Source organism: Lytechinus pictus, chromosome 7 (assembly GCF_037042905.1).
Source record: "Lytechinus pictus isolate F3 Inbred chromosome 7, Lp3.0, whole genome shotgun sequence".
NCBI classification, from domain to species: domain Eukaryota; kingdom Metazoa; phylum Echinodermata; class Echinoidea; order Temnopleuroida; family Toxopneustidae; genus Lytechinus; species Lytechinus pictus.
The window spans coordinates 3,734,991-3,982,131 of record NC_087251.1 but is presented as its reverse complement, the minus strand read 5'-3'; the positions used below and the strand labels follow the sequence as shown (position 1 = coordinate 3,982,131).

The window sequence follows — 247,141 nt, the reverse complement described above, 5'->3', positions numbered from 1 at the left end:
ACTGTGTTATACAAGATAATTATTTCATTTTTCACAATACATCGAAATGACATCTTGTAAAAATTAATTAGCAAGAGTGATTACAGGTACCATACACATTTAATAAGCACTTGGTCCTACATGCATTTATTTATTGGACCTGATAATGAATAACAGTAATTCAATATATCAAAATGCAAAGAAAAAAAAGAGTAGAGATATGATTTCAGCTAATTTACTGCATATTAATGATGCGGCCTATATGCATAGAATTGTATACCCAGGAAAATTATAAAGCTTAGATTTAAATTTAACTTTTTCATCTACATTTTGATGACATTTTCAATTGTTGTTATTGGCACTGCAAATTCTGATCTGTGGATGTTTTATGCGTACACTTCACAATGTCTTCACAATGAGCTGATTGATCACTTAGCTGGTATTTCTGTTGTCTGCATTCTACTAATAAGCTGATCAGCAGTTGCAAGTGAAATGGATTCCTATTTTTAAAAGTCAATCTTGGAAAGTAAAAAAAATAATGAATATGACTTGGATTTCATTATATTTTTAACACTTTGATTCAACAAAAGTGCTAATAGTTTGAAAATGAAAACACCCCCACCCCTCCTAGAACTGTGTGAATTTTTATTTTAAAAATGTAATGATATATTTTTTTTTAATTGAAAAAATAATTATAAAAATATATATATACAAAAAACATTATAAAAATCGGAATTCCGATTTTAGTCGGGAGACTGATCATGCCGTTTCATAAAACAAAAACATTTACCTAGCCCTTAATGCTCAAAATATATATTCTTTTCTAGTTTTATTGTCTCACCTGCATAGCAGAGTGAGACTATAGGCGCCGCTTTTCCGACGGCGGCGGCGGCGTCAACATCAAATCTTAACCCAAGGTTAAGTTTTTTAAATGACAGCATAACTTAGAAAGTATATGGACCTAGTTCATGAAACTTGGACATAAGATTAATGACCAAGGTCAAAGGTCATTTAGGGTCAATGAACTTAACATGTTGGGGGAATCAACATCAAAATCTTAACCTAAGGTTAAGTTTTTGAAATTTCATCATAACTTAAAATATATGGACCTAGTTCATGAAACTTGGACATAATAAGAGTAATCAAGTATCACTGAACATCATGTGCGAGTTTCAGGTCACATGATCAAGGTCATTTAAGGTCAATGAACTTTGACCAAGTTGGGGGTATTTGTTGAATTACCATCATAACTTCAAAAGTATATGGATCTGATTCTAAAACTTGGACATAAAAGTAATCAAGTATCACTGAACATCCTGTGCGAGTTTCAGGTCACATGACTAAGGTTAAAGGTCAATGAACTTTGGCCATGTTGGGGGTATTTGTTGAATTACCATCATAATTCTGAAAGTGTATTGGTCTAGTTCATAAAACCTAGACATAAGGGTAATCACATGACCAAGGTCAAAGGTCAATGAACTTGGCCATGTTGGGGGGAACTGTTTAAATTAACCATCATAACTCCGATAGTGTTTGGATCTAGTTCATAAAACTAAAACTTGGACATAAGAGTAATCAAGTATCACTGAACATCTCATGCGAGTTTCAGGTCACATGACCCAATTAAGTCAAAGGTCATTTAAAGTCAATGAACTTTGGCCATTTTGGAAGTAATTATTAGATTGCTGTCATAACTTTCAAAGTTTATAGATATAGTTTATGAAATGTGGATAGAGTAATCAAGTATCACTGACAGGTATACGTCGCATGATCAAGGCCAACTGTCATTTATTGTCATTGAACATAGTATTGTATCATGTTTTTGTGAATAATTATGTTATAGTATAGTCAGCACGGCTGCTATATTGAATCGCGTGATGCAGGTGAGACTGCCAGAGGCGCTCCACTTGTTAGTTTTACTCTTCATTTCCTGATCACCAGATAATATAGGCGGATCCCGAGGCCCCCCCCCCCCCCTATTGGCGGAGCAAAAAAAGGGGAGAAATTATAAGATTTAAAAAAAAAAAAAAGGTAAAGAGGAGAAAAAAGAAGGGGAAACATAAGAGGAGGAAGAGAAAATAATAAAATAAGATGAGGGGAAGACTTGGAATATTGACAAAAAAAATATGTCACTATAAAATGTTCGCTCGCGCTTCGCGCTCGCATTGCCTTTTATAAGTGATTTACAAATCTTTCTCAATATGGAGCTTAAAATATCAAATTTTAAAGTCAATGTACAAAACACATCAACTCAGAAATCGAACTTTCATTATAATTTTTGTTTGATTTCCAAATTGATTTTTAAAAAGAGCTCTGTAAAAATTACTGTTTTATATGCGTCAATCATAAGCTATATCTCACGCATGATGTCTCATATGAAAGAAGAAAAGTTGGATATTTAAGTTATGAACTTTCTTTTTTTAATAGACGGCATTACAAGCCAGAAAAACTAACTCAAAATCGCAATTTGATCTGAATATTAACATTTTCTGCTAGCTCTGCGCGCTCGCAAAATTTGTCATTTATATTCCTGTATTTCATAAAGTTCTCAAAAATGATATACGTAGCAGCTAGCGCTCAGTACGCTCGCATTTCGATTGGTGCGTTATGTATATCTCAATATTAATTCTATTAAACTACTTAAAATCCCCAGTTCATGAGTTTATCAAAAATTTGATTGATTATTGAAAATATAAACTCCTCAAAAAAAGTTTGGAAATCTGATTTTGATCGATAATCCCTCCTCGATTTTAGTAAATATCAATGTGTAATTAATATTAATGAATAGAGCATTTAATTTTCTTTAAAATGATACCCTACATGATATGATTATGGTTCACATGGAGGTGTAGTGCCTTGAAATGTGGGGCAAGGTCAAAATTCAAAAGTTGCAAAATGACACAATATTGAAAGTCACTGTTCTTTTTTCCGTGGTAATGAGTGAGTTTCTCAGTGGTTTCTTTTTACTTTGATCGATAATTCCACATTGGTTTTAGTAAATATCAATGTGTTATTAATATTAATTAACAGATCATTCAATTTTCTTTAAAATGATACCCTACATGATGTGATTATCGTTCACATGGAGGTGCGGTGCCTTGAAATGTGGGGCAAGTTCATAATTCAAAAGTTGCAAAATGACACATTATTGAATGTTACTGTTCTTTTTTCAGTGGTGATGAGTGAATTTCTCAGCGGTTTCCTTTAATTATTCTCATGCACCTTAACATCAACATTAACATGGAATCAAACACACCTCTGCACAAGCAAACACATAACAAACAAACAAACATGCATGGGTATTTCAAACCACGACTCAAACCATCACTACAGAAGCAGGGGCTTGATTTGAAGGGATTTTCATCTCTATTGACACAGAAAAAAGAATCATGTTCTGTATATTGACCCTTAAAGGAGAATCCAGCCTTGGCCATAAAATTTTGTGTTGGGAAGGAGAAAAATTAATTAAACAGAATGGTGAAAGTTTGAAATAAATCGGACAAGCAATAAGAAAGTTATAGCTGCTTTAAATTTGAGATCACTAATACTATGTAGATTTCAAATTTGCAACTGAGTAAGTAAATTATGACAAGGGGCAAGGACAACTTTCCCATAGGCCATGTACTTTATTATCAGGGATTTGTGGTTTTCTCCTAAGTACCCATTCCCCTGGGGCAGTAATCTAAATATAACCCAGGTAGTATATTGTTTTATGTCCTCATGAAAGAAAAATCTCATTTGAAATAAAACTTTTTGGAAAAATGACAATTTAGCCATAATATGTATTGGAGTACATGGAAGAGTAGTCCTTGCCTTACATCACTATGACATCCCATATGCGACCAATTTGAAGTCTCCATGGGTATAGTGATTACCAATATTTACAACTTTAAAAAATCCATAACTTTCTTGTTGTTTGTCCAATATTGTTCAAACTTTCACCTATCAACTTGTCTGATTTTTCTTTTCCATATAATAACAAGTTTTTATTAGGGTTGGATTCCCCTTTAATCATGACTATTTCTGCTCGTTTTGCAGCTTTTCAGTTCAGACCTCATCCAACACTTTTGAATCCTGCTCTTTTCGTGATGGCATGATCTTAACAAGCATGGTATCAATTCAAAGAGAATTAAATGATCTTTTGAATGATGTAAAATATGCATTGTGTAAAATTGGGAGTTGTGAGAAATTAATGGCCAAAGTCAGATTTCCAAACTTTTTTGCTCGTTTTGCAGCTTTTCAATTCAGACCTCATCCAACACTTTTGAATCCTGCTCTTTTCCTAATGGCATGATCATAACAAGCATGGTATCATTTTAAAGACAATTAAATGATCTTTTCAATGATGAAATATATGCATTGTGTAAAATTGGGAGTTGTGAGAAATTAATGGCCAAAGTCAGATTTCCAAACTGTTCTTGAGGGGTTTATTTTATCATGCATCTTATTCATAATTACAAAATTGCTTTAAATGTCCAGTTTTCAGGCAATAATATTAACAGATTTTGCGCTCTCATTAGGCTTATTAGTAAAATAAGATATTAATTGTCCTTTGTTCAGAATGGAATATCGACAAGTTTCATCTCGCGCTTAGGACGAGAGAAATTGGAAGATATTCATCATTTTCATATATGACATTCTTAGAATGTCCCGGTCCTATGTCAAAATTCAAAGTAATAATAATGAAACATATAATATGCTCCTTTTTAACTGTGATCCATATCCACGTACCTCACAATTTTCCTACAAAGTGCTTGTCATATACAAAGCTTACCGGGGGGGGGGGGGGGTACACTGTAAAAAAACTTAGTTGAAATTATACTCAATAAAATTGTGTCAACAAATTGCCTTAACTTTTTCAAGTATTTATGAATTTGGCAGTTTTAAGTAAAATTTACTTATTTTCTTTGCATCCATTTTACTCAAGAAAATTAAGTTACAATAACTTAATTCAATTTAAAACAATCACTAAAATATTTGAAAAAAATCAAATGGGGGAGTGGACTTTCGTTATTCGAAAGTCCGCTCCCCATATCGTCCCACTTTTAGTGGCATCATTTTCAATCTTAGACATCTTTTATCCAAATATTAGACTTTGTGCATCATCACTTACCTGTACATGTAGATAGGTACTGACATTGATACAAATAAAACAGTGAGAATATTAGCATTTTCCGAAAAGCTAAAAAGAATCTGAAATTTTCTGCTAAATAAATATTTAATGTTGCTCTTTCTTTGATTCAACAAAAGAATGAAATAGTTAGCACACCCTTATCCGAAAAAAAAATCAAACACAAATAGATATGACAGTTATTTTAAAAAATCCCAGTTTACTTGCTTTAATGAATTCATGCATTATTTAAGGACGTTCCACAGTTAAAGTGAAATCCATGTCATTTTCACCAAACTTTGCACATAGATACTTTAGAACCTTAATATTCGAAATATGCAAAAATTAACATAGGTCCATGTGCTTGATTTTTTGCTATAGAACTTCAAAGTTCACCCAAATTGATGTTCTTAAGAATTGCGCATTCAAAATAATTTGGCATTTTTAGACCGCCCAAGATTACTACAATGAGTTTAAACCTCTATTACTCAGTCAAAATACATGAAAAGGTCATCAAATTTCGCAAGAGAGTTAATAATTGTATCGTTAGAATGGAGAATATATTTATAGTGCTATTTGTTTGCAATTTTAAGTTTAACAGCACTGTCAGTTCTTAAAAATGGCGTAAAAGATAACAAAACCCCAATCTAAAAAATGTGAAATTTCAGTAACAAACTACAAAAGTACAATAAATGCTGCACTTTATTCAAAATCCATGTCATTTTCACCAAAATTTGTAGAGTTGTAGAGGAAGGTATACCTAAGAGGAACAAACATTAAAATATAGGGGTTCATGTGCTTGTTTTTAAACTATCAGTATTTTTATTAGAGCAAATGTGCTTTTTAAAACACCAAAAATGCGCCGAATGCTTTGTATCTATGTGAAGAAAAAATCAAAACCACTCTACCATTTATTCAAACTCGGGGTAATATTCGTGATTCTTGGCAGCACTGCAGAGTAAAGTATTTTGAAATTGTAGAGAATCTTTTTTTGAATGGTCCATGGAATAATTCAATTTTTTAGCTTCATGAAATAACGCATCGGATCTGCAGTTAAAGTGCAGAAGATGAGAAAAATCAGCACATACCCGCAGCTAATTAATCACCTGTTCATCCATTGTGACGTCAGCGCGCAGAGTGTAAACTATGCGCAGATCACAATGCGCACAAACATAACTGTGGAACGTCCTTAAATAAGGCGTTTATTGAAAAATATAAGTATATAGGCCCTACATTCAACAAGATTTTATAAGTAATAATCATCTTTGCCTATATTGAGTTAGATCTACTCAATCAAAGCAAGCTAGCAATACGTGAATTTTCTTAAATGTACATTGAACCCATAAATCAAGTAAATTAAAAGACAAGTTAAAACTACTTAAAAAACGAAAAATAATTATAAGTTATAAATTCTACTTATACATTAAGTATTAACTACTGATTCAGATTTTTTTTTTACAGTATAGTCAAAATGTATTGCTGTACGTATATACACACGCGTGACCATAATTGCAAATTATTTCCAAACTTGACCCCCTATATAAACGATTTTTTTTCTGTACGTGTGCAAATTATAAATCACTAAACAAGTTTAGGGCTTACACATTTAACAAGTTGTCGCCAGAATTAATATGCCCGCGGGGAAAGCTTGTGAAAAAACATATCCTAAACACGTTTGCTGGCTAGTCTTAAAGAAAAAAGAAAGCTTTGGGGGAAAAAATACATATACCCTAAAAATACGTGTGATTGACCAGTCTTTCAAAACCACCCCTTTTCTTGAAAATCGGTGTTTTTGTAGTTACCGAGTACATGTGTACAGCATGGGCGGAAATCTCTCCTTGAAGGTAGGGGGGACACAATTGAGTTTTCCGTTTTTATGTTCTACAGAATTACTAGCTTAAACACACCCACACATACATATATATATATACATATTTCGAAGAGGGGAGGTATTCCTAACTAAAGATGAAAGGCCTCAATAAATAATGCGAGCGCGAAGCGCTAGCACAAATATGTTTATATTTCATAAATTGTGACCTGAAAATTGAACATTCTGAACATTTTGTGATCATGAACTAGATTCGAACCTATCTAAACCATTAATGCGAGCGCGAAGCGCGACCTGAAAGTTTTTGATTTTCCAACTTAAAAACTAGACATTTGTAACACTTTTTCAAATCATGAACACGATATGAATTACTTAGAAACTGGACATTCGTAACACTTTTTCAAATCATGAACATCATAGGAATTCAACTAATAATAGCTACGAGCGCGAGCTGAAAGTTTTTGATTTTCCAACCTAAATACTGGACATTCATAGCACTTTAAGAAGAATATGAACAGGATAGGAATCTAAACAATTAATGCGAGCGTGAAGCGCGAGCTGAAAGTTTTTGATTTCCAACCTAAATATTAAACATTCTTAGTACTTTGAAAAAAAAATATGAACAGGATAGGAATCTAAACAATTAATGCGGGCACGACGCGCGAGCTGAAAGTTTGTATTTTCCAACCTAAAAACTGGACAATCGTAACACGTTTTCAAATCATGAACAGGGTAGCTATTTATTATTTATTATTTATTTATTTATTCATGTTTTATTTATAACAAATGATAAAATAAGGTGGAGGGTAGTTCGGTTCAGTTATAAAACTGCTTTACAACGAAGCCCTCCCCCTTTACAAACATAAAATAGAACATAAACATGATAATATATATAAATACAAGTGAAAATCAATATAAAAAGTTATAATCTATAAAATAAACATAAAAAAGAAAACAAATAAACAAAAAGGAAAGAATACTAGAAGATACTTTGTTATAATAAATGTTTGGCCAATAGGTAACCTCGTTTAAAAGAATTTATAGAATTTGTGGATTGAACTGAAAATGGGAGTTTATTAAATAGGGAGCTTGCTTTATAAGAGAATGACTTTTTTTTGAATTCAGTTTTGGGGAATGGAATGTCGAGGAGAGAATTTAGTGCATAGCGGGTACAATATTTAAAGGTGCGATAAGTAATAAGAGATTTTAAATAGTTAGGGGCTTTTACATTAATTATTTTAAATACTAATAAACAGTAGTGATATTTAAGTCTTTGTTCAACGGATTGCCAATTTAGGGTTGTAAGAAGTGTACACTGCGGTGTGTTATAATCCTTATTTAATATTAATCTTGCATATCTATTTTGTAATTTTTGTAGTTTGGAAAGATTTGTTTTTGAACAACTTCCCCATGCAGTGCAGCAATAATCAATATGTGGTAAAATTAAAGCAAAATATAAGGTTACAAGAGTTTTATGGGGTATTAATTGCTTTATGCGGCGAATACATCCAATTGTACGTGATATTTTATTACATATATATCTTACATGGTCAGACCAGGTCAGTTGCGAGTCGAGTATAACCCCAAGATATTTCATTTTATCAACACACTGCAAGTAGTTATCGTATAATTTGATCTTGAATTGGTGATTATCTAGCTTTCTTTTAGTGCCGAAAGGCATGACCATGGTTTTCTGTGGATGAATATACATCTTATTAATATCAAACCACTTGCATATTAAATCAAAGTCATTTTGTAAATTCAATTGAACTTCAGAAAAGTTATGAGAATTGTTAAAAATAACGGTATCATCTGCATAGAGTGAAATCTTGGAATTTTTATGAATTCTTAAGTTGTTAATATCGTTAATATATAGACAAAAGATCAAGGGGCCAAGGATTGACCCCTGGGGCACCCCTGATTTCATAGTTAAAAACTCACTACAATAATCATCTATATTAACACATTGTTGTCTTCCGACCAAGTACGATTTAAACCATTCACGCACCTTATTATTCATACCATAGAAAATTAGTTTATCAAGTATTATTTCGTGTGGAATTACGTCAAATGCCTTTTTTAGATCATAAAATATAGCTCCCGTAATCTGACCATGATTCATATTTTCAAACAGGTAGTCAGTAATTTCTGTAAGGCACGTGGCTGTGGAATGGAGTGGTCTGAATCCAGATTGACGTTCCGATAATAAACTATTTTGGTTAAGATACGAATACAATTGTTTGTGTACTGCTTTCTCAAGGATTTTTGACATAGAGGGCAGTATTGAAATGGGCCTGAAATTGTCAACACTGAGCGAGCCACCCTTGTGAATTGGCGTGATTTTTGCGACTTTGAAATCAGATGGAAATTGAGAAGTTTTTAGTGATAAGTTAAACAATTTAGAAAGTGGTTCCGCAATTATATCAGCAGATACTTTTAGTAACTTAGGATGTAGACCGTCCATTCCTATAGCCTTTTTACAATCAATATTGCGTAGTTCGTTTTTGACAAATTCAGATTTGATTTCTTGAAATTCAAAAGAATAATTAGTTTGAGTTAACGTGTGTAAATCGTTAAAAGCACCGTCTACTGTGTTGGAACTTGAGCTTGTTTGTAGGTTTGAGCCTACTTTATTAAAAGCTTCATTCAGTAAACCTGCCACCTTTACTTTGTCAGATATCATTTCTTCATCAATCAGGATTGTGTTGTTTATTTCCTGTTTCTTTGATGGTAAAAGCCCTTTGAGAACTTTCCAATTTTTATTCAAATCATTTCCACATTCTGAAAACTTATTCCGGTAATATTCTTTTTTAAGATATTTATTCAAATTATTTGCTCTGTTTCGATAGTACTTAAATTTTTTCCAATAATAATAACTTTTCGTTTTTTTGAACTTTTTCTTAAAGAAATCACGGTCACGTGCCAAATTTATGTATTCATTTGTAATCCAAGGTATTCCATTTCTTTTTCTTCTGACAGAAATAAAAGGTGCATGTTTATCACTTACAGTAGTAAACAAAGATTTGAAATGTGACCACAGTTCGTCAACTATCTAACTCAATTTTAATTAATGTGAGCGCGAAGCGTATCCTGATTTTTTTTAATTTCCGACCAAAAAAGTCATCTTCTTTTCACCTTATAGCAATAAACAGGATAGTATCTGACTCAACCATATTATTGATGCGAGCGCGAAGCGCGAAATGATTTTTTTATATTTAGATCTGAAAACTGGATCTTTCAAGCACTTTTGAAACAAAAAACATTCAGTTTATCTCAATAAGCAATGCGAGCGCAAAGCGCGAGCTAATCTTTTTTAAAGATTTAAACCTACAAATTATGAAAAAGATGGATATCTCCCTAAATAAATGATTTGATTTTATATATTTCGATCTAAAAAGTTAAAAACAAATTAAGCACGTTTTGAAATAAAGAGATGGCTGTGTATTAATGCAAAGCGCGAGCGAATTTTACATTTTTATGCTATGACCTGAAAGTTTTCCTTTTTTCCAATTATTCCCCTCCCCTTCCATCATTTAATTTTCTTCCTCATACGTCCTATCTTTCTTCTTATTTTTCTCCTCACCTTCCTATTTTGCGCCGCCAATAGGGGGCGGGTCGCCGCTTCGCCCCCTTGATCTACCTATGATAACCCCTCCCACGGCAGGAATTTTGTGTAAAAATGGAATATAAAAGTCTCGTTAATAGAGTATTTAAAAACAAATTTTGGGGGTTAAACATAGTTAAAATTCACTGCGAAGGATTAATCATAACTCATGAAAACTATTCTTTTTACTGAGTACGCGAACAATGAAAACATTCTTATATTCCAAGTAAATTTGGAATAAAGGGAAATTAATTGGTTTAACAAAAGGAATGTTTTTACGGGGTATGGAACATTCTCGTCTACCATCTATGCACTAAATTTACTAATAAGTATGCAGAGGCGATTTTCTTTTTTCGTCATTTGTATTATTTATGAAATTGAAAATGGCCATCGATGTCATATGTCATCACTCTTTTGGTTGGCAAATATGGCTAGATGCAAGTTCGAGAATAGTCGGGCCGGTATGCTTTTTTTTTCTTATCCAAACTATCTGCTTATATATATTTCGAAATTCGAGGATGCATGTGTATAATTTCGATTTTGAATTATATATTTTTTCCATAATAAAAGACCACAAATAGTAGGGGGGACATTTGATATTATGTCCCCCCCCCCCTTTCCAAAATGGTAGGGGGGACGCGTCCCCCCTGGGATTTCCGCCCATGGTGTACAGTAATATTTGACTGCCCCCCCCTGCATGCAATTGGGCATCGGAATATCAAATATTTTAAGCTCGCGCTCGCTTTGATTTTCATGATAAAAACGGTAGTAGAATGCCCAGATTTGGTCAATATTTAGAGCAGCTAGCAATGGCCGAATAAAAAGAGGTGTTTTCGTCCGGGTTTTCGTCCTCACCATACAAGCTCATTTACAATGCAAAAATCCTCTACTATCACTGGCGTAAATCCGTGTTGATGGGTGAGGGGGATGACTGAAATATTTTGGCATTTTTTTGCAATCATGTTTTTAGATATGCAAGGAATTGTCATTGATATGTCCACAGTGGCGTACCGTGGGTCACGGCATTGGGGGGGGGGGCACCAGCAAAATTTTTGAATCACTGAGTGAGTGCGCTAGTGAGCGCGCGAAGCGCGCTCAGTTGCCAGTCATACTGACCTAATAGAGACATTTTAAGGACAATATGTCATTAAACGGATATGTATCTCACTGATCAAATAATGCGAGCGCGAAGCGCGAGCTGAAATTTTTTATATTCACACCTAAAAAGGGACATTATAATCAAATTTGTGTAATTATGATAGGTACCTGTCTCGCTAAACAATGCGAGCGCGAAGCGCGAGCTGAAAATTTAGATAATTCAGACCTGAAGTGGGGCATTCTAAGGTTTCTTTGTAGGAATTAACTAGGACCATACGTATTTCATTAACCAAGTGATGCGAGCGCGAAGTGCGAGCTGAAAATTGTTGATATTCAGATCAGAAGAAGGGACATTTTAAGGACTGATTTTGGGAATTCATGAAGAGCAGACATATCTCACCAATCCACTAATGCGAACGTATCACGGACAGGAAATGTTTCATATATACGAAGACCTTAACATGGGGCAATCACTTTTTGAGACATGAAAAAGAAGCATATATGTCACTACATAAAACAATGATAACTCAAGTGCTAGGAAATATATTTGGTTTGTATTGACTTGAAAACGGGATGTTTTAGTACAACAGGATTATATATCTCGTTAAACAGACAGTGCGAGCACCAGGAACAATTAATGAAGACGTAGGCCCTGGGCAAATCATAAAGTTATGATAAAAATGCTTCTTATGTAATGTAACATAACATAATTATGATATAATATATTATAATGAATAATATTTTCTTCTTTCACTATATTTTTCTTCCTTTCTCCCTCTTTTCCCCCTTTCCCCGTATTTTTTTTTTTTTGGTCAGCCGATGGGGGGATGTGCCCCCCATGCCCCCCGTAGTTACGCCACTGTATGTCCATATGGCAAATACCCCTCCAATATTATTATCTTGTTTACCCTGATGGTCTATAATGGTTTTATTAGAGATTACATTCATATTTTTTTGACATTCCATCTTAATCCCTTCCCAAAGACCCTACATTGATGAATTGGAAGAAACGGGGTTTGTCTTCAATGTTATAATAAGGACATAAGTATTTTGTTTGGAAATGGTGAACTGGCTCTTTATTTGCATTTTATTGTTTTATTTGTTAAGCGGTATTTTAGGAAGAGTTTTCACCAATAAAACAATTATCTCTTGTGATTTTTTTTTCATTTCTTTCGTAAAAAGTGTGGGGGGGGGGATGTTTGTACAGGCCATCCCCCCTCCTCGAAAAGTGGGGGGGGGGATATATTCCCCCATCCCCCCCCCCTCCCGGGATCGATTTACGCCAGTGTGACTACTATAGCTCTAGTCATGAATATCACTTTAAAAGAAGCTACTTTTTGAGGGCTTGCCGACTGACTGAGTTCTTTAACTAGATCTTTTAACCAATCCACCCCCCCCCCCCCCCTCTAAAAAAAAGTGAAGTCCATGAACACTGGATAAAATCTAATTAACTACTTTTCGGCAGACCGGTATACTCTGGAATAATTTTTATTCGCTGATCCATATAAGGCCATGTTTACAGCGAATTACCGTGTTAGTGCATAATGACATCATCTGCCATAACTGAAGTTTGTGATCAAGAACAGCTCGTCGCCTCATGCGTTGCCAAGTTTTACAATTGTCAAAATACCGGTATCATAATACACAAATATAGGTTTAAATAATATCCTATGTAATGATAATATTATTTTTTTAATATTTAAAACTACTTAAATGCTCCTCAAAGGAAACATTAATTTTAAATTTTGTTTTAATTTTTTTAAAGTGTCATTTGATTGTGATAAATTAGCGTTAAAGATGGCGACTTACATAGACGGCGAAGAAAATTTTCCGGACGACGAAAATGGACGTTTTATTCCTCATTTTGGTATTGGAGGGATGTGTATTGCATTTGAGAAGTGCCCATTGTGTTTCACTGCAAGAAGGCCGTTTACATGTGAAAGATGTTTGGAGAATGGGGATTTCAGTCATTCATCAAGCAAAAGTTCCACCGAGTCGGAGACTGACCCGCACCCGGAGGAGAGGTAAACAAAACAAAAACCTGGCTTGATCAGCTGTCTGTCTGCGTGCTGCGCCTGCACAGGCTGCAACGTTACTATATAAAGCGAATGTCGCGATGTGTTTGCCTGTGGCTGTGTTGAGCTGATGACTAATCTAATGATGACGAGCCTGCCCCGTCTTTGCAAGGCAAAAAATAGCATGATTAGTAATTATAACAGAAGTTTTGATTATGCTGATATAATTAGTTTCAGAACTGTCTTAATAGGGTGTCTGAAGCCACACTGAGTGAAAAGTGTCAGCATAAAACAGGCTGATTAAGGCCAATAAGGGGGAAAATATGACACATTTTTTCAGAAAATTCAGGCTGCTAAAAAAATGTGATCTGAATTGATTTCTAACTAATGACTGTTTGGGATGTATTTAAAGAGAAAATTCAGGGACTTCTTTTGACAGTAAGGACAAGTTTAATCTATTATGATCATTTCAAATAAGGATTTAGAGATAAATTGCAAACCCTTATTTGTGTGTTGACTGTTGAGATTGCCATCAGCTCAGTGGCGTAACAGGCGGGGGGGGGGGGGGGGGGCAAGCAGCCCCCCCCCCCCCGGCGGATTTCACCGGGAAAATATTTTTTTTAATGGGAAAAAGAGAAAAGGGAGGGAGAAAAAAAGGGAAAGGGGAAGGAAAGCGGAAAAGGTAAGATAAAAGTGAAAAGAAAACGATAAAAAAAATTTTAAACAGAAAAAGAAGGGAGGAAAGCGGGAAAAGGAACGAAAGAAGAACATTTGAAAAAGAACAAATCATTCCGTAATAAGCCTCTGTAATGCAATAGCATGATGGGAAATAAATTAAAAGATGACAAAATGGCAAACAATAGCGGGAAATGAAGTTAAAATAGAATTAGTCAAAAGCTAAATTGGAAAACAATTAAAGAAAAGGGACAAGAAAAAAACAAACTTCATAACACGACCGGGCTGCCGAGGATTAAAAATAAAGAGCGGGAAAAAAGATAGACTGCATACAACATTGTACTATTAGCTTGCTAAATTTTATGCAAATAAGCTACCGGGGCTTTGCCCCAGACCCCACGCAGTAGGGGCTCTTCATCTATGTGAGAATGTGTTGTATAAAAGCTATATTCTGTATTGATTAAAATAGCGGCAATCTGCGAGATTTAAATGGCTTGGATATCAAGTTCCGGGGGCTCTGCCCTGGACCCCAACCACATAGCACTGTCGTATATATGAGTATGGTAGCGTTGGGCCATGGCCCTTAAAAGTTCTACAACCAAGAACAAAAAACAAGGAGGAAAGGAAAGCAAAGGAAAAGTGTAGGATATGATTTTTTACTGAATATAATGTCAAAACATATCTCAAAGTTAGATTCTCATGAAAAGGTGATTTTTTCTTGCTCGCTTCGCTCGCTCGGGACTTATATGAAGCAGCTTTTTTAGCGCATGCACCATACTGCGCCCCTCTTTTTTTTTGTTTTACTATTCACGCTCCTGCCGCAAAGAATCCTGTTTACAGTGACGTACAGACCACAAAAAAGGAATGGAAAGAGAAAAGGGAGAAATATATTATTCTCTGGATATCACAAAATTTGATTTTTGTATTAAAAATGTCAACATTTTTGCTCGCCCGCAACTTTTGTTTAAAAGATAAATTCTGCCCGATACGCAATATGTGGCTCTCTCAAAATTGTCGCCTCATTACACCATTATGCGCCTGTTCATACCATGATATGATCGGGAAATTTTTGGCTCTTGCCCCCCCCTGGCCACCGACCCCTGTTAGGCGCTGATTGTCTAACCCAGGGAGCTCCGGCCCACTTTGCCCAGGAGTCGACCGTGCAAAACAAGGGAGACACAGGACTGGGGTAGATTGGGGAGCTACAAATTTTGGTGCATCTTTGAGATAGGCTGCAGAGCCCTTTGAAGATTACAGCAGATGATGATGATGAAAATTTGGATTTGTGTGTGTCTATTTCTTAACTACACAGTCTATGGCAGGAAAATGCTGAAAATTGACCTGATTTTATTCTTCTTTTTTGCAGCCATTATTGGATTTTTTTCCATAAAATTTTACATTTCTGTCAGTCTGAAAGTTATTTCTATTCAAATTCACAGAGAAAATGTGATATTTTCTTCATAAAAGAAATATAGGCCTAACTTTTTTCTCCAGACACCCTAGAGACTCTTAATAACATCACTATGGTACTAGCATGGATCCCAGGAAGCCTATTGCAGTCAGACCGCAGGTCCCTATGCTAATGAGCAAAAAGGCCAGATTCATCCAAATCATCTCGTGGCTGAATCCTCCTTGCAAAATCTCGTGATTTGTGAGATTTTCTTTCTCTAAGAATTTACCTGTTTTAACCTCAAGTTAAATGAAATATTGTTGCACCATCAGATAGAGTAAATGTTACTCTTTCATATTGGTCATTTATTTTGTATACAATATATTGTTAAATAAGTAAATTTCTGGCCTGAAAATGTGCCTCAAAATTGAATTTTCTTTCTCTGTTTTCTTTTGCAAATTGTGCAAAACTTTTTATTTTGAGACTCAATGATATCTATATCACCATAAAGCTAAACTTCTGTACTTTCCCACAATGCCACTCTTGATATGCGGCACCTTTTAATCGGGTCAAGATCACACTTTTCCCACCAAGGTACAAGACGAGATTTCTGAAATTTTGTACTTGCATGAAATCCAGAGTTCTGATTGGCTGGATAAGGTTCACAGAACAACAGGCGCGGGGTATTTGAGGAGATTACCACATGGGAAGTGTGACCTTCCCATGAACCCAGGCACTGAAACTGTTGGAATTTGGCAGTGTGTGGTCTCTTTGACCAATCAGAGTGCAGTATTCTTGTTTTCAAGCTGCTTTATGTACTTGGCAAATGAAAAGTGTGATCTTGACCCGATTAAACCAATTCTTATTTTGAAACCTATATCATTTTAAAGCATACATATTCAGCTTTATCATGATTTAAAAATCATTAGGGCTCAAACAAAAATAAAGTGTGAAAATAGCAGCTTTTGTCAGGTGAAAATAATTGTTTTGTAGCATATTTTAGATCAAAATTTTAACCTATGTTACAAAATCTTTGAATAAATTCAAACACATGACCTGAAAGAATGATTCTTCTTCTTTACAATGATACCAAATTCATGAAATTCGATGCACAATTAGAGCAGCAATGACCGAATGAAAAGAGGTGTTTTGGTCCGCATCAAGCTCATTAAATATGCAAAACATCTCAAGTCATGAATATCACTTGGATGAAAGAAGCCACTTTCTTGGGACCTGCCGTCTGACTGATTGATTTTTAGATCAAAAGGTCAAAGGTCAAGGTCACACTGACATGTTTTCATCGTACCCTTCTGAAGTCCTTGTAAACGCGATAACTTTAGTTTAAACTTAATCTAGGCTCATATAATTTGGTGTGTATGATACTAGCATGGATCTCAGCAATTCTTTTGATTTTGAGGTCAGATGGTCAAAGGGAAAGTGGCCACCTTCCACTTTTCTTGCTTGACCAATAACTCAATTTTCCACCTTTCAGGAGGGCGTATTATGTGCTCGCCTTTGCGTAGACCAAAAGCTTTGGTCTCTGTTATGTTGGTTGTTCCGCTGAACTATGTTGACTCCACTCACCAAATAGTAATACAGAGACCGAAGTTCTAGCTCAATCTGTACAGTGACCCAATGGCCATATGTTTATGTATTAAGTTCGGATAAAACAGGGAAGTGAAGTTGCGCGATAGCCGAAGTAAATCACTGTTTTTTCCCCTTTTGAGTTTATTTTTCCCCGTTTTGGTGCATTTCAGGCCATAATGGAATAACAATCTTTATTTTGGTACAGTTCTTTTTATATATTTTTATGAAATAAAGACATAAATCGATGAGCCTCGTCTGGGAAATTTTGCATTGTTAACCGGTAACCCCCTAATGGTGGCTGCACGATAGCGAGCCGTCTGTGTACGAGGAGAAATATAAAAAAAGTTTAAAAACTCCTCGAAACAGACAGCTGCCAGCTGTCTAGCCTTAGCGACACCCTTGTTTCATTATTTTAGGGTTTTTGGCACCCTTATGTTACGTACGAAACGTGCCCTATTTTGAAAAAGAGATCATTTTTACTTGTTTTTTACGCATGGTATCCACTCATCAATGGAAGAGCCCCCCCCCCCCCGGGCCGGGGCTCACACCTACAAAAAAGTGCCTGTGAAAGTGATACGGCAAGACTATAGCTAGTATGTGGTGCAAAGCCACTACTAACTACATGTATACCCTCAAATCTTGCTTTCTTGTTTCCTTTTAAGCCGGTGCAGATTTCTTTGTATGAAAAACTACCACCCGACATTCATCAATTGAAACAAACCTACTTGAGAAAGACGGGAGTGTTAACTTATGTAGGCAGCGACTGATTGCCATATCAGATGTAGTATCATGTAAAAACACAGGCACGTAGCCAGGGGGGGGGGCGTTCGCCCCTCCCAAAACGTCCCCAAAAAGAAAAAAAAAAGAAAAAAGAGAGGAGAAGCGAATGGAGGAAAGGGAAGAAAGGTAGCTTTGTGGGTTTTTCTTTTTCTCGAAAGAGAAACTCATTCACTCTTGCTCTAAATTTATATATATGAATTTTGCTTCCGCGCTGTGCGCGGTTAAATAACAAAATTACAATTCTCCTTTGTTTCCCTAACCCTGTTTTTCCACCTCAGCTATGTGTTTCTTGCCGATTAGGGTTAAATGTATACATTACATGTAGGGCATGGAATAAGAGGCCGAAGTATATGAAGTTTTTTTTTTTTTCAAATTGATCGCGCAACTTCTGGTCAGGTTGACTCCGGGCGGGTAAAATCTTTATATCAATATCTGCTGTCACCTCCATATAGGCAACTTCTCCCACTCTTCAGCTCAGTAGGGGAGACCGGGGTTAGTTGGAACATTTTTGACAAAAATTGCTGTAAAATCCAAATAGATTTTATTCGAGAAACAATCAATATATCAGCTTGAAGCATATATCTAAGGTCTTCAAATGTACCCCATAAAATTTTTAACTCTATTATGGTTACTGAAAAAAATCCACCTTGAAAAAGACCATCGCAAACGTTCCAACTTACCCCAATACGGGGTAAATTGGAACATGGTATGGGGTAAGTTGGAACACTGCATGGTCAATTAAGAATTATACTAAAACTACTTAAAACTGTAATATTACATGGTTTTAGCCTATTTGCATTATTTATTTGAAGTGTGGATTTGTTGAACTTTATGTTTTCTATTATACAGCCACTCACGCAAGCAGACTGTGTAGTAGAATTCCGCATATTTGGGTGCGTTTGATTTTACATGCAATTAAGTGTACTTTCAGCAATTTCATGTACTTCTGCATCAAATTTACTAGACAAAAATTAATTGTTTATATTTTTTCATTAATTATGCAAATAAGCATATGAAATTTGCCCTAAATTTGTTTTTTTTTGGTATGTTTGTGCCTTTAACTCTATTTATTAAGCTAGTAGAATGCTAATTTTTGGTGAGAGTATCAATTTTCACATAACAAATATCCAACAAAAATTGCAAAAAATATAATTTCTTATTTTTTTTTTTTTTTGTATTTCTTTGTTTTTTCGAACCTTTGTTTTTTCCAATGAACTTTGTCGGGACTCTTTTGCGATCATAAATAGCATAAAATAAATCTATTTGAACCAACAAAAGTAAAAAATAGTCATACATTTATGACTTTTGGTTGAAAAACACAATTTGCATTGACCTTGTACATCAAATCACGTTTTTGAGCAATTTTGGGTCCGACATGCACGTACAAAATGTTGCGTAATTTCGAAACCGCGCACACAGGCATCGCAAATTTGGTGTTAAATGATGCGCAAGACTTGAAAGTAACAAGTAAGCGAACAGTGTAGTAAATAAAATTCGCGCAACGGCGTAGTGACCAAATTTCTCGAGGGGGGGGGGGCTCAAATTGATCCCCCCCAGTTTGATAAGGGTTAAAATATTGCATTAGGGCCTTTTTAGGGGCCTACAGTAAGCCTTAAATGCACACTCAGACCGAACTGATAAACAAAACAAGCATGGTATACAATACATGTTCAGAAGAGTGTGAAATACTTTATATATTTTTATTCATAATTATGTTTAGGATAAGTTGGAACATGTTCCAACTAGCCCCTTCAATTTTGTTCCAACTAACCCCGGAGGCCCATTTGACGTTTATAAGCTTACATTGATTAATAAACTTCTCTGAAATAATAAAACATTTCTGAAAGAGAAAAAAATTACTCAGAAGGTCAAAAAACAAAAATTCTTTTCTAACTTCACCAGGCTTGTTGCACATGTTTTGTCTGTAATATGGTGGATGGCTGTTGATAATTGAGGGCAGTATTGCAGAAATTTATTTAAAGACGTTAAAGAAAATTACAATGTTTCAACTTACGCCGCGTTCCAACTAACCCTGGTCTACCCTACTAAACAACCATCATTGGGGGCAAACAGGTTCCTAATTTAAAAAGAGGAAGGTATAAAATTTGTGTTGTATTAGATAAAAAAAGTACAACATTTTAAAACCAAATTCTATTAAAATTTCCCTGCACATTCATCTCCTGTGCTGTTTTGCGCCCTCAGTTTGAAATTTTGAATGACACTTAGATTTCTTAATCATTCAAAATTAAGCACTTCAGGATATGTCAAAGAAATTATACATCATCCTTTTTTATATAATTTATATAATTGCGTACTATTTTCCTTGTAATGAAGTTTAATAATCTTAGAAAATCAATTGAATTAGAGCCGATGGGGTAGAGATCTCTGCATTTGATGAAACGTCCGCCCTTTGAAATTTCAGAGTTTAATTGCTCTGCACGGGGAGGAATATCTTCCGGCATATACCCTTCTTGTTTTGCGAGTTAAAAATATGCACTGTCACTAAATTGTTTGTAATAAAATCTGATCTTTCCATGGGAAGCATTCAGTATATAGTATAACTTAGGGAATACCCTTTTCTTTAGAAAAAAACTTGATAAAATGCTGTAGCTTCCGCGCTTTGCGCAGGGTAAATTTTATTTTAATTTCCTCCATTTTATCCCTTTTTGTGCGTTCACAATCACTTTTAAAAACAAAGTTCAAAATCACAATATAGTCAACTGATAGGGAGCTGATATAGGTACTAGAGACAAGAGAGACGGTGAAAGCTTCGCGCGGGAGGGGGAAACTCACCCTCCCTGCACCCAACCCTAGGGAGCGCGCTTCGCGTGCTCTGTAAGTGTTGGCACGCTTCGCGTGCATTTACCACCCCCTCCAAAATGAAATCCTGGCTACGCAGTTGTAAAAACATATCACATAAAGTAACTTTGATAAGAGTATTTTCTTCATTATTTCAAGAGTGTATAAAAGGGAAGTCAACCCCAAAAAGTTGATCTGGATAAAAAGAGAAAAATCTGACTTTTTATAATCTTGAAATGGGTACCTGGTATGATGCAAAAGCCAATGCCTAGCAATTTAGTTTGGAAACTCTTGTCGGAATGCTCTCCAAGGAGTAGAGAAAGTTTGTGAATTATATGCAGGCAAGCCAGAAGCCAGTGTAATACATGTAGCACAGGGGGGGGTACTCGACCAAAAAAGTAGTAGGTATGTGCCGCTGGCGAGACAAAAAACGGGGGCCTTGGAGCAGGCTTATTGTAAAAAGGAGGGTCCTCGGAACGGGCTTCGGAACTACAAATGTTTGTGAAAATGGGGGTCCTTGGAACAGGTCGCTTGCGTGTGAGTGCGTATGCATCCCTATGCAGTCAGTCCGCAAGCCCCTGTGTTAATGAGCAAATGAGCAAGATTTATCCAAGTCCTCTCGTGGCTGAATTCATGTCCCTGCAAAATCTCGTGAATTGTGAGACTTTCTTTCTCAAAGAATTTAACCACTTTCTCCTTGAGTAATATTAATTATTTTTGTACCATGGGCAAGAGTAAATGTTACTCTTTTATATTGGTTATTTCTTTTGAATGAAATATTTTGATAAATAAGTGAATTTTTTACCTGAAAAGATGCATCAAACAGAATTTTCTTCCTCTGTTTTCACTTGCAAATTGTGCAACATTTTGTGTTTTAGGCACCAACATTATTTATATCATCAGAAAGCTCAAACTCTATACTTTCTTACAATGTCACTCTTGATATGTGGCATCTTTTAGATGGGTCAGCAGCCAGCTTTTTCCATCAAGATGCAAGACGAGATTTCTGAAATTTCTGAGTAACATAAAATCCAGAGTTCTGATTGGCTGAATACTGTTTTCAAAACAAACAGGCGCGGGCAATTTGAAGAGATTACCACATGGTGAGTGTGACCGTGCAGAGGTCCAGTGTGGGGAACATTGGAATTTGCGTGGGTGTGTGGTCTATGACCAATCAGAGCGCAGTATTCTAGTTTCTGAGCTGCAAAATGTACTTGGCCTATGAAAAGCTGGCTGCTGACCCATCTAAAATACATCTTCTTATAAAAATTATATCATATTAAAGCTTAGATCTTCAGCTTTATCATGATCTAAAAATCATTTGTGCCCAAACAGAAATTAAGTGTGAAAACAGCAACTTTTGTTGCATGAAAAAAAATATTTTGTTTCATGTTTTAGATCAAAAGTTTTTCCTATATTACAACATTCTTTTAAAAATCCAAACACATGACCTAAAAGAATGATTCTTCTTCTTTACAAAGATACCAAAAACATGAAATTTGGTCAATATTTAGAGCAGCAATGGCCGAATAAAAAGAGGTGTTTTGCAAAAACCCTCTAGTCATGAATATCACTTGGATAAAAGAAGCTACTTTTTCAGGGCTTGCGGACTGACTGTATGGAACGTGCATGCAGCTAGCCCAACGGCACGGGCGCCGGATGCGCCAGCGCAGAGGCGATGGTCGGACAGCGCTCTGCGGCCGCTTTTCAACAAAATTGCGGCTCATTGTAGCAGATCAATGCGAGCGGAAAATATGCGAAGCTTTGGAGCGGATTTCTTCTTTTTTCTCGATAAGAAGAAAATGCTATGCTTTGGAGCGGCTTTCTTTGTTCTTTTTCTCAATAAGACAAAAATGCTATTCCCTGGAACGGAAATTTGAGTGTAAAAATGGGGGTCCCCTCTGCGGCACATACCCACTATGCATTATATACTGAGTGCCCCCCCCCCCTGGGACATGTAGGCCTATTTATAAAGCGCTTCAGTTTTTACGATGTAACAAACTTTATATTAAAGGCAAGCAGAATACTCATAATGTATCATATAAGGTCATTTGAGGTCAACGAATTGTGTTTTTTATTATTGAAAAAATGTAAAATAGTTCGGGTTTTGTATTCATTAAAAAAATATTTTACAAAATATGATGTCTTAAAAATGTATTGATTAGATCATAAAAAATCACTGTTTCCTTACCAGCGACAAGATCCATATACATAATGTGTTGTATTTGTTTGACAATTTGACAATTTGACAATTTCAATATTTTGTTGCAGGTATTGTGAAAAACTTGACAGACTTCTAAGGCTGAGAAGTGAGAGAGACAGGTTGTTGTCAAAGTAAGTAATTTCATTTGATTTTAAAACAAGCTTGAAGTTGATTGTGCATGAGAATCATTTTATTATTCAATTCTTGCCTGAAGAAATTAATGAAACTAAGATCAGAATAATTATCACTATTGCCATGTGTTTCCACTGTATAAGGCAGAAATTGTTCATGTGCTTTAAAAGCAGCAGTCCACCCACACATCAAGTTGATTTTGATTTTGAAAAAGGGAGAAAACCATTATTGAAGGTTTGATGAAAATCCATTAAAACAGAAGAAAGCTGTGAATTTCTAGAGTTTTATGTCACAGGCATATGGTTGCTCCATATTTGCCATGGGATATGAATACTACAGATTTTCATTTTTTTTGTCTTGCCTGCATAGCATAGCGAGGCTATCTAGGTACCGCTTTTCCGACGGCGGCAGTGTCAACATAAAATCTAACCTAAGGTTAAGTTTTTTAAATGTCATCATAGCTTAGAAAGCATATGGACCTAGTTCATCAAACTCGGACATAAGGGTAATCAAGTATTACTAAACATCCTGCTTGAGTTTCAGGTCACATGACCAAGGGCAAAGGTCATTTAAGGTCAATGAACTTTGGCCATGTTGAATTACCATAACTTTAAAAGTTTATTAAGCTAGTTCATAACACTTGGACATAAGAGTAATCAAGTATCACTGAACTTCCTGTGTGAATTTCAAGTCACATGACCAACGTCAAAGGTCAATGAACTTTGGCACTGTTGGGGGTATCTGTTGAATTACCATCAAAACTTTGAATGTTTATGGATCTGATTCATGAGACTTGGACATAAGAGTAATCAAGTATCACTGAACATCCTGTGCAAATTTCAGGTCACATGACCAAGGTCAAAGATCATTTAAGGTCATTGAACTTTGGCCACTTTGGAGGTGATTATTAGATTGCTGTCATAACTTTCAAAGTTTATAGATCAGTTTATAAAATGTGGATATAGGGGTAATCAAGTATAACTGACAAGTCTTAGGTCACTGATCAAGGTCAAATGTCATTTATTGTCAATGAACGTAGTATTGTATCATTATATGAATGGTGTTTTTTGTGAATAATTATTTCATAGTACTTAGTTCTGCTGCTATATTGAATCGTGTGATGCAAGTGAGACTGCCAGAGGCGCTCCACTTGTTTTTAATTCACGAGCGCAGCTAGCGTGCAAAAGTTTTGGCCTTTTCAATAAGATTTAATTATCTGATAAATTTTGACATAATATTCACAAACCTTTTTTCTTTCCTTTTATTTTCTTCACTCCTTATTTTTCTTTTTATTCTTGGTTTTATAATGGGGACTTTTGGGGGCCATGCCTCCCCCTCCTATCTGTATGCCAGTTGCTCTTCCTACATTCAATTTACCATCAGGGTAAATTGAAGTTCCCCTCTCAAAATGTTTGATTGATGGATGTTATATTGAATGAGTGAATTTTATTGTTCATCTATTTCTAGACTTGCCAATAGACTTAAGGAGAGGAATTCAGTTGCAGATAAGGTATGTGTGGTATTAAATTCCTAGATAAACAATTTCCTTTAAAATTGTTTCAAGTTTCCAATAATTTCTATTATCTTTTATTTTTTGAAGTATTATGTGATTTTCTTTTTGAAATATTTAAAATATGAAAGCAATTCAATAACATTTTTGTTTATTGTAATTTCGCCACATTCAGATTTAAGAATTTTTTTTTAAATGCTCTGTTTTATTTTATTATAAAAAAATCTTATGTAGGCCTTATTGTATGTCAAGATGAATTGATCACTCACATATTATTGATGCACATAAAATGTCAGAAACCTGAGTGAACACCTGATTCAGAAAACATTGCTGGTCTACAGATGTATCCATCTGTGACTGTAGGCTGGCTGGCATGCAAAGTGACGAGAACATAGAAATCATTTGTTGAATTTAAGGGTCCATCTTAACAAAAACTAGCAGAGTTCTGAAAAGGCGGTGAGATTTGTGTATTGCTTTGTTTTTTTATTTTTCACTATTGATTGTCAAGTTATACTATAGCCTCTATAAATGTGTCTTAATGCCATTTTTGTCTCGCCTGCATAGCAGAGCGAGACTATAGGCGCCGCTTTTCCGACGGCAGCGGCGACTGTGGCGTCATCAACATTGAAATCTTAACCAAGATTAAGTTTTTTAAATGTCATAATAACTTAGGAAATATATGGACCCAGTTGATGAAACTTGAACATAAGGGTAATCAAGTATTTCTGAACATCCTGCTTGAGTTTCAGGTCATATGACCAAGGTTAAAGGTCATTTATGGCCAATGAACTTAGACCATGTTGGGGGAATCTACATCAAAATCTTAACCAAGTTTAGGTTTTTGAAATGTCATCATAACTTGGAAAGTTTGTGGATTTAGTTCATGAATGAGGGTAATGGTATACACTGAAAATCCGTTGTGAGCTTCAAGTCACATGACCAAGGTAAAAGGTCATCTTGGGTCAAACTCAATGAACTTTGCCCATGTTGGGGGAATTTGTTGAATTGCCATCATAACTGAGAGTTTATGGATCTAGTTAATGACATTTGGACATTAGTTGGGGTGATGGTTTAACACTGAACATCCTGTCTGAATTTCAAGTCACATGACCAGGTCAAAGGCCATCTTGGGTCAGTGAAATTTGGCCACGTTGGGGGTATTTGTTGAATTGCCATCATAGCTTTGAATGTTTACAGATCTAGTTAATGAAACTTGGATATAAGAGCAATCAAGTTTCAGTGAACATCCTGTGCAAGTTTCAGGTCACATGACCAAGGTCAAAAGTCATTTAGGGTCAATGAACATATTTTATTATATGAATTGTGTTTTAAAAAGATAATTGTTCCGTAGTTGTTTTTCCTTGGAAGTCAGCACTGCTGCCACAACCGCATAGCCAGGATTTCATTTTGGAGGGGGCGGTAAATGCACGCGAAGCGTGCCAACACTTACAGAGCGCGCGAACCGCGCTCCCTAGGGGGTGGGTGCAGGGAGGGGGAGTTTCCCCCTCCCTCGCGAAGCTTTTGGTGTTTCATAAATTAAAATGAAAAGGAGCCGTCTCTCTTGATTCTAGTACCTATATCAGCTCCAATTCAGTTGACTATATTGTGATTATGAACCTTGTTTTTTCATGAACCTTGTTTTCAAAAGTGATTGTGAACGCACAAAAAAGGAATACAATGGAGAAAAGTAATATAATAATAACCCCGCGCGAAGCGCGGAAGCTGAAGCGTTTTATCATTTTTTTTTGCCATGAAAAGGGTCCCGAGAAAGGGTATTCTCAATGATATATTGAATACTTCCCTTGGAAAGATCAGATTTGATTACAAACAATTTAGCAACAGTGCATATCTTTAAGTCGCAAAACAGAGGAGAAGAAGTGTATATGCCGGGAGGAAGATATTCCTCCCCGCGCAGAGCAATGAAACTCTGGAATTTTAAAGAGCGGACGTTTCATCAAATGCAGATATCTCTCATACCTCATCGGCTCTAATTCAATTGATTTTCTAAGATTATTGAACTTCATTACAAGGAAAATAGTGCGAAAAGGGTTAAAACTTCTGTGATTTATTTAAATTATATAAAAAAAGGATGCCTAATTTCTTTGACTTATCCTGAAGCGCTTCATTTTGAATTATAAAGAAACTTAAGTGTCATTCAAAATTTCAAACTGAGGGCGCAAAACAGGACAGGAGATGAATGTGCAGGGAATTGACATGAAGTTTAATAGACTTTGATAAAAATATTGTACTTTTTTATTTAACACGACACGAATTTTATACCTTCCTCTTTTAAAATTAGGAACCTGTTTGCCCCAAAATTATGAGCTGAAAAGCGGGAGAAGTTGACTTTATGGAGGTGACGGCAGAAATTGATATAAAGATTTTATCCGCCCGGAGCCGACCCGACCAGAAGTTGCGCGATCAATTTAAAAAAAAAGATAACTTCATATACTTCGGCCTAACCTTACTCTAATTACATATGCCCTAATGTATACATTTGAACTTTAACTGGCAAGAAACACATATAGCTGAGGTGGAAAAACAGGGTTGGGAAACAATGGAGAACTTCAGAATTTTGTCATTTAACCGCGCACAGCGCGGAAGCAAAATTCATATATAAATTTAGAGCAAGAGTGAAGGAGTTTCTATTTTGAGAAAAAAAATTAAGAATAAAAAAAAAAAAACACACAAAGCTACCTTTCTTCCCTTTCCTCCCTTCCCTTTTCCTTTTCTCCTCTCTTTTTTCCCCTTCTTTTTTTTTCTTTTTGGGGACGTTTTGGGGGGGGGCGACCGCCCCCCCCCCCCCTGGCTACGCGCCTGTGCTGCCATATTGAATGGCGTAATGCAGGCGAGACTGCCAGAGGCGCTCCACTTGTTATTTTAATTTTTGCTATTTTTGTTGTTGCTGTTATTAATGCAGCAATGGGAGGTATCACTCATGAAAGGAAGGTTAGAATGGACTCGAATGGCAATACAAGATGAAAGAATCATGATGGAAAAGGGTAGGTAATTTTTTTTCTTGTGTTATGGTTTGAAATGTGACTTTATTAAGGATAATGTATTTTATATTCATAGACTAATAATAAGTGGAATATTTCGATGAAGATGTTTCATAAAGCTGTTTAAAAAAGTTATACATAACAATTAATGCCTATAGCATGACATGCCAAAATTTGAGTAAGAATTAGAAGTTGATAATAACGCAGTTCTTGTATAGCGCACATCACATTATGTCATTATGTCCCTATGCGCTTCCAAAGGACTTGGATATTATTACCCTGGCTTTAGCCCCGCAGCCTTTTACAGCTCGGTGGCATTTCAAGGAATAAATTCCTGCCAGGTACCCATTCATCTCACCTGGGTTGAGTACAGCACAACGTGGATGAATTCCTTGCTGAAGGAAATTACGCCATGGCTGGGGTTCGAACCCACGACCCTCTGTTTCAAAGTCAGAAGACTAATCCACTGGGCCACAAAGCTCCACAGAAGTTTGCTCCTAAATGTAAATTAATCTAATTCAAATTAAAGTAAACAACTGCCAAGAAGATGGTTTTAACAGTAAAAGTGATAACCATCAGTATCTGCATATATTTATTTCAAACAGAACTTCTAAGAGTTATCAAAGACACTTGTTAAGCAATGCCATATATATCAGTCATTGTTAAGCTTAACATAAGGAATCGCTTTATGAAAAAATCCTGCAAAACTAACATTGGAGTTTTGTTGATGATTTCCTTATATATCATTTCAACATGTCTTCAGAAGAAATCTTTATTTTTTTCTGATTAATTGCTGTGATTTATCATACAGTGAAGTCTAAATATTCCTTTTATCCCATCAGATAAGCAATCATTAATTAAACATCTGGATGAACTAAGAGCTGTAAAGGCAAAGAGAGAAGAACATAACAAGAAAGTGCTCAAAATACAGAAATATCTAGGTAAAATGTGTTTCCTGTTTCACCATTGTAAATGTCATATGTGGTTTCAACATATAACAATTTTTTATGCCCTTCGTCATCCTGCTTAAATCTAAAAAAATAACAAGTTGAAATGGAACATTATGTTGTTTGTTAGTGACCAGTACAGTTTGGTATACATGTAGAACTCAACACTTTGTGATTATTCAGACATGGGGTATAACCGTTTAGCATCATTTTGTGTACAAAGTCTTGGGATATGAAGCATATTGAATGTTGCAGAGGCAAGAGACCTTTGTTTTATCAGCCATGCTACAATAGACCAAGTCAGTTTGGGGGCTTTTTTATGGTAATTTGTAATGGGGGGGGGGGGGGCTTCAAGTATGCATAGCAAAAATTATATGGAAGCTAGTGTTACAAACAAAGAAACATGAGACGATAAGGCGATGATTATAAGTTCTGATATAGTATATTTATTCACCCTTTCTTGATGGGAGAAAGGATGTAAGAGCTACTGAAGAAGTACAAATACGGAATATCGATGAGAAGTATACAAATTAAGAAATATGAATAACAAAATATGAAAGCTATAGGACATTTTTAGACCAGCTATTTATGCACACAGTCAATAACAAAGCACAGACAGTTCGCTCCTTTTTGAAAGGTAAACTTCAAAGTTTTCATTGCTTCATGAATGGTCTACATCTTGCATTTCCAATTTACTGTCGCTACCAATATCTTGCAATAATATTCCAGTCAATGGTTCTGCTATGTAATAACTGTTCTGCTGTGTAATAACTGTTCAAGATATCCCTTTCTTCTTAAAATGTGCTTATTAAAACAGAGCACATTAGAACCAATATAGACAGCCGTAAGGAATCACTGGAGGAGAAAAATGAGCAACTGAGAACAAAGAGGCAGGCAAAAGTAGAGCAGCTATTACATTATGTATTCCCCATCACTGAAATACAGCACACGTAAGTAATATTCATATGGTAAATTTGTCTATGGTAGATATCTCATTGAATTTACAGGTAAACACAAGTTAAGACAGTGCTTTATTACAATGATTGAATGTTACCATCACATCACAGATATATAGAATGATTAAGTTATGACATTATAAACCAAACACTCTGATATGTTTGAAACCAATTTAGGATGAAAATTGCCAAGATACTATGTGCACTAGCTATTGACCCTTCTACGATGCTTATTTTGCTTATTACTTATGTCATCAATTACTCAGCTATTATCGAAGATATTTCACACACTTTTTCTTTATAATACATACGTACAAGCAATTTGGAAAATATTTTTGTTGGATTCTGTTTAGATTGTTTGATCATTAAGAACCCACTGCACTATTCGAGTATAAGAGTAGGGGGAAACCCCGGTGTAGTGGTCCACCTGCATTCCCCCCAATCAGTTATATCGGGAGGAGAGACCTGCGGGTCATAGTGATTCAGTTCGCTTTTCGCCTCCCAGGCACAGGTGACGCCAAACAAATAATAATAATAACCAAATTGGAATTAAAGTTTAAGATATGTGATGTTTTTCTATGCATATCCAAGAATATTTTGGTGGTCAATATCATTATTCCATATCAGAATATGAAGTTGAGATGCATGATGCATATAATGTAAGCAGACATAAACCTAAAATTCATGATTGAATTAATTACTCAATTTCCAACAGAAAGAACAAAATAGAATTAAGATGAAATCATGCCTGGCTAAGTAGATGATATTGAAATGATCCTTCCACAGGAGCCCTAGAGAGGAGAGTTGGCAGGAGGAAGTACGACAGATGTCTGAGTCTGAAGCTGATGAGAAGTCATCAGAAGATGAGCTAGTCGCCGCATTAGCTGAAGCCAGAAGGACATCATATGTCAGAGGTCGCTGGGTAGAAACTATCAACAATGGAGAAGCACATTATAGTATCGTCCATCCGTATGTCAGGGTACCAGCCAATGGAGATTACTCTGCTTATATAGCATGTAGTAAGTATAGTTAATTGGACCTGGATGGTAAAACCTCATACATGTATCTCAAATTTTGGGAAAATCTTTTTTTCTTTTTTTTAATGACCCAAGGCCTGTTGCAATCATATGCAACTCCAAAAATCAATTGCAACCTGATTTTCAAGCAATGTAAGATGCATATTAGGGACTTGTACTTTATTTTGGGGGTTGCATGTAAATCAAGCAGATTTGTCTGATTGATTGCAAACCTTTGTGTTAGTGGGACGAGGTATCTAGATAAAAGGGTGAATTTTCGAGAAAAGTTATATGTGAAACTTGGCTCCCATGATTTTCCCTTTGATAATGATATGGAAAGATGGATCTGTTGTAGGAGATGAAGAGTTGGGATTAAATGATTATTATCTAGATATCAATGGAAAAATTAGACAATTTTTCATACATATTTGAGCTACTTGGTGTTATCACCTTGGATCATTGATCATAATTCAGTAAGTACTGTATTTCACAAACAGATAATAAATATCTTGTGTATTCCTCTTTTTTTCCTCTGTGTTGTCTAGCTCTGACAGGTGAGACTGATGTCCCTGATCCCGATGCTGAATTAGATCTTCAGAATCCTGGACATCAAGTATCAGCAGCTCTATGTTATACAGCTCAATTAATAGCTCACCTTGCCAATACATTAGATGTTCCTCTAGTTAGGAAGGTTCATTTTAGGTAAGATACATTTCAACAAACTTTCCTATGCAGTCGTTATTTTTCATATAATTATGAATTTATTTATTCATTTATTTATTTTATTTATTTACGTACTTACTTTCTTACTTATTTATTTATTTACTTACTATTATTGTCTCACCTGCATAGCAGAGTGAGACTATAGGCGCCGCTTTTCCGACGGCGGCGGCGTCAACACCAAATCTTAACTGAAGGTTAAGTTTTTGAAATGACAGCATAACTTAGAAAGCATATGGACCTAGTTCATGAAACTTGGCCATAAGGTTAATCAAGTATTACTGAACATCCTGCCTGAGTTTCACGTCGCATGACCAAGGTCAAAGGTCATTAAGGGTCAATGAACTTAGACCATGTTGGGGGAATCAACATCAAAATCTTAACCTAAGGTTAAGTTTTTGAAATGTCATCATAACTTAAAAAATATATGGACCTAGTTCATGAAACTGTTATAATAAGAGTAATCAAGTATCACTGAACATCCTGTGCAAGTTTCAGGTCACATGATTAAGGTCAAAGGTCATTTAGGGTCAATGAACTTTGGTCAAATTGGGGGTATTTGTTGAAATACCATCATAACTTTAAAAGTTTATTGGTCTAGTTCATAAAACTTGGACATAATAGTAATCAGGTATCACTGAACATCCTGTGCGAATTTCAGGTCACATGACCAACGTCAAAGGTCAATGAATTTTGGCCATAATGGGGGTATCTGTTGAATTACCATCATAACTTCAAAAGTTTATGGATCTGATTCATGAAACTTGGACATAAGAGTAATCAAGTATCTTTAAATATCCAGTGTGAGTTTCAGGTAACATGACCAAGGTCAAAGGTCATTTAAGGTCAATGAACTTTGGCCATGTTGGGGGTATTTGTTAAATTACCATCATATCCCTGTAAGTATATTGGTCTAGTTCATAAAACGTGGACATAAGAGTAACCAAGTATTACTGAACATCTTGTGCGAGTTTCAGGTCACATGATCAAGGTCAAAGGTCCGTGGACTGTGGCTATGTTGGGGGTATTTTTTGAATTACCATCATAACTCTGTAAGTACATTGGTCTAGTTCATAAACCTGGACATAAGAGTCATCAAGTATCACTGAACATCTCATGCGAGTTTCAGGTCACATGACCAAAGTCAAAGGTCATTTAAGGTCATTGAACTTTGGCCATTTTCAGGCATGAGAATTGTCAGATTTTTATCGGAATTCCAATTTTTGTTCATCAAAATCTGTGGTCGCCGAGTTCGATGTGAATTTGATATAATATTTGGGGGGTAGGGTCTGGGGGGTAGCGAGTCACCGCGAGGCTGAATCCTTACCGGGCCGCGCCGACGGGGAACGCACTGATCGATCCGTTGCTAGCTCAAGCAGCAACACGCACGGAGCGCGAGACTGCACCGCGCACTACTTCAGTCGCACCACTGACATGAACGATGCGAGCGAAAATCATGCGGTGGCTTTAATTCAGTCTCTAGTATCAAAATGGCGGCATCCACACCGAAGTACGTTGATCGCGATGGGGGAGAAGCGGACCCGAAAGAGATAGATAAATCCGTCAAAAATAGATGGAACTGGTCGTGGTGTGACCATATAATTTTGGAAGGCACTTCTGATCAACATTTGGCCGGGGATTGTTTTTTTAAGCTGTACAATCCCGGTGAAGCTTGGTGCTTATGCCATGGTGCAATGACAGCATAAGGTATGGCAACGGAGGTCTTAAACACTGCGTCAGCATGCCACTGGAGACAAACACAATTGGTACTCCAGAATGGCTTCCTATACCCCCTTTAAATGCTAAAACCCAGGAGCTTCAGGGGGCGTTGCCCCCTGAACCCCAGCAAGGGCGCTGCCACTGCACCCTGCCAGGGGCGCTGCCCCTGGAACTCTGTCTGTAGGTTTAATTTCCTTTCAGATATTTTTCAAGAAAGTCATTCTCATGCCTGCATTTTAGAGGTAATGTTAGATTGCTGTCATAACTTCCAAAGTTTATAGATATAGTGTATAAAATGTGGATATAGGGGTAATCAAGTATCACTGACAATTTTTAGGTCACATGATCAAGGTCAAATGTCAATGAACGTAGTATTGTATCATTATATGAATGGAGTTTTTTGTGAATAATTATTTTATAGTAGTTTTCAAAGTCAGCACTGCTGCTATATTGAATCGCGTGATGCAGGTGAGACTGCCAGAGGCATTCCACATGTTTAATATATATATATTTTTAAAATCATTTTCAATAAAAATACTTTGTAACATAGTTATCCATGTTTGATCAATGGGTGGATTGATATATTTATATATATTTATATATATTATAAATAATGTCTGTAAAGCGCTTAGAGACGTCGTTCCGATGTATTAAGCGCTATATAAATGCGGAATATTATTATTATTATTATTAATTTTCTTATCTCATCCTATTATGTATGCATTTGTTTATCTGTTTATTCATCTACTTATTTGAATACTGAGACATTTTCATTGTTATTTATATTTATGATCTATTTCTGTTGATAATAGCATACCATGCAGCTTATTTGGTATTATGGTGTGCACCTTTTCCCATGTATTTTCTTTTTAAACATTTTAACACCATAAAAATGACAAACTGCATTTCAATAGAAAGTAAGTTATAATCAGCATTTATTTTCTTTTACTCCAAAGTCGATTCTGCAAATCTGAACTCAGTCTTCGGGAGTTTTCTTCAGCAGTTGAGAAGCTCAATAGTAGTGTGCTCTTCCTGTGCTTTAGTCAAGTAAGACATTCTCTATTTGTTTTTATGCATAATTTGAAGCCTGTTATAGTCTGTTCTAAGACTTATTATATTTTTACACAATGGAGGAAATAATGGGTTGATTGTACTCAGGATGATTTGAAATATGGCCTTGGAATCATAATAGGTAGTTATAGATATAGACTATTATCATTACCCTGACTTTAATAGCTTTAGCTGCCTTTTCCATTGCTCAGTTCATTCAAGTAATCCTACCAGATACCCCTTCGCCTCAGTTGGGTTGGGGGCAGCACGGGGTAGGTAAATTTCATGCTGAAGGATCCAAGAGCATAGGGAAAAAATGGCTAAAAGACCCCATTCCTCACTGAGGGAAACATTCAGATGTTGGGTGATGATGAAAGTAATACTAATAATGATGAGAAGGAGGACACAGTATTTCTTTTGAAAGAAATCTCATGCCAAGTCAGTCTAATTAATAAATTTAACACTTGAAGAAGAAATTGATGGGCATGAATTTGCCATGCAGTGGTGTTTACATCAGAAATTGTCTCTTATGCTTCAAAACACTGTCATCTTGCAATGTAAATTAAACAGGTATCTTAAATGAACATTAAATTTGGAAAATGGCTGAAGAAAGATGTCATTGAAACAGTATTGTTGATTTACTTAAAGGTCAAGTCCACCTTAGAGAAATGTTGATTTGAATCAATAAAGAAAAATCAGACAAGCATAATGGGGTCATTCCATGCCAATTCACCCAGTGAATATGCAATTTTGCACCCGACCCTCTCGGAATTCGTTGTAAATTGGTACACATAAAATTCACCATGGCCCACGCACAAAACAAAAAAAAATAGTCCAATTGGTCCGTCGGTTCTTGCGCTACGGCCCGCCCTTTTCTCCTTGTTTTGACAAAAATGGGCGTGACCTTCAACTTTCAATGGCCATTGCGTCGTAACGTGTTGACCAATTTTCATGAAATTGGTACCATTTATTAGGAAATTCAGAGAGGAATCCAAAACATGCATCAAATAATGTATTGGAGCGATTTATAAGGTCGTGACCTTTGACCTTTACTTTGACCTTGAGTTTGACCCCCGGACAAATAATTTTTTAACTTGATTTTCATGTATGTTAATTATTTGTATGATATTGACAAAATATGTTAAAACCAATGATGATATTTTATTTCTTCACCTTTTAAAACTCTTCCAAAGATACCATGAAATTTCACTCTAGTCCTACATACTGATATTCATGTTAGTAAAGTGTTTACCAGTTACATGATTTCTTCCAATCTTAAGTTACAGTATGCAAACACATGAAAAGAAATTAAGCTCATCAGTTCACAAATGAAACATTAAACATTTATGCTCATGAATAGGTATCTGTTTAGGCAGTTTGATGTTCAGCAATATATATACATCATATATATATTCTTGTTAGTAAATAGGCATATACTCAACAATTTGATGATAAAAGTAAACACTTTACTAACAAGAATATATATATATATATATATATATGATATATATTGCTGAACATCAAAATGCCTAAACAGATACTGGGTGAATCCAGATGGAATGACCCAATGGTGAAAATTTAATCAAAATTGGATGTAAAATAAGAAATTTTTGACATTTTAAAGTTTCGCTTATTTTTCACAAAATAGTTATATGCACAATTTAGTCACATGCAAATGAGAGAATCGATGATGTCCTCACTCACTAATTCTTTTGTTTTTTATTGTTTGAATTATACAATATTTAAATTTTTACAGATTTGACAATAAGAACCAACTTGACTGAACCATAAAATGTTAAACAATGGTAATTCCACATGCTCAGGGAGGAATAAAACTTTGTTTCACAGGACAATGAGGAGAAAATTTGAAAATTTGTATTTCATACAATAAAATACAAAAGAAATAGTGAGTGATGTCATCAGTTCCCTCATTTGCATACCGACCGGGATATGCATATAACTGTTTTGTGAAATTAAGCGAAACTTAAAAATGTCACAACTTTCTTATCTTAAATCTGATTTTGATGAAATTTTTAGTGTTATGCTTGTTGGATTTTTCTCTTTTGATTCAAATCAACTTTTTGTTGGGGTGGACTTGTCCTTTAACCCTATCTTAACTGGGCTATTTCGGACCAGTATATACTGGGGGGGTCATTTTGACCCCCCCTCAGATCTCGGCCGCTGATTGCGCAATCGCCGCGAAAATTTGCAAGCGCGTAGAGCCGGATTTAAACTACCGGTACAAGAGTGTATAGTAAAACTTTCAATTTGAAAAAAAAAAAAAAATTATTAATTATACAAATAAGCATATGAAATTTGCCATAAATTTGGTTTTTGTGTATGTATTTGCCTTTAACTCAATTTATATAGCTAGTAGAATGCTAATTTTTGGTGGGAGTATCAATTATTACATTTCTAACAAATATCTACAAAAAATAGCAAAAATATAATTAATTTCTTATGTATTTATTGTTTTTTAAATTCTTATGCATTTCTTTGTTTTTTCAAACCTTTGTTTTTATTGTTTTTCCCGATGAACTTTGTCGAGGACCCTTTTGCGATCATAAATAGCATAAAATAAATCCATTTAAACCAAAAAAACTAAAAATAATCATACATTTATGATTTTTGGTTGAAAACACAATTTGCATTGACTTTTTACACGGAATCACGTTTTTGAGCAATTTCTGGTTAGACATGCACTTACAAAACGTAGCGTAATTTTGGAATCACGTACCCAGGCGTCGCAAATTTGGTCTCAAAAGATGCGCAAGACTTGAAAGTAAAAAGTCAGTGAGCGGTGCAGTCAAAAAAATTTGTGCGACGGTGTAGTGACAAAATTTGTTGAGGGGGGGGTCAAATTGACCCCCCCCCCAGTTTAATAATGGTTAAAGATGTATGGGCAGATAATCTGATAATAGTTTAGCCTAACTGATTTTGTTTACAGATGTTATGTACATTCTTGTATTTATCCTAGGCTATTCCACCTGATAAGCTTCACCCTCATTATACGCTGAGAAATCTCATTACTATGGTAGACAGCAAACACCAACATTATGGAAGGTAAGTCTCTTATAATGCCCAGCACACATCATGATGCGAAAGAAATTTTAATTGTATTCAAGTGGATTAAAAACAAAATCTGTTCTCTTTATTTTTTAAGGAGATTTTTTATTCTGGATATTTATCCTTATAACATGATTCAAGCCTATACTAGGTTCTTCTTTAATTCCAGGGGGAGTATGCAAAAAGTGGATAAGTTTAAGTAGATATTTTGTTGTATACCTTTACATAAAAATAGTTGAGCAACTGTCTGATGTTTATTCCACTAGTTTTTCACTGTGTAGTAAAATATTCACATATGTATTCATTCTACATTTGTGATCTCTTTGATGTTGAATTCAATTTTGTTTCTTGAGTAAGATATACTCTACCGGTATTTGTATTTGATAGGACGGGTGATTTTGAGATTCACAGTGACCTTCTCCTAGCCACATTAACCACACCAAACATGACCAGCATGCTGAGTGGATCAGGTAGTGAGAGCCAACAGGATTCTCCTGATGATGATGGTGCTAGCATTGGATCAGCAGACCAAGAGGAATGGGAAACAGTTCCAACGACTCTACCCCTTCTCCCTCAAGCATGCGGTGGAGTAAGTGAGGAAGGGAACACCCCCTCACCGCCAGAACCTAGTCCTTCAATGATGAGTGCTTCCAACTTGCCACAAGCCCCTGGTGGTCTGGTATCATCGGCGGTAGCATCGGTTGCATCACTGTGGAGAACTGCCACTAGTCAACTAGAGAAAAGATGATGAAGGTACCAAGGGGAGGAGGTAATACTCTCCTTTATCATTCTTTTGTAATACAGTTTATTATAATCTGAAATGTGTATGAAGTGATTCCATATGTGCTGCAAATGACTGTTAAAGAGAAATGGCTTGGTAAAATGCAGGAATAATTTAAAATTTGATACATTACATTTAAAATGACTCTCTTTTTTACCTTCTGTTTGAAGAAGTTACTTGATGAGAGAGGATTTTCAGAGTGAATAGAGAATATGCCCAAAGACCTACATTTACATGCAATACACATATAATATTTCCCATCAATGCACACATTACACATGCATATAGCATGTCACAAAGGAATTTGCAGGTCATGCACATATTTTCTGACATATGATATACAGGATACTGGTACAGGCAATAAATCATCACAAACATCACATTATAATGAAAAGCTCTTCAATGTATTTAATTCTTTCACAAAAATTCCTTCTCTGAAATTTGTAAATGTAAAAAAGTATATGAATGTCAAACTGAGAATTGAATTGAAATTGAGTAAGTGAGCCTCTTTATGATGACATCGGTCCAATAGGGTTCATAATTTATGTTAGTGGGTCATCCAGTCTTGGATGGAAGACACTTCTGACTATTTCTCTTTGATTGTTGAGCCATTTGCAGTATATCTGAATTCCTGCCATAAATTAAAGTACATAAAACTGTTACACATAACATGTTTATTGCAATTTTTGTGATTGAAAAGTCTAGAGATTAATGTGTTTTAAGATTTAGACCATTTGTATTTTAATTAGGGAAGCTTACAAGTATGGCACAATCATAGCAGAATTAAATTCAATAAGTTTTTGTTCTGTTATTTAGCTTTATGTTTATTGCATGTACTTGAGCTTTACATATGCGGATGTGTCAGCCTTCTCTGTATTGGCTTTGATGTACCCTGACTGTTGTGTGGTGAATCTTCAAGAGATTGCTTTGTAAATCCTGAAAGGGGAGATGGGGCTGGTATTCCTCAACCCCTACCCCTTCCGGGGAGCATTTCACGGAGGGAATTGTTGGATATTTTATCTGACAATTATCCCACAGATATGATGGGAACTGTGATTCTCAGCCAATCAAGATAAAAAAAGTTGTCAGATCCAACAACTTGTCGGACAAAAAGGTTGATGAACTCTCCTGGATCCACCCCTGAATGTTTAACATCATTCTTTTTATTAGTCTTGAAGATAAATGTCAGTTGTAGTACTGATTTTAGAACAAGGTTTTACAGAATTCAACAAATTGACCACCCAGGTGTTGGTATGAATAAATAAACTAGAAATTTGACGTGTCCACACACAGATGCCCCCGCTTCACGCGATCAGAAATTCAATCAATATGATTTAACTTATTGTCGTGCAGAAACCAATATGCATATATATAATGAACAAATTTAGACCTTTGAACCAACTCGCATATATAATGAGCTGTGACCTTTGATTTGCGGACTCCGAATTCGAGCTGTATTTTGGTGTCATCTACATACACACCCAAATTTGTTTAGATCTGTTGAATCTGTTGAATATTTCCTAAGTTATCATGCGGAAACAACTCGCATATATAATGAGCTGTGACCTGCAGACTCCGAATTCGAACTTAGCCTGTATTTTGGTGTCATCTACCTACTCACCAAAATTTTTTTTAATCCATCAAATATTTTTGGAGTTATTTCGCTGACACTAACTCGCATATTTAATGAGCTTTGACCTGCGGACTCCAAATTCGAACATAGCCTGCATTTTGGTGTCATGTACCTACACACCAACATTTTTTTAAATCCATTAAATATTTTTTAAGTTATTGCGCGGAAACCAAGTGGGGGGACGGACGGACTTTGTCTGCGGGGGCATAAAAAATCTATGCCAAAGGATTCCAGGAGATATTTGTAAATGCTTAGAAATTAGCAAAAGAAGCATCATCATCATCATCATCCTAACATCAAATAGTTAGGTCTTTTTCCAAACAATAATACTCTGTCCCACATGTTCTTATCTGGGTTGGTGATCTTCAAGGTAATTTTTGTCCAGCTTAGATTTCATGATTTCACATATGTTGCTGTACCAGAGCTAGAACAGGATGTTATAGTGACCATTTACCTTCAGTTGGTTGGTTTTACAGACTTTCTCGTGAAATCAGTGTTTACTGCAACTACTTTCTTTATTACTTTTATTAGGCTTCCCCATAGAATTAATGGGTAACATGCTGCACTTTTAAATTTATTCTTGTGCAATTTGGAGTTTAAAGCTGAAAGAACTATGGATTTCTTTCCATTGTATTTCATCAGTGTTATGGAAATACAGTTGTAGAAATCATATTCTTAACATGGACGAAATGTTCTTGTATTTCTAACTTCTTATATTTATCCTTATATTGCAAGAATTATTGTGTGTATGTCACTTACTCAGTTAATATATTATTCTTGTGTTGAATAGTTAATACATGTAGTTCATATACATGTACTGCTCCTCAAATTAATAAATTTCCAGCTAGAAAAAGATCTTGAATAAATAAAGTGCTTGAGAAAAGTTTGGAATGAGTCTAACCAATGTGAATTGATGTGTGTGTTAAAAGGTCAGAAACAAATGTTTTGTAAGAAAAAAAAAGAATGGTGCTATGCATGTAAAGGTATTTCCATATAATTTATATACTACAGGTATTTTGGTAATAATATTGATTTTTTTTATATTATTGTTATTAACTCCTTGCAACTTTTGTGATTCAAAATTTTGTAAAAACTGTTATGAAGATATTTGTTTAAAATTTAAAGTCACTTCTGTTCACTTTATAGCTGAACAGGATCCTCCCAGAAATAATCTACTTTGTCTTGGTGGCCTTTTCACCAAAGCTAGTATGTCTTGTTTTGTGACATATTTGAAAGTGTGTAATATAACTATAAAAAAAACTTAAGAACGTTAAGATTTCCCAAAATGGAAAGTTAAAGTCCATGTGAATGATAAATTTGTTAGAGATGAAGAGAAAAATCAAACAAGCCAAACAATTAAACAAATCATCAAAAGCTGATGTAAAGTAAGAAATCTATAAAATTTGAATGTTTTGCTTTAGCAGTTTTATACATAAAAAATATGCAAATGGGAAAGGTGGTGATATCACACAATCACTAATTTTTATTGTATTTTATCAGACAAAATATGAAATGTATCAAAATTTTCTTCATGTAATTTAAGAATTGTAATGCAAAAGCATTTGACTGCTCTTTGAATGTAGATTGGCCCATCAGTAAAGGGCTCATTTATATATTTTTTTATTAATTATATATACTTGATCTGTTCTTTTGCATATCCCTTGTGATGTAACTATTCTGTGAAATGTAAGCAAAAAATTTCAAGGATATGCTTGCTTTACTCTTCTCTATCAACTTTCTTTAAGGGTAACCTTTAGAGGTCAAGTCCACCCCAGAAAAATGTTGATTTGAATAAATAGAGAAAAATAAAACTAGCATAACGCTGAAAATTTCATCAAAATCTAATGTAATAATATTTAATGAAAGCTATGACATTTTAAAGTTTGGCTTATTTTTTCACAAAACAGTGATGTGCACAATTCAGTTACATGCAAATGAGACAGTCGATGATGTTCTTCACTCACTAGTTTGTTATTGTTTGAATTATGCAATATTTCATTTTTACATATTTGACAATACGGACCAACATGACTGAACCATATAGTGTGAAATTATGGTAATTCCACATGTTCAAGGATTTGACAATGGGGAGAAAATTAGAATATTTCATATTTCATGTAATGAAATACAAAAGAAATAGTGAGTGGATGACGTCATCAGTCTCCTCATTTGCATACCGACCAGGATGTGCATATAACCATGTAATAAGTCCATGATATAACCGTTTTGTGAAATTAGGCAAAACTTTAAAATGTCATATCTTTCTTATTTTAAATCCGATTTTGATGACATTTTCAGTGTTGTGCTTGTTGGATTTTTCTCTTTCCATTCAAATCACGTTTTTTGTTGGGATGGACTTGTCCTTCAAATATCAGTTGTATGATGGGGATACAAACATTATAAAGTAGCTCATTTTCATGTATTTATATGATGTGATAATACTCTAATTATTTTCTGAAGTGATACTTTTAGTGTAAAGGACCTTAGGCCATTTTGGTTACATTAGGTTCGCTTTTACACTTAGAAACATACAAATGGATGGAACATCACTGGTCATATTAAATGATGTCCAATATTGAATTAAATGTGTTATGTGCCTAGGATGTCATATACATATTAAGTACACGAAAAGAACAATGTTAGAAGGTTGTTATTGACTTGTAAAAGGTTTTTTTTTTTAAAGTACCAGTGCAGAGCTGCCAAGTAGTATGATTTTTCCGTATTTAGTACGTTTTTGCAACCAAAGTACAGCAGTACGTTTTTTGTATTTAAAAAAAAAAAAAAAAAAATCGAAATTTATTGAGAAAAATCATCTCTATTTCATAAAACGTACACAAATATGGTTATTAGAACAATGTAATTTCAGGTAACTTGTTTTTTTTCAATCATTTTGTAAAAACCAGGGTGAGATATACACAAGTTTCAATGTTTTTTTTTTCATCTGCAAGAGCAGTGCACATTTTAGCTTGCATGCAGCTTGAGCGCCGTGATGGGCGAGTGCGCCAAGCATTTTATTATGAAATACACTTTTTTGGGGGAAAATACAAAATATTTATCTCACACGGTAAAAATACTGATTTTTTTTGGTCAAAATACTGATTTTGGGGGATAAGAATACTGATAATGCAAAATACAACTTGGCAGCTCTGCCAGTGGTCATTGATTGCTTTTGGCCCAGTGTTATGGTTTTGATTTTTTAGTGGATGTAATTGCACTATTTAGTTTTTTTTCTTTTTGATTGGATTTTTGATAGAAATGCATAGTGTGCTTTGAGCTAGCCAGCAGCTAAGATGTTAATTAAGAAAAGTACTTGATTGAAGGTCGAATGTTTTTATGCAATTTTGCCTTGCATGGGAAATCTTGAATTTGATAGGTTTTACAGTCATTTTATAAATTGCAGGGATAGATTGGGTGAGTTAGCTTATGAATGTATGTGTGTGTGGTGGTTTTTTTAATTACATTGATGTGTGAAAAATGAAAGAGAGATAAAGAGTACCGGGGGGGGGGGGGGGGGCACTTCCATTGACGAGTGGATACCATGCGTGTCTAAAAAAACATGTGAAAAGGATCACATTTTCAAGATAGGGCACATTTACGTACCTTATGTAAAAAGGGTGTTTAAAAACTAAAATAATGAAAAAAGGGTTTATATTTCGCCAGGAAAACTACATGCTTACGGTCCCAATTTGCGAGGGTATAAAAAGATAAATACTTTATAAAGGATGTACTTTTTGCCCCACCACTACGTGTTTAGGGTCCGATTTGAGCGAGGTGTGTGGGGTGGTACAAAACCCAATGAAAGTAAAGGTAAAGCAGACGTCCTTGATCACGTCCGTGACACGGTCAGTGACATAACAATTAAGATATCGTATTCGTTTAGGGGTCAATTCAGGGAATACTTGTCAAGGGTACCGTTTTGTTTCCAATACTTAAGGGGTGCATTTTCAGAACATGAAAAATACTTGTTTAGGGTGCTTTTCAAAACCCCATGGTCACGCATTGTATCAACTCGTCAATGGAAGTGCCCCCCCCCCCCCTGGAAAGAGTAGTGACAAGAGAATACAAAAAAATGATTAAATTAAGTATATGTATGAAAGGGGGTTATAGTGATATGCTTGTTTACCGGTAAATGAAAGTGAACAAGTGAAAATATAAATATTCAGTGTGTGTTTGCATGTATTGTATTGTATATGCAGCTCAAATGGCAATAGTATGCACTTACGTACACTTTAAAAGTAGCTAAGTGTATTCTGTTAATTGACTTAATTATTATTTAGGCATGATATATCTGAAACTGTAACTTGTTCAAACCATTTTTTTCTATTCAAGTTATGTGGAGGAGTGTGAATGATTTTTCATTTCATATTACAAGAAATATCACTTTTAATTATATGATATAGATGCTTTGGGAAATAGCATCATTAATTATTGTGCCTCATTAAAGGGAAAACATAATTAGTATTTGTTTTCAAAAATTGTGAATGTGATTACTTGCAAGACAGATTGCATTTTATCTAGAATGTATTGAATTAGTAGTCAAGGACCATGGCTGTGGAATTCATTATATTTTGTAAATTCTATTCAGTATTTTATTGTGATCTCTAATTTAGTAATTAAATAGAAAATATTTTGTTTTGGAAATGTTTTAATACAAATAATTTTGTTTTATTCCAGTTGTACAAAATGTAAGGCAAAGCCTTTATCCATTAATATCCCATAGGCATGTATTGATCATCTACGCCAATATACAGTAAATATACTAGAATATATATATGTTTGAAATATATTGGGAAGTGCTTTAAGGCTGTCAAACAGACTGTAAGAAGTAAACCTAAGAACTGCTACCTGTTCTATAGAGAGCAAGGGCAGAAAGACCACTGAAGCAAAACAGTGAAGATTTTAATTAAAGAAAAAAACATAAGCAGGTTATTTGTTTTGTAAAGTGAAGATGCTTCAAATTGTTTGATGAACAACAAATGTCTCTGTGCTGAAGTACCATATCATGCTTCTTTCCCATGTTTGCAACTTGGAACTTCAGGAACTTTTAATTCACTGTATTTATAGTGCTGCAATGTGAAAACATTAGCAATATAAGATTTGTAAAGATTTCTTAGCAACCTTAGCTCTTAACCTGATTGCTCTGGGTTTTTTTTTATGCTTCCTAAGAAATGAAAAAAAAATAATTAGGATTCTTGCTTCCCAAGAAATGAAAAATTAAAAAGGATGGTATGTCAACAAACTGAAATGCTCCTATTGTTTCACTTATTTTTCTATTATACATCTATCATACTATTAGTTGCACTTATATCAAAATTTATTTTATATATTTTGTTTTATGTACATTATGTTAACGTATAGATAGGCATACATTTAGTGAATGAACAAACTTTGACTGCTATCTCAAGAAAAGCAGTGGTATTCTATTATTTGTGTTAATGATTTACCAAGGAGCATATTGGCATACCTGTGTATTATCAAGTATTGAAATTGCAGTGCAGTGTATGTCATGTATGTGGAGAACAGATATGAAACCCTGTGCAATAAACGGGATACCATTCCATATCTTACAAGATCATTCTAGGCCTAACTGGCTTTTTCTTTTTTTTCTTTTTTATTACTAGTTCTGTAATATACAAAGTATAAAAAAATAACACTGACAAAAATTACAATTTAATGAAAGTCCTTATATCATGAACACAAAACTACTATATAATATATGACTTGTTATAAAAGAACAATTCGATAATATTGTGATATGTAATAATAAATGTAAAATTTGATCTCAAGTATCAGAGTGAGGTACATGTATATGTGCACGATGAATGAATCCAGAATTCCATGTTCATGAAGTAATAGTGCTACTTGAGCTGTGTAAAACTTATCACAAAACATCTTTACAATTAAGAGCTTGTACTGAAAAGTGTTTACCAAATAATTCTCATTTTAATTCACTTGAAAAGATGTTTTGAAAAAAGTAGTAAGTGCAACTCTTTTTGGAAACTGAAATTTTATTTCCATTGGAAACTGAAATTTTATTTCTCTAGAAAATACTTTCCAGGGTGAGTAGTTTTTTTTAAATATTTCTTTCATTAGCAGAGTATAAAAGTGGGTGTTTTTACTCACGTAACTCAGTATTATTATTACTGCTACAAATTACTATTTTTACTCTTTATAGTGGTGTCAATATTTTTTGTGAATTAGGAAAATGATACATAATTATGCCCCCAAGATACTTCCCGTTTGAGGAAAATGCAGGCAGTAAATTCAAATACAAATGAAAAAAAAAGTTATTACCATTAACACGAAGTAGAGACTTTACTAAAGGCCTAGTAGTAGAATTAGATGGATAGTACACGTAAATGATGTAGGCTATGTAAAATTGTAAAGTACATCATACATGTACTAATTTTTTTTAACATGTGGAGGACTAGATCGACTGCTATAGACTAGTAGTATATATATTATTTCTTTAATATGACTTACGAATTATTGAAATTACCGCGCAAAAATGTTGAGATAAAATATTTCATTCTTTCTTGGAAAGTTGGTGGCTCTGAAAAGAGCCGTTTGCATGAAGACGGAAGAATTCCGACTTAAGCAGACTTGCCGGTCTTCTTGGGGAGAAGGACAGCCTGGATGTTGGGGAGAACACCACCCTGTGCGATGGTAACTCCTCCAAGAAGCTTGTTGAGTTCCTCGTCGTTACGGACGGCGAGCTGAAGGTGACGGGGGATGATCCTGCTCTTCTTGTTGTCGCGGGCGGCGTTGCCGGCGAGCTCGAGGATCTCAGCGGTCAGGTACTCGAGAACGGCAGCCAGGTATACTGGAGCTCCAGCACCAACACGGTTGGCATAGTTTCCCTTGCGGAGGAAACGGTGGACACGACCGACAGGGAACTGAAGCCCTGCACGGGTTGATCGGCTCTTGGCCTTGCTCTTTGCCTTTGCTCCTTTACCACGTCCAGACATGATGAGTTCGTTTGTTGTAGTCGTTGTGAAATGAAACGAATGACTCTCTGATTGCCGCGGCTAGCTATTTATACCCCCTTGACGAGTCCGCTGGACACGTACACCAATCGATATGAATAGGATACACCAATAGACGCTGAGTGTTTCTATACCAAACGCGTAGCCACACCTTTTGCCCCCGTTGCGGTTGGTTGGCCGCCTTATTTGCATTTAGCGCCAATTTTATTTCCTGGTTGTCCGGTGGTCTGGCTTTGTGTCAAGACCGTGCATATATCGAAATGTCTCACCATATAGCTCTATATAATTATGGTCTCACTTAACACGCGTCCATAAAAAACGCCATAAACATGGTTAAATCTTAATATTACAGAATGTCCATTGCCTGTGGCATCTAGTTTGGTTACATAAATGTTTATATTAATTGTTATCGAATTTCCCCGATATTTTTTTCATTCTGTTTTTGTTAATTATAATTGATTAAAGTCAACTACAAAATTTATATCTTTATAGTTACCTGCATGGTATATTTGCTGGATTAGAATTACGTTTTATCTATAATTATCGAAACTAAAAGCTTCAGCCTCTGTAAAATTGGGTGTTCCGCTGAACTATATACGAAATACGCAAGTTCGTTTTTCATATAAATTTTCTTACTGAAAATGCCGAAGGAAGTTCACCCTGGCGTTGGTTTTAGCAGAAAAATGTGAAGAATATTTGTGGTTTGATATTTATCCTGAATAGAGAATTTTGAATTTTCAAGTGAAGTTTGTGCATACATGTACATGTAGTTTTATATACTTCTTATGCTAGCAGCTTCCCCATATTTCATGTACTAGTAATGCAATTTCCATAAATTATTTTTTAACATGATGAATATTAATGTTACTCATGCATTCATTCTGCACAAGACAGTGATGATGGCAGAACATTATAAAAAGCTTATACATGACTTATTTCGAGTGAACAACGTCACTCATCTTGTTGTTCATTATTGGTCAAATTTAATTTTAGAGTTTATTCAAATCTTCACATTTATTCCTTGTCCATTTTCGTCATCTCGCCATTTTCTTCCCTTTTTCTGCATATTGAATTTCTATAGAATCCTATATGCCGCATTCTTTCTTACATTGCGTTGTAAAAGAATGTGTGTATTTTTTATGTAAAAAAAATATTTTGAAAGATGAGTTAGAATAGCGCCTTGATATGGAAAAAAATTACAGTCTCCAATTTCAAGTACATTATGATTTGAATTTTCCGTCACGATTTCGATATCGTTGTTGCCCAAATATTGATTGGTTCTGAATTCTGATTAATCAATTCGCAAAGTACAAAACTAAACCAAGAAACACAAATATAAAATGTATGTATGTTTTGCATTGTTTCCTCTTGTAGCCTGGATAGTGCGTACCCTTTATTGAATTTTCAAGAACTATGATGGTAATGAACAAAAATCTTTCTTTGTGAATACATACCACTTGTCTATTTTAAAATTGACCTTTGCATGGAAAACAGCTCCCGCCACGATAGTAACTTATTTTGATTGTATTGTTTTTTAGTATTTTTGTTGTTCATTCTTGTCTTGATAAGCAAAATTGTGAATTTTATCCCTCAGCTATGCTATATAGACTTTTCTAAAAATGATTATGTAGAAGTTAGAAACCAAGTGGCTTGTTAATTACTGGATGGTGTATAATGCTCAAACGTTTTTTTTCTTAATTACCGGTATTGATTAATTATATGATTTTTTTAATAAATTACTGGTAATCCAATACAAATTATTCTTATGGCTTAAGTCATTTGGGGGTGGGTTCTTATCGTTTTATTGTATAATTACATTTTTCTCGATTAATTCAATTGGGATCGAGTGCATGGGTCGTCAGTGGGGCTTAGACGCAGTGATAGTGAACGTTTCTCATCAGAGTCTCAGAGAGCATGTGATTTCCCCATGCTGTAACATTCTATCCATCGAATATCACATTGTAGAATCATTTTAGTGCAACCTTCTTCGTGTTAGACCCCAGGCTTGTGTAGTAATTCCGTTTAGAAAGAATTGACCCTTGTACAAGATTTTACTCGTTTTACGAAAGCAGCCAGCATGCCAAATACTAAATTGCGGAAAGATATTTGACTGCATTGATTGCGTATAGAGGTGGTTTGAAAATGAAAGTGTAGGAATTATAAGAAACTAAGTGTAAGAACACTGAGCAGTGAGCAAGCCTGTTTTCTATTATTATTCTAAATCAATGTATAGCTATGAGATAAGAAACTATTTTGTATCTTTCTTGGATATTTGGTGGCTCTGAAAAGAGCCGTTTGTCGTAAAATGGTATGACCAATTTACTTGGAGGTGGTGTACTTGGTGACGGCCTTGGTGCCCTCAGAGACGGCGTGCTTGGCCAATTCACCGGGGAGGAGGAGACGGACAGCGGTCTGGACCTCACGGCTGCTAATGGTGGACTTCTTGTTGTACTGGGCAAGACGGGAAGCCTCACCGGCAATACGTTCGAAGACATCGTTGACGAAGCTGTTCATGATGGACATGGCACGGCTTGAGATACCAGTGTCGGGGTGAACCTGCTTCAGAACCTTGTAAATGTAGATTCCGTAGCTTTCCTTTCGGCGCCTTCTCCTCTTCTTGTCTCCGCTAGGCCTGGGGGCCTTAGCCTTCTTGGATCCCTTCTTTCCAGCGGTTTGTGCTTTGGCAGGCATGGTGGTTGTCGATATGATCAACTGTGAATCGGCAATGCGATGTAATCGGTATTTATACCAATCCCTACCTCGCCGGGCGACCGGTAGTCAAGCGTGCAATGCAAATGTTCCGAAAGGCCGTTCGATATATGCAAATAAGGGTCTGCCGGGTACGCGGGGTGAACTGGTCAGTCATTGGTCACTCAGTTTGTGTTTCTCGGGAGAAGCTTGTTGGCTTTCACAGTTTGAAACACACATGCAGTCTCACTGAATGGCAAAAACCGTCCAAGCCTCATTTAGTAGGCCTGTAAATTGTATATATATATATATATATATATATATAACGATATTACGTTCCGCTTGTTGGACATAGAAGATATTAATGAGCTTAATGATATTAATGATATTAATTAATATCAATGATTAATCAATATCAATATTAATCAATATCAATATTAATGACATTAATTAATATCATTAATGATATTAATGAGCTTTATTGTATCCCTGAAGAAGACGTACTATGTTTAACGTCGAAAATTTGGAATTCAAAATAAACTGTTGGAACTAAGTACAATGCATTACCACTTTGCCTCATTAATATATATATATATATAATACGAGCTTTTGTCTAGTTTTCTCCTAAGACTAAGAGTTCAGAGGTTCCTTTCCGGGTTTCCTTTTTTTTTTCTTTATTCAAAACAAAACAAAGGGAAATTACAATGAAAATAAGTCCAGGTTACTCGTTTTTTTAGGACGAAGTACAGGACTTATAAAATAATTATACAGATACACAATATATAACATATCACAAGCAAATTTACATAAAACGATTATACATTGGTGATTGCAGAAAAGAAAATTGAAATAGATCATGCAAGCACAATGAAACTAAAATTCTTTGTTCTCAGAATGATAAACCAACTCAAATAAAACTTGAAAAGTCATAATAGGGTGATATTTTGTAATTTTATTTTCCATTGTAATCCCAACCTATCGCTCAACCCGCTATGTGCAGTACATTTAGGAACGCACCATTCGATATCCAGGGGGGGGGGGGGGCTGGAAGTTTTTCACACAAAAAACTTGACTTGCTATATGAGCAACAAGAAAAAAAATTGCCGACTCACCATCAAAGTAAAAAAAACTTGGTACACTGACAAATCATCCGAAAGGGGCAACCCCCCCCCCAAAAAAAAAAAAAAAACACAAAATAATTGTCTCAATTCTCAATGGACTTATGGAAGAAAAATCTTTACTCAAAGAAGAAAGATTTTTTATTTGCATTAACCCAAACTTCCAGCCCCCCCCCCCCGGGTATCTAATGGTGCGTCCCTTAGTACAATTTAAAACACTTAATATTGAATATTGTTCCTGTAAAATTATAGGTACATTTATATTTCAAGAGGGCATCTTTCGCATTTTATTTAGTAGGCCTATAGAAGATTGCTGTATGTGTTTTTTTTCTTGTGAACAAAATTCCTATCGCCATTCTAAGATGATAGTTAAAGGTAAAGTCCACCTCAGAAAATGTTGATTTAAATCAATAGAGGAAAAATTAGACAAGCATAATGCTGAAAATTACATCGAATGTAAAATAAGAAAGTTATGACATTTTAAAGTTTCGCTTATTTTTCTCAAAATAGTTATGCACAATTTACATGCAATTTATAGTCACATGCAAATGAGAAACTCGATGATGTCCCTCACTATTTCTTTTGTTTTTTATCGTTTGAATTGTACAATATTTCATTTTTTACGGATTTCGACAGACGGCAATTAGGACCAACTTGACTGAACCATTAAAATGTTGAACAATCAGGTACTTCCACATGTTCAGCATGTTCAGGGAAAAATAAAACTATCACTTATCAAAATACACAAGAAATAGTGAGTGAGTGATGACATCGGTTCTCTCACATACCGACCGGGATGTGCATAAAGTACCTATTTTGTGAAATTAAAGGGATGGTCAGGGCTGAAAATATTCATCATATTTAAAGTAAAATTCACATAACAAAATGCTGAAAATTTCATCAAAATCGGATAACAAATAACGAAGTTAATGAATTCTAAAGTTTATCAATATTTTGTGAAAACAGTTATATGCCCATCGTCACGAATATTCATTAGGTGGACTGATGATGTCACATCCCCACTTTCATTTTTTTTCTCATGTTATTACATGAAATCATAATTGTTTCATTTTTTCATACATAAAATTATGTGTAAAATAATGATGTGTTTCCATTATGGTGAAATAAGTTGCGGCAATAAATAACTAATGCACTTGATCAGTTGTCAATCCAATTGTTTTAGTTCTTGGTAGAAAAATTTGAATAATCCTAATTTCATATGATAAGAGGCGAAAGAACAAGTGGGGATATGACATCATCAGCCAACGTACTGAATATTCATGAAGACATGCCTAGAACTGTTTCACCGGAATAATGCAAATCTTTAAAATTCAATAACTTTGTTATTTGTTATCCGATTTAGATCAAACTTTCAGTATTTTTCTCTGTGAATTTTACTCTATTTATTGAGATATAAATATCTCCAGCCCGGACCATCCCTTTAAGCGAAACTTAAAAATGTCACAACTTTCTTATTTTACATCCGATTTTGATGAAATTTCCAGTGTTATGCTTGTTGGAATATTCTCTTTTTATGCAAATCAGCGTTTTGTTGGGGTGGACTTGTCCTTAAACACAACAACATAATTTAACTAGCTGTAAGCTAGCTTGAATTCCCTTGACCTAAACCAATTATTCCAACTGCTGAAAAACTGAAAGTCACGGATACCACTATCAGACAAATATCGAGGGATTAAAACCTTTTTATATATCTTGCAAATTCATTATTCTTCATTCCAAAGGAATACAGACGGATTGATTCAGTCGAAATTGTTCATAAGATGAAATTTATATTTAAGAGTCTAAATAATTTATCTTCTAATTTCTTTATAACTTTAAAGTCGTTCCCGAAAAAGACAAAGTACAAGATTTATCACCAGCCAACGTGGGTTGATGTCTCAAAATGCAATATGCAAATGTTAATGCTGAGTCATCTCCTCATCAATATTTTACCCCTTCACTAAACTCCAACCACCCTCAAGAGCTCAAATTATGATGTCCTGCTAATATCGAACTGTCAATGGTACTTGCATGCGTTTCAACTAGTACTCCAAAATTTGTATGCGTATTGTATTTCCAATACATATATGTATTTATTTTGTATACTTTTATCATTTATAAAGGGCACCCTATTATTTTTTAGATAGAATAATATAAATATAAATTGATATTCTATTTCATTATTCAGATCTTAAAATCAGAACTCAATTTTTTTCCCTATCAAGAGTTTGTTGAAGCAAAATTCTAAAGAAAAATTGATAATTATTGGAAGTCTATCACAGGAAAAATATTGTATCAACATTATTTTTCTAGATCTTATAAATGATTTTTTTGGTGGTGATATAGTTGTACTAAAGTCACCTGTAATTGAATTGAAGTTGCAATTAATTATATTGGAAATAGAGAATGAACCTAAAAGACAAAAACTATTATAAGGGAATAAGCTGATGAATTTGTTTTACTAGTACACAGAGGCTAGAATGACTCGCCTAATCACTATCAATAAAATCGCATGGAATGTGATATCTCCTTTCGATGTGAGGATTCATATGTTGTTTTTTTTCTATTTAGTGATTTTCAGTAAACTTAAATGATTCGATAAAAGATTTCATATCTTCATCTTCATGTAACATATAGCTATTAACGTAATTATTATGGAGACTGTCGACAATATCAAGATGAAGAAGTTTATTGGGAGAATCTTTGCCTCTGGATTTGACTACACCTTTGGATGATAATTCCATCAATTTTGCTTTGATTTCGTCGTGTTTGTAGCCTCTCCCGCTGAGGACGGCGGCTGCACCTGAATAAAAATCAATAGGAATTTAATGATTATCGGGCCCCAAAGCTAATTTTGGTATGATTTATATATGATTTATATATGATATTTATAGGAGGGGGCAAATGATTACAACGTCACTCAAAATAATGATCAATATAAATACAAAGCGAAAGAGCAACGCAATGACATGATCGGTTCCCTGCAAAGTTTTACGACATTAAAGACAGAGAATAAAATGGTTTGGACAGATTGTGTAAAATCAGACGAATAAACGCTGAAAATTTTCCCAAATTGGACAAGCCGAGGATTCAGGCGCTTTGGGGACAGAAGCCCCCCCCCCCCCCCCCCAAAAAAAAAAAAAAATATATATCCTATATGCGTATATACATGTATGTATTGATATATGCAGTATTTCATTCAAGTTGTCAAGTACTCTAAAACGAAGTTTTTACTACTCAAATGTTCTCGCTCGCGCGCTAAACGCTCCCTCACAAAATGCTCTCTTTAAATGCGAGTATATAAGATCGTCTATAATCTCCTGCAATAGTATAGACGCCTTGCAATTTTTTTCAGATTAACCTTCATTACCCACCACGAATATAATAATACTGTCATAACATTGAAGTTTTAACTCTAAAGATATCCGTGTTTTGTCAAAAGCGCTGCGAATATTGTTTTCATTCTTTAGGATATATATATTATATATATATGTATATATATATATATATTATATATACGATTGCTGATTTTTTAGTTCGAATTTAAACTAGAAAATCAGCACTCGTAGTGCAGTCACTATACAAGCACTTTAAGTGCTAAAATAGCACTTCATTTTTACAGTGTATATATATATATACTTAAATAACGTATTTATTTTCAACTTGGCACAATTACCCCAAACACTTACCCGGTATGATAAATATATGGTAATACAAGAACGTTATATAATTAGAATAAAGCACGATTCAAAAGATATTATTTGAGCTTAAATAAGATACCAATATATCTGGATACTTTACCAATAACATAGTTTATACTCATTTCAAATTACTATCAATATAAATTCCAAGAACATTCACAGTATTTGCCCTCTTTAACGGAATTGAATCAATGTTAATAGTAATATCAGTCAATGTGTTATAAGTATCAGACATATTATGTAAAGAAAATATCATGAGTCTTCTTTTTATTTATGAAAAGTCTATTGGTTTTAAACCAAACCTTTTACGTTCAAATTCTCTATTTTTTAAAGTAAACGCCAGTAGACAGTAAGAACACAAACCCATTTCCTGATCACCAGTCCTACCCCCTCAATGCCCTCATCTACATACACCCATCAGACCCCGAAGCATGGTAAAGATGAAGAATTCTCAAGCATTTTAAAATGTGATTTTTTTTTGTTCGCTCAGTACGCTCTCTCGCATATTATAATAAAATATATACGGGGGAGGCCTTAGCTGCTTGGTCAGTATATAAAGGGGATATAAAGCTACCCACAACAGGCCATTTTCATTGTATTAGAATAAACCAACGTCAAAAATTTCTCAAGCCCCCAGAACCCCCCCCCCCCCGTTATAGTCTAGAACCGCGCCTGCAAAGAATAATAATGATGTATCACATTAAATGTTTTGATGTGCGATTTGTTGATATATTTGTTTTGCCCCCCCCCCCATTTATTCATTGTATGAAATTACATTCCTCTCAATCATCTTCCCACAAATAAACTAAAACTTATTTTACGATCTCCTCACTGGCTTCCGTTACTCAGTAATAATCGACATGATCAATATGGCACCCGAATCTCCCTTCGTTCTTCCTCTCCTAACCGCGGAACGGTTTTGAAAGTGGGGGGGGGGGCGCTGACCATGCAAAATATCACAATCAGATGGTAATTTTTACGTTTTTGTACACGGTTTTGGAAAAAAGGGGGGCTGAAGTCGCCCCCCCCCCCCCCGCTTCCGCGACCATACCTTCGCACCAGTGGCGGATCCAAGGTTTTTCAAGGGGGGCACATTTTCCCGAGGAAAATTTGACAAACTAACGAACAAAAAGGTTTTCAACCAAAAAATCAAGGACATTTTGTCCACGACTTTAAAAGGGGGGCACACTTGTGTTCTAACGGCATTTTTACATTACAAATTTTCATTGTGCCTCTCAAAGGGGGGTGGGCACGGGCCGGCTGTGCCCCCCCCCCCTTCCCGAACCGCAGTGCTTCCCTCATATTTTTCCTCAAATTCCCTCGCACGAAAACCTGATGGTGATCGTGCGTTTGCTGTAACAAGCTCCCAACCCATTATACAAAATGCTCCCTCCAGGGGGCGGATCCAGGATTGTCAACAAAAACGGGGACTTTTTAAATTAATCTTCGATAGCATATTACCCTAAAAACTATATGGCGCTCAAAAGGGAAGGGTACTGGACCCGCCACTGGCTCCCTGCACAGAAACATTCAAATTCTTGGCTTAAGACCAATCGTTTCTTAGTACTAGCATAGTAATCTATGGATTCATTGTTTACATAGTTAGCCCAACTGTGAAACATCTATATACAGCGCCCTCTGAATATTATTATTATTATAGTATTAATCCTATAAATCAGTATTATAAGTATTAACCCTTTTTTCTTTTTTTTTTGTTAGGTGAACCTGGCCCCGTTTTGAAACTTTTTTTCAAAAAGAGTATCGACCAATATAATACCTGTTACAAAGGGCGTGGCCATTGACGTGCCGCTCATGCTCTTAACACCGTCATCGGCATGGTAATCAAGACTAAGTATATCTCGACCAGGTGCGAATATATCAACACAATGTCCGAAATCAGAGAAGAAACTTCGATGGTCATCCATATCTGTTGCCCCGACAGTGATCACCTGAAGAACATTAGAATGTATAAGAAATAATGGTATTGTAAAAAAAATTATTAGGGAAATTATCATGGTAATTTCAGTCCAGGGAACTTCCCTGATCAGTCAAAGTTAGAATATCTTCTGAATGCTTCAAAGATTATGATGCATAGTTCTAGCCTTCGGAGGCCTTACCGGGAACCTTACAATATTCTGACTTCTGGAAAACTTATCAGAATTCACCATTTAGCAAGGCAGTTAACAAAACTAGGCCGTCATAGATTTATCCATTATTTATAGAGACTATGATATTTTCAACTTTCATCGCCCGCTCAACAATATAGGCCTACTACTGCTTTTCAGAAACGCTGTTGATATACTAGACTAAAAATCACAAACCCTCTATCATTCAAGGGTGGGAATTAATGATAGACCTCATTTATTCCTAGTATACTTACTTCATCTATTCTAGCAGGGGACTTAGCACAAGAATCATTATTCTCATTGCTTGCTGCTACTGACAATACACATCCGCTGTCGTAGAGGGCTTTAGCCATGGTGTCCAGTGATTTAGAACCTTTTCCACTGAAAGACATTGATGCTATACAAGGACGGGATCCATTCTTTGCCACCCAGTTCATTGCTATTGACATAGAAAACATAAGAATTTGATCCATCCGAAATATACAACGTATAATTTGAAGGAAATTGGAACTGATCATTTCCCCTAAAAATCTAAATAAGACCTCTGCAGTTAATAATTGTTGGAGGCAATACGGCACGCGTCAAGACGGAAAATATATAGACATCAATATTTTAACATTCTAATCTTCCAAAAGGAATGCCTTTTTACATTAAATAATTCATTGTTAACATTTGAAGATATGACGGCTAATGTTGTTTTTGGCCTAAATATTGTTTTTGTTTATTAGAACCTTCTATTATCTACGAAGAGTATCTATCTATCTATCTTTCTATCTATCTATCTTTAATCTATCTATAATCTATTCATTATCTTATTTTATTTCTATTTATTTTTTGGGGGGTCATACACATAAGGGGTGCACATATTCACAAGGAAAATTTGACCCCCAAAAAAGGTTGTATAATGAAGAGTACAATTTGAAAAGCAAAAAAAGTCCTCGTTTGTGTATGAACGACATACATTCCATAAAAAGATATTTGTTGTCACTCTCAAAAAGAGGGCCACACTTGCGTATAAACGCCAAAGTGAAATTACAAATATCGTTCATGGCTCTCATAAGGAGAGCATGGGCCGGAAATGTCCCTGGATCCACCACTGATCATACATTACCAAATATTGCGCATTACTTACCAGTAATAACTGCAGAGACGGATCCTTTTCGATTTTCTTTGATGACCCTGATACCATGTACATAAGCTCGTTTTGCTACACCGTACTTGGTACCTGCTATGACCCCAGCACAATGAGTACCATGCCCATCAATATCAGATCCCTGTCCGTTAGCAAAGAACAATTTGAAATCACAAACAAAAATTGCACCAAAAAGTCTATTGATCTTTGTATTCTGGGTTTTGGATTATCATTAACTTTGGCTCTCAATATTAAAGATCAAGTCAACAACAACAACAAAAACAGAACAAAAAACAACATTAGGGTTCCACAACCTTACATCTGTCAATTATATATTGTTTTCAATGCAATTGTCCTTATCAAAACAATATAAGTTTACTGAATAACAGGAGGAAAAGAATTACTTTCCATTTGGAACTATAAAAACTGATGTAAAAGAGTGAAAATGCCTTAGTAAAACTTGCATAATTATTATATTCTCAATAGTATAACATGTTTTATTCGTTTTGCATCATGGCAGTACTAAGGATTATATTGAGTGAGCAAGGTGACCGTGCTAATCAATAGAGTTTTTGTTGATTATATCCATTTTAAATATAATTATTTGCATCATTTGGTACATATTATTTAGAATTTCAGGGATTTTGCTAGACGTAAAGTATAGGTTTGAAAATTAATTGGGGTGGGGAGGTTCTTGGCTTCTTTTCCCTATCTACCCCCCCCCCCCCCCGCGCAGTGCAAAAGACCACTCTTTTGTTAATTTTCGTCTATTTCCAAGTGTCACAAGCTTTCGCTCACCTGCCACCTGGTAATATGCTTTAGGCTACATGAGGAAATAAAATGAAGTGCGGTCTCCCCCCCCCCCCTATGATTACATTATAGAAAGGGGTAAAATAATAGGCAAAATTAAGAAGAAAAAAAAGGGAATAAAGAAGAAAGGTTCGTTTAACTTGATGTTTGTAAATCTTACATTTCCACCGTAAGCATCAAAAGGAGCATCAGCTCTTCCTCTGATGTCTTCATGTGTAGCTCGGATACCAGAATCTAAAATATAAACATGTGTTCCTTCTCCAGTACCTGTGAGAGATTCGGTATGATAACATTGGGAATGGTCAAATGGATATAATGATCTAAATCAGTGGCGGATCCAAGGAGGGGGGGGGGGTGTACATCCGGCCCGTGCATCCCCCGCCCTTTGAGAGCCATAATAAAAAAATTAGAGTAGATATGCCGTTCTTACCCAAATTAATGTGCCCCCCCCTTTTTTTTTCAAAGTGAGGGCTTTTTTCTTCCAAGTTCTTGTCAAATTTAATGTGGACTAAATGACCTTCAATTTTTGGTGACCCCACTTTTTTTTTACTTGTCAAATTTTCATCGAGAAAATGTGCCCATCCGCCCCGATATCTAAATAAGGAAGAGGTGGAGGGGGATTTGTGATGATATATCTTTCGCTGTTGTGCCCTTGATGGCTTGATCTCAACATTCATGGGCATGCGAACGTTTTTGCGAAAAATTAGAACATGATTTGATTTTTAGGCTTTGTCATGCAAATTATGTTTTAGAAAATGTATGCTTCGGAAATTCATCAAACTGGTGGGCGACCGATTTCAGAAGCGTTGCCATTCATTGTTCGAGTGATACCAGAACCGTTTGGGGGAAAAAATGCGAGAATGTACTATTCAAAGCATAGAATTTTAAAGGATTAAAATAGCTACAATAATAATGATATTAATGATGATAATGGTGATAATGGTGATGACACACAATTCTCCTAGGCTTCTCTCACCTGATATCTCAAAGCGATCATCTAGGGGTAGCTTTTCCTGGTCTATTCGATCTAGTCCCCAGTTTTCAATGGCATCCTCATATATTTCTTCTTTATAGATTAAAACATCCGAGAGAGACACAACGCCATCCTCCTCCACATATAGTACACCTTCCATCTCACGTACCTTTTCCCATATTATGTTTTAAAAAAATCAAGTGTGTTCAAACAATAAAGAAAAAAATTATACTACCATTATAATACCTTTCTAAATCGATGTGAACATTTCAAGGGCTTACAACAATGTGTCAAAAAGCAGTTTTTTCTAACTTTCCCGAAAATCCCGAGCGATCTTAATTCTCTTTCCCAACACCAAAACTGGCACAAATTAAGATTTCATGGCATGTTTAGTATGAACTGAGCTCCTTGTTTTATTAGTTATAAATGTTACTTTTCAATATAGTCTTATAGTTTTGCCCGGGAATTACTACTCACATAATTATCTATTGTAACTTTTACAGTTATTCTACCAGATGTACTCTGTGGTTTGTATTGTATGATCTAATGGATCACTTTAGAAATGATTTAATTATTTATTTTTCATATGATTTATTAACTATTACTGATAATTTTAGTGTCATATGCATAGGCGTACATAGCAACATATTAAGTAAGTAAATAGTACATGATTGCTGAGTACAGATGTAACGGGGTTGTATTGATCGTTAGGTGCAGCAATCAAACATGACCGTACGTAGCGGGGGGGGGGGGGTAGTAGCACCCCCAGAAATTTGGAAAACTTTCGAGTTTTTTCGAAAAAGTTTACACGTGCTGCCCCCCCCCCCCCAGCCAAAAAAAATCTGCGAATGGACAAGCGATCAAACATATTATACAGTCAACTATGTAACAGGATGGAACGAAGGGACTTGGCTATAAACCTACTCACCCAGAAGTTTGTAAATTTTCTAAATGAAGTATTTCAGTTCTCTCGTTTACAAAAAAAGTATTTAAATAGTTCCTTACATGCGAAAGAGCTTCTGGGTCGAGTTCTGCTGTAAGAATTCGATCATTCTTTGTTGTTATTTTCCCATTGAATGTAGATTCACGGACATGCGAATGGAAGGTCTCCACCCAATTATCAACATCATGGTCAGCCTAGAAACAAACATATCAAGAATTACGGCAGAGTTTACTGAGAAAAAACGTGAGAACATACATAGAAAAGAGAAACAAGGAGTTGAGTGTATCCAAGGGTTTACTTTTTTTCAATGACAACACATAAAATAGGCCTATATTAGCGTCGATCCCCAATGTTAATTTTTCGTTTTTATTATTGATTACAGTATATCAATATGGACATGATTAAGGTATACTGTTCTAAAATTCTGCGTTTCCTCCGTTTCTGCAGTTTTATGATTACACCCTTCTATTCCCAAAACTAGTCAAACTTCTTTTATAAAAAAAAAAAAAAAAAAAACGCTGTCACATGTAAGTTACACACTGTAGCATGGTATTTTTAAGATACATTTTTATATAAAATCAAACTTTCCCAGTGTTGCAACAAAGTGGGCCGAGATTTTTGTAACCCTAATTATATTTCACCAATAAAAAAAATGCATTTATATGCTTTATATAATGATAAAAAAAGAGGATTGAGAATCAAATAATGAGAGAACATACCCCTGGAATTATATGCCCCCCCCCCCCGAAATACCCACCGAAATCTTTTCAAACAGAACCTTTCGCAATAACGTGGATCATCAGAAAATCGTCGTTTGCATCAAGGAGCTCCTTGTTTGCATGGATCTACCCTTTTGTCTTGTTTGGGACATACCGGATTAGCACATGATGAATCGCATATTGGCGCATATTATTGCTGGCTCAAACCGCTCAAATGGGTTTGTTTTATTCCCGGGTTTTATTATGACGAAATGAAAAGGTCCTGAATCCGGCCACCTGCAACTCATTATCACCCAACTGCCCAAGGCCATAAAATGTGTTATTGTTATTAATAGAACTTTAATTCTTTATATTTACAAAAGATAAGAAGAAATTGATAGCTATATAACACTATTGAAATTGACCTTGTCGATGACTATGATACAAATCTTAACCTAAAATTAAAGAGAGGACTTTCTTTGCGAAATAAAATCTTAAAAGTTCGAACATTCGCCCTTCATAATTATATGGGTGCCGGGTCGTCAGTTTCTCATAGTTAAACACTATTATTCAAATTGGTTTGGATTGATTAATTATTCTTTATTACAAAATGTTAATACTGTCAATGAAATAGAAAAGCTAGGACTTGCACGTTTGGAATCTACCTTGTCGATAACAAATAAGAATCTTGTAATCTTGGAAATTGTAATATAATAACACTCGATGCATGCTTATATACACGTTGTTATTCGACCACAAATTTATTCAAACAAAATAATACAATCCAAACAAGCATATTAAGTATATTCGAATCGGATGGAAGATGAAATATTTATATATCATTTTTTTGCTATACATGTATAGAGGCCTTCAGTCTGCACTTTTTTATTTCGAAGTTTCTTCCTATATAATTGTAAAAAAAAACAAATAATCAAATTGTTCGTCGAACACGTGGAGTTGCCTGTTTTGAAAATAAAATGAACTAATTGATAAATTAGTATTTTCATATTCTCTATAGATAAAGAATGTCATTTGTTGATCGCCCTTGTGCATAGTCTTTATTCAATTTCCATATTTAAAAAGCTATACACAAAACATTAAAATTCAAATGTAAGAAGATCAATAAAAAACATACTTGAACATACTTAAAACATACCCCCAGAAAACCTACATTTTTTACAAATATTTTCACAAAATTCACAAAAAGGGTGAAAGAAATCGTTCAATTTTACTATTAGAAATGCGCCTAATTGACAAACTCGGTCGTTTCACTCCCCTGCTTTTGAGGTTTTTTCGATAAATTTTTAGGCGTCCTGCCTCCCAGAAAAACTTTCTGGGTATTGCCTTGGATGACGTGAGAAATGTAATGATTTCATGGGTAGCGATATACAATTTGTGGAATCAAGCGAAACTTTAAATTTGAATAGCTTTAAAATTTCACATACAGTGTATTCAATTTTCAATGTTAGGCATGTTTTATTTTCCTGAATTAATTTGATTCAAATTTTGTTGCGGTGTGCATGGTGAACTTGGTCTTCATTCGATAGAGTACCGAATTACTTTTATCATTGAAACACTAAAAAAAAACGTTTTTTTTAATTACCTCATAAGTCCCTGCGCTGTAATTGCACTTTCATTTGCACGCACAACGCTCATATTCAAACTTGCTTACGTAATTGTCTTAATCATTTCACACATTAAATATTTTTATGTAAGTCTTTAATAAAAGATTTGAAGCTGAACAATATTATTGTGTTGTAATCTGAATAATCTATCCTCTAAAGTATTATAAATGAATAAATAGACAAAACGTTTCTTGCTTTTCATGAAAATACAATGCATTTATATTTGTATAAATTGGGTAATAGTAAACACTTAATAAAAAAAAATATTGCTCCATTATGACGAATGAATAAGCGGTCTACATGTATATATTATTAACTTATTATCATTGCACTGTAGTCTGGTTTTCTCTTCCCTTAATTCCCTTTCGAGGTCTCCATCAATTTCAAGCTACAAGCTTAAGACTGTGCGGTCTCCTATACAATTATATAGGCGATATATACATGTGTGTATATAAAATTATGTATGTATGTGTGTATGCATATATATATATATATATATGTATATATATATATATATATATATATATATATATATATATATATATATATATATATATATATATATATACACACGCACACTTTATAGAATAATGTCATGTATATATATTTGAATTATATAATGTTACACAATGATGCATGTATTTTGATGCGTTGCTTATTGTTATGTAATGTTGAAAAATGATTATACTATTTTTGTTCTTGGAAATGTATTTAAAAAAAAATACACAAATTGTTCAAGCTTTTGCTAAGAAAGTGCAAAAAGGTGTTTATAAAAGTGATTCGATTGTTGTCTGTATGAAATCTGCTGGTTGAAAAAAATGCAACCAGTAATTGCGACATCCAAATATAGAGACGACCCCTCCCCCCCCCACCTCCGCCTGCCCCATCACACACGTTTCCACCCTTCTGATGAAAAAATCTTTTTTTTTCTTGTATTGAATGAGGCGTCATATTACCTTGTTTTCCATTGAAAAAGTGGTTCATGATAGTACCAGGTGTCTCCTATCTCCTCCAATTATCTTTTATATTTATCAACATCTTAATTCTTGTTAAGTATTGTCCTTTTGTGTCGATCGAAGCAAGTCTTAATTAAGATGGGTTAATTACGACATACTGTGTTTTTTTTCTTTTGAGGCGGAATAATGAGGAACTTTTAATCTGGAAATAAAAGAATTCGCGCGCATCCTGTCCCGCTACAAAAGCAGAGTTTTTAATAGACTCTGGTCCATTAATTGTTCCTCCGATCAATAAAAGGTTTGTCTTGCTCATTAGAGTGTCTAGCTCATATCTTTACAACGTAGGCCATAAACCAAAGTAGTTCAATCTACAATGTATATGCTTGAAAATTTTTCAGCATCTTTAATCATCAGTAAAAAAAAAAACACCTTCGTTATAGATATCATATTTTTGTACAATGTGTTTTGTCCCCCGCATAACAGTCTCAATTAAATTACGCCCCATCATCTAGCAAACACCCTGAACACACCAAGCATGCCAAGTAGTATAAAAGCGAATATAGAATGACCCTTTTTTATGTACATGATATATCATTTTTCTGAAACGTTTGAATTAGTCATTATGAGATGATTTTTCATTATGTATTGCCAATTTCAATGTTGTTAAGTTCGTAATGGTCCAATTAAATATCCAATTACAAAGCAGTTTAAAGTACAGATTGTACAAATCTGTCAAGAACAAACCTTCAAACCAACCAGGTAATAGTTTTCATTCTCCCTCTCATCTGCTACATGAAGTGGTGCTGTATCGGCTACGACCACGGGTACGATCACGGATATGATCATGATCATCCACGGTAGAACGACCGCGCTCTCCATGACGATAACGCGCAGATTGCCCTGTACGAAATCACGGTGAATTATAAACACAGTCATTGCAGCAAAACTTCATATATGATATCTTTGCCAAAATAATATTTTAATGCCGGAATAAATTAATCCCTGCGATTATTTATAAACTATATACATGCTGCCATTTGTGCACTGAACTGCTAAACGGTATGAGGCTATGATTATGATGATGATGATGATAGTTATGATGATGCATGGTGATGGTGATGATGATGATGATGATGGAGGCGGCGGTGGTAGTGATGATGGAGGAGATGTCTGATGATGATTATAATAATTGGTAGACACTGGCGCATTAGGAGAACCTTAAACTGAAACATCATTGCCGTCCCAGAAAATGAAGGGGGGATTCATCATTACGTAGCTTTCAACATGATAGTTCGATTTTACTTAAAATATTTGTCATATGTTATGATTATGTCCACGTCAAACCTCGAACTCTTTAAATCAATATTTTATTTGGGAGTATATCTTTCTTTGACTTGTTCGCTTTGCTCACTTACAATAAATTTCCGAAATAGTGCGCTATATCCAATACTCAAACCCCATGGGGATTTTTTTTCTTGCGCTAATCGCCACTTTCTCGTCTGAGTTTAATAATTCAAATTCTTGTAGTTTGGATGGATTAAATTATAATTTCCCATTACCGAATATTAATACTGTGAATAGTCACCAACTCTTCAAGGACGGAAAATATACAAATGTGTAAAAGTCCAGTAAAGACGACCTGTTTACAAGTAAATCGATGCCTATAACCACAAAATTACATTAAACCTTATTGTGATAGATCAACATGCTCTGTTGAAGAACAAAATCAGATTGTCCAATAAATCTTATATACGAAAAGAATAAAATCAAATTTTACAAAATACACGAATCAGTTATCAATGAACTTAAAAAGAAAAACAAGATTCATCTATCACATAACTACCCGAATACAGGGGGACACAGCATCTCCAACACAAAATTGCTGATTTGTGTTATTCCATATGGGTGGATACACGAGTTATGTTATTCCGTATCGAAAATAAATATAGCTTGATCTTACCACGTAACTGTAGACGATTATTTTCTCTCGACTGCAACCAACAATCAACAAAAAGTAGGATGTTTCGTCAAACTCAATATTCTTAAGATTTTATCTTTACCATGAAACTGTTTAGATCTTAGCATCACGTCTTGGCTTCCCATGCAAAAAAAAAAATATCGTTTTAATTCACAATTATATTATTTGTCAGTTAGGCTGTACGACCGTATATGTAGTGATATCTCATTTTATCCGTCATATGTAAATCATCAGGAATAACAAAAATGCTGGTATGTTTACATGAAATTTCTGTCATCACCCGTGGAAACTTTGATTGATAACTAAATGAATATTCACAAATTTGATATACCACACCATATTTCAAACTTCCATATGGTTTAACGGCATCCCAAAACTAACAATTCGTTGTCTCACAATATATACATACTTAATGTTTTAAATTTACATTGAGCATTATGCATTAATATTCGTTGATAGACATCAATGGATCATGATTATTAATAGTCATTTTTCCTTTTGCCATTATAATGAATCATTACCCTTATTTCATGTATTTACTGTTATTTCTATCGTAATTTTCTTTCATTTTACGTTGGATTTTCTTGAAAACGAATAGATTATTTTGATAGGTTTATATGACCCATAAGAAATGGAAATGCACAAGCAATAAACCATTCAAATTGGCATTTGTCTTGTCATTCGTATACAAATATTGCTGTTCGGCGCTAGTCATTTTATTTTGATCTCCTCTATTTGCCTCGATTATTCAGGGCAAATTCTGTATCTACCCGTATAAGAGTGATGCTATTCGATTAACAACTTTAAAAAAAAAAAATCGTGTAATTTATTTTTTATTCTAATTAAGTTTGGTTCAAATTCAATGGCACATGTATTTGTATTTATTTGATTTTTACTGAATTAAAGAAAAGTTATTAGAAAATCCTGGCTTCTAAATCTACCTTTCAAATCAAACTGAGAAACTATTTTGCATGCATCGGTTAGGTCCATGTAGTGAAGGTGATTTTATACTTCATAGCGAGGAATCCAATTTACACATAATTTTTGTTTTGTAGTCGACTTTTCATTTCACTGTACACACATTTTTGTTTGTTTTAGTTTGTTGTCTTTATTGACCGTTCAGTTAAAGAAAAAAAAAAAAACAGGCCTACATAATCCGAAAAAATATACTTACAGAAGAATAACATCAAATTGATTGCAGCTGAGCATGTACATAGTACAAAAATTAAAACTGATTATTGAAAAAAAGTGTATGTGGTGATCAGTTTCCATGATATCATGTATGTATGGTAGGGTCCATGTATATATATCAAACTCTGAACTGGTTCAGTTACACAATGATTGCTCGTCATTTTTTAGTTTCACTTAATTTAGTGCAATTGATTTTTTTAGAAAGCTGATATCTTCTGGTATCCTTTATGGTGTACCTGGTATCCCCTTCCCCATCCTCCGATCCCGCCTCCGATATACCACTGGGGTGGGGTGGCGAGACAAAAGGGTCAAAGGGTATACAAAGTACCCCTCGCCCACACATATAAATATAACAAAGCGCGCGAAATAAAGCCGTGCTGTATAATGCTCACACGGATATACACACAACATTCCAACGGACGGGTAGTGTGTCCGTCGTCGTGTTGAAGAAACGCGGATAAACTCGCGATTATCGATACCTTAATTAAAGGGGTGATAATTGCACCCCTCCTTAGACCTTAGTTATTGTTTAGCCACAACACCAGACCCTGATTGGTCAAGTGTTGTTGATGAGGGCATATTTCTCAGCTTATTTAACTGGAAAAGCAGAAGAACATTTTCATTCGTTCCAAAGTCAACACAACTGAATACAGTGACTGTTCGACGCTTCCACTAAACTCTCCTGTCGATGTAGTATCACCGACCAGGCCATACGGAGATATATATACTACACACGCAGTAACATTGTCAGTTGAATTGCTACTTCACAAGATATTATCATTAGGTGAGTATCATACTTTACAACACTTATTTTTCATACAGGACATCTTAATGGCGATGAAGTACAGTTCAGTGAGGGATCGGATCAAGAGAATATAAGTTATATGCCACAAAATGTATAAAAATAATGGCGGCTGTTATTTCCCGATCTTATCTTCTTGCACTGTTGATACCCGTACCATGCATATTCATTGCATTGTAATGTATAACCGTTAACACACATGTCAGCCGTCATTACATTAGGAGCGTTTATTTATTTATATGCCATTATTAATCAATTATGTATCTATGAATTCTGTAATTTTATCATAAATGATGGTCATTGAATTTTCAATATAGAGCCTAATAATAGTATAATACAAGCCTTCAGGCAGATCATGAAATATGTCAAAGTGGTCTTGACTATACCTTTGTTATAAATCATGGAAAGCTTACTTTGTACCAGTATTTAGTTTCAAATTGTCCTCAAGCTAACAAATATTTTCTCTCTCTCTCTTGTCTTTTTACAGCTTCCATTATGGCACCCATCTTGCGTTCATCCTCCAGAACTGCACAACATGTAGCACCTGAGGTTACCACTGCTGATCCACCTTTCTCAGCCCTTACTAGAGCCGGGGAATCTCTCTTCATGTGCAGCAATAAAGAAGGTCACACCTGCTACCACGCCTGCAGAGGTCATGGCCGATACCCATTATGGAACGATGAAGACTTGGAAGATGATGTTGAGGAGGAACCAGAGCCAGAAAGAAAGAAGGATGATGATGATGTGTCTTCTTCAGAGTTCGAGTCAGATGAAGAGTGGATATCGGATGCGGATCGTGAAGGCGAAGAACAGTTTTGGAGGGAGATCCAGGAGTCTGTTGAACGCACACGCCAGGAACGAGACCGTCGCATCCACTACAGTGCAACTGATCTCCGCTTCCTTCCTGAGCCAGGTCGTGACGGCAGCGCCATGGAACATGTGAGAGAAGGTCAAGGTCCTATTGTTGGTGTTGTCCATACCAAGCCTCCTCCTGAGTACGTGTGGTACCTCTCCGATGATAGCGAATCATGGATGAGAGGGTCGCTTCCTGAGAGGCTTTCAGAGGAACCAGATGGTCTCTACCACCGCTACAAGTACCATGTCTGGGATCGCATCCCAGCTTCGGAAGTTCACGAGAGCGAGGAGAGTGATGATGACGATGATGAGTACGAAGACGAAGAATGGGAGGAGGAGATGGATGATGATAGGAGATCATGGAGTGATCTAGCTGACCAGCAAGAGCAGGAACAGAATTCGTGATGACATTGAACAATGAACATTGACTTTTTAAAGACAATTCAATCTGGAGAAAGAGACTCTGTCCAAGGACCATGTTGTTTCCAATTACAACAGCCAGTCTGGGTGAAAATTGATAACCAGTATTTATTGCAATTGCTTGGAAACAAGCATAGTTTATAATTTTCAATTTTTTTATTTCTTATAGCACTTCATTTATTTCTATTCAAATTTTAGTCATATGATCATCTCATGCATTCATCAAGTTCATTGGTGGTTTTGATTGATAATTATTCAAAGAATGCATTTTATTATATTTAAAGTCTTCAATTGCAGTAATTGTGGTAATTATACCACCTGCTTGTAAGCGTTTTTAACATTTTAAACAAAATATTTAAGCAAAAATTGCATTATATATTTTAGATAAGATATATTTGGGGCACTTTTTACTGAATTCAAGTTTTGCTTGAAGCAAACTAAATGATCTTGTAAATTTTCAAAATTTTTACCTCAACATTGGTTATAATTAAATCAAATTTTGCTTGAAGCAAATGTAACAAATCTGAATGAATTTTTACCATGCAATGATTGCAAATGGTATAAAAACTTATTTTTTTCTTATATACTTTACCTATACGGATTGGATTTCATTGGACACTTGTTATTGCATTTGGAAGCTTGTATCATCATCACTTTTGACATATTTTGACTGCAATGTATGCATAGCAAAATTGATACTGTACATGTATATGTAACTTTGTTTTTCATCTTACTGTATATTGATAGTAACTTTGGAAATTAAACTTTAATAATCAATTTATTCTGTTTAATCAGTTGATTCTGTTCTCATTATTTTGAATGCATTATGCTTTATTTAAGCCAAGTGTCTCTTCATAAATATAGCTAGGAAGATAGTAAATAGAAGTGGAGATGGGGGGGGGGGTAAAGAAGTATACATGTAAAGAGGGCGGGAGGGAGGGGGGGGGGTCACCGGCTCAGGGGAGGGGGTGAGTTTGTGAGATGGACAGGGGATTAGATACACATGTGCAAAATAAAGAGAGAGACAGAAGTGGTGTGTATGAGGAAGATGTGAATACGAGTAGTTGAAAAAAAAAAACATGTAAAAAAAAACTAAAATGAAGTTATGTGTTGAAGGAGAGAGATAAGAAATACAGAATATTTTAGTCATCAAAGAGAAATCAAACATTTGTGATAATGTATGTGTTGAAGGAGAGAGATAAGAAATACAGAATATTTTAGTCATCAAAGAGAAATCAAACATTTGTGATAAAATGAATGTGTTGAAGGAGAGATAAAAAGCAGAACATTTTTGTCACATATCAAAGAGAAATCAAACATTTGTGATAATGTATGTGTTGAAGGAGAGAGATAAGAAATACAGAATATTTTAGTCATCAAAGAGAAATCAAACATTTGTGATAAAATGAATGTGTTGAAGGAGAGAGATAAAAAGCAGAAAATTTTAGTCACATATCAAAGAGAAATCAAACATTTGTGATAATGTATGAGTTGAAGCAGAATTGATAAATTTTGAATGAAATCGGACCAGGAATAAGAAATTATGATCTAAAAAGATAATAATAGTGACAAGTGGCCAAGAAAACTCAAATCATGAATGTAGTTAAAAATCAGGAATATGAGGGTTTTTTTCTGGGCCCACATTCCCTCGAAGTCTTATTGTTCCATTTATGTCCTCACATGTATAGAAGAAAAATATATAATTCTGGTTATAACCTTTGGAAAATGACATTTCTCATGGAGAAATTGTCACCACTATGAATTCACCCATGTGAAAGGTCAAATAGACAATACTGCCATATTGCTTATCCTGATTCATTCAAACTTTCAACTTATCGGTTTCTCTTTTTTCTATTAAGAAACTTTCCACTCGGGTGGGATCCCTATTGAGGGATGTGAATCAGAGAAAATAGGAATGGAGAAAAGAAAAGGAAATTATCCAGTTAATTTTGATCAAAATCAGAAAAAGAGAACCGAGTGAATTGAGATTTTGCGAAAACTCTTCATTTGATTTCATTATTTTATTTATGATAGTTATCTAAGATTAATTAAATCATGTTTTTTTAAATCATTATGAATTGTTAAAGAATTTTTTAAATTCTATTTTTCATGGATTGAAAACGTCAATTTTTGCCGATTGAAACATGTTTGATATTGGAAATCGAACATAAAACACATGAATATGGCTAGCAGAGTACATTTCACATGTTTTCTGATGCTTTATCCATTGAAAATTAGAAAAAGAAAAAAATATATATGAATGAATAACTGTATAGTGGATATAACCGTATAGCGGATTTAGCTCCTTTTAGAACAAAACTCAAATTTGCAATATAATTTTACTAACCTTTCCCAAAAAAATCAAATGCGATATGTTGCATTCCCACGTCTAAGATACATATATTTGTATAAAAAATCAATTTGGTCAAAAGTGGATTTAGCCCCTTTTGGAATCAAGCTCTTCATTTTTCGGCAGGCCTATCCTTCATTTCCAATCTTCAAATCTATAATGACTGCTACCATTTTGGTGGATGCGACTGACATACAGACATGTACAATGTATTATTGTAAATACCATGCACTGATTTTACTTATTTTTGCATAGTGGCGTACCGTGAATCAAGGCATTGGGGGGGGGCACCAGCAAAAATTTTGAGTCAATTAGAGGGCGCGCGAAGCGCGCTCAATTGTCAGGTATACTGACCTAATAGAGACATTTTACGGACTGATGTGCCAATAGAACATGCCATTAAACGGATATGTATCTCACTGGTCAAATAATGCGAGCGCGAAGCGCGAGCTGCATTGTTTTTATATTTAGACCTAAAAAAGGGACATTATAAGCAAATTTTCTAATATGATACATACCTTTCTGACTAAACAAACAATACGAGCGCGAAGCGCAAGCTGGTTTTTTTTTTATGTATTGACCCCAAACAGGGACATTTTAAGGGCTATTTTTTAAGGAATTCATGAAGAGCATACATATCTCATAAATCCGCTGCGGATTTTGTTAAATTTACACATAATTACATGAAGCACATTTTGTAGTCATTGCAATCATGAACATGAACATCATGATACATATCTCACTAATCAAATATTGCGAGCGCGAAGCGCGAGCTGAATTTTTTTGAAATTCAGGTCTGAAGAGGGGTATTCTAAGGCTTGTTTGTAGGAATTTACTAAGACCATACGTATTTCACTTACCAAATGATGGGAGCGCGATCTTAACATTTTGATATTCAGACCAGAAAAAAGGACATTTTAAGGACTGTTTTTATGAAGAGCAGACATATCTCACCCCCTCCCAATCCACCAATACGAACGTAATCACGGACTGGAAGTGTGTTTAGACATAAAAGGGGGGAGTCACTTTAAGTAGTCATGAAAAAGAAGCATATGTCACTACATAAAACAATAATAACTCGAAGTGTGATGAAATATATTTGGTGTATATTGACTTGAAAATGGGATCTTTTTATAGTACAAGAGTATTATGCGAGCACCAGGAATGATGAACACATACACTGTAAGAAATGAAGTGCTAATTTAGCACTTACAGTGGTTGTATAGTGACTGCACTACGAGTGCTGATTTTCTAGTTCAAATTTAAACTAGAAAATCAGCACTCGTAGTGCAGTCACTATACAAGCACAGTAAGTGCTAAATTAGTACTTCATTTTTTACAGTGTAGGCCTAAGCAAATTGTTTCATAAAGTTATGAACAAAATATTTCTTATTTAATAAAATATGAAATATATAATAATGTAACACTATATAATGTACAATAATTTTTTTCTTCCCCCCACTACGTTTCTCCCCCCCCCCCTCCCCTCGTAGTTACGCCACTGTTTTTGCAGATGAGAAATGTATCAGTGCACCATATACGACACCGACCTTTCTGTGAAATAGCGCCCCCTGTAAACTCTGTTTTCATTCTATTTGGGGGGCAATTGCGCTTTGAAAGGTATGACCTAAATGGTAATGGGTCATTTTCTAAGCAGTAAGTTATCTATTTATTTATTTTGAACAAGATTGGTGTATTATAAGCGAGCAAAAAATGTGTTAAGAAAAATTCTGACATTCCAATCCAAAACTGTGCATATTTTCTTTTAAAATTAAGACCTTGTTGTTTATTCCCCCCAAAATAGTATCTAACTATATGCAAACTCAGTTCGCTGAGAATATTTGAAACAAGCCTATTGACCTGCCTGAAAAGGGGGTAATTTCAAAGAATGTTTATTGGGATTTGGGGAGAGGATACGTATCTCGCTTGTAAAATAATGAGAGCGAGGATTGCGTGTTAATTTTTTTTCTTAATTACCACTTTTTCGTTACAATGAACAGGATGCGTATCTTACTTTCTCACTGAAATAAAATAATGAAAATCGAATCGTGGCGAAGCTAGGATTTTTTTCCGGGTGCACTGGGGGTCCTAGCTTTTTAATGGGGGGGGGGCGATTTTTTCTGTGTGTGAAAGTGTCACAGGGGCGGATCCAGCTTTCGCCAATAGGGGGTGAGGCCCGAAATAATTTCCCCCGATCGGTCGCTCAAAATTGATTTTTGTTTCGTTGAATTAGGGGTAGTCCTCACAGTCACGTCTTAGCTATTTTCTTATAAAACAACATAATTATGAAATAATCTCATAGCCCTATATTAAAAGTGCGAGATATTTTTTTTTTAACTTTCATGTATTTTGTCCTGAAAATTTAACATTCTGGGCAATATTTGTGATCCTGAACAAGATGCGTATATAACTAGATAATTACCGCGAACACCAAGTGCGAGCAGAAATTTATATTTTAATGTTCTGGCCTGATCGAAAAGGGATCTGTTAAGGACTGTTTGCAGTTACCCATGAAGACGATACATATTTCAGCAATTAAATAATGCGAGCGTGAAGCGCGAGCTAAAAATTTGTGACATTCCGACCAATAAAGAACTTGTCATTCTAAGCACATTTTGTAATCATGAGAGGGATAGGTATGTAACTAAACGGTAATTGATGCGAGCGCGAAGCGCGAGCGGAAGAAAATTGATACATTAGACTGTTATGTCTATTAATACCATAATTAAATTTAAATATAAAAGTATTTGTATTTGATGTAATTTGGTAACAGGTAGTGGTGTTCTAATTATCTTTTAATCTGTTGTAATTATAATCTATTACATTTATGAACATGGTTTTTAATGCTAAGTATTCTCAACATTTATCTTAAACAAGTGTGGCACTTGAAAATGAAAAGAAATGAATAGATACATTGTAAATGATGATGAATCACATAAAACATTAATCTGTACACATTGGCAGATTATGCAAATCAACCGGTTTCAACTTGATCCGGTTGGGTAACTGGAAAAATTTCCAATTGGAAACCAATTGGAAGTAATTTCCAGTTATCCAACTGGATCCAGTTAGGATTTCCAGTTATACCCAACTGGTTCCAGTCAGAAGTCATTTTCGGGTTCCAGTTAGGATTTCCAGTTAGCCAACTGGTTCCAGTTGGTTTCAATTGGAAATTGTAACATTCCAGTTAAAACAAATTGAAACCAGTTGAAACCAATTAAAACCATTGGGAATCCAACTGGTTTCGATTGGATTTTGGTCGGGGGGGGGGGGGGGTTGGCGGCCCTTGATTACCGACATATCGGTAACGATTACCAACGACCGACGACCATGATTCAAGTGTTTCACATTCTCATCGGTCCTATTTTCTTAAGTCATACCCAGGGCAGTTCCAGATAGGAGGGGCGGGTAATATTTTCATTCACATTTCTCCCAATCTGCCGCAAAAATATGTTTTTCGTTTTCTTTAAATCATTTTTCTTTTCGTCTTTAGTCCTAATTAAAGACAGAAATTATACTGTATCGCATGAGGTTAATATATCATGCGAGCGTGAGCTATTTTTTTTGGTTATATAATTTTATTCGTACCTGAAAATTGAATATTCTAGGAAGAGTATATTAAATCATGAGCAAGATACTTATAGAACTAAATGATTCATGCCAGTGCGTTATTAAAATTGTTATATACTGACCTGCAAAAGTAGGATTGCAGTGACTCATGAATAAAATAATTATCTCACAAATCAAATAGTTCGAGCGCGAAGCGCGAACTGAAAGTTTCTTAATATCTCGACCTGAAAACTGAATATTATAAGCACATTAGGTAACCATGAATAGGATGGATATACATGCACAACTTGATGTCAGCGCGAAACGCGAGCTGAAATTTTGATTTTTTCCGACCTGAAATCTGGACATTCTAATCACTTGTTGTCACCATAACCTATAAGAGTATTTAACTAAACTAAACATGCGTGCGCAAAGCGTGAGTTGAAATTATTACTATACTGACCTGTAAAGGGACCTATTAATGACCGTTTGCAGTGACTCATGAATAAAATTTTCATTAGTTCATTTCATTTATTTTCCATTTACAATAAGTTTTGTTACATACATCTTGATATATAATCAATAAAACAAGGAAACTTGTTACATACATCTTGATATATAATCAATAAAACAAGGAAACTATATGTATAATTTAAATAATCAAGATACTATCAGGTCAGAAACTGAAGAAGCTCTTAAAAAGCGAAGCTTGCAGCCTCCTAATAAATATTCATATGATCAATAAACAAAACACAAATACAACATGGTAAAAATTTGAGCATGAATCCAGTTGAATGTATAGTTTAAAAAATACATATCTCACAAATCAAATAGTCCGAGCGCGAAGCGCGAGCTGAATTTTTTAATATCTCGACCTTAAACATGAATATTATAAGCACATTGTGTATAACCATGAATGGGATGGATACATAGGCATTACCTATTGATTTAAGCGCGAAACGCGAGCTGAAATTATGATTTTCCGACCTGAAACCTTGACATTAATTCTAATCACTTTTTGCCATCATAAACAATAAGAGTATCTAACTAAATTATTCATGTGTGCACGAAGCGTGAGCTGAAATTATTAATATACTGACATGTAAAGGGACTGTTTGCAGTGACTCTTGAATAGAACATTTATCTCACCAAACAAATAATGCGAGCGCGAATTTATTTTCTTTAAGTTTGTGACTGAAAACTTAGTAGGTTAACCACTTTTTGCAATCGTAATTATAATGGGTATTTAACAGACAATTAATGCGAGCGTTTATATACAGACCATAACAGTTCAGGCCCGATTTTTTTTTCTACAAAGAACATGGAATTAAGCACGAGCTGACTTGTATACAGAGATTTAGATCTAAAACAGGGCAAAGCAATTTTACCATTAACAGGATAAATACTATAGGCCTATCTAAACACTTGGTGCGAAGCGCTAGCTGATTTTTTTTTTATTTTAGACATGAAACCTGGACATTCTAAGCATATTTTGCGATCAAGAACATGATGGGTATTTAATTGAAAAATTCTGCAAACGCGAAGCGCAAGCTATTTGATTTATATTATCTAGGTTTTTTTTCTTTTTAAAAATCTATTTGGACTTATGGGACTTATGTTTTTTTATTTATTATTTATTTTGTTTTTTTTTAGAGCAGAGGACACCTTTAGATTCCGATCCCATTTGAAGTATTAGGGGCAACCGTCTCCTACCTTGGCCCAGGCTTCCACTGACACCCCTCCCACCCCCACCACCGCCTCGACACGACCCCCACGAAGGGGCTCAGCTCACCCCCATTAGCCGTTTTGCACTCTCGAAATCATCGGATCATCGGCGGATCTCCGCAGTGGGTTCGTGAGTGCGCGCGGCCGTGCAGTTCATACAGAGCTAGAGTGCATGCACCGGCCATACCACCAAAATACCAGTCCAGAGTTTAGCAGACGACGACCCACTACCATTTGCGAGGAAAGCTTTGCCGTAACGGTAGGCATCATGAAACTTCTCCTAGGATTTTTAGCAGCTCTCGTTGCTGTCGTGCAATGTTTGCCTCGGGAACAATTCTTTCCTTTTGGAGATGGAACCGCCAACAAGAAGCTGAGTAGGAGAAGCAAGACGACTCTTTCCATTACGTTCAGAGATCATTTTACATTTTTAGGAGAGGAGCAATCTGTACTTCATGTAAGTTTTTTTTTTACCAAAATGCTTTAATAAGTTACTACGTGTAGGCCTATAATATGGAACAATGCACTCATTGTATGACCCGTTTTCAGGTGGATTTCGTAAATCAGTGTGTATGTATCAGAATCATGATAATAAAGTTATGAGGAGGATCAAAGCCAAAGGTAAGAACCAGTTGATATGGGTTGTTTGATCTTAAAGACTTGAGTTTAATTTGGGTACCCAGGCCAGGGTATGTGGGCATTATTTCACATCACATTCACAAGAAGGTAGCCTTTGCCAAATGCCAGAACTTCAGTTCAGACGATTAAATTTATTAATTACAACGTGGTTTGGAGACTTTGAATGATTTATTTTCAGTCATACAATTTATTTTGAAGAGTTCCTAAAACCAACCATCAACAAATATACCAGTATTTCTATGTTGATTTACATATTAGATCAATAACCAATTTGTTTGCATTTTCAAAATAATGGAATTTGTTACGTCTATATTAAAAGAAAAAACAAGGGCACACATAGTTACCAAGAATAAATAGCATTTCAATTTATTTGATTGAATATATGATAAAAGATCACTATTTATACCTTGCTTAAGAGCAAAGGTGATGCGGTGTGCCTGGGTTGGGGATCGAACAATTAGACCAATCGGCCACGGCACCTCCACATTATTTTGATTCATGACTTTGACCTTTGATGAATCTTTGAAACTGTCACTGACAGGGGACAGGTATGATTAAGATCAACTTGAAAGTAAGGCCATCCAAATTAGACTTCTAGTACAGTGACATTGCACACAGTCTGTTTGATCCTATGTCATATTTTAGACACAAAATACTGTTCTTTTTATGCTCAATTAACAATACCATACATACCTGTACAATGGGTGATTTCAAGTCCGGTGTTAGTGTTGGAATTTGGATTGCTTTCCCTAACTCCAAAACCTATTCTGAGTTTGTAAAACTGATCCATATCACAATATTGACATCTCAACAACTAGTGAGTGATTTTTCAGGACCATCTTCATTTGATGTGTGGTGTTATACTTGTGTAAAAATTGACCTAACACCAACACCAAAAGGTCAACACCGAACTTTAAATCACCCATTGACATTAGGTCGTGATGTAACTGCTGGTGTAAACATGGCGGTGGGATGCATTTTTTCCAATATCTTTGAACCTTTTTATCATTGAGTTAAATTTTTCACATTTGAAACATCTTCCCCAGTGTGTTAGATTATGAATAATATGTGGGTCAGGGAGACTTGGCAAACTTGTTCTTAATACTTTTAGTCTTATGTAAATAAATTAAGTTTCAGGAAATATTAGGGCCATCTGCACCATCCCGAGTTTTCAAATTAGCGCGCTATTTCTGATCCGGCAAATTATCCCGATCTGAACAATCTCGAGATTATTTGCAATGGAGACGCAATTATCGCGCTAGTTCGTAGGATAAATCTCAAGATTGCAATCCCAAGTCAACTTAGGATTATTTGCAAAATAGCACGCTATTTTACGAAATATCGCACTAATTCGTAGGTGCAGACGCACTGGGGATTATTTATTCACGGCGTCAGACCATAATGCATCGATGCCTCGCTCGAGCAGGCATCGCTCTTCTTGCGATGGTGAGACGGGGTTTCTTGAATCTCGAGATTAATCGCGAAGAGGGCCGATCGGGCTAAAATCTCGAGATTGAGCAAACTCGGGATGGTGCAGCAACGCCTATTGAGAGGTATGAAAGTAGTGAACGATCAGTCATATATATTGTAATGCCTAGGGGCTGTTAGATAGACCCCTTAATCTCAAAGGTTAATCCTGTGCCAAAGAGTTCATTAAGTGTTTCAATGGAATTTAGATGGCCTCTAATCTAATCCAGTGTCTCGGAACACTGCATCTTGATTGAAAGGAAGACTTTTGAAAGTAAATTTTCTGACTGTGTACACATGTACATGTATGTAGTGTATGCTTGCTCTTTCATACTTGCTTGATATTTTTTCTTGTGGACTCTAGACTACTTTAGTGTGTATGTGTGCCCGACAACCTGTGTCTGACAGAAATAGCCCTACTTGTAGCTTCTTCTATGCTTTTCACACTGCACATATTTTCCTTAAAAAATAACCCTGGGGAATTGGTGGGGCTCAGGGGGGGGGGGTGTCTTAGCCCCACCAATATCCGAGGGTTAAGCTTAGCCCTCTTCTGTTTCACACTACGTTTTAGCAAAGTGGGCTAGCATGGTAAATAGTACGGTACTGGCCCTGCAAAAAAGCAGGGTTAGCTGGCTAATTGCGGAGCTAGCACTACAATTGCAGTGCTAAGATATACAGTGTGAAACGAAACTGGGCTAAGGAAAAGTGGGGCTAGGCATTAGCCAATCAAAGAAGTCGAAATTGCACGTTAATCACGCTCTGTGTGGCAAAATCATCAATATTCATGAGCTGTGCGATAGTCCGGGGTTAATAAAGACAGTGTGAAAAAAGAAAGAAGATAGTATGGGGTTAAGGATAATATGGGGTTAAGGAAATGCAGTGTGAAAAGCATATTGGTAGAGTATAGTAGACATTTGCATGGATTTGCCCTTGTTGTTATACTTTATCATAGAAATGTCAAAGTAGATGTTGGTAAGAAAATGTTAAAGTACATGTTTGTAATCATGAAAAACACTTGAAAAATTTGCCTATGATATGGTCAACTTGATTTTCCTGAAATTGTTATGTTTTTATATGTGAACTTTCCTCCCTAGACCTGTGGTTATTAGGTTTTTTCTTAATTAGAACATGATTAAAATCTGAAAGTTTATTGTATAGCAGTTAGTTGGTATGTGGAGTAATATGATTTTTTAGTTTGGACTAACTTATTTCATGACAATGATCAACATAATTGGAAGCTTCGGCTACATTTGCTTGCAGCTTAGGATTCATATTTATTTTGTGTATCTTTTGGGGTAGAGATGACTTCGACCAAATCTACTTAAATTACCCACAGGAAGTTTATTGTCTGGTGTTAGTCACTAGATTACCCCCCTTCCAGGACTCTACTTGATTGATATAGGGGTACACAATAGGGGATGTTCATTGCTCTGAAAGGGGTGTGTGACATACAGTAGTGCTATTGGTATCAAGAGAAGAGAAAAGAAAGGACATCCTCTGTCATTTTAGGGTCAGGTTTCAGGCATGAGAGCTCTACTATGACTCCATTGACATGTTCAATCAATAGTCCATGGCTTCAGCTGCCACAACTCAATCTTCTCTGATTGTTCCTCTTAAAAATGTAAAGTTATTTGACACTTTCCTGTTGTATTGGCGATTGGGCTGGCATATGATCATGATCCAGTACTCACTCCACTGGTAGGGAATTGTTCCTTGTTTTAATGTCTGTAAGACCAAGGGGCAGTTTCATAAAGCTGTTCATAAGTTAAAAGCAACTTTAAGAACGACTGGTGATCCTTTCTTGTGGTAAGAGCAACTTTAAGAGCGACTGGTACGGTAAACCTTTTTTACATGCTAAACCATCGCCAATACCATTTACCACAAGAAAGGATCACCAATTGTTCTTAAAGTCACTCTTAACTTGTGAACAGCTTTATGAAACACCCACCTTGCCCCTGAATATGAAGAATGTAATGCAATATTCTTCTTGTAGTTTGTGTAAGGTTGTCATGTTATGCAAGAAAGGTTTTAGGCCTACTTTTTTGTGCATCATTCAGTGAGGCTTTGTAAACTATATAATACCATTCTTTAACAAATATTAGCCTCGGACACATCTAAGTTTTATTATTTTATTATGGTTGAACTTTAAAAGTATGTAAGGAATTCAATTACTTTTCAGTCATCTACATTTTTATGCAGAAACTATTTGATACATTTTGTGTGTATTAGATTTATGGCAAGTCAGGAGATACTGTAAAAACATAAAACTTGACTTAAAAACCAAACCTTCTTTATTTCTCAAAATCAGTATGCCAGCAGGCCTTGTTACTGTGCCCTTCTTATCAACCTCAAATCTAAGAAATATCTTTGAATTCATATTGAATTTAATGGGGTCTTTTACCTCCACTAAAATATGATACACCTTGGGGAGCAATTACACAGCAGGGAGTTAACAAAAAAAAATGAGGTTGCTGTAATATATCATTGAAGTATTGTATGTCAACCCCACTTTGTCTCCTGGAAGTTTTGTGCTAAACTTCTGGTTGAACTTGTTTCATCAGGAATTCCATTAGACTAGTGAAGCTGAAATCAAAACAGATTTGGCTTTGAGGAGGGAGTAGGTCTAATGCATGATTGCACTCTCTTCTCACATGAGATATAAATATGTGTAATTGGATATGAAATTACTTATAATTGTAGCACGATTTGTCTGAATCTGTGAAAAGATTTGTTCATCAAATCAATGTATTGTCAGACTTGTAGAACCATTGTAAGAATTTCTTTTCCCATGCCGAAATGCAGAGGGAGTGCTGTGAGTTTCCAATTGAATGCTAGAATATAAATGGCAGTCAGTTTGTGTTGCAAAACACAGACACCGTGGAGCTGGCATGTTTTACAGGGTGGTGGGACAACAATAGAGAAGAAGTGGGTATTGTTCCATTCATAGCAATGGTTTGTAGCTTGGGCTGCTCCTCTGTGGTAGACTTTGTCAGTAGTAGCTTTGGCAGTAGTGTGAAGTGCTATAATGGTGAAGCTCTATAAACTCTTTGATAAGAGTGTATGAATAACATTAGGTGAACAGTAGTTCACACTGTCATGGAAATTTGGAAAGAGAGTAGTTTTCCATTTATAAGTTGAAAACTTGTCTAAACCCTTGGCAATGTTTCATTATTGTGAATTATACTGGTACATGTATACTGAAATACCATTCTAATCTTAATCCTAATCATACATAATCCGCTTGTTGAACACTAAACTCAGTTTCGCATGAGAATTATTTGATATATATTACATGTCCCTTTTTATTATTTTAAGCAATTTCTTTCATGTATTTTGAAACATTTTAATTTATAGTACCATTAATTTATCTTGATTATTGTGTATATTCACATTTGATTTCTTGTGAACTATTTTCCTAAGTTACTCTTACACTAGCCAGTTACTGATTTTACCTTTTTCAATTGCTAACACTTTATACAGAGGGTAAAACGAATTTTCTTTTATTAAATTGTTTTTAAAATACATATGGCATCATTATAATTTCGTATTGATGTTCCGCTCAACCTTCTCTGATGGTCTCATTGTATGACGGTCTAAAATCTTTAAAATACATTTTCTTTTAGCTTTTAAAATATTGTCTTAAATTACCACTATTACCTTGAGTATACCATAATATTTTGAATTTATAAATTTGATTGTTATTTCTTGATTCTTTTGTTATATATTGCTTATTTTTTAATTTAATTTTTTATTTTTAATTATAAAACACTGCCAATTCAGCTTTGAAGCTGCGATCACATGTTTTTAATAAATCTTTAAATCTAATAAATCTTTAAATCTTTACTAGTGACCCATTCAATTTTTGCCCCCCTTATAGCAGAGTGAGACTATAGGCGCCGCTTTTCCGACGGCGGCGGGCGGCGTCAACACCAAATCTTAACCGAAGGTTAAGTTTTTGAAATGACAGCATAACTTAAAAAGTATATGGACCTAGTTCATGAAACTTGGCCATAAGGTTAATCAAGTATTACTGAACATTCTGCCTGAGTTTCATGTCACATGACCAAGGTCAAAGGTCAAAGGTCATTTAGGGTCAATGAACTTAGACCACGTTGGGGGAATCAACATCAAAATCTTAACCTAAGGTTAAGTTTTTGAAATGTCATCATAATTTAGAAAATATATGGACCTAGTTCATGAAACTTGGACATAAGTTTACTCAAGTATTACTGAACATCCTGCTTGAGTTTCACATCACATGACTAAGGTCAAAGGTCATTTAGGTTCAATGAACTTGGCCAAATTTGGGAGTATCTGTTGAATTACCATCATAAATTTGAAAGTTTATGGGTCTGATTCATGAAACTTGGACATATCAAGTATCACTGGACATCCTGTGCGAGTTTCAGGTCACATGATCAAGGTCAAAGGTCATGTAGGGTCAATGAACTTTGGCCAAGTTGGGGGTATTTGTTGAATTACCATCATAACTTTTTAAAAAGTTTATTGGTCTACATGTAGTTCATAAAACTTGGACATACATGTATTGAGTAATCAAGTATCACTGAACATCCTGTGCGAATTTCAGGTCACATGACCAACGTCAAAGGTCAATGAACTTTGGCCATGTGGGGGGGGGGGGGTATCTGTTGAATTACCACCATAACTTTGAAAGTTTATGGATCTGATTCATGAAACTTGGACATAAGAGTAATCAAGGATCTTTGAACATCCCGTCCAAGTTTCAGGTCACAGGTCAAAGGTCATTTAAGGTCAATGAACTTTGGCCATGTTGGGGGTATTTGTTGAATTACCATCATATCTCTATAAGTGTATTGGTCTAGTTCATAAAACGTTTACATAAGAGTAACCAAGTATCACTGAACATCTTGTGCAAGTTTCAGGTCACATGACCAAGGTCAAAGGTTAATGGACTTTGGCCATGTTGGGGGTATTTGTTGAATTACCACCATAACTCTGTAAGTATATTGGTCTAGTTCATAAAACTTGGACATAAGAGTCATCAAGTATCACTGAACATCTCATGTGAGTTTCAGGTCACATGACCAAAAGTCAAAGGTCATTTTAATAAGGTCATTGAACTTTGGCCATTTTAGAGGTAATTATTAGATTGCTGTTATAACTTTCAAAGTTTATAGATATAGTGTATAAAATGTGGATATAGGGGTAATCAAGTAACACTGACAAGTTTTATGTCACATGATCAAGGTCAAATGTCAATGAACGTAGTATTGTATCATTATATGAATGGTGTTTTTTGTGAATAATTATTTTATAGTAGTTTTAAAAGTCAGCACTGCTGCTATATCGTGTGATGCAGGTGAGACAGCCAGAGGCATTCCACTTTTTATGAAATTTTCAGTGTTATTTGGTTTTCTCTATAATTGAAATCATCTTGTTGTTGGGATGGACTTCACCAGGACCTTCAACTTTAACAATCAGACATAAAAACCTTTATAATTAACTGTATGCAAAACTCAGCTGTAGAGTTACATTATTCCAATTTTGTACCAAATTTAATTGAACTGTCACTTTATAGCAATTGTTTTACTGTAATTTAAAGAAAAAAATCAATCTAACTTTACATCATAGTTGTCTCCCAGCTTTGATTTGCATCATCTGGTCAAGTATTGGGTGTTTGGTTTTTGAAACTTTGAATTATGATGTAATACTAAAAATTTCCTGTTTTAAAGCCTATCTTTAGTTTTGGTAACTCTCCCTAAAGTTCCATTCACATTTATTATTAATATGTTTGCCCTATTAACGGTTATGATGTGAAATATATAAAATAGAACTGTGTTAAAAAAATTCTTCAATTGGATAAAAAGTTACAGATTTTACATCAAAATTTATTTAGATTGGGTGTCCAATCAAAACAGAATATCTTCACATTTATGCCTTAAAGTATAAACCTTCTAAAGCTTGGAATTGGGATGAAAATATATACTTGTAATTTTCGTCTGTAGCTTTCTACTATCCTATTACAAAAATTGTAAAGTAAGTGCTCAAATGGTTAGTTTAATTATTAAAAAAGTGATAGAGAAAGGATGCTAAAAGCCAAATTTCAATTGTAATTGTAAAAAAAATATCAATGACCACTACAGGATTGTAATCTTTAAATTTATGATACTTTCAAAAGAATTTATTATTCACATTACTGACATTTTTTGCCAAAGTTTTAAAAAATTCTTATACATGTTACAATTTTTAAATGATTGTTTAGACATTTTTCATTTGGTTTGTTTGCGACATTAATTTGAGTTTATTTTCTTTTAATCTTTGCAGATCTTACGTGATGGATACATTAGCTTTTTTGAAGGCAGTGAGGTTGCACCTTTCCATACAAAGCTCAAGTTGATAAGGTAACTAGAAATATTATACTATAAATATCTCTCTTTAATACTAAAAGTTATGTCCTTTTAAAGGGACATATTTTTTAGGCTAGTATATGAGACTGTAACACAAGGCAATGTCTCATGCATTTCTGAAGTAAAGTCTCTCCTAGTAGAGTTACATGTGCATGTAGTTGTAATCTGGTTACTCCTTTATATTAATTATAATAAATTGTTTCTTTTATTTTCCCCGTTATTTGCAGAGGTAAAAGCTCTGTCTGGTATAGGAACACAGTATCACCCAAAGAAGAAGAGGAGATAAAACGTCTCATCAAGGGAAACTTTAGAAGTCGAGGATCTTTTGATGTCGACAACTTCAGTCCTTCCTCATTTGTCATTGTCACATGGGAGAATATGGCAATCCGAAACAGAGACAACAATCATGAAGTGATTGGGGTAAGATTGTACTGGTTTTCTATTAGCCTGAGTTTGCTCAATCTCAAGATTCTAGCCAAGTCATCCCTTTATTGAATAATAATAATGATAATAATAATAATAACGCAGTTCTTGTAGGCCTATAGCGCATATCACATTACCGGTATGTCATCACGTCCCTATGCGCTTCCAAAGAACTAGGATATTATTACCCTGGCTTTATCCCCGCAGCCTTTTACAGTGCAGTGGCATTTCAAGGAATAAATTGCTGCCAAGAACCCATTCATCTCACCTGGGTTGAGTGCAGCACAATATGGATGAATTTGTTGCTGAAGGAAATCAAGCCATGGCTGGGATTCGAACCCACGACCCTCTGTTTCAAAGTCAGAAGACTAATCCACTTGGCTACAACGCTCCACAATAAAATGCAAAATCCACAATGAATAAAACACCCTACTGTGGGGGAAAAAGAAATTGGAAAAAAAAATTATATGTTTAATCTTGAAGTTAAAGAAACCCCATCTCAATCAGCCTGGAGACTTTTCAAATACAACATTGGGTTACTGAGCATGCATACTTTGGATTTGTTGTTTAATTAATGTGTGATTGTATAGTACAACTTGTATGAATAAATGAAACAAAACCAGAGTTCATCTTTATTTGGGAATTGGCAAATACTAAGTTGACTCATGGGAATCTTACAATGAATCCCACAAAATATCCAATAACTGCGTATCTTTAATTGTTCTGATTGAGATAATTACTTGATCAGAAATGGTGGTGTAAATGAAAACCCCCAGGCTAATGCAGATGAGTATAGATGAGTGGTGGGATTGAAACCAGGAATCATGGAGAAGTCCTCAAGGGATGATGATGTTTTGCTTTAAAGACCATCCTGTGCAGGTTGTGTGTTTTGCTAGGTGACATCATGAATGCATGAAACCAAGTCTGGTGTTGTCAAGGGATGGAGACAGTGGCAGACATCATCACAAAACCTCTGGACAAGACTACAAAAAATGTCTATGGCTTGGCACAAACATGCAAGGCGTTATACCACAAACTTGTTAATAGTACTCATTTGATTAGTTCATATGGTTCAGAAGTACAGAACTATAGACATTTTCATTTTGGCTTGTTTGTATGTTTTATGATGACTCACCTTTCTGAAATATGTTTTTAAGTTTTGCACGAATTGAAAGGTATAAGAAATTTACATGATATTGATTTTTATTTTCAAAGGAAAAAATCGTATTCAATCTGGCTAAGTGATGTAAAATATTAAAATTGGCTGCAGGAAGAAAAACAAGAAAAGTCAACTGTTGAGGCATCTACATACATATATATTTATTAATGGCAGTGAGTCCAAACTTTGCGGATGATCATTATCTGAATAACTATTCAATATCTTTAAAATCTGACGTCATCAACATGATAAGCGACTTAAAATTACCCTCTAGCGTAAGTTTCTTTAGGATGAGTTCATTATTCATGAAAATATTTACCAAAGATTGGCAAATTTGTCATCGTTAGTGACCGTTCCGAAAAATCTGATATTATAAAAAATGTGAGTAAAGCGTGGTACTGACTGATTCTATAGCACTTGCCATCCATCTGATATAAATATCTCACCTTTTGAGCTTGAGTTTTGTTTAAATCTCCACACTTTGGTCCGCGAAGTTAGGTCATGGTCGCACCTTTTCAGAATGGATTTCCAGCACAACATGCATTTGTCGATCGAAATAGAATTTTGAGATGGCGATACTGGCGAAACCCCTTGACCTACATGTACTTCTCATTATCTTAAATGATTTTACAGCTTACAGTCTTGCAGTCATTTTGGTAGCTATTTTCTTAATTGGTTGTGTATAAATTGTGAATATTTTTGTGAAAGAATTTAAGCCTGATGAATATTTTTAAAATGTCCGTGAAGTTTGGACAGCCCATCATATAGGCAAAATTCAAATGAAGTAGATGTAAATCTGTTTATCATATCATCCCTTATTTTGCACATTTGTGCACTGGTAAACAACTCACTTGCTCTGGTGAGTTTTATTGATAATACTATGGACCTACTAGAGAGGTCCATGATAATACTAAAGTGTGATTGAATGATTGATTGTGAATGGAGTGAAGTCATCACTCTCTGGGTGAGCTTCTTTAATTTGCTGCTTGTACTTTTTGCTTGCTGTCCTCCTCTCTCGGCTAGACACAATAAATCTCCATTGACTTGTGGATACCACATGGATGGAGTTCCTGTTTGATGATGAAAGTTCTAAATATAACTTCCTTTTTTGAGGATTTATACCTCAAGTAATGAATTTCAGATGTACATGTCATCTTTATGTTCCTTCTCATCTGTTCAAGTAGGTATGGAATGTACCTGATCTGCTCCTCTATATTTGTCAACAATTAGGCCTAATGGAAAGTGAAATTGAGAGTTTCCTATCAGTCCAGCCAAACTAAGTAGTTGTAGTTGCAGTGTATTTGAAGCATTTTAAATGTTATCAATTAAGCCATTTTTTTTTTTCATTTTTCTTCTTTAATTTCTTGACAAAGAAGTAGGGCCTGAGTTATAAAAAGGAGTTCCTCGATAATTGCACTAAGAAGTGGATACTGATGAATATTTCTTCATTGAAATGAGTAGAGCCTAGTCTTTTATTTACATTCAGATTATTCCTATAGAGGATCGCACATAATTTGAAATTGGGAGAAAAAAAAATGTATCTAGGGCCTATATTATTTTTATAGAGCTTGAATTAATTTGAAGATCATCAAGGCATTGACTTGAATGCTCGATTGGTCTCAGATAATTTGTGTGCCCTATCAAAGGAGACTATGTCAAAATACATATTGATAGGCCTATAGATAAAAAATAACTTAGACAAAAGTGATGACTGTATCTGCCATAGGTATCATCTTTCCCTTTTAAGATTTGTTAGGGATTTATTCATTTTCAAATCTATTGAGCACCACAGTGATTAAATGCTACAAGGTTGTTGTCATTTATCTTACCATTGGGACAATGTTCGAACGTATTCATGAATATTGAGCAAGCACTATAGGCCCTAAAGTTTTTTTTGTATTTTTTAGTTTTGTCATCAGTTTCACGTAAAATATGCTTCAGACTTTGGATTCCCAATGTCTGAAGCATAATTTTATGTGAAAAGGTTACACTTCAATGTACTTGTCCTTGCTTTATTATGAAGTGAATATGAAGTTACTTAACTTGAACTAAGTTTAACTTGAACTATATTTTCATCAAAGGATGCATTGAATATCACAAGCAACCTAGAAATTGATTTCCTCAAAAACATTGCACGATACCTGAAAACTCTATCAAAATGCACCCTTGAAATTGGTTTGACAAGTAAATTGGCTATGATTTAATTTGTTCAAGTATATTTTTTTCTTGTGAGAGCACCTCTTTGGTATGCAGTGTGATTAGATGGAATGGTAACCAGATGTGGGAGTGTCAAAAGCCAGATGGAAATCAAATCTAACGGTGGTGCGTTTACACTTTTTGCTACATCTGGTCACCATGGTTATTACACACTTTTCTGTCAAATACATATTTGTCAAGAGTTATTTTGAGTATGAAATGTGAAATACTCAGATAATTTCCCAACTGATAATTTAGAAAGGTTTCACTGTAAAGATATTAATTTGATACAGTACCTCACATTCAGAGACCTTGTTGTACTTGTAGGCCTACAGTTAACATGTGTTTAGTGACAGATGAGTATTAAAAAGGAAGTTTTTACTGATTCCAGTGATTAATTCAGTCAATTATTTAGTAGAATAACAATAATAATTCATTCAGCATGAACTACAAGCACTGCTTTCAGAGGGCACGACAAAATAAAATGACTAATAAAAAAAATTTGTGATGAATATGAAATATTTCTGCAAAAATGTCTGGTCAAAAGTTGATGAAGGACTGCCATATTTTTCTGCAGCTATCTACAGTATAGGCCTACAAATAGAACTATCGGTGTACTGCAGAAAATTATACATGCTTTCTTCTTCCAAGGCTGTTTGGTAGTGTAAACAGTGCAGATACAGATTCATTCTGATATGAATGTTACATAGATTTATAGGTGCAAACATACATGGAAAGGTCATATTGTGAATGGATATAGGCTGTCAGTCCTATCAATAACAAATGAGGGTTTGCATCCACATCTTGATAACTACAACTTCAATTATACTTCCAGAGCTGTCAAAATAAACAGAAAGATATACAATTTATTATTTGATCAATTTTACCTACATGTATTCATGTCGTGTCGTGCACAATTATGTATTTTAATTAATTGAACAATATTTTTCAAAACTATGTTCCTTGGCTAATCATTTGTTTGCAACTTAAGATTAAATTTGACTGACAGGACTTACTAACAAGACCATACATTGCTCAAGAGAGGGTTTTGTGATTGTTTTTAACTTTTCTGGTATTTTTCTAGTTTTTTTATTTAGAATTTAAATTTCTGGAAAGATATTCGCCAAACCTGTTGAATCAGGGGAATGAATTTTCATGATTTTGTACTAAAGATTTGTGAAAAATGTTGAAGCCAACTTTGAGGCCTATGATTTATAGTATAAAGCTATAGACTGACACATCTGATAAATTTGTTCTTGTTATGATGATGTGATTTCCAAGTAGTGGAAATTGCATTACTGTAAATTAGGTTGCCAGACTATATTTCTTTTATAACATAAATATTGTCATATTGCCAAAGGATTAGATGAGTGTGAACTGCATGGTGGTCCTTATTACAAGTGGGAAATGAAGCCAAATATATTTTGTTTAACTTCTCAATCTTTTTATATCAAGATCCAGATCCTATAATGCCAGCTAATAGAAGTGCATTTTCCTGTGCCCCTTTTTATATTTGACTGTTTTTATTATTTGATTACTATTATTTTTATACTTCAATGACAAATAAATGAATATTTTTTTTTTGTTCTTTTGTCATTTTACTTTACCATGAAATTTGTCTTAATTCATGTTGTATCAGTGTGGATTAGGCATACCGGTACATTATAGGCTGTACATTAATATTTGTGGCTGTCTTGATATTTTCACATATTTTGACTTGGAGCATAATTATAAAAGGGTATCATTTTATAAGTCACTGACATTGGTAAATTAATGGATTCTACTTTTAAGAAGAAAACTTTAGTGCAGAAGTTCAAAATTTGTATTGCAGTTTGACTCCTTTAGCTTGCGCCCTTTACTTTACAGCAACTCAAGCTTTGTCATTTATTTTTTACAGACTTTCATATTTTTATGAATGGCAGGCCATAGAAAAACTATCATCATCATATAGTTTTCAACTCCCTATTTTTCATTTGTATTTTCTTGATATATGATATATTTTGTTGCTTTATGTTATTTCTTCATTTACACAGACCGTAACATTCCAGCTCATCTTGGTAGCAGATTCAATCCATTCTTTTGCCTTCTTCCTGTACGATGATGACAATGAATACCCTCGTCCTGATCTTATCAGTAGCCCAATAGATGCAGGGTTTACCTCTGGCAAGGCCCATAATCAGTGGGAGTTTGAGATGGTCTATACAACAGAAGAAAACAAGGCTGCTACTCTTTTTGAAGCCATGAGGTATTAAACAAAAAATGGAAATCAGTCGTCTATGCTTAATCTAAATCTGCCCTAGCCTTTTTCTCTCTCTCTCTTTATATACTTATATAATAAGCTTACATGTAAGTATATTTCCGACCTATTGCATAGCAGTGTGATGACACATTATCTATTGGGAGTTAGATAAATATAATGCCATCTGTGCCAGTGTATTATACCTCAATGCTGTAGTCATATATAATGTTCTTTCCAGATTTCACTGTTAAGCAACTCTTGAAAAATGAACTAGTTAAAATTATATATCCCTGCTCTCTTCTTACTTAATCAGATATTATAAATACAAGCATCCTATATTGATTCATTAGTGTTTTTTTATTAGACCCTGTAATAGTAGTTTGTATTCATTTGTGTACACACCCCCTCCCTCCAAAGAATCAAAACCTAAATTATTTTACTTAATTTATTGTTCTTGTTTTGAAACTTTGTAAAGTTTTAAAATGTTAGACAGTTGAGGATGTATATTTTGGGCCTTTTTTGACACTTTGTAAAGTTTTAAAATGTTAGACAGTTGAGGATGTATATTTTGGGCCTTTTTTGACACTTTGTAAAGTTTTAAATTGTTAGACAGTTGAGGATGTTTAATTTGGGCCTATATGACGATACATCTAACCAAGGTGATATACATATTACAGGTCTGGTTTTGTTTTGTTTTTGTTTTTATTTATTTTTTTAGATTTACATGTATATGTTGGTACTGGTATATGAATGTGTTTTCATTCTATAATACAATTTTTATATTAGAATTGAAAAAGAAAATATGTTCTTAACATTTCCTTCATGTTCAATATCAGAGTCTATAAGGACCTTTACCATGGAAATGATATCATTGCCAAGGGATTGTGATAAATCTGACAAATTTTTCAGAGTCAATCTGTGGAAAACTAATCTAGGCCTTATGGTCCCCAACTTTATTGTTTAAGATTGAAATTTGAATTTTGGTCCAATCTAAATTACATTTTGAACCTTACCAAAACCTTGTTGGCTTTAAAGTCTTCTTGACCATGATTCTTTGTATGAGAGAAAACGATTGTTTGCAGAATGGAAAAAGTTTCAAAGGCGAGTACAAAGGAGAATGTACACACAGACCTTTGAGTCTAGATTATAGGCTACTATCATGTATGCCTCTTCTAGTACTAATCAAATTGACAGAGCTATGGTGTGCATGATGTTTACCCATTTACCAGTTAAGTTAATCACTGCATCTTGTAGACTGTTATGAATGACTCAAACAGATATGAAAAGAATTCAGTTGAACTCAGTGGACTTGATGGGTCCGCATGTAAACTTATTTGAACTCTTCTACTAGAGTATCTGGAGGCCTACTAAAAATTAGATTTTTGTTTTTTTGTTGTTGACATGAGTCTTTTATATTGGGATTAAACAATAATGTGGTTTGGTTTGTGAAATATTACAGTGCGAGGCACTTATGAATGCATGGTACAAATTCTCATAAAGGATAGCAATTTTAAACATTTAGAAGCAGTCAATTATAGCAGTCATGGTTATTTCTGATTTTATGTGTTTGTTAGTAATTTAGGGATTAAGATTAAAAATAAGAACACATTTCACACACCCTACTTACACAATCTCTTCTTGAAATGCAGGTAAAATTTATATAACTTATAAATAAATCTTTCCCCTCTCCTCTCTTCAGCCTTACACATCAAGTAGGCCTACATGAACCTCTTGTTTTATACTTAACTATTTCAACAAATACGCTAACTAAGTAAAAACTGTGTCTTGTGCATCACATACCAATATATCAAGATTACATATCAAGGTATTTGAGTCTTTAAAACAATTGTTAAGAATGAAGGAAAGGGGGATATGGATATGACCGGTGATTGACATGGGTACACAAGGGTCATTTTGGTATGGTGTTGAAAGAAAAATGGGAGGTAAATCTGAAGAGCTACAAGTCAAACTAAATCAAGAGGGTATTTTTAGCATCAGTGGGTACAGTTATGAACCGCTCAGGTAAGAATTAGCTTGTCCATAATGCTGAATAACTGGAGTTAGGCATAAACATCAACACAAAATTTTGAGGAGGCTAAATACATTTCAAATTATTTCTTCTTAAGAACGAATCCACCCAAACAAAAAGTGGATTTGATTAAATTAAGAAAAAAAAAGCATACCACTGAACATTTCAGTGATTTTGGGTGTAAACTTCAAGAAAGTTCTAACTGACTAACATTTTAAAGTTTTGTTTATTTGAAGCTGCATACATCATGAGAAAATTGACAATTTTTTCAATATTTCATTGAAAACATATTTATCAATATTGTCAACCAACTTCTTGTTTCCATGGCCTAGGATACATGATGTTTTAGTTTCAAGAAGACATTATGTTAAGGGTGATATGTAATTCACATAGGAACAGAAAAGACAAGACAGACTATGATACAGTCAAAGATTTTGGTTTGATTTCCTGTTGTGCATTTGCCTGAATTGTTTTAGCAGGAAACATGAGTATTGTCTCGTCTGTTTCCCAAAACAAAGTTGTAACTCCCACCTAGATTTGAGGTTTCTATATCCTCTACTTTATTCATAAATTGAACATTTTATTTACAGGTCTGACAGATTTCATAAAGTTGTTTTTAACATTGTTTCCCCCTAAAGCGTGGGAAAATCTCATACTAGTAATAAATATGATGATCTAGTTATTATACTAGAATGAATAATGTCAGGTAATTTCCAAAAGAATTAATTTCATTATAGATTTTTGATAGATTACATGAATAACTGTTATTTCCTTTTGCTAAATCTGTCCATTTATAATGGTCTCTTGATAACAAGTTCCTTTTTAAATTACACTTGACCTAGTCAACCCAGTCATCACCGTTCAATTAGACAGCTTATTAATTTAATTATATTTAGATATCCTGCCATGTCGGTGGTACTTTACACTGATCTGGTGTTGTAAATCAAATTTCAGATGTTATACAGTTAGTAACATCTCCATGGATATGTCAGATAAATTGGAAAATATATTTTATTTAGTTTTATTGCCAGTTCCAGTTTAAAGTACAGGGTGTTAAGAAGAAAATGTTTCCTAATTTGAATAATATGAAGACTGCGACCTATTTAATGGACTTAATCTTTTAGCAAACAGATCACTTTTTAGATGTTTACAACAAAAATGATTCTTGATTCAAATTAATTTTCCCTTGGAACATTTTTATTCTCATATAACCTTTTAGGGATTCCAATGTTGGATTGAATGGTGTCTGGGCATATAAGATTGATGGACGTATGGATGGTAACATCATCCCTGCTGTGACCTATGTCCCTTTGGAAGAACTTCCTCAGAATGATCAGCCCCCTCCAGAAACAGTTGATGTCCAACTGGACAATGGTGAATTCACATTTTTCTTTCAAACAAATAATATCCTCCAACTGCCACTGGTAATGATGAATTACTTAGTCAAATGTAGATAAATCAAATGAATTATTATTGAATTATTAAAATGTTTTTTGTGTATACTTGTGTTTATAATAAGTATCATAAACATGTACTCCTAGGATAAATTATAGAAGTAACTGTTCACATCATTAGTTCGAACACAATATTTTTTCATACATTTAGAACTTAGATTTAAATCAAGCATGTTTTTCCCAGTTTCCCTTGAATGCTGTGTCTTTATGCTCACTTTGTATCATAGACTATAGAAATATATTTTATGTTGAGATGGTTTAAATAAGAAGGGGACATCTAAAGAAGTCATGATCTTGTGATGATATTACTCATAATGTGATGGTTTGTGTTAATACTGATTTCCATTCATTTAAGTTTAAATTTGATTTTACATTTCTGAAATCTTGCCAAGTGAGGCACTCAGTATGTGCCATGTTGGAAAATGAGGCAATAAAGCAGTGAGGGTCTTTTGTAAATTGTGATTCATAGATAACCATTATCAGTATTAAAGTCATCAAGGCCTCTTTCCTTTGTCATATGTAATGTTGAATTGGAAAATTCCATTAGATGTTGTGATAATTAGATATGTTACATGTTTTTATCATTGAATTCTTTTATCTCAATATTATGCTATATACAGGTAATGTTATTTTAATTTATATCAGTGCAAAGTGATATTATATATAATTATATATTTAAATTAAAATAAACTTATATACTGGTACAAAAGTTTACATACACCCATGGAATTCAGTGAAATTTGTTCGCTTGCCAAACATCATAAAATTTACTATATCTTCAGAAAAATAAATACTACAATGACTATTGGTATCAAATAAAAGAGCGTATTGAGCTCTTTCACATAATTGGGATGCCGTTGGGATTAAAGTATATTTCAGGTGGAATTTTCTTCGAAGAAAAAAAGTAATATTCATGCTAAGTGTATTCTATTGTTTGTTATTATAGAAATATATAAATGTCAAAATTATGTCACCACTGAACAAAGAAGTGTAATCTGAAATGTTTGTGTTGAGAAGTAACTAGCCTAAATATGAAATGTTTTTGTCAAGTTTTTATTTTTAATTTGTCTAAAATATGAAGATTTTGAGGGAAAATTACACCTTAATATTTTTCAGCTCCTGATGACAAAGCCATGTGATGAAGGGGCATGACATGCTCATTTGTTTGATATCAAATTTGTCATGATAGCACAAATATTTTATAAGATGCAGAAAACTTTATGTTTTTTGGCAAGTGTCAACTTTTCTTTGAATTTCCTGGGTGTATGTAAACTTCTGACCTCAACTACATAATGTTATTTTAATTTGATATCAGTGCAAAGTAAGAATATTGCATTTGCTATTTTGACTTATTGGGAGCCTCCAAAGCAATCATCTCCAAAATGTCAAAATGATCAAAAATCAAGAAATGTGTGGCAATAAAGATAATAGAGGTTTGATTTAGCAGTATTTTTTTTTTTGCTTCATTTTTTTGGGGGGGGGGGTTATATTTCAGTGCCCTCAATGATAGCAGTTTGTATTACTGAAGAGACCACAGTGATTAAATAAAGCTAACAATAATAAAGAAATAAATGTTTGATGTAAACTTTTCAATTCATATTATACAGTGTCTATGCCTACAATTCAATAAGGAGGGCCCAGAAGGAGGGTCTCCCGAAATTGAGCAAATTCCTTAGAAGAAATTTGATTTAGCGATAAATGAGGTTCTTAACAGAAATCTATTAAATAAAAAACAAAATAAACCATCAATTCTTGCAATTGTTTGACTTTTAGCTTATTGATCTACATTGCTGTTTGTTGTTTTAATAAGGAAAAGGCATATTTTAACGTTTAATGATGCAGTAGAGCACTTCTTTAAGTTTCTTTCTTCTGATATTTTTCAGCACTTGATGTTGTTTTGAACTTTGAGAACCAGTGTAGAGAAGGTAGCTGTAGTCAAAATGGACGATGTGTTCCTTACCCCACTGGATACTGCTGTGCATGTAATGAAGGCTTCATTGGTAATGGTATACATTGTCTATCTAATGGTAAGTACAACCAGTTTGTTTGGTATTCACTCACAGATCAAGTTGATTGGAATAAACATGTATAAAATCAAACCAGCAAACAGTAAAAATTTCATTAGCATCAGATTTGCTTTTTTATTTTGTATTTCTTTAGAAAGTGATATGCAGGGTTGAAGAGCTTTATTTCAAAAGGAGCTAAATCCACTTTTGGAGTTTTTCTGTAAATCAAGGTTTTTTAATTCACCACTTTCCCTTATCCACTGCTGTTTTACTTTGATATAATTTATAGTGCTATCATCTTAGATTAATTAAATCATGTTTTTAAAATCTAGCATTCAATATCAATTTTTCAGATTTTTATTTATTTTTTATTTTTCATGGATTAAGCTCCTTTTGGAATAAAACCTTAGTTGAATGCCCATTTTTGCCAATTTAAACATGTTTAACACTGGAGACTTTACATAATTTCTGATGTTTATCCATTGAAAATTTTAAAAAGAAAAAAAAAGATATATTTTCATCTTTTCTACGGACGGTGATTTTCTTTGTTTTATTCCAAAAGCAGCTAAATCCACCAAAATATTCAAAATAGAAATATTCGTATTTCATGATGATATAGTAAAATATGTCTTGGGCTTGTGACATCACCCTACTTGTTTTTGGCACATCCTTGTTCACTGATTTTTAAACAGTGCAAACCTTTAAAAGCTGTTAATTTTGTTATCTGTCATCAATTTTTGATGAAATTTGCATGATTGAGTTCATTTACATGTAATATGACTCTTTTTTATATGAATCAAATTGATCCTGTGGTGATCGATGTAACATTTAAAAAGTACATATTCATGTAGTTTATAATATTTATTGACAATAATGGGTACAAAATGCACAAATGATGGGGCTCTTTTTTTATTTTTTAGTCACTTTGTTATTTCATATGCTTATCTGAACCAGTATCATCCACAATGGATTTTGAGGCCTACAGGTGAAGTGGCAAAAGCTAAGCTATTTAAAACGTATGTGATGTATTACAAAGTTGACCGTAAGATGTGCCCTTGATATTTTGGTGGGATTAGATTGTGGTTTATTAATCAGGGTAGTCTCCTTAAATATCAGTGATTCATGAGAAGGGTGGTTTCCAAGCAAAAAACTGTTTGAGATTGGAGATAATTCCCAGGGAAGATGATTTAATCCGAACTACATGTACACTGAATCAATTGTAAAGGAACATCTCATTATTTAACTCAGTCCATAATGAGCTGATTTTTACAATTCATGCCTTTCATAAACATACACCACCAACATTCATTCTCACGGGAAGCTTGTGGCTCAATTTTTCAAGACATACAACATGGTCTTTTTAGGATTACATGTCTACTGCTCATATTTGAGTCAATGACACTGTTTGATCAAATGGCACCATTGCTATTTTAGATAACAATGGACGTATGAATGGGAACGTTAACGGGACCGTCAATGGAGTAACCATACCTGATGATGTCTACATACATACCTTCATCATGGGAGGAGGTGGACGTACCTTTACAGCAATCAGTCCTGTACCATCATCACTGTCTTATAGCCTGCAGCTTCTATTACCTATTGGTGAGCTTATGGGATGGATGTTTGCTGAACCAGCTACAAAGGGAATCAATGGCTTCATGCAGACAGGTATGTATCTTGGAAAATATATGAGAAAATCAAACTTAATTTTGTTGTTTTGCTGAATTGTTAAAATCTTGAATCTCAGAATTCAAAAGAATTTAGGTGGCTCAATATCAAAAAGCTGTTTTGTAGAAATATGGTAGTGTTGGCTATCTGATATTTTCTGTAAAGAGTCCAAATTCATGTAGAGAACTTTTTCCTATGTAAACAAATATTTTTAATGTTATAACTCGATCTGAAGTCCAGCTTTTCCTGAGCTATCTAATATTTTTTAAATTTTGAGATACAAGGTCTTGACAGTCCAGCAACATTTTTTTCTGTAATTGACAGTTGGTTTTGTGCCTCCAAGTTACTGTAGCTCAGACATACACTTACACTGAACATACCAAAAGAACAGAAAACAGTGTATTAATGTGGAAACATATGTGAACGATGCAGTGGGGAAAGTGATAGTGACATGATGGGCAATGACTTTGTTTGACATTCCACTATACTTTGCATTAAAACTTAAGTTTACATTAATCACAATTGCCTTTTCTAATATATATTTCACATTAGATAATCGTAGGTATCTCAGATTGTTTTATAGTGTTTCTTTTGAAAGAGGTCCAAGAAGGAAATTTTGTCTATTTTGAAGTATGATCTTCCCTGGAAGCTTTCTGTTTTGCTTGTAAATCTATTTCACCCATAAGTACTTCCTGAGATGCAATTAACAATATGCCGACAGGAAACAGGTTGTATTCTTAATAAAGCTTCAAGAATTTATTCGGAAGAGTGTCATTATTTTTTTTCTTGTCCCTTTTCTTTATTCTCTAATTTAGCTTTGGACTAATACTATTCTACCTTCGTTTCTCGCTATTGTTTGCCATTTTGTCATATTTTAATTTATTTCCCATCATGCTATTGCATTACATAAGCCTATTTCGGAATGATTTGTTCTTCTTTCGTACCTTTTCCCGCTTTTTTTTCCTTTTCCATTAAAAAAATCTTCATTTTCTTTTTCACTTTTCCCTTTCCCATTCCTTTTCCTCCTTTCCTTCCCCCCTTTCCCTTTCTTTTTCCCTCCTTTTTTTTCTTTTTCCCGTTTTTGTAATTTTCCGGTGAAATCCGCCAGGGGGGGCACCTTGCCCCCCCGCCTGTTACGCCACTGTATAAAGGGTGCCACATCTGAATCTCAACTATTACTATTTTGTTGTCTCCATTTACCAAAGATATCATTTTCTTGTTTGTACACCAAAAATAATGTTTTTGTATAATATAATTTTGGTTATAAAGTTTCAACGTCAGTTTAGTCCACATTGATTATCTTTATAATATCTTGTCTTAATCATTTAGGTGGAGTCCTTCTCTACTCTGCCAACATACGATTTGGTAGTGGTGAAGAGGTTAGCATCACACAGAGGTATACTGGTGTAGATGACAGTGAGGCAGAAGGGGTTATATCTGGCTATGTTAATATCAATGGTGATGTACCCTACCTTCCACCTGGTACATCTGTCAATGTAATCCCTCACTCAGAGGTTTATACCAAGTATCGACCAGGTAAGTCTCATATTTCAACTATTTACCTTACAAAATTTCAATTCAATTCAATTCGGTTTATTATGAAAGACATTGTAAAACAGTCCTAAGACTGACACATACAAAGTTAACAGAAAAAGGAAAAATACATTAAATTATATACCTACGAATTAACAAAATATGATAAGAACATAATAGTAAGATTAAATATTGCACTCGAGGTTCTACACATTACAGAAATATAATTAAGGGGATAATGCTATAGAATGACCGATAAAAACACACAAAAATATTGGGATATGTATTATGTTGATTGATTTCAATGTAAACTGAGGGGGGGGGGGGAAACTTTTGTAAGTTATGAAAAAGGAGGTGAAGGGTCAAGGGAAGAAAACAATGTCATACTTTTACACACAAATTATATACGAACATGAACAAGGGTTGACATTGACTTCAATGGCATATACAGAGGCACATATCACAGAGCAGCATTCAATAATGCTGTGACATGAGGGATAGTTGAGTTCTTATATCTCTGAGTTCTGCATCGCGGTAAGTCCAGAAGATGCGCATTACGCAGGGCCGAACTGTGTCGCGAAACGGATTGACGTGTGGGGGGTAACATGTCTCGATGGCGGTGAGATTTGAGAAGACCAAGTCCAAAACTCAAGATGAGATCCTTTCTGCGTTCACATAATGAAGGGAGGCCAAAAAGAGTGAGTTGTTGAGAGTATGAAAGAGATGACGGATACAAAATCATACGAAGAGCTCGTTTTTGAAGTCTTTCAATTTCGTCACTTTGTGTTTTAGTGATTGCAGATCCCCAAACCGGAACACCAAACTCCAACAGTGGACGAATGTACACGTTGTAGATATTTACGAGATCATGCTTATCAACACCAAATTTCTTTAGAATGCAGAGGATATACAGTCTTCTTGAAGAGCGTGAAATCATGTGTTGGACTTGATCATCCCACTTGAGATCCGAACGAATCATCACACCAAGAAGGGTTAACGAGTTGGCACGTTCCAAGTGACAATCCTTGATTGTGATGTCTAGCTGGGGTGGAGGGACCTTCAGGAAGGACATTTGCATGACTTTGCACTTTTCGGGTTTAGGCGTAACGTTATTTGAGATGCACCATTGACTCAGCAAATTAACATGGTCCTGCATGGAGCTTTGCTGGTTCTTTGGTAAAACCTCCACAATGCTTAAGTCGTCTACATACTTCCATCGATACCTTGTACTTATAGCAGCATCATTGACGAGTACAAGGAAGAGGATAGGCCCAAGTTGGGTAGCTTGGTTGGTTTATTGCCACTCAGTCTGTATCTACTTTGTCTACTTTCCATTTAGTCTCATCCAAAATTATCTAATCCTAGTTTACAGTCTACTTTACTAGTCTACAACTAGCATTTCTTACCATTTGGTTGAATGCATAATTGTCTATTATAAATTTAGTGTAACAACCATCTCAATATTAAAAGAACAATAAATTCATACATATTTTTGTTTTCAGGATATGTTCATTCGTCTGAGGAGCGTGAACTTCTTGTCAATGCTAATACTGCTGAAGAGCGGACCATTAGTTTTACTATTGAACAGACCATCACCTACGAGGAATGTGAAGCTGATGATATCAACACTGATGCCTCACTTACTGCTATGAGAATGAATACCACCTATGCTTATTCCATATTTGAGCCCCAGGGAGAAATCCTTCGTTATGCCATGGTCACCAGTGTAGGACCTGATATTGGTAACTAAAACTATAATAACTACTATGCTTCTTCATCCACATTGCTATGTTTTCTTACGTTAAATACAAATAGTTCTATCTTATATTACTGGCATGGAGCAACGTGTCAAAGACTTTGATTAGTGAAGTATGTTTTTTTTTTAATGGGGATGGGGGAAGGGGGCACTTTGTATTATAGCAAGCTGTTTGGTAAACTTTATAGGCACTCTTCCTTGGTGATTCAGACATAGCTCTTTTTCCCATGCTGAGGCAGAGCTAAGGAAAGAGATTAATATTTATTTTGCAAAGGAAGTATTAGGTTGTCATTGACAGAAATCATTTTGTGCTTCATATTCGATATCTGTACAAAACAGCTAGGTCATCTTGGCCTAATAAAAAAGAAAAGTTTGAAATTATCTTGGCCGATTGCTCTCAAAATTATGGATGAATTATTGGTAATTGTATATTGTAATATTTTAGTGCAAATTAGTGCTAAGATTATACAATTATATTTTTTTAGTGAAAGTAGTACACAGTGCGACATACTGCTATTCAAGATGTTGCATAGTACAAAGTACTTTTGATTGTGTGATTTTTAACCAGTAGTACAGCAAGATTTGTAGTGTATGGGACAAAATTAGATTGTTAGTGAAGTTCATAACTAACTTTTTTGTCAAATGTTATTTTAACATTTATGTATACATGCAGCTACAATATCAGTTAGATTTAGAAGTGCAATATTGCTTAAGCAGAACAATTTGAGAAGAAAATTATTGCAAGTTCTTTTTCATACATTAATTTGAATGATAACCCTTATAAAAATGTACCGTCATATTACAGCGGTAATACCGTGGTAAAATTTTACCACGGTATTACCACATTAAAGTACCTCGGTAAATTGGGACGATACTAGACCACAAAATTTTACGGTACATAATTTACGGTATTACCATGATAATATGCATCAGATTTAAGTACCGTATCCCATTACCGCGTTAATACTGCGTCCTAGTACCGCGGTATAAACAAATAGACATTACAGACTTCTAATATCTCATTTTCCCGTCTCTTAGGTGTACCTACTGATGCTTGTGAGAATAATAATTGTGGTGAAAATGCAGAATGTTTTGTTCAAGGTGATTCCTTCACCTGCCAATGTAGATCAGGATTCACTGGTAATGGATACACATGCGTAGGTAAGCCAGAATTTTAGTCCACCCCAGAAAAAAGGTGATTTGAATCAATATCAAACAAGCACAATACTGATCATTTTTTTTTCAGAATCAAATGTAGAAAAAAAAAATTTAATTTGCTTATTTTTCACAAATGTTATATAATATTTCAATATTTACAGATTTGACAGTAACATTTTTAGTTGAACCAAAAAATAGTAATTCCACATGTTTAGAGGAGATAAAACTTTCTATCATGAGGCGTGATAGCTCAGTCGGTAGAGCGGGGGTTTCGGATTCCGGTGACCCGGGTTCGATTCCCAAGTGGTGCGCTAGTGCCCTTTGGTAAGGCATTTATCCTCATTACCAGGTCTCTCGGAGAGGACCTTAAGCCGTTGGTCCCCTGGTTGCTTGCTCACAGGCATTCGTGCTTTCTTAGCAGTCAGGTAAAACAACCTCGGTATAACAACCTCGGTATGATGATGATGAGGAGAAAATTCAAATTTTCACATAATAAAAAAAACAAAAGAAATAGTGAGTGTGTGATGTCATCGGTCCTCTCATTTGCATACCAACCAGGATGTGCATATAAATGTTTTGTGGAATGAAGCAAAACTTTTACATGCCTTAAATATCTTATTTTACATCCGATTGTGATTAAATTGTCAGTGTTATGCTTGTTGATTTCCTCTTTTTATTCAAATCAACTTTTGTTGATAATGCCCTTCTGTCTGGGCCAAGAAGCACAAAACCCCCATCATTGATGACTTTACCATGAACTTCCATGGTAATTTCACTTATTATTCAATTAAATTCAAGGTATCCATTAAAGTTATTACTACTGATAAAGTTATCATAATGGTAAGTTTTCTTGTTGCACGGACATAGGTTAAACAATCATTCCTTCTTTTTTATTTGAAATTAACTATCAATGCCATTATTTCTTTTATTTGTTTCAAAAAATGATATAGATGCCATTTTTACTTGTCTCTTAGTGATCCTGTAGACACTGATATAATAAGTAGTGTAGAATGCGACAAATAGTGTATCTACTTCCTTATTTTCGATAAAATGTAGACTAATTTCAAATTGATTTAAATATCTTTTATCTAAATATCTGTGTTTAATTTGAGTATCTGTAGATCAAATTTAGATTTGAGGTCTTGAATGACTTTGCAGTGATGTTTAATTGATCATATGAGTTTGAAAATTGAGAGCATTATGGCTCTCTGTAGAAATCATTTACACTGCCTTTAAATGATGTCTGATATTGTATTCTTATGCAGAAGAGGATCCTTGTGTGAACAATCAATGTGACCGTAATGCTGACTGCTCTCCTGCACCGGGAGGATATTCTTGCTTCTGTAGATCTGGTTATGAAGGAGATGGATATAGCTGTCAGCCAGAAGGTAAGACTGTCTGTTAGGGGAGATCTTTGAAGATACTTGTGTGAACAAGTGATATCATCCAATCCTTCGTAAATGAACAATTCAGCAGTGCGCATTTTTTCACACACCTATATCCATGATAATAACAGTGCAATGCATTTTAATCCAAGATTGTCCACAGTGCAATGCTCTTCTATACACATTTCATCATACTTTTTTTTTTCATTTTTGATCGTTTGGTCATTTGGGGAATGACAAATGGTGAACTGAAAACATTCATGTTAATGATAATGAAACAAAAATGTACAATCTACAAGTAATGTATAATGTTACAGTTGACACAATTATGTCTTTAAAATACTACAATTAGTAACACAGAAGTGCACAAGTTAACCAGAACTACATTTCCACAGTATTGCCATCCACATGCAAACTTTTGTAAATCTTATTTCTCTCACACTGCTGTGATTGTTTATTTCCTCCTGAATATTTCAATTCATAGCTAAAAGGTTGCCACATTTCCAGTTTTGATTCTAGGTGTAAAAACCGAAGAAGAACTTTTTATTCAAAATGTACTCTCAATACATAGGTATTTATCAGGGCTGTTACTTTTTCAAGCATTCAACTATGATATTTCATTGACTATTCACTGTTTGACTCATACTAGGATCAACAGGCAATCAATGTGATAATAATGATTGTGATAGTAATGCTGATTGCTACCCTGCTGGAGATACCTTCACTTGTCAGTGTGCCCCAGGATTTAATGGAGATGGACGTGTCTGTGTGCCAGGTGGGTTACTGTCAAATTATCATTTTAAACATCAATTTTACCTACAATAATTTTATACTTCCTATTGCAAGTAGCACATCTGAGGAACGTTTTATAAACAGACTTGTTGGATATTTTATTCGACAAGTCCAGTTTTATCCGACAGTTACCATAGTAACTGCTTCTTAGCCATCTGATCAGACAGCTCGTTGGATGAAACATGTTGATGAAATACTCTCCAGGGTCTTTTTTTTACAATGAGTTAGTGTGACTTAAAGTTGAATGGGAACATGATATATACAGGCAATCTTGTTGATAAATATGATGTAGCATGCATCCTCAGGGTATGGTCTGATCAAGGTGTTAACAACATGCTATTGTGCATTAAGTTATGATATCTATTAAAATGTATCTCTTAAAATCTCTGTGAAAGACCACCCAACAACCATTTGCATGAAATACAATTCTGTGTACCCACACATGTACTGTTGACTTGCAAAATACAAAATACCAATTGACTGTGCTGTGAATTCTTACTGCTGAATGAAATATTCTCTATAGGTGGTTTCAAACCGCCTCGATCATAAGAATCCCCGTTAAATTACGAGAACTTTATTAGGCTAAAAAATACCCATTAATTATTTCTGCATTCACACCGCCCCAAAGCATACTCTTCGGAATAAGTTCCTGAAGTTACGAGCATGCGCAGTATGGTCTGTATAAGCAGGCAAGGCGCGAGATTCAAAATCACTAGCCCAGCAGCCACCCACGGCGCCCGCACCCAACGACACGCTGGGCTAAAAGTTCCAGTAAATTGCTTTCACATTGCCAAAATACCTGCGACCTTGGAAAAATCCCCGCGAAAGTTCTCGTAATTTCGCCAAGTACCTACTATTTAGCGGGTATTTTCTTTTGGGGAAATTACGCATAGTTTGCTTTCACATTACCAAAATACCTAGTATTTTCTGATCGAGGTAAATTTCCCGATTAGAGAATACCTGGAACTGACGAACTTCGAGGCGGTCTGAAACCACCTAATAAGAAGTTATTTCTAATATTTTCTTTGTATAATAGATGAAGGAAGTGATCCTTGTGATACCAATGACTGTTCTCTTTATGCCTACTGCTACCCTGACGGTGAGGGTTTCTATTGTCAATGTGCTCCAGGATTCATAGGAGATGGCAGGAACTGTGAAAGAGGTACCATTATTCTCTATTTGTATTTCAATGCTGTGGTCTGGGCCCTGTATCACAATGAGATAAAATAATTATTTACAAATGAATTTGTAAAACTGACAAATTGATTGTAAATTTCACAAATGGATTGAAGTGTTTCTCACCAAACGTAAACAATGTGTAGTGGTAGGGGATGAACATTCTGAATGGGTCAATGTAGATTCTATCATGCCACAGGGACAGTGTCAGGCCTGATAAGACTTTCTACTTCATATCAACACCCTCCCTGAAGGATTAGAATCTTGATGTTGTTTGTTTGCAGACAATTGTATATTATACACTACAGTAACCTGCCCAAAATATTCTGAGAAGTTGCAAAGAGATCTTGATAAATTAACAACTTAGCAAAACAAGTGGCAGATGGATTTTAATGCTAAAAAGTGCTAAGTCATGCAACTTTCACATGCTAGAAGCCCTCTGAAGTACAATTACACCCTGAATAACACTACTAGAAGAAACCAAAGCCTATAAGTACCTAGGTGTAGATATAAGTAATGATCTCTCATGAAATTCTCATGTAGACAGAGTATGCTCCAAGGCAAACAGAGTACTTGGTTTCCTGAGAAGAAACTTGCATTCGTGTCCATCACATGTCGTACAAGACAATGGTTATACCAATACTTGACTATTGTTCATCAGTGTGGGATCCACATACTCAAACACTAGTAAATATATTTGAACAAATTCGGAATAGAGCATTTTTTTTTATCACCGGAAAGTATGAAAGAAAGAGTAGTGTAACTGATGAAGAAGACACTGAAAACAGAGTCTCTTCAACAGAGACGGAAATCAAATCGACTGTCAATCCTCCAGCAGGCAGTCACAGGCCAGCTTGCCATGCCGGTGCGATCTACTCTGCGCCCGGCCCAAAGGTTCTGCAGAGTCACGCTGCTATGTCATATTATTGTCATCAAATTTGGTACCCACAGGCAAAATGTGGGCAGGGTCATTGTCGCCATGATGATTGTATTTATTTGTCAAATTTCTGTGTGAGCTCTATATATCGCAATGACGGATGACACGGTGAGTTCGGGGGATACATGTGCTCGGCTGTGCGACCCGCCGAGTATCTGTAGTTAATATATACGAAATGCCAAAGTTATCTATTGTGATTATTAACAAACAATTAAAAGTGTAGGGTACTAATTAATTACGGGCGAGACACAGACCTTCGGACTTGAGCGTTAAAGTGATGAATAGCATTGGGGACAAATTATTGTCTCAAACAGGTTTTTAGTGTGCATGGTGTACATAGACGAATGCCTGAACAGTTGAAAGTAAAATTATCGTAGAGTGGGTGGGTGGGGTCCTGCATAATCTGTTTTAGTTTAGCAACGATTCTCTCTATAGGTAGAGGTCATCAAGGGAAGGTAAGTCTAATCCTAATAAGCGTTCTACAATTTTTCTGGGTTGATTAAGTTTCTTTATTAAAGTCGCATTTTGCTGCATTGGCAAAATAAACTATCAGAACACTCTGGATGATGGATGATGGACTTGTAGAAATGAACAATGATACTGTCTTCCACTGTAACCTATTCCCTACATGATATATTTTGGTCATTATAAACGTAGTAATCGCTTGTAAAGAGACAAGAGCTTTACAAAATATTGTATAGTCCTCATATAATTTAAAAGTAAGGGATATTACTTCCATTAATTTTATTCTTAAATCATTAGAACAAAGCGGTAATCCATGTGACAACAACAACTGTAGCCCTTATGCTTATTGCCGTCCTCGAGGAGATACAGCCTTCTACTGTGAATGTGCTCCAGGTTATACAGGAGATGGATATAACTGCCAAGGTAGGTATCAACAGGAAAAATTCATGTTCAATTCCACAGCCAACACTGATCTGTTTTATATATGATCTTTATTTGTTGCAAAATATTTACTAGTAACTATAGACTGGCCCAAGGCCATTCTTCCAAGTGAGCAAAATGATTTTTTAATCATATCAATTTCAAATGATTAAAGTCATATTAATTAGTTTTTCATTGAATATTTAATATTTATATAAGTTTTGTCTTGAAATTTTTGCATTAAATCATCAAATTATGTGATTTTGCCCTAGATTGTGATGATTTGTAACATTATGTTTGAAATATTGACTATCTACAATAAGGTATGTGTATGCAGATGTATATTGTAATTATTTTCTTGAAATTTCTTTTCAAAATAACCCTGTGAAAGGGGGGCAAATGATGATTTATTATGTCTGGGATAAAATAATGACAATTATTGTTGAAGATAAATACCAGTTGTGGTCACGATCTCAAAATGACTTTTTACAGAATCCAATATAATGACCTCCCAAGTGTCTGTTTGTATGAATAAAAAATATGTGCCAAAGGATTCTGGAAGAAATAAGCGCGGATTCGGGCATTTCCGTCGGGTCTTCATTCCAGCAATAATAATATACACTGTCCCACGTGTGCATATCTGTGTTGGCAATGTTCAGCGTGATCGTTTTTCAGCTTAGATTTTATGATTTCACAAAATTCAGTTTATGTAACTGTACCAGATCTAGATCCACGATGATATAGTAATACTTAACCTTGGTTTTACAGACTTTCTCACAAAATCAGTGTTTTACTGCAACTACTTTCATTTAGCTTTAACCCATGATTGGTGCACACCATATACCATCGCGGCATAAAATTAACAATAAATTTGGATTGATCGATTCATAAGTTGTCATCATTTCAAAAGATCAGGGGAGTGTTTCATAAAGCAAACAGTTAAATGATTCTTACTGTCTGATTTGTTCTGAGCCAATCAGATGCAAGGATTTCAGTAGATTATAACAGTTTTCAGTGAAAATCTATGACTAATTGTTTCATGAAATGTTCACCAGTTTGAAGAATCTCAACATTCTCTTTTGTTATAAAGACTGCTTTTATCATAATCATCGTCCATTGGGTTTTGTATTTATGTTTCTTCTGTGGTGTCACCTAGAAATTGAAATCATGTTTATGTTTACCTTTGGTATAAGTGATATTGTTTTGATATGTCTTTAAACGTAGAAGAGAATCCTTGTGTGAACAATCGATGTCATCCTAATGCTGACTGCTTTCCTGCACCGGGAGGATATTCTTGCTCTTGTCAATCTGGTTATGAGGGAGATGGTTATATCTGTGAGCTAGCAGGTAAGTCTCTTTGATTTATTCACCATTAGTTTTTTGCCCATGTGACCAGCATCCTTTTGCTTAATTAATGATAACCCTGCCATTAACGGCTACCAAGAAAACCTTGTTTGTGATTGGCTCCTGCCATTAACGACTACCAAGAAAACCTTGTTTGTGATTGGCTCTTGCCTTTAACGACTACCAAGAAAACCTTGTTTGTGATTGGCTCTTGCCTTTAACGACTACCAAGAAAACCTTGTTTGTGATTGGCTCTTGCCTTTAACGACTACCAAGAAAACCTTGTTTGTGATTGGCTCTTGCCTTTAACGACTACCAAGAAAACCTTGTTTGTGATTGGCTCCTGCCATTAACGTCTACCAAGAAAACCTTGTTTGTGATTGGCTCCTGCCATTAACGACTACCAAGAAAACCTTGTTTGTGATTGGCTCTTGCCTTTAACGACTACCAAGAAAACCTTGTTTGTGATTGGCTCTTGCCTTTAACGACTACCAAGAAAACCTTGTTTGTGATTGGCTCTTGCCTTTAACGACTACCAAGAAAACCTTGTTTGTGATTGGCTCCTGCCATTAACGTCTACCAAGAAAACCTTGTTTGTGATTGGCTCCTGCCATTAACGACTACCAAGAAAACCTTGTTTGTGATTGGCTCCTGCCATTAACGACTACCAAGAAAACCTTGTTTGTGATTGGCTCCTGCCATTAACGACTACCAAGAAAACCTTGTTTGTGATTGGCTCCTGCCATTAAAGACTACCAAGAAAACCTTGTTTGTGATTGGCTCCTGCCATTAACGACTACCAAGAAAACCTTGTTTGTGATTGGCTCCTGCCATTAACGACTACCAAGAAAACCTTGTTTGTGATTGGCTCCTGCCATTAACGACTACCAAGAAAACCTTGTTTGTGATTGGCTCTTGCCATTAACGACTACCAAGAAAACCTTGTTTGTGATTGGCTCTTGCCATTAACGACTACCAAGAAAACCTTGTTTGTGATTGGCTCCTGCCATTAACGACTACCAAGAAAACCTTGTTTGTGATTGGCTCCTGCCATTAACGACTACCAAGAAAACCTTGTTTGTGATTGGCTCCTGCCATTAACGACTACCAAGAAAACCTTGTTTGTGATTGGCTCTTGCCATTAACGACTACCAAGAAAACCTTGTTTGTGATTGGCTCTTGCCTTTAACGACTACCAAGAAAACCTTGTTTGTGATTGGCTCTTGCCTTTAACGACTACCAAGAAAACCTTGTTTGTGATTGGCTCTTGCCTTTAACGACTACCAAGAAAACCTTGTTTGTGATTGGCTCCTGCCATTAACGACTACCAAGAAAACCTTGTTTGTGATTGGCTCCTGCCATTAACGACTACCAAGAAAACCTTGTTTGTGATTGGCTCCTGCCATTAACGACTACCAAGAAAACCTTGTTTGTGATTGGCTCCTGCCATTAACGACTACCAAGAAAACCTTGTTTGTGATTGGCTCCTGCCATTAACGACTACCAAGAAAACCTTGTTTGTGATTGGCTCCTGCCATTAACGACTACCAAGAAAACCTTGTTTGTGATTGGCTCCTGCCATTAACGACTACCAAGAAAACCTTGTTTGGTGATTGGCTCCTGCCATTAACGACTACCAAGAAAACCTTGTTTGTGATTGGCTCTTGCCATTAACGACTACCAAGAAAACTTTGTTTGTGATTGGCTCCTGCCATTAACGACTACCAAGAAAACCTTGTTTGTGATTGGCTCCTGCCATTAACGACTACCAAGAAAACCTTGTTTGTGATTGGCTCCTGCCATTAACGACTACCAAGAAAACCTTGTTTGTGATTGGCTCTTGCCATTAACGACTACCAAGAAAACCTTGTTTGTGATTGGCTCTTGATAATTCTAGCCATTGATGGCAGAGTTAACATTGATTTTATGTTCTGCAATCTGACTGTTTCATCTGTGCAATGTTTAGAGGATTGAGGATAAAACCTCATGGAAACATGGAATTTAGGGGATGATGATAGTATAAAGAAAAGGATGTATGTGGTTCACCTTCTCCACTAATATTGTTTAAGCACACCCCTCCTTTTTTTAGGAAAGGGGGGGGGGTGAATCGTCAATATTTAATGATAATAATAATTGGCATTTATATAGCGCTTTATCAATCTACGACTGTTCAAAGCGCTTCACAATTATTATTACCCGGTCACTGGATTCATAGCATTACAATTACATTTAAATGTAATTGAGAATTATCTATTATAGCATTTTGCATGGTAAATTCTGAAATGTTGTTTGATGCATATATTTGACCATTTTGTATTCTTTGTTTCATAACAGACCAGCTGGTGAATGTATGTGAAGATTGTAGCACTGATGCTAGTTGTTATCCTGAGGGACGGGGCTACAGATGTATCTGTAATGGAGGATTCAATGGTGATGGCATCACTTGTACTGGTGAGAATCTTTTTGGAGATGAAGTATAGCAATAACATGTCATCAAAAATAAGTTAGATGAATAAATTGATTCCATTCTAGATTAAATATTGTTATTCATTATTCATGTATTATGCATATCTATTTATTCCCTTTTTGTCTCGCTTGCATAGCAGAGCGAGGCTTATAGGCGCTGATAGCGGCGACGACAACGTCGTCAACATGACATCTTAAAGGTTAAGTTTTTGAAATGTCATCATAAATTATAAAGTATATGGACCTACTTCATGAAACTTGAACATATGGGTAATCAAGTATTACTGAATATCCTGCCTGAGTTTCAGGTCACATGACCAAGGTCAAAGGTCATTTGGGGTCAATGGACTTAGACCGTGTTGGGGAAATCAACATCGAAATCTTAACTAAGGTTAAGTTTTTTAAATTTCTTCATAACTTTAAAAGTTTAAAAGAGTATCACTGAACATCCTGCCTGAGTTTTTGGTCACATGACCATGGTCAAATGTCATTTAGGGTCAAGGAACTGTGGTCATGTTGGGGGTAATTGTTGAATCACCATCATAACTTTGAAAGATTATGGATCTACTTCATGAAACTTGGACCTAAGGGTAATGTAGTATCATTGAACATCCTGCCTGAATTTCGGGTCACATGACCAAGGTCAAAGGTCATGCAGTGTCAATGAACTTTGGTCATGTTGAGGGTCTTTGTTGAATTGCCATCATAACTTTGAAAGTTTATGGATCTAGTTCATATTATTCCTTTGAATCATTAATTCATTCATTCATGCACTCACTCACTTACTCATTTACTAAATTCATTAATTCACTTTATCACTCATTCGTTTGTTCATTCACTCACTCACCCACATAGTCACTCATTCACTAAATTCATGCACTATATCACTCAGTCATTCATTCACTCATTCATTTTATTCATTCATTATTTCATTCATGCGCTAAATTCACTCATTCATTTCTTCTATGGGTTTTTTTCTTCATTTTTTAACTTACATTTTTCAATTTTCAGGACATTTCTTTCAATTGAAAAAATTAACCCATACTTTTCTTATTTTCATCTGCTTACTTGGTTCATCTTAACTTCTTTTTTCCAGATATCATTTACAGATGATTAATTGCTCAACATAATTGCCCTTTAGGGAGTGAGAATAATTTTTGTGAGTGCGAGATGAATCCAGCCAACCTCTGATTTAAAACCTGTATTACTACTACTGCTACTACTTGATATATCAGTGTATTATATTCATGATAATATCTTGATGTAAATGCAGTATGTACCAAGTTGATTGACATTGTTTAATTTCTGTAGATGTCAATGAGTGTTTGGAAGGAGCTGAGATTGCCTGTGATCAAAATGCTCAGTGTCAGAACACACGAGGTTCCTACAGTTGTCGCTGTAATCTTGGCTATCAAGGAGATGGATACACATGTCAAGGTAAACTATCTTAATACTTTTTATTTGCCAAGATATGCCGCAATGAACGTCTTGTGTAATGTTCCAATTAATTTTTTGTACATCTACTATTTCTGTGATACAAAAAAAGGACAGATTTCATGGAATTTGGGAGAAAAAATTAATTTCATGTACCGGTATAACTTGATAAAGGGCAGGGTCGAAATTGTAATTAGAAGACGTGTATTAACAAAGCAAAATCCAATAAAATGATGCATTAGTCAAATCTAACAACAAATTGAAGAATAACGGGATTGAAATTTTAGAATACCAAGAAGTTTGGACTGTAGACTTTAATGACTATGTAATTTGGTCATATATTATGACTGGCATTTCTTGAATTGGTCATAATCGTTGTTCAAGTGAAATGTTGTTTAAAAAAATAAAAGTGAATAGCCATACAAATTGTAACTCAACTATTCAAAAGTATTACGCCTGTATTAAGGGAAACTATATGGTAAGAAAATAGTAAGTTTTCAGTAAAATCATGATACCTGAAAGTGAAATGCACATTGGATGCAGACTGTTGCAAGTTTATGTACAAGGAATAGCCACATCATACTTGTTATTTGGCAATATTTGAATATTTTTATGAATTTATTTATTGCAGCTCTTCCTGAGGTGGAAGGGTCACTAGTTTTTGGATATGGTATGTCTGTGATGAACCTTCCTCTTGATGGTAGTCAAGGAAGCAAGGTGTTTATGAAGAGCCGTCAAACAGTGGTTGGAGTAGGGTATGATTGCATTGATGAACATGTATATTGGACTGATATCAGTGGTAGGACTATCATGAGGGCATCCATTGATGGTAGGGATGTCAGTGTCATTATCAATTCAAGTAAGTTTATTTTAAGAATAATGATTTTAGTATTGTAGAAAAAAAAGGTTATTCAAAAAGTACAGTAAGTCAAAAAGCTCCTAAATAGGATATGTTAAAGTTGAGATAAATTCATTTGAGAAAAAAAGAAAGTCATAAAGAAATAAGTATAAAACTAATGCTGTATTCAGTGTTAGCTTTTCTATATCAGTTAAAAGCCATTTCATTGATTGATTTATAGATATTTAAACATTTAAAATGCAAAAATTTACAATTTTACAATTTAACCAAAGAGAGCAGGATTATTAAAACCTATCCTATATATTTTTTCACCGGTGTTATTAGAGACTATTTCAATCATAAATAACATGAAATCAATTGATTTTGATCATTAAAAGTACAAAAAAATAATGATACAATTATGAATATTTGCTAGAAACATAGTTTGAATTGGATTTGCATATGAAATCATGTTTTTGCAGTTTTAAGTTTGACATACTTACAAATGATGCTTAACTTGAGAACTGAACGCGCGGATGTCACATGTTTGGTCTCAAAAGATTTACAAGACTCAAAAGAGAAAAAATTATAAAACAATGTTTAGACTGCTTTTTGTGTACATATTTTCACAAGACTTAAAGGGACAGGGGGGGGGGGGTGGTTATTGTGCCCCCTGTCCATGCTACCTGGTTTAATATCCAATGCCTTGATTCTCATCTCTCTCTCTCTTTCTATTTGTACAGGTCTGAGCAGCCCAGAAGGTGTAGCTATTGATCATCTTAGTCGTAACATGTACTGGACTGACTCAGGATTTGATCGTATTGAGGTCTCTAATCTTGATGGACGCAATAGACATGTGCTATTTGATACAGACCTTGTCAATCCAAGATCTATTGTTGTGGATCCAGTTGGAGGGTAGGAATATCTTTGTATGATTTGTAAAATAAAGTGCTATAAAGCTTTTATTACTCAAGTGATGTGAGAAGACAAAATAATGTCTGTATACTCTCATATCCCATGATGTTTCTAAATCTCAATCTTGAAGAGGAAATTTGTAATAAATTAAGACTGATATAACTTAGCATTTTTGAAAAAATGATATACAGAATATTATTTCCTTTTCAATTTATAGTTTAAAAGTTAATGATGTTTATGCACAGCCTCTTATTTTAAACATTTTTCCTTGGTGTCAATTGATTTTCATAGAGATATTTGTTGTTTTTGTGCCATTCATTCAGGTACTTGTATTGGGCTGACTGGGATCGTAGCTACCCACGTATTGAAGTGTCTAGTACAGATGGAAGCGACAGAGAGGTGTTTTTGGATACAGATATTGTCATGCCCAATGGTCTCACTATTGATCTGAACTCAAATAGACTTTGTTGGGCAGATGCTGGTAAGAATTTTCATCATGTATCTCTCTCTCTTATAATCTTATCTAAATATCTGTATGTGAATTAGAGAAACATATCTAGATTCACAAGTTACAGCTTGCTATTGTGATTAGATTTTAGGGTATTTGAATAAAATCATAAGATAAACTTCCAAATTGTTCCTCTTGTTATTATTATTTGATGAAAGTGTTGGAAAGAAATTAAGCAATTTATTTGTTCTGAACTTATACAATTGAGACAATTTCAGTCTTTCTCTAAATGTCCTCAGTTATTAGTTGATTGAATAAATTAAGTATTACATAGATATAGGAGTAAATGAATAGATAGATTAAGAAAAAATAGATATGCAAAAAGTAAATGATAAATAAATCTATGAATTTATGAATAAGTATAGCAGAATATGAAAGTTTCAGCCACATTTTATTGTTGTTTTTAGGTGAACAGGCGGTTTCTTGCATGAACCGTAATAAAGACCCAGATTCACGTTACCAGGCTTCCACTGCTGAATATCCTTTCGCTCTTACTTTATTGGGTTATGATCTATATTGGACAGACTGGCTGAAGTAAGTACCATCATCTTTCCCTGCTTTTCTTTCTTCCTTTTCCCTTTCCCAAGATCTTGCTCCAGCAAGATTTATTGCGACTTCACGTCACAACAAAACAATCGAGGGGTAATGCAATTTCAAAACTAATTCACAACGCGTTATGACCCTATGGGCTGAAAAAGATCGGCAAAACAAAAAAAAGGCCAATCACTGCGAGTGATGATTGATGGGGAAACTACATGTACCCTTTATTACTTGACTGACTTTTGACCAATCCAATAGCAAGATTCTTTGTATGCGGAATATAACAAATTCTACAGCAAGATAATTTGTAGTATATTTGACATCATTACAATAGAAATAATTCTCTTTTTTCCTAGCACCAACATCCAGTCTGTCAACATAAATGGAGGTGTTAGCCAATCTCATGCTCTACCCAGAGGTGGTAATGGAAAGCCCTATGGTATTGCTGCTATTACACAGTGCCCTGCTGGTAAGTGCTCTATCTCTTATATCATTTATATTGCATCAACAATGTTGTGCAAATTAGTCAAAATACAAAACTGCCTTATGCCTTAAGGCCTGAACTAGTAAATATATAAATCTAACTTTTGTATTTGTGTAACCAGCAAACTTGTAATTGTTATGTATTTATTGGTTATGAGACAGTCCTTGACCTAAAATATTTTGTTATACATATATTAAGATCCTGTAATACAGTTTTTAACTGTAAAATTGCCAAGTATGTTTTCAGAAGTTGTTATTCAAGCTGCTGGTACATTCTGATGGAAATATATATTCAATTCATCAATATTTTGATATTAGGTTATACAAAGTTTGTTAAGTCCAAGTTTGAATAAAAGATATTTTGACATTTGCATTCTTTTTTTTATTTTGATTTTAGGTAACAACCGATGTGCCTATCAGAATGGTGGATGCAGAAACCTATGTCTTCCAGCTCCTGAATCCAGGGCTTCATGTGTTTGTCCTAATGCCCTTGCACCAAATGACATCCCTTGCAACTAAATGTAAGTAATTCATTGCCCTAATGCTATTTTTTTTTCAAATGTCTACATCGCAGGCAGAAAAATCATCAAGTCTCATTTGGAGAAAAAAAAAGTTAAGTGACTTGTTATAAGGGACTGCTTTGAATATTTGGTATGAATATGCATGTAAAATATTAGATCAATTTGATATTGAATCCCATTGTTCCCACTTTGTGACACACAATGCTCTATATTTTCGGCATTTCTCTCCTCTGTACCATTGTTCAATGTCCATATATGGCAAGGTCATTTATGAAGCCTTCAGATTATTATTCAAAGATGGCTCATTATAATTGTGGTCTAAAGTCCATGTTTGCTTAGGTTCTTAAGTGTATGTTCACTTTGTTTACATGTCTGCTCTCTGTCTTTTTTCAAGGAACTACAATATCCTCCAAGCTGAGAATTAAAAAAATGAATGCTTGAAAATCTATTTCACGATCCATTGGTTCAAGGTTTTCTGATATATCCAAAACTCAAATTACAAATGATATATTATTTCCTTCACTTACGTGAGATTATCTATGAGATGAAAAATTTACTTTATGATTTAAAAAAAATGTCTAAGCAAAGATATAGACTTGATTCAAACCTAAATTCTTTTCATATTCTCATATAAGAAAATATAATACTCTTCCCCTTTATTTATCGTTATTATTTTCTTACTATTTTTTCACATACCAGATCTCGATGTAGATTGTTACATGGATGTTCCAGTTAGCTAGCTGTCATTTGATATTCATTCGCTATTGAAGTCAAGAGATTCTCCAACATTGTGGAAATACACTTTCAACTTATGGTGCCTAGAAATGGTTTCTCTTTAACAAAGAGAAATGCACTTCTGTTAATTTTGTATAATAGCTGTGTAGATTGTTAGTTGTTGTTGTGTATCTTGAATGTATATTGGCTATTTTTCATTCATTTAATCCTCATATATATGTCCACTGTGTATAATTTAGTCTTCCTTCTATATGATTGGTGCCTTTCTTGAGTTATTGTGTAAAATAGCCTACCTGCACTTAAAATGCTGCTGGTGAAGCATTGGAGAAGCTTTTCATTTTCCTGTTTAAATATATTGCAATGAAGTAATATACTGGTTGATAACAAGTACAGTGTTAAGTGATGGTGTTTATTTTGAGAGCATAAGACTTGGGTTTAGAAAATGATAGTACTTTCTTCATTGAAAGCTAAGCACTTGCTGCCATTTAATCCCTACAGCCTCACTTCAAGTTGGGTGTTATGGCTGTTGTTAATGCCACCCCAACACAATCACCAGCTTTCAACACTATTAGACCACCCCAGTAATTGATCACAGAAGCTTACCTCATTTGAAACACATTTTCCAAAGCAGTACTTGACAGTTACTATGCAACTTTTTTTTAGATGCGACAATGATCTGATTGTTGATTTTATGCAGTATTTTACCAAAAAAAATTGATACCCATTTTTAACCTTATGGACATGAAAGTTTTGTTTTATCTGTGCTACATAATGTGAGCTGTGTACTTATATTTTTATCATTCATTTTGATTTTAGTCCTTTTTATTGTAATGGTTATTAAAGTATTAAAAACAGTGAGAATCGACACAATTATTATCTTGTATATGAAATTTTTTTTTCAAAAAATAATGTTGGGTAGAGAATGATAATAAATGCTTTGAAATACTTATCACCTTTTCACTTTCTTAGAATTATTTGTCAATCAGCCTTTCAATCATGATATTACCATAGATATAAAACAGTTTTTAAAATCTGTATGCAAAGTTGTGTATTTTTAAATCATGTGTAGCAAGTGAAATTCTTTTGATAAAGTCTGAGGACTATTAAAATTGTTAGAATGAAACTTGGGTAGATTATTTGTTAACATAATCTTCATCTAGGAATTGTCTGTGGTATATGGGATTTGTTATCATTCTTAAATTTCATGCAACAGACCGATAATGACCTAATTATGTAACAGCATTGAAATATCTTTCAAATCCCTGTCTTTCTTCTGTGTAGTGTAATTGTAAGTCTTTCACATTTTTAATAAGGACTCTATTTATAGCCACAAATTTACATAATGTTTATTGATTTTTAAGTGGGGTTGATTCATATATGTATAATACACTCTGTATCAAATATAAACAATGCATATATTATATTCATTTAGTTGTTTACTTTGATGGTATTCACCCTGTATTTGCAGTTACTTACTTAACATTATGGGGTTTTTTTTCCCAGCTTTTTATAACAATCACTGGTGTAAATTCAAGCAACAAACCTATAGGGGGATGAACTATTGTGTCATACCCCCATTAAAATAGTATGACATCATGTATTTACACCCATGATATCAATATTTCATAATTTGCCATGTTTCTAAAGATTTGACTGCTCTTAAATGTCATAATCAAAAACTTTGATGTAGCATGAATATTTGGTTCAGGCTGTGAGTGATCATTACAAGGACAATGTATACATGGTCAAACTCCAGCAACCAATGGCACATGGCACTCTTTCTATCAGTAATATCAAATAAGGATTTGTAATTCTGAAATCATTATTGATGCTTCACTTGTTCTTTCCAATAGTTATTTGTGACCAACACACACAATGCCAAAAAGTATTAACACATTGTGCAGACTACATTTGTATCTTAGTTTATGTGAACAATTTCATAAGAACTTTCTCAATAAAATGAACACATCCGTTTAGGTGCTATTTGAAACCATTCTCGTTGATACTCTGATTATTTATATGATGGGCTTGTTCTTGTTGATATTTTCTTGTATTTCAGGTGATATGAAACAAATAATTATAGATAGTAATGGTGATAAACTGGTGATGATGGTGACGATGATGGTGATGATGATAATGATTGTAATAATCAATAGATAATGTTATTTTTATAGAAATTTTGATAAACTTCATTACAAATCAATTCTTTATTTTGATAACATTATAGTTTTTATGATCAAAGAGAAATGAAATATGATAGTCATGATTGAAAGACCTTGGCGCTTCTACAGTTGGGTTTGTGTGTGTGAGCAGGGGTGACTCGTCCTATGATTTTTTTTGTAAATAAAAGACAATAGTTGGGAGAAAAGGATAAAGAGAGAAAAGGGAAAGAAGAAGAGTGTAAAAAAGAGGTATAGCCTTGGCTTTGTATAACCCTATTCCCCTATAATTTGATTGAGAAGAAACATTACTTCATCTTCAGATCCTCTTGAACCTCCCCCCCCCCCCATCAAGATATCCTAACAGGCTGAGAATGGCAAAGAAAATGAAATCTAACAATGGAAGAGTTGAGAAAGAATAATATAAAAAGTTATTTTATCAGTTTTTAATAATGTTTTCATGCATCAATACATACCTAAACATCTAGGTAAAAAAAAGGATAATGCAGGGGCGGATCCAGCTTTCGCCAATAGGAGGACCAAAATTTTTTTACCCATATCTTTACGATTAGCCGCACAAAATCGATTTTTATTTTGTTTGTTTGAAAGGGTAGCCCTAACAGTCAATATAGCTTATTCTTTTAAAACAACAAATATTTAATAATCCCATATATATATATATTGGCATGAAAGATTTTTAAATTTTATTTTTCAATTCTTCCCCTCACCTTATTTATTCACTCGTCTTCCTCCTCTTTTTTCTCCTCTCTTTTCCTTTTTTTTCTTTTCTCTTCCTTGCCCTTTTTCCTTTTTTTTGGCTCCGCCAAAAGTAAATGTAAATTTGACTAACAAAAAAAGCACTGCATAATTAAGGTCGTTTTGGTGCCAAAAATGTTGACAACCCCCCCCCCCCAAAAAAAAGGTTTAACACAAGATGTTGGTCATTTTCCGTACATTTCTCCCTTGTGACACACCTACCACAATTCCAGGGGGTGCTGCCTATGGAAAATAATACACGCAGCACCCCCTGGCAAAATCTTAGGGGTGATTCAGCACCCCCTCTCCCAAGGCGCGGTTCTAGACTGCCATGAAAATATTGGGGATGCGGCTAACATATCGATTTGGCCCTGCCCAATAATATTGATAGATCGATGGACAAATTTAAGAATCCATTGCAAAAATGTGTTTGAAAAACATCTGAAACCGCTATAAAACCATCAGACTTGACATGAAAATGCTATTAAACATATAAAACTAAACTTTTCGGTGAGCTTCACGTGCAAAATTCTGCATTATAATTTGGCGCGCAGAGTGCGCCGGAATGTTTTTTTACCCCCTCTAGCCATCCAAAACATGGATCAGCACTACTGACTCTAAACTTTGTTTTTAATAAGCTTAGCCTCTATCAGGAGTATATAGCGATAGAAAAATATCATAAAGAATGACAAAAATACGGAGCGCTTTTGACAAAACACGACATTTTTCAGAGTTTAAACTTCCTTTATGGCATTTCGTGGTGGCCGCGGGTGCAAGCCACTGATCTCTCCCTTAGTGGAGAGATCAGTGGTGCAAGCATTGGGAGGCTAATTTCGAAAAAAAAGTTTGCAAGGCAGTCTACTGTACAGCCTATTGCAGGAGATTATTGATTTCCTATACTCACACCTTAATGTATTCTTCATTTACATGATATTTTGCGAGGGAGCGTTTAGCGACCGAGCGAGAAAATGTTAGAATTTGAATATCAAAAACTTTGATTTTAGAGCACTTGACGACATGAATGGAATACTATATTAATCAATTATATTGGCCTTCGCATACAGGACCTATACATATGTTTTTTTCTCTCTATGGTATAATTTTTTTTTGATGGATTTAAGGGGGCTTCAGTCCCCTAATCCCTCCCCCCCCCAAAAAAAAAAAAAAAAAACCGCACCTGCCGCTTCCCAAGACCATGAAACCTTAAAGTATACATAGAACTAGTTGTAGACATTTTTTACCATAAAAGGATTTTCTTTACACCAATGATATTTTCTAACTTTCCACTTCATCGATCCGATCAAAGCACAGTGCATATATGGGCGTGGTCTATAATTATGTCTCATTCCACATGTTTTGCCCACAATAATCGCGACTGGTGCCGTTCTCACTCAAAGCGGTGCACGCTCGCTACTCATTTCACCCTAATTTTTCTCCATTTTAATTCAACACACGGCTATAGCACTAATCCGACACATTGAGCCTGCGGACAATAATTAGAAGCAAGATGTATACCACACTTTTACTAATAGTTTGCGTTATCATTTTGTATTTCACGTAAGTATTATGATCTTCAAGTTCTGGAAATAATAATTATGGTGTATATGACAGTAGGAGATATCGATGCAAATGGGTACACGGGTATTACGTTCGGAATCAGAACACTGCGATGGCCGGTGTTTACTCAGTATGGTTGTATAATTGGCCTTTGAGTGCATGGGACTGAATTCAGTGATATGGTGGCTTAAAAGTCTTGTTAAAATTTATATTTCCATGCACCCCTTGGTTAATCTGTATAGGCCTATACACATTTTTTTCTTATTCTATCAAATGACCTGTAGAAATGCAGATCTTCGGTTTTTGCTGGCTCCTGCACCCCCCCCCCCCAATTTTTTTTTAAATCTAATCTTATTTTGTTTTATTGAATTCAATACAATTGAATGGAGCTTTATGATATCATATTTGGACAGGTCTTCATTGACCCTTGTAGCTACTTTAATGGTGGAAAACTAATTTACTATGTTCATTCTGAGTGATGATTAAGATTTATTTTGTTATATGATCGCTGGGCTTTTACATACTTTGGGTAATTGGTGTTCTACATGACACAGTCTTGACAAACTGGAACAATTAATTGGCTCTGATTTTATTCTGACAAGTACCGTAGACCTAAAACGTTAACTATTGCATGACTAGATGCAAACTGGAAATACCTATACCTGGCTAGCTGGGAACAAAATAACACTTTTATGTGCTATTCACTTTAAATGAATTTCCCTAGAAAGCCTCTCTAACCTTTTTTATTTGACTTATTGCAGGTATGACAAATGGTGCAGGACATACTTTAAGAGGCAGGGCATCCCCAGCCCACCTTCCATACCTGTATTTGGAAACTTTATAGAGTGGTTTGTTGTAAGTATAATACAATCAGATTAACCCATTTCATATCCCCTATCTCACATTGTCCCTACACTGGGCACATGTTTGAATCTCTGAATCCATATTTCCCTTTTGTGAGTTGCCAGTCTTACCTGTTTATATTGTAAATTGTTTTTAAACATTATCTATGTAATGATTGCATTTGTTATTAACTGCTTTATTCCTATAAACTATAAACATATGCAAAATAAGATTTCAGTAGAGATTCACTAACAGCAATTTGGAGAGAGAAAACAGAATAAATGAAGGGGTACCCCAGGCTGAAATCAATTATATCTAACAGTTACATGCATGCCATAATAATGAATGTGCAATAGGTGGGCTGATGATGTTAAAGACCTCACTTTCTTTTTTCTTATGGTGTTGATCATTTCATATTTTCATACACACATGTTTGATATATCTCCATTGTAACAAGTTGCATAAGTTGCATCAGTGATTATCTTAACTCATGAAATCAGTTGGCAATACATTGTTTTTTCATTCTTGGAAGGAAAAAAATATATACTTTCGTTTTATTATGAAATAAAATAAATGGGGATATGATGACAACATCAGCTTGCTCACTGCATATATATTCATGAAGACAAATGCATAGATCTGTTTCAATAAAATAATGCAACATTTGAAAATGTCATATCTTTGTTATTCCTTGTCCAATTTTAATGAAATTGTCATTTTTTTTAAGTTTACTTTATCTGTTCAAATTATATCATTTTCAGCCTGGAGTACGTTTGTAAGTGTTTTGACATCATAGTTGATTTGTATAAGAAATTTCACTATTCATTGAGAAAATAAAATCGGCGGCGTCAACATTAAAATCTTAACCAAGGTTAAGTTTTTGAAATGTCATCATAACTTAAAAAGTATATGGATCTAGTTCATGAAACTTGGACATAAGAGTAATCAAGTATTACTAAACATCCTGCTTTAGTTTCAGGTCACATGACCAGGTCAGAGGTCACTTAGGGTCAATGAACTTTGACCATGTTGGGAGTATTTGTGGAATTGTCATCATAACTTTGAAATTTTATGGATCTAGTTCATGAGACTTGGACGTAAGAGTAACCATGTATCCCTGAATATCCTGTGTGTATTTCAGGTCACATGGCCGAGATCAAAGGTCATTTAAGGTCAATGAACTTTGGCCGTTTTGGGGTATTTGTTGAATTGGCATCATAACTTAGAAAGTTTATGGATCTATACACATGTAGCATATAGCTCATCAATCATATAGGCAATAAGGGTTATCAAGGTCATATTGGGTCAATATGGACATAGTATTTTATTATCATATGAGTGTTTTCTTTTGTGAATAAGTGTTCTTTAGCTGCTTTCAAAGTCAGCACTGTTATATCTAATTGCGTAATACAGGCGAGACTGCCAGAGGCGTTCCTCTTGTTTATCTATATCCTTTCTTTGATTATATGTTAGGAGTATAATGATATTTAAATTAATTCTCACAGGTATTTCATGATAGATTTGCTGAATATTTCCAGAAATATGGAAAGATTGTTGGGTAAGTTGAAGTATTTATGGAAAATAGATTTATAAGACTTTAAATTTGACAAAATATTAACTAAAAAGGAATAATTTCAAATAAAAAAATATTAATTTTTTGTTTTGAAAAATACATTTTAAAAGTATGATAATGTGTTTCTCATATGAATGTTATTTTGAAAAGATGATTAAAAAAGGTAACAAAAATACTGACTTGTTTTTATATTGTTACAGTGTCTACAATTTCCGGAAACCCACGCTCTTAGTCTCTGATCCAGATGTAGTGAGGAAAATATTGGTGAAAGACTTTGATCATTTCGTGAATCGAGATGTATGGAGCTTATTCTATTTTTAAATTTTTTGTAGGGTACATAATTATTGTCTTTGAGAGATTAGGATAAGTAAAGAGAAATTAAATCTCTGCAAATTATTTCCTTTTTGGAATGAAAAAATAAGTGAGAAAAGATATTTCAAGTTTAAATTGTAAGATGAAGACTGCTTGGTTATCAAAGGAACATCTTTAGATTAGCCTCTTGAAATCTAAATTCACTCATTATAAAAGCCAGGCACCTTTTTATCTTTATTATAGGTTCTCAGATTCTCCCTCTTTCATGTTAAAGTGAATGTATGTACCATGTGTTTAATGATCATAATTGAATAGAAGACTCTGGAATAGACAGTGTGAAATGTAAAGGGACAGATACTGTTTAAATAATGAAATAATAAAGGATTTGTATAGTGCGCATATCCACCTTATTAGGTCCTCAAGGGGCTCCTATATCACCCCGGCTAAGCTAGTATACCTATTCCGGTGCTCACAGCTTATTGAGGAATTGCTTCCTGGCGGTACCCATTTACATATACCTCACCTGGGTTGAGTGCAGCACAATGTGAGTAAATTTCTTGCTGAAAGAAAAACGCACCATGGCTGGGAATTGAACCCATGTCCCTCAGATTGAAAGACAAGAGTATTATCATCTAGACTACAACACCACCACACAAAAAAATCTCTGCAAAATATTTTCTATTTAAATAAGTGATAAAAGCTAGTTCAACTTTGAATTATAAGATGAATACTGCTTGTTTATCATGTATAGGTAGTTTCGAAACTTGTAACAATATCACTGCTATCAGAAATATTTGATAATGATATGGAGATTACTTTATGTATATTTTAGTATTTTTACTGATTCAAAACTTTGAAAAGGTATTTTTTTTTATTTGAATGCCTCTTATCATTACATGGTATTATTTTCTCCACCAAAAGCATGAATAACATTGGTTATATGATTTGATAGTGAAGTTTAATTATGTTTGTATCCTAGAGAGCTGTATTGAAGAATGATCTTCTCGATGGTGGTATGTTGAGTGCTAAGGATGAGAGATGGAGACAAATTCGTAATTTACTCTCTCCATCATTTACAAGTGTCAAGCTTAAGAGAGTAAGTGCTTTAAACCTATTCAGATTAATCTTTAAACAAGTAGTTTCCATAGTATTGAAATCATTTATGCCCTGTATATAGTGTGACTTGACATAATGATATACTGTAAATTTGACACTAAAACTCAACTGGCAAAGGGATGCGTTGTAATTTGATATATTGTCCCGTGTGTATGAGACATACTAATCACTTCTCCAAAACATTAAATGTGAAGAATATAAATTTAATGGAGGATTTTCATGAAAGTTGTAATCATTCACAAACTTGACTTAAACTAAACCGAAGCATGCATTTGAACTTGCATCTCATTTTTTTAAACATTTTTTTTTCGCAAATGATTTTTAAAAATTGTCCCCTTCTCACACAACTTTCTTACTAAATAATAGCATATGGTACTGTTCTATTGAGTTTTGCAATTATCATACTACTAGTAGTAGAAATCAAGTGTACTACATTTACAGCAGAGCTGAATTCCTGGTTGTATCTGATTGTCTATGATATCTTATAAAGAATATTGACTTCATATCACAATAATTATTCATGCTATATGAGTTGAAAATATGTCATTTTGTTTTATATTCAGATGTTTCCGTTGATGAAAGAATGTGCTGAAGTTCTTGTTGATGTTTCCACCAAATGTGATGAAGAGGGAAAGAATATTGAATGCAAGGAGTATGTATAATGTAACACTTGTAATATTTAGTTTTCATTATGTTTTGTATTGCTGTACCATCTGGCACCATTTTGTGAACACCTGCAGTTCTATCATATTCCTATTTTCAAAGTGCTATAATTTGGTATTTCGCCAGGTATATTACTTTATAATAAGGATGGTGAAAGGAGGAGCTTCAGCTATTAAGAAACCGATCCAGCTTTTTATGCATATCCTATATCTAAGAAAATGATATGCATTCAAGCTTGGATTAAGATGACTGGATAAGGTCTTTACACGGTGGTAAAATATAGCCTTCACCAGTCATGTTTAAGAAGAAAATACTGAATTTGCATCATACAAAAGTGTTTTTGTTGAACAAAGAAGTTAATAAGATTATTATTCTAGTAGAGAGTCAGTCATTTTGAAGTGCAGCAGAGTGATAAGCCTCGTTTTCAGCCTTGGTTGAAATGGGTCATTTCTCTTCTCATTTAATGACTCGGTCCCCTTTGTTTTTGAAGGCATATCACACACAGACTTAAATCATTGAAGAAACAGACACATGAACACTTCAGCATGATTTCAAAGGCATTCAAATTGTGAAATGGCTTATAAAGTAGTAATGCAAGTTTAATGGTGTGAATCTTCTTATTAACGTTTAATTTTGCTGAAAATGTACAGTGTAATTTAATTGCATATATGTTTATATAGTGGATATTCTTCTGAATATCACAATAATGTAGCTATTACTAGTATCTTTCTTTTTTTAAATTAGATTGTATGGTCCATATGCCATGGATGTGATTGGATCATGTGCCTTTGGTCTTCGTGTTAACTCTCAAACAAACCAAGATGAGCCTTTCATTCAATATGCAAAGCGAGTTTTCAACTTCAGTGCTACAAACCCAGTCTTTCTGATTGTCAGTAAGTAAAATTCACCACATTTATTTTTTTCAACAGAGTGTTTATATGAGTCCAACTTTCTTGCTGTTATATGCAATATACTATACAAAAGTTTCTCAAGGTTGTAATAATATTGAGAATGATGATGATTATGATAACAGCAGTAATAATAATGATGGTGATGATGATGATGATGATATTGATGACCCCTCCAAAAAAAATTTAAAAAAATAAATGAAGATAAATAAAATAAAATAAAATAAATCATGACCATAACCAAAAAATAAGATATTTTTGCCCTGGTGCTTTCAAAATGTTTGGCTTATTATACCACCGTTGATTAACCATGAAACTCTTATTTACCCATGGTAGTCTTTGGTGTGACTCTGGTGGTTATCTAACCGATGATCTCCCATTTATGTGACAGGCTTTCTACAACTGACTTCAGTTTCAGTTTTCAGTTTCAGTTTAGTTTATTTCCATTATTCATATACAGACATTAACATGCTTGACATGAGTATAACATAATTATATTGAGTTGAAATAAATCGTTATTGAGACAGAAGTTATACGCAATAAGAATTTAAATCAGTGAAAAATGGAGGGGCCTAAGTTGAAAGCAGAGCTTGTGAGTTATAGGCCCCAATGGAAGGAGGTGATAAGACATAAGGCTATATAGCTATTAAAAATAACAAGGTAAAAGAAAAGCAAAAGTTTATGTACCAATTGGTTTAATCACATCTGTGGCACGCCCTGGAAAGAAAGTAATGTTTTAAAGGGAGGTATGAAGGTAAAATGGAGCTGCTGAAAGGTTTAGATATCTACTGCTGCCTGAACTGCATAATCATTCAAAAAAGTATGTTTAAGTTTACGTTTGAATATAAACAATGAATTGGAGTCTGAAATGTCTTTGGATAGTCCATTCCAGTACTTCGGTCCTGAGAAAGTAATTGTTTTCTGAGCAAAGGTTGTTCGAGTCAGTGGTAAATGATAAAATGTACTTTGTCGAGTTGCGTATGAATGAATTACATTTCGTTTAACAAATAATAAGGTGACAATGGCTGGTAATTCATTTGTGGATAGCTGGAACATAAAAATTCCTAAATTATATCTATATAAGTCTGAGATTTTGAGAAGTTGATTTCCATGAAAGTAACGACTTGTATGGGAAAGAAAACCAGCATTGTTTATGTTTCTAACCGCACGTTTTTGAATGACAAACAACCTATGTAGTTGAGTTTTATTGCTATTACCCCAAGCAAGAATACCGTAATTGAGATAGGGCAAAATCAAAGTATTGTAAAGAGATAATAAAATTTTTTGGGGTAGATCATGTTTAAGTTTGTTTAAAATGCCTGTGTTTCTAGCCGTTAATGTACAAAGATAATTAATATGTGATTCCCACGATAGTTTGCTATCGATATAAATTCCAAGAAATTTTGTGGAATCGACTTTAGTTAAATTTGTGTTAGCAATCAATATATCACCGGGTAAAGATTTGATAGTATTACTGAACAACATATAATGAGTTTTGTTAACATTTAAAGATAGCTTATTTGCATTAATCCAGGCTTGGACCATTTTCAATTCCTCGTTCAGGATTTCAAGGAGGCTGGTGGGGTTACGGTGGGAGAAAAAAATATTAGAATCGTCTGCAAAAAGAATAAACGACAAATTATCAGATGAATGTTGAAAATCATTAATATACAAAATAAACAATAGGGGGCCTAATAAGGAACCTTGTGGAACACCACATGATACTAATCTCGGGTAAGAGTCCTGTCCATTAATACTAACGAATTGTTTTCTGTCGGAAAGATAATTTCCAAACCACTCCAAGGCCTTTCCTCGAATCCCATAATGGGATAATTTATGCAGTAAAATATTATGATTGATAGTATCAAAGGCCTTGGAGAAGTCAAGGAAAATTCCAACAGTGTGAGACATGTTATCTATGGCATGGGCTATCTTATCTAAGAAAACAAGTAATGCATGAGTTGTGGAGTGTTTCTGTCTGAAGCCAAATTGATTATTAGATAAGATATTATGATATATTAAAAATTTCATTGTACGTGAATATACTAGTTTTTCGAGAATTTTAGAGAGGGAGGTCAAAAGAGAAATAGGACGATAATTACCAAGATGATCAGAGGCACCTTTCTTTAGTATTGGTATGACTTTGGCGATTTTCATTTTCTGTGGAACGATACCATTTGTAATGGATAGATTCAAGATATGTGTCAGGGGTGCAATAATGTATGGTATGATCTCTTTTAATACACGATTTGTTATACCATCATATCCTGGGCTTTTATTTTGTTTTAGATTATTAACAATGTCGATAACTTCATGTTCTAAGATTGGGGTAAAGAATAAAGAATTTGGATTCGGGGATTTTAAAAAGTATTTAAAGTCTATGTCAGTTGAGGGAATGTTATGGGCAAGATTAGGGCCAATGTTAACGAAATAGTTATTAAATTCCTCAACAATTTCGAGGGGATTTAGAATGTCATTGTTATTTATGCAGATTTTTGGTATTTGGTTGGATATCTTTTTCCTTTTCAGAATATCGTTTATTGTATTCCATGTACTTTTAATGTCGTCCTTGTGTTTAATGAATTCTTTCGAATAAAAGTTCTTCTTAGCAAGCCTTAACGAAGATGTTAATATATTACGGTAAGAAGAATACTTGGATTTATTCAAAGAAGTAGGGTTGTTTTTATATTTATAAAATAGATTGTTTTTATATTTATAAAATAGATTGTTTTTTTTATTGATGCACTTTAATAAAGCCTTGGATATCCATGGACGCCTTGGGCGTTTTTTATAATTTGAATGTTTTTTTCGAATTGGGATACAAGAGTTAAAGTGATGCATAATTATTTCTATGAATTGTTCGAATGCGATGTTAGTATCAGTGCAGTGATAGATTGCAGTCCAATCAACTGTATCGAGTTCATTTTTTAAGCGGTTGATGTTGTATAGTGACAGATCACGTGATCCTATATTGTTTTTTGTTTTAGGCTTTGGATTAAGAATAGTATTAGGTATCAATGTAAAGATGGGGAAGTGGTCTGAGATATCACTAACTATAATTCCTGACTTGAAAATTGAAGTTCCTCCAACAAAAATATTGTCAATCAATGTAGCTGATGTATCGGTTATCCTGGTTGATTTGGTAATCGCTGGAAAGAAATGTTTAGATAGCATTAAGTTAAGAAAGTCATGACTATCAGTGTTTTGGTCACATCGGAGTAAGTCAAAGTTAAAGTCTCCCATAATAATGCATGTTTGATTATTCAGTATTTGTGCTGATAATAATGACTGTAATGTTTCAATAAAATCTTTAGGATTTGTATTTGGGGGTCTATAGATTTCACCTATGATTATATTCTTTTTATGAGGAGAGTGTAATTCGACAAAGATAGTTTCTATAGTATTTGATATAATGGTTAGTTCGTCGTTTATTGTAAAATCAAACCCGTCGGGAATATACATTCCCACACCGCCACCTCGTTTCTCAGTTCTATTATTAGAGACAAAGGTAAATCCTTCTATATTATAAAGCGAGGAGGGAGTGTGTTTGAGCCATGTTTCTGCAATGCCGATCACTGACCACTGATATTTTAGTTGTTTAGCAAATGCTTCTAATTGGTCGAAGTTTCTATTGAGACTCCGAATGTTATATTGTAAAAGTATTATATTTTTATCATTGTGTGTATTTAAATTGGAGAAAAACATTTGCTCAGAAAAGTAGTCAGAGTAAGGGTTGTTACCCTCTACGGTTGTTGATTCGAAATCGAGACTAAGTTCAGTAGTTTGGGGGTTAGGATATGCTTCAGTTGACTGAAGGTTCTGAAAAGATTCAGAATTAGACAGCGAAGAATTTGATGGCAAGGATCCGGCAGTTCTCTGAACAATAGTTGCTAGTTCAGGCGCAGAATGAAATGTATTAAGGCCACTCGTCATAAAATGTATGTGTTAACACAAATTGCGTGAGAGCAGGGCGGGTAAAATATACCGAAGGAATTCCAAGGCGCACGGCAGATGTGAATAATAATAGTACATGAAAAACTATGAAAAGCAAACTAGTACATGTGTTGTTAAGATTGGTTTGATCTGTATATAAAATGGAGATTGTAACTGAATAGAAGGTGTTCAAAGGGAAATACCCATAGCCTAAAATACAAAAAATGGCTGAAACGCGTAATCCAAAAATGACAATGGAACGCATGATATTGGTTGAATCAATATACTGATGAGGGGTGGTCCAGCTACCGCTAAGTTCCAAATTTTGAGAAAAGATAATTGGTGGAAAGTTTTACAGCATGGGAGTTACGACAGTGTCGTTCATTTGTAGAAAATCAATGGTTATCATAGGAACTAATATTATTTAAGGGAATTGTCAAAACAAAACAACACAAAAATATAAACTTGAGTGGAATATACACCAGTATTGTGAAGTAAATAAGTATCAATGCATGAGTTCAAGTTACTAGATTTTAGATTTTTTCATCTGTAAATGATACGCATACCCATTCATTTCTGGAGCCTGGAAGCCCGCTATATAGGCCTGCAAGATAGAGGAGTAATTAATGTTTACCGATAAGATTCCAAGTATAATTGTAGTTTGTAATCGCCAGGCATTGTGCATAATCTTGCCTCCAGACCCCAGGAAAGAAATAAGTAATACAAAAAGAACTCAAAATCCAGAAACATGAATTACCGTACATGTAAATAGCATAGATATGAATGTGAACTCCACACATCACCTGTCACTTTAAAGGAGAATGTAACCCTTAGAACAAGATAGCTTGCGCGAAAACAGAAAAATCAAAGAAAAAGACCAACGAAAGCCCGAGAAGAATCAGACAAACAATGAGAAAGCCACGAGCACCCGAATACCGCGATCACCAATGCCACGGAGATCCCCACACGGGCAACGCGACAAAGATGCGCGATGCCACCTGCGAACAACTCTCCCCATTACATTAGTACACATTTCACCCAAATTGCCTCCCCCATCACATCCACCTGTTGACCACGCATTTTCTCCACAGGAGGGCATGCAATGCAGACCCTCAAAGGACACATCATGGACAAAGAGCCCACATCACCACAAGAAAAAGCAAAAAGAGACATCCCGCGGGGGCACCCCACAGTCCATCAAAGGGAAAGCCGTTCACATATGGCACCACACATCCCCGCCACATCGCCAATGCGAGGACCCCCGCAGCACCAGCGATCGCAACACTCAAACGCCCACAACCCTCCCACCGCCCGTCCGACCCCTCCCAAACCCCCGCCGATCCGCCTCCCCGACCCCTCTGCCACGACACAAGCCTACCTATTCCAAAGGTCTCACTCCCCTTTAAGCCATCCCATCAACATACTACATGTATGTACATGATGTATGGAAAAGGATTGAATAGCTTATGATCGAAAATAATTGATACAGTACAAAGACATGCGGAATGCTCATGAATATCTTGGACACAAATAGAAAATATGTGGGTGTTAACAGCTGCAGTAGACATCTTCATCAAGACATTTAAGAAAACCTGTGAATGATTTTGTCAAATGTTATGCATAGACATCTCAGCGAATGGAAGGGACAATGCCAGGCAACGGTAACTATATGCGGCAAAATGACATTATTTCATGTCTCTTGAGCATCTACAAAATTCGGATATCCTAGCAAACATGTCCATTACAAGATAAAGTACGATTTATAACTAGAAAGATCACGTACAAAGTAGACATTACGTATTCATTTATTTATTTTTAAAGTCATTTACTATAATGCTAAGTCGTGTTCTTTACGCAAAGACATATAAAATGGAAAACAAAAAACAACAACAAACAGTAGTTTGTTTCTTCTTGAATCTATACGTATAATGAATACACCGTATTCCTTTTGACATGGTACCATACTTTATGGCTAGAAATCAAGACATTTTTTTTTTTCCTTAGGCCAACATTTTTTTTTAAGGTTAATATGTCGTATAATACAACTAAGTTCTAGACCTTTTTTAATATCATTATGTTCTCTCGGATACATTTGAACTTTAAAAGACTGCTGTTTGATTTCGCTTGAATATATTAATAAAAATGTATAGGCCTTTTTTTTAAATCATGAATCAATTGAATGAGAGAGGTCCAAGATCTATAATATAATAAAATGACAATAAAAATGACAAGCAATTCAATTGCCAGATTACATAAAATTGCTCCAAGATCTATAATATAATATTTTGAGCTGTCATGCAATAACAAAATAAAAAAAAATAAATGAATAACAATTTGAAGACCTATTCTAGTGCTGTTCCGTCCTCTCAAACATTTAAACTGAAAAGGCTGCAGTTTTATTCATCTCTCAACTACAAATAAAAGTTGTCAGTTTTTCCTCATTATACCGTTATTTTATCTGTTTATGGCTAGTAGATCAAGTAAAACAGAGCATAAAGTGATCCGGGAAAACAAAGTGAAACAGGTTTTCTTGAGAAACTGGGGGAAAATGGGGACCCCTAAGATTTGGGGAAAATCTTAAAAAATCATGGAAAAGTTTAGGATTTATTATCTTGTAGATCTAAATTTCATTTCCCCCCTAGAGATATGATGATTTGAAGAAAACCTGCTTCACTCCACCTCTCCAGAACACCCCATACTCTGTTATAGATATATAGAGTATAAAAAGGTTGTCAAACCTTTTTAATGTATTCTCGTTCTCCAGCAGAGACATTAAATATGGAGGCAATACTCTCAATAAAGACATGATATTAAAAATATCAAGTGTAAGTTGAGAAAAAATGACAAGTAATTCGTAATTCAATTGCCAGGTTACATAAAATTGCTTCAAGATCTATAATATAATATTTAGAGTTATCATGCAGTAAAAAGACACTGGATGTGAAGAAACTGCAGTCTTTAATCTATGAATAAGATATCCATATCATTGTAAGTTTAGCTCATTACATTATTTATGGCAATAGGTCAAGTAAAAAACTAAATAACAATTTGAAGACCTATTCTAGTGTTGTTCCGTTCTCTTCTAACATTTGAACTGAAAAGGCTGCAGTTTTATTCATCTCTCAACTACAAATAAAAGTTGTCAGTTTTTTCTCATTATACCGTTATTTTATCTGTTTATGGCTAGTAGATCAAGTAAAACAGAGCATAAAGTGATCCGGGAAAACAAAGTGAAACAGGTTTTCTTGAGAAACTGGGGGAAAATGGGGACCCCTAAGATTTGGGGAAAATCTTAAAAAATCATGGAAAAGTTTAGGATTTATTATCTTGTAGATCTAAATTTCATTTCCCCCCTAGAGATATGATGATTTGAAGAAAACCTGCTTCACTCCACCTCTCCAGAACACCCCATACTCTGTTATAGATATATAGAGTATAAAAAGGTTGTCAAACCTTTTTAATGTATTCTCGTTCTCCAGCAGAGACATTAAATATGGAGGCAATACTCTCAATAAAGACATGATATTAAAAATATCAAGTGTAAGTTAAGAAAAAATGACAAGTAATTCGTAATTCAATTGCCAGGTTACATAAAATTGCTTCAAGATCTATAATATAATATTTAGAGTTATCATGCAGTAAAAAGACACTGGATGTGAAGAAACTGCAGTCTTTAATCTATGAATAAGATATCCATATCATTGTAAGTTTAGCTCATTACATTATTTATGGCAATAGGTCAAGTAAAAAACTAAATAACAATTTGAAGACCTATTCTAGTGTTGTTCCGTTCTCTTCTAACATTTGAACTGAAAAGGCTGCAGTTTTATTCATCTCTCAACTACAAATAAAAGTTGTCAGTTTTTCCTCATTATACCGTTATTTATTTATTTATGATACCATAATTTATAGGTAAAGGAGTTTAGTAGTAAGACATCATCTTGGAGTATAGTATTATGAAATGTTGAAATCAATTAGATCATGAAACTTTACTATAGTACATCATTATGTTATACCTTTTATTTTCAGGACAGGGATGTTAGTCATGGTAGGTCTTCCATTCACTGGTGCCCTTGGTCTTGAATTGAAGAATAACATTGGTATCCTTGACAAATATCTTGGTTGATAGATTTTTCTGCTTTCTCATATGCTACCGTAGCGAGCTTAGCTCTGCGAGCTTTCATGATTGGTGGAAGATCGGTTCTCACCGAGATTCTGCTAATATTATTTGCATCGCTATGAGGTACGCGTTGCTGATGCTCGTAGGCTTCTAGGATACGCTGACGATCACTAAAAATAACGAATTTCGCTATGATAGGCTCAGGACCAGGGGGAGGGGCGGCTGCTCCAGCTTGCGACTTGCGGGGTAACCGATGTGCATTTGCAATGGATATGGCATTTGCATCCTCCACTGATAGACCAAGATTAACGAAGACGTTGCGGAGCTTCTCATAGACGTTTTCATCTCTGTTATGGGGGACCCCATAGAAAAGGAGATTAGCCTTTCTCTGGTAGAGCTCGAGGAGAATCAGTTTCTTCTCTATGGCTGACATGTCGGCTTTGTGGTCCTCACGTAGTTTTGGAAGTTGGACGGTCTCTAGATGGCAAGTCCGTTCACTCGTAGCCGTCATAGCGGTTTCTAGGTCAGATATTTTGCGGTGCATGGTTGCAGTGTCGTTGCGTAACTCATCTATCTTCTGACATAACACCTCGGATAGCGTTTTTATGTCGGCCTTCAGTTCGGCGATACTGTTGGGCGTTGGCTCGGGTTGAGCGACCTTGTCCGAGGCGCTAGTACTAGCACGTGTAGTACGCGTTGACATGGTGGTGAAGGGAGTAAAAGTCAAGCCAAAAGTAGCAAAATAATGAATTTCTGCACAAAGTATTGATGAAGAGGTAGTATAACAACGTTCCGCTGAGCAAATGTCGCAAATCAAAGAAGTAAATGGTATATGGTATGGCTGTAATAGTAGTAGTTAAAAAATGCATGCATGGTACCGCGGAGCTGACCAAAACACGTCTTTACACCATGGCGTCCAGTTCAGACTTAATTTCTCTTTGGACTTTTCCTCTTTTTCCCCATGTGTAGTGTTGTTTCCATGGACTGCACCCATTCTGAATTTCTTCAAGTTGGGTACAATGCCCAAGGATATTGAGAAGTTTTTCTTAGAGGTGTTTGAGAAGGCTATAGCAGATAGACAAGCAAGTGGGGATACAGGGGTGAGATTAATGTCAAAATTTATTGATATTTCCCTGCTTCGAAAAATGAAAATGGATTGATTAGATTATGATAATGAAATTTCTAAATTGGACAGGATAAATTTATGAATAAGTACAAATATAAGAAATCAAATAAAATGAAATTGAATATTTTTGAAGGGGAAAACATTTCAAACACTAGTATCTTCATGTGGTATTGATTATATCTTTAAGTTGACTGCATCTTCAGTCCCAATTGTTAGATCAGATAACATAGGAATAAAATAATCATTTAAGGTATGACCAATTAGCAACAATGTATTTGTTCTAAAACAATCTGTTATAATGTTTGCTTCTGTTAATGCAAAATAGGAAAAAAGCTTAATATTTGAGCATTTTTTAGTATTCTCTTGATCGCTGGGGACCACTTTTGTTTTAACCATTGATCAGATCAGTAATTTAACACAATTATTATTAATGAATATTGTTTTATGATTCTTAGCAATTAGATTTCCTTCAGTTGATGTTGTCTGCTCACAAGGAAGATGGTGATGTGAAAAGGATGAACGACGACGATGATGATGTGGCAGACTTAGCTCAGGAAACAAGCTGGAAACCAAAACAGAAGACTGCTCTCAATAGAAGTGAAATTATAGGAAATGTAAGGCCCTTCTCTTTATGAATACATAATCAATATTTCTGTGCAGGTACTATTGCCAAACCCTTTTCTGGGGGACAAACTTTGTTCTCTCATAATGATCATATGTATACACTGAAATGTGTTATAAATATTGTAATAATGCCCAGGTTTATTAAATGAGTATTGAAGTTGATCAAGACATCTTTTTTTTTAAATAGATAGTTTGAATTACATTCCTTGAATTCCTAAAAACAACCTTTCAAAATCCTTTTGAAAGGATTTTTATTTAAGTGCAAAGTATGTCCTACCTCATAATGTTGCTTTTTCATAGATGGCTCATTACCAGTCTATTTTGGTCTCGCCCAATTTAATTTTTGTACTTTTTTATTATTTTTTTTATTTCAGGCAATAACCTTCCTCTTGGCTGGTTATGAGACTTCTAGCACAGGTTTAGGCTTTGTTTCCTATCTCCTAGCAACCAACCAGCATGTTCAGGATCACCTTATAGAGGAGGTCAAGGAAAAGGCGCCCTCACTGAATGATATCACTTTTGAGACGGTAACGAAGATGGAATATCTGAATATGGTTATCATGGAATCAATGAGAATATATCCCCCTGGAGAACTGTAAGTTTTATTTTGACTTGCCTTTTTTTGAAAATGCAGATATTGTATCCATATTTCTAAGTTAAAGCATAATTCCACTTTCTTTCAAGATTTTAGCTTAATGTACATTGTTTTATTGATTTTTTAAAATAGTTTTTGCATTCATACAATGTTTGAGTAAAATATAAATTAACAATGCAGCAAAATATCAAGTTAGAATTATACTGAGAGGATAAACAAATGTGTAGAAAATTCTTGGGGAAAGGTCGCCTTGTGGTTTTTATTGCTTTGTATTTGTGAATTGTTGAATATGACTGTTATGACATTATTTTACATTAATTTACCAGAAAATTATTTGAAGAATAATTTCATCATTTGATTCTATAGTAGTTAACCTGGTAGTTTCCTTGATGTGTAATTTTTTACTTTATTTTCAAATTTATATGTTACTGAATGAGAAATGAATTTACAAATCAGAAAGGAGGTGCTCTATAAATGTATATTATTATTTGAATTAACAACATAATAGTTACCTGTCAATCTTTTTTATGTTCATACTAGTATTCTTTGGAAAATTACAGTTAACAGTCAGCAATTTGTGCATTTACCTTCCAGCCTAGACCGCGTTTGTAACAAAGAAATCACCTACAATAATATCACCATCAAGAAAGGACAACATATTCTTATACCAATATGGAACCTTCAACATGATCCTGACCTTTGGCCTGACCCAGAGACCTTTGACCCTGAAAGGTATTTGATGCAAACTCAATATCATAATACATTCTTTATATTCTATACATAATTATTTCATAATCCTGCTAAGCTGTAAATTGAAGCAATATATCATTAAATCTGTGATGTAAAAATTAGACAAAAGTACAAATTTCTACTTATACAATATGGCCATAGAAAACACATATTGAGTACATTAAAGGAAATATAAAGTAATTTTCATACTATTACCAAAAAAAAAAAAAATAAGTGGCATCCCTGATTGATTTAGACTTGCACTGTTCATATAATCTTGGATATGCTATATTGCTCACTTTATGAAAATGCATTCATTATTTTTAAATGCAATTGGAGCTGTACTACAGTCTTGTGCAGATATGATCAAGAAGAATGTCACAAAGGAATTAGTTGAAATTCTTGGACAATCAATATTTAAACGTCTTTAATTATCTAATATCATGCTTCAATACTATTTCATTAGACTTTTTAGTGTTCAGGAATACTTACTTCAAACCATCAAAAATACTAAAAACTAACAACTTGAAATTATTTTTCATGTTCCAAACTTTCAACCTTTTTGCTTGTAAGTATATTGTATGTCACAGAAACTAACATAATTAATGATTAAATTCTAGGTTCAGCAAGGATCGTCGAGGAAACAACCACCCATGTGGCTGGCTACCCTTTGGTATGGGCCCACATAGTTGTATCGGTGTCAGGTTTGCATTGTTAGAGATCAAAGTAGCTATGGTCTGCATCCTACAGAAGTTTTATTTTGAAATTTGCCCTGAGACAGAGGTAAGAACATAAACATATGGAATTAATATTGCCTGTTTAATAGCTAAACCAATCATCAGTGAGATAAGCTTTGAGCATGTTGAAGTTTTTATGAAGTGCGTTAACATATGGGGTGATTCACAAAGGTGTATTGATCTTCAGGCTATTTTACAGAAATGTCACAGCCATTCATTCACCCATGGCAACCGGTGCTCAACAATTTTTATCCAGTTTTTATCGCCTAGTACAGAAATGTAGACACAAATTTGCTCTTAATAGAAACTTGGTGTTGTAGTCATTATCATTATGAGGGGAAAATAAACATGGTTTTATTTTCATTTTTTTTTTCTCATTGTTATAGATTCCACCAAAGCTTGGCAACCTGAGTTTCCTTACCCCTCCCAATGGAATCAACCTACGCATCCTTCCTCAATTTCGTTACAACCTACGAAGTCGATGAGCATAATTATGTACCAGCTTTGTATTAGACTGAAATATGAATGTTGAACCTACATTCCTAAAGAATATAGAAAGGTCCTAGTGACATGTACATTATTCCATAGTTGTCCTAGCTTTAGCAATTCAACATTAAACCATTTTTAATCTAATGTTGTTGCCTAATGTATGTTCCAGTCTTAAGATGAGTTTAAAAGTGACACTGTAATGTTCAATACACATCCCAGGTGTAGATATTTTCATTGGGTAAGCATATTAGTCTAATGTATTAGGGTAACTCGTGGTCATCATGAAATTTCATTTGCTTATGTACTTATGCATGCTATCTTTATTATTATTTGATTTATATCAAATTCCATTGGGCCAATATCAGATTCTTACGCTAAAATGACAAGTGAATAAATGCACTAGTTTCAGAAAAACTTCTATACATTGTTGTATAAAATGATACATCAAATAAACAGAACAAGTTAAATATTTCCCATGTGGAACAAATTATGCAATTCAGTGCTAATATGGTTGGAAAATATCACAAAATCTGATGTCAGAAAATTTTGATGGGCCAACATTAGATTTTGACACCACTAAACTGATGTTTGTCCTGCATTCAGATTCTTTGTAGGACCAACTTTATTCTGAATGCTGTTACTATTGCTACTACTTCTTCCTATGCTTATCAAAAGCTGTTCATAGTCTCAAACTGTAATCATTAGTTGTCAATTTCTATAACTTATTTTAGGTAATCACAATAAATTAAATAACATATAACTTTTCACAGTTTTTCATACTTTTTCAAAACAGTAATGAGTTACAATAATGAGGAATAATTTGCCATCAAAATCTGAGTGTATTTTCTAAATTCTTTGAAAGAAATGTTAACCTTTTCTTTTCAATTCATACTTCTCACTGAATTAACTTTGTGGCATTTTAGATTTTCCTATTAATATTGGATTTTTTATAATGTTTTTTTTTATAGTCCTGTATATTGCATCTCTTGATTTATTAGAGTGATGAATGTCAACTGGTATTCGCTTTTCCATCGTATTCTCCTGTAACCTTATTGATGTTCTATTAGCAATAATGTTAATATTTACAGTAGATGACAGATCAAGAAAAATAAGAGGGGAGATTATACGTGTATATTTTCATGTGTATATAACAAGCTCTGCTGTAAAACGAGGTTAATCTAATATTGATTTCAATTATTGAATTTAATTATGAATAAAGAATTACAAATTCATTAATCATTTTTTCTTTGTTCAATTTTTTCTGGTATGTTTTAATAGAAGTAGTGAAGATAGTTGCCATTTATCTCAACAAGGTAAGCTATGTTACATTATTCCTATGAAAATAAAATAACACAATCAATTATTTGCATTTGAAATTTTTAAAGAACAGATGTGCTGAGTTTATTTTATTCCTACAGAGCTATATATAAAAAAGTGAGATATATAATATATACAGGATCAACAGTAGTATGTCAGAAGTGTAAAAAATTGTTATGTTAATCAGATAATTTATGTAAGCTTGGCACCAATTTAAAGAGTGGATGTGATCCCTTTGAGTATTTAACAGTTACATTTGCTCTGTAAAGACTAGATTTTTTTTTCTTCCTCTTTCAAATCAATAAGTTTACAATCACAATTCATATAAATAAAAATTCTTTGCATGTATACAATCAATAAACAATCAAACAAATAAATATATCAATATCAATGAGATTACAAATGAAATGATTACAAATGAAAATCAAATGACATCAAACTCGTTTTTCTCATATTCTCACACACTCTCCCCCACACTCGCCATTAAACACTTTCACTCTTTCTACCACACACCCACATCATATAGATATAGAATGTGTGTGAATATGCATGCTCCCTCACATTACAAACATAATAATCTCTGACCCTGGAGTATACACTTGATCTTTCTATCAAGAAAGAGAAATGGAAATAGAAGAGATGAATGTGTCGGTGAGTAAGGGAGCAGAGAGGGGATGATATATAAAGTTTAAAAAAATATGATTTGAAAACAAAAAAGACAAAGATAATGATTACAAGTCATGTTTTAGTGGTAATAATGGTAATGCGCGTATACTGAAGAGTGAGGATGTGTCGCAATCAAGCTCCCCCAACCCTCTTTGTTTTATCAAGCTTTCAATTTCTTATTTCCACACACCACCACCCACAGTCACCATCAAACACCCTCCCTCTCTCATCCCTACACACAATCACCCACACTTGATACCACTCTCTCATTCCACTCTCCCTCTCCCACACTCGCATCAAACATTTTCTCCTTAATTTTCTCATTGGCATACATTCGTACTCGCCTTATAACACTTTCTTTCTCACCTACACCCTTACCATTAAGCTTTATCTCTCATTCCCACACATTCTCAACAACATTTACGTTATCTTTCTCATACACCCACACACTCATCAAGTTCTTGCTCTCTCTCTCTCTCATTCCCACACACCCTTATCGACACTCACCATAGAACACTTTCTAGCTTCATTTCCACTCACCATTACACACTGTTTCATTCCCACACACCCTCACGCACCCTTACCATCAAACACTTTTTCATTCTCACAGACACACTCGCCATCTGATACTATGTTCATTTACACACACCACCCATACTCATCGTCTAGCTCTCCCTCTCACACCCTCATCCACACTTACCACCTATATTCTCTCTTTCTTTCTCATTCACACACGCCCTCACTTGACATCAAACTCGTTTTTCTCATATTCTCACACACTCTCCCCCACATTTGCCATCAAACACTTTCCATCTTTCTCCCACACACCCACATCATTTGCGTAAACGTACAATCCACCGTCACACTTACATTCATATATCTTGCTCCCGTATACTTTTTAAATGTCACGTGATCAAATTGGAACAAACAGTACAATAATGTCCATGAGTACTCTTTCTGGCTCAGTGGTAGAGCGTCCGCCTCATGAACGGGAGGCCGTGGGTTCGTTCCCGGCCGAGTCATATCAAGGACTTATAAAAATGGGACCTTCTGCCCTCTTGCTTGGCGCTCAGCAACTTTAGACTGGAGAAGGGTAATAATAACATTGTGTTATGCAGGGCCCGCTGGCGCGTTTCCGTTTTACACCCTGGCGAAGGCAATCTTCGCAAAAATAGCTACAAAGCGACTAGTGAAGAGTCTATACACATCAGCATCACATGCAACACAGCCACTGAACTCCAGCACAGAGTTCAGTGGCTACACGGCCACGGCACTTCATGTACAGAGAGCAGTCATTAATTAAATCCGAACATGCTTTTGTATATACAAGGAGATGAAAAACCTAGAATTCGGGCAATAGCAAAAGTTAATTTAGTAAGCAGTAATAATAATGATAAGACAAGAATAATAACAAAAGTACCGTAACGAAGGAGAATCTCCCGGGAGAATCTACAGCATGTAGAAGTCCAGTTGTTTCCCAATTAAAATATACTAGTTCTATTACTCCTACTACCACCGATACTACTATACTACTATATTTTAATTCATCGTTTAGAATCATTATGAAACAATTAGTGGAAACAACTTCTACATGCTGTAGATTCTCGGAGATTCGATCTCCTTCGTTTTGTATTGTTATTATTATTGTCTTATCATTATATGAAAAGACAAGCAGTAATGATAATGATAAGACAAGAATAATAACACTAAATTAATTTAGGCTATTGCCCGAATTGTAGGTTTCCACTTCCTTGTATAAACGCCACTGCAAAAACATGTTCGGATTTGTGGGGAGAAACCAGTGACGTGTGTAGACTCTTCACTAGTCGCTTTGTAGCTATTTTTGCGGAGATTGCCTTCGCCAGGGTGTAAAACGGAAACGCGCTGGCGGCGCCTGCTTCCCGAGCGAAGCGAGGGATTTCCTGATTCGCGAAGCGAATTAGGAAGGCTAAACGGAAGTGTGTGCAAACTCGCGGGGGGCGAAATTATTTTTCCCACCGAGTTCTGGACCAACATATGAATATTCATGATTTGCGTCTTCGGATTAAGAGTACGCATGCGCGTGGACTCGACCAGTGCCGATCGTAAGCATTCACGTTGCTCAGAATGAATTAGCATCGTCAAATTACCGGTACCCTTACATAGTTACATAGGTCTTATAGGCTTAGATCTATATATATACATATATCCAATTCTTAAACACTTAATAAACTAGCTGCCATTAATGGCAAGACATGTGCTAGGGTAGGGCTAGCTTAGGCTAGCGCATTAACTTTACCTCAAATCTGGACCTGTCTAATTAATGCCTAGTACTAATCAGTGTTATAGTGCCTTGATGCTCGGCCTTGGCCTTAAGGTGCCTTAATGCCTAGCTACTTTTTCAAAGCCTTGGCCTTGAGAGGGCCTAGGCCTTGAGGATTTTGAGCCTTGAAATTTTAAGGCATTTTCAAGGCTTTTTCAAGGCATTTTGTATTTTGTACTTTCATTTGTTTTAAAGGAGAATGAAACCCTTGAAACCAGCTGAATCCATATCAAAGAGAAAAATCAAAGAAACATATTGTTGAAAGTTTGAGGAAGATTGAATGAATAATAAAAAAGTTATGAGCATTCGGATATTGAGATCACTAGTGCCATGTAGATCCTCCCAACGGCAATGCGACCAAGATCTGTGATATCACACACGTACAACTCCCTCATTAATTTAGTACTTATTTCACTTATATTCTCACTTTTATAGAGTCTATCACAAGGTGAGGTGTTCTCTTTATGAGATGACAAGTACAGAGGTTTCACAACATTATATCATTGATGAATCGTTTGTCATATGATTAGAATGAGCAAAAAGAGATGTTTTGGGGTATATTTTCAGTGTCCAAATGGGAGAGTTGTACGTGTGTGACATCACAGATCTTGGTCGCATTGCCAATGGGAGGATCTCCATAGCATTAGTGATCTCGACATTCAAATGCTCATAACTCTTTTATTGCTAGTCCTATTTTACTCAAAGTTTTGGTGATCTTATTCTTTGATTTTTCTGCTTTCACAAAAGCTAACTTGCTCCAAGAGTTTCATTCTCCTTTAAATAAGTAATTATGTTTCAATTGTTTTTTTTATATATATATTTAATAACACTAATGGTCAATACTACCAATCACCAGTAACAGTAGCGGCAGCAGTAGTAAGTGTACTAGCAGTGTCATCAATTGTAATTGTCACCATTATCATGAAATTCAAACAAAGAATACATCAGTAATTAATTGTGAAAAATAGCATTATGTATTGGTAATGTGTTGTAATCATATGATGATAATGACAGTAAATAGTAATGGTCATGATCAAGATAATAGTGCTTTGATGACAAGAATAATTTTTACATCTGACTGCAATTTTGACAACAATTTTCATACTTTAAACATAGCTAACTCTAAAGAACGATAACAAGGTTGATTTCTATTCCATTAGGATTTTCCTTGTATTATTTTCTTTGGCCAACAAGAATGTTTTAAGTCTTAATATTCTGAAAAGATTTGGTAAACTTGAACACAGTCTCCAATTTTGTCATATCCAAATGGGTTATGTCAATGGCATGATGAGCCAGAAACTTTGAGGGGCCAAGCATGGCATATATAGAGCAAAATTTCTGTCAAAAAAAAAGAAGAAAGCGATTGAAGCGAGCGAGTGAACAAAATTTGTCCCCCTCTTTCTATAAGAAAAGCTAATTTTGCAATAGATTGTTTAAAAAATAATATCAGATTTACTCCATCTTTTCCTTTTCCTTTCCCCCCTTGTCTAAGTTTATTCTTGGTGGTGGGACTTCTTCTTCTCTCTATCTCTCTTCTAAATTTTATATTTGTTTTGGGTCAGATTTACAAAACAAAGGGGGGGAAATGTTTACATCTTTTTAATCATATATCGTTCAACATTGAATCTCATTTCTCTACAGTTTCAAGGAAATAAACAACGTATTTGTTTTTGTGTCAATATGGTTTCAAGAAATAATAATTAACAAAAAATAATTTAATAATCAATAATTATTAATATTATATCAATAAGTATTAATAATCATGTGTATTAATATTCATAATCTCATTTTGAAAATACATGTATCTGTTTGCACAAAAAAACTCATTTTGATAAATGGGTGCCTTTTTGGCGTTGACCCCCCCCCCCCCATAATAATTTTCTGCTGCCCCTGTCCCAGGGAGTGGAGAAAAACATACGTTGAGAATGCCAGGATCAGATGACCGTGGTAATAATAATTATTGCAATGTAAATCGCTTATAGAAAAATTATGGATTATGTGTACACAGGTAACTATATCATTATTTTAATATGTCTCTATCATGAAATTATTTTTGTTTTAAATGTACAAAGGTTAATTTTTTTTCTCGCTCAGTCCCCTCGCTCACATACATTTTACCATGTGTGATGTCTGCCGCCTAAGTATTGTTAGTTCATTGTTCTGTATATCGTAAGTTTGAAATGCCTTGGCCTTGAGGTTTTCAGGCCTTGGCCTTGGGTTTCCATGCCTTGGCACTAGCGTACCTACGGGGGGGGGGGGGCAGGGGGGGCACTCTGCCCCCCCCCTGACGAGCCACAACCCATACAAAAGTCATATACCTGCCCCCCCTGACGAGCTTAAAATACCTTTTTAGCCCCCCCTGACGAGCTTGAAGACCTTTTTTTTTTTTTTTTTTTTTGCTTGTCAATTTTTTTTGTTACGAAAACCTTTTTTTTTTTTATTGAAGACCTTTTTTTTTTTTTTTTTGCTTGTCAATTTTTTTTCTGGTACGAAAACCTTTTTTTTTTTTTTTATTGAAGACCTTTTTTTTTTTTTTTTTTTTTTTTTTTTTTTTTGCTTGTCAAATTTTTTGGCAGCTGATTTTGCCCCCCCCCCCCTGTGAAAAATCCTAGGTACGCCACTGTGCCTTGGCCTTTGGTATTGAAGCCTTGGCCTTGGGTATTAAAGCCTTGGCCTTGGAGGTTTGAGCCTTGACTACAACACTGAATAGCCGACTAATGCCATGGTTAACTTTGAACTGGTTAATTCCGAATTTCACGTTTAATTAGGTTTAGACAAATATTAGCTTATTTGCCATGGTTTAATATGTCTAGTCCGTATACAAAACCAGTCCTAGATCTAAAAAAAATTTATCTTAGTTCTAGTCTAGTCTCTATATCTAGACTCTGATCTACGCTGTATCAGCATGGAACCACTAGTGTACCAAGGGGGGGGGGGGACTGTCCCTCTGACGAGTCACAACTGATTCAGGGGACGTGCCCCCTTTGAGAAGCCAAATTAATAATTTGTAATGTAAAAATGCAATGAAATAAATTTTTTTTTTTTGCTTGTCAATTTTTTTTCCAGCTAAGAAATCCATAATTTGGGGTGAAGACCCTTTTTTTTTGGGGGGGGGGGGCTTGCCACATTTTTTCGCGGACAAAATGTCCTCTAAAAAATTTGCCCCCCTTTTGGAAAATCCTAGGTACACCAGTGCGTGCATGGAACGTATTCTAACGTCAGTGATCTTGATCCCCGTCTTCACCCAAAATTAAGGATTTCGTAGCTGAAAAAATTTTGACAAGAAAAAAAAAAATCTTCACGTTCAAAAGAGGGGACATACGTCTTTTTTCGTTGCATTTTGACATTACAAATTATTAATTTGGCTTCTCAAGGGGGGGCACGTCCCCTGGATCAGTTGTGACTCGTCAGGGGGGCAGTCTGCCCCCCCCCCCCTTTGGTATACACTAGTGGTTCCATGCTGATAGCGCGTAGATCAGAGTCTAGATCTAGAGACTAGACTAGAACTAAGATATTTATTTTAGATCTAGGACTGGTTCTGTATACGGACTAGACATATTAAACCATGGTAAATAAGCTAATATTGGTCCAAACCTAATCAAACGTAAAGTTAGGAATTAACAAGTTCGAAGTTAACCATGGCATTAGTCGGCTATTCCTAATAGTATTAGGCATTAGACAGGTCCAGATTTGAGGTAAAGTTAATGCGCTAGCCTAAGCTAGCCCTACCCTAGCACATGTCTTGCCATTAATGGCAGCTAGTTTGATAAGTGTTTAAGAATTGGATGTATATATAGATCAAGGCCTATAAGGGTACCGGTAATTTGACGATGCTTATAATTCATTCTGAGCAACGTGAATGCTTACGATCGGCACTGGTCGAGGCCAAGTCCACGCGCATGCGTACTCTCAATGCGAAGACGCAAGTCATGAATATTCATATGTCGGTCCAGAACTCGGTGGGAAAAATAATTTCGCGGCCGGCGAGAGACGAGAGAAGGGGGGGGGGGGGGATCGAGAAGAAGATGAAGATGAAGCTGGAAGCTCAAAAGTGCCACCCAGATTTTCAGATAACTCATTTAATCTAATTTCATTTTTTTCACCTTAATGTGTTAAAAACAATTAAAAAAAAAACATATGTACAATGTGGACCCCTAGAAGCTATAGAGCTTCATCACCGTGCAGGGGCGGCCCCAAAACAAATAAGAATGGGAAATAATTACACAAAACAGGAAAGCAATGGCTTGTACAACTTAAACAATAAGTGTTACGTGTATATTATAAGACAATAAAACAATTAAGACAAACAACAAAAAGTTAAACATGCAAAAACATTAACAATTATTTTTTGTTTAAATTACAAGAACGCACCTCGAGTCTTAAGGTAAATTGTTTACGAATTTGGAAATCTTATGGTTTTCTTGTAAATCTTGTGGCTGTCGAGCATGCTTTAAAATCTTTTGATAAGTTATTCCATATTTTTGGACCAATGAATCGTAAGGATCGTTGAGATGTATAGTTTTACGTGCTAGAAATGAGCATTAATCTTTTATTCTTGCAGGTGATATGTATCGATGGGATCGATGAGCATGATGAGAGGCATGTTTTTTTAATTTCTGGAAGTATATTCATTCTATAGTAAATATAGCAACACTCATTTCTATCAAATCATTTATCTTTAAGACTTTAATTAAAAAACAATTCATTAGTAATTCAGGGGCCGCGGACGGTTTTCAAAGTGGGGGGGGGGGGGCTGACCATGCAAAAAATCACAATCATATGGTCATTTTTACGTTTTTGTACACGGTTTTAGAAAAAAAGTGGGGGGCTGAAGCCCCCAGCTTTTTAATAATGGAGAGCAAAATATAATACCATTTATATAGATAATAAAAAGTAATGGGCCGAGGACGGAATTAACCTTGCAGTACATCTTTAAAAACATGATTTGCTTAGGATATTGAAGAGAATTGTTACTCCATTTAAAAGCCCATTTATCGATCTCTTTCCATGTTTTTTTTTTTCACGTTGTATTAAGTGTTTGGGATTTCATATTATAATATATGTTTTTTTTAGATTGCCTTAAAACTGTAACAAGTTTATTCTTATCAGTTATGTATGTTTACTTAGATTAATTATCATTTTGTGTGATTTGCTTTTTGTAAAAAAAAATTTCCAGTATTGATTTCAAAATACTTGGTGTAATCCATGGCTTATTAAAAACACAAATTTTCTTATCCTTGCTTTTTTTTTAAATTTTTGCTATGGGAAAGCATTCTTGATTTTTCTTTAAAACTGCTCAAGTTATATGCAATAATACTTTTAGTGAGTTGTACTTTGGCAAAGTATATGGTCTTTAATTTTAAATATAAAATATTGGTAAGTGGTCGGAAATATCAGAATAAATCAATCCACTTTCATACTGTACTACTCAACTGCATTTGTAAACAAATGAGGGTTGTCGTAGGATATGTGGAGGCTAATTATTCATTGGAAACTGAAGTTGTGAGTGAGTCATATTTCAAATTCTTCAGTTTTAGTATGACTTGAAAAATATTCAATTAATCTATATTAAAATCCCCCACAATGTAAATCAGGCCATTGTTTTGATTATAAGCATAGATTAAAATCAATTTGAGCCATAAAGCCATCAATCTTAGAATTTGGAGCTCTGTACAAACAACCAACAATCATATTTTTACCTTTTTCATCGATGCTTCAACAATTAAAATATTCATTTCTCTTACAAAGATCATTTCTGCACGCAAAATCAACATTATTGATTGATTATTGATTATTATAATCATCTCGTCATGTCTTCAATCCTTTAAAAAGATGATGAGATGACAAGATCTTGAATCTCGTCATGTCTATACATCCTGTGCAGTATTCCTGTGTGGGGAGAATGATGATCAGCTGACAAGATCTTGGATCTCGATCGTCATGTCTACCATGGGAGAGATGACATGATCTCGTAACTCGTCATGTCTACATCAATCAATCAATCAATCAATCAATCGATCGATCAATCAATCAATCAATCAAATCAAGTGGCAAAGAACCTTTGCAAATAATCTGTAAACATCTCGCGCGCGCGCATGCGCGTAGGTGTTTGGCTCTAAGCTGACTAGTTACTCGACTCTGACTCTGAGAAAAAGTGGGAGTCTGAGATGAGCTTGAGACAGCTACAGGACACAGGTTGATATAAAAATACGTTTTCTGGCTTATCCTTGATTACTCATTCCAGCAAAAGACTATCTTCAAAAAATGGTAATCCTGGGTTTTAGGGGCGTAAAATATCTGTATACATTACCGGCCTCTAACTTCAGCAAATCATCCCAGCATAGTATGGACGGCTAAAAGGGCAAATATTCAAATATGATTGAGCTGTTTTCATCATTGTTGTCTCGCATGTTATAGCTGGATCTTTTCTTGAAACTTTGGCATTAGGGCAATCAAGTTTAACTGACCGAGTTGAAGGTCACATGATCAAGGTCAAAGGTCATTTAGGGTGAAATTTTTAACAAAATAATTGTATTTTTCCCAAGAAATTTGAATGTAAGGGTAATTGAGCTTTACCAGTAGAGGCGCACGGCCAATATGGGAGACTCTCTCCAATAGGGGAGACAATCTCCCACATTGGAGACTTGCTTTGCAAAAGGACAAAAGAAACAACACCAACAAAAGCATGATTTTTTCCACCAAAAATTTTGTCTCACTGAGGTCAGAAGCCCATTTGTTTTGTGTGTGATTGACAACTAAAATCCTTATCAAAACAAAAGTAGAAGGTGAATATTTAAAGTAGACGGTGAAAAGGGGTAATTTTTCATGAGGAATCTGCTCATCACATTTTTATTTGCCGCCAAGGTAATCCTTTTGCAGCAAATGTAAACAAAGGAAATTGGACTCCAAAACTGGAGACTGTCTCTGAAATTGGATACCCAAATTCTTTACAAAAGTCTCTGATATTGGAGATAATCTCCCACATTGGAGACAGTCTCCAATATTGGCCGTGCGCCTCTACTGTTTACTTTTAATATCAACTTATTGCTGGTCACCTGAACAAGGTCAAAGGTCATCTTAATTCGAGGGGATTTGGCTTGAAAGGGGGAAGGGGGTTCTTCCAAGTACCCTACATTTTAGTGGAAGGGGATCAAATTGGCCTTTATATATATTGCACCTACTGGGTTTGAGGGGTATAAATTATGTTTTGGCTTAAGGAGGGGGGGGGGTACTTCAAAGAACTCTACATTTCAGTGGAGAGGGATCAAATTGGCCTATATAATATTCCCTTATTGTACCTACTGGGTTTTAGGGGCATAAACTATTTTAGGGACTTGAAGGGGGGGGGGGGTACTTCCAAGAACCCTACATTTAATTGGAGAGGGGATGAAATTGGCCTATATATATTACCGTATTGTACCTACTGGGTTTTAGGGGCATAAACTATCTTTTGGCTTGAGGGGGGGGGGGTACTTCCAAGAATCCTACATTTAATTGGAGAGGGGATGAAATTGGCCTATATATATTACCGTATTGTACCTACTGGGTTTTAGGGGCATAAACTATTATTTGGCTTGAGGGGGGGGGGGTACTTCCAAGAACCCTACATTTAATTGGAGAGGGGATGAAATTGGCCTTTATGTATTACCGTATTGTACCTACTGGGTTTTAGGGGCATAAACTATTTTTTGGCTTGAGGGGGGGGGGGGGTACTTCCAAGAACCCTACATTTAATTGGAGAGGGGATGAAATTGGCCTATATATATTACCGTATTGTACCTACTGGGTTTTAGGGGCATAAACTATTTTTGGCTTGAGGGGGGGGGGGGTACTTCCAAGAATCCTACATTTAATTGGAGAGGGGATGAAATTGGCCTATATATATTACCGTATTGTACCTACTGGGTTTTAGGGGCATAAACTATTATTTGGCTTGAGGGGGGGGGGGGTACTTCCAAGAACCCTACATTTAATTGGAAAGGGGATGAAATTGGCCTATATATATTACCATATTGTACCTACTGGGTTTTAGGGGCATAAACTATGTTTTGGCTTGAGGGGGGGGGGGGTACTTCCAAGAACCCTACATTTAATTGGAGAGGGGATGAAATTGGCCTAGATATATATTACCATATTGTACCTACTGGGTTTTAGGGGCATAAACTATTTTTTGGCTTGAGGGGGGGGGTACTTCCAAGAACCCTACATTTAATTGGAGAGGGGATGAAATTGGCCTATATATATTACCGTATTGTACCTACTGGGTTTTAGGGGAATAAACTATTTTAGGGACTTGAAGGGGGGGGGGTACTTCCAAGAACCCTACATTTAATTGGAGAGGGGATGAAATTGGCCTATATATATTACCGTATTGTACCTTCTGGGGTTTAGGGGCATAAACTATTTTTTGGCTTGAGGGGGGGGGGGGGTACTTCAAAAAACTCTACATTTCAGTGGAGAGGGATCAAATTGGCCTATATAATATTCCCTTATTGTACCTACTGGGTTTTAGGTGTATAAACTTTTTTTTGGCTTGAGGGGGGGGGGGGAGGGGGGGGGGTACTTCCAGGAACCCTACATTTAATTGAAGAGGGTATGAAATTGGCCTATATATATTCCCGTAATGTACCTACTGGGTTTTAGGGGCATAAACTATTTTAGGGATTTGAAGGGGGGTACTTCCAAGAACCCAACATTTAATTGGAAAGGGGATGAAATTGGCCTATATATATTACCATATTGTACCTACTGGGTTTTAGTGGCATAAACTATTTTAGGGACTTGAAGGGGGGGGTACTTCCAAGAACCCTACATTTAACTGGAGAGGGGATGAAATTGGCCTATATATATTACCGTATTGTACCTACTGGGTTTTAGGGGCATAAACTATTTTTTGGCTTGAGGGGGGGGGTACTTCCAAGAACCCTACATTTAATTGGAGAGGGGATGAAATTGGCCTATATATATTACCGTATTGTACCTACTTGGTTTTAGGGGCATAAACTATTTTTTGGCTTGAGGGGGGGGGGGTACTTCCACGAACGCTACATTTAATTGGAGAGGGGATGGCCTATATATATTACCGTATTGTACCTACTGGGTTTTAGGGGCATTAACTATTTTTTGGCTTGAGGGGGGGGGGGGTACTTCCAAGAACCCTACATTTAATTGGAAAGGGGATGAAATTGGCCTATATATATTACCGTATTGTACCTACTGGGGTTTAGGGGAATAAACTATTTGTTGGCTTGAGGGGGGAGGGGTACTTCCAAGAACCTTACATTTGAGTGGAGAGGGGACCGGGGGGGGGGGGGCCACTTACATTGACGAGTGGATACCATGCGCGACCAAAAAAACACGTAAAAAGGATGTCCTTTTCACCATAGGGCACGTTACGTACGTAACGTGATAAGGGTGTCAAAAACACAAAATAATGAAAAAAAGGGTGTCTATTTCGCTAGGAAAATTACGTGTTTAGGGTCGAATTTGCGGGAATGATAAAACAAAATTTAAATGTTTTATAAAGGATGTCCATTTTGCCCCAACACTTCGTGTTTAGAGTCCGATTTACGCGAGGTGTAGAAGGTGGGGTCGTACTAAACCAAAATAAGGTAAAGCCGACGACCGAAGGACCCGTAACAATAAAAAATTCCTGTACTTGTTTAGGGGTTCATTTCAGGAAACATTTGCCAAGAGTATCGTTTTGTTACCAACACTTGTTAAGGCGGGTAGGGTTTCACACGCCAATACTTGTTAAGGGGTGCATTTTCAGAATATGGAAATTACGTGTTTAGGGTGCTTTTCGAGACCCCATGGTCGCGCATGGTATCCACTCGTGAATGGAAGTGCCCCCCCCCCCGGGAGAGGGGATCAAATTGGGCTATATATATTGCACCTACTGGGTTTTAGGGGTAGAAACTATTTTATTGGCTTTCAATCACATGATGACGCATTGGTACAGGGGCAGATTCAACTTTTGCCAGTATGTGGGGGGGGGGCACAAATTTGTTCAACCATATTTTCCTCGATCGGTAAAGGGGTAGTTGTAATTGACACTTCTTTTATTTGCTTTATTCTTGTAACCTTATAATCTCATACGCCCCATTCAAACAGTGTGAGCGCAAAATATTTTAATGTACGTTCTGGCCTGATCGAAAGGGACCTGTTTGCAGATAGCCAATAAGACGATCCATATTTCAACGATGGAAAACGCGAACGAGCAGCGCAAGCCGATACGTTTTGACAATCTGACGTGAATAGGGATCTTAAGTTTTGATAACTTTTTGGAGTACAGGAAAATAATAGGTACCTGAATAATCAAATTTTGCGAGCGCGTCGCAAGCTGAAAATATTAATATTCAGACCATAAAACAAGAAATTTTTACAGAGCACATTTAAAAAAAAATTGTAAATCAAACAAAATAATGAAAGTTAAATTTCCGAGTTGCAATATGTTTTGTATATTGACTTCAAAATTGTATACTTAAGCTCTGTATTAAGCAAGATATATAGAAATCACCTAAAAGTCAATGAGAGCGCGAAGCGCGAGCGAAAATTTTATACTGTATGGTGACATGAAATACTTTTAAAATTATTTTCCAGCTCTTCCCCTCATCTTTTTTTATTCACTCGTCCTCCTCCTCTTATGTTTCTCCTTTTTTTGGTCCTCTCTTTTTCTTTTTTTTCTTTCTTTCCCCTTTTTTTTTCTTTTTTTTTGCTCTGCCAATAGGGGGGGGGGGCGGGCCCCTCAGCCCCCCCCCCACTGGATCCGCCTATGCTATGCGTAACCATGTAAAAATGATGACTGTTTTCCTATTCCTCTTTCTCAGTGCGAGATGAAACTTGTCGATTTCCAATTCTTAAAAAGGGGCACATTCGATTATTCGGATTTCATCAAAATGTTATTATGTATTCATTAATCTAATAAGCCTAATATGAGCAAGAAGTTTGTTGATATTAAGGCCTTTTGATTTTTGTACTTTTGTATTTATCAAATGCATGCGTTAATATAGTTTTAACAATTAATGCGAGTGCAAATCGCGAGCCGGATTTTTTACTGTCATGCGGGGGGGGGGGGGCACAGTGTCCACCATCTTTTTACGCAATAAAAATGTCCCATCATGAACGTGTACTATGCTCCTTTCACCTTAGGAGGAGCCTGAAAACCCCTTTCTCGTGTAAGTGCCTATTTTTAAAGTGCCATTTAAGTGCCAATTTCTACCCAAAATCCCTCTTTAAAAAGGAATTTATCCAAGACAATATAAGTGATTTTGATTTCAAATATAGATCGATCATACCAAGACCACCTTCATCTATCGGTCTGACACAAACATTACGTTTAACTTTCTCACGCTTTGAATTCCATATCTTATGTAAACCCTTGCATACATAGTCTGGCATTGGAATAAACGTACCAACATAAACGATTTGAGGCACAATTAAACATTTCATATTTATAATTATACCGTTACATGTAAGCTGACTCATTTTCCATGCTTTTAGTATGTTATTGACCTTTTCAATTTTCCCTTCACAAATGAGCTTTCGTATATACTCTTCATCCCCCCCCCCCCCCCCCCACACACAAACATTCCTAAATACTTGACAGGATCATCGGTAAAATCAAACTCGCTTCTTATCTTTCTAAGTTAAATATCCCTATTTTTAACATGTTTGTCTTATTCCAATTTACTTTGGAATTTTTGGAACCGGAATTATTTATCTCTTTCATAATATTATGAAGGGATTTAATCGAATTAATGAATATCGTCGTATCGTCTGCGAACAGTGTTATTTTGATCTTTCTGTGTGGTAAGCATAAACAATACCCTGAAACATCTATACCTCTGATTTTATCATTTTCTTTAATACGAATTGCTAAAATCTCTGAAAACAAAATAAACCACTATGCTGACAATGGACACCCTTGTCTTACACCTTTATTCTGATAACCAACCACATGCATTGTAGTACTCTACCTTGAGCATGTTTATGTAACATCTTAGTCCAACTTATAAACGATTCCTTAAACTTTAATGTTTTGAACAGAAATGAGTGGTTCACATTGTCGAATGCTTTTAGAAAATCTAAAAAAAATTGATAATGCCACAGGAACTTTTAAATTTACAATTAAGAGTCAATAATATCTTTAGCAAGCATAACATTTTCGCATGCCGATCCACATTGATCAGTTTAATGATGATAAAATTTTCTTTAAACGCATCGCTAAAACCCGAGCTGCAATTTTGTAGTCGATACTGAGTAAAGATATTGGTCGTCAATTATCAAAAGATAATTTTTATAATAGAGTAACAACTGACTCCATGCAGGGGTATGGAGTGATAATTTTTGAAGGGGTGATGTCATCGATGAAGCATCAGGAAGCCTGGGCCATCCACTTCCAAATGCCTATGCGTTGACATTTCCCTGATAAAAAACTCTCCATATCCTAATTGGAGAAAGGTACAGGTATGTACAGTTTATTTGCCAATATAGAATGATAGAATTTGCCATTAATACTATTTGGCATAAATATAAAATGATATTGAAATGTTTACATTAATTGCTTATGACAAGAATTGAAAGTGTCATGGATGGATGACCATTAGTAACATTTTTTTTTATGGAATCTAACTCAATGAAGTGATACACTTAATCCGTCTTTTTCATTTCATTCATTCATTTATTTATTTATTCATTTTTCCAACAAAATTTATAATGCAATAATTACAATAAATAAAACATATCAGAAAATATAAATGACATTCAGTTTTATTCATTTTTATTCCCCATTTATAATGTAGGCCCAATGGTGGGGGAGCTGTATTAGTAATTGGAGATAACATTGTATGTTTTATTTGTTCTAACTAGGTATGATATAAAAAACCACAACCAATGGCACACATTAATTTCATGTTCCTGCATTAATTGTGAGTGAAATCATAAAGCCTACACTTCTGTTCCAAATGAAACGGATCACTCTATTAAGAGCCATTGATAATAATGACTGTTTGTTTTCCCCAGAAGGTTCAGTAATGTTTCATCCTTTTCGTTTCCTTTTTCCATTTATTTTTTTCATCGGACATGGATTTCTTTGGGGGTGGGGGGCTGATCTGTATAGCAGTGGATCAAGACGTGGCCTTACACAACAGACGAGGAGACCTTTGAAGCGAGTGACTATGAAGAGGAGGAACCAATCACACAGTCAGTCACGAATGAACAAGAATTTCAAATGACAATAAAGGAACACCAGTCTTGTCGAAGTTTGGAGTGTCGGTAATGCGTTTGCAGCTAATTCTCTCCTTTTGCATGAATCAGAAACAATCATCAACATCTTTTAGAAAAATCGTGGAATCAAGTACCGGTATTCTTCTCAAAGACAAGCGTGCGATCAAAACCTCATCTTTTTATGTAATTGATTTAGTAATCAAGATTTTCATTTATTTGTATATGCACAAAGAGTCGTGTGGCTGAAAAGGCTTTTGACAGGAGATTCAGAATAGGATGGAAACGTTTTTTTTTTATATATGGAACCCGTGATGTAGGAGGACTTTTGTTATTATTCACTAATACTTCACTGAATATCTGTAAACTATCATTGCCAAAATTTTATATGGATATGTTGGAAATTTGGGCCGTTACCAAAGAAGTACTTCTTAAAAAAGAAACATCTAAAAGAAATGAGATATTTTTTAACAACAAACTTATTGGACTAAATGGGCAAATGCTATTTGATGAAAAATCATTTCTTAAAAATATATACATTATAAATTGCATCATATTGTTGACAAGGAAGGTATCATCAAATCTCCTAGATACTTTCTGAAAATGGGGTTAGATGGAAATGAAATAGATAAAGTTTACACATTTTTAAAAAATATTCCAGCAACATGGAAACACCTTTTGAAGAAAAACGACAACTGTGAAGACACTGGTCTAAATCTACAATTTATATTTAATTGTAAGATTAACAGTTAACCAAACGTTACATCCAAGAAAATATACAAGGCACTTTTTAAGTATTAAATTGGAAAAATCGTATGCGTTTAATAATATAGAGAAGACATATAATTTCTCCGAAAGATATCTGTGCTATATTTTCAAGACCCAGAAAATGTACTCTAAGCAGTAGGCTTAGAGAGTTTCAATTTAAAATGCTTTAATTAATATACACGAAGAAATATTTACATTTATTCAAAATTTTCTCAGATAGTGAATGTTCGTTTTGTGGGAATACTGAAGAAACTTATACGAGCATCTGTTTTTTTTTCATGTGAAAAGACGAGAGATAGTCCAGTAGAAATTTTTTTAAACTGGAAAAGTTGTTAAGTACAAGGTTTTTTTGTTGATTTGTGTTCTAGATGGGTATTGAAGTAAATTCAGCTTGGTTGCCACCTTGGTAACCTTGAGCAATTTTTATTAGCCTAATTAGCATAATCATCTAATTAGCATATTACGATATGTAATATATGCTACTTCTCTTAAACCAGAAAGATTTAAAAAAAAAGTAATTTTACTAAGAGGTCCCGTGACGAGGAATCAATTTAAAGCAATAATTTAAATATTTAAGTTATGCAATTATCGTAATAATCCCAATTAGCATAATGAGCTAATTAGCATTGAAGTGCAATATGTATATTTGTGGATGTCTATCCAAAAAATGCCCAATACGTAGACAATGCATCCCTTTGAGGGTTTTTCTATAGCGAGGAATTCATTTATGACCATATTTTTCAATTTTAACCAATGAAATTGCTGTAATTAACATAATTAGCATAATGCACTAATTAACATATATATATGTATATGTGTAATACATATAAAAATATATATTTCTTTGTCATTTCATATCGAGAATGTCCGAAAACATGATTAATACAGCTACATGTACCCTAAGCTAGTTTTCTATGGCGAGGAATTCATTTATGACATTATTTTCCCTTCTTACCAATGTAATTGTCGTAATTAGCATAATTACCATATATGTGCAATATATACATTCCTTTGTCATTTTATATCGAAAATGTCCGAATACATGAATAATACAGCTATCCCATGGTTTTCTATGACGAGGAATTAATTTCTGACATTATTTTCCCCCTTTTTACCAATGTAATTGTCGTAATTAGTATTACTAGCATAATGCGCTAATTAACATACAGTATATCTGCAATATAATTACATATAAATATATATTCCTTTGCCATTTTATATTTAAAAAATGCCCTAAAACATAAATAATACAGCTATTTCATAGTTTTCTATGACGAGGAATTCATTTATGATATCGTATTTCATTAAAACAATGTTAATGTTGTAAAATTAGCTTAATGATTGGCATAATGAGCTAATCAAAGTGGATCGCCTCTGGCAGTCTCGCCTGCATTACGTGATTTGATATAGCAGCAGTTTTGACTTTGAAAACAGTTATTGCATAAAATATTCACGTAAGAACAATTCATATGATGTCCATCGATCCAAAATGGCCTTTGACCATGATCAAGTGACCTAACATGTGTGCAAAACAATCCTTGATTACCCATATGTTTATGTTTCATGAACTAGATCCATAAACTTTCTAAGATATGATGCCAAGTTAAAAAATACCCCTAACATGGCCAAAGTTCATTGACCTTACATTACCTTTGATCTTGGTCATTTAATTGACCTGACATGCGCACAGGATATACAGGGATCGGCCTACATGGTTGCACTTATGTCCAAATTTCATTAACTACATGTGGATCCATAAACTTTTAAAGTTATGACAATTCCACAAATACCCCCAGCATGGTCAAAGTTCATTGACGCTAAGTGGCCTTTGACCTAGGTCATGTGACCTGAAACTAAGACAGGGTATTCAGTATGACTTGATTACCTTTATGTTTAAGTTTCGTGAACTAGGTCCATATACTTTCTAGGTTATGACGACATTTTTAAAACTTATCCTTGGTTAAGATTTTGATATGTATTCCCCCAACAAGATCTTAGTTCATTGGCCCTAAATGACCATTGATCTTAGTCATGGGACCTGAAACTAAGGCAAGATGTTCAGTAATACTTGATTACTTTTAAGTCCCAGTTTCATGAACTAGGTTCATATACTTTCTAAGTTATGATGACATTGGCATTGCTTATTTTATATATATATCAATGTTGACGACGCTGCCGTCGCCGCCGCCGTCGGAAAAGCAGCGCCTATAGTCTTGCTCTGCTAAGCAGGCGACACAATAAATACAGAGACAACGAAATATATGTATTGCACCTGTATTTTAATTACCACTAGCCATAGGATAGTGATATATTTTTCATGTTTTTCAGGCACACTCGATATAAACTAACATAGAAAAAATGAAAAAAAAAATGAAAATCCATAATTTATTGTTCGAAAGAGACATGAAATGAAATAGTCCGAAAATTTGCTATGCCCAATTGATCGCGGGCCCGGCGGCCGCTGTGCAGCACCGGATGGACGAGGTTCTATCCCTTTAATCATTGAACGTCAAACAGGGTAGCAGCAACTCCCATCTTTAACGTCTTTTGGTCTGACGCAGGCGGGGTTTGAACCCCCGACCTCCCGGTTGTGAGACGGACGCTCTACCAACTGAGACAACACACCGGTCATAGGAATATATACTTGATATATTGCACATAGATGTTAATTAGTGCATTGAGCCAGTAATTCTAATTAAGGCATTGGCATTGGTTAAAATGGAAAATTACTATCATAAATGAATTCATCAACATAGAAAACATTAGAAGAGCTGTATTATTTATGTTTTCAGGCTGTTTAATAGGCCAATTTCATCTCCTCTCCAATTAAATGTAGGGTTTTTGGAAGTACCCCCCCCCCCCAAGCCAAAAAATATTTTATGCCCCTAAAACCCAGTAGGTACAATACGGTAATATATATAGGCCAATTTCATCCCCTCTCCAATTAAATGTAGGGTTCTTGGAAGTACCCCCCCCCCCTCAAGCCAAAAAATAGTTTATGCCCCTAAAACCCAGTAGGTACAATACAGTAATATATATAGGCCAATTTCATCCCCTCTCCAATTAAAAGTAGGGTTCTTGGAAGTACCCCCCCCCCCCTTCAAGTCCCTAAAATAGTTTATGCCCCTTAAACCCAGTAGGTACAATACGGTAATATATATAGGCCAATTTCATCCCCTCTCCAATTAAATGTAGGATTCTTGGAAGTACCCCCCCCCCCTCAAGCCAAAAGATAGTTTATGCCCCTAAAACCCAGTAGGTACAATACGGTAATATATATAGGCCAATTTCATCCCCTCTCCAATTAAATGTAGGGTTCTTGGAAGTACCCCCCCCCTTCAAGTCCCTAAAATAGTTTATGCCCTTAAAACCCAGTAGGTACAATAAGGGAATATTATATAGGCCAATTTGATCCCTCTCCACTGAAATGTAGGATTCTTGGAAGTACCCCCCCCCCTCAAGCCAAAAGATAGTTTATGCCCCTAAAACCCAGTAGGTACAATACGGTAATATATATACGCCAATTTCATTCCCTCTCCAATTAAATGTAGGATTCTTGGAAGTACCCCCCCCCCTCAAGCCAAAAAATAGTTTATGCCCCTAAAACCCAGTAGGTACAATACGGTAATATATATAGGCCAATTTCATCCCCTCTCCAATTAAATGTAGGGTTCTTGGAAGTACCCCCCCCCCCCTCAAGCCAAAAAATAGTTTATGCCCCTAAAACCCAGTAGGTACAATACGGTAATACATAAAGGCCAATTTCATCCCCTCTCCAATTAAATGTAGGGTTCTTGGAAGTACCCCCCCCCCTCAAGCCAAATAATAGTTTATGCCCCTAAAACCCAGTAGGTACAATACGGTAATATATATAGGCCAATTTCATCCCCTCTCCAATTAAATGTAGGATTCTTGGAAGTACCCCCCCCCCTCAAGCCAAAAGATAGTTTATGCCCCTAAAACCCAGTAGGTACAATACGGTAATATATATAGGCCAATTTCATCCCCTCTCCAATTAAATGTAGGGTTCTTGGAAGTACCCCCCCCTTCAAGTCCCTAAAATAGTTTATGCCCCTAAAACCCAGTAGGTACAATAAGGGAATATTATATAGGCCAATTTGATCCCTCTCCACTGAAATGTAGAGTTCTTTGAAGTACCCCCCCCCCTCCTTAAGCCAAAACATAATTTATAGTTATACCCCTCAAACCCAGTAGGTGCAATATATATAAAGGCCAATTTGATCCCCTTCCACTAAAATGTAGGGTACTTGGAAGAACCCCCTTCCCCCTTTCAAGCCAAATCCCCTCGAATTAAGATGACCTTTGACCTTGTTCAGGTGACCAGCAATAAGTTGATATTAAAAGTAAAGCTCAATTACCCTTACATTCAAATTTCTTGGGAAAAATACAATTATTTTGTTAAAAATTTCACCCTAAATGACCTTTGACCTTGATCATGTGACCTTCAACTCGGTCAGTTAAACTTGATTGCCCTAATGCCAAAGTTTCAAGAAAAGATCCAGCTATAACATGCGAGACAACAATGATGAAAACAGCTCAATCATATTTGAATATTTGCCCTTTTAGCCGTCCATACTATGCTGGGATGATTTGCTGAAGTTAGAGGCCGGTAATGTATACAGATATTTTACGCCCCTAAAACCCAGGATTACCCAAAAAATTTCTCAGGTATGACATCTCAATTTGATATGGTTTCGATCAACGATAACTATGTAGTAATCTATTCTTATTCGTATCAACTCTAATTGTCTTTTTTAGTGCGCTTTCACCAGGCTTAGTCCCACATATTGTTTAATGTGTGTCGTTTTTTCCCCCAAAAAATTCTCTTTTCCATCTTCCTTAAAGTTAACTAAAGGCAAAGCCAAGGCTGCAAGCACATATGATATATCTCACTCAAAATAATCTTAAAAGCATGTTTAAGTGATCTAGATCTATACCAAATCATTTAATCGGGAAGAAGAGAACCTTTCTGAATCTGAATAGTTGGGTCAGCAAAATGTCAGTTGAGAAATGAGATTGAGAGACACATCGGAAATGTCGGAAATGAATTTTTAACCCATGTACATGATTTAGGGCTAGATCTTTTAGAAAGAAAGTAGAAATCTCGGGGGCGAAAGTTTCAGGTTTTTTGGTGGTACACACAAAAGTATATGACGGAAGCCCTGGCTTCATGAGAGTGACCTTACGTTAGTAAATGATTTTTACTCTCTAGAAGCCGCCTGGCTACGCTAGACTCGAGTAGCGAGTGTGTGTGTGAATTTGAGTTTTGTCAGACGTGTATCAATCAGATATGATTATTTACGTCTGGGACCGACCTTTAACGTCACCATCCGAAAGACGTGACCAGGGCTCGAACCTCTGCATCAATTTGTAACTTCCCCAGAGCTTGGATTACAGGCACGCACGCGCCACAACGCCCAGTCACAACGCCACAGAGCAACGTGTATGGAATGACCTTTATTGAAGTTACTTTCAGTTTTAATTTAAATGACTCCAGGGAAGGGCAATTTACAATCGAGGAGGGGAAGTTATTCCAGTTCTTTATCGTGCTTACAAAGGAATCTTGAAAGACCCTGTCCCTGGTAGCCTGGAGGCGTCTGGGGAGTAAAAGTCATATACTCTACGTATGGTTACTCCCCGAACGCCTGGCGTTGCTACCGTAAGGCTCCCACACACTGAGGGAAAAGGCAACTATAAAAATGCGCCAAACTGCTAGTTATGTTTAGAATCTGAGGTTAACACTTCTGTACATGGGTAAAAATATTGGTTGGCAACGTTTGGCAAAAAATGGATAGTTATTGTTACAAAATGACGAAATAAATGACATGAAGTAATAAAAGTAGAAGAGAGTTTACTTACACTTGTTGACATCGCCATCTTTGATCCTTTGTTAATGCAACCTAGTTACGTGACGCGTATAGAGGGCGGCAAAATCATGAGCGGTGCTAGATTAAAAAGTGCTAAAATGTCCCGCTTCAACTTGCGAGTTGAAGCAGTTGAGGCGAGTTGAAGTTGAAGCGGGACATTTTTTGCACTTTTTAATCTAGCACCGTTCATGATTTTGCCGCCCTCTATACGCGTCCCATGTACAGAAGTGTTAACCTCAGATTCTAAACATAATTAGCAGTTTGGCGCATTTTTATAGTTGCCTTTTCCCTCAGTGTGTGGGAGCCTTACGATAGCAACGCCAGGCGTTCGGGGAGTAACCATACGTAGAGTATATGACTTTTACTCCCCAGACGCCTCCAGGCTAGTCCCTGGCCTTGTGATGAACCTGGAGGAATTTTTTGTTATTCCCCCTTGTATGTCTTGTGTTCCGTCGGACAAACTCGTTTATCTTGATATTGACGAGAGTGGTGTTCATTTTGTATAGCGTGCAAAGTCTAAGGTTTCTACTTCTTGTTCGGAGAGATTCCCAACCAAGATCACTAAGTGCTTTAGTGACAGAGCCCTCCTCCGGCCTCCTCACGATAGTTACCGTTAGTAAAAAAAATCCGGCAGCTTTCTTTTGCCAGTAGAGGCGCACGGCCAATATGGGAGTCTGTAGCTGTCTCCCATGAGAGAAATTATCTCCGTTATCAGAAACTTGTTTTTGGGAGACCAATTTCCTTTGTTTACATTTGCTGCAAAAGGATTACCTTGGCGGCAAATAAAAATGTAATAAGCAGACTCCTCATGAAAAATTACCCCTTTTTACCATCTACTTTAAAAATTCACCATCTTTTGTTTTGATAGGGATTTTTGTTGTCATCTGATGACTCATCCACACACAAAAGAAATTGGCTTCTAACCTCAGTGAGACAAAATTTTGGTTGGAAAAAATTATGATTTGTTGGTGGTGTTTCTTTTGTTCTTTTGGAAAGCAAGTCTCCAATATGGGAGATTGTCTCCCATATTGAAGAGAGTCTCCCATATTGGCCTTGCGCCTCTACTGTTTGCGATCATGCAACAGCCACCCAAAATAAAAAATTGAAAATAATAATATGGAGAAGGTAGGCTAGGCAATGGCACGAGATTTGTGCTGTAGACTTAGACATGTGTCCAAAAAGTCAATAGGTGAGTTAGCCTCAAATTTTCTTTCTTTATTTTGAGTGAATAATATATGGTAGTTAAACTTAGCATCATCTCCACATTTCATGGCATTCAAGCGCCAAGTTTATTATCTATTCACTGTTGATGTGACATGTTTTCACGGCTCACTTTTAGAGGCTCAAAGTACAGTCCTAGGTCAGCATAAAGACTTTAAAATGCCTATTTTTAGCCACTAGCCCACACAGTATAGCATATAGTGATGGACCAATATGCATACATGATTTTATTTTAAGCCTTATTTTTCACTATTTAGGAAATTTTGACTAGGGTGTCTGGAGAAAAAAGTTATTTTTCTTCTTTCAAGAAAATATCACATTTTCTACGAGCCCAATGGCCATCATCGGTCTATTGACGGGGGGGATGCCATGGAGCCAGACGAAGTCTCAGCAGAGCATATCCCTGAAGAAATAGACCTACTTATCGGTCTATTCTAGCTCCTGATATGACGTCACGTCGCGTCTGGCACTTGTTAAAGGGGGAAGTTCACCCTGACAAAAAGTTTTCTTGTAAACATACTTAGCAGAAAAAAATGATAAAACTATTAGTGGTGACGGTTTGAGGAAAATCCATTAACCCTCTCCATCGGCAGCGTGTATGCTCTTCAAGGTTCAAGGTTAAGTCAAAGGATGAAAAATTTATTAAAATTTTTTTGTGTGTGACGTCATACGCATTATGCAAGCAGCATTCCCACTTACCGTGGCAGCCTTCGACTACATTTACCTCATCTGGGTCAAGTGCCACACAATGTGGATAAATTTCTTGCTGAAGGATACTATGCCATGGCTTGGATTTGAACTTATGATCCTCTGTTAAAGACTAATCCACTGGGTCACAATGCTCCACAATGTGCAGATATAATGTCTGAATGTATCATCCAAATCATGGAAATGTATTATCTTTCTTTTTTTGTTAATATTTTCAGTTCTGATTGTGATGCAATTTTCACTGTTTTTGCCTCTTTGATTTTTCCTTTTGCTTAAAGTAGAAATATATTGAAAATCGTAAAAATGGAGAATCATATATCAAATTAAAGGAGAAAATAAGGAGAACACGATGGTGTAAATCATTTATCATGGAGACCGATGGAACTCAGTTAATTGATAGTTTAAAGTTCTCTCTCTGAATGCTTCAAACACGCAGAATTACGTCCGCGAAATTGGGGATTTTTTATGACGTCACTTTCTGTACGAGAGGCGTGATTGGCTCTCCAACGTGAAGCTCCACTTGCATGCAAAACCTGTTGCGAGGGTACGTTTTCTCCACATTGTCACTGAATACTTCGATCCCGAAATGAAAGAAAACCCAGAATTTTATCTAGATTTGGATTTTCAAATTGATGATTATGAAGATGAAGAGAATGATGATGAAGTTTCTAGCTCTAGAAAAACAAAGTGACGTGGGTAGAGGTATACATTAGGGGAATTACGCCGGTGATTATGAGTCGGACAATTCAACTTGCATGCCGATTCGCTACCAACACATGCAGCTGATAGCTGCTCCGCGGGTCAAATCCATGAAAATGAATTCCATCACGACCACATCCAGACAGAGTCTCTTTCTTCTATCAACAACATAATGAGAATGAAAATAATGATATAACTGTACTTACAAACAAGTGAATATATCCAAACCTAGGCTGAAGGTAAATCAACTCAAGGAATAACAGCAGACGATATGCACCGACGATGAATTTCACGTGGCTGGGAGATTGTCACTCGTTCTGTTAGATAAAATTTCTATCTCATTATTTTGACTAAATTACAAAACTCGGAGAATTAGTATTCTACATAAAAATTAACACCTGGTACTATTTTTTGAATTACGATAAAACCTTTTTGAAACAAAGAAAATGAGGGAAATTAAAATTAGATATAAAAGATCATCCGCCTAGCTCGCATTCGATTGTTAACAATCAGCAAGGCGAGCACATAGAGTTGGATAAAGCTATACGCTTTATCCAACTCTATGGGCGAGCAAGCCACTGAACTGAAAATACGTATTTTCCGTTCAGTGGAGCAAGCTGGCCATGTGCTTTTGACTGTTTGTTTGCAATCGCATGCGGCTGGGTTTTCTTTCATTTCATGATCGAAGTATTCAGTGTCAGTGTGGAGAAAACGTACCCTTGCAACAGGTTTTGCATGCAAGTGGAGCTTGACGTGGGAGAGCCAATCACGCCTCTCGTACAGACAGTGACGTCATCAAATTCGAGTCAATTCAGAGACCGATGCGAGGCATATTTCGGAGAGGCATTTTAGCGCTTTTTAATTGGCGATTTCCACCTTATGTATTATTTTCGTTATTTTTGAATGACCTAATGGTAATCCTCACATCATTACCTTTCCACTGATATATAATAAGGCCATATTCATAATCAATATATTTCTCCTTTAATATCAGCTTAGGTGATCATGAACTGGATTGCTAAGAAAAAAAATTCAGGCTTAGATAATTTTATTCTATGTGTGATTTAATTGAGCATGTGGCATGTCTGCCATTATGAGTTACTGTTCTCTTCCTTTATTATAGATTCCCATTAAATGATATGTATTTCAACCACATAACTTCATTTGCAGGTATACAACCAGAGGTAATAGAAAATGGCAGAATATAATGATTCAGATCTGAAAGGTTTGATGGACGTGTTTCAAGTAAAGTCAGAATTCATTGAAGATGATGTGGAACCAGAAGAAGACAGAGATATTGTACATATCCAAGCAACAGCAGATACCAAAGAAGAGAATGATAACAAACACATACCAAATGAAGGATATATCATGGTTACTGAAGAAAAAGATGGACCTGATGATGGTAAGAGTTGTTTCAACACTGAGGGAACATTTCTTGTAGCTGTTTTTTCAGGGATCTGTAATGGTAGATTTCTCTATAAAAGCCAATAGAAGGGCTGATGATTTTGGTACCTTATAACTGATTCATTAAAGGACAAGTCCACCCCAACAAAAACTTGATTTGAATAAAAAGAGAAAAATCCAACAATCATAAAACAGAAAATTTCATTAAAATCGGATGTAAAATTAGAAATTTATTAAACTTTCAAGTTTCGCTTGATGTCACAAAACAGTTATATTCACATTCTGATCGGTATGCAAATGAGGAGATTGATGACATCACTCGCTCACTATTTCTTTTGTATTTAATGTTATGAAATATGAAATATTCTAATTTTCTCCTTATTGTCAAGTGAAACAACAATTAATTCCTCCCTAAACTTGTAGAATTAGTATTGTTTAATACTACATGTATATGGTTCAGTCAAGTTGGTCCTTATTGCGAAATCTGTAAAAAAAAAATGAAGTATTGTATCATTCAAACATTAAAAAAAGAACAGAAATAGTGAGTGAGGGACATCATTGACTGTCTCATTTGCATGTCACTGAGTTGTGCTTATAACTGTTTTGTGAAAAATAAGCGAAACTTAAAAAATTTAATTTCTTATTTTACACCCGATTTTGATGAAATTTTCAGCATTATGCTAATTTGATTTTTCTCCATTTATTCAAATCAAAAATTTTCTGGGGTGGACTTGACCTTTAAATACCTATGACTAAAGTTTTATGAAATGCTTTCCAGATTTGTAATTGAATAAAAGCAAATATAATGGTAATAGGCCTACTGTGGTATGAATCATGGTAATTATTACTATTCGCTTTGGCTGGAAATCGGGTGATGGGTGATGGAGTTTGGGATAAATTATGTTAGAATGAATGGCTTTACTAAATTTCATATCCTTCACCATGGTTTTGTACTTTTGATATACAAATTTGACTGATAAAACTTCATATTTATTTTTACAAGTATGTTTGAATTATGATCATTTGATTAGATTTTCGTGTCATAAAAGTCATTGACTTGAAAAAGCAATATTTTTTGTTACCTTAAATTCATTTGGTAATCCAGCTTCAAACCTGTTGCATTTTATGCATACTATAGCGAAAATGATTTGATTAGGTTTTTAGATCACACGGTCACAGGTTGAAGATGTCATCTTCTAAATGAAAATTGCTTTCTCTGGTACTAAAAGTATTTAGCTCATGTCATCTAGTGATTTGAATTTTAGATTAACATGTTATTTTACAGAAACTGCAATCATAGAACAAGGTGGTAGCTTTATGGGAGAAGAAAGTGATGATATGCAAGCTGCATTTGATGCTGAACCGGAAGATTTAAGTACTTTGGGTTCAATGACAGATCAGGATCCAGATGCCGGACCCAGCTCATCATTGCTCTACAATGCTCTACGTCCTGGAGGAGCTGTAACAATGCAGCCTATTGGTATGGGAGGTATTAAGAAAAAATTTGATTGTCGCTGGTGCAAAGCATCATTTACAAAGAAAACTAGTTTAAGAAGGCACATGAACCTTCATAGTGGGAGTCGCCCATTTCAGTGTCCATTCTGTGAATACAATGCAACAAGAAAGGATCAGTTGAAAACTCATATTAAAACTCGTCATACACGAGATAGCTCTAAGCAGTTCACTTTCAAATGTCCCCTATGCAGTAACATGTTTCAGAGTCAGAGGAGAATGACCCTTCATATGCGATCTCATCAGTGGGATAATTTCCCTTGTGATTTGTGCCATATAAAATTCAAATCTGCTCATGAGCTTGTACAACATCTGAAGCGTAGGCACCCAGATTCGGGTTCAGACCCAGGAAATTACCCTTATGTTTGTGATGTGTGTCATCGCTGGTGCCATTCTATAGAGGAGTATGTAGATCATATTCAGACACACCCACAAAGATCCTTGGAGTCTCCTGATTCTGTAGGTGATCGTGCCTCACCCGGCGATGCAAGTCATTCTAATGGTCAATCAAGACTGGCAAGAATGAGTATCTTAGAGCAAGCACTTTCTAAAGGTAATCCATCACCGACATCTTCATCAAGGAATCGTTTTCCCAGTGAAAGTAGTAATAGTTCACAGAGACCTTGTCAAAGACCTGAATCCAAACTATCAGCTAATAGTTCAACATCCAGTAGTCATGGGAATCAAACTACCTGCCATCCATCTAGCCAGGGTGCTCTTACATCTGCATCCATGCTTTCAAGATTACTCCAAGGGGGACAGGTACAAAGTACAGCTTCAAGTACCAGCAATGGCCCTTACATTATGAAAGCTGTTTCTCTGAACGAAGGCAGGAATGTCCTTCGCTACCCTCAATATCCAGTTAGAAATCAGTCACCTCTGTCTAACTCTTCATCTTCACGGATGCCTCATAATGTAGTGTCGCCAACAATCAGCAGAGATTCTCGTGAAAGTTTAGATGCTCATTCCCCTCAGCTGTCCTCAAACAGCTCTATATCCCGCAGCCGTAGCAATAAGATGATGGACAGTTCAACTCAAGATGAAGTGATGCGATGCGAGCATTGTCATACAATCTTTGCCGATAGTATTATGTATGCCATTCATATGGGATGTCATGACTGGCAGGAGCCCTTTAGGTGCAATATATGTGCATTCCACTGCGCTGATCGCTATGAATTTATGTCTCATATCACAAGAGGCCTGCATCAGAAAAGATGAAATTCTCCTGTAGGTACATGTAGGAGGTACCCTTTAGTGTTTGATTTTTCATAATGATTCATGGTAGAACAAATGTGGAACTGTATATAATAAAGTTGTTTACAGTTGCATTGAAAGATTATTGTGTAATGTAAAAAAAATATCATTGGTTAATGAGAAATAATTTATTAATTACTTTGTTTCACTTGTACATGTACAAATATGCGTACCTCTATGTAAATTTTATCATGGGTATTATCGGCAACGACGGTACAAATGAGATCGGTTTGCAGTCTGAATGTGGGTCCAGACTCGGAGGATACGAATCCAATGTTCTATGAGAATTGGATAACTTTTCAATTTCTTCAGACATCTTTGATTTAATTTTTAAAATTATTATTTTTCTTATTTGTTTGGCATCATCTGTGCCTGGGAGGTGAAAAGCGAACTGAATCACTATGACACGGGGAGGGGAGTGCAGGTGTTGTGTATTTTCTTGTCATATCCATACAGAATATCAAAGAAATAATACAGTAATGAGTTTGACAACAATATTGTTTTTCTTCTCTTGACTCATGAGGCATCCATTTTATTCGTATTTCTGCTCATGTACAAGATGTGCATATAATAGAAACAGTTCAAAGGTTTGCTTGGACCATTCATTTCTTAGATGATTCTTGTTACCGGTACTTATTATTGGTGCCTGAATCTAAGGGCAAATTTAGAAGTTTTTTCATTCTTCAAACCATTTAAGTCTCACTCTACCTATCCTTTTTTACCTCTATTATCAAAATTATGATATTTGGGCTGCTGGTTGGTCATGATTGTGTGACTGAAAATACATTGCTGTTCGTTGTCAAATCCTTTTTACACTGTTAGATGAAATATCTCTCAAGAGCAGTGGACAATTGTTGGTCATGCTGATTGGGTCACCTACGTGTATCTTGACCATTTTGGACAGTAGTAATGTAGTTATAGTAACTTGGACAAGAATTATGGTACAGAACAGTCAAGATGGTCAATTAACTTAAACTGACCAACATTGACCGTGCATGGGAACACATAATCATGAAAGAGATTTGGAAACCCCAAAAAATTCTTATACATGTATCTACATTACATAACCTACAGGTGATATACATGTAGCTATTGTAAAGTTAGTTTTATGAAATTAATGTAATGATTTCAGAAGCCAATTTTTAGCCTTACAATGTTACATGTAGCTATGAATTCTAATTGACTCAATTACATTAATGCTGATTAGCTGTGGAACAAGTCGTAATTGGCATAATTAGAAAGTGGGAGGGGACATTATTTTCACTTGAATAAGCCTGTATTTTCTCTTTAGGGATGTATCGCATAAAATAGCTGGTATCGTTGTTTTATACCAGGCCGGGATGGTGGCACACAAATATATCCTATGCATGTACAACCAAAAGAGTGAAAGTCAAAAGGGTAGCTCGCTCTGGTTCAGACATGCATGCTTTGTTATGGTGTCTTAAATGCCAAAAATGGGAATAAGTGAAGGGATTTTTCAGAAAAATCGCAAAATCCAAAGAAAGATGTTTCTGAACTTTCTTAAATACTTTCACTTCCATTATCTTTTTGCTTATATATTACTGGATTTTTTGTGCTATCTATAATTTCTTGATAAGGGGCATGATTTGTAGAGTTTGCACTTTTTAGGAAATAAAATGTGAATCACAGAAAACATTGAAATACATGAAAAATGTCTTATTTGACATAAAGCTTTAACTTATAGGGATGTCTTTTAAAAGCTTGCGGTTGCATGTGCGTAGTGACATAGTGGAGTGCCCCCTTCCTTGGTCTTATGCCTGTTTAGAATAGTAATTATTTATCTCCAGTTGGTCATTATTGTAAAACCTTGCATGAATGAGTATTATAAAAACTTATTAATCAGAATTGAGAAATCTTTCAATATTTTGCTCTTCGAATCTTTTATTTATGTTCTGTAAAGAAGATTTTTTTGAATTAATGGTATAATGTTCATGTATGCTTAAGATTTTTTAGTGCAAGGGTTAAGGTTTTTATGTTCATAAACCAATATGAGATTTTTGTAGTTTTGTTTTAAAGAGTTTCTGTTCATGTACATTATGTTTATTTATGAATTTTCGTTTCAAACGTCAGTAAGATCATGTGCAATTGGAAAGACAATTTAGAATACCAGAACTAGGCTTGGCCGCCTTGGGTACAGTAATAGTAGGCTATGTAGCATATAGAAACATGTAATTATTATTAAATGTATTAGATTAATTATTACTGTAATATTATTATTATTATTATTATTATTGAAACAGAAAGATGATGCAGTTACGTTCATGAATTAGGTTAAAGCTGTTTATGTGTGATGACAATTGATTTAAAGGTATATAATAAATCATTTATATTAACTTTGTCATAATGTAATAAATGTATATTGAAGAAATACTCTTCAATAGATTTCACCCAAGCCTTACAATGTAGCATAGATTGGTACAGGTCACTTGATTTGATCGAGTGGTGTACCAGAGATTTAAAGGTTAACAAGTTTTTGCAATGCTCATTGTTTCTTTAATATGAAAAATAAACTGTTTGGAAAAGTAGAGCTAGGATTTATGATTGGAAGCTACTGATAAGCATTAAAGGGATGGTCCAGGCTAGAGATAATCATATCTCAATGAAAAGAGTAAATTTCTCAAAGCAAAACGCTGAAAATTTGATCAAAATCGGATAACAAATAACAAAGTTATTCAATTTTAAAGATTTGCATTATTCCAGTGAAACAGTTCTAGGCATGTCCTTATGAATATTCATTAGGTGGGCTGATGATGTCGTATCCCCACTTGTTCTTTTGTATTTTATTATGTGAAATCAGGTTTATTCACAATTTTTCTACCAAGAATTAAAACATTTGAATTTACAACTGATTAAGTGCATCAGTTATTTATTGCCGCAACTTATTTCATCATAATGGAGACACATCATTTACACATGTATGAAAAAATGAAACATTTATGATTTCATGTAATAACATAAGAAAAAAGGAAAGTGGAGATGTGACATCATCAGTCCACCAAATGAATATTCATGACGATGTGCATATAAATGTTTTCACAACATATTGATAAACTTTAAAATTCAATAACTTCGTTATTTGTTATCCGATTTAGATGAAATTTTCAGCATTTTGCTCTGTGAATTTTACTCTATTTATTCAGATATAAAAATTTTCAGCCCGGACCATCCCTTTAACTTAGAATTAAAAAAAAACAATCATTATGTTTGTGTGTAATTTCATTGTATACTGAAGGGAAAGTCAACTTTGCTTTTAAACATACATGTAATTGGCAATTTGGGGCCCGTTTCATAAAGAGTTACAACTGTTGTTACTTTGCCATTATGGCAACTACCATGGTTACTTTGATTTTGATTTGCTGCTGAGCCCTGTTGCCCTGGTAGTTACCATAATGGCGAAGATACAACAGTTGTAACTCTTTATTAAACAGGCCCCTGGTCAGAATGCAAACCTGGTAGTCCAAGAATATGATACTTCCGAAAATGCATGTATAAAATTATTTATATTTGTCTCACTAAAGAGTCAAATAATTGTTAGGCCCTGGTATGAAGCCAACCATGCACAAACATTATCACCCTCAAGCAAATTACTGTATACTGGTATGTACTTAATATTCATATACCGTATTACATGCAAATAATTAAATAGCATGAGGAAATAATCAGTGCGCGATTCCATGCTTTTGTTGTTTTTCTTTTTTAAATTTTATTTTTGTGTCCCATCTATTGTAAAGACTAAGTAATCCAGTCAAGATCAGTGTTGGTTCTTGTTCCCCTCCTGGTACTATTTGAAGATTACCGGTCTATCACGAAAATATTTTTTGATTTTCATGTCGAAGAGATGTAAAATGTTGTTTAAAAAATGTCCTGTACAGCCCAGCATGGAATCACCCCAGTTGAGTTTCATTTGATACACTGTATGTATCAGTAGGAGTTTCAAGCAGTCCACTTACTTATTAATTTGATATACTACTTTCACTTTCACTTAACCATTTCTCTCTTTAGTTTAATGTACATGTAGATATGATAGTTTGAGAAGATGGAATTTGAATTACAACTTGCCAGTAACAATATGGTAGTATAAAACCCCAAGCATTTGGATCGAAATGATTGTACTACATGTACATGTACTTGGATGTAAAGTGTTAATCTTGCCACCTTTATTCAAAATGTTAAATCAAAAACTTACTCTGGTCATGAAACTCAAACTTGATTGTTAAAATGCAGATTTATATCAAGTGATTGATAGACAATGGTATTTCTAATACAGTATTTTAAAAAAATGTTTCCATGATTGTATTTTCTAATCTCACTTTAATGCTGAAATTTTATTTCCATTTCAAATAATATGCAAGTCTTTTTCATTATCCTTTGACAACTCCACATTTAATGCACAATGTATCTTAGCATGCAGCCTGGATGATGTAATTATTTTATAAATCCAGAAGGTCCAAACAACTTATAAAGTAAGAGCACAATTGCTTATGAAGTGAATCAGAATTAAGAGCTTCTTTTTACATAATTAAGATCATTATTCCAGAGGTTTATGAAATGATAATTGGACAAATTCTGTTTGAAGGTGCTGAATGTGTTACATTTTTGTATATTCATGTATCCATATATGATAGAGACTTGATTTGTATACTGAATTTGTTATAATAATAATAAGAAATCTTATCCCAACGTATATTAAGATCTGTTTTGAATTTGACATTATTGTGTATTTCTTGTTGCCATAATACTTCTTTTTTTTTTTACAATGATTGTAATCATAATGTAGTATTTTTCTGTCTTATTATCAATAGATGGTGCTATAAAAAAAATGTGCAAGATGCACATTTTGTTCCCTGCATCCAAGTTAGTATATTCCACTACAAATTTGTAAGAAAAGACAACTTTGTCTTGAGCAAAGAACATCTATAACTTATTAATTGGTTTCTTAAAGTCCAAGAATATACATTCAAATTGCCCTCTAACCCTTTCTTTCTTTAAAAACTTTTGAAAATTCCTTTCTTCGTTATCATCTGTTCCCCTTCCACCTCCTTTCCATTCTTCCAAAGATCTCCTTTCTTTTTTCTTAATTGCACCTATGACGATCTCATCAACTTTTTGTAATGCCTGTGGTATTTCACAAGGAAACAAGATGAAACTATTGGTGGCAGAACATATTTTCATTGTGGTGGTTGAGGGTGGTGGCTAAGCCCCCCCCCCAAAAAAAAAAAATACTTATAAGTCAAAAGGGGCAGACTGTGCAAGTAAATATTTTTACCATCACTCAGATTACTTTCTGCCTGAAGTAGCTGTGTGTTTAAATTAAAGAAAATCACCATCTGTGATGAATGTGCATATTTTTCCAAACGGATTTCGGTAGGTCTACAAATGAGCTCAGTTGCAAAAGGGGTTAGATCCATTTTTCATCAACTTAAAATGATTTTTTTTTGGTCTCAATGTATAGACTTTTAGTAGCTCCATAAGATGATAAGAAAAGTTGAATTTCCCATTAAAAAGCGAACAAAAATGACAAAGAAAAATCCCCTTTTTTCAAAAGGGGTTAGATCCATTTCAGTTTGCTTGCAAAAGGGGTTAGATCCACAAAGGAAATTTTTGGAAAAGAATGTTAAAAAAAAAGTATGAAGATAGGTAGATTTTTTTATATCCAATTTTATGTTCACATGGTAGGGTATCATGAATATTTAGTTTCGCATAAAAATATTGCAATATGGGAGAATAAAAAAAAAGATTTTCTTGGAGTGGATCTAATACCCCTTTTGCAATCAAACTCTTTGAAGAGCTCACTTGTCAAAAGGGGTTAGATCCATTTTTCATAAAATTTTATTGCTTTTTGTTCTAAAAACCTATAGATTTTTAGTCGCTCTGATGATACCAAAGAAAATGTGAAATTCCCATTAAAACGTGAATAAAAGTGGCAAAGAAAAATCACGTTTTCATTCAAAAGGGATTGGATCCATTTCAGTTTGCTTGCAAAAGGGGTTAGATCCATAATAGTTGTTTTTAAAAAAAATTGGAAAAAAAAATTGAAGACAGGTAGATTTCTTTTATACCCAATTTTATGTTCACACGGTAGGGTTAACAATTTAGTTTCTCATAAAAATATTGCAACATGATTTTCTTTTTCTTGGAATGGTCCAAATAAGAAGGAATACCCCCCCCCCTGGATGAACCACATGTGATCCAACTCTACTTATTGCAGTACCTTTCTTAATCTATCAACAACAAAACAAAAACAAAAATTGATATGAACCTTCTTTCAAAACTTTTGTATGCCTCGCTCGATCAATAACACAAGTTCCATCATATATACCGATCCGGGGAGGGGGGGGAGGGGTCAAATGTATTACTGTACACAAGCGTGGCCAAATTATTTCCAAACACCCCCTAAACGATTTTTTCTCTGTGTGCAAAACAACCCTCTAAACAAATTTTTTGCGAGTTTCATTAACACATTTTGACCCCAGCGGCGTAACAGGGGTCGGTGGCCAGGGGGGCAAGAGCCCAAAATTCCCGGTCATATCATGGTATGAACAGGCGTAATGGTGTAATGAGGCGACGATTTTGAGAGGGCCAGACATTGCGTATCAGGCAGAATTTATCTTTAAAAAAAGTTGCGAGCGAGCAAAATTTTTGACATATTTAATACAAAAATCAAATTTTGTGATAGATTTTGACATATGATATCCAGAGAATAATATATTTCACTCTTCTCTCTTTCCATTCCTTTTTAGTGGTCTGTATGCCACTCTGAACATGATTCTTTGCAACAGTAGCGTGAAGAGTAAAAAACGAGAGGCGCAGTATGGCGCAAGTGCTAAAAAGCTGCTTAATATAAGTCCCGAGCGAGCAAAGCGAGCGAGAATGAAAATCACATTTTCATGAGAATTTAACTTTGAGATATTTTTTGACATTGTATTCAGTAAATAAAATCATATCTTCCACTTTTCCTTTGCTTTTCTTTCCTCCTTTTTTTCTTGGTTGTAGAACTTTTGGGGACCATGGCCCAACCCTTCCATAATAATATACGGCAGTGCTTTGCGGTTGGGGTCCGTCTGGACCCCCCGGAACTTCTTGATATCAAAGCCATTTAAACCTCGCAGATTGCCGCTATTTTTAATCAAATCGCGGGTATATACAGAATATAGCTTTTACACAACACATTTATTAAATCCAGTTGAACCAAATATTTTGAGGGGGCAAAACAGCAATGTGGGAAAATTCGTAAAAAGTCGCCAAAGAGCGAAGCGAGCTGGAAAAATGCCTATTGAAATAAAATTTTAATTATGTGATAGATATCCATTATATTCAGCAAATAACACATTTCATTGTTTCCATTCATTTCATTATACGTTGTCTCCTATATAATTTCTTTTATTTCCTCTTGGGTGTGGAACGAAGACCCCCCCCCCCCGACTGTACGCCACTGATTGAACGTAACGCTTAATGTATGAAGGGTCCCTATAGGGGGGCGTTATAGAGCCATTTGGAGGTTATAGATGAAGAGCCCCTACTGCGAGGGGTCTGGGGCAAAGCCCCGGTAGCTTATTTGCATACTGAATTTAGCAAGCTTATAATAGCACAATGTTGTATGCAGTCCATCTTTCTTCCCGCTCTTTATTTTCTATCCTCGGCAGCCTGGTCATGTTATTAAGTTTTTTTCTTGTCCCTTTTCTTTGTTTTCCAATTTAGCTTTTGACTATATTACATTCTACCTTCATTTAATTCCCGTTATTGTTTGCCTCTTTGTCATCTTTTAATTTATTTCCCATCATGCTATTGCATTACATAGGCCTATTTCGGAATGATTTGTTTTTTCTCAAATGTTCTTTCGTTCATTTTCCCGCTTTCCTTCCTTTTCCATTAAAAATATATTATCTGCTTCGTTTTCTTTTCCCTTTTCCCTATCCTTTTCCCTTTTCCCTTTCCTTTTCCTCCTTTCCTTTTCCCTTTTCCTTTCCCTTTCTTTCTCCCTCCCTTTTATTTTTTCCCCGTTTTTTGTCTCACCTGCATAGCAGAGTGAGACTATAGGCGCCGCTTTTCCGACGGCGGCGGCGGCGGCGGCGTCAACACCAAATCTTAACCTGAGGTTAAGTTTTTGAAATGACAGCATAACTTAGAAAGTATATGGACCTAGTTCATGAAACTTGGCCATAAGGTTAATCAAGTATTACTGAACATCCTGCCTGAGTTTCATGTCACATGACCAAGGTCAAAGGTCATTTAGGGTCAATGAACTTAGACCATGTTGGGGGAATCAACATCAAAATCGTAACCTAAGGTTAAGTTTTTGAAATGTCATCATAACTTAGAAAATATATGGACCTAGTTCATGAAACTTATACATAAGGTTAATCAAGTATCACTGAACATCCTGCATGAGTTTCACATCACATGACCAAGGTCAAAGGTCATTTAGGGTCAATGAACTTTGGCCGAATTGGGGGTATCTGTTGAATTACCATCATAACTTTGAAAGGTTATGGATCTGATTCATGAAACTTGGACATAATAGTAATCAAGTATTACTGAACATCCTGTGCAAGTTTCAGGTCACATGATCAAGGTCAAAGGTCATTTAGGGTCAATGAACTTTGGCCAAATTGGGGTATTTGTTGAATTACAGCCATAAATTTGAAAGTGTGTTGGTCTAGTTCATAAAACTTGGACATAATAGTAATCAAGTTTCACTGAACATCCTGTGCGAGTTTCAGGTCACATGATCAAGGTCAAAGGTCATGTAAGGTCAAAGAACTTTGGCCACGTACGTTGGGGGTATTTGTTGAATTGCCATCATATCTCTATAAGTGTATTGGTCTAGTTCATAAAACGTGGAAATAAGAGTAACCAAGTATCACTGAACATCTTGTGCGAGTTATAGTAGTTTTCAAAATCAGCACTGCTGCTATATTGAATCGCGTGATGCAGGTGAGACGGCCAGAGGCATTCCACTTGTTTTATTTTCCCGGTGAAATCCGCCAGGGGAGGGCAACTTGCCCCCCCGCCTGGTACGCCACTGTTTGGCCCCTAAACAAGTTGTCGCCAGAATATGACCCTAAACAAGTTTGGTCTTCTTGCTAACAATATATTTAAATATAGACGACACTATATTCATGGGTATTGCATACCCCCCAGTGCAGTTTTATGGTTAAAATACCACAATCAGGAAGAACCTGAACACTTCAGAAACGAGGAGGAAAAAGTTTGGGGGAAAAACGTACCCTAAACACGTTTGGCTAGTCTGAGAAAAAAAAAAGCATTGGAAAAAAAACCATACCCTAAATACATTTGTCCCCGCGATTAGCCATTGACCAGTTTTTCAAAACCACCCTCATTTTTGAAAATTTGTGTTTTTTATACCCTTAACGAGTGCACGCGCGGCCCGCATCCAAAACTGACAAAACACCCCCTAAACGCGTTTTTTTTGTCACGCGTGTACACGTACAGCAATATATTTAACTGGCCCCCGGGATACCGATAGGCCTATACCATCCTCACTTTTGAAGTGGAAGTCCGTCCTGACTTTGATTTGCTTCTATTAAAGCAGAAAAAAAGAGAAGAACATGTTTAAATGGAGATTTGATAATTTTTTTTTAAATCTATATGGCTAACATAGTCATGAGTATTCTGATGTGCGATTAGGTCCCTAAAATAAATTCCACTTTGTCCTATATACTAGCCCTACACCCCAGCAACAAGTGGAATTAAATAAGAATAGAAAGTTCAGACAAGAAGAGTGCTGAAAAAATCATAGAAATTTGATGTAAAATATCAATATCAGACGTACTGAATTGGTTTTGCTGAACATATGCAAAAAGAAAATACTTATACATGACAGAGAGTGGTCCCCTGTTGAGAATATACTGTAACTGTTATACATTAATATTCAATCAAAACCACCAGTTATCTTTCAGTTTTTGTATCAGGTTCACCCTGGAGGGGGTGGGGGTAGACAGCATCCGCTCGAGAATCGTCCTAAGAAAGCAGCCTCAATATTAAATCGAGAACAGGCCGATGGGACCCTCTATACGCGGAATTTATTGTGCAGAAAGTCCCAGATTTGCCAATTGCATGATCTATTCAAGTTAGTCCATTGTGATTTTCTCATTTCTGGCATTTTTTAAAACTCTATTCGCGTTTCGCGCCTACTCGTGAAAACACCCCCTTTGTGTCTACGTTAGTATTCGCGCGGATGCTGTCCAATGGCAGAACCCCCCAGAATCTGTTGTTGTTTTATTTACTTGTGATTATAGTGATCTGCTTTAATTTGATTATTTTTCTTCCAGGGCATTGTTGTACGATTATTGTTTTTTTTTATGCTATGAAAATCCGATGATAAAACATAAAAAAGTTATTTGTTAAATTTGACTTAGTTTAAAAGATAAGTCCACCCCAACAAAAAGTTGATTCGAATAAAAAGAGAAAATCCAACAAAGCATAACACTGAAAATTTCATCAAAATCAGTTGTAAAATAAGAAAGTTATGACATTTTAAAGTTTTGCTTGATTTCAAAAAACAGTTATATGCACACCCTGGTCGGTATGCAAATGAGGAGACTGATGACATCATCCACTCACTTTTTCTTTGTATTTTATGAGATGAAATATGGAATCTTCTAATTTTCTTCTCATTGTCATATGAAACAACGATTAATTCTCCCTGAACCCGTGGAATTAGCATTATTTAGCATTATTTGGTTCAGTCAAGTTGGTCCTTATTGTCAAATATGTAAAAGATGAAATATTGTATACTAGCTAGTAATTCAAACTATAAAAAAAAAAAAGAAATATTGAGTGAAGGACATCATCGACTGTCTCATTTGCATGTTACTGAATTGTGCGTATCACTGTTTTGTGAAAAATAAGCGAAACTTTGAAATGTCATAACTTTCCTATTTTACATCAGATTTTAATGAGATTTTTAGCGTTATGCTAGTTTGATTTTTCTCTCTTTTATTCAAATCAACATTTCTCTGGGGTGGACTTGACCTTAATAAATAAAATTAGATGCACAATGCAGGCGATAAATAAATCGATGACATAATCCACTCACCAGTGGCGTACCTAGGATTTTTCACAGGGGGGGCAAAATTGGCCGCCCAAAAATTTGACAAGCAAAAAAAAAAAAAAAAAAAAAAAAAAAAAGGGGTCATCAATACAAAATAAAGATTTTCGTACCAGAAAAAATTTGACAAGCAAAAAAAAAAAAAAAAAAAAAAAAAAAAAAAAAAGGTCTTCAAAATCTCGTCAGGGGGGGCAGAGTGCCCCCCCTGCCCCCCCCCCCCCGTAGGTACGCTAGTGCCACTCACTATTTATTGTGTATTTTAAATTATTCACAATAAGAAATAATTCTAAATTTCATTCTTTATAATGAAAAACATAACGTAAGTAAAAATGTGACATTGTCATTCCGGTATGTGAATAAATCAAGACATTCATCAGATCTTCTAGATTAAAAACCCCAAAGAATTAGTGATTATGTGACATTATTCATTGTGTCATTTGCTTACTGATCAGGATGTTCCACTGTTTAGTGAAAATAAGTGAAGCTCTGAAATGTCATAATTTTCTTAATTGCATCGGATTTTTAACTTCTATTGATTTGGGATTTTCCTCTATTTAAATAAACTTGATATTGGGATGATATTGATCTTAAAGATCTTGTTTAGTTTTCTGGGAAAATGGTACTTTATAGATTTTATATTACAGGGGGAGGCAGGGGTGGATCCAGCCTTCGCCAAAAGGGGGCCCGGAATTTTTCTTCAGCCATATTTTCGCCAATCGGCCGCTCGAAGATGATTTTTGGTTTCTTTGAAGGGGTAGTCCTAATATTTACTTCTTAGATTTATTCTTATAAATCAACATAAATACATAATTACATAATATGATAATCCTTATATATATATAATGCGAGCGCAAAGCGCGAGCTGAATTTTTTTTGACACTTTTACCTAAAGAATAGAAATTCTATAAGCACTTTTGTAACTTTAACAGAATTAACTAAACAATTGATGCGAGCGCGAAGCACTGAACAAAACACTCTATTCATGTTTTTTTAAATAATGAATAGGATAAGTAATTGGGGATCTTCCTTACATTAATAATGCGAGCGCAAAGTGCGAGCAGAAAATTTTTATATACGTTTAATTTGAACTGATCGAAAAGGTACCTGTTAAGGACTGCTTGCAATTTGCCAACAATCAAATAATGCGAGCGCGAAGCGCGAGCTGAAACATTTTGACATTTTTACACAGAGAATGGAAAATTTCAATCAATTTTTGTAACCGTGAGCAGGATAGCTATCTAACTAAACAATTTATGCGAGCGCGAAGCCCGAGCGGAAAAAAATCCCTAAAAATGGGACACTCTATTCATGTTTTGTAAATCATTAAAAAGACTGAGCAATAAGGGATCTTCCTACCTCAATAATGCGAGCACAAAGCGCGAGCAGAAAAATTTTGATATTGTGATCTGAAACTGGATAATGAATTAAATAGAGAACAAGTTGAGTATCTGAATAAACATGCGTGCGCATGTTTCATATTTAGACCTAGAATCTATGCATTCTAAATACACATTTTATCATGAAAATCAAAGCGAGCGCGAGCTTAAACTATTTGATATGGCCGATCTGAAAAAAAAGTCAACTTTGCTCTATATATTTCCAGCACTTTGTAGGAAAATTGTGAGGTGGATATGGATCGCATTTAATAAAGAGCTGATATTTTTCATTATCATTACTCTGCATGAGTTTTGACATAGGACCGGGACATCCTTAGGACATGTCATCATATGAAAATGATGACAATGAGAACAATTTTGTTTTAAAATTAATATCTTATTCATTAATGCCTAATGATCGAGGGCGCGAAATCTGATGATATCATAGCCTGAAAACTGGACATTTCAAGGATAGCTTTATAACTAAACAATTTATGCGAGCGGAAAATTTTTCGAGATTTAGACTTAAAAGCCAGTCAAAATGCGAGCGTGCAGCGCTAGCTGATACTTTGTTAACAATCAGACCTGAAAAGGGGTATTTTGAAAAAATTATGGAATACACAAAAATAATAGGTTCCTGATAAATCAAAATTTGCTAGCGCGCAGCGAGAGCAGAAAATGTTGATATTCATACCATAAAACTGACATTTTTACAGAACACTTTTTAAAAATCAATTTGTAAATCACACAAAATAATGAAAGATCGATTTCCGAGGTGAAATATATTTCATACATTGACTTCCAAACTTGATATTTAAGCTCCATATTGAACAAGATATGAAGACCACCTAACAGGCAATGCGCGCGAAGCGCCAGCTAAAAATTTAATATAGTGACATGAAAGATTCTTTTTATTTTCCAAGTCTTAATTCCCCTCATCCTATTTTATTGACTCGTCTTCCTCCTCTTCTTTTTTCTCCTCTTTTTTCTCCTCCTTTTTTCCCCCTTTCTTTCCTTTTTTTGCTCCGCTAATAGGGGAGGGGGCGGGCCCTCGGCCCCCCTGGATCCGCCTATGGGGAGGGGTGTAGTCTGCAAGTTTCAAAAAAGGACTTAGACGTAAGACTAGGCTACAGTCTGTGTGTAAACGGTACGGGGTACGGTCTTCATGCATGCAGAAGACTACCGAGCAAGCTAAATCAATATGTCAGCGCCCATGAAACTTCTTCAAGCAATAAAGAAGAATTCTTTTCTTCGTTACGGACTTCCTATGTTGGTATGATTTTTAAGTTCCATAAGTTTTTAAGACACACAATATTCATTGCATTAATGGTGTTCGTTTTGACAGTTTTATTTAAAGATAAAGACGTTTGTGAAAGACTTTAATTTAGCAATTTAATGTTCAGTCCCGTACTATCATATTGACGTACCGGTATCCACTATATATTTAATTCGCTTATCTATCGGAGCCGAGTCTTGTCGATTGTCTGCAATTCACCACACTGTCTATGTTGAGTATGTTCCATTACGGCAAGACTTGTGTCCCCTACACTGAAATTGAAAAAAAGTATGGAAAACAGGAGGTTTATCAAAAATTATCTAATTAGAAGAGATTAAGGAAGGAAAATTGGATTTAAAAAATATGAAGTTTAAATTCTGTCAAAATCTCGATGTTTGTAACTCCCAATGGCATTGGTTTATTTAGTCAGAAAAATGAATACCCAATACTCTTGGAGAGTAGACGTTTAGGCATAAATATTCATTATAGGTGTAAATTTAATCATAGGCGTAAATATTCATATCTGAATGGTACGCACCTTAACCTAAGACCCAAGAAAACGACGATAACTGTTATGAAACCCATGGCTTTCAACAATTCCTGCTACAGTGCTAGCTCGGTGAGTAGGCCCTAAGGCTAAAGTGACAGACTGGAGATGCCTCGTTCTGCAGCGAGAGGTTCAAATCCAAGTTCCAACCAGAAGTATTGAGAAGAAATAAAGAAGAAAAAGAGAATGAAAGAAGGGGTTTTGGAGAAACATTTTTTTTAATTAGTGGAGGGGACATAGGGAAGTCTTTCCAATAATACAACTCGCGCTCAAAAAGGTATTCAAAATAGATTTGTAACAAAATGAACAACAAATACCATCTAACGTTAGATCTAATTCCAATTCATAGTCCAGCTGTTCTCCATTGAGTTTTGACAGCTACGTTACTACAGTTTACTCTTGTCTAGGTTAGAATCTTACATTTATTTGATTTATTTAATTCAAGGCTTGAGATTCTTGTTTAATCACCAGACATTCAGCACAGTCATAGAGGTTGTTAAATGAAGACAAGATTATTGTACATTGCCATGGCATAGGATGAGGGGATGTGCGTGTGTGAGGTCAGAATGTAATTGACGTAATACTTAGTTACAGGAACATAATTATTGTCTCGCCTGCATACCAGAGCGAGACTATAGCCTATAGGCGCCGCTTTTCCGACGGCGGTGGCGGCATCGTAAACATTGAAATCTTAACCAAGGTTAAATTTTGAAATGTTATCATAACTCAGAAAGTATATAGACCTAGTTCATAAAACTTGGACATAATGGTAATCAAGTATTACTGAACATCTTGTCTGAGTTTCAGGTCACATGACCAAGGTCAAAGGTCATTTAGGGTCAATGATCTTAGACCATGTTGGGGAAATCAATATCGAAATATTAACCAAGGTTAAGTTTTTTGAAATGTTGTCATAACTTCAAAAGTATATGGACCTAGTTCATAAAACGTAGACATAAGGGTAATAATGTACCACTAAAGATCCTGCCTGAGTTTCAGGTCACATGGTTAAGGTCAAAGGTCACTTAGGGTCAACGAACTTTGGCCATGTTAGGGTTATTTGAGGAATTGTCATAACTTTGACATTTTATGGATCTAGTTCATGAAACGTGGACATAAGAGCAATCAAGTATCCTTGAACATCCTGTGTGAGTTTCCAGTCACATGACCAAGGTCAAAGGTAATTTAGGGTCAACAAACTTTGGTAATGCTGGGGTTATTTGTGGAATTGTCATCATAACTTTGAAAGTCTATGGATCTAGTTCATGAAACGTGGACATAAGAGCAGCAGTCTATCCCTGAATACCCTCTATGCATTTCAGGAACATGGCCAAGATCAAAGGTCATTTAAAGGTCAATGAACTCTAGCCGTGTTGGGAGTATGTGTTGAATTGGCATAACTAAGGAAGTTTATGGATCTAGCTCATGAAACATCGACATAAGGATAATCAACTATGAATGATTGTTTTGCACGTCTTAGGTCACATGATCATGGTCAAAGATCATTTTGGGTCAATGGGCATCATATTAGTGTTTTCTTCTGTGAATAATATTCATTAGAAAGTCAAAAGGGGCCTAAGCTATTGATCCTAGCAGAATCTTCGTCGGAGGCAAAATGACAAATCTAATATACTAATATTCATTAGCTATTTTCAAAGGAAGCACTGCTGCTATATCGCATTGCGTAATGCAGGCGGGACTGCCAGAGGCGTTCCACTTGTTAATATAAATTATGCTTGTCGTACTTGCTTATATATCACCTAATACCAATATTACTTTATAGTTAAATTCTATTTATAAATAAGGAAATTGTAAGTCAATCTAAGACTGAGTCAGATCAAGTGTAGTCGAAAGCCCATCTGTAAACAGCTTCAAATCCAATTTGTTGAAATATTGGAACTCCAGAGAAGAGAAATTTGACCCTAATGAAGTTTTGCCTGTCCATGTTCAAATGCTGTACTGCGCCGTTAAATGTGTCTAGAATTCTTCACGAGAAGCCATTGAGATGCAAATAAGTTATTAACTTTAAATGCCTACATCCAAGGTATAAATTTTACTTTGATTTGATTTTTGTTTTTATTCTAGGTATTGGTTATTGGTGGTGCCTATGGACTGAAAGAGTTTCGATCTCTCAGATATGAAATCATTGATAAGAGAAAAACGGTAAGATGAGAAATGAGTGAAGATCAGATATGAAATCACTGGCGTAAATCGCGGGGGGGGGGATGGGGGGGATATAGGGGATATATCCCCCCCACTTTTCGAGGAGGGGGGATGGCCTGTACAAACATCCCCCCCACTTTTTACGAAAGAAATGAAAAAAAAATCACAAGAGATAATTGTTTTATTGGTGAAAATTCTTCCTAAAATACCGCTTAACAAATAAAACAATATTATTGAATCATAAAATGCAAATAAAGAGCCAGTTCACCATTTCCAAACGAAATACGTATGTCCTTATTATAACATTGAAGAGAAACCCCCGTTTCTTCCAATTCATCAATGTTGGGGTCTTTGGGAAGGGAATAAGATGGAATGTCAAAATTTTTTGAATGTAATCTCTAATAAAACCATTAAACCATCAGTGGGGTAAAACAGATAATAATATTGGAGGGGTATTTGTCATATGGACATACAGTGGCGTAACTACGGGGGGCATGGGGGGCACATCCCCCCCCCCCCATCGGCTGACCAAAAAAAAAAAAAACGAGGAAAAGGAGAAAAGAGGGAGAAAGGAAGAGAAACAATCAGGGTACTAATGGATAATTCGTTTTTCATTCCCGATCATCGCAGAGCAAAAACGGAAATCAACCTCATGGTTTGGTCTCTGAAAACACAAAAACGAAATCACAACGAGAAAAACCTGTTGTGATTTCGTTTTTGGAGATCAAAAACAGAAGAATGAAATCAAAAATACTTTTGGGCTCTTTCTGATACCTCATTCTATACTTGTGTTTGTTATATATAAATCATAACTTTATGAAACATAATTTGCCCAGGGCCTACGTCTTCATTGTTCCTGGTGCTCGCACTGTCTGTTTAACGAGATATATAATCCTGTTGTACTAAAACATCCCGTTTTCAAGTTAATATAAACCAAATATATTTCCTAGCACTTAAGTTATCATTGTTTATGTAGTGACATATGCTTCTTTTTCATGACTCAAAAAAGTGATTGCTCCATGTTAAGGTCTTCGTATATATATGAAACATTTCCTGTCCGTGATTACGTTCGCATTAGTGGATTGGTGAGATATGTCTGCTCTTCATGAATTCCTATAATCAGTCCTTAAAATGTCCCTTCTTCTGAACTGAATATCAAATATTTTCAGCTCGCGCTTCGCGCTCGCATCATTTGGTTAATGAAATACGTATGGTCCTAGTTAATTCCTACAAAGAAACCTTAGAATGCCCCACTTCAGGTCTGAATTATCTAAATTTTCAGCTCGCGCTTCGCGCTCGCATTGTTTAGCGAGACAGGTACATATCATGATTACACAAATTTGATTATAATGTTCCTGTTTAGGTGTGAATATAAAAAAATTCAGCTCGCGCTTCGCGCTCGCATTATTTGATCTTTGAGATACATACCCGTTTAATGACATTGTCCTTAAAATGTCTCTATTAGGTCAGTATAACTGGCAACTGAGCGCGCTTCGCGCGCTCATTAGCGCACTCACTCGGTGATTCAAAAATTTTGCTGGTGCCCCTCCCCCCCAATGCCGTGGCCCACGATACGCCACTGTGGACATATCAATGTCAATTCCTTGCATATCTAAAAACATGATTGCAAAAAAATGCCAAATATTTCATAATTCCTATAATCAGTCCTTAAAATGTCCCTTCTTCTGAACTGAATATCAAAAATTTTCAGCTCGCGCTTCGCGCTCGCATCATTTGGTTAATGAAATACGTATGGTCCTAGTTAATTCCTACAAAGAAACCTTAGAATGCCCCACTTCAGGTCTGAATTATCTAAATTTTCAGCTCGCGCTTCGCGCTCGCATTGTTTAGCGAGACAGGTACATATCATGATTACACAAATTTGATTATAATGTTCCTGTTTAGGTGTGAATATAAGAAAATTCAGCTCGCGCTTCGCGCTCGCATTATTTGATCTTTGAGATACATACCCGTTTAATGACATTGTCCTTAAAATGTCTCTATTAGGTCAGTATAACTGGCAACTGAGCGCGCTTCGCGCGCTCATTAGCGCACTCACTCGGTGATTCAAAAATTTTGCTGGTGCCCCTCCCCCCCAATGCCGTGGCCCACGATACGCCACTGTGGACATATCAATGTCAATTCCTTGCATATCTAAAAACATGATTGCAAAAAAATGCCAAAATATTTCAGTCATCCCCCCCACCCATCAACACGGATTTACGCCAGTGTATGAAATCATTGACAAGAAAAAATTGTAAGATGTGAAATGAGTGAGGATCGGTTTGGTATTTTGATAAAAGTAAAATAAAAAAGTCACAAAGACACTGGTCATTTTCTTTAGCATCCAGAGAATTAGCAAATATTCCATGAAACTGATGTAAAGTTAAATTGGTATCACCTGTGTCATTTATAATGACATTGCATCATGTGCCAGAATCATTGCTGAATATATATGGATAGAAAAACTTATATCCATTTGGTTTATTCAATTTCAACCCATCAATTACTAATTTTCTTTATGCAAGTAGAATCTGGTTCTCATTGTGGGGTGTAAAATTAAACAGTTGTAGGAATTATATTTTGGCAAACCAGGATCTGATAATTGGGGTAATATATATATCTGTGAAGCGGTTAAAGATGTTTTTGCAATGTATTAAGCGCAATGTAAAAGTGGATAACACTTATACACAAGCATTCCAACCCAACTTTGTGCAAAACTGAGCTGAGCTGAATACCGAACTGAACTGCAAAGAAGTCAAACAAAAGGATACAATTGTCAATATAACGGCTTAACAGTATGTTTAAATGGTAAATGGTGTTTTTTTGTTTTGTTTTGTTTTACCTCATTGCTTAGAAAGCATAATTGCTTGTAAGCAAGCAACCAGAGGTCTGACGGCTTAAGGTTCTCTCCGAGGGACCTGGTAATAAGGATTAAACCCTGGTCACCGGAATCTGAAACCCCTGCTCTACCGACTGAGATATTGTGCCTCCTCTTAAAGGGAAGAAAATAAATGTGATTAAACTTGAATTTGACCATCTCATATTATGTTAAGGTTGATCCAGAAACTGAGGCAAGAATGAAACAACTTCAGAAAGAGAAAAAGGCTTCTGTTGCTGAAGAATATGAGGTACCCTGTTATTACTACACTATCATGTATTGTTTCCACAATGCAATTTATTTGCAGGTACTTTAATGTAATATTTTGTGTTGAAAAAAAAAGTAATGTGATAATATAAGTGAAATAGTTATGTCATTCTGTACCTGTTAATTATTTTATTGTTGGTTGATTGTTTCTATTTCATTTTGGGCTTCTGTTTATTATTTTTGTCCATGAGAATACTCTATTGTGTTTTGCAGTGATTAAATCAAAACAGATAATTCCTCAAATACTGTGTGGGGGGTAGATTACCTGTATAAATTCAAGTAATAAGACAACAACTTAAAGTTTTATAATCATGATTTTCTTCTCTCATCTTTGCAGAAAATGCAACAGTCTGATCTGGACAACTGGCACAATATCCGAGGACCCAGACCATGGGAGGATTCTAAAGAGTTTCAGATGATGCAAAGAGAAAATAATGAGAAAAGCAAACATATATCAACAAAGAGATAACAGTAATCTATCTATACATCAGGTTTTATGCATATCTCATTGAAAGAAAGACTATTCAACAATGTGTTATCATCTGTCATTGTTTCACTGTTTTCTTTTTTTTTTAATGAAACATCAATAGATATTTTACAGATTGCACACAGGGCATTTGTGAATTATATAAAAATAATTGTGTAATATTTAGATAGTCATATTATATTTAAAAAATCTTATCGATGATTTGTTGAACTTCACTTTGTTAAGAAATTTAAATGAGTTTGACTTGATCATTTGAGTATCTGTGCAGGTTTTATATACAATGGTTTTCTGATTTTGATTTGTCTTTGAATACAAGAACCTTATGCATCAAGGTATATTAAAGTACTTTGGAAACCAAAACTAGAATAGAATTTGTACCATGCAGAGTTTAGAACTTTGCTTGATCTTTCAATCATCTTTGTACAGAGTGTGTAGGAATTATAAATATGCAATTAAAAGAAATTTATCCTGTTTTAAGGAATGATGGCATGAAGAAGATACTAAATGTTTGTAAAAACCTTAAAGTTTATTAAATTATTGATTAACATCTTTGTTAAAAATCAAAACTTATTTTGGTACTTTAAAATAAAATATGAGTCATAGTTCAATAATACCAAACTAAAATTCTCACATTGTTAATGTCCATTACAATTACAAAAATATTTTTGTTTAGTTAAGTGATATGAACATAATGAATGAGTTATAGCTTGAAAAGACCAATTAGATAATCTCAGTTCTCAAAATTTAATATCTGTGCCAATTTTTGAGGATTATATCTGACAACTGTTATCAAATTTTTCCCTGATAACAAGATTTATGCTGAAACTGTTTGTATTAAAGTAACACGTCTGATGTGTTCCATTCAAAACTTTGTTGGTTTCAGGATTTTGAATAGATAACTATTTTTATAATTTGTTTGTATTATCCATTTCTTCCAGTTTATCAATATTCTCAATGGTTTTCTTTACCCTTTGACTCTCATAGTACTGTTTAAACAAGGATAGGGCTGTTCCATATCACTAAACCTTATTATATTTCTGAAATTTGTTTTAATTATGTTCATTCAACTGTAAATTGCCAATTTGTCTACTGCCAACTCGTCCACTCACCACATGGTCTACTTTCATGTAGTCTAATGTATGCCATTCCGTCCATCAACATTTTGTCTAACAACCATTTGGTCCAATCATCACTTCATCTCATAACCAGTTGGTCTAATATCCATTTCATTTTCATTCATTTTGCACAATTTAACACTTAGTCCAATAAGACCAAATAGTATATGGATCTTATGGCTATTGGACCGACAGGTTGTTAGACGGAATGGCATTAGACTAAATAAAAGTAGACCATGTGGTGAGTGGACGAACTGATGGTAGACCAAATGATAGTAGACGAATTGGAAATAAACCCATTCAACAAGTATGTTTTTATGTAAGGAATTTGAGCAATGTTTTAAAAATGTTACGAGCATTGTGATATTAAATTTGTATTCTCATAGTATGAATTGATATTTACAGTGACTCTTGTATTGGAAGTATTGTGTTTCTGAGTATATTAAGGCGCATTTGTAAACCAAAATGTTGAGAGGGGCTTGGATCATGCACAAATGAAAAAAAGTAGAGTGTGAACATTGGGAGCAGGGGCAGGCAATTTCTGCAGAATGTTAATCTATACACCTACACTGGTCATACCTGTCCAATTATTCACTTCTTCAATTACAATCTTAGATATTTGATTTAATCAGAGTTCACTTATTCTTTAAAAGCAAGCACAGCTATCGCAGATAAATTTGCACATTAAAATGAACAATCTTGATGCAAAATTTCCTCCATCTCTTAAATTTCTAAATGTCAAATAAAAAGCAAGGAGGGTTATATTTTATAATATCCCCAAAACACAGAAAACCTTTTTAAAAACCACAGCCTTTGCCCCAGGATAACCAGATAGAATGAGCTCAAGAGGTATAGATTTGAACCAAGAAAAGATTTTTAGAGTTTAATTTAAAAAAAAACTTGTTTTTTGAAAATTCTAAATCTGCAATCTGGTTTTTTTTTTTTTTTTTTTTTTTTTTTTTGGGGGGGGGGACTCCCATTCTTTTTTTAACCTGTTCATTTATTCATTTTGGTTTATTTATTTATTTAGGCAGTGAAATCTCTCATCATATAAGAATAGTCCACAATTACAATAAAATTAAGTTGAATACAGTGAGAAATATCAAATAATCACATTAACTGAAACGTTCATCAAAACCAGAAGGAAAATAAGAAAGTTCGGAAATTTACAGTTTCACTAAATTTCACTAATGCACATAACGTGTGATTTACATTGAGGAGTCAATATCATACCCTAATTCTTTTGTATTTTACAATATGAATTATTGGTTATTTAGATTTTGTAGAATAAGATCGGAAAAAAATAATTAAAACGTGATTACGTTACTACAATAACAATGAATTACATTGCCCATGTATAAGGAGGAGACAAACTTTGTAATATGAATAAGAGTTTTTAAACAATGAAATAGTTCATAAAATATGACATGAAATTTCATTTTTCATGCAATAAGATTGAATAGAAATAATGAATGTCTGATATAATTGGTTCCCTCATTTGCATACATCTGGTGTTTTGCATATTAACGTTCAGTGAATTATCTTGCATACATTTTTGATGGAATTTCAGTCTTATGTTTGCTTGATTTTTTTTATTTGTAACTTATTTATTAAGACAATCAAAGTAAATCATACCAACTCGTTGGGGGTGAACTTGGCCTTAGATACTGTTTTCAGATGCTCAGTACACACACACATACCCACACACACTCACATTATACCAATACAAGAAAAAAAAATATATGTATGTATCATTTTTGTCTCACCTGCATAGCAGAGTGAGACTATAGGCGCCGCTTTTCCGACGGCGACGGCGGCGGCGGCGGCGGCGACGGCGGCGTCAACACCAAATCTTAACCTGAGGTTAAGTTTTTGAAATGACAGCATAACTTAGAAAGTATATGGACCTAGTTCATGAAACTTGGCCATAAGGTTAATCAAGTATTACTGAACATCCTGCCTGAGTTTCATGTCACATGACCAAGGTCAAAGGTCATTTAGGGTCAATGAACTTAGACCATGTTGGGGGAATCAACATCAAAATCTTAACCTAAGGTTAAGTTTTTGAAATGTCATCATAACTTAGAAAATATATGGACCTAGTTCATGAAACTTATACATAAGGTTAATCAAGTATCACTGAACATCCTGCATGAGTTTCACATCACATGACCAAGGTCAAAGGTCATTTAGGGGCAATGAACTTTGGCCGAATTGGGGGTATCTGTTGAATTACCATCATAACTTTGAAAGTTTATGGATCTGATTCATGAAACTTGGACATAATAGTAATCAAGTATTACTGAACATCCTGTGCAAGTTTCAGGTCACATGATCAAGGTCAAAGGTCATTTAGGGTCAATGAACTTTGGCCAAATTGGGGTATTTGTTGAATTACAGCCATAAATTTGAAAGTGTGTTGGTCTAGTTCATAAAACTTGGACATAATAGTAATCAAGTATCACTGAACATCCTGTGCGAGTTTCAGGTCACATGATCAAGGTCAAAGGTCATGTAAGGTCAAAGAACTTTGGCCACGTTGGGGGTATTTGTTGAATTGCCATCATATCTCTATAAGTGTATTGGTCTAGTTCATAAAACATGGAAATAAGAGTAACCAAGTATCACTGAACATCTTGTGCGAGTTATAGTAGTTTTCAAAATCAGCACTGCTGCTATATTGAATCGCGTGATGCAGGTGAGACGGCCAGAGGCATTCCACTTGTTATTGTTTTTGCTTCATTTTTTTTATTATAAAGCCAGTGATGTACAATACGACATTGTTATGAAAATATGTATCCAGCTTATGAAGTTATACCCAACTTACTAAATAAAGAATCACATAACAGGAATATCGTCTTTAACTTTGATTATGTTGAAATAACAAACAGAAAAGAAACGGACTCTCATTGTACTATATGAATAAAGGAAAAATCTTTATGTGATAAGAATAGGAATAATTCATATTTTATGAACAATAAGAATATGATATTTATGAATATAGTGACAAAATTAATACTATTCATGACATACATGTATGTTATTTCTTAAAGGGGTATTCCATGTTTAACATAATATGATTTGGACAGAGACAGATAAATCAGATAAACAAAATTCTGAAAGTTTCAACAAAATCTGACAAGGAATAATGAAGTTATGGCATTTTAAAGATATGCATCATTTCGGTTTAACAGTTCTATGCATGTCTTCATGAATATTCAGTGAGAAACTGATCATGTCATATCCCCACTTGCTCTTTTGTAATTGTATTTTATTTTATGACATCATATTTATTCATTTATTTTATCCTCTTAAGAACTAAGGAAGTGGATTGACAACAGATTTAATGTATTAAATATTCATTGCTGTAACGTATTTTATCATAAGGGAGACATTATACAGACAAGTATTGAACTATAAAATAATTATGATTTCATGAAATGACATAAGAAAAGGGAAAGTGTGGATGTGACCAGTGTTGTAGTGCCTTGATGCTCGGCCTTAGCCTTAATTAAGGCGCCTACTTTTTCAAAGCCTTTGTCTTGAACATTGAAGCCTTGGCCTTGAGGATTTTGAGCTTTGAAATTTCAAGGCATTTTGTATTTTGTACTCTCATTTGTTTGTTATATAAGTAATTATAAATGTTTCAATTGTTCTGTATATATAATGGCACTAATGGTCAATACTACCAGTCAGCAGTAGCAGCCGCAGTAGTAAATGTACTAGCAGTGCCATCAATTGAAATTATCACCATCATTAAGAATTATCATCACATACATGTATGCATAGGCGGATCCAGGGGGGGCCGAGGGGCCCGGGACCCCCTATTGGCGGAGAAAAAAAATGAAAAAAGGGGAAAGAAAGAAAAAAAAGGAAAAGAAGGGGAAAGAAAGGAGGAAAAAAGAAGAGGAAAAAAATAAGAGGAGACGAGTGAATAAAATAAGGTCAGGGAAAGTCTTGGGAAATGATTTTTAAAAATATTTCATGTCACTATATTAAATTTTCGCTCGCGCTTCGCGTTCGCATTGCCTGTTCGATGAGATACACACCTTGCTCAATAGGCTGATATGTGGCTTAAAATATCAACTTTTGAGGTCAATATACAAAGCATATTTCAGCTCGGACATCGAGCTTTCATTATTTTGTTTGATTTACAAATATTTTTTTTTTAGTGCTCTGTAAAATGTCCGTTTTATGTTGTGAATATCATTTGCAGCTTTTTGCGCTGTTCGCTCGCATTATTTGATTTGCCAAGTAGGCCTACATATTGTCTTTGTTTATTCCATAAGATTCTTTATAACTAATATAACAAACTAGTTAAAATCCCCCTTTTATGACATTTAATCAAAAATTTCGTCTCGCGATTTGCGCTCGCAATAATTTTTACAAATATATCAACTCATGAATCCTATTCATAATTACAAAAGTGCTTAAACTAATGTATCTAGTTTTCAGGCCTCAATGTCAACAAATTTCACTCTCTCATCACATTGATAAATATGGTAATGAAATTTTCATGAATTCCTATAATTGCCCCTTTTTCAGAAAGGAATATCGACAAGTTTCATATCGCGCTTAGGAAGAGGAATAGGAAGACAGTCATCATTTTCATGTGATTAAAAAATGTCCTTATGCCTAGAATGTCCAGGTCCTAGGTCAAAAGAATAATAATAATAATATCAGCTCACGCTTCGTACTCGCATCAGTTATTAAGTGCTATCCACATCCACTTTACAATTCCCCTACACAGTGCGTAAGATAGTGCTTAAATTCACCCTTTTCATACCGGATCAAATATTTTCCGCTCGCGCTTCGCGCTCGCATTATTGATTTTCATGATAAAAAAATGAAATGTATTCAGGATGCCAAGATTCTGTCTAACTCTAAAACACGCGCACACCTGTTTATTGAAATACGCAGCTTGATCTTTATTCAAAACGTGCTTAAATTGTCCAGTTTCAGATCAGAACATAAATTTTTTTTGCTCGCACTTTGCGCTCGCATTATTAATGTAGCAATATACCAAATTACCCATTCTTTTTCATGATTAATAAAACATGAATAAGGTGTCCCATTTTTAGTTCTGAAATCTCTTTTTTTTCCGCTCACGCTCCGCGCTCGCATCAATTGTTTGGTATTTTATTTACCTAAACCGGGAATGATTACAAAATTTAGAATGTCAAATTTTTAGGTCGGAATGTCAAAATTTTTCAGCTCGAGCTTCGCGCTCGCATTATTTAATAGTTAAAATATGCATCGTCTTAATGGCCAACTACAAAACGTCCTTAACAGGTCCCTTTTCGATCAAGCCAGAACCTATATTAAAAATTTCGGCTCGCGCTTCGCGCTCGCAGTAATTATCTAGTAACAAACGCATCTTGTTCAGGTTTACAAACATTGCCCAGAATGTTCAATTTTCAGGACAAAATACATGAAACTCCAAAAATGTCTAAAATAGGGCTTATAGAGATTATTACACTCTTATGTTGTTTAATAAGAATAAAGCTAAGAAATTACTGTTAGGACATGGGTGTTTCGCCCCCCCCCCCCCCCAATATTTCACGACCAAGAAAAAAAGAGAAAGGAAAAGGATAAGAAAGAAATATAGGCCTATTTTTTTCTCACAAACTTTTATTTTTGTAATAAAAATATTAACATTTTTGCTTGCTCACTCGCAATTTATTAATTTTGCGCAATACCCCGTATCGAGCCCCCTCAAAATTTGTGGATCATTACGCCACTGGGACAGCCCCTTCAAAGAAAAAAACAAAAATCAACTTTGAGCCGATCGGGGAAAATATGGGTGAAAAAAAAATTCGGCCCCCCCCCCCCTCCCTATTGGCGGAAGCTGGATCCGCCCCTGTGTATGTAACAAAGAAAACAGTAATGAAAATAGCATTATTTGGTAATGTGTTGTAATCATGACTGATGATGATAATGACAATATTTATAATAATGATTTGATGACAGGAATAATTCTGACAGATCTGACTGCAATTTTGACAACAATTTTCATACTTAAGAAATAGCTAACTCTAAAGAAAGGTTGATTTCTATTCCATTAGCCAGAATTTTCCTTGTATTATTTTCTTTAGCAACAAGAATGTTTTGAAAGATTTGGTAAACTTGAACATAATCTTCGATTTTTTCATATCGAAATGGGCTATGTCAGTGTCATGATGAGGGGCCAAACATGGCATATAAAGCAAAATTTCTGCCAAAAAAGTTGAAAGGGATTGAAGCGAGCGAGCAAAATTTTCACCCTCTTACTATAAGAAAAGCTAAATTTGTGATAGATTGTGACAATATATTTAGGAAAATAATATAACATTTACTCCTTTTCTTTTCCGTTTTTCCTTTTCTAATTTCATTCTCGGTGGTGGAACTTCTTCTTCTCTCTCCCTCTCTCTTTGGGGCTGATATTTTTAAACAGGCGAGAAAGAGGAATTGGAAGAGAGAAAGAGAGAGGAGAAGTGGTAAAAAGTGTGAGGGCGTAAGAAAGATGGGGGGTGATACATTTGGCTGGTTCTAGGCAGAATATACTGCAATATCAGTTAATATGTTGATAGGCAGTACATCTTTTCTAAATTGTATTTATTTTGTTTTGGGTCTAGTGTCTCAGATGGACAAAACAAAGTAAAAAAAATGTTTACTTCTTTTTATTCATATGGTTCGACAGTGAATTTCATTTCACTGCAGTTTCAATGAAATAAACAAAATATTTGTTTTTGCGTCACTAGAGAACTCTATTTCACTGTTTCAAGAATAAATTAAGATTTACCCTCCCCAACTAAGGGTATGGGATGTGCCCTGTTTATTTTTATATACTTTTGAATATAACTTTATTTTGTTAGTATTCTTTATTCTGGTTTTGAGGTAAAATAAGTGAAGAGAAGATACAAATAATGAAAATTGAAATTTAAAAGTGGTTGTAAGCAGAAAAAACCATGAAAACTGACAAGAGTCCTAAAATGACTCATTTTTCAGGTCAGCATTTGAAAATCACAACTTGCACTTTGTGCTCTCTTGACCCCCCCCCCGAAAAATTCCCTGTAGGAAAAAATGCCCCTTTTCAAAAGTCGAAATGCCCTTTTTTCCAAATAAAATATGCCCTTTGTCAAAAAGAAATACCCTTTTTAGAGTTAAACATAATACATTTTAGGTTCGAAAATCAACCAATTTTGGACCGCGCTCGCATCAATTACTTTTTAGTATACGGTACTAATCCTGTTCATGGTTACAAAAATGTTTAGAATGTCCAGTTTTCAGGTTGGAATATCACAAATTTTTTAGCTCGCGCTTTACGCTCGCGTTATTTGATTGGTGAGATATGTATCCTATTTATGAGTCACTAAATGCAGTCCCTATAACAGCTTCCTTTTCTGGTCAGTAGGCCTATACTAAAAATTTTAGCTTGTGCTTTGCGCGCGCGTTAATTCTTTAGTTAGATACATATCTTTTTCTTGATTACAAAAAAAAATGGAATATTTCATTTTCATGTCTTATTACAAGAAAAGTCCAAAAGTTCGAGCTCATGATTCGTGCTGGCAACATCTCACAAGGATGCCTATTTAACAGTGATTAGCGCCGTCATTGACCAAAATCGAGTTTTACAACTTCAGAATAGATTTTTTTTTTAAACCGCTTGCTCGCGGAAAAGTAAAGCCTAAATAAAAATATCTATCTCATCAATTAGAAATCACTTTAAACAAGGCTTTACTCAACTTAGTTTCTACAAAACACACAACTACTTCACGCAGTTGATAATCTCATTTTGAAAATATATGTTTGCACCAAAAATGCCCATTTTGACATATAAGTGCCATTTTTGGTTTTGACCACCCCCGAACAAAAATATGTTCTGCCGTTCTTGTTCTTGGAGGTTTGAGCCTTGACTACAACACTGGATGAGATATCATCAGCCCATCTAATGAATATTCATGGCGACGAGCATATTAAAACTTCGTTATTTGTTGTCGGATTTTTAATGAAATCTTCATTTCACATCTTACCGTTTTTCTCTTATCATTGATCACTACACTAAAAGGGATTTTAGTTAGATTACAATATCGTATATGAAACTGTAAATATGTGACCGAAGTACTGGCTAACTTACATAGTTACATGTATGTGGAATTACCCACTGGGCATTTTACCTGACATTACCCGGGTTGTATGTTAATAACATGGATATTACTACGGTAACAACAGTGGGTAATAACAGGGAAATAGTAGACCAATCCTTCCCTCTTATTATACCTGGACCTGATATTACTCCATTTACCCAATATTTCTCAGTATGATGTAACTACTATTTCCAGCATTTTAATGATATCACCACCTCATATTACTCTGTTTACCCAATATTACCCAATTAATGTCGGCTCATTAAAAAAACAATTAGTGTCATTAGGGTCATTGAAGCACATTTTTACAACTCCATACTCTAAGCCATATCATCTTATCCTATCCTAAAATCCTACATCCTAATCCTAATCCTATCCTACACCTATCCACCAAACCCTGTCATTTACTTCTATATATTGAGCGAGTTTACAACACTTGACAAATTATGGTTAACAATTATTCAACCCTAAAACATTTTTCTAAAATTAATGTCATGATTATGACTAATAATATATAAACTACACATTTTTCTGAAAATTTTCTGGGTGGAATAATTGCATAAACATAAACACATTAATTATTACAGCTATATTAGCTAAAATTTTGGCCATTTATTGTAGTAATGAATATTCATGAGTAACTAATATTCCCAGAATTTTCCTGATATTACCATCTGATATTACTCCATTTACCCAATATTAATGGGTTCCGCATGGGTTGGAGGTCTCGTTTCCATCTGAGTCCTATCTGGGCACCATGTGGGTTCAAGTATATGTTTTCATCTGGGTTCCATGTGGGCCCATATGGGACCCAGATATCCCAGATAAGAACCGTATGCGATCCAGATACTTTGCTGTCTGGGAATGGAAGCGTTTCAACATTACCCATTACCCCTTATCAACCTGTTTGTAACTGGGTAAAATGTTGGTTTCATCAGGGTGATAACAGTAATTTTTTGGACTTTGAAAATTTCGCTGGGATTGCTGTAAGATTGCTCTTATTACTAAAGTTTGCAATGTTATAACCAATCAAAGTCATTCAACATTACCCTTAATACCCCCCATCACCCTGTTGTAACTAGGTAAATGTAGGTTTCATCAGGGTGATAACAGTAACAGGTATCAACAGGAATTATAATTTCGGTAATAACATGGTAATAACGGTAATATTTGGTGTTACTCAAATTTCCGGGTGATATTACCGGTAATAACCGGTAAAATTGGTAATCGCGTACAAATTGCCCAGTGGGTAGCTCATCTACCGTAGTCAAATTACAATCAATAACACCACTCTCCAGAAATAGATTGCAGTTTTTTGTTTTTTTTTGTTATGAGATAAGTTAAAAGATATAATTTTGTTCAAATCTCACAAACTGTGATCTTTAAAGTGTATCCGCTGTCATGCATCGTTCGCATAACTTTGGGAAACACACACTACTTATATTAATACTGAATTGCTTCATGCTGTCATAGATCATCCTTCATTATTGAATACAATCATAGATTTTAAAAGAAAACGGAACATATAGCTCTCAAAAATGAAAGGCAGTATCCATATATACACAACCGATATAATAATGTATAAATCAATGCATCTGATGAAATTAAATTATACTGTATACCCATCATGGAAGGAAAACGTATTATAAATAACATTATCAAGTTATTAGGTGTCATTGTTTCATTTAATGGTAATCATAACGGTTTAATTTCACCTTTTGAGGGTCTGCATTGGGCATACAATCTGCTATGTGTGATACGCTATTGAGTGCTATTAAGATTACATATACGTATTATTTTCAGTCTTCGTCGATGTTTTGTGATGTTGGAAGAGATCGAGCATTCCAGCTACGAAGGAGACGTCGACGCTCTAATCGAGCTGCAATATGACGTCCTTGACCAAACTTAATCTGAGAGCGAGTCATTATGTTCATCAAGTCATTCTCAGTCTTTTTCACTTCGGTGAAATTCGTGCGATTAAGATTATAGTAAGAAAGATATTGACTACGGTATGCCGGTGTATCGTTATCATCGTCACCTTCGTCTATCATAAGTTTATTGAAGCGTGATGGGTAGAGTGCCGAATCGGATGCAGATATCAAATTGGATTTCTCCCCAACCTTTTTGGATGCACTGTTTGAAGATTGATTTAAGTAATTTTGTTTCTCATTTTCGTCATCTACGTCACCATCATCATCACCATCATCGTCTTCATCTACTTCGTCATTGTTGTCTGGTGTATATGAAGGATTCATGACATGTTGTCTTTCTCGGAAGCTTAACCAAGCAATACTATGCACCATCGACAGCTGCGTACCTGAGGTTCCGTGAGTTCTGAAAGTTCCGTTCATCCTTGAGTCATCTGTTGGTCGCCGATGATCATATCTTTGAAGATGTTTTGGTAATTCTGGAAGAACATGTTGTCCTGAATTATTATTTCCCGCCGATCTGTCGAAGACACTGTTTCGTCGATCACTTTTAAGTGCGAATTTATCTTCTTTAATGAAACCCTTTCGACGATTGCCTTCTTGATAATCACCTTGTTGTTCGCCAGTCTGCTCGTATTTCAAGGTTTCGGTTTGTTTAGAATTATCGCGCATTTTTTCATCAAGCTGCGGGAATAATAATTTTCTTTTAGTTTCATCTTCTTTTGCCACAACTTCTGGCGCGAAAGTCCGCGATCTCGTCATCTTATTTGGAACATGACGTATCAATTCGACAGTGCTTGGTCGATTTCTCAATTTGATTCCGTCGTGTGTTTCGTTGGCGAGTTCCCTTTTGATATTATTGAACATCTTAATTTCATGTTTAAGTTGTAGCATTTCGATGTCATGGTTACGTAACTGTCGGAGATGTTCCTTGTTCATTAAGACCATCTTCCCATCTAGTAGACGTCTCTCGCATTCATTATTCTGGATGACTCTTTGAGAGTGATCTGAGATTCGTTTTCGTATCTCTTTCTGATACATCGCGACTGATACAAACCCAATATTGTCAGTAAGGAATCACCGATACTGAGCTTGATAATTCACTTATCACATCTGCTCTGGTATTTCCAATGACATCGATTATGCCCATCATATTGATACTCGAAAATGGAGTCAAGTTTTGTTCCAGCACTTCCACTTTCTGTCGTTTTTTTAAGTGAAATATAAAAAGTCATTTATATAAACTTGTGTGAGCTCTTGGTGACTCCAAAAATCAAAGTGACTTCAATGTTATATTTCACAAATGTTTCTGTCACTAAAAGAAGTTCCCGAGATCAGTAAAATATTCTTTTCAACTCTATAAGAAGGTCATCAATCTCCAAAGTCCTGCGTGTTTACGAGATATCCGTTTGAAATGATAGAGGTACTGAAGCAAACAAGTTTTATTATAAAAATGTTTCAAGCGGGGCTTTTTGAGCCCTAAAAAGCAAATGAGAAATTAGCCTCCACCGCTATGTCCGGATTTCAACATCAAGTTCTTTTTAATGCCCCATGCATGGTGAATCCCTTCATTCACGGAGAGGTCCACGTCTTTCTCAATGCAACAAAGTTATGTCAGTACATGTATTCAATTATTTGCACACTAGTTTCAAGGACCAAATAGTTGTAGTGATGTGGCAAATTGCAAGTTTACAATATTTGCACCAAATGTTGATTAACAGTTTTTTATCATGTATTACGTAACTATCTGATAAACTCGTCATAGATACGGCGGCATTGCATAGTAGCTATAGTCAGACGCCAGGGTGTGGGAAGTTTACAACGAATTCGTTATAATTTGCTTCATAATAAGAAAAGCACTGATGGATGGAATAAGAGAAAGATGGAGGAGAGAATGAAAGAAAAATTGAAAGAATGACTTAATATATATATCGAAATGAAATTTGAAATGATTGTGGAGAATTTGGCAAGTCCGAATTAATTAAGATGACCTTTTTCATTGTTTCAAACAATCTATCTTTAAATAGTGACTTGTCAAAACGCTTCATGAGGTAATCAAACTCAACTAATATGAATCAACATTTTCTTTGGATATTTATTACGTTTCACACGTTTGTTTTATCTTAAAGTTGTTTTCCGTGCTAAAAAAATATATAGCAAAAAGCTGAAAATTTCATCAAATTTCAACTAAATAGCGAAGTTATTGTATTTTAAACTATAGCAATATTGCTTGAAAAAAACAGTTATAAGCGTGTCATTATGAATATGAAATAGCTAGGTAGGCTGATATGATGTCATGTTCCCAGTTTCCTTATTATGTTAATACATGAAATCATAATTACTTAATTTTTTTTATATACATGTGTACTCAGTGGCGGACCGTGACCCGGAGGAGACAAAGCATTGGGGGGGGGGGGGGGGCACAGCATTGTTCACAGACAATGCAGTGCCCCCCCCCCAATGCTTTGTCTCCTCCGGGTCACGGTCCGCTACTGTGTGTACATGAATAGTCACTCTTGTTACAAGATAAAGTACAGCAATTATTATCTTACATATCAAATCAGCAGTCAGTGTATTTTTGTTTCATTCTTGGAAAACAAGATCTGACTTAATTTATTTGATAAAATACAAAAGAATAGGCGGAGATGTGCATAACATCATTAGTTTGCTCATACAAGCAAAAAACCGTTTCACCGAAATAATGCAAAGCGTAAGAATGTCAGAACTTTGTAATTCCGATTTTGATGAAATTTTTGGTGTTTCGTTTGTCTGATTTTTTTTATCTGTTCAGGTAATTTTTTAAGCAAGGGCCCCGTCTTACAAATAGTTACGATTGATCCAATCAATCGTAACTCTATGGAAATCCATCTTTTTTCTACAGGAAATTTGCAGAATGTCCTTTGTAAACACAGTAGAACACATCAAGAAATCAATAAATTTATGGATATATTATTATTATTTATTCGACCAATATAAACAGTACATACACATTACATCAGAAAAAAAAAACAATTACAGTACATGCGCTTGCAAAGAAAAGAAAGGCGGGAACGGCATGTGGGTCAGGGGGCACAAAAGCGAAATTCATCACTGTTGCCCGAAGGCATGAACCCCCACACATGCCGCTCCCAAGACATAAATAAAATATATAAATACTCTTACACCAAATATTGCATGTTGAAAAACGGAATACTAAATACATTCATATCTAGAATTTTTTTGAACAAACATGCATTTTTACATGTTGACTTTGCTGGCTTTCCATAGGTGCGATTGATAGGATCAACCGCAACTCTTTACAAGACGGGCCACAGGAGTACCCCTCAAAGTACATTACGTACTTTTCATACCCCGTAGGCCATTAAAACGAATTTCTACACAATACTTTGGAATATTCTTAGACGAACTAAAGTATACTTATATATATATATAAATAAGTAGGCCCATATATAAACTACATCAAAGCGAGGTTTAAAAACATATTGACGAATAATAAAAGCAACTTACTCTTTTTAGGCTTATCATGAGCCCCTTCTTTGTACAATTGTTGGAGGTGTTGCTAGGATAACTTGATTTGTATTGTTGTTATTAACATTGTTCCTACGTGATCATGCATTATTGATATACTATATACCATATTCTCTCTTTTATTGGGAACTACCTTATTCAGGTTTTGACAAGATTATTTGTAGTTTCCGTTTTTATTTCTCCTTCTGTTAGTGTTTGCTAGTTTGCCCATCATGTATTAAATATATGTTTTTGTGATTGAGAACAATGAATAAAATAAAAGTGAAACTGTTTTAATTATTCCCTCCTCCCCCTTAAGTGTCACGTCATTGACAAAATCCATCCAAAATAATTTTGCTGTACACTTGTGAAAGTATGCAGAAATGTCATCATAATGGTATCGATTCGACGAGACTTTGAAGTCAGTAAGTAAAATGGTACTAGTACTCGCTCCCATTTTATAAAACACCACCACCACCACCATCACCAACCCAACAATCATCCCCATTATTCATCTTGATCCATCATCATCAGTTCTAGCACAAGCCCCATAAATACCAACCATCACAATATGAACATCATCATGGTCATCACCACCAGTACCACCATCATTACATGATCATCACCCCGGTCATCACCGCACCACCACCAACATAATCATTCACATTATCCATCTTGATTCTTGTCAATCACTAACATAAGTCCCATCACCATCACAATTATCATCACCACCACCAGCACCACCACAATCATCTTCATCACTCCCAATATCACAACCATCACCACAACCATGATCATCACCAAATTTGGGAGCGTAGCAAGGGTTTTCAATTAGGGGGTTCAATTCCTTTCCTTTTCGTCTGCTTTTCCTGCTTTTGAAATTTGAGGGGTTTGAATGAACCCACTGAACCCCCCCCCCCCCCATGGCTAAGAGCTTGACATTGCCATCATCATCAGTTCATCACCACCACAATCAACACCACATCCTCTATCATCATCATAATCATCACAATACCCACCATCAACATCATCATCTCCATGATTCATTCTCATCATCATACCTCCACCATCACTATTACATTCACCATCACTATTACATTCACCAACAATATCCTCAATGCAACATCATTATCACTATTAGCCATAACCATATTGTACTTAGACAAAAAAATAATATGTCTTCATAGTTATTTCCACTATTTTATTCAATCATAAACTCTTTCATCTACCAATACAAAAATATGTAAATAATTATAGCAGTGAATGGTAAATGGCAAGAACCAGGAACATCATTTGACATTTGAAAATTAGTATTACTATTAATACAAAATATATTGCCCTCAACAATGTATGGCTCTGTATTGCTCATAAATACAGTGCACAATATATTAACACTAATGCCAAATGTACCAAAAATAATCTGACAAAACTGATACATATATAACCTTAACTTGCCAAAGATAATAATATGATATCAAAATTCAAACATGAAGATAGGCTAAACTATGAAGTAACTTACTTTCTCAATACTTGCTTTTGCTGATCTTTGAAAAAGAGAATACATGTACAAGATGAATTTGAAAAGTACAAAAATATTTTGGACATGACCAACACTTCTATACAAACTTAGTACAATGTGAACATTACAGGTCTTTTCAACAAAATTGTATTTGATACGAAGCGGCATACTACTAATAAGGATTTACAAATAAACAACGAATGGACGTGTAAACCTTAATTATTGACTTTTGTTTCTCGTACCGTATATATGTTTTGTGAATGAATTATTGTCTACATTATAATGAATTTGAAAGGCTTGGTAGAAATATTGCTGAACTACAAATAAATAAGAAGAAACCGAAAAAAGGGGAGGAGGAAGAGATTGAAAATGGGGAGTATAAGTAGAAAGAGGAGGAGGGGAAGAGAAAAAGAAGAGAAGAAAAAAAAGAGAAGAGGAAAAGTAGAGAAGTTAAAAAGAGATAAATAGATACCATATCCCCCTATGCAGAGATAAACAGTATGCACAAACATTTTATTTTGCTAAAATCTGAATAATTCTCCAGTTGGTTAAACTTTACAGTGATCTCTTGGGAAAATTGTTTTCCCCTGTCAACAATTTGTAAAAAAAAGTATACAAAACCAACATACTGAACAAAAAATGGAAGCACAATTCAAAAGCTGCATTTAAAGGAATATCAATACATAGAATCTATATAATTTTACAAGCTAAAGCTATAAAAGAAATCTTTCAGTATCTCATTGTAAAATACAAAACTTAAGTAAATCAAAGGCAATATCCACATTGTCAACTGACTGCTCACATACAACTAGTGCAACAGCATTTGTATTTTCATGAAATTATTCATTCTGAGAGGTTAGAAAATGATCAATTAAAACACCTTTTTTTACATTGAATCCCTCAAAAAAGGAAGTCAACCAAAGTGTCCAGCTGTTTGCTGTAATCCTATCCAATAAGATAACATGATTTTTTTTTAATACTGTACAAATAAATATAATTGAACAATACACATGGCACTATATTTCCACAACGATGAACGTAATAACAATGCTTTTATCTTTCATATACTGCATGTAGTGCTTAATACATTAAAACAACATCTCTAAATTTTGTTGAAGGATAGTTAATCCTTTATAGAGTTTTGTTTGGATAAAAGTAGATAAATTAGAACAAGCAGAGAAACAAGAAAGCAATGGATTCTCCAGGTAAAAACAATATATTGTATATTATACAAACTCTACTGCAATCTACTCAGTACTAAAATGATGAACTTTGATTTCCATTCATTACTTTTTCTCTAATCAGAGATGCAGCTCAACATGATAATGAAAAGCATAGAAACAAATATTTGAAACAAATATTTCTTGTTACTTGGGACAAAGAATAAAGTGTTTTTTAATTAAATGAACATGGCAAATGGAAGGCATTCATGGTCAGCACACAATTTGCTGCATAAATTGCTATATAATTCAGAGTTTTCAGATATCAAAGTATGCTCAACTCAGAAATTCCATTCTCATGTGAGATTTGGAAGAGTGCAATAAAGAACCCCTTTAACATTTAGCCTTAATTAGCCTATAAACTGATACACAACAAGCACCTTTACTCTTCTACAGGGCAAAATGGATTATGGGATAGGCACTCATATGAATCACGCCTAAGATGGCACCATTTATTATGCCAGTTGACTATCACTGTAAAGGACAAGTCCACCCCAACAAAAAGTTGATTTGAATAAAAAGAGAAAGTTTCGCTTAATAAAAAAAGAAAGTTATATTCTCATCCTGGTTGGTATGCAAATGAGGGAACTGATGACATCACTCACTCACAATTTCTTTCGTAATTTATTATATGAAATGTGAAATATTCAAATTTTCTCCTTGTTGTCCTGTGAAACAAAGTGTTAATCCTCCCTGAACATGTGGTATTAGTATTACCATGATTGTTTTAACATTATATGGTTCAGTCAAGTTGGTCCTTATTGTCAAATCTGTAAAAATTGAAATATTATAATAATTTAAACAATAAAAAACAAAAGAAATGGTGAGTGAGGGACATTATCGACTCTCTCAATTGCACGTCACGGAGTTACTTTTTTGTGAAAAATAAGCGAAACTTAAAATTGTTGTTACTTTCTTATTTTACATCTGATTTTGATGAAATTTTCAGTGATATGCCTGTTTGATATTTCTCTATTGATTAAAATCAACATTTTCTGGGGTGGACTTGACCTTTAACCCTATCTAGTCTGGGGTACTAGTATTTCGGGAGATAATGTGGCCGGGAGGGGGCTTTGCAGGCCCCCCTTGAGATCTCGGCCGTCGATTGCGCCAAAAATTGGCACGCAGATTGTCTGGGACATAATCTACAAAATTGTATAGTAATTTATTGCATGCAAATTGCTTTTAAGTGATTATGCTAATTTATGCGTAATTAGTATGTAAAATCATACTTTTTCCTCTAACTCCCTAAATATACATTCCAATGTTCTAATTTCAGGTATAGAACCTCTTTATAGTGTTTTTAGCAAATGTACATGAAAAATATTGCGATATCAGGTTAATTTCCTATTATATTTTTTTTTGCAATTTCTTATGTATTTATTTTTTCACCTTTTGTTTTTCATTAAAAAAAACTTAATTGGGGACTCTTTTGAGATCATAAACAGCATAAAGTAAATCCATTTAGACCAGCAAAACTAAAAATAATCATGCATTTATGATTTTTGGTTGAAAACACAATTTACATCAATTGAATTTGTACAAGAAATCACGTTTTTGAGCAATTTTTGGTCCGACATGCACTTACAAAATATTGCGTAATCTTGAAACCGTGTACCCGGGCGTCCCAAAATTGGTCTCAAAAGATGTGCAGACTTGAAAGTAAAAAGTCAGCGATCGGCACGGTAAAAAAAATTTGCGCGGCGAAAATATAGCGCCAATCATTGGGGGACCTCCGAGGCCCCCCCCCCCCCGGCCTAGATAGGGTAAGTTACACTTGAGAAGTCACAACAAACAATAATTTCATGAGAAACTGGTCAATTGTAACCATACCATTGTAGATGTGCATCAGAAAGACCTGTCACCCGCCAGGAATTCATGCTTATTTTGCTGATTTATCTTTACATTGTCTATCAGAATAATTTGGTACATATTCTTTTTTGTACATTTACACAAACACTTGGGTATTCATTTTATATAATTCTGTTTGAAATAATTTTGAGATTGTTGTCACAACTGGCTTTTAAGCTTGAATAAAAATTTGCTAAAATTTGCAATTACCAGTTACTCTTATTTTCTGCTTGACAATCGGATGCTGTAAATCATCATCATAATTTACCATTTCTTCTTTTAATCCATTCAAACTTATTCTCCTTTTAAAGACATACCAGTAAAGATGTATGCAACATGAAGAACATTGACACATATAAAATGTTAATAACACACATTTTTTGGCCTTCATTCTTCAATCTTCATAACAAGTAAAAACAAGTGGAGTGCCTCTAGCAGTCTCGCCTGCATTATGCGATTCAATATAGCAGCAGTGCTGACTTTGAAAACAACTTTAGAATAATCATTCACAAAAAATATTTTGATAAAATGCTATGTTCACTGACCCTAAATGACATTTGACCTTGATCATGTGACCAAAGATTTGTGCAAGACTATAAGTGATACTTGATTACTCTTATGTCCACATTTCATGAACTAGATCCATTAACTTTCAAAGTTATGATGACAATTTAACAAATACCCCCAATACAGCCAAAGATCATTGACCTTTATCATGTGATCTGAAACTCACGCAGGATGTTCACTGATGTCCAAGTTTCAAGAACTAGATCCCTAATCCATATACTTTCAGAGCTATGATATTCAAAATACTTAACCTTGGTTAAGATTTTGTTTTGATTCCCCCAACATATAATCTTAAGTTCATTGACCCTAAATGACCTTTGAACTTGGTCATGTGATCTGAATCTCAGGCAGGGTGTTAATTATACTTGATAACCATTATGTCCAAGTTTCATGAACAAGGTCTATATACTTTCTAAGTTATGATGACACATCAAAAACTTAACCTTCAGGTAAGATTTGAAGTTGACGACGCTGCCAAATTCATTTTCACACAATTTGGTGTATTTTATTAATGTAAAGTTATAGAATGTTTTAGTATGCAAAAGGAATGGTCAAAGTCATACTATATATGGAGAAAAGGAATAATCAAAGGGAGATGGAGAGAAGACAGGATAGGGGGGGGGGGGTTTGAATTCAAATTCAGCCATTGATAAACCATACTAAGATCTAATGGCAATAAAAGAAATAATTGTGATCGTTTGGACACAACTATCACACTATGATAATGATTGTGAGAATCAAGAGACAGATCATATAATTCATCCTCATGATGAATTAAATTTCAAGTTGCTATTATATTCTAATCAAACTTCTATAGACTATCTCAGAAGTAGAACAAGTTGTCAATACCTGGACAAGGAACATGTCTTTATGCAGGTCCAGAATCAGATTCAGGTCCCAGAAACAGAGGTTCAAAATGGGTCGATATGCAGGTCCAAGACTAAGTTCAAGTCCATGAATAGGGTTAGGAACAGGTCTATGTGCAGGACTAGATTCTGCTGATATAGAATCCTTAAAGGGAATGATTGCACAATCTCGCTGGTAATCACAGGACCATTAATCTGGTTCCATTTCTTCATCATCCAATGGTCTTTTGAGATCTAAACATCAAAATACAAGATAAAATGATTTAGTATTTTATAAAAAGAAAGGGAAATCAAATTATAGTATGTTAATTTGATTCAAAGATTGTAGGTAAAATCATTTAAAGTGACTTTAATAAAGTTTCATGAGCAAAATATCTTATAAAACATATGAGTTGAATAAATATCATCCTCAAAGGCAATTCATAAGTGTATACCCTAGTATAAGGTTTCATTAAAAATGGAAGACAAAATGTCAGGAGTAAAAAAAAACTTTCGGAACTGAATGACAAAATGAATCATCTTTAAAGATTATGCATAAATGGAAAGATAGCTTGGTAGAGGTATATATAAGGACAGTCGGGTTGCTGGAGATGAAGTGGAGAAATTAAAAATGTAAAAAAGTAAAAGAGTGAGAGAAGGGGAGGGGGCAGAGTAATAAAATAGAGGGAAATACTGATAAGGACTGAAAACCAAATGATGTGTGAAGAGGAGAAGTGGGCAAAGAATTGAGAAAATTTACTATGTTTAAAGCTCTTCCAAGTTGAATAGCAAATGCCACATTGGGTCTGAATTCACAAAGGTAGTTTCAATTGTACCATTGTACAAAACCATGAACTATTCTGATCTGTGCTTACATATTTGTGCTTACCTCAGCAAGAAATTGTTCAACAAAGTGCTACACTGATCAACCCATGGAAGGTATGCTGCCTTACTGTAGAGTAATTACAGACTTCATAAAGTAAGTGTTAAGCCCTACATAAGCAAGTAGAATTATTATCAATTCAATGCATACAATAAAAAAGTCCAAATATAAATGGGGCAATGGGTGCTAATAGAAATCTGCATAGTTCATGGTTTTGTATCATGGTACACTTTAAACAAACTAGATGAATTCAGGCCATTGTGTTTTCAATCATTTACAAAACAGCAAATGACCAACAAAGCTATCAATCTGGCCTAGCAATTATTTGAAAGAACTATACTGGTAACAAGAAATCAGAAAACCTAAAAAAAAAATTTAAGATTGTCTCACCTAATCTTTCTGTCATACCAGAAGGAACTTGCATTCTTGCAGTGAATATTGCCTCATATTCCTGTAAAATAAGATAATTTTTGTATCATCCTCTCATCTAAATTGTGAAAACTTTATTATAACTTAATTGATCATTACTTGGATTCACATTTTCTTCATTTATTCCCCCCTTCTCTGAAGCTTGGGAACATTACTTGCGTGTAGATGGGGCAATGTAATCTTACAGTAATCAAATATATCAGGCTTTGAGAAAGTATAGTGGAATTATTTATCCGAGGTTGGACTGGCAATTACTATAGTAGTTTTGCCAGTCCAACCGAGGATTAATCATTCCCACTATGCTTTCGAAGGAAACACTTGATATATTTGTTTTATTATCCTACTTTAGACCCAAAATCTATGCGCTAAGCTTGCAGAGTCCGGTTATTTCTGTTGAATGACCCACTTTTCCCTGAGCGAAACGTTGATTAGTGCCTGCGCAGATGCATCACGGGACTTGCCCGGGAGAGACAGCTAGCTGACTGGTGTGCCCAAGAGTTTAGCTAAATATCCAGTTTTCTGAAATAATGACATGACATTCACTATACAGGATTTAATCTATGTAGGATATAATACCTATTATAACCAAATACTACCCCCCAAAACACAACTTTATAATGTTATACATTCACATTACCATCCAACAAATAGCATTTTTATTCAAACCATGTTCGCAGAATAAGGACAAATTATTCAATTCAATTGTCTGGTGAATAAATCTTCTCATAAAATAATTAACGCTGACGCAGTAGTTTGTAATCAAATAATGATAAGTTTTCATCATGAGTGTGTTATTATGTGTGGGAAAGAGCACTACATGAAGTATGTAAAGCAAATGTGTGAGAGGTAATGTGTATGAACATAATGAACAAAGAAATAAATTGAAGTACATGAAAGCTAATGTGTGGGAGATAATGCATATGCAAGTATAATGTATAATGCAGAGAATAAAAGGAAAAACAAATAAAGTTTAGAAAAGCTAATAATATAGAATTAAGGACAGTTTTATCTAGTTGTGCATTAAAAAAAATATGGAATGGTTAAAACATGGTACATACCAGTAGATAACAATAAGTAAATCAAAGTACATGTAGTGGAAATAAAGCTCATAACATGTGAGCGAAATTGAAAAATTTAGATAAGAACTACAACAAAACCCTAATTACCTTCAACTGGCTGGCAAATCCATCATTCACACTGATACAGAAACGTCTTTCTTGCACAAAACGGTATGCAATCCTGAAATGATATATAAAATACACATACTATTAGGCCTATATTAAAAATTTAACATGTATTTGGATGTGAATAAGAATTGTTTAGAACTAGGTGATATAGTCGATAGTGATAGAGTATAGTAGAAGAAGAAATAATAAACAAAATTGAAGATATTTTCCATTGCCATGATCAAGCAAATGATGTTGAACGAAATAAATTGAGAACTTTTTGAACAGAATATACAAACAGAGAAATATCTATCAACTGTTAAAAATCAGAAAGAAAAAAAAAATCTGTCGATTTAGAATAAGTTCCAATAATCTACCCATTGAAACTGGAAGACATAGACGCTCAGATAAAACACCCTCACATTTAAGAACGTGCAATAATTGTAATTCAGGAAGGGTTGGGGATGAGTATCACACGATAATGGAATGTACACAACTGAAAGGGGGGTATTTTTTGACAAAATAACTGAAATTTATCAACAGTTTAAACACCTTAGCAATGAAGATAAATTTCTAAATAATGAAACTTGATGATGAAAACATGACTGATAATTTCTGTAAGTTCATCAAGCCATTATAAATAAGAGAGGTGAGTTTTAACATCAACTGCATTTTTTTTCTTTCATTCAAGCTATCTAAAATCCAATGTACACCAACGGTATATCTCTATCAACATAAACTTAGTTACTCAGTTCTTGTTTCATTATATTGCATTATGCTATACTTTCTCTAGGTTAAATTTCAAAAGTCATTTCTCTTTGTATATGAATGTACCGGTATATATGTATATAAATTGGAAATCTATGGAAAATGTATTGATGTATTACTGATTTATACGATATATTTTTATAAATATTTTTGTTTATGTTATCATTGTATATATTGTAAAACAAAACGTTCATGCCAAATTGAATGAAGTTTGTTAATAAATTCAAATTCGAACCGTTAAAAATTAGAAATATTAGTACATCTACATGTAAGTATTTTTCCCATTGATAGCCATTAGAGAACTAGGATAAATAAATAAACAAGTGGAATGCCTCTGGCGGTCTCACCTGCATCACGCAATTCAATATAGCAGCAGTGCTGACTTTGAAAACTACTATAAAATAATTATTCACAAAAAACACCATTCATATAATGATACAATACAACGTTCATTGACATTTGACCTTGATCATGTGACCTAAACCTTGTCAGTGATACTTGATTACCCCTATATCCACATTTTATACACTATATATCTTTAAACTTTGAAAGTTATGACAGCAATCTACTAATTACCTCTAAAATGGCCAAAGTTCATTGACCTTACATGAACTTTGACCTTGATCATGTGACCTGAAACTCGCACAGGATGTTCAGTGATACTTGATTACTCTTATGTCCAAGTTTCATGAGTCAGATCCATAAACTTTCAAAATGATGATGGTAATTCAACAGATACCCCAATATGGCCAAAGTTCATTGACCTTTGACCTTGTTCATGTGACCTGAAATGCGCACAGGATGTTCAGTGATACTTGATTACTCTTATGTCCAAGTTTTATGAACTAGACCAATATACTTTCAAAGTTATGATGGTAATTCAAAAAATATGCCTAATTTGGCCAAAGTTCATTGACCCTAAATGACCTTTGACCTTAATCATGTGACCTGAAACTTGCACAGAATGTTCAGTGATACTTGATTACTATTATGTCCAAGTTTCATGAATCAGATCCATAAACATTCAAAGTTATGATGGTAATTCAACAGATAGCCCCTATTTGGCCAAAGTTCATTGACCCTAAATGACCTTTGACCTTGGTCATGTGACGTGAAAGTCATACAGGATGTTCAGTAATACTTGATTAACCTTATGTCAAAGTTTCATGAACTAGGTCCAAATATTTTCTAAGTTATGATGACATTTCAAAAACTTAACCTTAGATTAAGATTTTGATGTTGATTCCCCCAACATGGTCTAAGTTCATTGACTCTAAATGACCTTTGACCTTCGTCATGTGACATGAAACTCAGGAAGGATGTTCAGTAATACTTGATTAACCTTATGGCCAAGTTTCATGAACTAGGTCCATATACTTCCTAAGTTATGCTGTCATTTAAAAAACTTAACCTTTGGTTAAGATTTGGTGTTGACGCCGCCGTCGGAAAAGCGGCGCCTATAGTCTCACTCTGCTATGCAGGTGAGACATAAATGAATAGAATGCTAATTAATTGGGACAATTAAATGTGCTGATTTCTAATATCCAGTCAATTTGATTTTATGTACATTTTTAGATTTCTCTCATTTTTCTGCTTTCACTAAAAACCACCTTGACTTCGCCTTTAAATACCAGCAAGGATAAGCTTACCTGTATTTCAGTCCATATGTTTCCATGAGATAACCTATAACAAGAGCAGCACTGTTCACAGAATAAACAAAAATAGAACACATGTTACAAATCAATGTCAATTCCTCAAATTGATGTAATCAGAGCATATCATATGAATACAGACAACAGTCTTCACTAAACCACATTACATGATATTTGTAAATAGAGAGATATTTTTGTCATTATGTTTGAATGCAATACGAGAATATGAACAAAATAGAGATAATTGCTGTCCTTCAAATCAGACGATGCTATGAGACAATTTTTCAATTTCCATGTGGTGTTATTTGGAAGAGCAGGTGGTTTCAGGCTAAGTCATATCAGTGAGCAGCTTCCATCAACCACAGGTATTCAAGATTAAGATGATTCAACTTTTTGCTTCTAAAATTGTGTACAGTCTGCAGAGACAGTGAATTCCTATGAAAACTGCAAGGAAGGCTGCTAATAGTTGGGAATGGGTATGATGCTGATTCTTTAAACCAATCACTAACGTAATGTGATCTAGGAATATTACCCAGATTTATGTCTCACCACAAGAGTTTATTCTAGAGATACACATATTATATTTGTTCTTCTTCTGTAAATATCAATCAGGTATATTAACATAACATTATGATAAATTCATTTGCACAAATCATTTCACTCAAAACCGGATAATACAGTAATTTACCCCGATAGTTGCTTTGAATTATACAAATAGAGGAAAACGATACAATCAAACATATATTTCCATCAAAGCCGAATTAAAATCAACTAAGTCACATTACTTTCATACACAATATACGCTGTATATAATAAACAATACAGGCTGTATATAATAATAAACAAGTGAACATTTATGGGCAATACTTTGAATACAGACTATGTTGTGCACAATACCACTTTCATAACATCTTTATTTCTCATCTCGTTTTAATTTCATTTTATCATTTTGCTTGTTCAATTTGCTCCTTTTGTTTAAATTCACTTTATAAGTGATACAATCATTTCATTAGTTCTAACCTTCTTGAGATACCAGCATTTCCATGAACGAGTATCCTTCCTCCTGATTGCAGACAACAGTCAATAAAGCCTTTCACCTGCAAATACAAAAATAAGAGCCATATGAATATGTCACTTGTCTCATAAAAAGAAATGCACATTTTTTAAAGTATTAAACCAATTCTATTTCCATATTAGCATGACTAATATTGATATACCCATTTCAGATTAAGCTCTCCTTCATCACCCGTTATTAAAGTTCACCACTCAACTTTACAAGCTTGTATTCTTCATTTCACCAGTGAAGAAAATAGTGTATCATTTCATACTGCTTTCTCTTCACTCATGATCTGAATGCAGGGTGTTCAATGGAGCTCTGCTGGAAATATAGAAGGGCGGGGTGGGCATTTTTTCATTTTCTGAAGTCAACCAGAGTGGATATGACATCACTAGGCTGCTAAACTTGTAGCATCTCATTGATACTGATAAATTTAGATGGGTAACATTACCACCTATTCCTTTTCCACCTTTTGAACTGAAGAAGTTAGTGAGGAAGATATTCCTTTCAAACTGAACCTTTTACCACTGTTTCACTACCTTGCCCACTTTAGTTCAACAGGGAAGAGCTCCCTATGAAAGAGGTATTAGGCAGTCTGCATGATCATCTGAAGAAATAAAATGACTCAAGATATTATGCAAGTATCTATATATATTGTACAACTCCTTACAGAAAATGACACATTTTACTTTGAGTATAAACCTACATTATATTATTATTGTTACAAGTCAAAGGTGTAATATTTGATTACAAATTGACTTTGTATTATAGTGTATATACAGTGCATAAAAAAAATACGGGACAGTTTAGAAAAGTCTATCAAAATTTAGTTTCAAATTATGATGTCTATATTTTGATGTTAATAGATGCTCTGATGTCTTATCTTTCTAATGCTTTTTTTTAAAATAGTTTCGTTCATGCTTGAGCGAACACAAGACGTTTTTGTGAGGGGTTAAAAAAAAAGGCTTGCGCCAAATGCCAGAAAATATTGATCATCAGACTTCTTGCTAGTTTTTATTCAATTTGCTCTCAATTCTTTATTTCTACATCAATTATGTTCATAGTTGGTAAATATTATCATTGGATAATTTTACATATCTGTCCATGAGGACATGAGGTCGAAGGTCGTCTAGGGGTCAAAACGTCAAATGATATGTGGTCATGTCCATCCTTTTTTGAAGTTTTTTTTGTTCAACTTGCTCTGATTTCTTTATTTCTGCATCAATCATGTTCATACTTGGTACATAATGATCCTTGGGTAATACTACATGTGTATTTATGAGGATGATGGGGTCAAAGGTCGTCTAGGGGTCAAAAGATTATATTGCATATTTTAATTATCGCGAAATCAGGCGAGACTTATGATTCGCAAACCACCTTGTTTCATTTAAATATGTTATCTTTTAGCATTGAATATTCTTTCATATTAGCTAAAGAAAAAAAATTGTTAACCTAAGCAAGGAGATATCCATTATTAATTGAAGAGCTTGTAATTTATTCATATCCTTTTATTATGTGCAACAAAGGTTATGGTGCATTTGAAAGACATGAATCCTATTGCCAAGGGGACATTGATTCCTTGAACAAGTCAAATTGTGTGCTTGACAGGACAATATTAATTCTAACAGAAGGATTCATGTCTTTCAAAGGTACCAAAACCTTTGCAGCCCACAATAAAAGGATATGATAAAATTACAAGCTATCCCATTATCCCCTTACTTGGGTTGACAATTTTTTGCTTTTACTCATGAAAAAATTCAATGCTAAAAGATATCATATTTAAAAAACACCAACAAAATAATTTAAGTAAATGAATAGATTTGTAAATGGATTTTGACACCATAATTCGAAAATTATGGCAGAGATAATGAAAAGATTGAAAGGAAGTTTGCTGATTAGCAAGAAGTCTGATGATCAGTATTTTCTCATTTTCTACTGTTTGGTGCAAGCCTTTTTTTTAACCCCTCAAAAAAGTGTTCCATGTTCGCTCAAGCATGAACGAAACTGATATTTTTCAATGGCATTTGAAAGATAAGATTTCAGATCATCTATAAACAACAAAATATAGACATCATAATTTGAAACAAAATTTTGATAGACTTTTCAAAACTGTCCCGTTTTTTTTTTATATGCACTGTAGAGTGAGGATATATCTTACTGTAGGTATATGTCTGATGATATTTTCCAATGCATTGTCTGCTACATCGAGGACTAAGTACCTGTAAATATAAGAAAAACTTTGTATAACAAGCAGAACGATGTAAGCAAATTGTAAACTGCAATCACACAAAGTCAGTATTTTCACCTTCCTATAAAGTTTTATAACACACAATATGATTATCAAATAGACAGTTTACATAATAGTTTTCAACATAGCTGTAATGTCTCATATTATTTCTATTATAATACAAATCACTCCATGATACAAAGAATCAAACCTTAAAGTTGTGTGTTTACTTACTGAAATCTGTCAGGAAAGTTTGGTTTAATGATGGTTGCCTCCGGTGCCTGTCTTATACAAAGGACATGGGTAATACCATGCTCTAACAGAACAGGTAACTAGGGGAAGGAAAATAAGAAATCTGTCATAAGAAGAGATCAATTATTAAAAAATCAATTATTGAAAAAAAAATGTTGCAATTCAAAGTAAGCCAATTCAAATATTTTCTTAATTCAAGTGCATTAACAGTGAATATATTATGCAAAGCACCATTTAATCATGAACAGTTTAAGAACCTCTAATCCCAAAATGTTAAAGTAGTCTTCAAGTGATGTAAATGATTATTTAATCAATTTTGTCTACTCTCTTGAGTACCATAGAATTTATCTAATGAATTATTAAGATGGTTTTATACCAATAAATATCTTTAATCTTCTCATGAACAGAGAGTAATTATTTTTTTGGGGTTAAGTATGGACTTTATATGATTAAAAAATAGAGTGCAGCATTAAGTAAGACCTAAAGCATATATTCTTACCTTGCTTCTTTGAGCTGCAGCATATGGTCCTAAATACAACCCAGGGAGTATTTCCTTCAAAATCAGAAAAAAGGGTCCATTGTCATCTACAGATATTATTCCTTATACATTGCAATTTATCAATATAAAATGATGATAAATATACAAACAAACACAGCCTGAAATGGGGTTGAGTCATGTAAGATTTTCCCACCATTCTGTTGGTGTCTTTTTGGTCTGAAAACTGATATTCCCCAAAATGAATATTGAACACATAAAATACAAATTTAATTATTAAATTAAAATCAAATTCTTAAGATCAGTTACCTGCATCTCCCTTCTCCTTGTGTACACCCAGTCCTGAAATAATAATAAAGATAACTTTAGAGAATATAGAGACCTTTTCGTACAATACAGACTTGTTAATGATACATAACACATAAAAGAATGCAGATATCAAAATTTCCATTATTTTTCTTTTGCTATGGGCCATGATGATGTAGACCAAATGTAGTATAGAATACAAATTGTACATTTCACCCCACAAAAAGGTTGTTCATCTTTAGCTAGATATCAAAATCATTGAATATGTTTCAATCATAAAATTAACATTAATATTAAGAATGAAATGAAAAACACAAATCTAAATCTGCATCTACTCTCACTTAAGATAAGTGAAAGAAATTAATAGGAATGTATGCTAATGAACCATACCTCTCTTATGCAAGGTCATCGTATCCTTAACAAATCTTGATCCATTTTTCTGCGCAACTTAATTCTGATTTGAATTTTCAAACTCTTCTTGCTCATCTATGAGTGAACAACTCACATCATCTTTGGTATCAAAATCAAGGAGGAAAGCTAACTTTATGAATATATGTAAATGAAATACCGTAAATTATTTGTGTATGCTGAACTTAAGAATATTAACTGCGCGTGGTTACTTCCTTTTTTGACATGTTTGAGGAATGCACTCTATGTAGTTTAGAGTACGTATGGTAAGCATAATTAAAGGAGAATAAAGGTTAAACTACATGTTTGGGGCTTCTACGAGGGGGCTTGGAAGAGGATGACTGGGATGAAAATTTTTCCCAAATCATCATTCCACTTTTGTACACAATAGATAGATACTGTATAAGCTGTTATATTCGCGTACAGAATTTCTCGCAAATTGCAGGGGTCCCGACATTTTGTGGGTTGTTGAATACGCGATCAGAAAATGTATAAACCATTTTTACAGCATTCCAGAAGCAAAAATAGTGCAAAACTTGTGCAAAATTATGCTCCTCAAACCCCCTTGCTGACGTGTCTTTTGTACTTACATATGTCCCTGTAAAAAACAGTTACAAAGTGTGAAAAAGTGACTTGAATTTCACTTTTTTTTTACCTTTAGATCTGAAAATTCATCATGTCACAGTTTGATCTGTAAGAGTAATCTTTGGAAGTTGTGTTTTGTTAGATTCATTTTTAAAAAAGTTGGTTCAGTGCAAAAATGTTGAATTTTGTGAACAAAATCTTCAAAACCATGGTCATGTGACTGATGAATATTAATGAGTATGCAAATAGCTGCCAGTACGTGTGTATAGAGTCAATCAGATGCAATCAAATCAAATCATTTTATGGAAAATACATTGTAATATTGCAGTGAGTGAATAAATATTTTTAAACATATGTCAGGAAATAATTTAGGCTCTGATTTTGTTTGAGAAATAAAAAAGAGAAATTCTAGCTAACTTTTTGAATTACTAACATTGTTTTTTCAACCTTATTTTTTTGTACATACATGTATGTAGGTGCTTATCTCCATACTTTCACTATCTTTTAAGATGTATAGCTGGCACCGAAATGGCCATCTATTTTCCATAATTACTTGAAATTATTTTGATTTAGTTGAAAACTATCACAAAAATGAAGAATATTCACCTCTTTCCTGACTCTAATTTGAATTTAAACTCGGTAAATATTGTAGTCCCATATGTAGATTTTCATGGCAACACCATGGAAGTCTACATGTGGGACTATAAAGGAAATGAGTACGAGTGTGCCGTGTCTCGTAGGTCGAGTTGATTGTCCGTTTGGCATTAAATAAGTCCCATTCGTCAGCTCCTTGGTGACGAATACTAATATAGTGAACCTCGCAATACGTGTGAGTGCTACCGTACTCCTTGGTCACCTCCGCCAAGACTTCATAGTAGGATGGGGGGTCGGGTGTCCGGACACTTTATATTGTTGAAGCCTTCTTTTTTGTCTTAAGATTACACTAAAAATATGAATTCAATAGTTGTAATCATCTTCTATTTTGTTCTCTATAATATTTTCTAACATTTTGTACTAAAAATTGATGAAACTTTGCTTGTAATTTTTTCCAAATGACTTTCTAAAATTGATCGTCCGGACACACAACCTGTCCGGACACACAACAACTGCGTATAATCATACGCAGAGTCGAGGGGCCTGTTGCATGACGAGATGAGCGATACGTAGGAACGTCCTAGGACCATTCTTCCGAGATAGGAAGATCATGAAGATTGGCGACAAATCAACGCTTTCCGTTTCACGAAGGCAATTTTGTCTTTCAAGTCTGCGACATCGTTTGATATTGATAGTATCGGAAAAATATTTAGTCTTCATCGTCACCTGAAGGCTGAACCTTTTATTTCGGAATGACGACTTTTCATAAAATAATATATTTCAATAAAAGGGGATCAAATAATGTTTTAATTTTATTTATTACTGATTGTAGAATTGATGTATGGAGCGTACTTTATGAGGTAAAAAGAGAAAAAAAATTCAAGATTCACAAGCATAACTGGATAAAATCGAAATTTAGAACACGGTGTCCATTTAGAGACACCTTTCATTGATATTTCAACGAAAGAGACCCTTGTCCGTCATAAAAATTGATTTAATTAAGTAATTTCGACATTTTATTAGTTCAATATTCTGTATTTTTATAGAAATATTATATGTAATGACAATTTTGCAAATTATGTGTTAATATGTTATTTGTTGAGGTAAAAATAGAGTTTGAATGGAGTAAACAAAATCAACAGTGTCTGATTGTATGAGACTAAAAAGGAAAATATGAGAGGCTGCGCGTGAAAAATCTAATTCATTTATTTTATTTGTCAGGTATAATGCAAGAAATACAAATGTGAGTGTTTAGAGTATAAACAAACCTCAGTTACATGATGAGTTACCGAAGACAAGGAAAATATGAAAATTGCTGCAAACATGTCCAAGTGGATAAAGTAGTGCTTTGCAATAATAATTAAAGGGTGTAAATCAATTAATCCGCAATGGAAAAAATACTATTTACAGAAATAGTGCTAACAAGTGGAATGCCTCTGGCCGTCTCACCTGCATCACGCGATTCAATATAGCAGCAGTGCTGATTTTGAAAACTACTATAACTCGCACAAGATGTTCAGTGATACTTGGTTACTCGTATTTCCACGTTTTATGAATTAGACCAATACACTTATAGAGATATGATGGCAATTCAACAAATACCCCCAACGTGGCCAAAGTTCTTTGACCTTACATGACCTTTGACCTTGATCATGTGACCTGAAACTCGCACAGGATGTTCAGTGATACTTGATTACTCTTATGTCCAAGTTTTATGAACTAGACCAACACACTTTCAAATTTATGGCTGTAATTCAACAAATACCCCAATTTGGCCAAAGTTCATTGACCCTAAATGACCTTTGACCTTGATCATGTGACCTGAAACTTGCACAGGATGTTCAGTAATACTTGATTACTATTATGTACAAGTTTCATGAATCAGATCCATAAACTTTCAAAGTTATGATGGTAATTCAACAGATACCCCCAATTCGGCCAAAGTTCATTGACCCTAAATGACCTTAGACCTTGGTCATGTGTCGTGAAACTGATGCAGGATGTTCAGTGATACTTGATTAACCTTATGTATAAGTTTCATGAACTAGGTCCATATATTTTCTAATTTATGATGACATTTCAAAAACTTAACCTTAGGTTAAGATTTTGATGTTGATTCCCCCAACATGGTCTAAGTTCATTGACCCTAAATGACCTTTGACCTTGGTCATGTGACATGAAACTCAGGCAGGATGTTCAGTAATACTTGATTAACCTTATGGCCAAGTTTCATGAACTAGGTCCATATACTTTCTAAGTTATGCTGTCATTTCAAAAACTTAACCTCAGGTTAAGATTTGGTGTTGACGCCGCCGCCGCCGTCGCCGCCGCCGTCGCCGTCGCCGCCGCCGTCGGAAAAGCGGCGCCTATAGTCTCACTCTGCTATGCAGGTGAGACAAAAATGACAACGATCATAAACGTTTTTCATATTTAAAGTTGATCACTTATTATTTATGGAAGTTTATATTAGAATATAAGGTTTAAGAATATAAAAAATATATATGTTAAACATTTCAAAGTTAAGGAGTAGAGACTACATTATTGCTTTAACATGACATAGGGGCCGAAACGGGCCTACCCAACGATTTAAAATGCGCCTCTTCGTATGGACTTTCCATAATCTTTTCTTTAATGAACTTATCTCATTTGTAATGATTGTGATGGATTCGTAATAGCATGGACCTATTACGAATGGACATTCAACGAATCCCCTCCTTTGACCCAAAGACCGTCGCCGCTAATCCTTTTATAAACAGAGCGCTGGCAGCTGACACCCATCAAGCCGGTCGTAAAACACGCTCTCACTGATGGACAGCGGAAATCAATTGTACGCTGCTCCTACCCATTGCGATGTTGTTCGTTCACTTTATCAAAAGCAACGCACAGCAGCGAACGTAAGCGCTATGAAAATGATAGCAGAAACAAGAAAACAGGCGTGCATAAACATATTTTTTACGTACATCGCTAACAACCGGAAATGAAATGCATTGACATCACCTTGCAGATCCGTATATCTACGGCAAAAAAGCAGTTGAAATTTGACGAAAAAATCTGCGGAAAAACGTTAAAATTTCATCTTTTTCGGACAGTATTGATGTCGATAGTAGCACTTACCTTCGGTCAGAAGTTGATTTTCATTTGGGCATAAAATTCCACAGGATTGATGAAATTTAACGGGATTTTTTTTGATGGACAGACGACAATCCCACATTACAGACAGCCTAACATAATGTACTGAAAAACCGGATATGAATTGCGCATTGCATTCTTGGTAATGTAGGGACTTTCCCTATTGGCAATCGGGGCTACAACATGACCGTCTTTGGTCGAAAGAGGGCCAGCTGTCGATCGGTGACGATCATCGGCCGAAAGGAGCTTGTGTAAACAATCGCCCCGGGCGGTCGTCGTAAAAACCGCGTAAAGAGAAAGTTAAGGGTTAGACAGCAGTTTTGACAGCTGGAAACAGGTGGTGGTCATAAAATGCTCTCGTTGAATGTCCATTCGTAATAGGTCCATGGTAATAGTCAGGCAGCATATGTCATGATTTACCGGCTACTTCGACAAATTGGCTAAGTCTGATTTTTCACTTTTATGTCATCGGTGACATCACAAGGAACAACTTTCAACTTGGTGACAAATTTCTAATGGTCATCTTGACCATGTGAGGGGTCAAAATGTGGTCAATAGGGGTCAGTTTTTAAAATTGCCCCGATTGTGTCGAGCCATACATCGAATTGTTTGTCTGGTTATACTGAACAAAAAAGTGTACACAATCATATACTCTTGACCTCCCGTTAGAAAATTATGACCGGAAATGTCAAAAGGTCAACAAACTTTCGGTAAATGGTACACTGAAGGTGTTAAGAAAGCTATCCTTCATTTTTTTCCCTTCTTTTTTTGCATGTGTATACTTTTTTATTTTCGATTTTGATAAGTTCATAGTCAGAAGTCCTTATCCAGAAGATATAAAGGGTCAAGACAAGGTCAGGGAAAGGTAAAAAGGTCAACAAACTTTCATTGGTAGCCAAAATACACTAAAAGTGGCTAGAATCTTAGAAGTCTTAATTTTTCATGGTTCTTTATTTTGAAATTTCTGTATCTAAGAAGACATTAAATATATAGGGGTCAAACGTGCTTGTTTAGGAACAAAATAGATAAACTGGATAGACGTCGAATACATTCAGTGAGGTATCATGGTATTGCAGGAATACCTTGAAACAACTTGACAAACCCTTAGGCCCTTAAAATCTTATCATCTTCATGATGTGATAAGTGCAACCAGCTCTTTCCGAGTTTCTTTTTTAAGCAATCCAATTGAAGTTCAATTTATTTTCAATTTACTAGTCTTTGATATGTAAAGAAACTTTTCCTTCATTTGCTTTGTACAGAATATTTTAATCAACAGAAATTATTGTAATATAGTAGGGTATAAGTGTAATACTATTTTAACAGAATAAACACATTGATTGGCCAGTGCTTCCAGCTCCTAAGATGCCTAACATTTCATTTGGATTAACTTACGAATAAGATTATGAGGTTTGGATTGAGGATGATATGATAAGTTGGGCCCCAATTGCTCCTTAATTAATTCTTATGTGTGATATTTTAATCAACAGAAATTATTGTAATATAGTAGGGTATAAGTGTAATACTATTTTAACAGAATAAACACATTGATTGGCCAGTGCTTCCAGCTCCTAAGAAAGATGCCTAACATTTCATTTGGATTAACTTACGAATAAGATTATGAGGTTTGGATTGAGGATGATATGATAAGTTGGGCCCCAATTGCTCCTTAATTAATTCTTATGTGTGACGGTTATATTATTTCTGACAAAAAGGCAACATCGTGCAGGCATGCTCATTGTATTCGTGTATGTCCATTGTCCATTATGCTGATGTGATATATTCTGACCATTACTCGATCTCTGGAGCCAAGAAGGACTATACATTTCTGGTGCTGTGCTGTTCTGAGCTAATCATCGGGGACCTTTTTGCATGTTGTTTAAGTTTAGTTTCACGTTGTATGCTCTGGAAAAACACAATTGATAAACACTTGAACCGTTAATGACACTACATAATAAGAAATGTGTAGTCCTTCTGGGCTCCAGCTAGAGATCGAGTAATGGTCAGAATATATCACATCAGCATGATGGACACCCATGACTGACTACAATGAGCATGTCTGCACGATGATGCCTCTATGTCAGAAATGATATAACTGTCACACATTAGAATTAATCGATTTTGATAAGTTCATAGTCAGAAGTCCTTATCCAGAAGATATAAAGGGTCAAGACAAGGTCAGGGAAAGGTAAAAAGGTCAACAAACTTTCATTGGTAGCCAAAATACACTAAAAGTGGCTAGAATCTTAGAAGTCTTAATTTTTCATGGTTCTTTATTTTGAAATTTCTGTATCTAAGAAGACATTAAATATATAGGGGTCAAACGTGCTTGTTTAGGAACAAAATAGATAAACTGGATAGACGTCGAATACATTCAGTGAGGTATCATGGTATTGCAGGAATACCTTGAAACAACTTGACAAACCCTTAGGCCCTTAAAATCTTATCATCTTCATGATGTGATAAGTGCAACCAGCTCTTTCCGAGTTTCTTTTTTAAGCAATCCAATTGAAGTTCAATTTATTTTCAATTTACTAGTCTTTGATATGTAAAGAAACTTTTCCTTCATTTGCTTTGTACAGAATATTTTAATCAACAGAAATTATTGTAATATAGTAGGGTATAAGTGTAATACTATTTTAACAGAATAAACACATTGATTGGCCAGTGCTTCCAGCTCCTAAGAAAGATGCCTAACATTTCATTTGGATTAACTTACGAATAAGATTATGAGGTTTGGATTGAGGATGATATGATAAGTTGGGCCCCAATTGCTCCTTAATTAATTCTTATGTGTGATATTTTAATCAACAGAAATTATTGTAATATAGTAGGGTATAAGTGTAATACTATTTTAACAGAATAAACACATTGATTGGCCAGTGCTTCCAGCTCCTAAGAAAGATGCCTAACATTTCATTTGGATTAACTTACGAATAAGATTATGAGGTTTGGATTGAGGATGATATGATAAGTTGGGCCCCAATTGCTCCTTAATTAATTCTTATGTGTGACGGTTATATTATTTCTGACAAAAAGGCAACATCGTGCAGGCATGCTCATTGTATTCGTGTATGTCCATTGTCCATTATGCTGATGTGATATATTCTGACCATTACTCGATCTCTGGAGCCAAGAAGGACTATACATTTCTGGTGCTGTGCTGTTCTGAGCTAATCATCGGGGACCTTTTTGCATGTTGTTTAAGTTTAGTTTCACGTTGTATGCTCTGGAAAAACACAATTGATAAACACTTGAACCGTTAATGACACTACATAATAAGAAATGTGTAGTCCTTCTGGGCTCCAGCTAGAGATCGAGTAATGGTCAGAATATATCACATCAGCATGATGGACACCCATGACTGACTACAATGAGCATGTCTGCACGATGATGCCTCTATGTCAGAAATAATATAACTGTCACACATTAGAATTAATCAAGGAGCAATTGGAGCCCAACTTATCATATCATCCTCAATCCTCACCTCATTATCTTATTCGTAAGTTAATCCAAATAAGATGTTAGGCATCTTTCTTAGGAGCTGATCAATCGATGTGTTTACTCTATTAGCATATTATTACACATAAATTATACCCCAATACATAAAATAATTTATGTTTATTAAAATGTTCTGTACAAAGCAAATGGATGAAATGTTTCTTTACAAATCAAAGACTAGTAAATTGGAAATGAATTGAACTTGAATTGAATTCCTGAATCAGAAACTCGGAAAGAGCTGGTTGCACTTACAACATAATGAAGATGATACGATTTTAAGGGTATTAGGGTTTGTCAAGTCGTTTCAAGGTATTCCTGCAATACCATGATACCACACTGAATGTATTTGATGTCTATCTCTGTTTATCTTTTTTGTTCCTAAATGAGCACATTTGACCCCCTTTTTATCTAATGGATAATGTCTTCTTAGAGAATTCTCAAAATGAAGAACCTACTTCTAAGATGCTAACCGCTTTTAGTGTATTTTGGCTATCAATGAAAGTTCATTGACCTTTTGACCTTTCCCTGACCTTGTCTTGACCTTTAATATCTTCAGGATAAGGACCTTTGAACTTATTAAAATCGAAAATAACAAAGGTACACACATGCAAAAAAAGAAGAAAAAACGAAAATATCAGATTTCTTAACACATTCAGTGGGTGATTTCAAGTACGGTGTTGAAATCTGGTGTTGGTGTTGACAACACCAACACCAGCCACAACACCGTACTTGAAATCAGGCTGGTGTTGGGATTGACCTCGGAAAATATGACGTATTTCCAACAGTTTGTGTTGAATGCTGGTGTTGAATGTCGTCTGCTGAACCCAGCACTGCAGCTGGTGTTAATGATCTACGTGAAATTTCCCCATTCACCAACACCAACCCCCAGGGATTGGGAAAATCATGATTTCAAGTTCGGTGTTGGTGTTGGCAATCTCAAGCTCGTGAACAGGCGGCGAACACGATGAAACATCCCTGTAAAATTAGCTTTTACAGTTAAGATGAGTACAAATCATTTGAGCTGTATATATTTTGATGAAGAATAATGTTCACTCTTTCGAATTCCTTAATTAATTAAAACATTGGTATTCTGTACAATGAGAATTTAATGCATTTCTCTCGGATTTCATTTTTGTCGTCGAGACTTCTCGCGTGAAGTTGAGATGATTTAGCAGCGCAGCGCAGAGGCGTGACGTCATGTGCTATCGATAACGCAATCGGTATCATTCCTCTGAACCCAGCTCGGTGTTGGAGCTCGGTTCAGCGGCCTTTTTATGCTCTCAACACCAACACCAACACCGAACTTGAAATCACCCAATGTAATTTGCCAAATAACGAAAGTTCGTTGACCTTTTGACATTTCCGGTCATAACTTTTTAACGGGAGGTCAAGAGTATATGATTGTGTACACTTTTTTGTTCAATATCAGGCCTCTACAAAAAAAAATCATCACTTGCCCTGTCGGGCAAGTGATAAAAAAATTTGCTTGCCCGATAGAAAAAACTGCTTGCCCGATTTTTTTTCAAAAATTCTTTTGCTCTTAATTATTCTTTTCTGTCCTGGCTGAACTTGATTTACTGGCGCTGCCCTTGGCATTTCTTTTTCTTGACTGTTGTTCAAGTTGTTCTGGTCGCCGATCACGACGACAAAAGTCGCCTATTTTAATAGTCTGACGATATTGTTTATTTGGTTTGAAGTTGAAGCTGAGTCCTGGCCAGGGTGACAAGATTTTACAAAATGAAATACAGGACAATCGACAAAAAAAAAGATCAAGAAAGAAGGCTACACAGTGTTAGACTTGTGAAAAAAATATACAGAATTGGAAGGGAGGGTGAACGAAAGAATGAAGGAGAGAAAGAAAAGAAATGAATTGGGAAGAAAGAAAGAAAAAATGAAGGGGAAAATGAAGGAAATAATAAAAAATATAAGAAAGTTCTAATAAAAGAAGGATGAGAGAGAGAATAAAAATAGATAAAAAGGTTTCCGTCATTCGATTTGAATTGAATATAGAAAGAAAAAAAAGAAAAGAAGGAAAGATGAATAAATGTGTGAAAGTCAAAATAGTGAAGAGAAAGACAAAAAGAAAGTAAGAAAAAAGGAGGAGGAAAGAAAGAATGAAGGAAAGAAAATGTTTCCTTCATTCTTGGAAAGAAAGAAACAAAGAAAGAAGAAAAAAGGAAGGAAGGAAGGAGGGTAGGAATGAAGGAAGAAAGGGAAAGAAAGTATAAGGGAAAAGAATAAGAAGGACAAAATGAAATAAATAATGAAAAAAAGGAGGAGAGGGAGGAAAGAATGAAGGGAGGCCAGAATGAAAAAAAAGAAGAAAATAATGGAAGGAGAGAAAGAACGAAAATAGAAACGATTGGAAGGGAGAAGGAATGAAGGAAATGAAAAAAGGAAATGTAATAAAGAAGGCAAGTATTTAGAGAAAGAAGGAAAGAAAGAAAATGAACAGAGAGAGAAAGGATCAGGAAATAAAAATAGATAATGTAACAAAAAAGGGCAAGAAGGAAGGATATAAAGATAAAAAAGAAAGAAAGAGGAAAAGGTTCAAACTTCAAGCAAATAAAAACAATCCAATCATATAACAAAAATCCTAATGATATTTGGTGTTTTTTAAATATATTTAAAAAAAATAAAATAAAAAAAAAATGTTTTAGAAATGAATAAAATACGGGATGTCTGGTCACCCTGGTCCTGGCCGAGTCAGTCCGAAGCTTGCATGCATTCAGCGCGATCTAGCTCGAGAGTCGACTGGCTCGCGATCGCTCGTTTACGTCCGTCCATGTACTGTAGTGCCGATGCGTAGCTCGTATGTGATTGTAAACAAACCTTCACAAACACACATTGCTTGCTCGCCTTGGCTGAGAGATTAGATGCACGTGTTGCACAACTCTCAATCGGCATTTCGGATGGTTTGTTTACAATCACTTACGAGCTACGCATGTTGGGGATGATCTTTTACATCTAATTCTAATTTATCTCAACTTTTTGCTTCAAAAAAGGTTTTATCGTAATTTAAACATAGTACGAGGTGTTACTATATTTTTATATAGATAAATAATTCCCCGAGTTTCGTAATTTTGTCAAAATAATGAGGTAGAAATTATATCTAATAGAACGAGTGACAATTTATCCCAGCCAGCACGGCCACGTGAAGTTTATCGTCGGTGAATATCGTCTGCTGCTATTCGTTGAGTTGATCTGCCTTCGGATTCGGATATATTCACTTGTTTGTAAGTACAGTTATATCATTATTTTCCTTCTTTAGAGCCTTGACAGAGGGAGGAGACTCTGTATGGATGGTCAGGCTGGAATTTTCATGGATTTATTTTGGCCTGCGGTAGGCCTACGTGCAGCTAGCACTTGCAGCTGCATGAGTTGGTAGCAAATCGGCATGCAAGTTGAATTGTCCGACTCATCATCATAGACGTAATTCCCCCAATTTACCTCCATCCACGTCACTAGAGCTAGAAACTTCATCATCATTCTCTTCATCTTCAAAATCATCAATTTGAAAATCCAAAATCTAGATAAACTTCTGGGTTTTCTTTCATTTCGTGATGGAAGTATTCAGTGACAGTGTGGAGAAAACGTACCCTCGCAACAGGTTTTGCATGCAAGTGGAGCTTGATGTGGGAGAGCCAATCACGTCTCTCGTACACTTATACACGTCATAAAAAACCCAAATTTCGCGGACGTAATTGAGCGTTTTTGAAGCATTCAGAAAGAGAACTTTAAACTATCAATTAAGTGAGTTTCATCGGTCTCCATGATAAATGATGTACACCATCGTGTTCTTCTTATTTTCCCTTTAATTCGATATATAATTCTTCATTTTTATGATTTTCAATATATTTCTACTTTAAAGGTGATATGTCAGTGTGGCTTGCCGTAAACGCATTTTCTCTCAATGCCGACGGTGGCGGGCGGTGTGCAAAGAAGATCATGCCTACGATACGTAGGACATGTCTGGACTGGAGGTGTCTTTCAAAGGACCATTCTTCGTATTAAATCGGCTTTGTGAAACAGTTGAGGGATATCTCGTTCTTATGTAGAACGGTTCTACGAAAGACCATTTCATGCATGATGCAACAGGCCCAAGGTTGAAGGTAGCACAGGAAAAATTGGTGTGGATCATCAATTGTATACAAGTCCATGTATCATGTAATCTGGGTGGTCAGTGAGACACTCCTCGGGCCTGTTGCATGAAAGGGTCTTTCGAAGAACCATTCTACGTAAGAACGAGATATCGCTCAACTGTTTCACAAAGCCGATTTGGGCGATACGAAGAATGGTCCTTGGAAAGACACCTCCAGACGTCCTACGTAGGCATGATCTTCTTTGCACACCGCCCGCCACCGTCGGCATTGAGAGAAAATGCGTTTACGGCAAGCCACACTGTCATTATCACCTTTAAACATTTTTTGGGGTTGCACTCTGATGCATTTTATCTGGGATGGCGGCAAGTTATCTTTTTTATGGGGGCTAGTTGTCATCAATTTCAGGTCGTCTTTTTGCACGGCAAGACGACCAAAAACAGATGTCATTTTAACTTCTCCGGGCATTATGTCCGGGGGTAATGTAGGCCTAAATATTTTGTTTAATATGTTTTCTTTTATTCTCCGTCCTATCCCCACACCATTTCCATTAATTTTTTTTTAAATATCGAAATGGGCGGCACTATCTCTCTGACCCCTCATGCTTTCTCATTATAGATAATTAAACAACATGAAAACAAATTTCTTTAAAAGAAATTATGTAAGGTAAAAAACGTGTTTATAACGTTCAGCAAAAAAAAACACGATACAAAACTAAAATGTTAAACATGGTAAATCATTCATTTATTTTTATTTCATTTTCATTATAATTTTTTTTTTGCTGAGATTAATTTTAATCAATGAAAATTAATTGTCGGATTTGGGCTAACTTGAGAGGTGAAACAGTAAAACAAAACAAAAAATCTGCAATAACAAAATAGCTAATTGAATTTAAGATACAGATCAGGCCTATAGCTTACGAATCCATCACAATTATTACAAATGAAGATAAGCTAGTTCATTAAAGAAAAAAATATGGAAAGTCCATACGGAGAGGCACATTTTAAATCGTTGGGTAGGCCCCTTTCGGCCCCTATGTAATGTTAAAGCAATAATGTAGGCTCTACTCCTCAACTTTGAAATGTTGAACATATAATTTTTTTATATTCTTAAACCTTATATTCTTATATAAGCTTCCATAAATTGAGTGATCAACTTTAAAGATGACCAACGTTTATGATCATTGTGATATTTAGCATTATTTATGTAAATAGTATTTTTTCCATTGCGGATTGCACACCTTTTTCTATGTTTTAATTGTTATTGCAAAGCACTACTTTATCCACTTGGACATGTTTGCAGCAATTTTCATATTTTCCTTGTCTTCGGTTACTCATCATGCAATTGAGGTATGTTTATACTCTAAACACTCACATTTGTATTTCTTGCGTTATATCTGACAAATAAAATAAATAAATTAGATTTTTCACAGGCAGCCTATCATATTTTCCTTTTTAGTCTCATACAATCTTGTTTACTACAATCTTGTTTACTCCATTCAAACCCTATTTTTACCTCAACAGATAACATATTATTATTAACGCATAATTTGCAAAATCATCATTATATAAATATGTATTCTATAAAAAAATCAGTATATAGAACTAATAAAATGTCGAAATTACTTAGTTAAATCAATTTTTATGTCGGTCAAGGGTCTCTTTCGTTGAAATATCAATGAAAGGTGTCTCTAAATGGACACCGTGTTCTAAATTTCGATTTTATCCAGTTATGTTTGTGAATCTTGAATTTTTTTTCTCTTTTTACCTCATAAAGTACGCTCCATACATCAATTCTACAATCAGTAATAAATAAAATTAAAACATTATTTGATCCCCTTTTATTGAAATATATTATTTTATGAAAAGTTGTCATTCCGAAATAAAAGGTTCAGCCTTCAGGTGACGATGAAGACTAAATATTTTTCCGATACTATCAATATCAAACGATGTTGCGGACTTGAAAGACAAAATTGCCTTCGTGAAACGGAAAGCGTTGATTTGTCGCCAATCTTCATGATCTTCCTATCTCGGAAGAATGGTCCTAGGACGTTCCTACGTATCGCTCATCTCGTCATGCAACAGGCCCCTCGACTCTGCGTATGATTATACGCAGTTGTTGTGTGTCCGGACAGGTTGTGTGTCCGGACGATCAATTTTAGAAAGTCATTTGATTTGGAAAAAATTACAAGCGAAGTTTCATCAATTTTTAGTACAAAATGTTAGAAAATATTATAGAGAACAAAATAGAAGATGATTACAACTAGGCCTATTGAATTCATATTTTTAGTGTAATCTTAAGACAAAAAAGAAGGCTTCAACAATATAAAGTGTCCGGACACCCGACCCCCCATCCTACTATGAAGTCTTGGCGGAGGTGACCAAGGAGTACGGTAGCACTCACACGTATTGCGAGGTTCACTATATTAGTATTCGTCACCAAGGAGCTGACGAATGGGACTTATTTAATGCCAAACGGACAATCAACTCGACCTACGAGACACGGCACACTCGTACTCATTTCCTTTATATTATACGATTCGTAACTAGTTTAAAATATTACACTTGAAGCTATTGAATTATGAAAATATAAATCTCACCCTTGGTTCTTCATCAGAGGTAGGTATTTGTGGGAATTTTAAAGTTTGTAGAAGGGTTGACAACGTATCTTCTGCCATGATCCAAATTAGGTACACCTCCAACTGAACATTTCGGCCAGTATGAGAATATAAATGTAGTTTCTTACATACATGAGACCGAGTGAGTGTCTGTAAATTCGGTGTAAAATGGTCTGCAAGCACAGACCATAGAGATGTATCTCTATGGCACAGACTCATATATTTCAAGTTCATTTATCCATTTCCACTGAAAACCAAGATTAGAACAGTACATTCATTCATGAATGTACAATATCAATAAGTTGAAAATTATTGAGAATAATCTCATGAACAAAGTACGGGAAAGAGGTTGTCTGTTATAACATTGTATAATATCAGCAAGGATTGTTTTTAGCCAAGATCACTTGGTAACAAGAGCAAGAAATGCAAATGAGCAGAGGCGTATAATGAGCCAAAAACTTTGAGGGGGTTAGATATGGCGTATCGGTCCAAATTTATAAAAAGCTGCAAGCGAGCGAGCAAAAATTTTGACATTTTTATTACAAAAATCAAAGTCTGTAATTTGACATAATATTCAGAAATTAATATTTCACCCTCCTCTCTTTCCTTTTCTCTTTTTTTGGGTGACAAATTGGGGGGGGGGGGGGCAAGCGCCCCAACCCCTCTTCTGTATGCCAATGGCAAAAGATGTAAATATATTTATACTTTCATTACCTAAACCAAATTCAAATTATTGTAAAAGAACAAAGTTCGTGTGTACAGAGCTTCCTCAGAATATGATAAATTAATTATCCCTAAATTACCCATTAATCTGCGTCAACTTCCCACTCTCATTAATTAAAAAAAAATATATTAACCCATGCATCCTATTAATAATTACAAAAGTGCTTAATTAAAATATCCAGTTTTCAGGAATTAATATCAACAAATTTCGAGTTGTCATTATATAGGCTTAAATACAAAAATAACATTTTCACTTATAATTAAATTGTCCCTTTTTCAGAATGGAATATCTCGCGCTTAGTAAGAGGATTAGATTAAGTCATTATTTTCATATGATGACAAAATTTAATTAGAGTTTCCAGGTCCTGGGTCAAAATAAAAATAATAAACATATCACCTTGCGCTTCGCGCTCACATCATTTATCAAGAGCGATCCATAATATCCACTTCACGATTTTCCTACACAGTGCTTGAATTAGTGCTCAAATTTTTTTTTGCTTTAGCTGCATATTGTTGAAATGTTATTTTTGCATAATTTCTGATTATGTCACTGTTCCGCGATACAATTTGCCTGCTATGTCTATTACAGTGCATGTAATTTGAGTTGTGTGGTTTTTTTACAGCTGCAATTATTATCATTTTGTTTTATATTTCCTTGATCATGTATGTATGAATGTTATTTGAATGAATAATAAAGACTACTACAAAACAAACAAAAGATAAAATATATATTTAGAATGCCCAGGCACTACTCTTTAACACACGCACGCATATTTATTGAGATACACAGCTTGTTCTTTATTCAAAACATGCGTAAATTATCCAGTTTCAGACTTAAATTTTTCTGCTCGCTCTTCGCGCTCACATTATTGATTTAGGATACCCAATTACCCATTCTTTTCATGATTTACAAACAGGAATAGAGTAACCCATTTTTAGGTCTAAATCTCTTGTTTTCCGCTCATGCTTCGCGCTCGCATTGTTTAGTTATATTATACCTATTCTGCCCATGATTACAAAATATGCTTATATAGAATTTCCATTTTTTAGGTTGGAATGCCAAAAATTTCCAGCTCGCGCTTCGTTCTCGCTTTATTTGATTATTGAATATGTATCGCTTTATGGCTAACTATATACAAACAGTCCTCAACAGGTCCCTTTTTTGATCAGTTATATACAGATTTTGTTCAGGATCACAAACATTGCCCAGAATGTTCGATTTTCAGGACAAAATACATGAAATTAGCTCGCGCTTCGCGCTCGCACTATTTAAATATAGCTTATGAGATTACTATGTTTTATAAGAATAAAGCAAAGAAGTTACTTTTACGAAGAAACAAACAAAAATCATCTTTGAGAGGCCGATCTGGGAAAATATGAGTGATTTTTTTTTCGCCGCCCCCCCCCCCCCCCCCCATATTGGCGAAAGCTGGATCCACCCCTGAATTTATACCTATATGCTCTATGTGAACAATTATTCTCCATGCCTCCAATTGAAAATAGCAGGGCCCGCTGGGAGAACAGTTTTCGGAACTGTAGTGGCTACCCTGGGTATACCGTTATTATTATTATTATAAAATGCGTTTTAATGAGACATGCAGTATTGTTTTCGTCTTGCTGTCTCCGTTTAGATCTCTCAAATTTCCCTTTCTTTCCTTTTCTTCCTTTATCTTACTTTTTTCTGTTTTTCTCATTCTGTGCAGGCTAAAGGGCATGTATTTGGCCTTTTATTCTTAGCTTATATATTGTGCCCTTTGCTATGCATTTTGTTAATTACTGTTATGTAATTATTTGCTCTTGCACTGTTCATAATGTTACTTTATTCCTATATGCTAGTTTATTAATTCATGGTCATGATGGCCTGGGTAGTAGAATTTGCATTTTTGTCATGCTTCGTCTCTTTTTTGCCTCTCTCTCATTTCATTCTACCCCAGTTCTCTAAACTCTTTGTTCCTCTTCTTCTTCATCTTCATCATATCTTCTTCTTCTTCCCACCCACCCCTCTCTCTTTCTCTCTCTCTCTCTCTGAATATTGTATACATGTATCTGACAATTATTTTGATATACTATATTTCTGCTTTTTGTGTTACTTTTAAGCATGATCATTGTTGTCATGTTCGACTATTGTGTATTATATGATATGGTAACATTTAAGTTCTCACAATATTATGCAACTCCACCTCCTCAGGCTTTACTATCTGATTATAGCATAACGTTGTTTATTAACATTTCATATCAGACTGGAACATGGCACATGGAAACAAACACTCTTGATTATTATTAAGTTCTTTGTTTTAATAAGTAATGCATCTTAACATTATATATTGCCATATTTTATACCGATTTTATTTTTGTATATTGTAATCCCCGACTAGTGAGGAGAGATTCATAACAGAAACTAGTTTTTCTTTTAGTCATCCTCAGACACTAGTCGTTGGTAATTTCTTCATCTTGTACATATTCTTGTTGTCTTTTGCCTGGAAATAAAATAAATAAATAAATAAAAAATCGTTCACAGGGCCCTGACGAGATGCTACAGACCATTTATCCGAGCGCAAAGTGCGAGCTAAAATTTTTAATATACCGACATGAAAAGGGATTGACTATATATAGTGTTTGCGACGGTGATTCATGAAGATGACCAATTAAACCTAATGCAAGCACCGCAACCCAGCTGAGTTAATTTTGTTTTTATTAAATGAACTGGACTTTCTTGTTTCCAATTATCAATCCATTATTCATTCAATTTTCTTCATCCTCTTATTTTTTCTCAGTCTTCTTTTTCTCGTCTCCTCCAGTTTTTTTTTTGAGCAGCTACCAATAGGGGCGCTTCCTCCATTACCTATAGGCCCCCTCCTACTTACGGCATATAATTATGTAGGGACTTTATGTAATATAACGAACATGTTTATAGATCATTTAAAAACAAATTTGGAATCAAAACATTTCAAATATACTGTGAAGGACTGATCATAACTTACAAAAACTATCCTTACTAAGTACACGAGCAATTAAAAAGTACTCTTATATGAGACATGTTAGAAGTAAAAGAAAAAAAAAGAAAATGGAATTAAAGTGTACCGACACTCAGGCATGGGGAATACTCATTTACAGATAATAATGATATAACAATTTACCCAGGGTATACACTTGAAGTCTTCAGTTCTGAAAACTGTTCTCCCAGCGGGCCCTGCTTTTATTATTACCCCGGCTTCAGCTGAGCTGCCTATACAGTGCGTATAAAAAAAACGGGACAGTTTTGAAAAGTTTATAAAAATTTGTTTGAAATCATTATATCTATATTTTGATGTTAATAGATGCTCTGAGATCTTATCTTTGAAATGCCATTTAAAAAAATAAATTGTGTTCATGCTTGAGCGAACACGGGACGTTTTTGTCGGGGGTTCAAAAAGAGGCTTGCGCCAAAATTGCAGAAATGAAAAATTTGATTATCACATCACATCACATCACATCAGGTACGGAAATGAAGGACTTCTCCTGTAGGTTTCCGATCTTAACTTCCGGTAATTGACGATTATCTAGACAGTTTAAACTTGTGAGACTTTACGTGCGTTGAGAAATGGAGGTTTTAAATCTTTCCCCCCACCAAAATTTATCCAAACGATGTTTAAACATTTCCACTGATTTTGCTTCCACTACTTCTGTAGGCAGTTTGTTCCAGTCAGAAATTACTCTTTGACTAAAAAATTTGCTCCTAAGTTCCAACCGGGATCGTCCTGTGAAGAGCTTGAACTTGTGACCTCTAGTTGCTGAATGGATTGCTGGTGTGAAAAATATATCACTCGAGATCCCAAACTTTCCATTTAACAGTTTGTACACAGTAATCATATCTCCTCTTCGTCTTCTGTAAAACAGTGAGTGAAGGTTTAGTCTCTGTAGACGTTGCTCATACGGTAAGCTCTGGAGACCAGGAATCATGCGAGTAGCTCTCCTTTGCACCTTCTCTACTTTGTCTGCATCCATTTTGAATCTCACATGCCATAAAATGTTCCCATATTCCAGATGAGGTCGAACCAGAGATACAAACAAAATTGGTAATATTTCAGGGGTTATTTGAGAAAAAGTCCTGTGTATTATTCCAAGTATTTGGTTAGCTTTCAAAACAGCTGCTGAGACATGTTGGTGAAAATTGAGCTCTTCATCCATAATAACACCGAGATCTTTTTCCTGCTTACATGGTTCTAATTCATCTCCATTCATAGTATACACACTTCTTGAATTGTTCTTTCCAATATGTAGAACCTTGCATTTCTTAGTATTAAACTTAAGTTGCCAGGTTTCACTCCATTCGACAGCATGAGTAAGATCTGCTTGAAGAGTCTTTTGTTTAACATCAGAGCTAACATCACCGATGATTTTGGTATCGTCGGCAAATATATACACAGAATTGTCCAAAATATTAGGTAAATCATTTATAAAGATGACAAAGAGAATGGGTCCTAACACGCTCCCTTGCGGAATTCCGCTGCTTACTTGACTCCAATCAGAACTTTCACCGTTGATAGTCACTCTCTGTTCCCTTCCTGTTACAAAGGCTCTTATCCAAGCATGTAATTTTCCAACTATACCATATGACATTAATTTCTTGAGAAGCCTTTCATGAGGAACAGAGTCAAATGCTTTACAAAAGTCTAAATAAATGACATCAATTGGAATTCCAGCATCAAGTTTGCCTGTCATTTCTTCCATTGCACATAAAAGTTGTGTCATACAGGACCGATTTGGAGTAAATCCATGTTGACAGTTTGAAAGCAAACAATGATCCATCAGATGTTGCATCACTATATCACGAATTAAACCCTCCATCACTTTTCCAACCACTGATGTTAAACTTATTGGTCTATAGTTTTCAATGTTCTTCTTGCTTCCCTTTTTGTGTAGCGGAGTTATGTTTCCGACTTTCCAATCACCAGGAAGCATGCCTTCATCAAATGACTTCTCAAAAATGATTTGTAGTGGAACAGAAATGGAACGTGCAGTTTCCTTCAACAGTCTTGGATGCATTTCGTCTGGACCTGGAGATTTGCTTCCATTCAGTTTAAGAACTTTCTTTTCTACCTTTTCTTTAGTAATAATTACATCAGATAGTGGTGGACCAGAGTATTGCCAATTTATATCTGGCATAAAATACAAATTCTCATTGACAAAAACGCTTGAAAAGAAGTCATTAAGAAGTTTTGCCTTTTCTATGTCTGAACTTATGACTTTTCCCTCTGAGTTTACTAGATCACTTATTCCAGGTCTTGATTTTATTTTCCTGTTGGCATACTTCCAAAATTTCTTCGGGTTTGAGGCTACCTCCTTAGCTAGTGATCCTTCATACTCAATACAGTCCTGTCTGGTAACTTGTCTCAAATGATTACGTATCCTTTTGTATTTAGCATGATCAATAATACTTTCAGTGTTTACATACATCTTCCATGCTTTTTTCTTCTTGCTGGATAACCTCAATGCTTCTTTCGATATATATGGGCTCCTACGTTGCTTCGAGTCTCTTATCTGGCAAGGAGGCACGCATTCCTGAACAAAAGTAAGGAATATATCTTTGAAGAGTTTCCAGGCATCACAGCATGTCCTGTCTACTAAAAGTTCACTCCACTTAATATCACTGAGAAGATAATTGAGTTTCTCATAATCTCCTTTGTCTAGTTTCAACTTTAATGACTTTGTTCTGGCTCTTTTTTCTCCAGAAACTTTCAAGTCAACAACAATACAACAATGGTCACTTTTTCCTAATGGAGGCAGCACATCCAAGTTTTTAATCATGTCTTCTGTGTTTGTAATAACGAGGTCTAAAACACTGGGATTTTGCCCTTGTCTAAATCTTGTATATTCAGATACATGTTGAAAAAAATACGAGTCTTGAAGAGCATCTACAAAATGTTTAGCCTGGTTGTCACCTAACCCTCTGACGTACCATGAATTCCAGTCTATTTCGGGAAAGTTAAAGTCACCAACGATAAATATAGCTGTGTCTTTGTTTTCAGACAGTTGTCTGATATAATTATTCAACAATATATTATTTTCCATAGCACTTGATGGGCTTCGATATATACATCCTACAAGAAGCTTCGAATTCCCTTGTAGAGTTATCATACACCATGATGATTCAATAAAGTCGTTAAACATTTCCACTTCAATCACCTTGAGTGTAGTCCTTGTGTATATCAAAACTCCACGAGAATTGCACTTGCCCTTTTCAAGGTTTCCAAATATATTAAATCCTTGTATGTTAAATGAAGTCAGAGTTGATTCTGTTACAGAAGATTTAGGTTTTGCTTCAGTCACCAAAATAATATCAATATTCAAGTTATGCACAATGATCTCCAACTCAATCATTTTGTTAGATAAAGAGTCTGCATTTGTATATAGAACTTTCAAATCATTTCCAGTTTCAAATGCCACTGAATTGTCATCAACTGAACATTTACTCTCCTGTAGTCAACACTCACCGAGGTCAACTCCTCCTATTGCTCCTTCTAACCTTGTCTCATCTGTTAAAACTTGTCCATCTTTAGGTTGAGTGCTGGGTCGCACTTCTTGTATGCCTTCTGATTGTTGGAAGCTGGATTGAACATTCTCTTTCACCTGCTTGTCTTTCGTCTGCGGGGAGGAGGAATGTGCCACATTCTCTGTACGCTTCTGCTTGAGTTTCACATCAATATTGTAGGTGACTAATCTTCCTCTGCGAATTGTCAAGTTTTCTTCACCCTCCTCGCGTCTCCTCTTGAGCTCTTCCCTCAGAGCTTTACGCTCTAATCGCTGTTGTTTAGTCATGTCTGGAGCAATGAATACATTCATCCATTTCTCTATTTTTCTCAAGTTTTTTGCTGACTTCAAGATTTCACTTTTGTGTGTAGCATCTTCAAGTTGTACCAACAGAACCCTGGGCTTGGCGTTCTGATTTTGGATCCTCCCTCCCAGTCGTATGACTTTCATAATCCTAACTCCCTCCACGTGACATCCTGTTGAGAAGATAGTTTCAGCCTCTTTTGCATCCTCACACTGTCGCTCTTGAAAACTATCACCTGTCGACTCTGGTACATTGAATAAAACTAAGTTTAGCTTTCTTCTTTCTCTATCAACTATTTCATCAACAGTTGCTATGTTAATGAGTGCAGATTGTTGCTGCAGTTGCACATGACTAGCCTGTGAATCTGAATTGTAGTTCGGGCTTTGGCTAATGTCAGATTCAATGCCCCTACTGCTTTTACTTCTAGGCCTACTCTCCACTCTTTCTTGTTGTTTAGTTACATGTGCGTATGATTTATTTCTATTGTCATTTATCTCTGAAGACTCTAGCATCGACTTAATTCCTTTCATTTCTTGCATAATTTCACATATTTGATGAGTAAATTGATCCAACTGATTGAAGGGAATATCTGCACTTCGGCTATTGCCTTGTTCTCCGTTGGCAGTAAAGCCAGAATTGATATAAGTGTTTGCTGTTTTCTGCTCGTTCAATTCAACTGATTTGATAGCTTGTATAGCCTTCTCTTCACAGTAAAAACAGTACCAATGAGCATGATTATTTTCGTCACTCAGTACAGCATACACTTCCATGGACATGCCTTGACACAACAAACATGACCACCGCTTGCAGCATTCACATTCAATCATAATTTCAATGCCAGTTTTATCACAGTACCCCGGGGGGGCCACTTCCATTCACGAGTGGATACCATGCGCGACCATGGGGTCTCGAAAAGCACCCTAAACACGTAATTTCCATATTCTGAAAATGCGCCCCTTAACAAGTATTGGCGTGTGAAACCCTACCCTTAACAAGTATTGGTAACAAAACGATACTCTTGGCAAATGTTCCCTGAAATGAACCCCTAAACAGGTACAGGAATGTTTTATTGTTACGGGTCCTTCGGTCGTCGGCTTTACCTTATTTGGTTTAGTACGACCCCACCTTCTACACCTCGCGCAAATCGGACTCTAAACACGAAGTGTTGGGGCAAAAAGGACATCCTTTATAAAACATTTTAATTTTGTTTTATCATCCCCGCGAATTCGACCCTAAACACGTAATTTTCCTAGCGAAATAGATACCCTTTTTTCATTATTTTTGTGTTTTTGACACCCTTATCACGTTACGTACGTAACGTGCCCTATCGTGAAAAAGACATCCTTTTTACGTGTTTTTTTGGTCGCGCATGGTATCCACTCGTCAATGTAAGTGGCCCCCCCGGGCACAGTACTCACATTGGAATTCTTTCTCTTCTGCTTGAGTCGATGATTTCCTATCTCTTGATGCTTTCCCTTGTTTGTTTTTATTGGATGATGATTTAATACTGGTGTTTCCCTTGTTTGATCTCTGCGAACCGCTGATTTCAGATTCCGATGACTTGCGTTTCGGAAGAATTTTCCTTTTCGCTCCTTGAACTAATGTGGAATCGATCGGCGGTGAAACTTCATCTGCGAGTGCGTTCGGCGAAAGCCGCTTCATGGCCTCCTGTAGTGTCAATTCCCCGTTGCGGGCGGCTGGATTGACGACAGACGCCATCGCGAACGTCGAGTAGGTATCGGGCTAGCTCCCCGCTGAAACTCTACGTTGCGTTCGGTGGTCCACTGCGCTCGTTGCACCTCGCGAAAGATGTTCACCGCGACAATTTAAATCCAACTAAATCCTATCGATCCGCATAAAAAATGGCATATAAATGACATCCGTGGAATAAGTACGATCCTAATCCGATATATACGGAAAAACTAAGCCCCAAACGATATTCTACTCTTCGAAATTTGAATTTCAAAAACAATTTTTGAGAGAGTTAGACTTTCGGCTCATCAACAGAATTCCTCTTAATCTTTTCATTATCTTTGCCATAATTTTCGAATTATGCTGTCAAATTTCATTCACAAATTTATTCATTTACCTGAATTATATTGTTTTTCATTTAAACTTCTTTTGCCTTTGAATTTTCCTTCATAAGTAAGAAAAGAAGACTTTTTGTCAACCCAAGTAAGAAGATTTGCATTATCAATTGGGAGAATTTGTAATTATTCAAATCGTTTTATTATGTGAAACAAATTATGTTATGGTACCTATAAAAGACATGAATCCTATTTTCAAGAAGTTATTGAATCCTTCACCAAGTTTAATTATGTGCTTGACAGGACAAACAGGAAAGGATTCATGTTTTTCAATGGCAATGGTGTATTGAGTCAATGGAGCAAGATATGGCAGATATGGTAAAATGCAGGGGCCGCGGAACCAGGGGGGGGCTGGGGGGGCTTCAGCCCCCCCCCCCCACTTTTTTCCAAAACCGTGTACAAAAACGTAAAAATGACCATATGATTGTGATTTTTAGCATAGTCAGCCCCCCCCCCCTTGGAAAACCATTCCGCGGCCCCTGAAATGTATTAAAGGTCAAGTCCACCTCAGAACAATGTTGATTTGAATTAATAGAGAAAAATCAGACAAGCACAATGCTAAAAATTTCATCAAAATCGAATGTAAAATAAGAAAGTTATGACATTTCAAAGTTTCGCTTATTTTCAACAAAATAGTTATATGAACGAGCCAGTTACATCCAAATGAGAGAGTCGATGATGTCACTCACTATTTCTTTTGTTTTTTATTGTTTGAATTATACAATATTTCAATTTTTACGAATTTGACGATTAGGACCTCCTTGCCTGAAGCACAAAATGTTAAAATAATGGAATCCCACGAGTTCAGGGAGGAATGAAACTTCATTTCACATGACAATGACGAGAAAATAAAAATATTTCATATTTCATATAATACAATACAAAAGAAATAGTGAGTGAGTGATGTCATCAACTCTCTCATTTGGATGTAACTGGCTCGTTCATATAACTATTTTGTTGAAAATAAGCGAAACTTTAAAATGCCATAACTTTTTTATTTTACATCCGATTTTGATGAAATTTTCAGTGTTATGCTTGTTGAATTTTTCTCTTTTTATTCAAATCAAGTTTTTGTTGGGGTGGACTTGTCCTTTAAAAATTTAAAAAATTAAAATTTCCACTTTTTTTATTAAAAATATCAAATTTTGTGATTTTGCCATAATATTCAGAAAATGATATTATGTTTCACTTTCTATGTTTTCTGTTATTTTCCTTTCCACTTTTTTTTCTTGGTCATGATTTTTTATTTGGGGGGGGGGGAGGAGTACCCCGAGCCCTCACCCATTAGTATGCCACTGTTCAAAGGCACCATAACCTTTGTAGCACACAATGAAAGGATTTGAAAAAAAACACGCTCTCCCATACTTTGGTTTAAAAAAAAATTGTTCTTGCCTAAAGAAGGAATATTCAAAGCTAAAAGACAAGATATTAAAAAGGAACAACAACAGAACTATTCGAGCAAATAAATAGATTTGAAAATGAATTTTGACCGCATAATTTGAAAAATATGGCAAAGATAATGAAAAGGTTGAGAGAAAGTCTGCTGATTAGCAAGAAGTCCGACCATCATATTTATCATTTTATGCCATTTTGGCGCAAGCCTCCTTTTTAACCCCAGACAAAAACATTCCGTGTTCGCTCAAACATGAACGATACTAAATTATTTTAATGGCATTTGAAGGATAAGACTCCAGAGCACCTATCATGCCTATTGACACCAAAATATAGAGATCATAATTTGAAACAAAAATTTTATAGACTTTTCAAATCTGTCCCGTTTTTTTTTAACGCACTGTATAGAGGCGCTCAAGCATTCAAGGAATTTCTTCCTACCGGGTACCCATTGAGAGCAGCACAATGTGGATGAGTTTCTTGCTGAAGGAAATTACGCAATGGCTGGGATTCGAACCCACGACCCCCTGTTTCAAAGGAGACTAATCCACCAGGCCACAACGCTCCACAAGACTATATGCCATCTATACATTAAATTTTACTCTATTCTATGTTCTATTTATACTTAATTATAGCGCCACTTGAGGAGCAAAAAAAAACAACATTTTCTTTTATAAAATCGACAAT

At 35.0% G+C, this 247,141-nt stretch overlaps 10 protein-coding genes across 13 annotated transcripts; 6 read left to right on the top strand and 4 right to left on the bottom strand.

Moving 5' to 3' along the window:
- The first annotated feature begins 13,395 nt into the window (after window positions 1-13,395).
- On the top strand, window positions 13,396-42,367 carry LOC129265596 (beclin 1-associated autophagy-related key regulator-like). The gene is made up of 11 exons (XM_064101706.1): window positions 13,396-13,643; window positions 23,137-23,199; window positions 24,668-24,710; window positions 27,631-27,712; window positions 28,552-28,650; window positions 29,474-29,606; window positions 30,399-30,631; window positions 31,174-31,330; window positions 34,024-34,114; window positions 37,095-37,180; window positions 37,571-42,367. Exons 1-11 carry the CDS (start codon window positions 13,417-13,419, stop codon window positions 37,929-37,931), a joined length of 1,575 nt encoding a protein of 524 aa, XP_063957776.1. The 5' UTR covers window positions 13,396-13,416; the 3' UTR covers window positions 37,932-42,367.
- A 3,823-nt stretch (window positions 42,368-46,190) lies between these two features.
- Window positions 46,191-46,565, bottom strand: LOC129283521 (late histone H2A.2.2). The gene has a single exon (XM_064101707.1). The coding sequence runs from the start codon at window positions 46,563-46,565 to the stop codon at window positions 46,191-46,193; it is 375 nt and encodes a 124-aa protein (XP_063957777.1).
- A 2,337-nt stretch (window positions 46,566-48,902) lies between these two features.
- Window positions 48,903-49,274, bottom strand: LOC129264055 (late histone H2B.L3-like). The gene has a single exon (XM_054901928.2). The coding sequence runs from the start codon at window positions 49,272-49,274 to the stop codon at window positions 48,903-48,905; it is 372 nt and encodes a 123-aa protein (XP_054757903.1).
- A 2,649-nt stretch (window positions 49,275-51,923) lies between these two features.
- On the bottom strand, window positions 51,924-65,529 carry LOC129265598 (extracellular serine proteinase-like). The gene is made up of 9 exons (XM_064101705.1): window positions 65,314-65,529; window positions 64,098-64,253; window positions 60,137-60,268; window positions 59,135-59,300; window positions 58,319-58,425; window positions 57,349-57,490; window positions 56,471-56,655; window positions 55,868-56,039; window positions 51,924-53,192 (listed from the first exon to the last, which is right to left on the bottom strand). Exons 2-9 carry the CDS (start codon window positions 64,230-64,232, stop codon window positions 52,957-52,959), a joined length of 1,275 nt encoding a protein of 424 aa, XP_063957775.1. The 5' UTR covers window positions 64,233-64,253; window positions 65,314-65,529; the 3' UTR covers window positions 51,924-52,956.
- Window positions 65,530-66,916: 1,387 nt separating this feature from the next.
- LOC129265123 (uncharacterized) lies at window positions 66,917-69,376 on the top strand. The gene is made up of 2 exons (XM_054903112.2): window positions 66,917-67,306; window positions 67,812-69,376. Exon 2 carries the CDS (start codon window positions 67,820-67,822, stop codon window positions 68,582-68,584), a length of 765 nt encoding a protein of 254 aa, XP_054759087.1. The 5' UTR covers window positions 66,917-67,306; window positions 67,812-67,819; the 3' UTR covers window positions 68,585-69,376.
- Window positions 69,377-76,313: 6,937 nt separating this feature from the next.
- LOC129265600 (nidogen-1-like) lies at window positions 76,314-119,288 on the top strand. The gene is made up of 24 exons (XM_064101704.1): window positions 76,314-76,677; window positions 84,633-84,709; window positions 84,943-85,135; window positions 90,527-90,738; window positions 93,981-94,135; window positions 96,099-96,242; window positions 97,656-97,892; window positions 99,222-99,428; window positions 100,928-101,167; window positions 102,220-102,342; window positions 103,605-103,727; window positions 104,374-104,499; window positions 105,553-105,678; window positions 107,392-107,517; window positions 108,739-108,861; window positions 111,193-111,309; window positions 112,636-112,761; window positions 113,390-113,617; window positions 114,340-114,511; window positions 114,835-114,992; window positions 115,427-115,553; window positions 115,916-116,028; window positions 116,440-116,563; window positions 117,263-119,288. Exons 1-23 carry the CDS (start codon window positions 76,396-76,398, stop codon window positions 116,559-116,561), a joined length of 3,657 nt encoding a protein of 1,218 aa, XP_063957774.1. The 5' UTR covers window positions 76,314-76,395; the 3' UTR covers window positions 116,562-116,563; window positions 117,263-119,288.
- A 2,104-nt stretch (window positions 119,289-121,392) lies between these two features.
- Window positions 121,393-140,770, top strand: LOC129265125 (cytochrome P450 3A27-like). Of its 2 annotated transcripts, none has more exons than XM_064101702.1 (13): window positions 121,393-121,770; window positions 122,532-122,625; window positions 124,119-124,171; window positions 124,387-124,483; window positions 125,478-125,594; window positions 126,178-126,266; window positions 127,022-127,170; window positions 136,208-136,338; window positions 136,820-136,978; window positions 137,363-137,583; window positions 138,178-138,315; window positions 138,933-139,095; window positions 139,436-140,770. In XM_064101702.1, the coding sequence occupies exons 1-13, from the start codon at window positions 121,721-121,723 to the stop codon at window positions 139,532-139,534; spliced, it is 1,560 nt and encodes a 519-aa protein (XP_063957772.1). In that variant the 5' UTR covers window positions 121,393-121,720; the 3' UTR covers window positions 139,535-140,770. The 2 variants fall into 2 exon arrangements, with proteins under 2 accessions (XP_063957772.1, XP_063957773.1); XM_064101703.1 differs by having other exon boundaries at window positions 121,576-121,770; window positions 124,387-124,450.
- Window positions 140,771-162,284: 21,514 nt separating this feature from the next.
- On the top strand, window positions 162,285-175,209 carry LOC129264058 (DNA-binding protein Ikaros-like). 3 transcript variants are annotated; one of them, XM_064101700.1, is made up of 3 exons: window positions 162,285-162,445; window positions 167,502-167,736; window positions 169,024-175,209. In XM_064101700.1, exons 2-3 carry the CDS (start codon window positions 167,526-167,528, stop codon window positions 170,466-170,468), a joined length of 1,656 nt encoding a protein of 551 aa, XP_063957770.1. In that variant the 5' UTR covers window positions 162,285-162,445; window positions 167,502-167,525; the 3' UTR covers window positions 170,469-175,209. The 3 variants fall into 3 exon arrangements, with proteins under 3 accessions (XP_063957770.1, XP_063957769.1, XP_063957771.1); XM_064101699.1 differs by having other exon boundaries at window positions 162,286-162,504; XM_064101701.1 differs by lacking the exon at window positions 162,285-162,445 and adding an exon at window positions 163,238-163,279.
- Window positions 175,210-184,005: 8,796 nt separating this feature from the next.
- LOC129265130 (cytochrome c oxidase assembly protein COX16 homolog, mitochondrial-like) lies at window positions 184,006-192,096 on the top strand. Its single transcript, XM_054903121.2, has 4 exons — window positions 184,006-184,245; window positions 186,881-186,958; window positions 190,015-190,089; window positions 190,444-192,096. Exons 1-4 carry the CDS (start codon window positions 184,174-184,176, stop codon window positions 190,573-190,575), a joined length of 357 nt encoding a protein of 118 aa, XP_054759096.1. The 5' UTR covers window positions 184,006-184,173; the 3' UTR covers window positions 190,576-192,096.
- A 14,344-nt stretch (window positions 192,097-206,440) lies between these two features.
- Window positions 206,441-220,929, bottom strand: LOC129265129 (serine/threonine/tyrosine-interacting protein B-like). Its single transcript, XM_054903120.2, has 10 exons — window positions 220,898-220,929; window positions 220,511-220,543; window positions 220,205-220,258; window positions 219,688-219,785; window positions 219,385-219,445; window positions 217,190-217,266; window positions 216,167-216,217; window positions 213,750-213,822; window positions 212,545-212,605; window positions 206,441-211,526 (listed from the first exon to the last, which is right to left on the bottom strand). Exons 2-10 carry the CDS (start codon window positions 220,514-220,516, stop codon window positions 211,483-211,485), a joined length of 525 nt encoding a protein of 174 aa, XP_054759095.2. The 5' UTR covers window positions 220,517-220,543; window positions 220,898-220,929; the 3' UTR covers window positions 206,441-211,482.
- Window positions 220,930-247,141: the final 26,212 nt, after the last annotated feature.

Coding starts and splice junctions, on each gene's coding strand:
- LOC129265123 (XM_054903112.2), top strand. CDS start 67,820: ATGGCACCCATCTTGCGTTCATCCTCCAGAACTGCACAACATGTAGCA.
- LOC129265598 (XM_064101705.1), bottom strand. CDS start 64,232: ATGGAGAGCGCGGTCGTTCTACCGTGGATGATCATGATCATATCCGTG. Junction 58,426..59,134: donor TGATCGCTTTGAGATATCAG/GTGAGAGAAGCC, acceptor AATCTCTCACAG/GTACTGGAGAAGGAACACAT. Junction 57,491..58,318: donor TTGATGCTTACGGTGGAAAT/GTAAGATTTACA, acceptor GCTAACGGACAG/GGATCTGATATTGATGGGCA.
- LOC129265125 (XM_064101702.1), top strand. CDS start 121,721: ATGTATACCACACTTTTACTAATAGTTTGCGTTATCATTTTGTATTTC. Junction 122,626..124,118: donor ACTTTATAGAGTGGTTTGTT/GTAAGTATAATA, acceptor TAATTCTCACAG/GTATTTCATGATAGATTTGC. Junction 127,171..136,207: donor CCCAGTCTTTCTGATTGTCA/GTAAGTAAAATT, acceptor CCCCATGTGTAG/TGTTGTTTCCATGGACTGCA.
- LOC129265129 (XM_054903120.2), bottom strand. Junction 219,446..219,687: donor AACTTTCCTGACAGATTTCA/GTAAGTAAACAC, acceptor TTATATTTACAG/GTACTTAGTCCTCGATGTAG. Junction 217,267..219,384: donor TCATCAGACATATACCTACA/GTAAGATATATC, acceptor TTGTATTTGCAG/GTGAAAGGCTTTATTGACTG.
- LOC129265596 (XM_064101706.1), top strand. CDS start 13,417: ATGGCGACTTACATAGACGGCGAAGAAAATTTTCCGGACGACGAAAAT. Junction 23,200..24,667: donor AGAGACAGGTTGTTGTCAAA/GTAAGTAATTTC, acceptor ATCTATTTCTAG/ACTTGCCAATAGACTTAAGG. Junction 34,115..37,094: donor TCTTCCTGTGCTTTAGTCAA/GTAAGACATTCT, acceptor TATTTATCCTAG/GCTATTCCACCTGATAAGCT.
- LOC129283521 (XM_064101707.1), bottom strand. CDS start 46,565: ATGTCTGGACGTGGTAAAGGAGCAAAGGCAAAGAGCAAGGCCAAGAGC.
- LOC129264055 (XM_054901928.2), bottom strand. CDS start 49,274: ATGCCTGCCAAAGCACAAACCGCTGGAAAGAAGGGATCCAAGAAGGCT.
- LOC129265600 (XM_064101704.1), top strand. CDS start 76,396: ATGCACCGGCCATACCACCAAAATACCAGTCCAGAGTTTAGCAGACGA. Junction 84,710..84,942: donor ACAAAGCTCAAGTTGATAAG/GTAACTAGAAAT, acceptor CGTTATTTGCAG/AGGTAAAAGCTCTGTCTGGT. Junction 105,679..107,391: donor TGGCAGGAACTGTGAAAGAG/GTACCATTATTC, acceptor TTAAATCATTAG/AACAAAGCGGTAATCCATGT.
- LOC129264058 (XM_064101700.1), top strand. CDS start 167,526: ATGGCAGAATATAATGATTCAGATCTGAAAGGTTTGATGGACGTGTTT. Junction 167,737..169,023: donor AAAAGATGGACCTGATGATG/GTAAGAGTTGTT, acceptor GTTATTTTACAG/AAACTGCAATCATAGAACAA.
- LOC129265130 (XM_054903121.2), top strand. CDS start 184,174: ATGTCAGCGCCCATGAAACTTCTTCAAGCAATAAAGAAGAATTCTTTT. Junction 184,246..186,880: donor GTTACGGACTTCCTATGTTG/GTATGATTTTTA, acceptor TTTTTATTCTAG/GTATTGGTTATTGGTGGTGC. Junction 186,959..190,014: donor TCATTGATAAGAGAAAAACG/GTAAGATGAGAA, acceptor TATTATGTTAAG/GTTGATCCAGAAACTGAGGC.